This window comes from Cucumis melo, chromosome 3 (assembly GCF_025177605.1).
Source record: "Cucumis melo cultivar AY chromosome 3, USDA_Cmelo_AY_1.0, whole genome shotgun sequence".
NCBI classification, from domain to species: Eukaryota; Viridiplantae; Streptophyta; class Magnoliopsida; order Cucurbitales; family Cucurbitaceae; genus Cucumis; species Cucumis melo.
In genome coordinates this window covers 25,434,806-25,706,939 of record NC_066859.1, presented here as the reverse complement: position 1 = coordinate 25,706,939, position 272,134 = coordinate 25,434,806, and the positions used below count along the sequence as shown (strand labels likewise).

The window sequence follows — 272,134 nt, the reverse complement described above, 5'->3', positions numbered from 1 at the left end:
CTTCAATTACTAAGTACATGTTTTTATATATTTGTCGTTATCACCGTTGCTAAATACGAAAGGGACAAAAAAAGGTTATATAGAATTCAAAGGTAGTAATTTTACTATTTAGTCATTTATTTTATGTAAACTTGTACGTAATTATTTGGACTTTGAAATCGGACTTATAAATATTATTATTCTTTTTAGGATTTAAAAATATTAAAACAGGTTAAGGTTTTTACTTCTAACATCCTTCATTTTCTCCTTTTATATATATATATTTTATTTGTGATGTTTCTTTCTTGGACTTGACTTTGCTTTTTAACTTTTTTTTTTCCACTTTTACTTTTCTTATTTTTGACATTTCGATCATATTTATCACGAAAGCGACACTAAGGTTAGAATAAAAATATTTAAAACATAATAAAATTAATTACAGTTGAACACGACAAATTTTATAATTTTCTTTTAAAGATCGACATACGATTCAAATTTCTAATTTTTAGTTGACAACGTATGTCTTAATTAACTCTTTAATTATAATTATATTGATCACTAAACTTACGATTAACGTTTCAAAGTAAACTAGTAAACGGTCATACGAGAGTTCAATGTCGTTTTCGAATATCGTGTCTACACAACATCTTCCATCACTCTTGCAATGACCATTCAATCTTCTAAACTACTATTAGTATCTTATAAGCATGTTACTTGCTCCTTCAACCATTGTTTACGTCATTATATGTTCTTTAATTGATAGTCAATGTTAGAATCTTTTCAAGACTTTTACTTTAGACAATAATATCTCTAGATGATGACTTCAATTTTTTCTTTTGTTAGAACAACTCCCACTTTTATTAAAAAACTTATATCGAGTAACGGTGATTATAAGTTACTTATCGATTAAATTACAAGTTTAGTCTCGAGATTTTTAAGTTTTACGTTCATTTAATTTAAATTTTAAAAATATATCTACCAGAGTCATTGAATTCTAACAATATAATAAGTAATTAAATTTTTAACTGTGTCTATTAAATATATCGACGTATTCAACGCTTTTTAAAATTTATAAAATTATTGACCACAAAGTTTAAAGTTTGGGATCATAGATGATATATATAGACGAGTTCATGTTATAAAAATTTGAATTTTGATCCATGTGTTTTAGGAATGGTTCAATTTTAATCTTTGTGCCGTCAAATGTTAAATTTAAACTAATATTTAAAATAGATCTTAAATATTTTCATCGTCACTAATTTAATGATGATTTTTTTTTGTAACAAAATTGCTACTTGTTACCATTTCCAATATAAATATGGAAAGATATTAGCATATCTTATTCTATTGTATGAAAAATAAATTATAAATTTTGTTGTATTTTAAATAATTAAACGACGTAAAAAATTATCTCATTCTCTCTGCTAAATATCATATAATTATTTAAAAATTATAAAATACTATCTTATAAATTCAAATAATAAAATGATACATTTAAAATGTGAAAACCTAAATACTCATATAATTACTTATTCAAAATCCAAACAAAAATACATTTATAAAATTTAGAGAACAAATGCTTCTATTTCAAAACTAAAAAAGGTGAGTAATTTTTTTTTTTTTTTTAACTATTTAAGAGGGAGATTGAATGAGTGGAGCCCAGTTGAAAATCTTAGACAAAAATTACAAACAAAATGAGTAAAAAGGACCAATGGGTTGACCTTTGTGGGGTTGGTTTTGTTACCTTTATGAGACATTTAATTACATCTGCCCCTTGATTTATACTAAACTTTGTACCACACAAAATGCCACAATAGCTAATGGTTTTATTTATATCAATGGGTTCTTTTATTAACATTTTTCTATTTTTGTTCCAATAAATAAACAAAATAGCTCAATATATTTTTCTCATAATTCACATTCATATTCAAAGAAAGATGTACTGTTCAAATCATTTAATTGTTTAATATGTTATCAGGATTTTGATTTTATACGTAATAGGAGTTTAATATGTTTTTTAACATTGACTAATCCTATTAGATATGGAGTTTAACGCATAACCGTAGACATTCAATTCTTTTTGTAGTATATTTGTGGATTTTAAAAATGTTGAATAGATTAAGAATTCGATAGATATCAATTTTAAAATTAAGAGAAATATTAGACATAAAATCTAACGGGGATTTATAATACAAACATGAGAAAATGCCGTTATGGATCGTAAGAAAAAAAAAAGACTTTCTTACCATTCGTTTTAAATTGAAAAATTGAATGAACAATTAATTTAAATTGATTTACTTGTAGCAACATCTGCTCGAATACAGTACAATGAATGAAAATATTTATAAAATATTAACAAACTCTTAAAGTCTATTGATATTAAAATTTAAATTTTTGTTATATTTTGTAAATATTTTCAGTAGCTTTGTTATTTATAATAGTTTTTTTTTCTTTCTAAAACTAGATCGTATTAAATGCTGATAATCAATAACAAAATAAATGACTATCCTCCATCGTAGATAAAACAACCAATGAACTATCAAATTCTACAAATCAAAACACTCCACTGCTTACAAGAAATGTTTAGATTAACATGTCTCCAATCCAGATAACGTACAATTAAACTACTTAAACAAGACAACCTCAATCAAGTTGCATGATTGATTACAAATTAATATATACAATATCAGATTTGTGATATCATATCCAAGTTTATTAATAAATCAAGGGGTATAATTAGATAATGGTATCGTGCAAGCCAGTCATAAATATCATACTCTAAGTCATATTATATAAAAAAAAAAAAACATAGATAGTACGAATATTTCGAGTAACACTGTCTTGTTGCATAATACAAAAAAAAAAAAAAAAATATACATTATTAAACTATACATGTTCATTATCTTATAACATAAGATTTTTTATTTTTTTCATTAAATGACGAGTTTTTTTTTTTTTTTTTAACTAACCTTTTGATTTTTCTGTGTATTTAATCATAAAATTTAGATTATGTTTGAATAAATTCATAAACTTTTAACTTTTTATTCAAATTGAGATTCAAACTATATTTCAAGGTTGTCTGCAAATTTTGTCTATTTAATGTGTTTTATCTCTTTTAACGTTTTAAAAGAATTACAGACACCAATATACATAAAATTGAAATAATTAGAATTCTATCAGATACATAATTCAATAGATTGAATAATTTTAAATTCGTCGAATATGCATAAATTTTTTATAGTTACTAATTAGATAGATTTTAAATTACTATAGACTAAATAAATAGGACTAAAGTTAAGCTGATCTGTTTAAATATCATTCACTAATATTCTATTGAAAGCTATTACATTTGTGCCAAATTAAAATACGTGTGTTGAATTTAATACTAATCAATTGTAAGGATTTTGTCGTATTAATTAATTGTGGATTAAACTGTTTTTTAATACAAAATAAATAAAATGAAATCTTTGGATTTATCTTAATTCCTACTCACTCACTTACTTACTTACTTAATTAATTAATTTGTATGCGATGGACGGTGGGATTTGGGAAGCTTCTTCTGCCTTTTCAAATTGATTTATTTTTATATTAATTATGGGCTAATTAAATACAAGATATAAATTATTATCTACGTGTCATACAATTTTTTAAACTTTTTTTTTTTCAATTGTTTTTGCCACTGTTACTGAAAATCCATTATTAAATAATTAAGTTGTTAATAAATATGAAGTAGAAGAGAAGTGTCAGTATTTAAATTTCTAGTTGGATCTTGACCGTTGGTCAAAGATGAGTGTTTGACCAATGAGAAAAGCAAAAGTGGAGGGTATTATTGTAATTAGGGACTTCACGCTATGAATAACTCGGCTATGTATTTTGAATAATTATGTCATTTAGTTTCTTTAGTCTATAATTTATTAGTCTCTAATTTTGATAAATTTTAGGGATAAAAATCAAGCTTATAATATATTTAAAAAAAATTATAAACGTAACATAATCGATGTATCAATGATAGACTCAATATTGTCTATCAATCATATATTTTCAATATGAACTATCAGTGATTACTTTTATTTATTATAATAAATTTCGGTAGAGTTTGCGATTTTTTTAAATGACATCGTATATGATAATATTTGAATTTAGTTTTTATTTTTGCAACTTCCTTTGTAATTTGGATGTTTTCAAATAACTAACTTATTTTAAAATATAGCAAAATTTTATTTTTTATCGGTTATTGTGAAAGACTCATACGAACATTTATCAATTTATTGATGGATGCCTATTTATGTTTATCGTGTTCTATCGTTGGTAAAAAAAAAATTAAAAGATTGCTATCTTTATTTTTTAAAAAAAATCCATCTAAAATGATTTTTCTTCGTATTTAACTTACATTTTTTTCCCTTAAATCGTCCTTACCACGTGAGCTAATCCTATCATCTTAAATCAATGATTGATTTAAAAGAAAAATAATAACCGGTGGGTGAAGTTAGGTGAATGATATACCATAAATCATAATCAAGATCACAAAAATAAAAACAACAAAGTAAACTAAAAAAAGGCATAATTCAAACGTGCAAATACACACACACACACACACACACACACATATATATATTACGAATTACAAATTTACCATCGTTGTTGCTAGAAAGGATGAAGATCGTATTTACCTCATCCAAATTTTTGCATCAACAACGACATAAAACTTTGTCAATTAAAAAGTAAATAAGATAGTGAAGTAGAATTAGGAGAAACATGTTCCCAAGTACACATTTTAAAAAACTCGATTATCAAAGCATAGACGTTTGTGATTCACGAGCTTCAAAATTCTTAGTTAAATTCTCATGCATTTGATTTCCAAACTTCTAACTTTAGATACATGTGCCAAGTCCACCTAGGCTGGCTAGATTAGATGATTAGTTAAGGATTAATCACAAAACTTGCAACCTAATTATGATCACCCTCAATTCTAAAAAAAATTATTTAATAAACCAAGGTTGTTGATATTAGTTATAGAACACATAACATTCCAATTTTCATCAACGGTTTGAATTTTTAATTTTCCTTCTCATATTTAATTAATAAAGAAACCAAAGGTTAACAATTGATTTAACAAAAGAAATAAAATATTTTAAGAATTTAATTTATACTATAAACTTGAAATACCATTCATTATTTATTCATAAATTTGAGAAGAATGGGAACAAAAGCCGGTGGTCGGTTAACATTTGTGTTTGTGTTTTGAAGCAGCTTTATTTGAGTTAGGTCCCGGTCTGTTCGGTTTCCCTTTTTTTCTTTTTTCATTTATTCTATTCTTATACCCAATCAAATCCTACCATCTGGCCAACTGCACGTGACTTGATTCCACACCCATCCCACCACGATCCTTCCACGTGCTCGTCTGCTTACCATTTTAAATCTCTTTCACCTTACCCTTTTCACATAATAAAATACATAACAGTTAGGTTCTTTGCTTATTCTTTCTTCTTCTGTCATCTTCTTTTTCATATATCAAACCATGCATACTTTGACCTTTTAACTCTTAAGTTCGTCTTGAGTTTGTTAATAGCTTGACAGTATATATATATATATACACGACTGATAGTGACACTACTACCATAGGAGGTTGTAACCATGTTTAAGTACATTTCTCACTCAACTTCTCAATTTTTGCTCTATGGTTCATTCATATATAGATAGATTTGCACAATTCTAAACTTATTTTCACTTTTGAGGTTTTCTTAGGTCTATTCTATGTCTGGTAGAGGTTATTTGGTTCTCGGTAGGTCATTTATGGGAATTTTGCATTTTTAATGGGTTTTTCTAGCTAGATCCTCCACGTGATTCCTTGATTTCTTAATGGGTCATCTAAGTTACTTTTAAGTTCCTCGTATGTTATTTTAGCTACCACGTTTAAACTCTCTCTAATAGATCATTCGAGCTCCAATGTGAGTCTTATGAGCATCTAGGCGCTTACTGATCATATAGGTCCTCTTAGCTACTTTTATACTCTCGTGGATTGATTTATGCATTCACTGTAGCTTTCGTCATATATTTCGTGTTGTCTTTGGTCTGCAAACTTAAGCTTTTGTCACTATCCATAAACCTTCTCTATAGCTAACTATCTAAACTTTTAGTCGTAGCCTATATCAATAAATATACCCACAACACTTCTTATATTGACCCGAACACAATTTACAGATGATGAATTGAATCAAAGATGGAAGAAGATGATGATGAAGGATGTAATTCTAAAAAAAATAATTATAATTAACCTGATCTTTTAGGGTGAAAGTTTTACCATATCTATGGTTAAATATATTTTCCCTTCCAGGTACTCGACTTTTACCATAACATCCCTGTATTGTGACAAATGATGAGACAAACCTCCTGACTAACATCATGGTTTGAATATAACGATGGTTGACATGCATTTTTAGAATGTTCTTAACGGACTAAATTTTAATTTTTTTGAAAAAATTAGATTAAAATAACATTTTCATAAATATAACAAACTACTAAAATATTTACTACATGTGTAACAAAGTCCATAAAGTTAGTCTTTTTAAAATATTCAGATTTACTCTTTCGTCTTTCTTCTCCTATTCGCTGTGATTTTTTTTTTTTGTTGCGATTTCAAAAGAATTTTGAGAAAAAATCAAAAGATCGTGTATAAATTTTTTTGGAAAAAATCGTTTAAATTGAGGTAGCTAAATCTAGACGATACTTAAAAAAAAAAATATAAAGGATCCTATACCAAAAGAATTTTTTAAAAAATTGTTTAGCACACCAAACAATCTTTAAAAAATAAAAAAGAATGTTGTTTAGTCAAATATAAACAATTGTGTACCAAAATTTGAGAAAAAAAAACTGTTTATATTAATTTGGGTAGTTAAATTTAAACAATCATATAGCCAAATCTCAATGGAAACAAATTAAATTAGTGTAACTAAATTAAACGATATAATTGAAAAATTAGTGAATCTAAACGATGGTTTACCAAATAATAATTAAATCTAAACGATCGTATACCAAATATAATATGTGCATTATTGATGACGTGGTTAACATGATATTTTTTATATTTTTAGATTTGAGATTATTTAATAAAGATAATTGGAATATAGTAATGATGAAAATTGAAATTAATAAATAGATAAAAGGAAGCGGAAAGCAATGGCAAATTCATTGTACCGAAATAATGGTAGGAAGGGACAAAGAGAAATTCTAAAACTTGTGAATGTACGGACATTATGACACGTCATTCCAATTCCAGTGGGTGCGCGCACATGGGATTTTACTCCGGGGGCTGAGCCTCCGGTTTTCTCGGCCGATATGTCTTATCATGTGTGCCCGCACGTACTCTTATCGACGTGCATCCGCTCGACCGCTCCACTCTTCCGCCCGGATATTTTATTTATTTCTTTTCATTTTAACGACTGGGACCCACCGCCACCTCAGAAAAATGAATATTCTACTAAATTATTCCTAATTTCACACGATAAAAAATGGTTTTCTTTTTCCATGAAACACAAAAATACATCTCACTTAGATTTTGAAATATTATGTCAAATTTTTTATTTTTTAACAAAATTTATAAAAATAAATCTAATGCTCAAATGTTTTCTATTTTCAAAATACAATTGGATCAAAATATAGAGTTTATCATTCATCACTTAAATTTTAATTACAAAGATAGGTGAATATGTCTACAGTGTTATGACCCCAAGTAGATTTATTAGTGTCATGACCCTAAGTAGATTTATTAACATAGACTGAGATTGAAAGTCTAAAAAGAAGGAAATTGTGGATAAAGGTAGCTCCAACGACCCACAATGACCCATTGAGAGAATAGTAAAAGCCTCGTGATAATGGTTCAAGGTCACAATCGTTCTGAGGGTGGAGTTGTGACTATTAAAGTGTAAGGGTCAAATGATTTTGTGGATTGATAGAGTGTTGTTACGATCCCTAGATATATGTTACATGATACCAATTGTATATAAACTATTAGAATCGCTCGTCATAACTACCTAAGTACATTGAAAACGTTCCATGGCACTCTCTGTTACATTCATCTCAACCCCTTGCTAACTAGAACATCAAACCTAGTGTCGGCAGCTAATACAAAAAACACTCTATACTCTCAATTAACAAAATTTATTTCAACCATCTATTGACTCTATCATCAAAACATTGATAACTATACACCACACACATGTGTTCAATTTCTTAATTTTGTACGACAATCGATCTAGTTCACCTGAACTTAATATTTTTAATTAAAAATTATATAATTAGTCTTTTACTTTTCAAACATGAAAATTTATAATAATATTGTAGGCTATTTCCAAACATACATTAGTTAACTTGAGGAGGGGTCCCGAGAAAAGTTAGTTTGATATTGTACGTCGAAACTTGATTAGTGCATCTTGTATTTTGGATCTTGACTTGTTTATTTTGTATGTTAGATTACAGTCTTATATTGAATTCTCAAGGATTCTTCAATCTTCAGGAGTTTAGGGAGTCCTTCTCATGATTGAAGAATTATCTATATGTTCTTTCTATAACATCCTATGGGTCCATGCAGGCTTGTTTTTGGTTTGTCCATGAACCTTAACATTTAGTTCAACTAACTAATTTTCAGGCCTGGTTGACATTTGAGCCTATTTTAGGCTCGATTAATCATGGACCGTGGTCTTAATTCCAAACTGGGCTAATTTAGCTTCCTCGATCCAATGATTGCAAACAAAATAAATCCTTAAATCATTTTTAATTTAATTGTTAATTTGAAAAAAGATGTGAAAATTTGTATCCACCAATATTTTTTATTAAATAAATATATATTTATGAGATTTATGGAGTAGGTGAACCTCGAGAAAGATGGACCAAAAGTCAAAATACAAGTTATGAAGACAAGGCAATGTATGCAGTGAGCCCCAATAAATATGATAAGATGAGAACGCGGGCTTGACGGATCCAACTCACAGGCCCAATAGGGAGCCCAAACTTATTGTTTTGGGTCGGTCCAAAAGATAGATCGGCCTAAAACGAGAAAAGTCACGAGCAAAGCGTGAGGTTAGTTGAATGGGATTCTTCTGACGGATGCATCCCACTGAAACTCGCTTGTGTTCGGCACCAGGCAAATCCGGCCGTCTAAAGCGCCCCCACGGCGGCTCCGTTCACCGTTAACTGCCTCTGTGCGGCGGAAGCTCTGCTGCTCAGCCATGGCTGTTACATCTTCCATTCCTTAACATCAAATCCCAGCCAAGTTCAACAACCTTCCCTTCTCTTCCCTACTCATTTCGTTCGGCATCCTCAAACAACACCGCACTTCGATTTTGTTGCTTGGCAGCGTCTTCGAATTGGTGCAATTCTGTAATTGTTCTGTTTCCGGAGCTGTACAAGGAGTTGAAGTCTCGGTACAGAAGGATTGGAGGCTTGGACTGGCCAACCTGAACAAAATCCAAGTATGAGAACGGGGAAAAGCAATCAGGAAGACGACGAGTACGATGAGGATGAGCTGGTTGGTAAAAGAGAAGGGCCTTCTTCTACTTCCAACGCTATTAGTAGCATCGGCAACAGCAAAGGTATCTTGTTTTTTTTCTCACACATGCCTATTTCTTTCCCTACTAGATCCATTTTTTTTTTCTAATTTCTGATGCCGTGCGATATCATGATGACATGCCTATTGTTTGCCTTTCTTATTTCGATGTTTATTTCTTATGCTGCTACCTTGTGTTCTGGTTTCGATTCTGTTCTTAGCTGTGAATTTCAGTTGACCATTTTGTGTATCTAAGTTTTATCCTTTGATCATGTCAATGAAACTTTAACGGGTAAATAAATTCGGAATCTTCTAATTCTAGCATCTGTTTTTTAGAATCGTGATATTAGGGAAGCTTCATTTCAAGGGATCGGTTTTTATTTTATTTTATTATTATTTAAATTATTTATTGATTTTAACTGAACTGAACTTGGGACCAGATGCGAAGAACAACGATAAGGCTAATGCCATACGGTCGAAGCACTCTGTGACAGAGCAGCGCAGAAGAAGCAAGATAAATGAGAGGTAATGCCCACAAAAAATCACTCTGGAGTTTAAAATTGTTAGAGAGATAATTGTGATTACATCTTGCAGGTTTATTTGTTTTACTGCCTGTGAATCATGCTGCATGATGTTTTTTTTTTCTCTGTGGTTATTAACATATTGTAGAGTATATGGAATCTATGATCTGAGAAGGATTTTCCTTTACTACTGGAGTTGTGCTTCCTTTATGGGTTTCACTTTTTCTCAAGCCTTAAAGGAACCATTCTGCCCTACACCTGACCAATGCATTTAAATTTCTTACTTCTGTCAATATTAAATGTACATCCTCTGATCAACCTCTATCTAATTTCAGATTCCAGATTTTGAGAGATCTTATACCTCATAGTGATCAAAAGAGAGACACTGCCTCGTTTTTATTGGAGGTATACAGTCACTTATTGAAAATGAGACATTGTTGAAGCTGTAAAGTCTCTACTTCTTCTTGTGCTACTCAGTAAAGTTTTTTTATCTTCCATTAAGTAAAATTAGTCCTTTGATGCAGGTGATCGAGTATGTTCAGTATTTACAGGAGAAGGTGCAGAAGTACGAGGGTTCATATCAGAATTGGAGTGGGGAACCTACTAAGCTAATACCATGGGTAAATACCAAAGGCTCTTTCTTTATTTTGTTTAGGAGTTATCATTCACTAACTTGTTTGTTTCCTTTATTTGTCTAATAAGATTGCATAAGATTAGATGTCTTATTAGTCGGTGGGATAACATGGGTACTGTGTCCCTCATATCTTTAATTGTGGAGCTACTTGTAAATCACTTTGTTTCTCTCTGTCACTTTATATTTCATATGACCTGTTTTGTTTCTATTCTGTTCCTGATAGGAATTAAGTTAGTTTCCAGTGTTGAGCTGGGCATAAGGCACATTCACTAGACTGTAACTGGAAGTGGGAAATGGAAGAAAAATGTTGTTTTGGGATGATTCATTGGTAGATGATTATTCTCTGTAAAGCTCATTCCTCAGCTCATAAAATACGGACTGAGTTGGTTGTGAGAAGGATTTTGGGGATGAATATCCCGGTGGAGAGTTGCCAAAGAAGTCTGGATGAGGAAATTAATTATCTTAGTTTTGGTAAAAACAATCTATGCCCAATGACCAGAGATGCTGAAGATGTAAAGGTTTGGACTGCGTGCCAATCTGGAACTTTCTCAACCAAAACTTTTATTTGTTAAGCCTACAGATTTAGATTTTGATCTTGATAAGAATGTAATTAAGTTGGTGTCGAAGGGAAGAATCTAGAAGAAAACTAAAACTTTCCCGTGGACTGCCTAAGTCAAATTTTGAAGTCCAAACCATTAAAATGTTTCCTTTGGGGGTTGTTTGGGGGGTGTGGGAATTTGTGAAGGTGACAACCTCACCGGATAATTTCTTTGTCTAGGTTAGTGTTTGCAAGAAAAAGAATGGGATTTATCCATATGTGCTTTCCACTGCGATAGTGGTGTTAGATAGTATATTAAATTTGTCTTCACCTACTAGCTTAAGGTTTTGGATTGAATTGGTGATTTAAGATGGTATCAGAGCAGGTGGTTTAGGAGGGTTTTGTATTCAAGTCCCTACAACGTTATTTTCTTCTTGTTTAATATTGTTTTTCACTTATTGTGTCATTCTTGATATTTTAGGCCCACAAGTGAGGAATGTTAGATATTATATTAAATTTAAGATAAAATAATATTTGAATGTATTATATGGCATCATTTAATTTATAATGGGTTTTCGTGTCTATTAGACAGAATATCCCATCATTACTGCATTTGAGTGTTTTCAGTTGGAAGACACAGATGGATGGGGTCAACCTATCTGCAGTTATGTGGGAGCTGTGGTTGCAAAGAAAAAGATATCATATGTTTAGCGGTGAGGCCTTTTGGTAGACACCAAGGTGGTAGGATAGAGAAGTCTAGAGTTAATGTTTCTCACTAACTTTTATTAGAGAAATAGAAATACTTTATACCCCATTTAATTCAGTCTGGAGAACCTTGTCATAAACTTCTAATCGGTGAACCAGAAATTTGTTATCTCATTAACTTCTAGAGAAAAAGAAGTTTGGGTACAGAAGTACAGCAACAGCATAATCCAAGAAGACAACAAGAACGAGCAAGAAACCTTCAACCATCTCCTAAACAACCAATTCCAAATTATTATAGAGGAGGAACAACGTTTTCATCAAAAAGACCCATTCAAGAATTGACAAGATGGCCGCAAGAAATACCAAGAATCCCGCAGTGACTAAACAAAGCAACTGGAAACCTATACAACCATGTAATGCTACATCAGAGGGGAATTCAGGGCTCCCTAACTACACTAAGGTCTTAATAATCTGTGCATGTGTGTGTTTCCCCCCTTTTTCTTTTTTAGGTAGTAATCTATGGTTTGAGTCAGACATTTACATGCAAGTTAATAAATTTTAACCGATTGCTCGATTATGTCCTTACCTTTTTTGACCTCATTTACATGCACTGGAGAATAGGGGATTCTTAATCTATTCTAGGATTTGATATTTCCTTGAATCAGGAATTTTCTTCTGCTGAGGAACTTCTCTATTTAGTATTCTTAACTTTACTGTGTCGTGCAGAGGAACAGTCATTGGCGCATGCAGACTTTTGTTGGGCATCAACAATCTGTAAAAAATGGTTCTGCTTCAGGACCAACGTATTCTGGGAAGTTTGATGACAACAACATTTCAATTTCACCAGCCATACTTGCAAGCTCACAAAATCCTCTCGAATCCCACTCTGGCAGAGATATTCTACAGGAAGCTGACATAACAAATAAAGTTCCACATCCTATGTCTCTGGAAGGAAATATGCATGCTTCTATCCGTAGTGACCTTGATCAATCTCTCCACATTCCAATTTCTGATGCACAGGCAACAGAGTGTCCCATCACCAACAATGCATCAAACCAACCGGAAGAGATGGGTATTGAAGGGGGGACAATAAGCGTTTCAAGTGTTTATTCAGAAGGGTTAGTTGTAAGATATTTATACTGATTTTGTTTCAAGTATTTTGGTAGGTTAAGAAGATTCCATGAGCAGAAGGTTTTATTCTTCTTCCTATTTTATAAATAGTAACTACAATGATTTAAACTTTAGTAGAGCTTATTTAAATCACAGCATATATAGGATTTTGCATAGTTTCTTTTGTAGGCGTTCACTTGCATGGTCTCTTCCTAGGATTTGGTAACAGCTTTGGACCTTGGTGCCGAGCAGGTTTATGAACAGCTTGGCTCAAGCTTTGCAGAGTACTGGACTGGATTTGTCAGAAGCGAGCATCTCTGTTCAGATTGATCTGGGCAAGAGAGCAAATAAGGGGATGCCTTTTGGAACGCCTATTTTTAAGGTATGAAGTTGAAATCTCAGTTCTTACTTTTCTGGTGTATGGTTCGATAAGGCAGGCTATATAGAATATATACATCCGTGATTGTTCGGGCTAGCTTACATGCCACCTCAACTAATTTCAAGGGACAACTTGTTTAACCTTACAACATTCGGATGTCAAAAAACATTGTAACCCTTGTTGGATCAAACCCACTCCCCTCTTAGTCCTTTATTAAATCCATGACCTTTTTCTACCATCAAGCCCGTCTATGATGATCGGGCAAGCTATTTCTATATTGCATATTTACTGATATTTTTCACTAATTTTAGTAGAAGCAAGCAAAAGATTAGAGATCATAATAATAACTTCAAATGAAGGAAAAATAAACTAGAAATTCAATCTGAGAACCTTATAACATCACCAAATGTTTGGTCTTTTACAATGTTTTAAGCTCTTCAATTTCTGATCAGGAAACTGGGAATCCTTCCTCCAACCACCCAGCAATGGCAAATGTAGGGGACCTGGGCAGCGGAGATGACTCAGAACAAGCGAAAAAGCGGCTAAGGACATGATAATCTGCACCACGAGTCCTCGGTTATTAATGTTGTGCGATTACTGTTTCTAATGTGAATTAGAATGTGATGTTTTTTGTACAGATTCGCTTCTTCTTCTTCTTCTTCTTCTTCTTCTTCTTCTTTTAATCTTCTTCCTTTGCCTTTTATACAATTTCTCCAAACTCGTATTGCTATGAGTTATGACCATCAGTGTTAGGAAATCCAAAGTTAAAATTTGGTACTCACTACTCAGATGTTAGATTCTCCACTCTCCATTGCTCTTATGTTTGTAGTTGTAATTACAATATTAAATATGAACCTCCCAAAAAGAGCTTTGAAAAGGAGATATTATTCGGTTGTTTCTACTTATTTCCCCCTTTTCTAATTTACTTTTTACATACATTTTTTTTAAGGAGAATGTGCAATAGATAGATGGTAATTGGTATTTGTTGTCTTGAGAAATTTTAATTAATTTTGAAGTGGATTTCGACGACTTTTTCTCTTTTTGGAAACTTTAGTTTGAAAACAAATGAAGTATTAACACTAAAAACTTGGTGTAGGATTATGTAGTACTTGTGGTTTATTATTATTTGGAAGAACGAAAAAATTAGTTGAATTTCTGTTTTAAAAACAAATTGAAAAATCACATGAATAATATCATTACAAAATTTCTAAAGAAAAATATTGGGAGATAGAGATAGTAATTTGCTCATGTGAATGAAAAGATTATGATGTATATTAGATTTTCAACCTTTTGTATCCTAACTAGTCCTACCTACTTTTAAGAATCCTACCTACTTTTAAAATTTTTTTAGAGTTAACGCATCAATTGATTCATTTAAAAAATTCTTAGAGTTAGCGCGTCAAATTATTCATTTATAAAAGTGGAGATCTTTAACGAATACAAAGTCTTTGTGTTGAAAATTTGTTTTCTCCCTACGACTCTTCACAAATAAAACTTTATCACAAATCTTATAATTAGATTCAATAATTACACGATAGCTATTTACTTAAGAATTCAATATCCTACGAATTTTATTGATACTCAAACATTAAAGAGTAGTATAAGTTATCTCGTGAGATTATTTGAGAAGAGTGTAAGCAAGTTCAATTAATCGATCAATGATAATAATAATAATAAAATATATATATATATATATATATATATATATATATATACGCATAAAATTGGAATCCCACAGGAGGTCCCACATTGCTAGAATTGAAAATACACATAATCTTTATTATTAGTTTGGCAACTTCTTTTATCGCCGAGCTCGGTAATGTGAGCTTGTAACTCAAATGAGGGCTTTAAAGTGGTTGAAAGGGGGCTAGGCCCAACGTGTAGGGTCTCTTTGTGGAATTACACCGGACCGCCCTATCCAAGAAAGAAGTTGGGCTTTGGGTTCTTGGCGAAGGCCCAGGGTTTCATTGCCCTTAGAGATCGAGGATACCGCGTGAGGCTGGTTCACAGAGCAGCGTCACCTCCCGCTTCTGTCAGTGGATGGATTACGGGCCGGTTCTCTTGGGCCCGAACATACCCGGTGGGAATGCCTCACAGCCTAACAACCACTTTTTTTCCTTTTTCTTTGTTTTTTTCGATCTGTTGCCAAAAACTTTAATACTTTTTTAGTTATATTAATTATTAAAATCAATAAGTTATATTAATTATTTTATGACTTGTGTCATAAGACTTATCTTCTTATAACACTAAAAATCGGGTGCCAATTTGAACCATCGCCGAGCTCGGTGATGTGGGCTTATAGCTCAAATGAGGGCAATAAAGTAGGAGTTGGAAGTGGCAAGGGCCCAAGCGAATTGTACTTCCTGGGCCGCCCAATTGAAGGTCGAAGTTTGGGCCGGAAGCTTAGTTAGCGAAAGCCCATTAATAAGTCATATACATAAAATTTGAGGAAAAGACTTGAAATATCATTAAGGATGTTGTTGGGAAGACATATTATGTATGGGACGACGTCGTTTTACAGTGCTGTAATCCATTGCAGAGTGTTCCAATGCATCATCTTCGTCTTCAATCCCCCATTCTCCATTATTATTATTATTATTATTATTATTGCCTGCAATTTGCATAATTTAATTTACATTAATCATCATCTCAATCTCATCACTTTTCCGGTCAACCTTAACCGATCCCAGAAAACTTCATTTTCTTTTAAAATTTTGAGCTTCCTATGTATTTCTAAACGATGAAGATCTATGATTGCTCGCTCGCTCACTCAATTCCTAACATAGTTAACCAAAAAACAATAATAGTTAAAACTGTTAGAAAATGTTTCAATAATACTAACTTGAGTTGACTAATTTTAAAATTACAATAATATATGAAATTTATAACACAAAACAAAACTAATTGATTAATTAATAATGGTTGAATAGATTTTTCTAAGTTAGCAGCGAGGACTACTTTATGATTTTTTTAAATATATTACCCAAACACATATTCGGAAAGAATTGAAAAAGATAGAAATTGTCAGTACAATGATTCTTAAGTTAAGAGTCCTGTTCTTTAAGTTTTTATAATACTAACTAAACAAACGCTAAATTATCGTCTAACTTAAAAACTTCGAAAAAGGAATACGTTAAATAATACCGAACCTTGGGGATGGAGCAATGGCTGAGACTGCATCAGTAGATTATTGAAGAGTATGAGACATAGCAAAGTTATGGCTACAACAGCCATCTCCTGGTGTTAGAGAGTTGTATTATTATTACTATTATTATTATTTCTTTATATATATTTGTAAAGACAAAGACAATGATACATAATAGACTTCACAAAGATGTAAGATAAAGATAAAGATAAAGAAAAAAAACGCAAAAACAAACTATTTTGTTGGTACTTTCACACCATTTGGGTTGGCTATGTTTTGTCATTTCTCTTGCATAAAAAATTAAAAAAAAAAAAGTTTTCATAAATGTTTGCATCATCCACCATGCAATTTCCTTACTTTTTATGGAAGAGCTTTTTTTTTCTTTTGTTATATCAACACTCAATCTCACCAACTTATTGTTTGTATTTTATTTAAAAAAAAGTTATTCTAAATGTCATATAATTATTTAAAATTTAAGTATAAAGTTATTTGAGAGATCTTTTAAATTCATTTTAAAAAATTCAAGGATTAAAAAGTTACATTTTAAAGTTCGGGGAGCAAAAGCACGTTTTCATCCAAACTTGAAAGTTAAAAAGGTTTTTTTTTCGAAATTCTTTTATCACATGCATTGCTCAAATCTTGAGGAAGGAAGTTGTTCTCTATCTCTAGAGGTTTTATTATAATACAATCTATGTCTAACCCAATCTTTTAAACCTTGAGAATTGAGAGTTTCCATATTCAAACGATTCCTAATTTCCATATTCAAATGTGATTCTATAAGAAGTTGTTCAACGCGCAGACGTGGATGGCGTAAGAAAGTTAAACGAGGCACAAGATTGATGTTTTTAGTCATAGAGCCCACAAACCTCTTGGACCAAACAAGAAGTGAAATTCACAATTATACTCCCCCAAATTCTTTAGGCCGAACACGGAGTAAGAGTTTTTAGAAGTAGTTAAATATAGTAGACATATATGATATATGCTACTTAGTTTGAGTTGATGTGCTTGACAAGATGGAAGTCATTAGAGACAAACACCTCTCAGCAATGCCTTGTTGTTGAAGAACAACATACCTGATAAGAATGTTATATGATCCCTCACCTCAAATGTCAAATGATATTTATATGATCACAAGAAAATTTTGATTTGACTGCAAAATGATGGTGGGAAGAAAATAGACACAAATCCTAGATTAACATGTAATTACATAGTAGTACAATAGAAATTTCAAAAAGCAACCAACTTAAACTTTATAGGGCTTTCTCAACAAATGATGACACCAAGTTAGCTTTATTTCTTGTCACAATGATATTGCATTGATTCTATACATTTCATCATTGTTACATGTTTGTTCATTTTGTTTTAAAAGAACAGTGATGAAAAAGAAAAAGAGATTCCTGGAAAAAGTAATTGGGAGCTACTACTAATTAGCAAGAAGAATTCAAACATTTATACATAGAGGAACTCATAAACAGAAGGTAACATATTTAAAAATTTGAACCTTTAATAGTAATTTCTTCTTGATCTCCCTCCTAAGATTTCCTCTCTCTGTCACTCTGTTCTTTTGATCTCCACTTTCTAGATTTCATCTCTCTATCATTTTCATTTGCATCTTTCACTTTCTCAAAATTGCTTTCACCACTTATCTTCCATATTCCCTCTCTCAAATCACTTTCTTCCATTTCTCAGTCTTGTCCTATCATTCCATCATTTTCCTCTTTCAAACTCAACCCCATTGCAGCATACACTTTCTCCTTTTTTTTCTCTCCTCTTTTTCTACTTCAAATTCAGACTCTACTTTCAAATTTTTAGACAAATAACCAAAAAAATAAAATCAAACCATGCTTGATGAAATGGTCAGCTTCGGTTTGGTTTAATTCTTTAAATCAGGATTTAGTTTGCTTTTTCTTTTTTCTTTTTTTTAATTGACTTTGATACGTCCTGAAAAGGGGAAAAAAATACTGATTTGAAGAGTAGTTTTGGTTTTTTTTAGTCCTGAAGTACTACTTTTGACTTTCTCCCAGAAACAAGCTATCCGACAATCTTCCAATCTTAGCTAGTCATCATGATTCGATTCAATTCAACTCAACTCAACAATCACACCTCTAATTGCTAATCTTGTAGGGTAAGGTTCCATTAAGACTGTACAGTCTATGAAGAGGTTAAAAATGGAAGTGGGATTCTTAGAGAAACCATACAAGTCTAAGAGAAAAACAAGAAAACTTCTATCCAATATCATGGCCATAAACAGAGCAACAGAGCAACCATTTCATGCTTTGCCATCCTTATATAAATCAAAGAGCCATGGTTTACAAGCATAATGGAGAAATATGGTCTACTGGAGAAATTTTCCAGAGAAAAGAAAGATATGAAGTATTACCAATACATTAAATTTCACATAATAGGCCAAACTGTAAAGAATGACTATGAATGAAATGCATAACCTCCAGTAAATAATACATCTACTTACATGTGTGTGAAAATAAATTTGGATGATGCACAAACAGAATCTAACTCTAGAGATAGCACGGAAGCAGTCAGAATTTGCAGCATAGAAGTCCCTCCCTCCAACCTCGATACTTTCGGTAATGCCTCCGTTCAGCTTTTACCATTTTAACCGGGCTACTATTCCATTCGGTCTGTAATCTGTAAACCCAGAGAGTAAATATAATTTACCTTAGATTACAATTAAGAAAAGGATATATAAAGATGAAGCTTGAGAGGTGAAGTTAGATTGTGACTTACATAGGGAAGGCAAAAGAACGTGTGCTTGTTGTGCTACTTTCTGATCGAAGCGAGATGCTTCCAGAATAGGCTACTGGCCCTGAGTAAGTAACAAGACTAGCTAGTGGATCTACGGCAGAGAAACTAGACTCGCCAATGTCGTTCATGTTTTGACTCGAAAGTAGTCTACTATCTGAAGTTCTATATTCCAGATTGGTTGAAACTTGAGTTCCAATTACAGAATCACTTCTTCCGCAACACTCCTGATGTTCTTCTCCACCATTCGCCACTGGAGAGATCGAGTTGAGAGTAAGTGCAATACTTCCATTCTCAAATTCATCATTATAACCTGAAGGATGCGCTGCGATGTTATGACTGGGTGGTTCTGCTGCAGAGCCCAGAGCAGGAGTGTCGTTGCAAGAATCAACAGATTTGGAAGCTGAAGAAGGGTCTTCCAAATTTGCTTTTTCACCAGATATCTGAAGTCAAAAGAAATGCAATCTACATCAAACATGAAAGTTGTGAACCACTGGGGCTAAGAATTGCTTTGTTAAAACGACCATCCTTCATATATTCAGATTAAAAATAGAACAAACACGTAGTGCAGATTAATAACTTGGCCAGAAATATGCATACCTGCACACCTATTTTATCTAAAGACTCGGAAGAGCAACTTTTCTTAACTAGCTTTTGCATCAAAACTTCTGGCTCGCTCAGATTGAGTTTTTCTTCCTCTATCTGTGTCAAGTCCTTCGCATCATTATGAGTAGTCCAATCCATGGCAAAGTGATCTTCTAAAGAAACTTTATGATCATCTGCTATGAACTTGGACACCTCAAAAGAAGTCTCTTTTTCTTTTATAGATCCTTCGTTCCGGTCTTCCTCCAGAGGGGAGATTTTACTAATCGACTTCTCGACCGTACTCTTAAAGAAGAAATTTTCCAGAGAAGCCACCCCTTCATCGATGCAGATATCCTTCACATCATTGACATTAATTTCTTGGTCACAGACTATCGTTTTTGACATTTGACATTCCATGACACTTTTGTCCACATATGAGAATGAGGGTTTCATATTGGATGATGCCCCAAATGCGCTAATACCTTCAGCATTATTATCAAAAACATCTGTAGAAGACCGGTTAATCTTAGTAATCATGCAAATATTCCCATCACAAGAAGAATGTGAAGATTGAATAACGTTTTCCTGGTTTATCTTCTCTTGACATGAGAGGCTAGTTGGATTATTACTCATGACCCGGTGTTGCAACACAGTACTGCTGTAATTGCATTCGAGAGATTCTGGAGCATCGTTCCGGCTGGTCATTGAATTGTAAAATGAAGAGTCACTTTCTGCATATACATAATCACAAGCCCAAGTTAGGACAACAAATTGGAAGAGCGGTGGATTGATGAGTGTAAATGACACCAAAATGATAAAGATCAAGTAGAATACAAGGCAATGGAAAATGTTAATACCCAGTTTCATAGCTAACAAAAATCATGGAGGCAAACGGACCTTCAAGAGATTTAAAACTTCATGAAAGATAGCATGAACCTGCCAAAAAAACATGAACTTATTGAAACAGAAATTCAACAACTTTCTAAATTTCTATGAATGGACGAACGAAGAAGAAAAAAACTGAGCTTAAAAGGAAGAGACAAATATACAACTTTGCAGTCCACCATAATATTGGCAATCAAACACAACTACTTCATTGCCAGTTTGATGTTACAACAAAGTGAAGGAGAAAAGTCACTCCAAGAAATGGATCATAATCTGTGACTGTGACCCATTACTCCATTAGCAGTTCCTATATATTCCCCTCAGATATTGTAATAATATCAATTATTCTGAAGCAGAACAAGCAAATCTATTTTAATGATAATAAAGAGAAAAGCTTGAGTTCAAACTGGCAAAAGCCAAAAGCCAAAAGAAGACCCCCCCCCCCCCCCAACTATTATAACAGTTACATACAATGAATAACATTGTCAGCTCCTAGGTGATTGAGCAGGTGCCAAGGTCCGGCCCCTCCTCACTCATTTAAGAACTACAAAGAATCAGCTAATTATTGTTAGCAATTTACCATAAAAGGCAGTGACATTTCATTGAAAATTAACAATAATCTCAGCACAGAACGCTTGAGTAAATCAAGAAAATCAGATCAAAGTCATTATTCCAGGATAACTTGGTTCAAAATATAAATTAAGAAAAGTTCTCTGGGCTATACGTGCTGGGAATCCAAAGCCCTGTTACCAATACTAAAAAATAATAACAAAAATAGAAAAAGACGAGTGGTAAAAAAGTTGGAAGAACTTTTCAAAAGCAAACAAAAACTTTCAACAGAAACATCATAACTTAAAATGATTATTCAAACAAAGAAAATTCCCCCACCAATTCTCCTTTATCTTCAACTAATGATGAAACGAAATCAACCCCCATCCTCCACCTCGCTGTTAATGGAGGAAAAAAAAAGTACACTAACAGAAAGAATTCAAAACATCAGAGAATGAGAAAAAGAAATATGAGCAGACAGGGAAGTCAAATATTCAAACCAGAATATAATACACAGAGTTAAAGAAGAAATTATGAAAAACAAAAAATATCAACCTCCATGTAAAACCCTGAAGCAGAAATGTATTGAGGCAGAAAAACCCCCTGATAGTATAAAAAGGAAGAGTGAAAAAATGGGGCAAAGGAGCGCCCTAGTTTGGTGATTGAATTTATGAACAGAGAGAGAGAAAAAAAAAGAGTGAAATTTGAATAAATGGTGGAACAGAGTCAGAGAGAGCTTGGCTATTTCTGTTATCAGCCTAAAAAAAGGTCACCTGCCATTGCAGATTATACAGAACGTCTTTCTCTCTCTCTCTCTCTCTCTCTCTCATTGCAATTAATAAAGGAAGAGAAAAACAAATGGCCTTACCAGACTCCGCTCCCTAATTAATATACCTTTCGCTTACCCTAAACCTAACTTCAAATTACTTACCAAAACAAATATCCGCTCCTCCTCCACCTCCTCTTCCTCCTTCACCGGATTTTCTCCCCTTCGAAACACCGCGTTAAGCCGGGTCGCCAATCACCGGAGCAGAACAATCGAAAAGACGTCAAATACTCTTCTCCGATATTTCTGTCGCTTGTATCGTAATTGAAGGAAGCTTTGTAATTGTCAACTTCTCATCAGTCACTTCGATTTCTTCAGGAATTGTTCAGGTGTTTAACAAAAAGCAAATACTAAATTCAGAACAGCGTCGATTTGTGTGGCAAAGGGAGATTTGGTGAGGTATTTCACCGGATAATTTGAAGTCGCCGGGAACAGCAGCGATTTGTTAACGCGGGTGCAGTTAAGGTTGGGAGTCCATGGTTTTGGTGCCAAATGTATTAAAATGATTTTGTTTTTATTTGATTTTTGTATTTTAAATCACCGGAGAGGGGGACCCACATGTATAGATTCATCGATCCCGCAATTTTGACCTTCTTATTTTAATATTATTATATTATCCTCATCAAATAAAAGGAGGGATCTGATTCCCAACGGTTTTGCCTACGCCTGCATCAAATCTTGACAGCCCAATCGCCACCGTTGGATCTTTCTTTTTTCTTCTTAATTTTAATCCCGTTTTTCATCTTCAACTTATACGTCCCCTTTTAAAACATTTCATGTTTCCTGTTTACAATTTTCTCTTCATGTTTGGTAATTATTAATGTCTTTTTATATAACGGAACTATATTTAATACTTATTTTTATTTTTTATTTCTTGTTATTTATTGTTTATTCTTTTTAAAAGAAGAAATAAGATTATGTTTGATAATTATTTTTGTTTTTAATTTTTAAAAATAAAAAATAAAAATATATATAGAAGTTTATCGTTCACTAAATAGAACATCTGGCTTATTTTTTTAATTTAAATATAATTCAATTATATAAAAAAATATATAGAATTCATTAAAATATGAAAAAAAATTACAAAATGTTAATATTATTAAGTTTACATAAACCTCCTTGTAAAATTAACAATTATAATACAATAATTTTTATTAATCACATGTTGTTCAAATTTTAAAATAAAAAGTTAATAACATATAGTTATGAAAAATTAAGAGAAGAAAACAATAAAAAAAATTAAGAAATATTAAACAGCTGCATGAAAGATTAATAAAGAAAGAAAAATATAGGTTAAGAAAATTAAAAATATAAATATGGAAAATCAACAAAGGATTAAAAAACCAAATAAATAAATAAATACATAAATATATATAAAGAAATAAAAAGAATCATCAAAGTTGGAAATCATAATCAAACACCTTTGAGCCAAAAGTAAATATAAAATTTCTCTCCACCAATTAGCCACCTGAAGATTTCAAGGAATAATGAAAATAGAATAAAATAATATGCGAACATAAATGATAATTTCTAAAAACGTTTTTTAAATTTTAAAAACGAAAAATAGAAATGAATATCAAACGGTTTTGTTTTTTATACATTAAAATACAAAAACAAAAACGTTATCGAACGAGTCTTTAAAATTTATTTGAATAAATAACAATATAGTCTTTCATCTTTATAATTTAATAGGATTTAGCAAAGCCTATTAAAAGAAAGTATACATTAAGATCTATTTAATCATTTATATATATATAGATTGAAAAATTAATAAGCTTATGATCAAATAATGTGTTATTTGATATTAACATATCAGAAACAGAAAGAACCATCTCTATTAAATGATTCGACTTTCCATCAAAACTAATAAACCAACCTAGTAAAAGTACTTAAAAGAATTAAAGAATGTAGTGTGTATATATATACTTTCCAAATATAACTTTTTCAACATTGTTGCTGTAAAAATATATATTCAACTATGAAAACTAAAATAGTATACATATATATAGTATATAGATTAAAAGTCAACAAATTACCTAAAACAAATCAAGATATATATAGGGGTGTTTAAAAATTGATAATTCAACCGATTTAGATTACTCAATCTAAACCATAAAATTTGAGTTGAGTTAAAAAATTGAAAGAAAAAAAAAAGTTAAGTTCGTAGGTGAATTGTGCAAGTTAGAAGTCGGGTTGATTTGACCTAAAAGTAAACATTTTTTGAAATGAATATTGTAGACTTAGTATTTTAATGTATAACATATAACGTCACCATGCCCTCCGAATGAAAACTTATTTATCTCGTATATTGAAAAACAATATGAAAATTTATCTAAATTATTATAGAGATGAAAAAGAAAAAAAAACCAATCCACCGGTTGACACTTATATATTGAATCGATAGATTTATTTTTGTCAACTCGAATACTTTAGATTAATCCATAATTTTCTTCCACCTCGACTTTTATATATATTCCTACCAAAATATAATTCATATACTTTCCCACATTCCTACTATTATTAGTCTTTAAGTTTTATAATTTACGATCATTTATAAATTTACGTGTAGTCGGATATATATATATTAAAATAAATTAAAATATTTATAAATACAGTGTTATTTTAGGTTTTATTAATTGTGGGTTTAGTTTTTAGGATAGAAATTAAATTTAACTGGGTGGCATTATGATTAACGTATGTCACGTGGCATTGGGTAGTTCAATTTGGCTCACACGTGTCTGAAAGGCACTCAGAGTGGATGGAAACTTTAGTGTGATGTATGATGACGTAAGTTGTGGGTACCGGAAAGTCAGCATTGTTCCATCAATTTGCAGCCGTTGATTATCTCTCTAAATCTGAAAAATAAAACATAAAATAGGATCAATAAATGAGTGGTTGAAATTGAAAGTAAAAATTATTTTAAATTTTAAAGTTCGTTTAATGCAATTTAGGAAGTAAGGAAAGAAAAATACGTAATAAATTAATGGAAATGCAAAACAAAAATCAAACGCAGAGAGGGATGGAGAAAATTGACAAATTTGATTATGATTGGCTAATTATTTGAAAATATAAGTCTGAAAACAATTGATTTGATTTGGGGAAAAGAATGCATTTATGTTTTCTTTGAATTGAAATACGTGTTTTAAATGATTTTAAATTTTGATTGGATTCCATTTTCTTTAAAATAATGAAACTTGTAAATTTAGTAAAATATTAATAAACTATACAAATTTAGAGGTCAATTTTCCAAATTTGTTGCAAATGTTGGGAGAATAATTAATTCCATTGATGATTCAATTTTCTTAATAATTCATTATTTGTTTAGACATAAAATTTCAATACAACATTTTTATTACATGTACTAAAGATATGGCAAATTTGTTTTTTTTTTTTTTTTTTTGTTTGAATTCATCGTAATAAAAAGAACACATTCTCTAGGTTATATTTCAACGGGTACTCGTAAAAATCGAGACCTTTATACTTCTAAAACAACAATCCGATATTTTAGGTTTGATGTGAAATGTTAAAGTTTAAAATTTGATGAATTAGACCCTAAGGTTTTTAGTAGCTTGTAGCATCAAAACTACTTTAGTCCAATCCAATGATGTTGACATAAAATTTAACTCATGATTCATACCACTTTCAGGGGGAAAAGAGACTTTATATAACGTATAGTATTTAAATGACTTCTTCCATTGAAAAAAAAAACTATAAACATGAATAAACATTAAGTTAAAATGTCTTGATTTTGCTATGATCAATCTAGTATGAATACTTTAGTGCAATATATACCTTTTAATGTTTTGGTGCTGTCTTATATTTGTAAATATTTTTTCAAATAACATTGTTGATCTTAACAAACACATTGTTAATAAATCATATACATATGTGAGTCTATCTTTGTATGTTAAAACATTCCTTTTCTTCTCTTAGAAGCATTTTATGTGTCAATTTAAAATATTATTAATTGGAAAAACTTTTGGTCAACAATCTTCATGTTGAGTTTTATTTTATTTTCTTTCCTTTTAAATGCTTAATAGCTGTCACTCTTGTTAACCAAATTCCACAAATAAAAAGCCAAAATAATTGTATTTTATTTTAGGTACATTAGAAATTTTAGTACAATCATAGGCCTTATGAAATCTTTTCCTTTCTATGTTAAATGAATATGTAAAATATTTGATATTGTTTTAAAATCTTCAACAACCTATTAAATAATAATTTTTATCTTACATAACATTTTTAATTTCGCATTTATTGAATCCAAATCAAGAAACTTTCAGAAAATGTAGAAATATGTGTATATTTTTTTTTCTTTGAATACAAACGATTTGAATCATAGTAAACACATTCGTATATCAATGAAACAAGTTAGGTTCGATTTGACCAGAAAAATTTATCTTATTGAAGTAACTAATTAACTATTATTTTAAGTTTTTACCAAACATAATTGCATATCTCCAAGATTCACATGCACGTCAGGTTTTGGACTTAGGATTACCGAATGTTCTAAACCATATCATATCATATGGAGAGAAATTGAAGACTAAATGATATTTTAAGATGCTAAACTAAAAAAAATTAAAAAACTAAACATACACAGTTTGGTTATATCATAATTAACTTTGCATGGATTTGGTATTTATGATCAAAGAAAAAGGGGGATTGAGTCCAAATAAATGACATAGACAACCTCAAAGGACAAGGAAAAGATTTGTTTTGAGGAGCATTCTTCCATACATCAATGTTCCAATTGGCAAGTTGAGGGTCCAATTGGGGTTTGCCCCTTAATTTTAAAGGGGTTTGTCTGCCCTTTGCTTCAAATTCTTAGTATAAAAACTTCAGGGGAAAATGATATTGTGACCCCTCCTACCCAATTGTAGATACCTAAAAATACCTTTTTTTTAGGTACCCATTTTATGGCCTATGGTTTTGAATTTAATTGTAATAGAAAAGGATGTCTCAACTGCCTTAAATGTTATTATTTCAATAACATTTAATTGTGAATTCAATGTTGCATCAATATTGAAAAGCCTACTCCTGAATAATATGATTGATTCACGGTGTTAATACCATCTTAGCTCAGGTTATGTTGTATATGAGTTTGGATTGATATCCATTTTGTAATTTCTATGTACAATTTCTATGGTATGTTTTTACTTTTATTTATAAATAATAATAATAATAATAATATAAAAAACAAAAAAACAAAGCTAAAATTGAAAACACAATTTTTTAGGCTATTTGGTTTTTTTTTTTTTTTTTTGAAAGATTAAGTTTATTTTCTCACGATGGATCCCTTTTTTTTTTTATTTTTTTTATTTTATATATAATTGATTTGGAAAAACAGAATTTAAATGGAAATGAAACCATATATTTTCCATTCATAATGTTCTTTTTCTTCTCTATATTAGATTTATTTAACCTTTCTTAACTATTTTCTTTAAAAAAAGTTCTAAAATATATTGACTATGCAACCCATTGACATTAAAGTTTTAAAGTGATTTTAATTAGTTGAAAACATTTTTGGACATTAAAAAAAGTCTTTCTTGAAAACTTCATAGACCCTTTGGCAGTAATGAAAAAACAAAAATGAAGTCCATTTTCATACCTTGGAGATCATTTTCAATAATCTTCAACCTTTCCTAATCAAGCAAGGAAGAACAAGATGATAAAGTAACATGTTGAATGCTGAATAATATATGATGATATAAATAATTCCTTTCATTAACTCTATGAACTAATCAACTGAATACTTAAAGTAAATCTCGAATGATGTTCTTCAGGAGAATGATAATCAGTAAAAGTCATTTGGTTTGCCAATTTTAATGCCCTGTTCACCCAAGAACCCTGTTATGGCATTCTTCTGCCAGCCCTTGAAGCTCCTGCAATTCAAACAATTATGATTTCATAGCTTATCAACCTCAAAGACAGAGTTTCGATGCTCGGAAAGCCATACGTTCGAGTTTATGAAATGGATTGAACTTACTTGTGATCAAGGTGTGCTATGATCTCTCCACCTGGGAAAGCCAATTTAGTAGCCTCATATGCTGCTTTGATTGCTTCTTTCCAGCTCCCGCCTATATCTTTGTTGTTTGTTCCGCCATTTGACTGATTTGGATCTTCCATTGGCAATGAATATCCTGAGAGCAAGTGGCTTACCCAAACTCCATCTTTTCTGGAAGTATTGAAAGAAAACCATTTCAACATAGAAATCATAACCTATCGCTTCCCTTTGAATGAAGAATGGGCAAATTTTCCCCCTTCTTTGTTCAGTTATAAAAAGCACAATAAAAAAGTGGTTGGGATGCACAGGAAGCAACAGATGAAGTATGAGAACAAGGCTACTTCCTTTCAAAGTGCATATACTTCCACTTAACCTGCACTTGCTTTGAAACTGAATGTGTTATTGCCTAGGTACATTCGATAATGATTTCGATAATTTCTTGTTTTTGAAATTTATGCTTCTTTCCACACAATTTGTTTGCTATTTTTTATCACCTTCTTAAAGAAAAAACCGTTGGACACTAGGTCAAATTCCAAAAACAAAAACTAGATTTTTTTAGTTTTTAAAACTTTGCTTAGATTTTGAAAATGTTTTTAGAAAGTAGATGGTAGAACAAATAATTCATAGGTAGAATTAGCATTTATAATTTTTTTTTTTCCAAAAATCAAATAGTTATCAGAGGAGTTAAGTGGTTCAATTTTCAAACTCTACTTTAAGCAAACTAGAACCGTAGAAGATGACACTTTGTATTTATAAGCTAATATATACTTAAGACATAAAGGTTAAGGAGAAAACCACCATAAGTTCCGACAGTTTTAATGTGTAAAAACTCTATCACTGTCATAATGGCAAGCAGGCTGCATTTAAGACAAACATAAAACTGTGCATAGAAAAAAAGGCAAAGCTAATTACTAGAATAAAGAAAGCTCCCTCTCATTTCATTTTAGCCTATTTACTTACAAATGTTAATTTTGTACTTAAAGAAAATGTCATTATTAGCCATCTTTCTATAAATTTTCAGAACATATCAATGCGTCTTTTCTTAGATGGAAATTAGAATCATAACTATGATCAAAATTAGACATTTGAAAACACAAGAACTAAAATGAAATGAGAACCAAGTATAAGAATCGGTGAGGCTTAAGAAATTGATCACATGAACTTAAAGGATAGCCTGACTGACCAATACTTACAGAACTATGTCCATGTGGCGAGGTGCATAATGTCCACCCCCGATGCCAAGAAGGACTTTATTGTTCTTGTTATGTTCCCTGCCTCACAATGAGAATATAAGATTAGATTATAACACATAAGCGTTTAGAAGAAAAGATAATCTTGTTCAAGAAATGGTATTATGATGCGAAGAATATCTTCAAGTCAAGGAAATTAGGAAGCTGTTGGTGCTTGATAGCGACTCTAAACACTTAAAAGCTTAAAGAGTCATGCATAGTTACTTACACAACTCATATATAGACAACTCTTCAACGAATGGGCTTACACATTATTTTGGATAATGCAAACCAGCACATCGGTGAGAAATGAAATGACTATGAAGAGAAAAAACTAGCTCCAGTAACGTCATCATTGATTCTATCAACACAATTGTAAGGTTAAGGATGACTTCTAAGTTGAATTTTAACAAAAGCTTCTTCTTTTGAAACTATGCAACATCAGCCACCAAGATATAGCGATTATATGATTAAATAAAGTTGGAAAGATCACAGAACTAAGTAGCTGAACAAAGGCTAGCCATCAAATTTCAACAATAGATCAGGTGGACAGGCTTGTTTAAAATGACTGATTAAAATTTAGAGGTAAATATTAGGAGAAAATAAACAGAAGTTAAGCTGCAATCCTAATTTGTTGTACTTATACCAATTTACCTGTTCCAGTTTCCTACATCGCTTCCTCCTCCAATAGCAAGTCCTTCCCAGACAAGCTGCAATTATCCAAAATGGTAATCCATAAGGAACAAAGTCATTGTCATGACACATCCTGTAAATGATGATAACTAAGACAGAAATAAATGCTCATCCAGGATTTACTCAACTAGAGCAATAACGCGAGCAGCATCTGGCCTCCTCCAATACTCGTCTGTACTGCCTATTACATGATCAGAAAAAGAAAATTTGGCCAGATGTAAAATATTAGATTTCATGGCAAATAATCCAATGAGCACTTCAACATATGCTGAATTGATATCTAGTTCGTCATCAGAGGAAAGAAACAATTCATTACTGTATCTCAAATTTTCATATGCAAATAAACCAAGTGAGCCCTTCAATATATGCGCTTCAAGGATTTGGTATTGGTATATCATTGTAAATAAATTGACAAGATTTATCCAATAAACCTTGGGTCACTCATTCCACCTCCCTAATTCCTTCGAATTTGATTGGAAAAGAAGATGACACATCCAGGTGAGACAAGATTCAAATGTCCAAAAAAATTCTACAAGAACACTCTTCCATTCCAAATTTCACTATATACCAGATTTCTCAACATATAAGAAGCTGTGAAGTTAACCTGAGCAAACCAAATTTCAAATTACAATGTTCTGAACAATAATCCATGATGGAAGGATAGATTTATCCCCATTTACAAAATTCTACAAGCTAAAACAAATCATAGGAAAATAGTTAATAACTAAAGTAAACCTCTAGTACTTTGCGTGAATCTCAATCAATCTAGAAATATACAATAAATAGTCGAACAAACAACAAATCAAGCTCTGAAATCCCACATTTTCATTGTGCACACATACAATCAAACAAAACACTCACCAATTTCCAGAAACAAAGTTGGTTTATTTGTCACAGGTCCATGATGAGTACCCTCCAACGTAATCTACATTCAGTTTCTAAATAAGCTAAAATCCCAAATGACCCAATTGATAAGTAAATGACGAACTACAAAAGAGAAATATGGTTAACCTCGAACTCTGGCACTAAGTTATGGGATTGTGCAATGGTTTTCAAGAGCCTCAACCAGGGACCTATACGAGGGCTCGGCGGCGCCGCCCATCCAGGCTTCCCTCCTTGCGGCGGAACTTCTCCATCTCGCAAATGAGGAACCCCTTTACGAACACAAAAATTCGCAACCGAAATTAACGTTCCCATTCATTAACCAAACGGATTAAAGAAACAGAGGAATCGTACCAATCGGATGAACGGTGAGTGCAGGACGATTTGAAACAGCAGTATGCCGACTAAAGAAAATGACCTCGTCCACGACCTCGCCGGTGAGCTCCTCCCAACGATTATCCAGATCATCTTCAACCACAATACTCCTGTCGTGTTGCAGCAGCCTCACGTCTCGATTGGCAAAGCTTTTCATTTCCTAATCAACAGAAGAATCGGATTAATCAAAGGAAGTAACAGAAACGGTTAAAATTGAAAATGGATGGAAGAGATCAAAGGACCTGAAGAGGAGGGCCGGGGCTCCATCCGGGCATGGCGAGGAGCTCGTTTGCAGGATTAATGGATGCTGGATCGAATGTTGTTGCTACCACTAGTGTCACCATTGTTGGTCCTGTTTGTTGCAGTTTCTGTGAATTGGGTGTTAGAGAAATAGATGGGTAATGCAAATTAATGGAGGTTTAAGGCTGATTTCTGTGGGCTGATCAGCCAACAGAATCTTGACGTTCTTCTGCAGGTGTTAGGATTTTCCGGCGGCTCCGTTTCAATTTTGCTTTGGCAGCGGTCACTGTGGCAACGGCATCCCGTTTCCCACATTGTTTGGCTTCGCCTCCGGTTGCCACTTGTAACTTTCTAACTCGGTGTCGTGTGAGTCTTCTTTAGCTAGATGCCTAAATCTAATATATACAATTTGGTCTATATCTTTGAAAATTTGCGTGGATGACCCTTTTTGAGGTACTAAAATCAAAATATGATTATCTTTTAGAAAATCAAGTTTTTTGACCCTTTTTTTTTCATTATTGTGCGGTGAAATTATCTTAAGAACTCTTCGAAGAAAGCATGGTGACCATTGATGTTTGGTCTTTGCGATTGATTCTCACGTTTAGTGACTCCAACACGTGCTTTTTGCTCTTGTGCCTGTTTTCATTTTTGGCTATGTGTATTGTTTTTGTATGAGTTAAGTTTTTTACTTTGATGACAATTAGTGGTGGTTGTATGAATGTATATTGTAATGGAAAGAACTAACGATTCCATAACTATTTTAAAGACACATACTTAACCTAAAAACATTTAAACAACGTTGAACTTAAAAAAACCCACCCCAAGGAGTTATAAGTCTTGAAATTTCATGCTCTAATGTTCTAATAGCTCTTGAACCATCCAATTCATTTTTCCACATCAAGTATATATTTGCGTAAACAACCCTTTTTTTGGTTGGTTGTGGTTGTGTATGTCGTTTCATTTAATCGAGAGTTAGATAATGAGATAGTGTTATAATCACAAATGAGAAGTGAGGAGTGAGTAACAAGACAAGTGAGAGAGACGTAGCAGATTAAGATTCAATACTTTTATGAGATAATCATTTATGGTGGAATTCTTTGATTGCAAAAACAATATTTTGTTCGTGGGAAAAATCTCTCAAGAATCTTTTACTTCTCCTATTTTGACTAAATTTGTGTCTCCTTCACGGAACTTCTTCAAGGTGAATTATGATAAATTTGTTGGAGATGGTAGGTCTTGGAGTTGTGTTTCGTGATTCCAACGGTGAAGCCTTGATAATTTTCGAGAAGAACCATCCCTTCTACTTGAAATTATTTTTAAGATCATTAAAGCTAGCATTCACTCCTGACTGAACTTTTTTTTTTTTTTTTTTGAAAAAGAGTGGACCATTTTCTAAGCATAGATAGTTTTTCATAATTTGTTGTGTAAAATAAATGAAAGTTAAAATTAAAATTGAGTTACCATAAAAAAAAAAAGATATAAAATTTCCCAAATGAATAGTAATTTCAAATGTATCTACGGCGGAATTGGAAGTGTGGTGTCCCATAGGGACAAATGTTCAATACTACCGGATTTCACAAGGCCGCTCTCATGGCTTCCAAACCCAAACCCCAGTTACTCCACAAAAGTAATTTCTCTCTCTCTCTGAACTAGGGTTTATAACAATTGAAATTTTCAATTCGATTTTAGTTTTATTCTTCTGGGTCTTTGTCACAATTTCAAATTGTGGGCAGTTGCAGAGACAGCAGTGCAGAGCTCAGTCAAAAGGGCGAGGACATTATCCACCCAATCCTCCATGAAAGACGCCTTCGCTAAATATGCTGAATACCTCAATAACCTTGTAAGTTCATCATTTTCCTTATAGTTCTTGTGTAAGGATGCGCCAATGAACCGTATACAATCTTGGTGTTACTTCATTTCTTTTTAGCTCCGACGATTTGGAGATTGATTTGGGAATTTAGTGTTTATTGTTGTTGTTGTCGTTGTGGGTTTCTTTAGTTTGTTTCCGTTGTGAGATTACTAGCTTATTTGGCTTCGATTACTGCCATTGAAATGCAATGTAGTTGGTCAAGTTAAGCCCATTAGTTGGCCATCCATTGTTAAGAGCTCTTCTGGATGATTAGTTATAGGTTTATGGGTAGAATAGTTCGCTATAATGCTTGAGTTTGCTTCAATTCGAAACCCTTTTTCCCTACTTTTTTGGTTGGTTAAATATGCAGAATGATAAGCGAGAAAGAGTGGTGAAAGCAAGCCGTGATATTACAATGAACAGCAAAAAGGTCATTTTTCAAGTACACAGGTAGGAATTATGATCCTGCCACTCAGTTAATATCTACGTATTCTTAGTTTTTTTTTTTTTTTTACTTTGTTGTATATGTTATTGATTTGGTTTTTTCTATTTTCGACATTTGGCAGTCTTGAATCACTCTATTTAGTCTTTCACTTGTCTCCATTTTGGATTTTCATGGTCTAGTTGTTGATAAGAACTCATTCTGAATACAATTATATGTACGTAGACTGTGGCTTAGTAGTGTGATTATTAAAACAGAATCAGTAAACAGAACAAAGAGGAAGTTCTGGAAAAGGCAGAGAAGGACTTGGGGGATGTAGCAACTCGGCATGTATCTCGACTTGTAAAAGAACTACAAGGAACTGATTTCTGGAAGCTAAGGCGAGCATACTCACCAGGGGTAACATTTCTTTCTTTTACCTTTTTAGGCCAGAAATTAAATGATAAGCCGATTTGCTCAGCTTTGACTCCTGCAGGTGCAAGAGTATGTTGAAGCTGCAACGTTATGTAAATTCTGCAAAACAGGAACCCTTCTGAGCCTTGATGAAATAAATGCTGGATTGTTACCCTTCTCTGATCCTTCACTTGAGCCTTTACAAATTAGCAATCTTGACTACCTCTTGGGGGTTAGTATACAAGTTTTGTTTCTTATCATGGCATTATTTTGTTCAAGATGAATTGGACCAAAATAAACTTTGTACTGGAGGTCAGTACCACACTCTGCCACATGTACTTATCAGTCAGTTAAGAATCTCTAAAATCCATCTCATTACTTCTACTATTGAAACGGATAAACAAGTGAGTTGGCAAATGGTTGTGTTAGTATACCTCAACTTTTTTAGAATAATAGAAGACTAATGTTCCATACAGCTTGCAGATTTGACGGGAGAATTGATGCGGTTGGCAATTGGTCGAATATCAGACGGTGAACTTGAGTATGCTGAGAAAATATGCCGATTTGTTCGTGACATTTACCGTGAGCTCACTCTTTTAGTCCCACATATGGATGATCCTTCAGATATGAAAATGAAGATGGATACCATGCTTCAAAGTTTGATGAAGATAGAAAATGGTATTTCTCAAAATGTTCATCTTTCTGATATTCTAAGCATGACCTACTTCATTTGTGCATTGCAAGTCAGAAACCCATTGATCAGTCATTTTCGTAATCAGTAGTCATAGAAACCTGTGAAGAGCCAGTTGGCAGATAAACAAAGAACGCGAACGATTTTTCTCATTTACGTAGATATGAGCAGCATGTGTGTGTATTTTTTTAAACAGAAACGGGTGTCTTTATTAATATTAATAAAAGGGACTAAAGCTCAAAATACAAGAGAAATATACCAAGGGGAAAAAGGACTAAAAGAACATATGCATCAAAAGCTTGGTGTAGCGGAAAACAATTTTCATTGGTTTACTCAAATATAAACCCAAGACTAGGGAACTTCTATTCTTATGTTCAGAATGCCATTAATATCTTCTTCTTGCAATTAGTTTTTCTTCTCTATCTACTTTTCTGGCGGATAAGCCATAGAGAAAGGATTTGGTTTTTCTTTTAGGGTTTTTACTTTCTGGTACTCTAATTAATTGAATCAATTTAACTTTTCCAGGCTATTCAATGTATAGTTGATGTGGCTAGCAATAGTGTAATGCTTTATTAGATGCATGATGGCGATGAAGATGGATTGAATAACTGAACATATTTGATTAGATGAGTCCTTTTGCTTCAGTTGTCAATTTATATCTTAACTTGTGTTTACTTTCGCAGCTTGCTTCAGTGTTCATGTTCGAGGATCAGAATACATGCCACTACTTGGGTCAGACGATCCAGGTTCATTCTTATCGGGGGTTCCTGATATCGAGCTTTAAAGTCATTTTCCCGTTCATGCATGCAAACTTGTTCTTAGTAGCTAAGATTAACTTTTGCAAAGTCATTTACTTTGCTGTTAAATAGGAGAACACTTAGAATGTAAAAGAATAGAAGACATTCCATCAACCTTGCCTGAAAAGATATATAAAACTTCAAAAGGAGAAAGCTTTGAACTTTGGAAATTTTGTTAAGTTAGCCCAAGTGGGCAAATCCCTCTTGTATGTTTGGCCATAATGCTAAGATGTGATTTTTGTTGAATGAAATTTCGTTGTTAGGCATAGACATTCTTTATACAATAAATATGGGCCAAAGGCAAGTAGGTTTTGTGGGCCAATCAGCCAGTGGGGAGACCATTACATGCGCAAGCATGGAGGTGATGGTCACAGGGAAACATGTTCCTCTTGTCCCTTTATTTATTTATTATTATTATTATTTTCTATATGTGAGAAAAAAATCTCTTTAAAAAAGGGTGATGAGGGTTGTGACTAACCATGTTTCCTCTTGGAAACTATAGTACAATCCAGACAGGAGGTGGGGACTCATTAAGATATGCTACAAAAGGTCGGTAGATAAGTTAAAAAGACAAATTTCTTGTCTGGTGTTGTTTGGGTTAACTCGAGCATAAATCGGTTGATTAAGACATATATCTTCAATTCAATGGTCAAAGATATGAATTTCTTTAAACATTTTAATATGTTAAGCTCGAGGATATGAACTTATGACCTAGTTGAGTTACGTATTGACTTTTAGGTATCAAGGAAACTCGACAAAATTCAGGTTTCTTTTTTTTTTCTACAGGAGTTGAACAATAATAATAAAATAAAAAATTCAATGTCTTATCAGTATACTGTAGTGAGACTTAAATTATATAAGAAAAAGAATCAATTTATACATTCAATTTATACTCCTTGTTTTGAGAGTTGAATCAGTTAAAATTTTTATTGAAATTTATAATACTAAATATTGATATCTATATAATATATAATATAGATTTTCAATTATAATTTTATTTTATAGTCATAAATGCAATTTTTTCTTTAGGAACAAGGAATGCAGCTTGTGTATAAGTTTTTAAAGAAAAATGCAAGAGTAAAATATCATGAATTTTTATTATTAATTTTTGCTACAGAAGTAAATATCACAAATTATTCGAAGTTAAAAACTAATTTCACAATAATATTATAAATTTATAATTTTTGTAACCTATATATTTCTAATTTAAAGGAAAGAAAAAAAAAATAAGAAAAAGACTGTTTGGGGCGAGCAATAGACCCAGTGAGAATCAGACACGTCTGCATGGCGCTCCTCAAAACGGGGGATGTGAACGTGCGTATGGGAACTCGAAACCCCTTCATAATATTCACGCAAATTAGGGACCAAAATTAATAATAATAATAATAATAATAATAATAATAATAATAATAATAATTTTCCCAATTTAATTTTGTGACGTGGACCTAAAATGATGACGTGGCAACAACCACGTGCTAATTAAAATATATAAATATACTTTTGATCTTTTGATTTTTATAGTTAATTTCTATTTTGTTAATTATCAAAAATCTTATTCGAATTTAGTTTTTATTACTTGAATTTGATTTATAATATATAGGAATCAAAAATCAAAATATAAATAAAATTTTGATCTCTTTTAACAAAAATAGCAAATAAATACATTTCAGTCCCTAAATTTGAGAAGTAAGAGCCAAAATTCATTTATGAAATGCACGTTTTTAAAACTCATAGATTGAAATGGTTTCTCGATTCGCCAACTTTATTTACTATTTCTTAAATAAAGTCTTCTTCTCACTGTATATTAATTATCAAGTTATTAATTCCTTTAAGTTAACTAATATTGACTAATCTCAGTGTCCATTTAGAAAGTAATTTCAAACGATATGCATTAATTGAGAATCAAATTCAAATACCAATATCTAATCTGTCATATTTGAAACTTCAAATGTCGAATACGATTTAACTACATTAAATTATAAATTTACTTTCTTAATTCCTTAAGCTTGTGTTTATTTGGCTTACGTATCTAAATTTTAGAATTTTAAGAGACTAATTTAAGAATATTTTTTTAAAAAAAATTATTTTTATTTAATCTCTTTTGGTAAAAACTATTTTGAATTATTACCGAATATTCTATTTTTTGAATGACGAATTTAAAAAAAAATACACTTTGGGAATTTATTCTAAATGCAACCTTGATCTATAATCTATCATTTGAAAATAGTTTTCGCTTCCTAATCACTTTTTTAAATTTAAACTTATTTTCTCCAAATTCCATAATTTATTTATTTCTAAGGGTTGTTTGGCGTAGGGTTATCACTATTAGATTGGGTCATGGTAAACTCAATGATTGTTTGGGAGAAGGGATATTATAACTTAGTTCTAGGGTTATCATAACCCATCTTGCCTCTCTCCTTCTTAAAACTTTTTCAACTCGCCATAACCTATCTCTTCAACCTTTCATAAAACTATATTTTTAAACTCTTTTCACAAACACATCTTATCTCAAAACAATCATTTTAAACTCTTCATCCAAACACATTTTATCAAAAACTAAGTTTATCATAACACTAGTTTTATTATAACATTAACTTTCCATAACGGCCCTTACAAGTTAAATATTTAGTCAAATTTATAAAAAGAAAAAAACAAAAACAAGTATTTTAAAAACTATTATTTTCTTTTTTTAGTTTGTAATATTTTGTTTGATTCTCGAGTAAAAAAAGTAAAAAGTAATGGTAACTCAAAAGGTTAACTTTAGAAAAGAGGGAAAAAGAAAAAAAAATCAAATGGTTACTGACTCAATCTTCAAAACTATATCTGTAATTAATCTACAAATTGAAAGAAGTTGACAAATTAGTATAAAAAGCGACAGAATATAAAATTAAGCCAAAATTTGACCATTATTACACACTTTAACCTAAAACGACCCTTCCCCACTTCCAAAAGACCAATTTTCAAACCAAAAAGAAATGAAAATTCCCAAAACAGCCTCCCCAGCTCCTGCGACGTCGTTTTCAGGCGGTGGCGCTGCCCCAACTGTCACGTGCGCTAACTGCAGGTCCCTCCCACTCCAGAACTTTGCATATATAATAAAACTCTAAAAAAACCTCTTTGATTTCCGGTCAAATCCTTTGACCGTCAAAATTTATGTTGGGCCCCACTCCACACGTAGGCTCTTATAGGTATATAGACGTAGAGACTTCCGTCCACTAATTACGATTAGTTCTTGATTTGATTGATTACTACTTATTTACGCAATAAACACATATTTTCAATACAATAAACAAACCCCACGGAAAAATATTTTACTAAAAGAAATATGATACTTATTTTCATTTATGTTGATGATAAAAATAGGTTTCGAATTTTATCTAATTGAATTAGCAAAATTTTAAAGTTCAATTTGTCTATATTAGAAATTAGTTTTATTTATTTTAAATAACAAAATTATGCAATCAAACAAATTAGGGAAAAATTATATTTGTTAATAAATAATTTTATATTTTTGTAAACAATTTAAGGATTTGTAGTTTTATTTGTTTTGTAAATCAAACAAGCTAATAAAATAGAATTGTTTTGTTTTTGTTTATTTTTCTATTTTTTTTTTTATTTTTTATATGTAGTTTTGAATATGACTTTAGCTTCATGGATTGCATTTCTAAGGATTTGGACAATTCAACTTGACCCTTTAGGTGTATATAAAATTAACTTTAACAACGATAAAAGACAAACTTTTGGGTTATATTTAATTTGTTAATCCGTGTTAAAAAGAATTAAATGTTAAAGTTAATCGAATAAAATAATAAAATAATTGTAAGGAATGTTTGAAACCAAGGTTACGTAAGATTATAATAATCACTAATTTGCTTTAGTAAACATTATTTTAAAACTTTAATTCGCTAACGTATTTATTATTTTATATTCAACATTTTTTTATTATAGTATTTACTGTTTCATAAATCAAACAAAAACAATTACACGTACTATTATAATCCAAATTGAAATAATTTACACTCAAACACAAGTTATTGTTGTAATTCAACTAAATCAATACAGGACTAAATCTTACTATTACAAAGTGCCTATAGAACATTTCCTAGAGGTAAGATAATTATCTTAGTACTGCGTTCTTAGATCCTCTCATTCATGATCAAATAAGACAGTGGTCGTCTTTTTAAATTTCCCACAACGATACATCACTAGTACTGCAAATTACTTCAAGTACTTTGAAATTGTTAAAATGAAAGTGATTTATAAACAAATTTTTCCTCTAATTTATCACACATGTTATTTACTAAAGTTTAATACGAGTTTAAGTAAAAAAAAACATTTTTCTCTAACGTCAATTTAAACAATGAAATCGAGAAAAATCTATTCAAAATTCAATGTCATGATTGACATAGTTTTTATGGTTTTTTTTTTAATCTTTGGCAAATGTAGCAATTATATTCAAAATAATTAAGTATATAGCAACATTTTTAAAAAATTGCAAATATAGCAAAATCTGTGATGATAAGAGTTTATCATTGATAGACCATGTATTAAATGTTGGTCTATCACTGATAAACTGTAAGGGTCTATCTCTATCATTGATAGACTTTGTTATATTTGTAATTTTTTTAAAAATACTGCTGCATACTTAATAATTATTATAAAAATTGCTATATTTTATAATTATCCAATTTTTTTAAAGAAAAGCTAGCCTTGATCATAGTTTTTGCATATTATATAAAAAAATCTTCCCAATTAATTTATTACCAAACTAGTAAGAAAGTTCATTAAATTTTGATTTTTATTGTAAATAGTAAATTATTACGAATGTTAATATCATCTAATTGTTACTAATTAAAGTTAAAATATTAAATTGTTACAAGCAAAGATTAAATTGCAACTTTTACCAAAAAAAAAAAAATATCCTTACATCTTCTTTTTGATTCAATCAATATTTTTAAATATATCAAAATGAATCAATTCTTTTTCTTTTAAATTTTATCGATAACAAAATGAATTAGCATATTAATAGACAATGGTGTGTGAAATCTAAACATTTATTTTATTTTATAATTATTTTTACCAAATTTTTTATTTATAATAACCTCCATCTTCAAAATATTTACTTTAGTCACATCTAACTCTTTTTAACTTTTAAAAAGTAACAATTCTAGCTCTTAAATAGATGAACATGAATGGTCACTTTTTATAAAAAGTGAAATGCCAAAATGGAGGAAATCCAAAAGTAAATTAAGCCAAAATAACATATAAACAAACTATTTCTTTTTTCTTTTTTTCTTTTTTCTTTGAGTTCATGAAATTAAAAATTCCTTTGATCGGTAAATTGGCAAATCTGAACACGAACAGAGGAGGATCAGATTGCCATTACCATCATCGAACGCCTTGTCTTTTCAATTCACTTACAAATTCGTACACTCAAAAAAAGCAATTCGATTCTCCATTGCAAACCCCGAAGAAGATCCCATTATCATCATCAATCAAAAACACAATGTTCATCAATAAAACTAAGACCCAAAACCAGCAAATTCTGCCCATTCTGAAGTTCAGCATATCAGTTTTTAATAATCTTTCTTCCTGTATGTAAACTTTACAACATACTTATATGTACAAGCATCTCTGGTTAGCCCACTCGGCTACGCCACTAACAGCCCTGAAATTGAACTGCTAGCTACAGCTATACGTATGCAGAAGGACAGAGGGAGAGAGAGAGAGAGAGAGACATTGTGTGCCCTGAATCGCACAAACAGGCATTGTAGAAATTTGGTGTGTGGGGGGAGGTGAAGGATCATGTGACAGCACCACGAGGCCGGCCGGCAGTCGCCTTAAGACACGCGTGTATGCGCGCGCACCAAGTGTTTGACAAAATGCCAAAACCAGCAGGTTAGTGTTTTGTTTTGTTTTGCCTATAACTATAATCTTACTCACTGCTAAACTAAGTTTAAATTTGTTGTTTGCGCTTAACACGCGAGTACGCGCTCCAAGTGTTTGACTAAACGCCAAAACGAGTAGGTTAGTCTTTTGTTTTGCCCAACTATAAGTAATAACAAACCCCCACTACTCATCTACATTTAATTATATATCTTTCTTTATTTCAAAATGTTCATTTTCATCCTCCTACCTTCGATGATGGATTTTAGGTTAAAGTAGATATAGTTGGAACTTTGCTGAGATTTTTAGTTTCAATCATTCAATTATGGTACTAAAAAAGGCAAAGTAGATTTTAGTTTCTATATTTTTTATATTTATTTTGATTATCTACTTTTAGAATTACTGGTTTAAGAAATGTACTTTTTTAAAACATGATGTTTTGGCCCTTTGTGATATAAATCATAACATAACAGAAAAAAATGCTAGGGCTAAATTATAGTTTAGTCCCCATGCTCAAGCTTGTGTCTAAACGGTATATGAACAAGTGTCTAATGGGTCGAGGGATTTATAATGTTATGTGTAATAGGTCTATGACATTTTTAATTTTTAAAAAATTAAATTCTATGTTATAAGTAAATTGGATCTTATGGCTGATAGGATCCTAAAGTTACAATTTAGTGTGATTTAGATTTGTGAGTTTTGCAACCATTCCAGAGGTCATCTTTTTTCTTATATATGAGAGTGAATGACTTGTTGAATTCAAAATTAAAATTGTAGGGACTTGTAGAGTATATAACTAGTTAGAGTAACAGTAAGACATTTAACTTATGTTTACCACATTGTTACAACAGTAAAAAAGAAATCGCGATTCATGCAATGACAACAAATTTAAAATAAACAAAGTGACAAAAATTATTTTTTTAGATGTCTTTAAATATATCAAAATGAACCGAAATATTTACAAAGTGACAAAATATTTACATATATAGAACAATCCCGAAAACGGAAAAAGCTCACAAGCCCACGATAAAAAATACAAAAAATGTCTCGTTAACAACGTGCTTAATATATTTGATATGCGATTGTTTGGATACACGAAATTTTTCAAGATTTTTATGGTACATGATCGTTTAGATTTGTTTACACCATCATTTATTTTTAAAAGATTATTTGGCACACAATCATTTAAATTTGGCTAAACGATTTTTTTTTAAATTACATGATCGTTTATTTTTTTTCAAGATTCTTTATACACGATGTTTTAGATTTGGTTATTCTTATTTAAACGAATAAAAATAAAGGAAGAAAGGAAGAAAGATGATGGAAGGAAGTTGCAATGAAAAAAAGGAAAAGAAAAAAGAAAAAAGAGGATAGAAAAATATCAAATTTAGATGACATAGAGAAAGAAGAGGAAAAAAGGAGAGACGATAGAAATTAATTACGACGGAGAGGAGAAGATAGATGGATGAGCAAACCTGAAATATTTAAAAATTTATTAACTTAATGAACTTTGTACCGTAAATATTTTAGTAATATGTTATATTTAAGAAAATTTATCATATTTACAATATACTAAAATTTTAAATTCTATGAATAATTGATATTAATACACGTTGACGCGCTTCTATATGTGTCTATCAAATGCATATTTGTTTATTATCGATGGATTCTATAATTTTATAATATTTTATGAGTATTTTTAACATTTTTGCCATTTAAGATAATATTTTTTTTTCTTCTAGATTATTCTTTTGGTAAAGGGACATAAATATTTTAAATGATGCAATAAAAGTTAAAAATGCAGGTAGTAAAAAAGAACTTTATGTTGGAAATTAAACAACCAAAATAGAACTTAATTAAACCATCTCAACTAACATCCCCTCCACAAACTGTTATCTTATTATATTATTAGCAATACGTTGCGTGCATTACGTTGAATGGGTTCGCTAGACACTGAAATTCTGGTAGTTGATTTTCTTCTGTCTCATGTTTATTGCTATCCGAGCTGTATTTGGGTTGTTCCTTCTAGTCCTACTCACTCTTTGCCAGGGATTTAATGTGTGTGTCACTTGATTTGATTTGATTTTATATAAGTGATATAAGTGAAGTTTGTCTAAATTCATTAATGGGAAATTATTGTTGGGTTTATTCATTTAAAGTAATAGGCATGCCGCATGCACAACTTTCTTCTTCTTCTTCTTCTTCTTCTTCTTCTTTTTTCTTTTTTATTTTGGGGGGAAGGGGGGGTAATGAATGCACATTTATCTAACAACTTGTTTAAGTCCAATAAGGATTCACTTAATCTTTACAATATGATTTTTTTATTCTTTTGTTTTCTCTTTCCTCCTTTGGACTAGTATGAAGTATTAATGTATCTTTATATGAGTGGGGTGGGGAAGAAATGCGTTATTGGGACTGCATTTCGATTCTATTTTAAATTTATGTGTGGATTTAAAACTGTTGTGAACTCATTTTGACTTTGTGACTCTCCCAACCATTCAAGATGCTGAAGATTTGGATGAAATAATGATGCTAATGGCGAGATAGAGTTTAGAGTTTTAGTTTTAAACACCCCATTCCGACAATAAATTCAACCATCCTCTTAAGACTTCAATGGCCAAGTTGTTGTTGAACTCTTTCTAATAAATTAGAAAACGATCATATATGATTATTTAGAAGTTTTTAAAAGATAAAAATGTTAAAAGGAGCAAGAGAATGAGTTCCATAACTATATTCATGTGATTCTTAATTAGTTTTATTTAATTATAACAATAATCAAATAGTTGTCTCTTGGGATTAGCTATGGTTGAAACAGTGAAGCTCCCTTTTCCATCATTATTTATAAAGTTTTTGTTAGAGCTTGATATAATATTAAATATATTTTGATGGAGATTTAAGATTTTTGGTAAATTAGTAATTTAGGAAAATAGTTGGTGTGAGGTTAAGAGTGTGCTGAAGTGTTGGATCAGTATTATATTTATTTGTGATGTAAATCTTAATAGTTAGAAAGCAACAGAAAAAAACTGACTAGCATAATTAGTTTAGGGTTCTGGTTCAAGATTGAATTTAATTGTAATGAACAATTACTAAAGTGAAGTATCGACCTAACTTCCGTAATAAATGAAATGGAAGCTGTCAGCTTTGCACATTTTCAATGAGCTACACCACATACAACTAACAATAATTATTACATCCTCAGTTGCCCCTCGATTTGTAAAAAAGGAAACACAAAACAGTTATGGGCGTTAATACACTCAACAAAATTGGCCATAAGTTGTGGTAAGATTTGGCGCCGCTCGGATTGGCTTAAGCTCCATAAACCTTGGAGCTGTTCAGGTTTTAAACCTCAAACAACACCTGTGTTGGTTCCGGCATTCAAAGATCCGGCCGGCCAGAGTCCTTTAGTCGTTTTTGGGGCTTCAGTTTCTGAGGAAATTTTCTTGGATGATGATATGAATGTGGAAGTGTAAACACAAGGACAAAGAGACCAAATAATGGAGATTAAATCTCCATTATAATTAAATAATTGGAAAAAAGGGGTTGAGAGAGAGAGAGAGAGAGAGGAAGTGGGGAAGAAGTGTTGTGTGTTTTCTTGTACTTTTTTCAAGTTGCAGGTTTTGGAGTATCGTGTCGGGAGGTCCTATTTTTTTACTATTATCCTTTTGGTAAAAAAATGAATTGATTTTTCAAAATACTTTGTTTCAATTTTCAAACCTTCTCAAAGTGAGCTCGAGATCCCCTTGGGCCTGTGTATATAATCTATGCCTTTGCTTTCTCCTTGTTGAATACCAAACCTTGTTTGCGGCGTTTCAGAGAGAACTAAGAAGAAACCTTGAACATTCTCAAATAGATTACTAATCCTCAGAGATCGAAAATGGGTATGTTCTCTTCTATTTTCTTGCTCTTTTGCTTGCCTTGCCTTTACTCTGTTCTTCGATTTCTCTTTCTTATTTCCGTCCTAGTCTTCTCTGGTTCCCTTGTCTGGATCTCTCTCTATGATCCGGGCTTTTGAACTTCTTTCCTCATTGGCCAAACAAAATTACCCAGGCGTATGCTATTTGTTGGTCTAATTACCGTTTTTCTCTTATTACAGCAATCGACATGAACTTCTCCCATGATATTGATGATGAATATGTGAAGTTGATTAGAAGAATGAATCCACCCAGGTACATAATTTCCTTCCTTTCTCTGAATGAATAAGTATAACTTTCTTCTGTACAAAGAATAAGTTTTAAGTTATTATCTATTTTCAGGGTTGTAATTGACAATGATGCCTGTAAGGATGCTACTGTAATAAGGGTATGGTTTTGATTTTGAACTCTGTTTCTTGTTTCCTGAGAAATTTTTCGTTTGGGTTATTTTTTATTCTCTTTTCAACCATTTTGTTGCAGGTAGATAGCGCCAACAAACATGGGATTCTTCTTGAAGCCGTTCAAGTCCTTACTGATCTTAATCTTATCGTCACCAAAGCCTATATTTCTTGTGATGGTTGCTGGTTCATGGATGGTAAGTTTCTTTTTCTCATTCTTTCTCTTATATTGATTCTCTTCCCCCATCAAGATTTTCATTTGGTTTTGGCTTCTTGGACAGTTTTTAACGTCACCGATCAAGATGGAAACAAAGTTACAGATGAAGGGGTTTTAGATTACATCAAAAGGGTATGTGCTTGTTTCTATATTTCTTTTGCATCTTTTATGTGCTTCATTCAGTTAATGCAACTCGGTTTTGTTTTCTTCTTTTCAGTCGCTCGAATCGGACTCTTGTTTTGCATCTTCCATGAGATCTGTGGGTGTAAAACCATCAGTTGATTACACTGCAATTGAGCTTATTGGCAATGATAGACAAGGATTACTTTCTGAAGTCAGTGCTGTCCTCACTCACCTCAAATGCAATGTTGTACACGCTGAGGTTTGGACTCACAACACGCGAGCGGCTGCCGTGATGCACGTTACAGACGATGAAACTGGTTCTGCAATTACTGATCTTGAGAGGTTGTCTAGGATCAAGGGATTACTTTCAAACGTACTAAGGGGAAGCAATAGCAGGTCCAATGGAGCTAAGACTGTTGTTTCTCATGGAGTCACTCACATTGAGAGAAGGCTTCATCAGATGATGTTTGCTGATAGGGATTATGAACTTCTCGATGAGGATGCCATGGAAGATCAACAAAGACCGAACGTCAAGGTTGTGAATTGGTGTGATATAGACTATTCTGTTGTTACCATTCGGAGCAAAGATCGGCCTAAACTTCTTTTCGACACGGTTTGCACTTTAACAGATATGCAATATGTCGTTTTTCATGCCAACGTAGTAGCTGAAGGGACAGAAGCATATCAGGTAAAAATGCAATCACTCGCCTCTTTAACAACCTTTTAGAGAGAACATGGATTGTTTTAATCTCTTTATTCTTGTATCTTATCTTATCATCTCTATTTTGTAATTCTAGGAATATTACATTAGACACATAGATGGATCTCCTGTTAAGTCTGATGCAGAGAGACAAAGAGTAATTCAATGTCTTGAAGCTGCCATTAGAAGAAGAGTGTCAGAGGTGAGTGAAGAACTAAAACATCATATCCTTGAAAAAAACTAACGAGTAATGAATAGATTTTTCAGCTTTGTTCAAATTCTTGATTTTCTTTTTCATCTCTTTTCAGGGGTTGAAGCTAGAGTTATGCACAACAGATAGAGTAGGCCTTCTTTCCGATGTTACCCGCATCTTTCGAGAGAACAGCCTGACCGTCACAAGAGCAGAGGTAACAACAAAAGCCGGTAAGGCAATCAACACGTTTTACGTTCGGGATCCATCAGGGTATCCAGTCGATTCGAAGACAATAGATTCAATCCGAGAATTGATTGGACAAACAATACTGAAAGTGAAAGGAAGCAGTAGTCCCAAAGAACAAAAACAAGCTTCTCAAGATTCACCTACCAGGTTCCTATTTGGTGGTCTTTTCAGATCTAGATCTTTTGTTAACTTTGGGTTAATAAGGTCTTAATCATGAAGAAGAAATATAATGCTGCTACTCAAAACTGACTTCAAAGCCCATCCATCATGTAAATGAACCTCACCATAAATACAACTTAGGAACAAAAACATAGAGCAGCATCAATTGCTTCTTTCTTGTACATATTCCTAATTAGACACAAGAATTAGGACCTTGTTTTAGCCTTTTATTTTTCTGATGTAACCAAAAATCAAGGGAAGAAGAGAGAGGGAGAGAGAGAAAAAAAAAAAGTTTAATTTTTATTAATTATGTATTTGGTTAGGGTAACATGGGTAGAATGAAGGGTTGACATTTATTTTGGATTTGAGCACAAATTTCTAGAAATATTTCCAAGGTCGAGGAACCAACAACGAAGGATCTTGTTAATGTTTATATATTTGGGTTATTTTTTAAGAAGACTTTGAAATTAAAGTTAACGAACTTTGATATTTTCAATCCCTCCAATATGGAATTAGAATAGTGGTTTGAACTTTGAATATTTATTTATTTATTTTTCTCTCTAAATATTTTGGTATCATTAATCAAAAGTCTATAGAGACTTTGATGATGGGTGGTGACCTTTTTAAAATCACTTTCAGATCAAGACAGACACCTACTATGTAATTTTACAATTATGTTAGGAAATTTTTTAGATTTTTCCTTAAAAGATAACATTAAAAGAATTGATTAGTGGAAGTGATTTTGATTATGACTTGTAAAAAGTATCCCACATGACGTTTATGAAAATCTATGTTCTTAGATCTAAATATGATGTATCAATAAAATTTTGTGATATATTTAATTGTAGGTCACTTTACATCCACTTAATTATATCTTAGGCTACAGAATTAACGAATAAGGAATAAGAAAACAAGTAAATAGAGATCGATCGATACATGAATTTACTTAGTTTCTTAACATTGTATCAATTTAAATCAAGATTGTGTTAATGTGTAATTTTGCAAATCGTCTCTTAATTAATGTAAATATTATAGAAAGATGTTAGAAAAAATATTTGGTCAGTTGTATAACTATATATGAGTGTAATTTGAGATGTTACCAAATATTTTAATTTTTTTTTTATTAATGTAGATAGTTTTGGGTGGACTTTCGTCTTCATTTTTCCATCTTTCTTTTCTTATTTACGACGAATTGCTAGATAATCTTTCCTACTAATTTAGTAAGATTTTGGTAAGAGAATAATTCTATTTCGACAATTTCGATAAAAGAATAATTCGAAGTTGAATTTAAACAATATGGTAAATTGTAGTTTTAGAGTAGAGGAGGGTACATGGATGCATTGCAACCAAAACATACAAACACGAACGATCTTGAAGATGTGATAGTATAATTTCGTTGGTTCAATCATAAAAATTTTAGAGTTCAACATGTTTGACCTAAAGCAAGATTACATAAGTGACGACCTATTTAGGGTAATGTCATAGGTAAAAGTTTTTTTTTAAAAACGATCCCATCTAAAAAGTTACGAACTAGGTTTATTAAAGGTAGGGAATTGCTTCACGTGATTATGTTAACTTGAAAGAATTTAGAGACAATTGGGAATTTCCTAATACGTTTTTGCCATAAATTCCAAGCTTTTTGCCAAAGTACTTTTGAATCTTTAGCTGTGAAAAAAAAAAGGAGAATGGGAAAAAGCAATTTGGTTATGGGAAGAAAGCTTAAAGAAGAACACTTTTATTTGTGGAAATGTTCTAAGAGAATATAAAAGAAACTTTATGTATTAAAAATTCATTATTTTTAGTTCTAAGAGTTCAAACTCCACAAGGAAATTAATGGGTAGATATGAATTATATTCTATCTTTAACGTCACATTTTCCAACTAATTAATTTCGATATCTATAATATATCATCATAACGACTATTAATAATGTTTTCTATCAACAATAGTTGATGGAAGATAAACTAATGATTTTAACGATAAATTTTTGTGTTGTAAACTTTGAAAAGAATAAATTAAATTAATATGAAACTTAATTAAGAGAAAATGAAATTAAAGGTGAAAGAAAAAAAGAAAGACAATTATGGGGAAATGATGAACATAAAAACTGTAATGTGTATAAATATATTTAAAAGGAAAGTGAAGTTAGGGCATGTGATTGCTGCAGTTTCTTCTCACTGAAAACGATGCGTTTCACTTTTCTTATTTTTATGTTTTTTCTTTCTCTTTCTCTTTATATGTTTTTGGGACAAAGGAAAGGGAAATAAATATTATAATAATAATAATAAACTTATCCGTAACTCTATGCATTTGCGTGCTATGATTCTTTGTCCCACATGCACACTCTTCCTTTTTTTCTTTCTTTTTTTTTCTCATTCCAAATTCAAAATTAAATCCTTTTTAACTTATTTAAATTTTAGAATTGGATCGTTAAACTTACATAATTATATAAAATTTCATCATTCGTGGATTCAATTTCTTATAATTATTGAAAGTTTAGAGGCTTTCAACTATCTTGATAATGTAAAGGTTACTTTTTGACAATTCTTTATACCAAACAACCCTAACAAAATATACAGATAATTCATTCATATTGATGAGGTCATTTGGTTAATCTAATAACACTTATAACTTTTCTTTTTTATTTGGATTAACAAAATATTGTTTTTTTATGTAACTAAGATAAAATTAGGGTTGATTTGTTTTTTAATAAATTGCTAATGACTGAGGTGAAATTTTGATCTTAAATGGAAAAAATCTAAAGAATATCAGATTTTATGATATCAATAAAGGTCGAAATTTCAGATTCTTTTGAAAACTAAAACTTCAAGAATTTGGTAACTCAGTTTTTATTAGAAACTATATGAAACTTATATTTTTATTAGTTATAATGTTAACAAACATGAACATGACTTTAATTTTAACCCAACAAAGAGATGACATCGCCTACCAAAGATTGGTTGCAACGATGTGCTCCCGACCTTCTCTTGTTGCCACACCCTACCTCTTTCCTCTTGTATGGTGGTGCATCGAAACAACCTCCTCCAGTGAGAAAAACAAAAAAAGTGGTTGTTAGACAGAGGCCTACCCATCGGGTATTATTGGGCCCTAAGGGAACCGGCCCGTTATCCTTCCACCGACAGAAGAGGGGGGTAACGCTGCTCTGTGAGACCAGCCTCACGCGGTGTCCCCGACTTTAAGGGCAATTAACTCTCGGCCTTCGCCCAAAGCCAAAGGCCCAACTTCCTACTTGGAATGGGCGGGCTAGTAAGTCTTCCCAAAGAGACCCTACGGAATGGGTTGAGCCCGCTTCCAACCACATTAATGCCCCCATTTGGATTACAAACTCACATTACCGAGCTCGGCGATGAAGGGAGGTCGGATGCGTCTTTATTAAAGAAACTCTACATCATCCTTCTAGCGATGTGGGATTCTTTGTGTTGAGACAATAATATAGACTCACAACTTTGGTTTGTATACTCTCTATTCTCCTATTGTGTTCGTGAGTCAAATGTGTTAATGGTTTTCATATATAAATATATATGTTGGGGTAATTTTAGTATGTTCCAATTTAATCTTTTTTATGGTATTTCAAATAGATTTTTTTTTTTTTATTTTGTGCTTATTTCAAATTTATCCAAGAAAGTTTCTTAAATTTTACAATTCATGTCTTGAGTTGCATGCTAAAAACATTCAAGTTGATTGACCATCCTATCTCGTGAAGTGTTCGAATTCGAAGCCAAAAAACTTGTCTTTTGCCTCATGGTATTTGATATTAGGAAATATCTGTTTAACCAAATTTTTAGATATTTTCATTATACTTTTAACAGTTTTAGATTTGTAACTTTCTTCTTAAATATCCTAAAATTATAATATACTTCATATCTAGATTTTGGCTTAATTATCGGACAAACTTATCTTTAATACTCGTTTTCTTACCTATTAAAAATTTTAAAATTCTTATCATTGATTTTTTTGAAAAAAATCAATAGGGCATTATTTAAATATTAAAAATATTTGAATTAACAATTAATACTGTATATATGCAATTCATATTTGAGATTTGACTTTATACAGTATTTATTCATTCAATCGCCATTCTTTATTGTTGGATTCTACAATTTATATTAGCATTATATAAATTAGAAAATTAAAATCTCTTTGAGTCACATCATTTTGAAAAATTTGAAGAAAAGTATTTAAGCCATACGATTTTCATTTTTTCTACATATTTGTATTTTTCTATCTTTTAATAAATAGACTATAAATAAATAGGATGTTATAGACTTTTTAGACCTGATTTTTATGTAATAGGATGACATATTAGACTATTCATAAAAAGACGACTATAACTAGGGGACAAATTTAAAAACCGATCCTAACTAGAGGACTAAGTATCCTTTAAACATGCACATCTGAATCACACTGATCGACAACCCTAATTTCCATAGTAGTCGTGCAGATGAACATTTATGTAGACTATCATTTTTCTAAACAACGTAACGACATTTTTCTAAACAACAACGTAACGACATTTCATAAAATCTAACAACTCAAATAAATTTATCACTGTATTAACAATAAGATATTTTTAATTTAAAATTACATTCTCAATGAGATATTAAGCCATTAAACACAAAGTTTGATAGTTGGTTCGTTCATATTTAGGAAGAAAAAAGTCCAAACCTATCTTTTCCTCAACAAGCTTTCTTCTTAATCTTACCTTATGCTAAACTCAAATTACTTAATCCCAAGAAGAAACTGTATGAAACCTAATTTCTTATCTTTTTATTAGTTATAATGTTAGCAAACATGAGCATGAATTTAATGTTAACTTAATAAAGAATTGAATAAGGAGAGAGACATTTTAAATTATATTTGCATATCTCATATGTTACCCTAAGAAAATTAATTTTATAATTTTATATCAACTCCAACAATAATAATAATTATAAATAAAGATGGGGCTTTCATTTTTTGGAGCAGCTGCAGCTGAGTTTCCTGGCTTTCAAACCAATGTTGCTCGAAACAACCTTCTCCTGTTGAAAAAACAATAATTGTTCTTTTTCTTCAACATCAAATACATCTCTTCATTCTACAGATCTGATCCATTACTTTCATCCCTTTTATCTTTGTCATTGGTAGAGTCGCACTGTGTCATTGGTAGAGTCGCACTGTATTAAAACTCTCGCTTATTCTGTTGAATTTTTTTTTGTTTGTGTGGATGGGAGAAAAAAAGTGGTTGTCAGTCAGAGGCCTACCTATCGTGTATTATTGGGCCCAAGGGAACCGGCCCGTTATCCTTCCACCGACAGAAGCGGGGGGTAACGCTGCTCTGTGAGACCAGCCTCACGCGGTGTCCCCCACTTTAAGGGCAACTGACTCTCGGCCTTCGCCCAAAGCCAATGGCCCAACATCCTACTTGGAATGGGCGGGCTAGTAAATCTTCCCTAACAGACCCTACCAGAAGGGCTGAGCCCGCTTCCAGCCACTTTAATGCCTCCATTTGGATTACAAGCTCACATTACCGAGCTCGGCGCTACAAGGCGGTTGAAAGTATCCTTATTTAATGCTATTTTAAACCATCTTCTACCGATGTGGGATTTCTTCATATCTCACATCTTTGATTTTGTGTACTCTTTATTCTCCTATCGTGTTCGTGAGTGAAATGTGTTAATAGTTTTTATATATAAATATATATGTTGGAGTAATTTTAGTATGTTCCAATTTAATCTTTTTTATGGTATTTCAAATAGAAATTTTTTATTCTGCGAGTTTATCCAAGAAAGTTTCTTACATTTTGCAATTCATGTGTTGTGTTGCAGGCTAAAAATATCCAAATGAATTGATCATCTTATCTTGTGGAGTGTTCGAATTCGGAGCAAAAAAAAACTTGTTTTTTGCCTCATGGTATTGATCTTAGGAAATATCTGTTTAACCTAATCTTTAAATATCTTTATTATATTTTTTTATCTTAAAAATATAAAGAAATAAAGTTTTAGATTTGTAACCTTCTTCAGGAATATCCTAAAATTATAGTATACTTTATATCTAGATTTTGGCCTAATTATCGGACAAATTTATCTTTAATACTCGTTTTCTCTCATATTAAAATTTTTAAAATTCTCATCATTTATTTTTTTAAAAAAATCAATAGGACATTAGTTAAATATTTGAATTAGCAATTAATATTGTATATCTTGCAATTCATATTTAAGATTTATCATTCGTTAAGTATAGTTTTATTATTTGACTTTATATGGTATTTATTCATTCAATTACCATTCTTTATTATCGGATTCTACGATTTACATTAGCATTATTATTATATAATGTGAGGTATATATATATATTTCAAAGGACTAAGCTTGGATACAAGCAACAAAGTAAGTGAAATATATATATTTTATCAGAAATAAAACTAAAATATGCAGTTGTTCTAAACATTTTTTGAAATACACCTACTATATGTTTGAAAACAAAGATTTAATACTATAATTTTTTATTAAATGCAATCCATCAAACTTTTAGATTTTAAATTTCAAGTCAAAATTCAAAATTCGTAAGATAAATTAGGAAATAAATAAAATCTATTTAAGCCACGTGATTTTGAAAAGTTTGAAAAAAACTATTAAAGCTGTACGATTTAAAATTTTTCTATAATATTTATATTTTTCTATCTTTTAATAAATAGACTATAAATGAGTGGGATGTTATAGACTTTTTAGGCATGATCTTTATGTAACAGTATAAAATATTATACTATTCATCAAAAGACAACCCTAACTAGGGGACAAACTTATTAATCGATCCTAAAACGATGATTAAGTATCCTTTAAACATGTTCATCAGAATCATACTAATCGACAACCCTAATTTCCATAGCAATCGTGCAGATGAACATTTATATAGACTGTCATTTTTTTAAACAACAAAGCAACAATATTTTTAATATCTAAAATTGTAGAACAAATATCATCAATTTCATAAAACCTAACAACTCAAATAAATTCATCACCGTAGTAACAATAAGATATTTTAAATTTAAAATAACGTTCTTAATGAGATATTAACGATTTTAGTTCAAATAGCGATTGGAAGCCATTATTTATCATTAAGTCATTAGAATAAAGTTTTGTAGTTGGTTTGTTCATACTTAGTAAGAAAAAAGTCCGAACCTAACTTTTCCTCAACAAGCTTTCTTCTTAATCTTACCTTATGCTAAACTCAAATTACTTAATCCCAAGAATTTTCAATTTCAGTCAAAACTTTCAGAACACGATCCACGAATGATTCAATGATTCTCCCACCCACCGCCACCGGAGCCCGCTCAAGGAATTTATGAGATTGAATTTTTCCGTCGCCGAAACCACCGCCGACTGCCACTTCTTATCTCCGTCGACGGCAGCTCTCTCTCTCCATCTTCTCCGTTTCAGGTTTGCGCATCGCCCAACCACATATTTCCCCATTCCTGCCTTGCCCATCTGACCTAATTTCTTGAATTTGTTTATTCTGCTTTAATCTGCCTTGTTTTTTACATGCTTGTGTGTATCGATGTGAATTCCTTTCCCTTTCCGTGTTTTTTCGCCATCTGTTTGCGGATTCAACTTTTGGTTCTTTTTATTGTTTCTTCAAAGGCGTCCGTTGGAATTGGATTGCCAAGAACCCGATTCCGACGTGGGATGACGTTTGTCTCCCGATTCATAGTTTCTGTTGGACTAGGGTGTGGTTGCTTATTTCAAAATAATGGAGACTATGGGAGTTGAGAGTTGTCGATTTCTAATGAAGAAACGTCATGATGGGGTTGAAAGATAATGATGATTTTGCTTTTCACATACTACTAGGAAGTTTGGGTATAAACTTTGCACTTTGCAGACGATGTTTGGAGGACGTGTTATGTAGCATGGATTTATAGAACTGGGGGTTATGAAATGTCATGATCTTTTTTAGACGGATGCCTTCTGCAATAATCCTTTTCCTTTAGAATTTAGTTTTTTATCAACCTTTCCTCACTTTGCATGTTGTCCCTAGGGTTTAAGAATTTTCCATCCATGAATTATGTGTAGTGAATCATAGTCTCTCTTGCAATGTTGGATGACTTTTGAAGACATTCACGTGTTATTTTGTTTCTATTCACCCTCGCTCGCACATGTGTGTGTATTTCATCTAGTAGTCTTTACCACAAAAAATAGATAGCATACAGCTTGTTAGCTTCTTATGATTTTCTTAATTTCCGTTGTATTCTGTCATGATGTTCAATTTTATTCTTACATAGGGCACAAAAATGATGGTGAGAAAAGTTCTGGTTTCCGTGGAGTAGACCTTTGCATTCGGTGCTCTCCTTTGATATTGGATTTTGAATCCCATAATATGATAAAGTTTCTTCTCTTTTATAAAGTTATTTTGCTTTGTGGGACATAACGGCTTTCTCTGTTTTCTATCAGAAAAGGGTTGTCTTTGTACATAATGATGTGAAGGAGATCAGTTGATTTAGTGGAAACATGGCGAAGGGAAGTCATGAGAATGTTGCTTATATAGATGTTGAGAATTATCGGTTGGATGATGTTATCATTATTGACGATACTCAATGTGTAACTAAGAATTTTCAAAGGGCCGATATATCAACAGAAAGCAGAAAAAGTCCTTCATGCATATATGTAGATGATTGCAGCTCAGATGAGGATGCCTGCTCACCTTCAAGAACATTCCGTCCATCCTCTCGGCGGCATTTTGTAGAGTTAGATGGTCGACAAAACCGAAAACAATATGCATTTTTTATGGGGAAGTGTATGCAAAGCAACTATGGGAAAGCACCTGCTAGAAATCATTTTGATTTACATGTCAGTGCCCACAGCAGTTCCTCAGATAGTGATAGTTCTGATTGTGAAGTTATGGAGGGGTCTTTTGAAAAGCTTCGACAACAGTGGGAAGAGGCTTCTTTGAGGAGAAAGCATGATGATCGTCGTACTTTCTTCACAGTAGAAGACCAAGATAAGGCATCTGCTTCTCATGGTGGTGATTCTGATACAAATTTTGATGTAGAAAATCAAATGAAGCAGCAATCTGAAGTACAAGCGTGTTCTAGTCCTGAAAATGCTGAAAATGGTGGCTGCTGTTTGTTGACTGAATTAAAGAGCAATTCAGCCGAAAATGGTCCTCCGGCACCCCTCAGTACGAAGGATTTGATTTGTGAACGAGAAAGGCTGAAGGAGACTGATGAATACAGACGAGCAATGGAAGAAGAATGGACTACAAGACAACAAGAGCTACAAATTCAGGTTTGGCCATGAATTGACCTTTTATATAAAATACAATTACATTTACCTCACAAGCTAAAGAAAATTTATTCATCTATGGATTTGTTTGTCACAGTTTATTGCAGTGTGATATTGTAAATTTAAGTTTGCTAGTTTCTGGTTGCTAAATGGTTTTGTCTGGTAATTTGTTAGTTTACTTGTTAGTAATTGGTTTACATAGTGGACTATTATCCTCTTTAAATAGTGTGTTAGTCTCTTGTATATTAGGATGACTTTTGTGTAATGATAAAAACTTGTGATTAGGAATTCATGGAGTTTAGGCTATTTGATGTTGGGTTACATTAGCTTAGGCGTTCCTTGCAGAGATAAAGAGAACATGGACTGAAAATGTAGTGTCATGATATTTTACAATTGTTAAGGACATGTTTCTGCATTCATCCTCTGAAGGCTTTCCTTTGCTTAACGACTTTCATTGCTCACCAACCTCAACCTTTGGTATTGCTCTACTTGTAACAATAAGTGATCTGGACATGTTAATAGGTTGAACTACTATGAAATTTTGAAAGGTCGTTTATGCCAGGAGAATGTGTTATCTTTGTGCCCTACTATTTGAAATTTAAGTAAAAAGAGTCTGTCTTCTAATGAGAAGATGTATATAAATGTTCATTAAAAATGAATTTTTCCTTATTTTGATCTCATAGATGTTTTTTCCCCAGCATTAAGTTACCATTCTTGAGAAAATAGGCTTCTGGGTTTTGATTCTAAGTACATAACTGTACTATGTTCTAGAAGGAATAATATCAATCCTCAAAACCAGTTCTTGTTATTGGAGTAAATTTCTGAAAATAACTCCTAAATTTTGTCCCCACTACTTTACAGGCTGAAGAAGCACACAAATTACGTAGAAAAAGAAAAGCGGAGAGAATGCGACTATTAGACATGCAAAGAAGGCAAATGAAACGTTTAGAAGAAGTGAGAGAGACACAAAAGAAGGTATTTGCACATACTCTTCTTTAGCCTTTTGGTTTCTGGCTAGATTTTCACCATCATGCAACACTGTTGGTAATGTTCTGTTTCTTTTTTCGTTTAAACCATACCTCTTGTTTTGTTGTTGTTATTCAAATTTCTGATTCTTAAAAAGCTATGGAACTGAGTTAGCATGATAGGATGTCCCCTTTTGAAATGGGAAACCCAATTGATTTGGCCCAGATTGGTTTTGTCCGTTTTTCATCTATTCTTTTTTGCTTCCAAATCAAGGAAAGCCATTCAAATGGTTTATTCTTTTCAATCTTTCATCTTGGTTGTCTATAAGTAAGCCAGGGCAAACTGATTACATATATGATATACCTACCAGAATTCATGACAGTTTATTAGAAGGATGCTTTCCTTCTCATTTAACATTTCTCATATTTCAGGATGAGGAGAATATAAACATGAAGGAACAACTTCGTGCGGATGTGAGAAAAGAGCTTAGTATGCTGGAAATGAATTGCACTGATATGGCCTCCTTGTTACGTGGCTTGGGAATTCAAGTTGGAAGTAGCTTACAGCCTTCCTCACAAGAGGTATGCTTTAAATTTGTTCTTGAATGAATATGAACATCGCCAGCCTGCTTTTTCAATAGATTAAAGTATCACAAACAATATGCTCCTTGCATATTAGTATATTTGTGTGGGAGTTTTATTTACTTGGGGGGTATGAGTGGCTCCTATTCCTTGGTGAAGCAACTAATGGAATTCAAATACCAGATATAAGAAGGGAAAGTGGAGTAAATTGTTTTAGGTCAGTCAGCCTGGCAAATGGATTATATAAAGCTATTTCTAAGATGTTAGGAACTTAGGTAGAAAAAGATGATCACTTTCGTGGTTTCTTTCAATGAAGCGGACTTGTTATGGGAAGACAAGAAGTAGTGGATTTGATTCTTATTGAAAGTACGATGGTGGATAAAGAAGGCAATGATGTGACTTGGAAAGTTCTCAATTTTGTTTCATAATGCCTCGGAGATGTAGATTACAGCCACACCTTACCACACGATTAATGAACTTGGGTAAATGAACTCTGAAGGCAACATATGAAGTAAACTTAAGCTGTGGGTCAAAACAAAAAGAAAACTGGGCAGTAACTTGGCAATGAGTATCTGGTACGTGTCAAACAAGTGTGGAGTGTCCAATGGTCCAATACGTGTCAAACACTTACACGTTAACTAGACTAAAATGTCCATGTTTCTTAGTTTTTGGAAGACAAACAAGTTAGTTTTGAAATGGAACTGAGATGCACCAAAGGGGGAGCCTCCTCGACCTCAAGCTCCTTGGGATGAGTTGTGACATCTTCACATGGTCACTGTTGCAGCAAAGGACGATCCGGTCCATGTGGGCAAAGAACTTATTTTTTCCAACTTATTGACCCAGAAAGGAATGTCTTTCTAAAGGGAAATAGGACCATTCAGGCTCAACAAAAAATGGATGTGTAAGTGAGTCTCCACTCAACCTTTTATATATATTTTCAATGCCTCCCCTTGCCTCCTTTAGGTCCATTGGCGTTTGACGGACTAGAAGCGAATGACAAAAGAAGTCACATATAGCACCTCATGGTAATGCCTGAGGGTCCATAACGCATGGATTCTGAACTGACCTCTTCCTCAAGACTTGAATAAGTTCAGGCTCATATTAGTACTAAACTAAGTTTTGGAGTACATAAACAAGCACCATAATGGCCCGAGGGCCCAAGATCCTTTAACAAGTCATACAAGTTATCTTGGTTGCTGACCACACTCATCTTGGACTTGACATTGCAAGTTTACCTCGTTCAAACTCACACATCAATAATCTATGTCTCAAGAAGAAGAGAAATATAAATCATATGTTTGTTTACTTATTGGCCTTTTGCTGCCAGCGGTTGGTCCTCTCGACTGGAAAACATTAAATCTCCTCTTTCACTTTGATGAAAGATGATGAAATGTTCGACCATTTGGCAACTCTCTTTAGATGGTGGTTGAAAGGCAAAGCTTCAGTTTACTTAAAGGCTATAGCGCAATAGATATAATAGGGAACTCAAAGAATCCTTCTTAATCTTCTAACTCCTATGATAGAAAACTACATAAGAATAATACAGTAAGTGTTGAGAGATACTTTTCTTTACCAACAAATCCTATTAGAGTAGATAAGCTGATTCAAATCTGCCATTTTCTTAGACATGATATAAGAGATTAGAAGCTCGTTGCGAGTGAAATTAATTAATGAAGGTATGTTTTTTGTTGTTGTTATGGTTCAGGTGCAAGCAGCATATAAAAGGGCATTGCTCAAGTTTCATCCAGATCGAGTATCAAGCACAAGCACAGACATACGCCAGCTCGTGGAGGCTGAGGAAAAATTTAAACTTATTTCTCACATGAAGAAAAAATTTATGTGCTAACAAACTTGTAATTGAATGTAACCTTCTTTTCTTTTCTTTTTAGGCTAAGGTCGTATACTTTTGTTGCTTTTTTTTCTTTTTTAGTTCTCACAGGTACATTAATTTCTTGGTGGGTCTCATAATACGTGTTAATTTTTTGTTTTTATTTTTATTTTTAGTGGTGAATAGTCGTAGGAATTCCTTGTTTGTACTATTTGTCTGACTAGATTATCCCACCCCACATTTTAAAAAATAATCAAATAAATAAATATTAAAAAAAGCCCTCCTTTGGTAGCTTCAAGGAAGAAAAGAAAAGTAGTTAAGAGTGAAATTATTTAAGAATATTCATTCTAAAGAATAAGGTGGATTGGGAAGCAAAAAGTTAACAGAATCTAAAGAGATGTGAACTTCACAATAAGATATAAAATTGACATTTTGTGGCCGTGAATCCACCTTCTTGGAATTTACACATTCTACTTTCCAATTATTTTGGTCAAACACATTGGATATACATTCAAATATTACAAAACGTTGGTCATTTCAATCGGTCTAAATCTTGTCATTTTGCTATAATTAAGTTTCCTATTTTGAAAACAATCTGATAAAAATGTATATCCAGGCTACAAATTTTGATTAAAATAGCAAAAAATTTTGACAGTAAAAACTTGGTAGTTAATAAAATGAATTTCTAAGTGTTAAATTAAACTCTAATAAAATGAATTTCTAAACATTCAATTGAACTCTAATAAAATAAATATCTAAGCGTTAAATTCTAAGTGTTAAATTGAATTCCTTTTATAGAGATTAAACTTACAAGTGATATAAAAATGATCTATAGAGATTAAACTTATAGGTGATAAAAATGAAACTAACTTCAATTTCAGCAATAGGAAGCTTGAGATTATAATTGCACTCTATAGAATAATATATATATATATATATATATTCATTTATCATCTGGATTTCCCTGATCTCGTCCTATCTTATGAGGGATGAGAGACGAAGCTACAATCAAAAAACAACCCAAAACACGGAAAGGCATTGCTACTTATGGACCTAATCAATGAAGTAGATGAGAAACAAATACAATAAAGAAACATGAATATTAGCTCCTACCAAAAATTTTCTACTGGTTCACTAGAGACAAGAGCGCATACGATCGAATCGAGTTGTGGCTGGCTTTCTTGTCCGTGGTTGGTTCAGTTTCATTGTGATCATATCAAAATTAGTTGCTTCCTCTTGGAGACCATGAAACACAAATCAACTTGACATTAGGTTCACAAATTTCATTTCCTTCTCTTTCTTCCGTTTCCCAACTGTCCAGATTTGAAAGCGTGTTCTTGCGCTTCAAGGAAAGTTCTTGCTTTCTTATACTTTTCTGCCCTTTCTTCATCCTCCCTAGCCTTATCTCTCGCCTTCACTTCCGACAAGAAATGGTTATCCTTGCGTAGTTCACGGGCTGCTCCTTTAGTTTCGCGTTTTAAAAGTTTCTGCATCTTTCTTCTTTCAGCTCGTTCCCTATCTGGATCGTAATCTCTGCCCCTAACAAAGCTATGGAAGAAGTAGTGACAAGTGGCAACAGTTTGGTGTCAGACAAAACTAAGAGAGCATGATTAAAACTTAAAAGAGAGAATAGAAAAGAGAAAGTACTTCTCCTCAAATTTTGGATTGAGTAATTTGATGGGGACGGCCTTTTGCTTCCTCATTCTAAGAGGTTGTCGCCCCATATAATGCTCCTCTGCTTTGGCTTCGATCGCTTCAGCTACTTTTCTGAATTTATTTTGTAATACATCAGGCATGTTCTCTTGCTTTGCCAATTCATGTAAAATAGTCGATATTGGCAAGAAGATTTCGGGGAAGGATTTCAATTGACCATATATATTAACAAATCCATCAAGAGTTTCGGTAACTGTTGACAGCAACCCGGCCCTGCAAATTTCAAAAACCAAACTTTTATGCTACCGTTGGAAGACGTGAAGTTGACATCATCCCACAGATTCAATTCTCATTGTAAATATATCTTCACTCTAATTCAGATATGCAAGTCGCAAACCAAAGTAAAAATCACACGGCAAAATTTTGAATTTGGGTACGTGTTCAACAGGGGAGACAAGTTTATTAAAACATACATCTTTGAAGTAGGTTGTTTTCGTTTTTTTTTTTCTCTGATGGACTCTTCTTTTACGCTTCTACTATTTAATTTTTTTCAATGGAAGCATGGTTATTCAGAATATGTACATAAAACAAATTTTAAGTATACATTTCTTTTCCATATGAAAATTTTATCACAGTAAGTTTATGCATTTGCGTTCTTTAAAATCACAAGTTTTGTCTTTTTTGCTTAAAATGTATACTTTTTCACTTGACTTTTTTTTTTTTTTTGTCTATTTAATATGCGTAACAAGTGTCTAACAAATATTGCACTCATACTGACATTGTACCCTCAGGGTCTATCACAGTAAGTTTAGGTTCTTTTCTCTTTATTAGAAAAAGACTTCTGCAGTGTACTTACGTTCCTTGTAAATACAATTTGGTGAGGTCTAGGCAACTCAAGAAAGGTTCATTTTACGAGAGCCGGGAGGCAACAATAAGATTAGGCTTGGGAGATGGTTGGTTTTCTGCATTCATCAACGAAAAGCGTGTTCAATTGAATCTCTTTGGTCCTTCCATAACAAAGAACTTGACCACCTTTTCATCTGGAACTGTTTAGGACCATTTCACTCTCAGGTCAAGTTCGTTTAGACGCTAGAATTGCTCATCTCCGCTCCATTCCACTCCAACCCCCCCCCCCCCCCCCCCCCCAAAAAAAAAAAAAAGAACAGAGAGAGAGAGGGAGAATACAGAGGAAAAAAGGTACCTGAAATTGTCGGAGCTAAAAACCAAAGAATCTTCAGTCAAGTCCATAATGAAGAAGAAGTTTAGGGGGGTAATTTCGTTTGTAGGATTCTGTATATGCAGCAACTTTCCAAGTGCTTGCGGATCCACTAGATGACATATCTGCTGAGAATGGAGAATTTTAAGAGGATGACATATCTATCGAGCAAAAAGAACTACTTAAAATAATGGTCTGAACTTTACAGTGTATACCTGAGAGTTTTGAGGGGATGATGAACTACTAACAGCTGCGGCCAACAAAGTCCTGAGAAAGTTTATTGCTTCAGGACAGAACTTCGACGATTGTCTGGCGACCTACATTTCAAAAGGGGTTCCTATGAAAAAGACAAATGGTAATTCTCGAAAAGGAATAGCTACACAAAACAATCCAAGAAATCCACTCAACAAATACAAAATAGACTAGAGGTTATGACAGGTAACTAAAAGAGCTACATCGATGTTATAATGCACTCTAGGGGAACTTAGATCATTCATGTGAAAATAAAAAAAAGGAAAAAAACAACAACAAAACTAAAATCCAATTAGGATTTTAACATTCAAGATGAATGATAGTAAACATTTATGCACAAAATAAAACAAAATCATTATAATTAACTCAACATACATAGAGCAGCAGAGAACATAAGAAAGCCCCTATTGCAATATCCCGACACGTTACAATGGGGCAACGCATCAAATATTCACACATCAACAATATTGTTGGTGTAATGACCACATGATTGTAGTCAGAGCAAGGAAAGATCATTGTCCACAGCCTCAAGAGGATCAGAGTCTTGGAAGAAGGCCACGAGCTAATCTCTGCAAGAACAATGGGAATTCAGTTCTGTACACGGGTGTTAGATGCATATACCAACAGGACCATGCAAATAATGGGTTTCATAATAGTAACCTGGACTCTTATTCTGAGCACAAAAGTGTTGATGAGTGCGGGATATCCTCATCCTAGCACATGTTGCAGCATAGAAAGGGATCTCCATACTCATTTCCATCAATGGCTTGAAAAGCAAATTGAGTAGTTCCACATTCAACGGCTTCTTATTTGCCGAGACGGCAAAATATTGCAAAAGTATACCATAGAATCTCTGAATGGACATTAATATCAACGGTTAGAAAGCAACCCAAGAACACAGAGAAGGTACTTCTATATTCCAAACAAAATAGGAGGGGATATCTGTTGCAGTTTGTGAGTGAAGGGAATATCACAAGCATCCAACAATGAGCAGGCTTTTCACAAGCAGAAGTATTTTCCATAATAAAGCTGACCACTAAACTTATGAAGATTCAAACATACAAATGAAGCTTGATGCATGTAGTAAGTGAACCAGTAAAAGCTATAGAAACTAAGACACATTCAAGACCATTTAAACGAGAACTGATTCAGTGTAATTAAACTACTTCCCTGTAAACACCTAGGTACTAGAGGACCTCCTTTTACACCAGATATAAAGATGTTCCTTTATAGTGACTCCCTTAGCCTATATTAATAGTTCAAATCAATACACTACACATATTCCCAAGTAGTTTAAAATCAATAACCTTTATATGTTTTAATATGCCCAAAAGCTTACAATGTGTTTCTGACTTCTGATAAACAAGTTCCAGCAGATATTATCGAATGTAACTTGATGTATTATGTGAACATATAAATAACAATTGGCCAATATAAATATAAATATAACTTGAATTCAACGTATAGACAAGTTGAATTCAAAAACAAAAACACGTCGATGTCTTATGTGAACATATAAAAATAAACAAAAAATGTACCTGCATTTTTTCCAGATTTTTTTCTGTTAACTGGATAGCATTACTTGCTCGAATTCGACCAATGATTAAGATTATATCGCTATTTGAACAATTGGCCAATAACGACAAAAATTGGTCAAAACTCTCTGGTGCATCAATTATATAAGGAAGTTCAGGTTTACTTTGATGCTTTGTATCCTTTTTTAATTTCTTCGTATCTTCAGAGATTCCATCGTCTTTACTGCTTTTAGCAATGGAGCTCTTGTGTGCCTTTTTAGGGCCATCGTGATCCACTATCCCTTTAGGATGAACTTCATCTTGCTCTTTTCCACCTTCACTTGCTTCTTCATCATCCTCTGATTTAGTGTCAAGAATGTCATCATCACTCTGTTCCCAATCCTTCAAAGAATGTTTTACTCCATGACTGCTATCATCTTCCTCGGATTCATCATCAGAATCCCCATCCTCATCATCTTGACTACCGTCAGAATCTTCTGCAGAATCATCACCTTCACTTTCAGTGCCATCAGCATCCTTTCTTCCAAGAATCTCATCGACCCAACCCTTCTTATGATTGTGCTCATCATCAAGTGTAAATGAATCACCAAGATCATCTCCAGAGATATATTTCTGTTTCCCTACAAATGCATTTTCAGCATCATCTTCTTCGTCACTAGAATTATCTGGTGCAAGCATCCTTTTCTGTCTTTCCTCCTGAAAAGTAAAATGGCATTAAAATTTGAAGTTTGAACAAATAATGTAGGTCTTTTGGCTAGTCCCAAGAAGAAAAGGAAAAGGTAAGTTAGAAATGTCAGATTCTCAAACATCAGATGTTCAATGTCTCGGGTGATAGATATCACCAACAAGATAGAATGAATGCCTATGCTTACCAATGACTAAAAGTGTGCGGTGTGCTACATCAACAATCCTTAAAAGAAGCTAAAATGTTCGTACAGGAAATCATGAATATTTGGATAATATAAAATTTGCCAATCACAATATAAATAGAGATTGTTAAATGAACTTATTGTACCTAAGTATAAAGATGACAACGCACCCGTAAACTACACTCCAACAAATTAAGTGGATTAAATTTTGAATCCAAATTCTTAATCTGATAAGGTTTCAAATAGGTAATTTCTTTTTTCTAAAACGAAAAACATAACTTTTTATTGAGGTAATGAAAAGAGACTAATTCATTGTTATAGTGAAGTTTACCGATCGGTAACTCATTGTTGAAGTTGGTAGAGTCTAGAGTGGAGTTATTTAACTTTGGGTTATGAAGTACGTAGGTCAAACAATGAGTTAGCGTTAACGTTGGTTGGCAACATGCCTGATAATAACACACTTCAGAACTAGAAAAAAAACTCCGTTTTCCTTTACTTAAACATGAATTCAGCTAGAACAGAAGCTGGACAAAAGAAAGTTCATATTACGGAATCGAGGACATCATCACATAGTAAAAAGAATTAAAATACCTCTAAGAGCTCAAGACGCTCTCTCTCCTCCTGGGCAATTTCTTCAGGTGACTTTGTCCTGTCGGAGGGGCGTGCACGAATTTCCATTGCCATCTCTTTAACAAGTCTGTCAAAAGCATCAGGTTTTTCCTGCATCGTGAAGAAATAAGACCTCATTTTTCATAGACCTAAATATTAGAAGTAGTCCGTAATTACATTAACTTTTTAAAAAAATCAAAAAAAGGAGAAAGAAAGTAATATTAAAAGGAAAAGAAGTTGATAGGTAAATAATAAAGGAGAAAAATTAAACATAACGCAAGGAGGAAAATGAATGCACTCTAAAAAAATCCTGAAGCTCGATAAGAAAAGTCAATAAAAGGGAGGAAGATGAATGAAAATCAGAACTACAGAATCAACTTGGTGGGAAATTAGACAGGCGATGGTGTTTATGTAATACCTGATTAAAATTTTCAGTCCTTCCAGCAGCAGGCAAATTATCCTTCTTTAAATGCTCGTTTGAAACACTCTTTTGAACAAGAGCCTTCAAGGCATTAGAGTTACCAGAACCAGTGAGAGATAACAATGCCTCAGACTGGACCAACGACTCAAACTTTTTGTCCAATTCTTCAACTAGTTGTTCATTTTCTTCCTTATCCTTTGCTTTTTGTGCCTGAGAAGAAAGGTTGAGACATTAAAAAAAAAAAAAGGATTCACCTAGAAAATGAAAATTGTAAAAATTTGACGCATTTCACCTAAAGACAGAACAAAAAAATTATTCACCTTAAAAAATTTGCTCTTTGCAATAACCTCTTCCATAACTTCCTTCTTGCTTTTGCGTTTCTGTAAGTTTAAACTACTGATTTCAGAGATACACAAGGCCTTGAAATTAATATATATAGATATGCATATATGAGCTAAAACATACTTGCAATAAGGTTATTCATCCAAGTACATTCATTTACAAACCTATAGCATAGCCCAAAGTATAAAAGTATTCATGTCATATTAACTTGTATGGGCAAACTGTGTTACAACAGTAAATTTAAAGCTTTCACATTTCTTGTTCCTGTAAAGAGATAACTTTAGAATTACAACAGGGGAGACTAATAAAATTTCAGTTACAACTTTCTGAAAGGTAAAATCCCACATTCATGTTTATTTCAAGCATGAAATTTAGAACAACAATTCGGCTCATATAAGAAATGATACAATAACATAAAAAGAATAGACAGCGAGCAATCTTACAATGTCCTCTCCTTCTAAAAGACGACCTTGTTGTTGTGTGTCACGATAAGCCCCTTCTGCAAAGTACAATGAGTGGTATCAATGTGAGTTCAATGAACCAAAAGTAGTAGTTAGTAAATGACTAGTGTTTGTTAACATTAGTAGAATTCCATACATTAGCAAAAGTTTTATACGTACTATTGGTTTCAGCAGCAGCTGCCTCATCGTCATCGTCATCCGGTATTATTTCGTCCTCAAAATCGTCGTTTGCAGGTAACGCACCAAGATTTTGGGTTCCAAAATAATCGTCTTCTTCTCCATCAGATAAGTTAAATTTGCTGCTCTTATGCAGTTTTCGCTAAAGAAAAGAAAAAATCAATCAAAACAGATAAAAGCAAACAATGTAGAATCATCAAATGCTCAAAGCAAGGCAATATATTCACCTTCAGTTCCCGCTGCGAACGTAAAATAGCCTTATCAAACTCCCCAAGCTCTTCGTCCCATTCCCCAATTCGCTTATCAGAAAATTCCGTAGACTTCCGACTTCGTTCGTACTCCTTCAATAGCGTCTTTTTCCTCTACCTCACCCAAAGAAAAAAAAAACGATCAAACAAAAGTGAAACGAAGCTCAATAAATCAATTCACATGAATTACCAAGGGAGACTACCTTTTCAATGGCGAGGGAACGAGCAAGGCCAATACGACGCTCTTCACCCTTACGTTTCTTCCCAAGGACATCAAATTTCCTGTGAGACCAAATGCTTTCGAATGGATTCGCCTTCGGAGCGCTGACCTTCATCGTCAAAGCTTTCGGACCGGAACTCTTCTTCTTCTTCTTCTTGCCCTTTTTATCATTGTTGCTTGAGCTACGGACGGATAGCTTGGCCATTGATTCACTAAGTCTAGGGTTTATGCAGTGCAGGGTTTAAGGTTGAGGAAGAAGAGGAGGAAGAAGAAGCTCTCGGCTTAAAGCTTTCGGCGGTTCGGAGTTAAGATGGTAGCCGGCGAAATCAAAAGCTTCGAGCTCGAGTTCTCGCTTAACCTTTGAATTGGGCTTTCACGATTCCAACGGCCCGTTTTCAATTGGTGACTCGGGCTCACTTAAATTTGACCCAAAATGGCCCAATGTGAAGGATGGCTCACACGAACTTTACAACTTACAAGCAAAAACTTACAGCCCATCCCATTCTATTTGATTTTTCCTTTGGGATTTAAGCATATGGTTAGACAGTTCAGTAAATATATAAACATGTGTACGTGAAATTGATTTAGACATTGACAAACTTTTATTAAAACCGAACAAATATTGATAAACTCCTCTATAGTAGATAGATTGATGTATACTAGTGTTAATCTGGATTGTATGAAATACATCTACATACATATCTATACGTATAGTTAATAAAACGTGACATAAATTATCTCTATCGACCCGGTAAAAGTTATTTTTATTGGTATTTTTGTTATAGGTAACTGAATCTCCGAGCCAAAACCTTCATCATATCTAAGGGGAGAATAACTTTAAATTTTAGGTTTGTTTAGAATTAAAACTGTGTAGATTAAGGAATCAAACTAGAAGAAATAAAAAGCAATTGCTCATAACTTTGATGAACATGTATATGTTTAAGTAATTAATGTCGCTATTTGTTCGCGACGCAGAGTAACCGACGTTATTTTTTTTAACAATCAATTAAAATAAATAGTTTTGTCACCAATCATATTAAAGGCATGATTAGATACCTAAATAAAAAATTATTGGTTTATGCAGAACTCATATATGCGTTCACAATTTATTTGTGTATAGAAAAGGTGACCGTGAAAACGGTTACCAAAATTTATCTATTATTATTCAATAAAAAATAGAAATAAAACATAAAACGGTTAATTATAGGTGGTTTCATAGCCATTTATTTATGGATTCAAAAAATAATTTTGTATATCACAATAATATTTTACCCGTGAGAAATTTCGTATATTTGAGGAATTAATAAATTTCAAAAAAAGAATACTTAGCAAACGTTTCAAATTCTCAAATTTAATTTTAATTAGAAATTTAATGTAACCTATGAGATTTTAGTCAAACACTACTCAACTTAAAACAAATACTAATTTAGTTGAATATTTTTTTTTTTTTTTATCATGAAACTACATGATTGATTGCCACATCTTTTATTAATAGTCAGCAATGTTACAAAAAAGGCTTGAGAATAGCCTTAATAGAAACTTTGTCCAACAATGTTTTGAAGTTTAGAGAAATAGTAGATGGATTGTAATCCATAAAAGCTGAGTTTTACCTTATTATTTTGAAGGTTATATTGAAAGACTATGCAAATCATTTATTCTTTTCACGTCTAAGTTCTAAGCTTTTATACGTGAAATTATAATAAAATACTTTTATACAAATGATTGAATAAGAAATTTTGGAACAAATTATAAAATTCTACGTCCATTTACTAAAATAATTGTATAGGGAATTAACTAAAAATTGACATGTGTCCCAAATTAAATTTAAAGACAAATTGCACAATTCTAATGATGTCAGTTTATTATGACAATTTGATCAAATTAATTATTTCGATTCTATTAAATATTATTTACATGACCTAAAATTCAATTGAGTAAAAAAAAAATTAAACTTAATTTAACCTAAAATTAAATATGACCCAAATCCATATGATTGAGTTTATAGGTATGGTCTATGGACCAGATAAGACCCAAGTTCATAAAAGCCCACCAGGAACTATATAGAAGACTCCTCAACTCCTGAAGTCGATCACTCTCAAAGATCGAAGCTCTGACGAAGATACTACAACTTCAAGAACATCGTATGTTTCGTTCCTTAAATCAAATGTAAACATCCAGTCGAGAGAGTCAAAAGATCAAATTCTAAAGATCGGACATAATCACATCAAATCAACGTAAATACAACATCAATACAAGTTCAATTTCACGAATCAAATTTTACTAAAAAAACTCGTGTGAACACAAATATTTGTACAAAACAATAATAATACACAAATATTTGTACAAAACAATAATAATAATATGCCCATGGACTAAATTTATGCTAATTAAAGGATAAAGCACAAATCACACTTATACATGTATTATAGTTACAAATTAAGCAAAACAACTGAATAACAACATTTTTTATACATATCAAGTATAGATTAAAAAAACATGAATATATAATTGTAGAAAAATTTAAACCTTGTAGAACGAGGACATACAGTTGGTAAATTGGAAAGATCTTAAATTTTGTATCAGTCAGATTTGATTTTCTCCTCACTTTATCCTCACCGTAAAATAATTGAAGGTAGAGATTTCCATATTTGGGTGCTATCTCCATTAAAGAATCTTTAATGATCTTCTCCTTGAAGAAATTTTAAACCCTAATGTGTAAACTAAAGTAAGGAGAGCCTAAATAATTTTCTAAAATCTTCAATTCAAATTAGCTTTTAATTTTCTTTTATGTTTTGTTAGGGAAATTATAATAAAACTTCAAGAATATGAGAATTGAGAAAATATATTATTTCCTAGTAAATCTATACAAACATGTTAACAACCATGTTTATTCTTAAAAATAATAAATCAAATTAATCTTTTTTTTTCTTTATTGCTTACACATTTGACACTATTATATTAATTAATCAAAAACCTCAACACAATATGAAAACATGTTCCTTCTTAGGTTAAACGATGAAAAACATGGTCCAAATCAAATCCAAAGCTTTTACAAAACCCTAATAAATAACCCTAGCTAGTATATCTCCATATAAATTCATTAAACTATAGAAACACGTGACTGAACCCCAAAAAAGCACTAGCTTTTTGAGAAAGCACTTTTCTTAGGGAAATACAAAACAACTCCATTTCAGTAGTATATTAGCAATCTGAATTACACTCAAGTTTTTAGTAGAAATCCCCCAAATACAACAAAGTTCAGATGTTTTTCTTTGTCAATTTAACAAAAGCTCAGAATAACCCCTTCATATATAATTAAGTCAAAGCATTACACTTGTAGGTATTAATTAACTAGTTCCATTTTCCCATTATTGAGTAGCTGCGTCCTCCCACCTCTTCTCTTCTTCCTCTGCCACACACACATCTCCTGTACTTATCCAATCGTTGCCGAAAATTCCGATGTGCAACAAGATTCATTGGTGACCATCAAAACTTGCAAGCCTAACATTGATTCAAACAATGCAAAGAGATTGATACATGTAACGTTAGTATATAGTTCCTAGAGTTTATTTTTAGTTAAATTAGGCATTTGGTCCCAGTCACTATAATCTATAATTAGAACTTAGTCTGTTTAACTTGACAACATCATCTTAGATTCTCAGGTATAGTTATGAGAGTTAGGTTTAACTAAATTCTAACTTTATTTTAGTCACAGGGAATTTGTAATTTAATTATGGTATAAAACACTTATATTACCCAATGTTTAGAGAGGGATGAGGAGGTGGTGGGAATAAGAAAGACAAAGCACTGTAACCATGGTGTTGCTGGTGCTCCCATTCTGCTTGTTGTGCCAATGCTACACTCTTCTCTTTCTCCTTTATCTATATACATATCACCAATTTGTTAATAAAATGTAATTATATCACTTATTAATAATTTAAGTTTGTAATAAACTGCTAAAAATCAAAACTTTAGTTAAGCTGATAAATAATGTTTATGTTTAATCTTCTTCACTTTTTAGTAGGTTGGATAAAAAATTAACATACAACATCCTATGTTAACTGAAAACAAATAACATATAACGCATAAATCTAACCAAACTGAAGTCTCCATATCTTTATTTGAAATATATCTGTGTGTTTTAAGATTTTTTTTTTTTTTGAATATTTGTTATTACCACCAAGATTGGTACAGATCGCCACTCCGTCTGGATTCACACCCAAGAATTTGCAGCGACCGATGTGCCCCCGACTCATCGGGGGCATGGCTCTTGTCCAGATGGCCGTTTTAAGAATTAAAAATGTGATTAAATTGAAAGGTAAGCAAAACTCACCTCCTTAGCCAGTTGGGCATTGTTCTCCTCTATTGTTCTTACCTGACATTTTACATAAGGATAAAAATATATATATATTAGGACGTAAAGTAAATAAGAAATATTTGTAAATATTACCATTTAGACTCAAAATAAATTAAATATATAATAATATTTTAAGAAAATTCAAATATAACATAATCTCAAAGTCTAAAAATGATATTTCTAAAATGACAGGATGTAAATTTTTTAAAATGATATTATATATTTAATTATTATTTCTACCGTCACTGCGATTATAATTACTCAGTAAATAAATAAGGCAAAGAAACATATAGTTTTAATTAAGATTTAAAAATTGGGAAAAGGAAAGAGTATTTGCCTTTTTTTGGAGGTCAGTGATGGACTCAAACATAAGTTGGTTCTGAAGAATAATCCAATAGAAACTTATAATTAATCAATGATATATAATTCACAAACATTTATAAAAAAAAATTAGTAGAAAAAAACCCTGACTTTTCTGGATCGAACATGTTTAAGTGCAGTGTCAATTTGTTGTTCCAAGTTTTGCAGTTCTTTGACACTCAACGAATCCAAATCTTCTCCCACATAATGACTGCAATTACAAAACAAACAAATATACACCTGAGCTTATTAACTTTCCCTCAGACACGTTAATATCATACAATAATTATATGAACTTGCAACATATTTGAAAAAGCAGTTAAAAACGTAACATAACAGAGAATCGACGAATGTATTTACGTGGTTTACTATTAACTATATCTACGAGTTAAATAATAAATGCGCTCTAGGTCAACAGTATATCAAAATTCTCATATATCCGATTGTTCGAATCCTCAACGTCAAGAAACAAATTCAAAACAAAAAAATTTAAAAGACAGTCATGCGTCAACAGTTAAATAAGATCAGACTGGTAAGAATGAAAGAGATTCTTCGGTTTAATAAACTATCTATCGATATGAACAAATATAACGTTAGTTTAATCATAGACATACCTGTTGTTTCGTTGTAGAAGTTCGACTTTGGACTTGAGTCTGTAGTATTCAAGAGTCCAATTTTCATGAGAAAAATGAGATTCAGAAGCTGCATTTTGTTGCCTTCCCACAAAAGAATATCTCTCGTATCGTTCAAGTATTTTCTCCATGCTGCATGCACCATAATTAAAGTTCAAAATAATGTATAATTAATTAAGCTTCATGATATAATTAATGAATACAAATTATAACACTGATTATGTGAAATTACGGTTATTAACTAAACCTAATTATGACATTCATTACCTATGTCACTCATTAAATATCAGAGACTCAAATTTTCCTAGAAAAAACAATTGTTTCCCAATGAAGAACTAGAACTCCTCTTAGTTTAGGGACTATATAAATTTTAAAGTTGTTCACAAATAATATATCTGCTTTACATGTATAATTAGACCTATTTCAAAATTTTGTCTAATTTCAATACTCCTATGGGTAGTTTTGCAAACTATTCCAATCATGATTTCATTGAGTAACAATTTGTTTTTTAGTTTTTATTTTTTGAAAATTAAACCTATAAAAAAAACACTTATTCAACCTTTAAATGTCTTTATCTACATTTAAATAATGTTCTAAAAAATGAAACTAAATTTAAAAACTAAAAAATAATTTCTAAAAACTTTTTTTTTTTTTTATTTTTATAATTTGGTCAAAAGTTGAAATCTTTTACTTAAAAAAATTAGGGTAAAAAGTAGGAGGAAATAGGCTTACTAGTTTTTTTTTTTTTTTTTTTAAATAAATAAATAGTTGTGTATGGAACATGACATAAACAATAACTCAAACAGAATCCAACCCATATATTAAAAAAATACTTAGACGGTAAAATATATGACAATATCATGAGGACAGAAAAGAAAAGTTAAAATACATATTTGTACTATTCATGAAACTACATAATTGAATTGACAAAGAAAAAAACACAATGACTTTGGACTAAAAGTATGTTAAGTCACCAAATGTACCCGAACAAAAATGATAGGGTTTAATTTTCACAACACACAACAACAATGTACTAATAACAACAAGACAAATGATGAAGGCCATCCAAGGTCACAATCACGTATTTATACTTTTACTTGTAAAAACTGAGCCTTTAAAATTGGGCTTATCCTCAAACTTATACGTAATGATGGTAGAAATTTTAATTAACTTTTATTAACTAAGGATCCAATTTAAGTTGGTGGATTGAATTTTAACACTTACATAAATTTAAAAGTAAAGGTGTAATTTCAAGAACTAATTATCATATTTTAGCGGTGGTTTTTGCAATTTGGACAAAATAACAAAGTTAATTAAACTTTGATTATAACATCTTTAAAACAGTATCAACACAATTAATGATCTCTCTCATTATCAATTCCATCTCTGAGTATCTCTCACACAAGAAGCAACCATTAATATAGTACATCAACTAACCACTGTTTGAAGTTTCAAGGTGATTTAAAATTGAATTGACAGCCAAATATTATATATATATATATATATATATATATATATATATATATATATATATATATATATATATAGATAGATATAATATGAAACAATTAAAAGGAATTTAATTTGGAATAATATTAAAAACAAAATCAACTTTTGAAAGTTAGGGCCTAGATTTGAAGCATATAAACACCAAAGTGTTACTGTTTTCTATCAAGTCTTATCCTAGACAAGAATAACAACTTTCCCATCAAATCCATTATCTTTTTCTCCCTTTTCCTTTTTTTCTGGGAAGTAAAAAAAAAATATATATATATATTCTTCATTCAACTTCTGTGTATTACTATGAATTATGAATACTCGTTAGTTCATTTTAGGGCTAGGGTTCAACCTTTTTTTTTTTTTACTCTGTCCTGTTGTCTATCATGTTGAACACTACTATTGTTCATAATAAACCCTAGATTTTTGGTCAAAAGAAGAGAGAGCAATTTTGAATAATAAGCTTTCTATACATATAAGGTAATAAATGCAATTAATATGTGATATAAATAAGGCCCACTAGAATTAGATATGAAGAAATCAATTTTAAATAAACTAATTCAGGTATGTAGATTGAGATCATAAGCAATCAATATGTGATAAATAAATGCATATAAACTTATTAAGTAATAGCTTTTAATGGCCATGTAGGAAAACATGACAAACAAGACGAAACTTACAATATATACAATATATATACACACACACACCTAGAACTGAGCATTTAAACCTTTAACTTATAGAAAACATAAATATCTTAATCAGAATATATATACATATATATATACACACGCGATGGTCACATGAAAAAATATTTTGGGAATGGAAGAAAAGCTTACAAGTTATGTTTAGTAATATTTTAATTTCTAATAACATTAAAGTTTGTTTTGTTATCTTAAGGTTTTTTTAGTGGCACACAACTTCTTCTTACCTTTGTTTATAAAAATTAAATAACTAAAGAGAAAAAGATCTTAATAGAAGAAATATTTTTTCAAAATATTGAAACTATTTACAAAATCTATCGAAATAGACAAACACTGTACGACCTATTTAAAAAAAAATGTAAATAGATTCAATATTTTATTATTCATCAACATTCACTTGTTTTTTTCCTTGAATTTCTCTAAGAATTCAAATACAGACTTAAAATATTAAAATCTATTATTATCAATAAAAAGCCATATAAAATGCCAAATAATTATCAAAAATGAATAATATAAAAAGTATTGGTTATGTGTAGTTTTTAGCTTATACGTACGAAAGCCACATTACATATATATGCATATGTATATACATATATCTATATGTATATACACATTAGAAAAACAAGAAAAACCCAGAAATTAAAAAAAAAAAAAAAAGCTATACGTTTTCTAACTTTAATATTTCGAGAATCTACAAGTTTTTAAAATGTTACCTCTCAAATATCATACAAATATACAGAAAACTAATAAAACCCAACACAAAATTTAGAATATTTTATCTAAAAGGGAAATAGTTTACAAATGAAATAATATTTTCTTACAAACTATATAAATAATTACTATATAGGTCCCTGTGTTCTGTATTTTAAATTTACGACTCCATTTCTCCTTTAATCTAATTCATATATATTTTCATATTTACACCCTAGCTTCAGAAGAATTTAATTTAGTACCTTCCAAAACATAAATAATTTTCACTACAAGTCATTCAAAAACAGTTTCAAAATCAAATAATAAAAGCCAATATTTTCCAAGGTACAATAATCTAATTTATTTCTTCTTCACATCATCATTTATCAATAAGGCTCTTCATACATATATAATCCATTTACCAATCAATAATTAACCTACTGTATATCTCCATTAGATCCTCATTTCCATGTCCAAAAAAGAACTAGGTTTTTTCAACTTAAAAAACAAACTAAGAAGAAGAAGATCAAAAGAAACCCTAAAAAACAAAAACGATGCATAGAGAGTCGAATCGAATCGAATCATCACTGAACTCAAAAGTTAAGTAACATCGTACGATTATCGTTTCAGATATGTGTATATATTTTTGAAACCCTAAGATGAAAAAGGAAAAGAGAAGTGGGTGTTAAGTGGTAGTGAGAAGTCAGAAACTCAGAAATATAGCTAGATTTGGGGCCATGTGAATTTATTTATTTTATTTTTTATTGAAAAAAAAAAAAAACAAAACAGAAACACATTCATATAACCAAAGGATTGAAATGAAAATAGAAAAAAAGATTAAGAAGAAAAAGAAAAGGGGAAAGAGTGATGACCTGGAATCAGAGGAGTATTCAAAGAGCTTTCCTTTGTGGGAGAAAACAATCAAAGCAACTTCAGCATCACAAAGAACAGAGATTTCATGAGCCTTCTTCAGTAATCCAGCTTTCCTTTTTGAGAAAGTTACTTGCCTGTTTATTTTGTTCTCAATCCTTTTCAATTGAACCCTACCTCTTCCCATTTTTTTATTATTATATTTTCTTTTTCTTTTTTTAAAAAAAAAGTAAAAATAAACCCTAAAATTACAACAGGGCTGTGGTATTCAAAAGGAAAAGGAAATTGAGTTTGTAAGAATCACAAGAACAGAAAGAGATTTCAAAAGGAGAAAGAGTTGGGGAGGCTTGAATTAGGTTTTGGGGAGATGGGGGTGTAGTTGTTATATAGGAAGAGGAATTAATGGGTTAAAAGATAAATAAATAAGAAATTTAAAAGTGGTTTTTGTGTGGAAAAGTGGTTTTTGTGAAGTAAAGTGGGTATTGATGAAGTGCTGTCGAGATATGATAGGGTGAAAGAACTGGCTGAATCGTTATGGAGATGTGGGGGTCACTCTTGTATAGTTCTACCCAACCTTCCACTGTTTTTTCTTCTTTTATTTTATTTTATTTTTTACTATTTTACACTTTAATATACTCATGTTATAAGTTCATGTCAATTCAACCATGTTTATATGTTTATATAATAAAATATCTTTTTTAGTGGTAATAAAATATCTCTTTTAGTTTTTAAATCTTTTAAAATAAGATACGAATCGATCAAAAATTACATTTAGATATCTTAATAAGATTAATACATTAACAAGTTTAGTTTAATTTTTACTCGGTTCTACGAGTCTTTTAAAAACCACTTTAGACTATTTAGTTGGAGAGAAACAACTGAATTTTAACAACAATCAGGGTAGCATCAACTCTTAGAAGAACATTTGCAATTTGATTGAGTACGTTACGTTTATGGTCCAGTAGACACTCTCTTGATCAAATACTACAATTCTTGCACAAATTCTCTCAACTTTAATGATATGTTACACTAATTGTTGCGTATCTATGGATTTAGCTCTAGTTCTTTTTGGACATCATAACGAAAGCTCTTCATTTAATAAATCATTTGGGAAGGTTTGTGCTAAGGGGATACCCACCCAATGGGGATATCCGAATGCACTGCCTGCTCCATCCGTTTCTTTCGTAAAAAATAACGAGTCTTTTAAAACCGTTGGTTTTTTACTAGTTCTAAATGCTAATATTTCATACTCTTACATTAATGCTTTTGTTTGAAACTATAGCTTTTGTTTTAAAAACTATAGCTTTAAACATTAATGCTTTAAACATTAATGTAAAACTATAGCTTTAAACTATAGATTTAAAAACTATAGCTTTAAACATTAATGTTTTTGTTTGATCGGACTTTTCTCTAGCCCTTTCTCTCCTTGCTTCCTGTACTGACTCGATCATTATTAATTATAAATGAAGCGGGAGTGATGAGGGTGCTAAGGGGGTGTCCACCTAGTGGAGATACTCAGGTGCACCCAACTGACCTTATGTATATTTTTCAAAAAAAAAAAAAATATATTTCATACTCTTACTTTTAAGTTTTTACTATGGATGAGTTTGATATTTAATGCTAATTTTAGTTCAATTGATTACTAAGTATGAATTTTAAGTAAATTTTTTAACAGTGACGGAAAATTATTGACAATCATTTCAGTTAACTAATTAAATTACTTTAATTTAAGTAATACACACTAAAAAAACTTAAAATGTATATTTAGTTAAAAAAATGTTGAAAATGTAAATCTTCAAACATAAAAAAAAAAAAAAAAAAAAAAAAAAAATCAAAATTTAGAGGTAATAAGGAAACATTTTGAAGTTTGAAGACATAATAAAAGATTAAATTCAAAACCCATTACTATTAAAATTTAAAATCTAGAGACCAAATATAAAAACTACTAACTCCTAAATTTAGGGGAGAAAAATGTATGTTTTATAAAAAGGGTTTTTTTTTTTAATAATTAATTTAGTAATTTAGTAATTTAGTAATATGTATATTTATTTTGAAGTAGAGAGTAGTGAGTGAGTAGGCGTTTATGGTTTGCGTTGACGGCGCCTGTTTATGTATAAGACCTTGACCACAAGACTCATAATAATGGACACATGTATTTATTTGTTTGGATGGGGATGGACCATTATCTGATTATATATATATATATATATATATATATATAAATAGATAGATAGAGGTTCTATCGATATCAATTCCAGTTTCATTTGTTTGATCGTGGTCGTTAAGGGTGTAAATGGGTTGGGTTGGGTTGAGTTGAGGGACACTTCCAACCCAACCCAATCTATATTTTCAGATTGGTTAGATTAGCAACCCGAGTTATATTCCCAATCCAACCCAGATCGGGCTGTGTTGGTGGATTGTATTATTTTTATTATTATTTTTAATGTTTGTATGGTTTAAAATCATGGTACGTCAATAAATATTCACATCCAAAAATCCAAAAATCTATAAATTTAAAGTTTCAATCATTTTTTACAGAAGTTAAACATTTCAAACATTATCCATAAATATTAAATAAATAATAAAATATCTATAATATGCATTATAGATATAAATATTAATAATTTGAGTTTGGTTGGGTTGGACTAACTCGAAGTTCTCAACCCCTAACCTGAGACGCAATCCAATCCGAAAAAAATCAAAATTTTTAACTCAACTCAACCCATGGGTTGAATAGTCCGGGTTGTCGAATTATTCGGGTATTTCTTACGCTCTTAGTGGTTGTAATAATTCATACTACTCCGTACAACCATATTTACTATGTAGGGTTCTAAGAAATTCAACGTGTTTGAACCCTTCAACTTTATACTCTTTCTATAATATATATAAAAAATTTGAAATAATATGATTAACAGTAGAGTTTTCTCCTTCACTTCGTGATCGATCGACAAAATTGATAGAATGTGTTTTAAAGTATATATCAAATATACATTAAAGTTATTATAAACTTTGAGTGCTTCTTTATTATTTATTTCAAAGTAAAAACATATTATGATTACTATTCTCCTAACAAGCTATACTGTTTTTTTACGAAATTAGAAATCAAATAAAAAAAAATTGACGAATAAACCGACAATGAAATATTGAAGATAAATTTTGGAGATGTAATTTTGTTATGTATTTGATTTCAATATTTTTATCATTAACACTTCAAAAGGTTTGAATTAATAATAATTGATCTTGCCAATGGGAAAATCATTCTTGAAAAAAAAAAGAAAAAAAAAAGAAGCAATGATGAAAAGATTTTGGATAAAATCAAAAACCTATATTTAGATACTTGTTTGCTAATTTAGGTAGCCAACCCTAGACTAGAGACTTTTCTTCCTTTTGTCACCCAAATATAAAATAACCCAAAGTTAAATATATACATTAACTTTTTATATGATAAGTAAAGTGAGATGCACAAACGTACCATTATAGAATTCATTTGTGTAAAGTAAACCATGTCACTTTTAACTTTGTCTTATGGTAACTATCTACTATTGTTTTAGTGCAATAAATATAAAACCACGATATTAAATAAAAAGATTATACGTCAATTATCATTCATTGTATCTCTTTATTATATACTTTTAGAGTTAATAATTAAGTATATGATATATCATCGTCCACACGATTTTCTTTTATTGTGCGTTTTGGGGTTGGTTGTAGGTGCTCAATTATATCAACCTAGTTGAGATCCTCGTATGTACTTCCTAATTTCGATCGCCTACTTATGACTTATTCAAAAAAAAATAGTGATAAATACTGTAAGTAATATAATCTATCGTCGATGAACTACAAATTAGAGATGAATTTAAATTTTATTATATTTGAAAATTCTTTTTAAACCGTACTATATGTACTAGTATTTTGGGCATGTGCATAAAGGTGGGGTGTATGTCGTCGATAAATTTGTATATTTGGTCATGTAAAAGGTTAAGTGGTTTAATTTGATAGGTAAATGAGATCATATAGAAAGAGGTTGTGGAATTCATGGACATAACATATTTTCTAATTAGAGTATAAAATTTGCAAAAACAATATATAAAAATGAAAAGACAATGAATTAATGGGGGTACTTTTTTTTAATTAAGATGGCATAAAAAGTTACATGGTGAACAGTACTACTGTTATGGGTTGCTTTTGTGTTTACATAAATCATTTATTACAATTATGAATGAAAGTTTTAAGTATAAGTTATTGAAGTGCATTGATTTGGTTTCAACATTTTTGTGTACCCTATACACACACACACACATATATATATATATTATAGTGTAAGCAATCCCCAAAAATGTCACTCTCCCCCAACTACACATATCATCTCTTTTCAATAATGGCCCAAAATATATATCATCTAATTTCCTAATTTTTTTTCTCTTTTAACCAATCATATGTGTAGAGAGAATATTTAATGAAGCACATTTTAATTAATTCTGAAAAATACCTTTTTAATTTGATTATTTCTTTTTTCTCTTTCAACAATCATGTCACTCTCAATATATCACACTTAGTTATTAATATTAAGAATTGTATCTATCTTTGAAACTATATAGTTTCTAAAATATTGAGAGAGAGGTTGAATATTAATGTACAAAAAAAAAAAAATCCTTTTGACCAAAGATTTGAATTCAATTCCATATTCAATTATATACGATGTGATTTCCTTCATGAGGTAAGAAGATAAATAGGGGATATATATATATATATATTAAAAAAAAATCGATTTAGATGTTTCGAATGAGACGTTAAATTTATCAATTTTTTATTATAAAAAATCAAAATTTTTTAACACAAAGTTTTTCAATTTTAAAAACTATTGAAAATCGAACCGGACTTAAATCTATATGTGACCATTTTTTAAAAAATTGATCTTCTTCCAATTATCCATTAAGATTTTTAGTTGCATTTTAATAAAGTTGTTAAATTAAGACCACATTGTTTTTCCACCATCACTTTTAAAAATTCGCACCAAATTCTTGACAATCTTACACAAAATGTTAAAAGTAAAGTGTCAATTTGTAACGTTTATCATAGTAGTACATATATGATGTGGCCAAACCCCAAAAAAAACCAAACAGATAGTTTTATATATACTACCAAGGAAAAAGTGATAGGAGGAAAAAAGGGTGCATTAATTTAGAGCAAAACTATAAAAAGTATTTTTGAAAAAATACTCTAAATTACAAAGAAAGAAATGCAATATAGAGTAGTAAAGACAAAAGAGAAATTCTCACTACATTGTAAGCTCATAAAAACCTAAGTCTACATATGCCCTATACAAAGGGTGGAACCAATTTTTGTACACCTTATTAAACAATGCCTTGGATTCTTGAATTATTGTGTTGAAGGTTTTTGACTACATTTATAGTAAAATTGAGCTTGCCCAAGTCTTTCATTTATGAATGTTTTTTTCTTTCTATCGTCATAAATTCATTATGTAATTTTGAACTTGAGATTTTTCCCATTCAACAAATTATATGTACTAAGAGATCATAAAAAGATAAAACTTTAAACCATTAACCTTTTTATTCCACTTCCTGTGAAATTGAGAATTTTATTTTAGAATTAAAATTACAGTGTTATTAAGAATTTATAGTATTATCTAAAAGAAGTAATAGCCTTTACAAGTAAAGCAATTGTTTCTTTGGGGACATTAAAAGAAGAAAAAAGAAAAATTATATTATTCTATTAAAAAAAAAAAGTAAAATGAAGTCAACTCCCAATCTTATTTTGATTTTTAGAGTTAAAAATTTTACACTTTAACTGTTGTTCTTTCTACTGTTTGTTTATTTTGGTTTTTCATATTTTCATATTTGGTTCATTTCAATTTTGTAATGAAATATGAAAATGAAAAAAAAATTAAGATTAAAATGTGAAGACTAAAATAATGACCATTTAAGAGTTATAGGACAAATAAGTAATCAACAGAAGCATATCCAGGATATAATTATATGGTTCATAAATACATTATTATTAGTGTTACAATATTGAATATGGATTGAAATAGACTTATGTTTTTTTTTTTCTTTTTCAAATTTATTTGGAATCATATATATATATATATATATATATATATATATATATATATATATATATATATATATATATATATATATATATATATATCAAAGCAGCATCCAATGTGAAGACAATCCATTGCCATCTGCCCCAGAGTTCACAACATTTTCTTCATTTGTAACTTCAGTTGGATTGTAACTAAGAAAATAAACAAAATTAGGAACATATAAATAAATAAATATTTTACTATTTCGAGTAATTTTAAAAATTTGACTAAGACTAACGAGTGTTTAAAGTCAAGTATACGCTAAAACTACAATAATCACTTATTAAATACTATTTAAAATTCATCGATTACATGTATATCAAAAACTCAAAAATACATTTTATTATAATTCACGCTCTAAACACAAACTATAATAACTTATAATTGTAATAATCGCTCTCTAAATATCTACAAATTTATGGATTATATATACATAGATATGATAAGAATAGTTAATTTACCTATTTTCCAATGCAATAATATTATTATTGAGTTGAAGAAAGGCCTCAGGTTGTCTGCAGTATTGCAAATTGTTGGCCTCTGAAGAATCCCACGATGTATGATGAATAGCTCCACTGCTTTCCTCTAACTGTTCTCATTTTTCATTCAACATTTCATACACAGTTTTATTTTATTTTATACATCTTACACATTTTTCTAGTTAATTTTTTATATCAAGCAATGAATTCAACATCGAACAGTATAACGTCTCGTTTCATTCATGATGCAACAATCAATTTAGAACACAAAGAATTTAGTAAAAAAGTTAATGATAAACTACTGAAAAAAACGTCCGATTTCGATTTTAAAATTTGCAATTTAAATTCAAAATTTGTATTTAATTGTAAATATGAAAATGCAGTAGTATATGTTAAGTTCATAATTTCTCAAAACATAATTTTCTTACTGGAAACATAAAAACGAAAATAAATCATAAAATCAAACGGAAACTAAAGTTTTTAGATTTGCTATGTTTGTATTTTTAAAAACAATTAAAACCATAATTATTGAATACCTTTTTCCTCAAAGCTTGATTTGTTTCCAGCAGCCTATCTTCCTACAGATTAGTGGAGAAAATTATTAAGCCCTGTTTAGTTAATTAATCTAAATTTTATTTCAAGATCAAGAAGAAACATTAGTATTTTATAAAATTACCTTTTTTTGGAGATCAGATAATTGATCAAACATCGTTTGTCTCTGCAAAAATTTCATTAATTCAACATATTTCAACGAAAATTTGTTTTCCAGTTAGTCTTTGAATTTTAATTTTGTGTTTATTATATTCATAAATTCTAATTTTGTATCTAAAATTCGGTCCCCAACCTATAAAATTTACAAATTTAGTGAACATAAGATCGAAAATTTAAGCTTCGATTGATAACCGTTGCATATTTTGTTCTTAGTTTTTTAAAATTAAATTTATAAGGCAATGCTTTACTTTTTCACTTCTAAATTTTTTATGTTATGTTATTTATTTTCGACTAAAATTTCATACAATAAAATAAAATATTTAGATATTATTCTTAAAATTCAAGAACGTATACTAGAAAGAAAAAAAAGAGTTAAAAGTTCATAAAACATACTAAACTACTTTTGTTTTCAAAAATCAAATCATAAATACAAACCTTGAAAATTTAAGCCTTGTTCAAATATAATTTTGGTTTTTAATTTTTCTTTTTCACAATTTCTTACTCATAGTTTTCGAATTTTCTACGTAAGCATTTTGAATTTTAATCGATTTTTGAATATATAAATAAGTTTTAGAAATTAATTTATTTTTAAATTCCAAAATTTAAATTTAATTTTAAGAACGCTCTTAACAAACAATACGTTAAAATTAATAATAAAATCGATGTTTATTGAGTCAATTTTAATTAAAAGTAAAATGATTACCAAAAATAGATAAAGTAACTAAATTTTATAGTTTAAAATATTTGAGTATAGATGTCAAATAATAGCATAGTAATAGTAATTTATTCATACCTTAGTAGATCTAATTTGCTTTAGAGACATCTCCAGTTGAATTTCTAGTTGGTCTAATTCCTTTGACTCCAAATCATCCAATTCTTCTCCAAGAAATCGTCTAATCAATTAAACACAAATACACAAAAACCCAATAATAATAATAAATAAATAAATAGGAAAATTGTTATAAATATATTAAAAAAAATATCTAGTACATATGTTTATTTATTTATTTAACTAATTAATTAGGAAGATAGAGGAAAAAGAAATAAAAGTATACATATTTATTATTAATTATTACTATTTAAGAGAAGAAAATAAATTAAAGGTTGAAAATTAAGAAGATGCTCCCATGGAAGTCACCTCTGGGAATATTGTAAAGCTTCCACTTCTGCTTTCAGCTTCAAATACTCTTGATACCATCTCTACCTTCAAAAAAATATTATCCACTAATAAATTCTTCAAACTCATCATGTTTTTTTCCCCCTTCAACTCTGATCTTATAATAAATCATTATAATTAACAAAAACTGTGTAAAATATTTATAAATCATTATAATTAAATTCATATATGTGTTTTTAAATAGATTTTATTTTGAGAGTCAGTTTTTTTTTTTTTTAATTTTTTGAAAAAATTACTAGAAATCAAGGGATGAAAGGTGCACCCACGTAATCAACGAGATAGATATATTTTCTACCACCATCTTACTTCGATTGAAAAAGTTTAAATGAAAATGTCTTTCTCTTGAAATATTTTTTTCTCTAATCAGTCTAAAGATGTAAGAGTATTTTAAAGTCAGAGTCGTAGTAAAAATAAAAAGAAGTAAAAGATGGGAAGTGACCTCAGTGTCCTTTGGAGGGTGGGAGGCTTCCAATGCACCATAGCTATGCCTTTCATACCTCTCCAGGGTCTTCCCTATACTGTAATAATCATCCAAAAACCCATCAAATTAAGCTTCGATCGATATCAATTTTGATTTTAGTTTTTTAGTCTAAAACTTTTTTTTTTTCTTTATTGCGTGCTTTCTTAAGTATATTTCTCACATGATCAATTTAACAATTATTTGCAAAGATAACAATTCTCGTGGAAATTTTGAAAGCGGATGGTGGTCTATAGCAAACAACAACATCCTCTTTTCTTCAATTACAATATTTCTTGGGAAATTGAATGATTAATGAATAACTGAAAAGAAGCTAATTGAAGAAACGATGGGTGAAAATCTAGGATATATCCACATATTTTTTTCGTATATTATTAACTTTTTTGAAAAAACCAAAAATAGTTATAAGTGAAATGAAACGTAGAAACGAAGTCAGAGATTCTAACAAGAAAGGACAAATGATCATTTTCAATAATTAATCATCCTCTGTTTTCGCTCCATCTCGAGACGTAGGGACGGACAAAACGATCGAGATAAAAGAGATTAATAAAAAGAAAGAAAATGATTGAAAACATGCCTGGAAGAGCTTGAGAATTCATAGAGTTTGCCACGAGCGGAGAAGACGATCAAAGCAACTTCAGCATCACACAAAATGGAGAGTTCATAAGCCTTTTTAAGAAGTCCATTTCTTCTTTTTGTGAATGTAACTTGTCGATTTATTTTGTTCTCTATCTTCTTCAACTCTACTCTTCCCCTTCCCATCCTTTTCTTTCTTTCTTTCTTTCTTATATCTCTCTCTTTAATTTTTCATCACAATTCTCCTATTTATAACTCTCTCTCTTCCTCACTTCCCAAAACCCTAGAGAGATAGAAAAAAAGATATATAAACAAAATCATGAAAGAGGAAGAGAGAACCCCACTCCATTACCTCCTTAACTTTATGTCGGTTGAGATATACATCTTCACCGTCATTTTAGGTCGATGGTTCGATACTTACTGTCTAATAGTCACTAAACTCGAAAAAAAAATCAATTATATGGTATAATTGCATAATGTACCCATAAGAGAATGTCTTGTTTTTCATTCTTTAACTATCATTATAAAAGATGAATAATCTTTTGAACCTATTAGTAATTTAACATAATAGCAGTGCATATAGTCTATAAAATAATCCTATCATCATATTCTCACAATTTCATTTTTTCTTCTAAAATAATAGTATTGTTTTTTACCGTTGAATTTTCTATATATATATATATATATATATATATATATATATATATATATATATTTCAAACATACAAGTAAAAGAGTGTCAATTAAGATACAATATATTTTATTTACCTTCATCAATTAATTTAAACTTTTCTTAATCAATAATTTAATAGAGTATAAGAAAGTTATTTAATCTTATATACTATCTCAATCTATAACAGAAAGAGATGGATAAAATTCAATCTTCTTTTTCTTTTGACATTTCTACATTTGTTCAATGATTAAGGTATTTCTCTAGTGATACTTTTTGGAAAAAAATTTAAAGTTTTAACCTAATGAAAAAACTTAGTTTATTTGTGAAAAATACTTTTTTTTTTTTTGTCTATCTCTCTCATATATATACATATACACACACATATATATATATATATAGTTTTATTCCTATTATTATAATCACAAGTAGAAATATTTCTTAACATTGAAATTAACCATCGTCTCACACTCTAAAAAAAAGAGGGAATGACGTAATAAAACTTAGAAGTGAAATGGATAAAATAATAAAATTGCTTTTTAAATCTAAGAAATGAAAAGGAAAAGAAAAGAAAGCCCTACTGTCAGGGGCTGTCAGTGGTAGCCCTAATCTGAGAAGCGTTTGAAAAACTTTTTGGCTCGCTACGTGTCGAGATATTAGTGGGTAGTAAGGATGAGCATATTAGCCAACATAGATTGTCTCAGTTTACTTTCGGACAATGACGATTATACCCCTGGAGAAATATCTTTATGGCTGTTTTTAGGAGGGGGACAATGGTGGGGTGGGTGGTAATTTCGTATTACATATTTGATCCCATTCCAAATACGAGCTTTTTGAGTGATTGATGTTGAAAAAGGGAAGAAAACTAGGTCAAGGGCTTTAAGCCTTAAATAGTGCCCCACTACGTTATCATGGCATGGAGGGGGAAAGAAAAATTAATTAATTAATTAATTAATGCGTCACATTTTGATTTAACACGTGAAACACAAAACATATATATATCAAAAGTTTAATAGCAATAATATATTTTTGGAGATTTTGAGATGTAATTAAGGGTACCGAAAATTAAATTTAAAAAGCGTTAGAATGAGATTATGAAGTGATCGGAATAAAATGAGTTTTGTATTATAAATTAAGTGCAAAAGGTTTAATCTAAATATGAGTTTTTTATTACATTACATTATAAATTCATTTTATTACGGGTCGTCATGGTTGTTTCGTAGACCTCCTCATGAGATATTTATTGGTTAAAATATTATTTTTTGTCAAATCGAGAATAACTCAATTGATATATTAGTGACATTCCACCTGAGATCTATGATTTGAATCTTCCTACAATTAAATGTACTAATAATTATAGTTCGAAGCTTATTAAATTTTAGTTTTTATACTTTCAATAAAACTTAAATTTGGTCTTTGTTTTGTTTAAAAAAAATTACATCACATCTTTACGTTTTTCATTTTCTTGCACAAAAATTATTATTATCAACATGCACTCGATTATGACAAAAGAAACTATGATTCAATATTTTTTTAAAGGTATAAAAAATAAAATTCCACAAATTCCAAATTGTAAGTATAAAATGATATTTATACATTGACATGTTTTTGTTTGATAAATGTTAGGTCTTGGCATAGTATGTTGAAATCTATTTTATTTTAGGATTAATTTGAGTTTTTATTTCTTTTTTAAAAACATCACTTTAAAAAAGGTTGATGGTTTGTTTGATTAATATATAATATGAACCAAACTAAACTTATATAAATTAAGCATGTTACATTAGCATAGTTATCAAAGATTTAATGTAAAGTATATAATAATCTCAACCAAATTTTAGGTAACATTAAAAAAAGCAAAAAAAAACTTTTCAAAACTCATAAACAAACCATATGCATATAATTGCTCACAAATCGCATAGCAAAAATTTATAATTTAACCAATAAGAAGGCCATTAGCCAATTTACATTGATATTATTAAGAAAAATTGATAAATTACAAATATAAAATATATAGTCAAATAGCTTAAATAACAAACCCAACCCATTAAAGATTATATTGTTTGGTGTAAGAAATTCAACAAGATGACCTCAAGGAAAATTAAAAGAAATTAATTAAATTAGAAAAAACAAAATTGTCAAATTGTGTCATGCCTTTGCTTTTTGCTTTTCCATTACTTTGGCTTCTTCTCTTCATTGCATCAAACAATAGGCAAAGAAAAGACCTTGTAAAAAAGCAATGTCTTGACACAAATTTGGCTCTAGACCTTCATGTGTTTAGGTTTTTGGACTCACTCAACACCACACACACACACGCTAGCTAGCTAGCTAGCTAGCTAGACAACCTGCTACCGAAGCAAGTACCCAATAGACCCCTTTACTATTCTAAACACATGCTTCATTACTACTTTATGAATTGTGTCACTCATGATCTCAATTTTATTTTTATTTTTTCAAGTCCATACTCTTCCCATGTGAAAAACGACATATAAGAGAGAAATTACATAAAGACATGTCAAATTCTGAGCAATAAAGATAGAGTATCATAATGAATAGAGATAAGATGTTTGATCTTGGTACACCAAGGGGGTTGCTAAGACAATGGTCTTATCTCAAGTTGTACCTTGGCTTTTGTGAAAGCCCTTGAAAATACAGTTGTTTTCTCTTCATCTACATAAATATTTCATATTACATATATCCAATAATTGGTATTGAAGAACAATAGATTCTTTTTCTTTTTCTTCTTGTGTCCTGTTCAATAGAGATATAATATCCTCACAAAAAGCATCAACGTTACAAGCAAAACTATAATTTATATCCTCAACGATTACAAAATTCGTGTTTATATATATATATATATATATATATATATATATATATATATATATATATATATATATATATATATATATATATATATATAAAAGTTTGAAGAGTTGTCTTCGATATTTTTATTTAGTTTTGAATTTTCTATGATTGAGTCATAAAAGAAAATTGAACGTTATTATAGTATATAAGATAGTAGCTATCGATTCTTGTAAACATTTGATCTTAGTCATATACATTTCATATCTACAAGATTCTTTTAATACAAGTGTGGTCTAAATTCATCCATAAAATTCACATAAAGTCGATGTTACATGAATTGTGATAAATTTAATTATTGATTGCAATATTGTGTTAAAAATGGTTTTAAAATGTCACTTTAGTCTTGATATTTTGAATTTCTTTTAAATCTCTAAGTTGTTTATATATTTTTAAAAATTATTAAATATTAATATTCTCTATAAAATTTAAAATATAAGAATCTTTTGAAAGAGGATAGAGACCAATTAAAAGATCTTAATCCTTTGGGTAGAACTTCTAAACATATAAATTAATTATTGAATTCATATCATATATGATGATTTAATTTCTTAAAACAATTACGTATATGCACAATGGATTTTATAAGGTAGCCCTAAAAAATATTGCCCTATTAATAATTATTGGGCATTCACATATATCATATATAGTGGTATTGGACTGTCAAAGTGGAATCTCTTTTAGCTTATTGTTCAAAGGGTCTTATCTCCTTTCTCATGCATTATATTCAAACCATTTCAATATACAAATCATTTCATGGCTATACATATATTATTTACATATTTGTGCCACATGTTATATTATTTTTCTTCACATTATCCCCTAAGCTAATTTGGTTCATTCAATTATAATTCCTATTAGTTTTAGTTTATGTTTTTACATCTCTAAAATACATATAGTATCATGTCGGTTTTTTAGTAAATTACTACTAATTTCTAAATTTTTAAAATGTCTAATTTATAACCAAACCATATAATATGAGTTTAGCTAGTTTAATATATGTTTAGTTCTAAAAACAAATGTGAAAAGATTAAATTAGGTTAATGTACCAATTTTACCATTTTCAAAAATAACAAAATATTGAAATTATTTACGAAATATAGTAAAATTCATTCCATTCTCTATAGTTCATTTAAGTTTTTCGTTGATTTATTAATTCTTTTGTCCATTACAGTTTTTTTAATTAAATTTTCAGCTAATGCTAATTTTCGTTCAAAAATCGATAATTCAGGGGACATATAGCCCCTACGTGGGCCTGCTACGGATGACCTTAAATTTCTTTGTTAAAGAAATATATTGGATTAAATACACTTTTGATCCTTTAAGTTTAAATTCAGTTTTGATTAAGTTTTGTGAACGAATAGTATATATGTTTGACTATTGTTCAAATTGTTTTTGCAAGACTTTCGAAGTTTGTTTTTAATGATTTTTATTAAAAGAGTTTAAATAAAAATAATTTTAAAATATATTTTTTCTTCCAAAACATGCCCTAATAGTAATTGAAACTTGAAAAACATTCATCACCAGATAGAGACTAAACCCATTCAAAAGTTAAAAATGCCTTTGTTTCCAAAAGTTTGAAAACCAAGTTGAAGTTCCATAGGCTAAAACCTACATTTTACCAATCTTTCAAAAAATGCTGTCCATATAATGTTGAATTCAATTTTCGTCGAGTAGTTTCTGATCGAATAGAAAAAGGAATTTTTTGAAGTTTTGCTTTTATTTTGGTCCAATTTCAAAGAGTCGTATATCATTTAATTCTTAGAGTTTGATTTTTAATTTAATTTTTAAATTTCAAAATATTATAATTTTACGTTTAAATTCAATTAAGATTTCAAAAATTATACTCTTAACATTCATTTTTCCACTATAATACTCATTTAACGTTCTAAAAATTTAGGGGTCGTTTGAAAAAAAGGTTGAGTTATGAGAGATTAGTGTTACGATAAACCTAATTTTATCCTAACACGTGTTTGGGAGAAGAATTTGAAAATATAGTTTTATAATAAGATATGTTTGGGAGAAAAGCTTAAAAATATAGTTTTATAATAATATATGTTTGGGGGAAGAGTTTAAAAATATAGTTTTATAATCAAATGTGTTTGGGTCATGAGAAATTGAAAAATATTTTACAAGAGAAGGAAAGAGCTGAGGGAAGAGGAATTATGATAACCCTAAAACAAGGGGTTATGATAACCCTTTCCTCAAACATTTGTTGAGTTACATTGATAACCGTTGGGCCAAACGATCCCTTAAGAATTAAACATATAACATTTTGAACCATATAGATAAAACGAAACCTAAATCACCGTACTTTTCCTAAATTATTTATACAAAGACCGCCATCATAAAATATATCTTCAAATTTTCAATAATTAATACTAAAAAAAGGAATCAAATTAGATTTTTTTATTCTAACACATGAGATAAATAACTTTAAACTCATTACCTAATTTTATGTCGGTTAAATTACGATGATATCGATAATAGACATTATTCTGTATACATATATATACACACACAAAAAATAGAATATTAGAACAGTAGTAAACATTTAAATAAACTTATATACTAAAGTTTGTTGATTTAAGAGACTAAATTGAAGAAGTTAATAAGAAAGGAAAACAAAAACATGGTAATTAATTAAATTAATAATGGGGGAAAGAATAAGGAGGAAAAGTTAGGATAAGGACAATATATAGAGAAAGGAAAGATAGAGAGCATAAAATAAAGAAAGTAGGTCATGGAGGAATTAGTTTGTAGGAAAGATGTCGAACGCTGATTGGTTACACGTCACAATCAGACACTTTTTTGGCCTGACAGAGGTGGGGGCCTACTGACATCATAAGCGAATGCTCCACTCCAGCTGTCCTTTGCAAACCGCGACACTGTCTCCATCATCCAATATTATCATTATTCATAACTCAAAAACAATTTCTTTTTTTCTTTTTTTTTTTTTTGAAAATTTTACTTTTAATACCTTTTCTTTTATAACAAATATATCCTATATATACATTTTTTGATTTCTTTTTTTTTTTTAAAGATATTTTTAATGTAGTTTTGTATTTTAAAACTCGATTTTTCAAAAAATTTTAATTCAATCAAAATATTGAAAATTGATTGTCCAAATTTTTATAACAAAAGTTAATAATTTAGTATGTTAACTCTTAAACTTGTAACAATTAGATTTATAACAATCTAATTTTTATCGTGAGAAATTCATCAAAATTAAGTGTGGATTTTAGTTACAAAACATCTTAATCTTTAGAGTTTATAAATAAATTTATCAATGTAATGAATTTCATTTTCAAATTAAAATAACCTATGTTTAATCAAGTAGGTAAACCAAAACCTAAATCAGTTGCTAAGAAAGTATATAACTCAATAACATAAAGTTTGTACTATCCATTTCAAAGTTTATACCTCCACAATCATATTATTGAAATTAAGAAAAAAAAAAGACAAAATTTAGTTATTAGAGTTTAAATGTCAAATTATAACAAATTTAAGGTTTATAAAGTAAATTATTGTCCACTAAATTTTAGGGTTAAATTACTAGTTCAAGAGTCAAAAACTTTTTTTAAAATTTAGAGAAATTATCGTAAATGATAAACTGTTTGAAAATATTTATAAAAGTTTACTATATATTTTTTTCAATATTTTGATTTATTTTACTATATTTAAAAATATTTTTTTTAATTTATACACGTAGAGTTTGTTTTGGATAATTTTTCAAAAGAAAAAAAAGAAGGAAAGAAAGAAAGAAAAGCTTCCATTTTCTTTTATTTGATTAGGTTAGAAAATATGTGTCCATCTTTGTACTTGAAATAATTATTAATATTTAAAAGTAGACGAAAATTTTGAATTTGTTCATTACTTATTTGGTAAATAAAATAGAAAAAATACTATATGAAATCAATAAAATTTTATACCAATAAAAGTGACGTTTGATGAACAATATCAAGGATAACGTTAAATAAGCACTTTGTTGTTATCTACATATATATATATATATATAGGTCTAATTTTTGCTTCATCTATGAGCTTCAAAATGTCGAACATTTAGACAATGTTAACCCATTCCTAATCAAGATTATTTTAATAACAAATTTAAATTAATTGTAATGAGTCTAGATCTACGTATTGATGTATTGTGTTAAACGTAATGAAATATGAATGATTACTCTGATATCGTTTCTCCATATTTTTTATAAGATTACAATTGATGAATTAAATTTAGAAGATGTACGACAAGGTTTTAGTTTTCAAATTTAAAGTTTGATTTCAGTATATATAGTTTCTAGGTTTTAAATTGTTTCGATTTTATTTTTTACATTTTAGTATTGTTTCAATTTAATCTTTAATTTCAAAATTTTCACTGCTTAACATGGATATTTCACAAGATATTTCTTTTCAATTTTGATATAAATATCCATTTTTGTTCATATTTAAAATATTTGTAAGGTAAGATTTTAATAATGAGTATTTAGTTAAACTATCATAAATGTCAGTATGAATTTAGATCAACAGACACTTATATGTATTCGAAGACGAGATTTCGAGTCTAAATACACTATCCCAAGTTGTATTATGATATATTTAAATAAAAATATCATGATTAAAAGTGTAATAGTTGAACTTAAAAGAATTTTTATAACTTCTAGATATATTGATTTAATTGAAAAATAAAATTATTTGAAATTTAAATTTTCTTGATAAATAGCTAATTAGACCTTCCATTTTTGTGTGACTCTCCGTTTTCTCTTTTTATTTCATTTCAATTGCTATCTCAAATTCTTTTTGCTTTTTAAATTATTTACGATGTGGGTAACAAACTACATAAAATTAGTCATTTTTAAATATTTCAGGTTTGTCTTCCCGTCTTTCTTCTTCTATTTGTTGCGATTTCTTTCATCGTTTTCCTCCTCGCTGCAATTTCTTTCGTCGTCTTTCTTCTTTTCTTCTTTTTTTATTTTTTCTGCTGCGATTTCTTTTTATCGTCTTTCTTCTTTTCTTTTCTTTTCTTTTTTCGTTGCAATTTCTTTCCATCGTTTTTTTTTTCTCTTCTTTTTATACGTCATTTAATCTTTCCATCGTTTTTATTCTTCTTTTTTACCTTGTTTAAATTTGGGTAACAAAATCTAAACTATCGTGTACAAAAAATAGCAGAATCTAAGAGATCGTGTATAAAGAATCTTGAAAAAATTATTTAGATTGGAGTAGCTAAATGTAAACGATCGTATAAAAAAACAATCTAAATAATCATGTAAAAAAGAGTAAACGATCGCGTACAAAAAAATTTAAAAAATCGTTTATTCAAATCTAAATGATCGTGTACCAAAATAAAAATGATTTGTCTACCAAACCTAAACGATCAAATCTAAACAATCATCTAACCAATTTTAAACATAACCAAATTAAACGATCGTGTAACCAAATTAAACGATATAAATAAAAAAACAATTATCAAATTAAATGACCAAATCTAAACAATCGTGTACCAAACAATAGCCCAATCTAAATGATCATATACCAAATATATTAAGGGCACATTGTTAACGGAGCACTTTTGGTATTTCATACGATGGGCCTTTGGATTTTTTCATTTTTCAAAATTGTTGTATACAGTATAAATATTTTGCAACTTTGTTCCGTTTGTAAAAAGACCCATTTCTTATCCACTCAAATTCACTTATTAAAGTTGGAATAAAAGTTGATTCAAACCAAAGCTAGAAAGAAGAAATTCCCACAGCCCAAAATCAAATACGATTACCTAGTTAGAGTTGGATCAAACAAAAATCCCCATTATTCCAATCAACTTCAAACACAATCTTCTGCCAAACAGTGAAACAAAAGGAAAACCAAGAGAAATAACGTTTGAACTTAGTTCGAAAAACATCCTGGAAAACTTAGTTCTTTCAAATTAAACTTATAAACCTTTATAATTAGTCTCCCAATTTAAGACTTTTTTTTTTTTTATTATTAAGGATTCAATTCTTATACATATGCACATTATATTTCTTCAAATTTTGGATTCTCAATTAATGGGTAAGTCTTAAAATAAATCTTATTTGTGAGTCTAAACGAAGAGTTCAATTGATTAAGTTATAAATCTCACACAATGTTATTAAAAGAGAAAGTGTGATGGAAGGTGATATATCATGAATTAAATTATTATTATTATTATTAATTTAGGGGTGTAAACTAATATTTTTCAATAATAATAATAATAACAATCATTTTCATTTATTGATTTTTTTTTTTTGTTGCAAATTGATTTTAATCAAAGTACTTTTACTATTATTGCTTTCCCAGAGGAAAAAGGAGAAGAAAATTCTCTTTAGAAGACTATGATTTATATTTTATAAATTTGCATGGGCCTCTTGAAAATCCACTTCCAAATTAAAGCTTAGCCCAATAAACATAAGAAACATAAAGTACTTTGGGCTTTGAATTTTATTAACAAGGCCCAAAAGAATAATGATATCATTTTAACCAAAGTTTGTAGCAACTTACAATTGAGTGAAACTTACTTCATGAATAATGATGAGAATGTGAAGAGAAAGTGCTAATTTTTATTATAGCTTATGGTCATGACTACACTTCCATGGAAGGCAAAGGCAGGGAAATATAATGTTTTTTTTGGAGTTCAATAACATATGCATACATGTTATGTTGTGTTGTGTGTGGGTAGAGGATTCAAACATTTGACGTCATCATGGTTTAAAAAATATAATGTTTTAATTAACCAAGTTATGATTGGAGTGAGATTTGAAAGTTACGCGATATCCATTTGTGATTGTGTCCATTTGGTATCGAAACCATTGAATTAGTCTCTCACAAGCTCGTGTAATCACGTGAAGAAAAAAAAATCAATCAACCATTTTTTAAGGAATACTTTGCATGCATGGAAAAGTTCTTTAATTTGTACAACTGTATTCTCTAAATCTTTTTTCTAGTGTACATTCAATAAATCTTAAAATTAATTTATAATGTTTTTGAAACATATTCTTACATGAAAACTATTGTTGTCATGTTTAATGGAATTAGATAAATGTTAACTTCAAGCTAACAATTAATACTATGCATTGTTTCGATATTTGAAAGTATATAAGAACTAAAATGAAAAATTTTAAAGTATAGAAGCGACTAAGATATTATTTTTACTCCATTTTAATCAAGCGAATGAAATAGAAAGACGACAAACACTACAAGAGAGCGGGGGATTTCCAACGAACCATTACGTCAAAAGAAGCTAAAACAACGTTGGGATCTCTATTCTTGATATCCTTCACTGCGTCGAGACGCACATCGAAAGAAACACGTTGGGAGATGAATTCCCGACGCATGACCAACACGGCGTCGAAAATACCTCTCCCGACATCGCTAATGTCGATGCATTAATATAACGCGTTGGGAATACCTTTATACCGACGCAATATCAGCATCGACAATATAAGGCGTCGAGAATACCGATAGAACTTTCCCGATGCGTCTCATCCTATTCTCGATGTTACGCTGCGTCTCATCCTATTCCCGATGTTACGCTGCGTCAGACATATCTTTTTTATATGTTTTTTTAAAATATATATATTTTTTTTTAATATATAACCTTCTAAGGATAGAATAACCTTTAATATTGAGATACAGTAAGTAATAAGATTAATATCTCAAAATAATATCTAACAACAATATCTTGGAGTTGATATGGACACATCAATATACACAACACACAATTGTATATATGGTAATAAGAGATAGAGAAGAAGATGGCCAAGGGGCATGTGTGGCAGGGGCACTACTAGCTTAGCTAGGGGGGAAAATCCAAATCCAAATAATAATCCCTAATGAAATTCAAAAGATCAAAGGAATACTAAAAGAGAAAGTGAAATAATTAAATAAGAAATTAAAATAGCCCAAACAAAACCCACTAAAAAGGAGCAACAAAATATTAGTGGGGTCTCACCCTAATTTTATGAGTCAAAAGATGACTTACCAAACAAAAACATGTACACAGCTTTCCTTTTCATTAAAGACATCAAAATCCCCATGCTCTCAACACAACACCACATTTTACCATTGGTTTTCTTTCCCATGTTCCCCCCTTTATCAATTCCCTATATTTCTTTGTTTTGTAGGCCTATTACTATAGCTACCTAGATTTCAACTTTTTTGGGAAAAAATTGTTGTCGTATATATCGGAAACCTTTAACGTTTTAAGTAAACGAGCGAGTATATGTAATTTTTGTATATGCATAATCAATGAGTATGTATTTTTCGTCACGTACAATAGTGACCTACTAGTAAACAAATACTTCTATATATACTATTACACTATATGTATCAACTCTTTTTTGTCACGTACAATGTGTATTATATGTATATATAAGAACCCACAAACCCCACTTAAAAGAAGGGGAGAGTCCCACCAAATAGAATCCAAAGTCTAGCAAAAACCCTCAACAAATTTAAAATCTTTTTGCATCATTATCATTATTATTATTATATGTTCAATTTGACCATTACTTCTTCATGTATAAGGGCAAAGGGAAGGCTGTTCCTTTTCCTCTTCCCCACTTTCAACTATATGCCTCCCAAAGCGCAATTCCCTTTCATTTTCATGTGGGTCTTCCTCTTAATTCCATCTCCCATTATTCTCACACTCTTCAATAACAACAATCCTTTCAATTCCAATATCTCCCAATATCTTCCTTTTACTTCACCCCTTTCTTCCCCCTAAGTTTCTCCATATATATATATATACATATGTATATATTACCTTTTCTAGTACTTTGTTTAGAGGAATAACAAAGCTTTCCCCATGTCTCTCTCAAGCTCAGAAACGATCAATAAGAAGATGTTCCACCATAGGAGAGCTTCAAAGGAACTTGATGTGTTCGAAGCTGCTCGGTATTTCTCCGATTATAACGAAATGTCCGCTTCAACGAGTAGTTTCGGCGCAAAGTTCACTCCGAAAATGAAGAAGAAAGATAAAGGATGGATCAAAGGGAGAATCAGCTTAGACATGCAGGTTTCGTTTCCCTAAGAAAGAAATGACATTTTGGGAGTTCTTCGTTTATATAAATTTGATCATTTTATATATCTATATGTTTTCCAACACAGGTGAAGAACATTCTTAATCTTCCCCAACATTTTCCTCAACATGATTCTTATAGTGTTGAAAAGCAAGTAACAAAGGAAAAAAAGTACAAGCAACCAAGCTCTCCTGGTGGGAGATTGGCAAGCTTTTTGAACTCTCTTTTCAGCCATTCAAGTTCCAAGAAGAAGAAATCGAAACATTTTGCGCAATCCATGGACGAAGACATGGAGGATGACGAAAGTCGAACATCGAAGAGAAGGATTAGCATAAGCCATTTTCGAACTTCGAATGCCACCGCCACAGATGCAAAGTTTATCTATTCTTCCTCTCCAAAAAATAATAATTCAGGTAAACCCAAATCAACCTAACTCTCAAATGTATAATTTATATACAGGGTATGTAAAATATAAATTTAATCATGTATATTCATATTGTTTAACGCAAATTAGGTTTTAGAACACCACCTCCGCACGTTCAAACCCCAACAAAAAGCTACAAGGAGCTATTGTCGTTTTCGAAGTTCAACCGACTCGTAAAATCAGCTGAAGCATTAGAGAAACCTACCATGGATGATAAGAGAATAAGGAAAGATAAAGGGGTTGTGGAGAAACAAAAGATGAAGAAGAATAATTGTTGTTCAGAAAAAGATAGGGTTTGGGTTGAGAAAAATTTAGTAGGTGAAGAAATGAAGAAAAAGTTAAGAAAATTTGATCATGAAATTAATAAGAACAATAATTCTGTTGGTGATCATAATAATCATAATGATGAAGAAGATGATGGTGGAGAAACAGATTCAAGCTCTGATTTGTTTGAGTTGCAAATTTATGATTTGGATTATTACTCCAATGGCTTGCCTGTTTATGAATCTACTGATATTGATAGCATTAAGAGAAGAAATTCTGTCTCTAATGCAGTTTAATTTGTTCAGATTGAAAGAACACGAAGAGACGAAATTATGGTTTTTTTTTTCTTTCTTTTGTTAATTTTGTTTAATTTGTGCAGTTAATGAATTCTTTTTCTTTTTTTCTTCTTCTTTTAATTAATGGGGGTTTTAGACCAAATTATTATATTATCACTTGTGTTTTGTGATAATATTTATGGGGAGTGTGACTATTAGATTGGTTTTAATGATTTGTAATTAAAAAATTTCACTATTTTCAAATGTATTGTCAATCTTAATTTATGATAATGCATTATTATCTATCTTTCACACCAATTTAAGCACAATTTACTGAATAAAACATTAACAAAATTATTATTATTATTATTATTTGAAAGTGAAATGGAGAATAATAATGAGGAAAAGAACGTGTTTTATGGTAAAAAAACAATGATGAAGAAAAGACTTTAAAAGAAAAGTTCATGGAAAAATAGGATAAAATCAAGAATTTACCCTACTATTCATAATTAAAATATATTTGAAAAATTGGAAAAAAAAAATGTATAATTACATGTTTTTTGAAGTGTGGACTATAATCATCTCCCACACAAATGTTCTCTATAAAACCACAAATCTTAGGTTTCTTTTTGGAACATTTTATTTAACTTTTTTTAACTTTAAATTTTGTGGGACATTTCAAATCAAATATCACTCAAAATGTGGGTCTCACCCCTAAATTTAACCAAAGTTATTATATAAACATTTCCACCTATACACAAAAAGCAAATTATGAGATAATTGTCTTGGATAATTAATTAGTCTTTTATAAATTGTGTTTTGGAGACTAAAAATATTAATTTTCTAAAATTAAAGTAGCTCAATTTAATCTTTTTTTTTTTTTTTTTTTTGGAGTAATTATACATATAGTACCATTTTTAATCAAATGTGTTTTTTTTTCCTACATAATTATTGAAATTTGCTCATGAATGATAATGATAATAATAAAATGTAATTTGGTGCAAAAATATATAATTTTCACTCTTTATTTTACTTTTCTTTTTTACCTTAAAACTCAAAATTATTATCAAATAAGACAAGACTTGTGTTATTATTGCACCCAAAAGCATGCTAGCTAGAATCTCATCTTTTTTGCAACAATATTGGTGATATATATATATATATGTGTGTGTGTGTGTATTGAATATTATGACACAGTCACTTTCATGCACCATTGCCATCCCTTTCCATATTTCAAAATAATTTGAAATTTGTCCTAAAAAAAGAACAAAATAATTTGAAATTTGAATTATTGAACATGTGTCTGCTTTCTTTAAAGAAAAAGAATTTTATGAACGAAGATTAGAGTCACCTCTCTTAGTCACTGCATCAATTAAACAAGAGAGAAAAATCCATCTCTTCAAAGCTTAAATACTTTTCATCTTAGCCACACATTGGCAATCAACCAAAAATGGAAAGATATCTAAATATTCAAACTTTTGAATGATATATAGTTGTTGGAATTGATCACTGTTCATCATTGTTTTTTTTTTTTTTCATATAATTTAATAAGCAAAGAGTTTAAGTATTGTAATGAACAAATTTTCCTCTTTAAGTCATATTATTGATATATTTATGGTGAAACTATGACACAAGACACATTAAGTTTAGGAATTCTTTTAGTTGTATTAGAGTATATATGCATTTACACAAGACACATTAAACTACGTACATGGTTCATCTAATTTAGAAGGCTTAGCCTTTGCCTCATTCTAATTGGTTGACCGAGGTCGAGGAGGTCGGTTTAGACTTTTGAACCAAACATAACTATCCCTTTATCAAGGTCCAAATAGGTCGTTGTATGCCTTTGAGGCCGAGTTCGAGGAGGTTAGTATAGACCGTGAACAAAATTATCCTCTTCTCGAGGCCCATTATAAGCCATAGTATGCTTATTCATCAAGTAGGCCAGATCGAGGCCGAGGTCCAAATAGATTGTTACGTTATAGGTTTTGACCCAAACTCCGATCCCATTTCTTTTCCATGTTATGTCAAGTCCTATGGTGAGGATATTTTTTATTTTTTATTAGAAGTTTTCTCGTTTTCTTGATAAGATAATTTGAAATTTCTAAAGTCACTATTTCATTCCTTCAAACAGTTTTAATTTGACTTATAACTCAATCCAAATTCCGAATGCTCATATTTGTTATATAGCTCACTTTATGGCATTTATATATTGATCCAAGTTATATATAGCTTCATGTAATATGATAACTAAATGGTTGTTTTTTTACCAAAGTTTTTTATTATCTTGAAAAGTTGGTGCTTGGTAGAGTATATTTTATTCTTCAATAGAAAGATAAATTTACTAAGAGGCAAACTTTTTATTGGGAATTTTTTTAAAAAAAATATCAATTTATAATATATCTATGCAATCAAACATAGCATATTCCAATTAATATATTAGAAGTTTGAGTCTCTCAACTTCACTATTTGTAATTGGTTCATTATGTCAATAATTTTGTATCTCTCTACTCCATTTTTTCAAAGAACTATATATATACTATATTATTATTTATCATTTCCACAATAATTCTTGCTCTTAACCTTAAACAAAACTAGGTCTTAAAAAATGTAAAAGACATGAAAAGCAAAAGTAATTTGTATACAAAAGAAAATGGGCATATGATTGAAGACAAAAACTAGAAATATGTCAGTGGTCAGTTGATGTGAAAAGAAGTTTAATTAATTAAGGTCCCTTTAGTTGCATATCCCTATATTAAAAGGTGGGAACAATTTAACCTAATTAAGCCTTTTAACAAAGGGAGGGAGAAAAAAAAAGCATATGATTTTAAGGTCCCATTAACATTTTGAAATCTTTAATTAATATTCATACCATTTCTAAGAATTTACCTCATTAAAACTGAGAGCATTCTTATTTAGACCTATTTGATTATTATTTTGTTTCTTTTCTCTTTTTTTTTAAATAATTCTTATAATTCCTTTACAAATTCTCAATTGTAATTTTCATCTTTTCTAAATATATATATATATATATATATATATATATATATATATTAATATTTTAAACTTTTTGCTAAGTTCTAAAATAAAAGACAAAATTTTCAATACAACAAAATCGAACCAAAACATTTGCCCTGGTAAATTGAAATTTTACTATATTTTATAAATATTTTAAATAGTTTTACCATTCGAAATAACCTCTCTTTTAAAAACCTATTACCACTTTCATAATTTGATTAAGAATTAAAAGGTTGAAAACAATTTCAAAAATTGAGACAAACAAGCATAATTTTTAAAAACAATAAATGAAATTATTATCAAAACGAAACTTGAGTTTTTCGATTCTAAAACTAAATCATTGTTTATTATTATTATTTTTTTAAAATATCAAATGTGTCAACAAAAGAAAACCCATTAAAATTTATCAAAACCGAAAGTTTATAGACTTATTAGACTCAAATAATCGGATAGAACAACCCTTGTTTTTTTCAAAAAAAAAAAGAAAAAAAAGTAGAGAACTGAAATTTATAAATTAATGAACATCAAAAGTAAAAAAAAAAAAAAAAAAAAAGATTAAAAAGAAAGAGAGGATGTTGGAATATGGATGTAAAAGGCTAGCTAGGGTTTTGAATTAGCATGGGGGATATGGGAGAGATGAAAAGTCCATATAAATAATAATCATTCACTCCCATTCTTAAAGTGAGTGGAGGGTCCTAAACCAAAAGATGCATCCTCTCTGTGCTTATATACTATATTATTAAATATAATTTTAATTATTTTCCTTCTCCATTCCCCTTCTCGACTAATAATTTTGATCCCTTGAAAATGAAAACGAATAAATTTTAAAAAATAAAAATAAAAATACAAAAACATTTCTAAAATATAAAGTCAAATAAATAAAAAGAAGTAGTTAAAATAAAATGAGTTAATTAGTTGAAATGGAAATGGAAATAGAAATAGAAATAGTAAAAGGGATAATTTGGATGCAAGAGGACAAAATAAATTGTGTTTGTTTAGGACCCAAAAATAAAGGAGGCGAATTGTAGGTGTTATGGGTCCTTGATTTGCGGACAATTAATCCCAACCTTTATTAAAAGCCTTTATTATTATTATTATTATTTATTCAATTCTCCCAATTTCACTAACATACATTTATTTTATTTTGCTCAAAGGAAAAAGAAAGGGATTAAAAGGTGTGTAGCAAAACAACATAAATCATTTTTCTTTCCTTGCGTGTAGATTTCGAGTAAAAGAAGAAGAAAAAAAAAAAAAAAAACATTTGAGGGTCTAGATTAAGACAAACAGAGAAACCGGTTGAAGTTTGCGAGAAGTTATTCTGAACTTTGGTCGAGATGACGATAAAGATAGCAGTATGTTCGATAATTAGGGAATGAATCGTTCTCACATCTATAGTTTAGAAAAAACTCTTGCTACAACCAAAAAATTGGAGGCACTGTGACGTGTCTCATATTGATATCCATATTATTTTTATTGTTTTATGCGTACGTCTTGTTTTGTAGATTTTTTTTTTAAAAAAAGTTCAACACAACAACGTGGGGTTGGACATTCGAATAATCTTTGGTCTTTTAAATATAATGCTATATCTAGGTTAATATGAGAATATATTTGGGAGTTGTTCTCGAATTCTTAATTTTAAATCATTCGAAAAATACATTTTAGTAGTATAAAATTGTATTTAAAAATGTAAAATTAAATATTTAATCGATTTGGAGGAATTAAATGTGTGTTTATAAAAGTAATTTTAATAATTTTAAAATAATCTCTTTTCCAAACACACATGTGAAAAAATGGTTAAGTAAAAACAAACAAATAAAAGAGGAAAGGAAGAAAGTAAGAAAGAAAAAGGATGAAGTTGACCAAATTATAGGGTTTTTTCAAACTTCTCTATAATTAAATTTGTGACCAATATAACGTAGGGTAAGATTTTATTCCATGTCTATAATAATAATATGATAGATATGAATTTTGATGTGTTAATATTCCTTTATAGTGTGTGTGCCATATGTAATAGATCATATATATAAAGAGGAGACAGAGAGTGATATGCTAGAGTTTAGAGGGACACCACATTTCTATACATCATTATTTCTATACTTCCACTCTCAATTAAATTTCAATTTTTATTTACATTGTACGATATTAGATTGATTCTTTAGTGGGTTGGATGAATTACGATATGTTTTATGACATTTTTTTACCATATGTGAGATAAAGAGAATGGGAATCGAACAACAAAAATATTGTGCTAATTAAACTATATTTGTTTAAACTTTGATAAGTAAATTTGGTCGACGGATTGAAGGTCAAACTCTTTTTTTTTTTACAATGATGGTCGAACTAATTAAATTAGTCCCAAATCCTAATAGAATTAGTAAATTTTATATAGAAGCTATGTAAGGAGAATATGGAGTCAAGAGTGAAATAGTGAAAAATAAGAATGTAAGTCAATAAAATATAAAAATGATATTTGTTTTAGTAGTAAGACCAACAAACTCTTTGAGTCAAACAAGGAGTGAAGTTCACAGTTTTTACGATTCTTACTTAAGAACTCCTTGAACTATAGTCTAAAGAAATAATAAAGATAGAACGGAAACTAATAGAGTTATTTTCCACTATTCTCATCCACTGAATTCAACCAAAAGAAAAGAAAGAGAATGATTATATTTTAGTTATTCTGCTTCCATAACATAAGGTCTCCTATTAAAAATGTTTACTTGCGTTTTGTTGTAGGAAAAAAAGTCGATCAATCCAATCCCAACTTAAATTTGGAGGAAGGCCACGAGTTTCATTATGGGCTTGGGCTCATCATAAAAGCCCATACACTGTCCATCAACATACCTCAAACTAGGGGTGTTTAAAACACAATTTGAAAATCGAACCGAAATCGAATGTATGCAGTTCGGTTCGATTTAAGTTTGTGAAGTAGAAGCTTTCATCTCGATGGTATTCGATGTCATTAAAATTCGAGATCTAATAACTAGATCCAATAACTAAAGATACAACAATATTTATGCATTTTGATTTTGATTCTAATATTTATACATAAACGGTTCGATTTTGATTCGGTTTTATTTAAATATAAGCGATTTAGTTTCAATTCGGTTTGACACAGATGAGCGATTCGGTAGATTTTCGAATGAGATTTTTTTTTTGTGATTCGGTGTGGTTTCAGCTTCAAATCGAACCGAATCGAATCAAACAGTGAACACTCCTATCTCAAACTACATCGTTTCATTTCTTTCGACCGCTTTTGCATTCTCATATTTGAATATTGTATATAGCTTTTATCTTCTGTTTGAAATATACATAGGGAAAAAGAACAAAAAAAAAAAAACACTTTCATCCTTTTCAATTTTGAAAATTGCTATGTTTTTGAAGTAAAAAAATCGAGTGGAAAATTTGATCCGAAATCTCTTCTTCTTCTTTTTTTTATACATAAATGTGCAATTAAAAATGGTAAGATATATCAAATGTTATAATGAAGGGGGCATTTACGTCTTTTAAAGAAGAGGGCATTTTTGAAATTACATCTTCTTCTTTCCTTTTAGGGCTGGAAACCGCGAGAGCCTAATCGGAGACCGGATAAAGGCTTCGCCGGCGGTGGTTCTTCGGTGCTGGAGACGGATTCAGCTGGTGGGTTGGGGTGTAACAATTCTTAGATAACGTTTTTCGAGGCTACTTAATCGGATTTCAGAGGCTGAAAAGCGACGGTAAAGTCGCCTTTTTTTATTCTCTCTTATTATAATATCATCGAGTTTGTTTCAATCCGTTGTGTCTCTGTATTTGGTGACTTGATCACGTTTTTTTTCCAATTCAATTCTTTTCATTTTCCAAAATTTAGTTGATTTTTGTTTGGTTGAATATTTTGTGGCCTTTGTTTGGCAGTTCTCAGCTCTGGATTTTGTGCTGGCTTCTGATATCATTAGATATCTTAATTGAACTTTGATTTCCTTCTTGATTTAGGGAAAAATATACTTTTTTTTACTCTTATTACTGATCTGAGAAATCCTGTGTAACTTGCTTAGAACAGATCCATTGGGTACATAATTGGAGTTCTCTTTATAGAACAATCTTTTATGATCATGTTAGTAGTTTTACAAACGTAAATTACGGGTTGTTACGATGTAGCTGATATTCAGGCAGGAGCAGAGTCTCTCTGCAGATGGATTTCCTTTCTTCTGTTTTAATGATGGAGTTCTATTGTTTTTGTCTACCCTTTGTTATGGAGTCTATTGAAATCAAACATCTTTTGGCCTTCTCTTCAGAGTGTGGAGAAGCCAGGTTGCAACTTGGACAACTTCTCTTTGATCATTTGCATATAATGTCCAAGTTTATTGTTGTCAACATTCTCTTGGTCTCTCTATAATCCCAATCATATCAATATGTTACAAAGTTTTCTATCTATTTTGGCATTAAATTTCTTTTGCTTGTTATGTAATTTTAAGATTTTTTGATAAATAGTATAAGGGTAAATGCTTCATAAAGCCTAATTCTTTTAAAGGCTGTTATTTGTCTTTCATCGTTGCAGAATTGCTTAGTTCTTAAAGACAGCATTCTCTGTGTTATAGAACTGAGCTGTGTCCCCCTCCCCCTAACAGGAAAGAAGAAAAGCATTATCGAATATGGTAGGTGGTGTACGTATCCAGCTCAATAAATGGCAGCAAGCAGCAGTTGCACTTGGTTCAGCAGTAGGTGCCTTGCTAGATCCACGGCGAGCAGATCTAATAGCAGCTCTTGGGGAGACAACCGGAAAGCCTGCTTTTGAAAGGGTCCTTGAAAGGATGAAAAGAAGTGCCGAAGGCAGAGTAAGCTTTTACTCAACTTATTTTATGTTTCACATTCTTCATTATTTTTAAATGTATTCACGAGGAATGAAAATGAAGAACGAATATGCTTATGCCAAGAAGCCATCATAAAATTCACTGTCATTTTGGCTTAGTTATTTCCTTCCTTTTATGCCGTGCTAAAGTTATTGCTCATCTGTTGGATGAGTCAACTCTCTTGAATTTCTTCTTCTTCTTCTTTTTTTTTTTTTTGTAATGCATTGGATTCTAGTAAATTGTTCGTCTAAATATGAAACTTGTGCATAACTTAACTGGTTAAGCATATACTCTCGACTAAGAGGTTAGAGGTTTGAATCCCTCACCCCATGTTGTTGAACTCAAAATATGAAACAAAAGAAATTTCTTGTTCAGGCAGTGTTGATTGAGCGACCACGTGTGTTATCATCAGAGGTTGGGCATGCATGGGACCTTCCATCCAACACTTTTGGAGGTGCATATGCTAATTTCATGGGTTCTAGGAACTTTTCCCCAGATGACCGGCCTCCTGTTAGATTCATGGATACTGAGGAACTTGAGTATGTTGCAATGAGAGCTCGTGAGGTTCATGACTTCTGGCACACCCTGTTTGGTCTTCCCACGAACTTGATCGGCGAGTCAGCACTGAAGGTTATTGAATTTGAGCAAATGCACCTTCCAATGTGCATGCTGTCTGTTTTGGGAGGCACAGCAAGATTCAATGAGAAACAGAGAAAATTATTCTTCCAGCATTACTTCCCTTGGTCTATTCGTGCTGGCATGCAATGCACAGATCTCATGTGCATATATTATGAGCGACATTTCCATGAGGATTTGAATGATGTTCGGGCAAAATGGGGAATAATTCCTGCACCTCCATCTACCCAAGTTTAACATTTTGCTTCACAAGTAAGATGGTGTAAAATCATCCAGAATTCACTTTTTTGTTTCCTTTCAAGTTGCTAATCTAGGCCGGTTTGTTATGACTATTCAAGTGCCTGCGTTTTTTCTATTCTTCTTTTTTTTTATCTCTTTTAAATTTAAAAAAAAAAAACTTTTTAAGCACTAGAAAGCCTTTTCGACGAGGCATTTGCATAGTTACCTTTCTACTACTACGTGTTTGAATTGTTTTGGTGTTAAATTTTGACTTACAATAGTTCTGATTGATAATGTATAGGAAATCATGGTGATAAGAGCCTAGCAGGCAGCAGGCTCATCTCCATCCATCTTGATGGCTTCATTCATGGCCGTCGTCTGAATATTCTCCCGATAAGGTATGCAGCTAACAGCCATGTTTAACTTTAGACTATCCGACTTCATAAATTTGCTTAAAAATTTATTCTCTAGGTGTGCCTTATTCCCTGTATTGACCATGTGATCGTGAATGAAAAATAAGGAAGGATATAATTTATTTAGAGTTAAGCTCTGATACTAAAATGGAAAGAAACCCTTTATCATTGTATCTAAGAACCATGTTGAAAAAACTGACTCGAAGGATTCAACTTCAACAAATCCAAAACTAATTTGGTCTTGACTCCTAAAATAGACTAGGTTTTAGATTACTTAGGTGATCAAACAAATCTAGGATCGAACAAAACTTGCCGCTTCCATCAACACTTGATCTTCAAAACACTTCACAAGCAAGATAAATCAATTCAAAACACCAAAAGGTTTCAAGTTTAAAATCCAAAATACTACATTTTAAAATTTGATTTGTTAATACAAACTACATAGCTGTATATAACATCAAAATGAAACTTTAGACATTCTACGAGGCATTTTAAGAACTTTCAATTTTATGATCCTATTTACTCTCATGTAAGTAAATGTAATCTGAAAAGCAAATAAAAAGAGTAAAAACAGAAAACACATTTAATCGACAACATAGACTATTTGTTTTCAAATAGCAATCCTAAAAATTTGTAACTATCCAAGAGTAAGTGAAATTCAATAGAAGTAGCTTTACATCTTTGTTCCTTGAATGAAAGTTTGATGCTTCTTTAATTCCGTTTCAATTCTAGATTTTGACAACATGTAGGGTTCGTTCTTGAAATCTCTCAAGTCATACGGCATGATTGAGATGCCTCTGTTTGTATTAGATTGAGTTATGTTTCTTGATTCTCAATACTGAATGTAAGAACATTTGTAATAATGAGTACTATATAACTAAAGCTTTTTTCTAAAATGAATTATTATTATTTCTTAAAAGTGTACATGTGAAGATATATGTATGTATGCGTATGTGTGATATATGTTATCAAAGAAAATATATTTAAATTACATCGGTACATCCTTCACAAATACTAATGGAACGTTTGAGGCGAAGATTTAGAATAGCTTAGAGATTATAATAGTTTGCATTTGAGGTGTGCGTTTAGGGCATGCATTAAGGAAAAGGGGGAATTAGTGTTATCTTACGTCGAAATTCTTGCTACACACGGTTCCATTCTCTTAATCGAGTGCATCTCGAGACAATTGAAAATTTTGTTTTTCTCGGGGTCAATCTCGGTCGAGATCGATCCCAAGATTCTTCTCAAACTTAAAAACTATTTGAAGAAAATTTCTCGGTCTCTCTTGGAAACATCTCGAGACAACTTTAGCCCAAGATCATACTACATTAGCATATGTTCTTAAGCTCGGGGCTATCTCGAGCTAAGTTTGTCTAGAGATGTTCTTGAGAGAGACTGAAAAAATTTCCTTCAAATAGTTTTTAAATTTGGAAAGAATTTTTGGGCCGATCTTGGTCAAGATTGACCTTGAGAAAAACAAAATTTCCAGTGGTCAGAATGAAACAGCGTGTGGTGGCATTGAGTAAAATAACCCTAATCACTCTTTTGCTTAATTCATGCCCCCAAATGTGGAGTAGACTAAAATAACTCACTCCACTCTCCTAAAATCTCAAACACGTTTAAGTATCATGGAACCTTTTAAATATATAAGAATCAAGATGAGTATGTAATCTTTATGGTCAAGTAATTAATATGAAGGTGAGATTTATTGTTTTTTTTTTCCTTATGAAAATAGACTTATTGTTTACGATTATTTGATTAAATCAATACTTGTAGTATAGGATAAATCTCATATTAATGGTCAATGAAAATTTTGAAGTCTTAATGGGAATGTTAATTTAGAAGAAAACGAGTTAAAATGTTTATTGCTTAATTACAGTAGATTCACATAAATCACAGGTTGTCGTTCTTTTTTCCTAAACAAGTTTTTACAACACAATAGAAATGTCAATCTTCTTATATCGGCGTCCCCTATCATACAAATAGAAATATGAATGAAAATGTGAATTGGGTCCTATTACTATTATATTATGAACATTTCATTTGAAGAGTATATATCAATGGGACTATGGAAAAGGATAGGGCGGCGCCGTTATGGGCATTCTGTAAGCAAAGGCAGTAGTAATTTTTAAATGTAAAATTCTTAACTTTTCACTTTTAACTTTGCTTTTTCACCAACAATTCTGACTTGACCATACACCAATTTTCTTTCACTTCTTCCCCTACTTTTCACCTATCTGCCCTCTATTCTACTTTGTCCCTCTCTATGGCTCATTGGGAAGTGGGATGAAACTAATCCCTTCACATTATCACCACTCTTTTCCCTTTTTTTCTTTTCTCTTACAAAATCTTTTTCATGCTTTTTATTTTTTATTATCATTGTACTGTTTTATTCTTTTTTAAGGATTTTTAGGCAAATATTTGGAAATGATTGAAGTTTCTAACTCATTAGCATAACTCATGTCCCAAATTAAGTCAACTAATCGAGTAGAGTTGTTTAATGGTGTAGTTAATAAATTAGGATGTTCTTAGTCTACTATAACTTTGCAACAAATAAAGAGAAGAATTAACGATTAATTTTATATGGTATCAAATTATAAGTTCTTTACGCATGAGATTTGTTTATAGTTTTTAACTTAACAAAGGTTGTCCAAGCAATTTGTTATTAAGTTTAGAGAGTTAACTTTAGTCAATTGTTTGGCTTGTGCTGCAGTCATAGGTGTGTTTAGCAATTGGCTCACCACTCTGAAGGCTTGTGATTCGTTCTCATCCATCTTTAGTGAGAAGACTTGTGATTGTGATTAGCTCTTTGCATGAATTGGTTTCTTCACAGAAAAAAAAAAAGAATTGCATGATTGATTTCTCGTAGTTCATATAATATTAAAAGTTTGCCTCAAATCTTATCGAGTCGAAAAGCAAAGCAAAAATAAAAAGAAAAGCAAAGCAAGTTAAACATTAAAGTTTGGATTTCTGTCAAAAATATTCAGTGTTATTTAATGTTTTGGTCCTGTGCATTGATTGCATCAATTTTTATAAAGTTTTTCTTTTCATTTAGTTTACATAAATCAAGAGCTCAAACTAAAGATTTCATGTATTCCCTTAAATCTTTGGGTATGATTTTTTCTTCACTTTCTCACAAGGGGTCTCTTTGTTTTGCATGTTTTGTAATTGGAATTTTTTGCCCTTTTTTTTTTTTTTAATAAAATTTGATTTTTTCCTTTTCAAATTAAGATATCATTATATATAATTTTAAGTCTTCTCAATCTTCATTATGGGTTTTTTAATAGAAAAGTCGTTGTGATTAGTAAAATATTAAAACTATTCATAAGATATAGCACAAAGAAAGAAAGCTTAGATAGATTAGAGATGATTTTGATGAGTTTTAATGTATTTTATAAATAGTTTTAATATTTTACTTTTTTTTTTTTCAATATCTCCTTTTTAATACATACATATAATGTAATTAATTAATACATTTAACAAATTAATTCTTAAATATGAATATATTATTTACACTTAATATATTTCAATTAATATAAAATTTTATTATTAGTTATTAATATTCTACCTTTATTAATTATTTCTAGTAATTAAACTATGTTTAGCAAATATTAACACAAATTTAAAGTATGACAATAATAAATATTTTCTTACATATAATTTTAGTTTCTATCATCGTAAATTAGTAAATCAAAATACATATATTCAATTTATTGTCCACATATTTGACACAAATATTAATCAAACAATATCAACAATCCAAACTTCTCCAATCATATGCTATTTTTTCCTTTGAACTTTTCTCTTTTTTGAGATAAGATGACTTATTGCCAAGTCATTGATTGCATAATCAAAAGCTCAAAACCAACTATAGTCTTACACATACCACTCGTCATCGAATGACGATTTAAAAACTAGTTTGGAAGATGAATAATAAGAAGAAGAAGAATTTAAAAAAAAAAAAAAAAACCCTTTGATTCTGTCATTTATTTAGAATATACTCTTAATAGAGACATTAAAATGTTAAAACCATCAATTAGGAGGGTTTGAAAGAATAAGATTCCAAAATTTGAAAGAATTAAAATTGATTCAATTGTTAAGTTAATGTGTGTATTGTTATTTTTAAGGATGCCCATTTTAACTCAAAGTAGGTTTCAATGAATTAAACAAAACCCACAAATGTGTGAAATTACTTTTAGGGCTATTTTGTACAAATTTGTAAGATGGAAAAATAACTAAGGAAATTATACAAACTTTTGAGGGGACGATAATTAAATTGATTAATTAATTAATTATAAGTAAAAAAAATTATTATAAAAGTCGCTTATTTAAATTTTGGAAGTTTTAATTAATTAATTTATTTTGAGTAGTTATCAAATAGTTACCACGAGGATAAGGGTAAAGATATAGGATAAATTTTAATATTAAAAAGAAACTATTTACGCTTCATACAAAAAATTACTAAAAACAAAATTTATTGCATTTGATTTTTCTACCAATGTAATTTTTTTTTTTTACACTTTTCTTATATATATTTATATCATAATAATAACAACAACAACGATATTCTCAATTATTTGATAATATTCCAATTATTCTAAATTTTTGTATTGAATCGTTTGATTTTTAGTGAATAGGTATACGATTAATGAACAAACACAAACGTTTTATTCCTTAAGAGTAATATATGGACATAATTTTGATTACGTCTATCTCCACATAGACCAACATTTATCACCCAAAGAGACGGAATAATAACTTCGTTTAAAAAATAAAATCAAATATTTTTTACCACATTACATGTTTTTAAGTGGATCGTGCAACGTCATTCTTAAATATTAACTATATATATGCATATTTAAGTACAAATATTCAACTTTTTCTTTTCTTTTTTTCTATTTATTAAATTTTGTTTTTAATTTTATGTTTAGTAAAAACAAAAACAAAAAAAAGTGATCATACACTTTGATTTAAATTAGTAAAAAAGAAAACACTCATTTAAAAAAAAAAAAAGAGTCTTTTTAATTTCATACATTAATGTTATTAAACAATAAAATATAGACATTTATTATATGAGACCCTTAATTGTAGATATTTATTTAATATTGGTAATAACTGTGAAACAATAATATGGACAGTATATATAAAACAATGTTGTAAGGGTATAGGACAATATAAATGTTGCAAATTTTGGAATGCTATCTTGAAATAAATATATTATAGAATCAATACATACTTTAGGAATATTTACGCTATAAATTTTAAAGAATTTTCTAACCCCAAAAACAAAAACACACAACAATAATTCCATATCTCCCTTTCACAAAATAAAAGATAAAAGAACAATCATATGCTTCCAATCTTTTGTCCTCTATGTTCCCCATTTTCTTCTTCTTCTTCTTCTCAAAAGATATTATTTTCATCTTCTTCTTTTTTTTTTTTTGTTATAGGTTCAATTTTAGTTGTTGTATTTTGTAAATATTTAATCTTAAATTATTATTGATAGATATTGTGTCTATCGATCGATAGAAACCAAAAGTTTACTATATTTTATAAAAAATTAAGTTATACAATAGGTTTTTTTAACGTTATCTATTTTTTTATCATAAAATTTGGAAACATGTTCACGTATTATTTTTTTCCCATAAATTATTATTATTATTATTATTATTTAATCAAATTTCATGAACTCTTAATTTTTACTACACAAAAGTTTACATTTTATTTGAAAGCCAATTAAATATATAGATATTTATATTTTAACTTTTCTTATTAAAAAAAGAGAGAAAAAAAGAGAAGATACCTTTAAAAAATAAATTGACTTTGAATTGAAACAAATCAAGCATAATGCATTGTTGAAGATAACAAGTGGAAATGTTGATTGATCAAATAAGTGAAGCGTAAGCTTTGCAAATTGGGTGGCCTCCATCCTAAAATTCTTTCACCATTTCTTCTTATTTTTCCCAATCTTATACCAATTTCTCCATATTTTGTATATCTCTACGTAAAAACATATAAAAGATTTGATCATTTATAAATTTGATTCAAAATTTACTCTTTTCCCAAACAAATCCAAATGTTACACTACGTTTGAGACAAGAAGTGTTGTTTGTATGGGTTAAATCACGAGGTTACAAATATTGGAGGCACCAATTTAGCTATTATAGTTAGTCGGTAAGTTGATAATACTCTATCTTTAGAATGCATACTATTTTAACTTGGATAGAAAAATAGTAAACATAGTGACAAAAGATAAAAAAGAAAGAAAAATAATAAAAAAATACAAGGAGAGATATTCGCTGTTTAATTGACACATACCTAAGAACAAGAGGTCCTAGATTCAAATATTCTCAGGTTCGATTTGTACTAAAAAATCTAAAAGAGGTTCAATACAACAATATCGTAGTAAGATAAGATACCAATACGAGAAGTAATAGAAAATGTTGAGGTGAAATATGTAAGTAAAAAAAGTAGGGTGTGGGTTTGAAGGAAATTTGAGTTAAGTTGGGGGTGAAAAAAGAGAGAAAAAATGGAATGAGGGACTGAAAAAGAAAGAAAGGGGAATTGATATAAAGAGACAAACTATTCATTCAATATCTGTAGGGTATAAATGAGATTCTATTAAATCCATTGTATTATATTTTTATTCTCTTTAAAAAAGAAAAAAGAAATCACAATAAAAAAAGAAAAAAAAACAATAAATAAGGAAATAAAAAAAGTTGTGGTGAATCAATGTTGTTAATAAAATTAGTACACTCTTGGACCATTCTTACCTTTTCTCCACTGGTTCGTTGAATAAATGGTAGACCTTTTCGTTAAACAAGTTGGATTGGTTCGAGGGACATTTTCAACTCGATCGGGGTTAGTTGGACTGGCAACCTAAATAGTCGCAATTGTATACCCAATCCAATCCTTCAAATATAGGTTGGATTGAGTCGTCGGTTATTGTTTTTTTTTTTTTCATTCTTAAAAGTTTGTTAAGTTTAAAATTGTTGTACGTCACATCTATAAATTCAAAATTTAAAACATCCTATAAGTTCAAATTTTCAAACATTATCTATAAATATTAAATAAAAAATAAAAATAAAATATACCCAATTCACATTTTAAATTAACCCAATCAAAGATGATGAATTTGTTCGAGTTATTTTTAAACGATTAAAGCAGTGATTTAGGTAGAAGAATGAAATTCTAGAACTTTCAGTACTTTATTTTACTATTCTGAAGTACTGATTTGTAAGAAAAGAAAAAGAAAAAACACCTGAATAAGTTATGGGAGATTGTTGAATTTCCGAAATTGCCCTTTGAGACCAATAAAATAAAATAAAATAAAAAATGGAGATTATTATTATTATTATTATTATTTGTTATTATTGTTAGTGGGTGGGTGGGCCTTCCAGAATCCGAATCCGATTTATAGCCCGAACTCTGCCACCTCACCCCCTACGATTCCCCCATCTTCATGTCTCCTCCTTTCACTTTTTCACTCCAACTCATTATTTTTACAATTTCATTCTCAACCATACTCTTACCTCTTCTTCTTCTACTTCCCACTTTTACTACTTATTCATCTATTTAATCTTTTTTAAAACCAAGTCACACCAATTTGATGCTAAAGAAAGGCCCGATCGGTCTTGGTTCGAGAGAAATCGATGGAATCAAACCATCAACAATTGGTTTGCATTCTTTGTGGTCAAAATTCGTTTGAATGCTTATTGTACCGGTCATAATTGGTTTGGTTGAAAAAATGACTATGACCGACCGATATTCACTCTTATATAGAACAATTGTAAGATTAAAAATTAATGTGATGTACTTTTAGGTGTTTTTTCTCCTTACGATTTGTTATGATTTTTGTTTAGCTTTTTGTCTCTTGCTTGTTTTGACCACGTTTTTTGTGCCTTCATTTCGTACTATAAAAAAAAAAAAAAATCAAATTCCTAACCTATTACATACTTTAAAGTTCTAAAATTTATTAAATACTAATTGAAAATTCAATAACTAATATGAAAAAGTTTGTAGTACTTGCATCATATTTACTAATTTGGTAGACCTACATAATTTTTTAATGCTACTTTTTATTTTTTTTGTAATGAACACCTTTCATCTTCGCCAATAATTTTAACCATAGTTGATTAAAGATAATGAAAAAATATAAATAGTAGTAAACAGATATAATCTGTATTTATTTTTAGATATGTCATTAAATAGTTACGTAAATAATTGTTATATATATGATACTTTTGAAATGGAAGGTTCGAATCTCCCAACTTCCATGGCGGTCAAAAAAGAAACAAAAGGATGGTATGAACCCGAAAGGCTCACAGGTTCCATCCCACCCTCCAATAATTTTAACCACGGTTAATTGATTTTCTAACCATAGTTATAAAAAAAGAAAAAAGAAAAGAAAAAAAACTCTCCCTTTTTTAATTTTTGCTATTTAATCCCTCTCTCCCCCACTCATTAGTCATTACCTCCCCGTCTCTTCCCCTTCATTCAACTCTGTCTCTTCTCTCTCGTTGGCGCCAAATCCCACCATGTCATCACACACCTTACTTCTCCATTTCCCCATTTCCATTTCCCAAAGCCTCGATGCTCTTCTCCTTTCCCTTCTCCTCCTCTCCCTTTTCACCTTCTTCCTCCACCCCGGGGGCTTCGCTTGGGCCATTTCCAAGTGCAAAACCACCGCTTCCTCCGCCATCCCCGGCCCTTCCGGCCTCCCATTCATCGGCCTTCTCCACATCTTCACTCTCTCTACTCCTCACAAATCCCTCTCTGCTCTCGCCAATCGATTTAAAGCGTACCCTTTAATGGCTTTCTCTGTTGGCTTAACTCGGTTTGTGATTTCTAGTCATCCCGACGTTGCTAAAGAGATTCTTAATAGCCCTTCCTTTGCTGATAGACCTGTGAAAGAGTCTGCTTATGAACTGCTTTTTCACAGAGCAATGGGGTTTGCTCCTTATGGTGAGTATTGGAGGAATTTGAGAAGGATTTCTGCTACTTACATGTTTAGTCCTAAGAGAATAGCTGGGTTTCAAGGGTTTAGGAAAGAAGTTGGGTTTAAAATGGTGAGGGAAATTGAGAAATCCATGGTTTTAAAAGGGGATGTTAGAGTTAAGGAGATTCTTCATTTTGGGTCTTTGAATAATGTGATGATGACTGTTTTTGGGAAATGTTATGAGTTTTGTAACGACGAGAGAGATGGGCTTGAGCTAGAGGAGTTGGTTAAAGAAGGGTATGATTTACTTGGTATTTTTAATTGGAGTGATCACTTTCCTTTGTTGGGGTTCTTGGATTTACAAGGTGTGAGGAAAAGATGTAGATGTTTGGCTTCTAAGGTTAATGTATTTGTGGGGAAAATCATCGAGGAACATAGAATGAAGAGGGAAATCAAGGAATTTCATCAAGAAGAACAAGAACATAATAAAGATTTTGTTGATGTTCTGCTTGATTTGGAGAAAGATGACAAACTCTCAGATTCTGATATGATTGCTGTTCTTTGGGTATGCCTTTCTTCTTGTTCTTAATCTCTGCATGTCTAGAAGCTTTTAGAAAAATGGTATGAAAATCATGTTTAAGGGTGTTTAATCAAACATTAAAGACCCAATGAACCGTTTTAAATTCACACTTAATCACTTGATTAAGCCGTTATAAGTTTAGTTTAGTATGTAATAATGATTAAGCGGTTTAAAATTTTATAACATTTTTACTTTATTGATGTATAAAAATGGCTGATTCTGTTTTGATTTGGTAATTTTGGACTAATACAACTAAACATAACAACAATCATCCTTCGCTTGTTTGTTTTATATAAACAGGAAATGATATTTAGAGGAACTGACACAGTAGCCATACTTCTAGAATGGATTTTAGCAAGAATGGTAATACATCCAGAAATCCAAACCAAAGCACAAAACGAAATTGATTCAGTAATAGGCAAGAAATGGAGAGCCATTTCAGATGATGATATTCAAAAGCTTCCATATCTTCAAGCTATTGTGAAGGAATGTTTAAGAATGCACCCACCAGGGCCACTTCTATCATGGGCAAGACTAGCGGTAGCGGACGTACACGTTGACGGGAGGGTTATACCGGCCGGGACGACGGCAATGGTGAACATGTGGGCAATAACACATGATGAGAAGGTATGGAAAGATGCAGAGAAATTTGATCCAAACAGATTCATGGAAGAAGAAGTTAGTGTTATGGGAAGTGATTTGAGATTGGCCCCATTTGGGGCAGGGAGAAGAGTTTGTCCTGGAAAAGCAATGGGATTGGCTACTGTCCATCTCTGGTTGGCTCAGTTGCTTCAAGCTTACAAATGGATGCCTTGTTCTGATGAATCCACTAATGGTGTTGACTTGTCAGAGTGTCTTAAACTCTCAATGGAAATGAAAACTCCATTGGTTTGCAGAGCTGTTCCTAGGCCTGCTTGGTGAAAGGACTGAACAATAACAGGAATAGGATAAGAAAGAAGAAGAGGGAGGGGGGGGGGGGGGGGGTTAGTTAAAGGGTTTTTTCTTTTCCTTTTCTTTTTGCTCTTTTGGAGTTCCCAACAGAGAGAAACAGTGATGTTAACTTTTGGGGGGCTCACAAAAAATGAGTTTTTTCTTTCCTCTTTTTTTTTTTTTTGGTTTGTTGGGGGAAGGGGGGGGTGGGTGGTGGTGGGGGTGAAGGATAGAAGTTTCCTTTGGGTTTGTTTTTGTTGAGAAGCAATGATAATGTGTCTTTTTCTCTTTTATGTGATTAGGGTTTTTAGGGTCAGTTTGTGTTTTCAAAAGTCATGTTGGTTTATGATGCTCTAATGGAATCTTATGCTTGTGTAAAAAGAAAAAAAAAAAAAAACAAAGGAAAACCCTCTTTGTTTTATCACTCTCTGTCTATAGAACCTATCTTCATTATTATGTTGAAATGGTTTGAATGGGAATGTCTACTTAAGCATTCCATTATGATTAGATATATTGAGACTTTGGTTACAATATAATAGAAAAGAATGTTTCTTTAGGGTTCTCTCTTTTACGGAAAAAGTTATTACATCAATCACCGAGAAAATTAAATCAAATATCTTAGAGAGCAAAATCTAACTCGAAAAAAAAAATAGAAAACCAATCATGAGTCATGAATGAATGAATGAATGAAATACGGTGATTAGAACTAACAGAAGCTTGTTCTTTCGTGAGATCATGAACACAACTTTTTTCCATAAATAGATATAGAAAGTATACCATTCAGGATTAGGGTTTCGTTGGATGGTTTAATACGTCCATGCATGTTTCATTGTTGGTATCTTTGATTTCAATAATGGAACCAATAAATATCTATTTGTGTCGTCATTTAAGGAGAGCATATTAGTTTTAACTAAAAAAGAAAAAAAATCATTTCATTAAATAATATATTATTTTGTTGAAAGAAAAAAAAGGATTGATGCAAACCATAGGAATATTTGGTTTTAAAGAAAAGAGTATATATTTTAAAGGGTAACATGTCCAATATTTTAATTAGTTTATTAGGTTCTTTCAAGTTTTCTCTCTATTATAAAGTTTTATAATATAATTTGAGAAATTCTTTTGGATTCAAAATAAATAAATAAACTCAATATAGTAAAAAATTTAAGTAGATTTTTCCTTTTTTTTTTCTATAAATAGTTTTGATCTTTTTAGTATATTTAAAAATGTCCCTTTAATTTTACCAATTTATTATTCAAGTTTAACTCCCATTATTATTATTATTATTATTATTATTAAATCTCTTTTTAATTTTCATATTGAAGTAGAAATTAATTTTTTAATGTAAATATCAATAAGGTATGTCAATTTAAGCAAAACAATTATATCAAATATCTCTAACTTTTATCAAAGTTCTAACTCTGAACTTTTAAAACATTGATGGAATATTGAATAGGTTGCATTAATTAATTAATATATTTTATAAATTTATAGTAAAAAAATTATTTTAAATAATAAAATTAATGAAAATATTTGTAAACATAGAAAAATATAATAGTCTATCAACAATAGACATCGATAGATATAAAGAGTTTAGGGTTTAGGGAATTAGAAAAAGGAAAGAAAATGACATAAAGGAATGAAATGTGTTATATTGATGATGAAGGTAGAAGTGATTCCCAAACAATTGAAGGACGAATTAGATTCTTAGGGTAAATTTTTGTTTTTGGCATATAAATCTTTGCTTCTTTCATTTTTGATACTTTGCAAAGAATATATCTGCATGTTGATCCCATCCCAATTATATAAGAATAAGAATCCACATCTTATAACAAAAATAAATTTATATTCTCTAAAACGAACATAACTTAACTGACATCAAATATACCTTATTGACCTCGAGATTAAAGATGTATTCCACCAACTCATTTTTTAAAAAATCTTACTCGAATTCTTCAATTTTTCCCTCCTAAAATTAAAATTTCGAGCACTTGAGATTTACATAAATACTATATCTGTTTAGTACCTATTAGAAGGGCAAGGTTGTTTAATATAACTATTCATTTAAATCTTTGTAACAAAAAACGTAGTAGGGCGCAGACTTCAACAATGATCGCATTATTTAACGCTATGTTATGAAGTATGTAAACTAAAGGAATAGTTAGTTATTTCTAATAAAAATCCCTCGGACAAACCAAACAAACCCCTCTAATAATTGATCGAGAAAGATTAATTTTGAAAGTATCTCCTTTTTTTTTTTTAACTCCAAACCTTCGAAAACTATTTGTTTGTTTTTGAAAAGAATATGATTAGGTAAGAGGTAGAAAATAGGAAAAAAGAGATGATTGAAATTAGATGTTTGGTAGAGTAAGTTAAGTTAAACCTAAGTTTGAGTTAAGGAGTAGTATTTTCCCAATCAAATGATATGGTAAATTTAATTTTTCCCTTTGGTGAAAAGGAATAGAAGTTAATGGAGAAAAGGGAGACACCTTTTTTCCTCCCTTAGTAAAAACTTGGATGCATTTGATATTTGGATATCCAAACCATCACTTTTTGTGCATCACACAAGTGGAAGTGCTTTTCTTTCCACTTTTTTTTTTTTTTTTATTTATTTTTATTTTCAATTATAAATTATTGTTTTTTTAGAAAAAACAATCAATTTGATTCTCATCCCCATAAATAAAATGTATTCATAGCCACACCCCACATTTCTTGTTTGATTCTCATAGTATTCCCAATTTATTTACACATCTTTACTCTTCATCTTTGCTCCCCCACTCCCCTTTTTTTAGTTATTTTCTTTTTATACATCTTTTGTTTGGCATCCCTTTTGGGTTTCTAAGGGTCCGTTTGGTAATGTTCCTATTCTCTGTTTCTTGTTTCTTGTTTCTTGTTCCCTGTTTCCTGTTTCTTCTTTTTTTAGAACAAGAAACAGTAATGCGTTTGATAACTGTTTCTATTTCTTGTTTCTTGAAAAAAAGAAACAGAAACAAAAAAAGTGTTTGATAACTGTTTCTTGTTTATTGATTTTCTTCTAGATTTATTTTTTATTTTTCACATCTACTTCAATTAAACATTAAACAAAAATATAGGTCTATCCATCAAACATAACAAATAAAATTATCAAAAGTTTATTCATTTAATACGAAGAAGTATCAATGCACGAATAAAAATAATAACATAAACATAAAAATTATATTTATCCTTCAAATGTTACCAAATTTGATTGGAAATATCATCTCTTACTCAGGCAATTTCTCTTTTTAATCCATCAATTTCTACAATCCCATCGTTATTTCGTGACATCTAGAATTTAATATTAATTTTAAAGTAAGTTATTATGTCTTCAATATTCAGAATTGAAAGAAACAAAACAAAATTTCACCTTTAACTCTTAACCTATGATGCTTTAGAGAAAAACCCACAACGAAAATCAAGATTTGCACAAAGAGGAAGATGAAAATTATGGATCCGACGAAGAGGAACAATCTTCTTCGAGTACCAAGGACTCATAAGAAATAATTAAAAAGATTTACTTGATTGAAAATTTACTACCTAAATATTATATTATAATATTATTTGAATAAATTTTTGTAAAGGATTTATTACATTTTATTATGATAAATAAATGTATATTCGGGATTAACCCATCAATTAGATAGATCTAAAATAAAAAAAAAAAAAAAAAAGAAATAAAACGATAAAAATAGATAATAACAATACATACATATCAGCATTTTCTGCCTAGTTTATTTAACTTAAGAGACTCATTAATCTTTCCCTAAAATAAAGTGAAAAAGATGTACGAATTGTTACTTGGATTTACAATTATTCATTACAGACAAACATACGAAAAAATGAGGTGAAAAGAAATACATAATATGTTACATATGTAACTTGATTCTTTGTTAATCAGATTCGGGCAGATATTCAAATTGATATCTTCCGTTATGGATTAACTCCTATCTACCCCCAATTAGATCGAGTAGATGCATCATAAATAAAAAAATGATCCTACAGGGGGACTGGCTAGTTTCGGAGGTGCTAGACTATCTTGTATAAGGCGAAAGTCAAACAGATCTAGAGTAAACGATTGTTCCTACCTATTTTTTTTTATTTGACTCTAAATTTTAGTACCCTAAACCCTAAATAGGTCTTAAGTTTCTTAAGGCCATTAATTGAATTCCATTAGTGCCAAACTATGGATCCGACGAAGAGGAAGAGTTCGGGTTGTTGAGAAAGACGGTGAGAGGTGAAGAGGAAGACAGTGTGCAGAGAAAAACGATGAGTAAAAGAGGAAGATGATGATTATTTGGAGAAGACGATGGAGATAAAAGGAAAAGGAAACCAATAAAAATAATTGAAAAAAGAAAAATGAACCAATAAAAATAATTGAGAAAAAGGAAAAGGAAACCAATAAAAAATAATTGAGAAACAGTCAAATGAAACCAATAAAAATAATTGAGAAAAAGGAAAATAAAAGAAATAAAAATAATTGAGAAAAATGAAAAGGAAACCAATAAAAATAATTGAGAAAAAGAAAAAAAGCCAATAAAAATAATTGAGAAAAATGAAAGAAAAAAAATAAAAATAATTGAGAAAAAGGAAAAGGAAACAAATAGAAATAAATTGAGAAAAAGGAAACCAATAGAAGCAATTGAGAAACGGAACAGAAGAAACTACTTTTTTTTGTTCCCAATAATTCTTTATAAAATGAGAAACGTTTCTACTTTTTTTGAGAACGAGAAACAAGGAACGTTATCAAACATTTCTGTTTCTTAAAAAATGGAAACAGAAACAAGAAACAGGGAATAAGAACGTTACCAAACGGGCCCTAATTTTCTATACTATTTTTTTTTTTACAATATTCAAATTTAGGATCTAAACCAAGATTTTATTTTATTTTTTATATATATATTTTTTTAATTTTTTCGTGAGATTGAAGGATTCCAATTAGTTGTCTTTTTCATAATATCCTCTCATCCACGAAACAATAGCTTAATTTAAGTGAATCTCACCGTATAAAAAGTTAATAAAATATAAAGTTGATGGTTTTTTGTGGGACCCAAACTCTTTAGACAAAACACACTCTTCTCAGAGTCTGTTTGGATCTCATGTTTTATGGGTACGAACGTTAAATGTTTGGAATTTAAGTGTCTTGAATGATCAGTGTCTGTGTCTAAATATATATGATAGTCATGTTTAGAAATTAAATATGTTTGAGTTACCAAATATCAAAGTTTGAATAAACAATATTAATTAAGCTATATTTTTATTGTTCATTTCTAAACATAAAAAACTCACGTCAAATGAATTTTAAGGTTCCGAAGATGATGATATTACGAATTGGTGAAATTTTGTAAAACAAACAAAAACATTAAAGACTTGCACGAAATTTTATGGAGAAACGTTCTAGAAAACAAATAAATCCTTTTGAGTATATTTAAATCATGTGCCAACTATTTGACTATTCTTCCTTAAAAGTAGTACAAAAAAATATTATTATAATTCAACTGATACAACATTTGCACTATCAACCTCGCTAAAAATATATGTATAAAGTGGAAGAAAATCTACTTGAGTAATCAAAATGCAATTCAACTAATAATGATGATGATTCCAAAGACTAATAGTAGAAAGAAAAAAAAAAGGTTGAAATGAGTGGAGGAGTCTAGAGGCTATAGACCATATATATATATATATATATATATATATATATATATATATCTTAGATATGAATTAATAATATTCTTTCTATCATTAGTCACATAAAGTAGCATTAAATTACCTAAGATTTACTATTAACCTTATGTGTTTGAACATATGAAACACCCTTATTTATTTATTTATTTATTTTTACTTTTTTTTTTTTATACTTTTTAATGGAATAAAAAATAAAATTTTAATCTCATTTATTTTTTTATTAAAAAAAAAGAATGAAATCATATTAAAGAAGACTTTATATTATTCTCAATAGATGGTTCAAAGAATTTATGTTTATTTATTTATTTTTATTACAACCAACATAAAATATTTGATAGCCATCAAGTACAAATTATATATGAGAAAATATATAGTTCTAAGAATGACCAATCCACTATGAAAGAAAAAATGGAGCACTCATTCCATTTTTAAGAAATATTAACCAAATAAAGAGGAACAAACAAAAAATGAAAAAGTATTTCAAATTGCTAAAACCACTTGTGTATGTGTACATCATTTTATAAATTAAATTTATTGTACTTAAACTATATTATATAATTATGTAACAAAAACTATATTATCTATCATCTACTTATCCATTTAACTGTCTAAGCTAACTTATTTAATATTGGTTTCATTTTTTATTTTTGGTACTATACAACTATATAATATATAGTTCCTATCGAAGGATTCAATTTGCAAGTAGGTAGATAGAATCAACCACAAGAATATTATTTATTATATCATGGGTGATAATCAATTTGATTTTCTCGATTCCAAAGACTAATTGGAAACTAAATTAATGTCTAATACATGATAATCTACAATTTGAATTTTTTTCATTGATTTAATTTGTTTTTAGTTTGGATAATGTGAAATGTATACATATTTCTACTAAAAAAAAATTATATGACCAAAAGATTATTTTAGTTGGTATGATTTAAAGACTTGTTTAATTTAAAATTAAAACTTTATATAACGATGACGATAATTCTATGACATGTGAAATGATAGAATAATTGGTTAATTTTATAAGACATATATAATAGTCCAAAGAATAACAAGTACACAACATACTTTCGGAATCAAATTTCTCTTTATCGAAATCTACCACCTATTTATAAACTAATCGAGAGAAAAAAAAACATACTTATAATAGATTTGTGAAATGTTGAAAAGATAGCAAATCTTAGTAATCAAATTTGAAAAGATAACACAAAGATTCTAAATTTTTTTTAAAAAATGTTTGTGATTAATTATTGTTAAAGGTTTCTTTGAAGAAACTTTATTATTTGTTTCATTATTATTATTGTTAATGCATAAAGAATCATATCTTGAGAAGTAAAAAGAAAATGAAGCGTTCGAACTTTGTTTCATTGCTGCCGGCGGCTCTATTTATTTATTTATTTATTTATATACATAGAGAATAAAAATATGATTTAAATTTATTTAGTGGGAAAATAATTTTTTTTAGAAAAAAGAACTTTTTCTTTTGTGGGAAATGGAATATTCGAACCTATTTGAAATTATTAAATTTTTCTTTAACTTGAGATTTAAAAGTATATTGAATTGGTTGGACATAGGTTAGTATCACGTGGATGCTTTTGTTTAATTGGCTTTTGATTATTCTTTGTCTAAATTCGATTATTGAAAGATTTGGGAGTAATTTCTATAAGAAAAAAAAAAGAAGTTTGGGATTAAAGAAAGTACCATTTTCCTTAACTTAATTGCGTTGAGACATAATCTGATTTTATTCTCTAATCGTACACGATTTCTTTTTTCTAATAACTAAGAAGACGTGTTTAGATGGTTTCACTTTTAAGTTTTCATGATTTTAACAAGACGTTTAGTCGTGTGATTTTACTTTAAATTATGATTTAGATAACGACGTGTTATTTATCATAAACATTATCGACAAGACACTTAGATATTTGATTTTGTTTTAAATCACGGTACTAACAGCGACGTGTTATTTGTCGTAAATATGTAAGTTAAATTATTGCCATGGAAAAAGTTAAAATTTTATCTTGATAATACTTTTTTAGTCGTTTAGTTTATTAATTTTCAAACGTACATTTTTAGTTCCGAGGTCTTTAAAATAGGTACATTTGGTTTCTAAATTTTAAAAAACATGCATTTTTAAACTCATAACCAACCCCACCGATTCTTCCAAATTTTAAGACTAAAATAGTGGTTTTTCTCTTTAACTATGTGGCTTTAAAAAAGATTTTCATCTAGATAGAAACTTAGATGTGAATTCTAATCTCATCCATCCAAACTGTAGAAACTAAATTTGTAATTTAACTCAAATTTAACGTAAGATTTTCATAGAATGAAAAAAATTGTGCCCATCAATATTGAGTGATATATAACTTTATTTAATAAGAACAAGTTAGTGTGATATTCTTTTGCATGTTTCACACCTTTTAAATTCTGTTTGGTAACATTTCATTTTTTGTTTTTAGTTTGAAAAATCAACCTATCAAATCTCTTCTGTTTTTAAACTATTGTTTTGAAATCTACTCTTGAAGACTACAAAAGATAGTTTTTCAAAAACTTTTTTGAACTTTTAGAATTTGGTGAAGAACTCAAATTCTTATTAACAAACATTTAAATTATGAGCCTTTTTTGGGATTTGAAAAGGAAGCAATGGAATTTAAAAAAAAAAAAAAAAAAAAAAAAAAAAAAAAAAAAAAAAAAAAAAAAACAAAGCGCTGAGGGGGTGAACTAAAAAACAACAGTGCTAAAAACTCCTACTTTCTAAGGTTTTTTTTTTCAATAAGATTACAAATTTTCATGAAAGGTGAATATTTTTCAGCTTATCAAACTATACTTTGTGAATGGAATTAACTATAGGGAACAGAAGGAGAATATCATTGTGAAGAGGAACCTCAGAGAATGGTAGTTTTTCTTTTCAACTCTTCTGTCTTAAGACCTCAGCTTCAGCCTTGGCCATGGGATCGTCCTTGGTGTCTACCTCCTCGTCTTTCTCCCCTTCTCGTTCCTGCGCTAGTTTCTTCCTGTGCAGCTCCTCCGCAGCCTCCATAGCTGCTCGATTCTCAGCTTGAAGACGCTGCATTTCCTCCTCTTGTTGCTGCCTTTCAAACCACGTATCCGCATCCGCCCAAACTAGGATATTAAATGAAATCGTTTATTTCATAAGGTTTAGGAGGAGAAGATGGGAATCATCACTCACTCTGACCCATTTGTAAGATCAACATTGCAATGTTACATATTTCAATCATACGAAATGATCCAGGAGAAGGAACGTGAAGTAAACAAGGCTACTAATTCTTAACGGCCTTTACACCAGTCAATAATAATTCACAATCGCCAAGATGCAGGGGTTGAGACACGACCTTACTTGAACAGGAGCTGTCTAATAGGGCGTGCAACTGTGTCCTTAAGTACTAAGAAGACAACTCTAAAGAGTTGATGCATTCAGAGTGAATAAACATGCAGAAAAACTTTATACACTCAATTCTCAACCCATAAATGATTAAGAACAAGTAGCGATGATACCAGAGAACATGAATATTGGGGAAAAAGAGAAATAAAAGAACAATCAAAATGGAATAAATTTTTGTTTTGTACAAATACAACAAATGAAGGACTGTAAATTTGAACTTCAAACTTCAGAACAACAAGTCGATACCTTAACCACTAAATTACGCTCATCTTGTCAGGAAAGGAAGAAATACTCAATTGATTCTCATATCAAAACTGAAAAAAATCAGCATCCAAGGTAGGAGATTTAGACACACAGCCATAATCTAAATAGATCCTAAAACTCCCCTTTCCAAATCTTGTCCTAAGGATAACTGCAAACTAATCTCTGAAATTAAACTCGTCCTAATTCTCTCATTTTTTTCTCATCGAAAGTTCAGTTATTCAAAATTGATAACATCGTATGGTTCAATCTCATTTCTGCAGTATAAGTATAACTGCCATAGTTTGCATTTACACATTTCTTTAACAAATCATGCACATGGAACGTCTTAAGGCTTCAAGTTTGAATCTAATTTTGACCCTAAACTTCACCAAATTTTAGTTTTTACGTAATGCTTCGATTCAATTTCTGATGTTTGACTAAAAACACACAAAAGGTCACCTACGCAGCCAAGCAACATTCTAAATTCAAATTCCCATTCTCAAGAACTCCTAGCACAAGCATGAAATCACAGCAAAACTAGTAATTAATGAAGTACATACACCTCAACAAGAAGAAACAGAAACAACATATTAGAAACGCAGAGAATGAATAAAGGAAGACAATTAGGGTTTAAGGAATCGGGGGACTTACTAGGTTGAGCGGCCCATCCTTGTTCACCACCCTTGATACGCTCAGGGAGGGCATAGTTAACAGTAAGCACGCGACCATAAAGCTCAGCTCCGTCCATATTATCCATAGCAGCGGATGCATCTTCCTTTTCCAAGAAAGTGACGAAACCGAAGGAACGGTGCTTCTGTGTGGCTTGATCCAATGGCGTCTTGACGTCTTTGATGTCGCCGAAGGGAATGAAGGCTGCGTGAAGAATAGATTCGTTCACCTCCTCCGCTAAACCACCGACGTATAGAGTGTTCTTCTGAACGGCCTGCGCCATTAGAGGCGTTTGTGAATGTGTTTTCTTCGTCTTCTTCGTTTCTGTAAATTTGCTTCTCTCCCTTGTTGTTTTCTTTTGGGCCTATTGGGTTTGTTGTTGTGTTCTTGGGCCGTTGAGGAAATATGGGCCTAAAACACTGCTTAAGAAAACGGGGTATTCATTAAGTAGACTATTTCTCCGACTTAATTGCACAATTGCCCAAAGTATTCGGATTTTTAAATAAAATTTGAGTTAACCTGATCCAACCAAATTTACCAAATTTCTAACGTTATTAAGATATATATAATACTACGGTTCATACCTATTATTAGATGCTTGTTTAAAGTTTATAATAGATACGTTGGATTTCGATTTTTAACATTTGAGTTTTGTGAAATTTTAGACATCGATACGTGTTAGTAAACAAATTTAAGGATTTAAAGTTAATAAAAAAATAATTTAAAAAGAAAAGAAAAAGACAAATAATCGTACAGTCAAATCTTAACTCAAGCAAGATTTTGGAGGTTAGATTGGATTGAAGATTCTATTTGTGTCATATTTTGAATTGAGTTGATCTAAAAAATCAACCTAACCTAACCCATGTATACCCCTAATATTTTTATGCATTTCTAACAAATTTACCATCATTATTTGTATATATGTATATACACGGTTCTTATTACGATTTATATGTACTATGTATATAATCATACGGACTCTATAATGATGAGTAAACTTTGATAAGAGATGAAATAAACGTCATTGAAACTTTGCCTTAAGAGAAAATTAGATTCAACAACATTAGAACAAGAAACACCAATAAATTGTAGCTTCTACAAGGATGCAAAATCCATTTTGCTTTGATTTCTTGTCCTATGAAAGCAAATCTCACATTGTTCTTTTTACATTTGTAACTATTTTATTTAAATTCTTGTCTCCCCTCTATTCATGTTTTCAAAATTGAGCAAAACTTTAGTAGTGTTTCAAAAAATTGAATGTTCTTTTCAAATAAAGATGAAAAACTATGAGCAGAAGATTGAGAGATAAAAAAAAGCAAGCATAAATTTCAAAATTAAAAACAGAAGGGTTATCAAATGGTAAACTAAAAACAGAAAGGTTATCAAATGATAACAGTTTGATTCGATAAAGCATTTTGATAACATTTTAGTCTCATTGGATTGTTTGATTCTTCTGTAGAGGTATAAGAGGCAATGGAGTAGGATCAAACTCCATTTGAGAACCTATAAATTTCCCTGTTAGAAGACCCCCACATAAACTCAGTTCAACACATCAGTTTTGGATCAAACCAAATCGGGGTTAGCTCAAGTAGCAGACGACCCGAACCATTTTCCCAACTCCCATCCAATGAAACTACGGAAACAAATAAACAAACCTACCAATTAACGGGAAAATAATTCTTTCTACAATACTATTAAGGAACAAAGAACCCACCACAATCATTGTATGAATATATTGAAACAAATATATGAAGTTTTTCAAGAAGCAAAAATGAGACCAACTCTATAAGCTCAACAAGCCAGCAGACTTTAGTTGGCACTGGAATCACTTTTTGCGCAAGTATACCCAACCAAGTACCATAGAAATACCAATTACTGCAACGGGGGCCTTCCAGTATTGCTTTGTCAAGGTCTGAACCCGAGTTGCATAACTGTCTACTTGATTCGTTTCAAGTTTTAAGCTATCCGAGGAAGATGTATCAAGCAAGCCAATATAGAACTTCTCCATCAACTCCCTGGCATCTTTGCTATGACCAGCATCTTCAAAATCATCTGTGGCATCTCTGCCTTTGATGGGACCAAAAAAATATATTTGTAACTGTTAAAATTTGGGAGAGAAAATTACATTACAAAATAAAATCATACCAGTTGCAGTCACAATAATATCATCTCCACCAGGATGCTCATCCAAATATGAAGTCAAATCGTATACCTAACAATGATAACATATCAATTTAAAGCAATGACAAAGTGTGTCCTCTTGAAGAAGATACGTTAAAAGAAAACACATAAAACGGTTAGAAGAGGTTGACGTGTCGCAGAATGGTGTCAATGGTTGACAGAAAACTGATCGTGGGCCTCAAATATAAAGTAAAAATGAAATCTTCATTTTTTGTGGCAAAGATGGTGAGCTAGGAAAAATACGAGTGATAGGACTCATCCATCTCATCGTCAAACACAATTCTTTCATAGAAAAGACAGTCACAATTTTTGAAAAACTAGATGACTTGACTGAAAGGCTGCCATAAAGAAAATAAGCACATAAATTTTAAAAAGATTCTGGAAATGGTGGGCCAATGTTTCAAAGACCCAACGAAAAAGTCAATTACCTCTCAAGAATTTGAAATCAACAAATCATCAGAAATGACATACCACTCGAGCAAATTCTCAGATTCAAACACTGACATAAGTTCTATGAGGAGATTGAAACTTTTAGTCTTATTTGAATTCAGTACTGTAACCCATTACTTTTGTATCGTTACTCCTAAAAGTTTGACATGACAATGAATTAAGCATTAAAATATATCTACTGATTCACATGTGAGCCATGTTGTTGGTTGGGTTTTCCATCCATCCTTCCTTTTTCCCTTCTACTCTAATTGGGACAATGTTTCTTAAAGCTCGGGGCCTAATAAAGTGAAACAATAGTCTTTCAGGGCTCAAGCGTAAGGAGCAAAAAAGGAAGTGCAGATTTTTTTTTTCGGTTTTTCTAAGGCGCAGATTTAAATTTGTGCTACATAAATAGTGTAAAAGCATAGTTGAAGTGGGACTATAGAAAATAAAAACATTTGGGCTGAGTAAATTTTATTTTCCTTAGCTAATAGAAGGAGAAAGGCCTAATCACTACTTTAGAAAATAATGAAACAGCCCAAGGCCTAATTCACAAAAACGCTGAATCCCGTTATCTCCACTCTGCCTCCAAGAGTGGGAACAACACGAATCTTAGTGTCAAAGAATATATTTTAGATGGAGAAGAGAAATTTAAGCCAATAGGCTTTCTCAGATCTCACCTCTTAAAGTAGTTTATAATTCATACCTATATTGACAGATAATTACTTTATTCTAAACAGGATTTCATTTAGACTTAACTTATGTTCCTTATCATTTACAGCTATCATAATCAACATTTACCTAAAATCCAGATGACCTACAAACCATCAACGATATAAATCAAAGAATCTTGGACATGATATGCTTGTGTGCTGCTATTCTCACCATTACATTGACAAATACAGCTAATTCCAGTCAAACTATAGCTTCAACTCCCCACCTCTCCAACCCAAAAAGGACAATCATCAATAATAAAAATTGAATTCAGCCTAGAGCTCAAAGGCGTCTTAAACAAATTCAGACCACATCTCTAGAATTACAAGTAGAACAAAAACGAGCATGAACCGAGAAAAAGCCCAGAAAGGAAATTACATAAGAATCATATAGGAAAGCAAGCAAATACACTAGGAGAAGAAAATTATGTGACGCTATGAAGATTGTCAGGGGCGTACCTTGCCATCGATAATGATCCAACAGTCGTCGCTGGAACTGTGCTGTGAGACTTCTTGAATGGAATAGAGGGCCGAAATGCTCGGCATCGATCCCTTTTGGCGATTGGTCGACTAATCGCCGCCGCGGGTTGGTTCGACTACGATCGGATTTTTTTTTTTTTTTTTTTTTTTCTTTTTGGAAGAACTGGCCCTCGAAATATCAAACTTTTTGGTGGGCTTTGGGCCTCAGCCATTCCGTCGCTGGGCCATAAGAGTGCCATTATTGCCTATTGGGCCGATCTATGGATTAGCCCAATTTAAACATTTCTTATGTATTTTGTAGGTTAAAATTTTTTAGTTAAAATATCATTTGGTCTTTTGTGTGTTTAGGATTTGAAATGCTTTTTTGTTTTCTTTTTAACTTTAGAATCTGTTTTAAATAGTAGCATTGGAGATTCCTTTAAGATAAAAAAAATTGACATGACAACTTATATCTATAAATTGAAAGACATACATGACATCGTTTACATCATTAAATGTGTAATCGATTAATATAAAATAAATTGATTGGAGATTAAATAAATGATATAAATAAAAAGTACCCATATACACCTTTTAAAATGACCTAAATAAACTAATATTTTAAGGAATATAAACTAGCACATTTTAACAAAGTAATCCAAGCATATCTTTGAGATAATTGACATGGGATGGGAAGTTCAAATAGTCAAAACCTTAATTAGTAACAAAACATTAGTGAATTAATTTCAACCCTATGTCATACATAATTACAACATAAAACCACTCTCAACTTGTTGTATTTACTTACCTTCTAACTTAAGAATAAGTGTGTATTTCTTTTTCAAACAAAATTTGTCAGTATTGTTATGAACAAAAGAAAATATATATATATATATATATATATATATATATATCTTTTTATTATCTGAAATGTAGCCAACTGTTTTTTAGAATTTAAAAAGAAAGTGCAATAAAATAAAAGGAAAAAGGAATAAAGAAATGGGAGAGGAAGCAGAATGAGAAGAAGAAGAAACAGATCACATGGGGAATGATGGGAAATGGGCATTTGGGGGAGGAGTTTTACCCTTTTTTTAATGGAAAGAATAAAAACGTAAGAAGGGGAGAGAGACTCAAAATTGGGGATTCGACGTGAAGGCCTTTCCTTTGTCCCTTTCTTGCTGGCGGCGGCTGCGCTAAGGGTGTCCGACACGTTCTAACACTTTTATCTTCTCCTTTCTTCCCTTCTTAGCTGTTTTTTATTCTATTCTTTTATAATATAATTTTAAAAATTAATAATACGATTTTAAAACATAGAAAAATAAATTATACTTAATTTCCAAAAATGAAATTATTATCCAACAATGCTTTTCTTTTATTGAATTTTGGTTTGTAACGATTTAATTATGTACTTTCAACATTCTATCAATTTAGTTCGTGAACTTTACTACGTAACGGCTTAACTATTATCCTTTCAATTTTGTAATAATTTAATCCCAACGTAAAAGAAAAAAAATCAACAATGTTATATGATGTCAATCTTCATTATTATATGATGCAAATTTTGTAGTTTATAAAATTAATCGGGTCTCTAATTATTTTATTTATTTATTTATTTATTTATTTATTTATGCAACAAGCCTCATTAAATTTTTCACATTAATTCCTACCACGTGGACTAAAAGTATTACTCTTACAAAAGTTTAAAGATTAAAAGTAATTTTAACCTAAATAAAATTACTCAAAATCGTCCTATATTACGAGTTTGTTTACGACACCAAAACTCAATATCTATAGAATTTGAATTTAACCAAATGAATTGGTATAAAAAAAAAAGTTTATTTTTACAAATTAGATAGAGCAAATCAATTGAATTAAAAGTCCATAAATATAATTAAAACACAAGAAGAATAGTTGAAAGGAACAATGGATCAAATTGAAAATTTAATGGACGTAATTGCAAGTAATTTATGCAATTTTCTACTCTATACCTAACCTAACCCTAAGAATTTAAAAGAGAAATCAAAGGAAAAGATTTATTTAATACCGCAATTTAATAGCTGTCATGCAAATTTGGTCAACATAACTGACTTCCACTGACCCATCTCTTTACGTTCTCATTTCCAATCTATTTTCATTTTCATGTGTTTTTTTCTCTTGCCTTTATATTTGCATTTTTAATATTTTAATTTAATATATTGCAGAATAAAGCATTTGTAAGATAAAATAAAATCTAAAATTTTTGATTATATTGTGTTAATATTTTAAGTAGTTTTGTCGTTGACAATAATTTTTAAATTAATAATGATTTTAGGTCATTTCTAACTCTAAAAATTTCAATTGGTTTGATGGTTACTGTTTATTATGCATTGTTTTATTTAGTTGCCTCTCACGATAAAGGCTTACGTCAACTATGTGAGACTCAAATGTATATAATTATTAGAAGACAACGAACGATAGAAACTATTTATTAGAAGAATTAATGCTTGGACCAATTGAGTAACGTTTGGTTTTTAAATTTATTATGAAATAAAAACATAAGTACCTTTTTCAAGGAGTATGTAAGCTAATATTTGCATTCTTTTAAGTTTAGATACTAAAATAGAAAGTTGAATAAAATAAAATTAGTGAAGGATAAAATGGGACTATGTATACTTAATTTGAAGTCTCGAAAACTTAAATTTTGCTCGTTTCAATTCATATATTTTTTTTTGAAATATCCATATTTGTTATTGTATTCTTAGTTTCGGTTTGTCTTAATTATTGTACGCATAAAATGACTATTTAAGTCGATTCTTTCATTTTTCATTACAATAAAGAAACGCGATACTCAATAAGTGAAATATAAAAATAATTTTTTATCAAATAATTTTTCGCGATCTATATATTTTGTGCTAGACTTTCCTTTACATGCACAAAACTATTCACGTTTATTACGAAACCACAAATCTCATAGTTAGTATTAGTTTATTTGAATGTCAAATGAGCTACGTACCTCTTGTTGACAATAATTTAATTTTTATCAATCATTAATAATACACAAAATTAGAAATTTAGTCTAATATATACTTTTTTCAGAGAGAATGAAGAATGGGTTACCTATTTTGGTGATTTAAAACATTAAATGATCACATTAAATTCCATTTGAACAAATTGTATTCAAATGGAAACAACGTTACTCCATTGGTCATCACTTTCCTAATTCAATTTCAACCCTAATGGAAAAGGGCACCTATATATTATAGTGTAGGGTTTACACACACATATATATATATAAACATTTTTTTCCTCACCACGGTTAATGTAACAATTTAATTCTTAAATTTTAACATATAACAATTCAATCTTTATATAATGAAATTAACTGACATATTAATTTTGTTAGTTTATTTTTTATCCTATCGAAATTATTAATGATAAATTTTAATTATATTTCTTATCTAAACCATACGTAAAATAATAAATATTATTTTTTTATTCCTATTACATATCACTTTCGTAAAATTACGGTTCTTTCGTGAACTAAATTATTGTTTTTCGTGCCAAAATGAGTATTGCTCGAATAATATATTATTGACTTCTAACTAGTTAGACACTATATTCCTTTAGGGTCCAAAATAATAACAAATAAATGGTCACTTTCCTAAAAATGAAAAATTATCAAAGTGTTTCATTATGAACAAATTGATAGTTCCACGGACATGTATTTGATATCGATATGAAGAGTAGATTGATATTTTCATTATATAGTAGATAAATCTACGAAATACAAAAAATAAACACCAAAACATCACTCATATAAATATAATATAATCATTTGAGTTTTATTATACTATGTTTTATAAATAGTTTCAATTCTTTTTGCTACTCAGAACCACATGGAGATTATTATATCTATCGGAATTTTCGTAACATTAAGATTTCGATATAAGAATGGATAAAGAATATTTTAAAGGAAAAGCTTTGGGTTAAATTCTTTTTTTTTTTTTGGGGGGTGAAAATAATAAAATAATAAACGGGGAGATCCAGATCCAAAAATCCAAATGTCCAAATGCCCCACGAAGAATCTCAAATTTACTCCAAACCAAATCCAAATCCCTTTTTTTTCTCTTTGTGTGTGTATATATAATCATCTCTTCTCCATTCTCTTCGCTCCAAGTCTAACCCAAGTCCTTCCCTCTCTCTGATCGAACCTTTTGCAGCTCTGTCAATTGGTCAACAATGGCGGGAGCTCCGGTCAAACCCACTCCCCTTTTGAAAGATGAACTCGATATCGTCATCCCCACGATCCGAAACCTTGATTTCTTGGAGATGTGGAGACCCTTTTTCGAGCAATATCATTTGATCATTGTTCAAGATGGTGACCCTTCAAAGACTATCAAGGTCCCAGAAGGGTTCGACTATGAACTCTACAATCGGAATGATATCAATCGGATTCTGGGTCCCAAGGCCTCTTGCATTTCATTTAAGGATTCTGCTTGTCGATGCTTTGGCTATATGGTTTCCAAGAAGAAGTACATCTTCACAATTGATGATGATTGCTTTGTAAGATCTGTTTGATTTTGCTTGTTCGAGTTTTCTTGTGCTTGATTTTTTGAATTATTTGTGTTCTGTGTTGATTAGGATGCCAGTGTTTTGTAGATCTACTTGTTTGGTTGATTGTTGCAATGAGCTTTTTTTTTTTTTTTTTTTGGGGGGGGGGGGGGTCTGGATTTTCCTGTTCTGACTTTATATGGTTGTTCAATTACGCTTTTCCTCTCATTCCTTTGATGTTTTTTTTTTCTGAATTTGACAAGCTCCGTTGGGTAACCCTTTGTTTTTTTGGAAAATTAAGCTTATAAACACTAATTATACCATGTTTTCTTTCTGTTGTAGTCTACTCTTTTGGAGTGAAAATTCAAAATCCAAGTTATGTTTTGACGAGTATAAAATAGAATTAGTTTTTTCTTTTAAGAATTTGGATGTAAATTCAAATGTGTTGTGAAAACTAGTATACTTTTCGAAAACCAAATAGTTATCCAACAGGTTTCGGTCTTAGTGATTGATGTCTTGTGTTGTCAACTCGGTTCTCTTGCAAATTGTTAACTGGTGTTGAATTTGTATATGCGAGGGAGGAACAGATCTTGTTGAAATGCTTGTATGTTTGAAACAGTTCTTTTGATCTAGAGAAATATAAGCTTCTTTAAATGAGTCCCAAGCAACCCCTTTTATCTTCTGGTCAATATTAGTTGGGAGAATGAATTTACTTTAATCTTTCCGTTTAAGCAGCAATAGCATTTGGTTTAATGGTTATTTTGTGAATGACGTTGGCCTTCTATACCATCCTGTGGTTTACATCTTGTGTAACTGATGAGTAGTTGAGAAGTACTTGTTGCTGACTGAGAGAATCGGAAGGAAATGATTTGTTTGCTCCTTTAAATACATATTCTGCAGCTCTGTCTTGATCTGTAGGCGATCAACATTTGATGGTTTCTTGTAAATCCGTTATTGCAGGTTGCAAAGGACCCCTCAGACAAAGATATCAACGCACTCGAGCAGCACATAAAGAACCTTCTATCACCAGCCACCCCACATTTCTTCAACACTCTGTATGATCCATATAGAGAAGGTGCAGACTTTGTCCGTGGATACCCTTTCAGTCTCCGGGAGGGTGTCCCGACTGCGGTTTCTCATGGACTTTGGCTTAACATCCCTGACTACGATGCTCCTACACAGCTCGTTAAGCCTCGTGAAAGAAACTCTAGGTGTGTGGATTATTGCTGTTGTGTTCCAATTAGTTTAACTCAAACACCGAGAAGTTTCAGTTTACCCTTTTTCTTCTATTCCAATATGTTTAAATTATTGAGATGTTCTTTGTAAATCAGGTATGTAGATGCAGTCTTGACAATTCCCAAGGGAACCTTGTTTCCCATGTGTGGAATGAATCTTGCATTCAACCGTGAACTGATCGGACCTGCTATGTATTTTGGACTCATGGGTGATGGCCAGCCAATTGGAAGATACGATGACATGTGGGCCGGTTGGTGTGTTAAGGTATATATACCCAAAATGTGACCCTTTTCTCTTTATCTCTAGTCAAATGCAGAGCTAAAGTATCAATTAATGAACTTTATGCAGGTAATTTGTGACCATTTGGGATGGGGAGTGAAAACAGGGCTTCCCTACATATGGCACAGCAAAGCCAGCAACCCATTCGTGAACCTCAAAAAGGAGTACAAAGGGATCTTCTGGCAAGAAGAAATAATCCCGTTCTTCCAGTCGGTCGTCCTCCCAAAAGAATGCACAACGGTTCAGAAATGCTACATCGAACTGTCGAAGCTAGTGAAGGAGAAACTCGGCCCGGTTGATCCTTACTTCCTTAAGCTGTCTGAGGCAATGGTCACTTGGATTGAAGCTTGGGATGAGCTCAACTCTGCTGGAGAGGACTCCAACGTCCCTGCCAAGAAGTAGATTTTGTAAGGAACAAGGGAAACACATTTGGATGCAATAGATTTGATGAGTCTTTTGCTAGTTTTCTTTTTACTTTTGCCATATTTTTTCCCCTTCAGTATAATTTAAGGCTTAGAAGAATGTTGCTTGTTATTTATTTTGTGTATCCTTCTCTTCCAAACATTGAATTGAGATTTAATAACATGGGTAGCTTTTGTTAATTTTATTGTGCCCTTCGTTGAATAGTTTACTGAGTGCTAACTTGTTGGGTTGTTTTCTCTCATTCTTATTCATTTATTTAATTCTCCAAAATTTGAACGTTTGAAGTCAGAAATGAGTTATCAATTTCATTCTTTGTTTGGTCCAATGAGTTTGTGAGTTTAAACTTTCAAGACTAAAAAGGAACATTAATTATATATTTTATTAACTTCTTTTATCATGGGTCCATGACTTTACAACTCTGCACTTTATTCCAAACAACTCGATCTACGATTATCCCGTGGTTGAATACTAAAATTGAGTCGAGGATAAAGAAAACAACTTTATATTTGTAATGTTTATGGTTTGACTTATGATGAAGACATTTTTCCTTTAGATCTGTAAGGAAAGAGCGGGCAAGTTTGAAGTTTGATGTATGTGTGATAAAGACATCTTTTTAAATTCATGGGAAAACATGTTACATTGCACCATTTTTCTTGTGTTTGGTACGAAGGAAAATGGGTGAGATTTAAGGGAATATATAATTACTATAAAGTAAATTATATAATAAATCAAAATAGAGTAAAATATGGAATATTAAAAATAATTATGAAGTGCCGGTTTGGGTTTTTGAAAATCGTTTCTTTTTCTTAAAAGGAAACGAAAACAGAATATGTGTTTGATAATTGTTTCTTGTTTTCTTGATTTTCTTCGAGATTTATTTTTTTATTTTATTCACATCTAATTTAGTTAAACATTAAACAATAATATATGTCCTCCATTAAATATAAAAAATAAAATTATCAAAATTTTATTCATTTAATACAAATTAGAAATGTTAGTATGAACAAATAAAAATAACGTAAACATAAAATTGTATTTATCATTCAATATCATCTCTCACTCATTTTTTAATTTATCAATTTCAACAACCCCATTAATATTATGTGATAATGTAATATTAATTTTAATGTAAGTTATTATGTCCTCAATATTCAAATGGAAAGAAACAAAACAAAATTTAACCTTTTTAACTCTAGTACTTATGATGCTTTAGAGAAAATCAACAACGAAGACCTAGGTTTGCGCAAAGGGGAAGACGAAGACTATTGATCCGACAAAGAGGAAGAGTCGGGCGAAAACTTTAGATCCAGGAAGAGAAAGAGTTTGACTTGTAGAGGAAGACGATGAAAGGGGAAGAGGAAGACAACGTGTAGAGGAAGATGAAAGACAATGGAGATAAGAGGAATAAAAAGAAAATCATGTGGAAAGGAAAATGAAAAAAGAAAAGAAAACGAAAAATAACCGATAAAAAGGAAAAGGAAACCAGTACAAATAATTGAAAAAAATGAAAAAGAAACAAATAAAAATAAATTTAAAAATAACCGATAGAAATAATTGAAAAATAGAAAAACCATTTTCCCCCATAATTCCTCATAAAATGGGAAACATTTCTACTTTTTTTAGAACGAGAAATAAGAAACGTTACCAAACACTCTCGTTTTTTAAAAAATAAAAAAAAAATAGGAAATCGAACGAGAACATACCAAATGGACCCTAAGTTTTTCGATAAATGAAAAATTGTTATGAATAACGTAATATTAAAACTATTTAAAAAAAATTAATAGATTATAAAAAGTTTGATAGATTTTTTTATATTTTATAAATAGTTTCGTTAATTTTATTAGTGATGAAAAATAGTGATTTAAAACCAAATGATTAAATTAAAATTAAACGAAGAATTAAATCGAAATTTTCCAATACACTGAAAAAAACAAACAACAAAAAAGAACGCCGTTGCCGGGGATCGAACCCGGGTCACCCGCGTGACAGGCGGGAATACTTACCACTATACTACAACGACATCTTATGTTATGCAATATTTTTGTGATAATTTAACATCTAATCAAATAATTTTAAGTAAGTAACCTTAGGTTTACATTTTACCCATCTGTAGTGAAATTTGGTTTAAGGATTCTATTTGATGAATCAATTGCAATGGTTCTCAATCCCATATGTAATTAAATTTCTTTTAATCATATTTTTATTGTTGTTATTGTTTGACCCTAATGATAACGGTAGTGGTAAAGATGATAGTAAATATGACAATTCATAATCTTTTGTGTTGTTACAGTAACAATATATGTATCAATGGTAATGATAAGGATTTAGGCAAAGTGTAATTGCATTGTTTATAGATTTTGTAGTGAGGTATGTTTTATTACAACTATAAAAACACTAGTAAACAAATGAAACCGCCTTTTAGACTATAGTCAATATAGATTACATTTATGAAGACATGACCTTTAATAATTAAGTATTTTTTGTTTTAAAAACTCTCTCTCTCTATATATATATATGTAAAAATTCAAACTTTTGAGATTTTTTTTCGATGATATATTTTGATATACATTTTGATCGGTTAAACTGTATTCCATTCATAATATTGTGGATAAATCCAACTTCATACAACCCATTATTTTAAGAAGAAAGAAGAAAAGTTCAATCTATGTTACTACTTTTTAGATTAAGAAAAGTTATAAGAAATTTCCCTGTTCCATACATTATTATTATTATTATCAGATGAAGTCATTTGGATTTTTAAGAAATGGTGCGCTAATGTGAATAAAAATAGAAGACCATGAAGATAAAAGAGAGTTTATGCATTACTTGTAAGAAAGATCCTTGACAGACACAGATAGCTCACAACAGCTTTTCATGAATCCAAAATGAAATTTTGACCGAATAAAACCCAAGAACAGAGAGCAGAAACCATAAGCATCTACACATTACATCGAAAAGCATATAGTCCCGCCATAGTATCGTTTCAGATGGAAGAAAAGAAAAGAAAAGAAAAGAAAAAAACATTGCCCCTTCGACATGATATAAAAATTCACATAAAATGGATCGTCAAATAGCTCTATTTAGTTCTGATTTGCAGGTTTCATTTTCCACCAGCACCACCAAACAGATAATCCAGAGAAGATCCCCCGCCCGGGGCGGCGTGAACCTTGGTTGAAGGCCGATCCTGCACCAACCACAAACAAAGCTAATCAATCACTATAGTCCCCTTTTTGATTTATATCATATCAAGGCATATCGTGGTTCCATTTTTGGCAAAAGATCAGTACAATACAATCCTCTTTTGCACATGCCCGTTTGGGTGCTGCTTTTGGATCGTACAATTCAAAGATGGGTAGAAAGAGGAAGACGAGACAAGATAAATAGGTGCAATACACATCTAATCCAAGCCAACTTTGATTGCCCTATCGTAAGCTAAGCTAAATAGGTGCAATATCGATCCTAATCCAAGATTATATGTATCAATTATCGGCAAGATGCTAGCAGTCAAATTAGACCAAATAAATAGCAGAATAATCATAAAGGGTAGCTATACCGTTATGAAATTGCCAGTGTTCTGACCATCTGCCCTCAAATAGTTGTTTGATGAGCTACTGTGAATACCAGCTGGAATCTGCTTGGTAATATCTGCAGGTGGTGAAGCAGTAGCAGCAGGTTTAGACACTGCTGGTTTGGATACAGTCTTCCCTTCATTTGAAGGCGGCGGTGCTTGGCGGCCACCTTTTGGTGCACCTGCATTAGGAGCATCTCCATCACCAAACAGGTACCCCAGTGAGCTCTGCCCCCCACCACTGCTAACTCCACGACCCCCCATGGCTCTTCGGTTTCTTTGAAATGTCACAACTCAGAAGCTTGCCTTACAACCAGGAAAAAGAATAATAATAAAGGTCAGAAGACTCGGAACATAAATGAGTGGAAATCGCTGGCTGAAGGATCTCATATATTGCATATAGTCCTATCAAGTATCAAAAGAAAATTTTATATCTCGAGTTAAAATGTAAAAATCAAACCTCTACTATAATAAAACATCAAACTTGATGTTTGAACATCATACTCGATCCATGTTTTCATGTTAATTCCCTTAGTTGTAACGGTTCAAGGATTTTTTTAACTTTGGTATCTAACGAGTCATACTTTCAACGGTTAGGTTTGAGATAAGAATAATTTTCTTTTACGACGGTATGATATATAATTTTTTTTTGGAAAAAATAGCCACCAGACATGTTTCTGTGGTAAAGATTGCCATCTAAATAAATAAATAAATCCCAACCTGAATCAAGAAGATACTAACAAGGCCTAAAGCTGTCGTGTTCAAATTAAAGAAGATATAGTAAGAGCAATAGATCTCCAAACAAAAAGAAAAAGATTATACCAAGACAAACAAGACATTGAAAAACGGAACATAAGACACATGAAGCCATTAACAATAGCATCAATTTCAAAACACAAAACTACCAGTTACGTTAATCCCATACAGTGATTTGATTTGATTTGTTTACAGTCAAAAACCCACACAGGAACACAAGAAGAATATTCCAGCTGAGCTGAGTACTAAGTTCTACCCAAAAAACCCATCTCAAAAACCGATCACTTGACCTAAAAGTAAGAAACAGTTAAAATGTAGGCATATACCACAGATCCTGCAAAACCCTTAAGCACAGTCAGAAAATAACAAAAACAAAGATGCGAAACAAACAAGATCTGATAGTTGCAGCAATTGAGAGGTACCGGGAGGGAGAAACAGGAAAACCCGGCGGTAAAAAAAAAAAGAGAGAAAGAATCAAGTAGTAGATCTAGATAAGGAATGCGATAAAACAACGGTAGATGATGAAGGAAGATGAAAATGAGGGAAAAACAATGGTGGATTGTGGGTTAAAAAGAGGAAAAACGAAAGTTAAAGAGAAGATCTAAGAGAAAAGGAATGAATTTAAGGAGCAAACCTGGGGCGACGATGGGATCTGAGGCGAACTTCGGAGTTAAAAGGGAAGGAAGGAAGAAATGAGAGTGGAGAGAGTGGTGTGTAGTCGTAGCAAGCACGCAGTCTCGGAGATACTCTCTTCCAATTATTTATTTGTTACATTCCCATTTTTCTAATTAATATATTACTAAAATAATATACTTTCTATTCTTTTCTCTCTCTCTCTCTTTTTTTTTTTTTAACTTAACTTTATTATTATTTTTAACTCCTTTTTTCTTTCCTATTTAATTGTAGTGACAGTTTTAATTTTTTCATAATATCAATTCTTTGAATCGATAATATAGTAATTAAAAATAAAACGTTTAAATTGATATAATTATATATATATATATATTTATAATTTTAAAGAATATAATTACTAAAGTTTAGGATTTAAATTGATAGTTTTTAACTAGAGGTTTAAATTGATTCTAACTTCTCGAAGTTTTTTTGGAGTTTAAATTTATACTATTATTAATTTAAATTGAATTTCTTTTTTTACGAATGGTTAGATTTAAAATTAATTATGTTTTTAAAAATAGAAAAACTATAATAAACAATAATTACAAAATATAACAAAATTAATTTGATTATACCACAAAATTAAAATTAATTAGTAGGGATCATGTGAAGAAGTTGATTACGGTGTTTACTAAATAACTAAAATAGAAGCACGAATAACATTCAGACATCATTCATTCGTGGTTTGCCTTCGACTGATCGAAGCTTGTCGGATTTGAGGGTCACTGTTGCTAGTGGGAGAAGAAAAACAACAGATGGGGAACTAAAAAATTACATTTTTTTACCATTCATGGACAAAAAACACATTCCTCCAAATTTATGAACTAAATATGTAATTTTTCTCAAAATTAAAAGAAAAAAAAATACTAAACAAGCGAAAACATACAATTATTGGATACGCAAGGACTCAATATACCATAAAATGTGTGGGAGATTTTGAACTAACATTTTTATAGTCCTAAAACAATAAATGTTAGGTGAGGTATGCTATTCTTAAGAGCAATTCGAACTATCAATTTCATGCTAAATACAAATGCAAGTTTTTATTAAATGTGGAATTTAATAGACGTTTAAGAAACATGTTTTTTTTTTTTTTTTTTGTTAAGGCTTAGTTTATATTTTATACAGAACAATGCAACAATTTTACTCTTAAGTTTAAATTTGGTAGTATTGCAATTATCTTCGTTGGTTTTCTATTAATTACCAACACAAAGTATAGATATTTTATCAAATGTTTTATTTTTAATAATTTCTTATTATTTACTTTAAGAGCTAATTCTAGCCGATTGATTAAGTACCGATCGAAAAAAGAGAAAGATATCGATTAATGAAAAATAAAAATATCGTATAAAATTATTTAAACCAAAACATTAATCTTACAGTCCAATTAATATTTGTTTTTAGAGTGCATAAAAGAAGGGGTTTTTCTAAAAATAATATATATAAGAAAACCAAAATACATTCGTTTGTTAGAGTAAATATTTTGTCGACAAGTTTCGATTAAGAGTATTTAAATTAATTAATTCAACAAATGAGTCGTTGTAGTATAGTGGTAAGTATTCCCGCCTGTCACGCGGGTGACCCGGGTTCGATCCCCGGCAGCGGCGATAATTTTAATTTTATATTTTTGTTGATCCCCAACAACGGCGTCCTTCTTTTCTTTGTCCGACATTAGTCCATCTCTGACCTGCCTCCTAAATCTATAATTTCTTGTACATTTTCATTTTTCGATTGATCCTTTTTTCATTTGTGCATCTGGGTCTTTTGGTTATGGCGTTCCAAGTGTTTTCATCCACACAATTTCGTTTAAAATAGGTTATTTTTCATTCCTTTTTGAACTTCTTAAAGTTGAATTTTCTTGTTGAATGAAATGGAGCTTTACTTTTTATCGAACTCAAATCTTGTTCTCGGGGAAAACTTTCGTCGTGGGTAAGGGCAATCTTATTTGACTTTGGGGTAGCAATAACTATGGGTTTTTGTAAGTTTGGGTTGAAATCTCTGTATAGCCCACTAGTGCCATTTTTATTCTAGTTCCACTTTAAGTAGAATTTCTGAGAGTTATTTGTAAATTGTACCCACTAATTTTGTTATGTCTGATTAGTTTATCCTTTAGTTGAGGTACTATGTTTGTTGATGGTAATCCATAGTTCTACTTTTTAGTTTTCATGCTGAAGCTCATCTAAAACTTTGATGGGTGTGAAATGTGAAAATAGACTTATATGTTCATTAGTCTTCATGTTAGATTGCATTTCAGAGATCTCACTAAATGTTTTTTTCCTTTTAATTTTTGCAAGATTGGGTGCTCCATAGGAAAACTGGCAAAATCATCATGTTAGTTGATGCTGCGTAAGAAATCAAGGCATTGGCTACTTCCCTGCTGTTGATAGCAGGGGACTACAAATCATGGATGCATCACGAGGTCGTTATTTACTATTTTAGATCCACATTTTTGAAACATCATTGAATACTTAATGTACAAGGATATGCTTAATGCTAGGGGTAAAGAAGAGAGGCCATGGAAATCGTTCTTGGATAAAGATAGATCAGGAAGGGAACTCAGAGGTTTTGGAACTTGAGAAGGCTACGATAATGAGGCGTTGTTCCTTACCTTCTAGAGATATGCGACTTTTGGATCCTCTCTTCCTTTGTCCATCCACAATTCTTGGAAGGGAGAAGGCAATTGTTGTCAGTCTTGAGCAAATTCGTTGTGTAATTACATCTGATGAGGTTATTTTAATGAACTCCTTGGATGGATGTGCTGCACAGTACAAGTCAGAGCTATGCAAGCGTCTTCAGGCAAATAAAGATCAATCAGGTAAATAATTGATTTCCATGTACAATTATTCAACACAGCGATGCATTGCAATCTGGTTGTCAAGCGTATCATTTAATGGATAGTTTGATTATAGTATTTCAAGTATTCAAAACCACCGCCAGTGCTCTGTTGAAAGAATGAAAAATTGGTTCAATTTGCAACTTAAACTAGAATTGGTTTTGAACTCTTAAAATCCATGAAACTAATTCCCAATTTGCACAGATGATTTGCCCTTTGAATTTAGGGCACTGGAGCTGGCACTAGAACTTACTTGCTTACTTCTTGACGCTCAGGTATATCTCGAGTAAACTTAGAATTAAGTATCAGGACATAGAATTCTTCATATTTTGTAAATTGCATGTGTACTTTGATATGAGCTAAATGGTCAAAGTGTTAAATTTTCTCCTCTGCTCATAAATTTACATTTTAAACATGAGAGTTTATACTCCATGTAATCCACCTTTAGTTGTTTGGGAGGTTTTCTCCTTATTTCATTTTGTCAATGAAATTTGTTTCCCCACAATTTTATACTCCTTTGATATCTCAGACTATACAGCGGATCTAGAATCTTCACCTACTCCTTGGGCCGCCCACTTTTATGATAGCATATATTTCTTTAAGCAATTTTGTCTGCTAGAAGAGCTATTTGTAATCTTGAATGGTTCAACTGGAGGAGATATCTTGCCTTTCATTTCATTGTAAACCCATCCATTGTTCTTTAAGAACTTCATATAGCCATGGCATGTCTTGAAGTTCAGTGCTGAATAATATACTCTTTGCCTTGAATTAGTGCAGCCAGAGAGCACAAGTGGTTGGCTTTAGTTCTGGTCACTTTGATGGTGGATTTTATCTGTTTGGTCAGTGAAGTATATAGTATAAAAACCGATCTGAAACCTCTTTGTTGGAAAATAAACCAACCAAATTGACTTTCCACACCTGAAAGAAAAAAAAAACAGATAGAGAAGAACTGATCCACTTACACTCCTCCTAAAGGGAAAATATACAAAGAATCCCTTTTCAAACCTTAAGCTCTAATAACTGTCATTGGTGTGTTATGCAGGCTCATAGCTGCTGTTATGTACTTCTAAGTCCTCACTGTTGTGTTAGCTGGTGTTTGAACTCCTTTAATAGTTTGTTGGGGTATAACTAGTCAGTAGTCACAGTTAGGATCTCATACCTAGAGATTCTTGGGTTCAACAGGTGAAGGGGATGGAAGGGGAGATATACCCTCTACTGGATGATTTAGCATCTTCAATAAACACACTTAATCTCGAGAGAGTTCGAAGATTTAAAGGCAACCTTCTGACCTTGACTCAACAAGTGCAAAAGGTAAGTAAGTAGTCCAATTTTCATCTTCTTTTGCAACTATGTTTTTTCACGACGTGCATATATAATATATCATTTCATATATAATATATCATTTCAAATATCAGGTGCGTGATGAAATTGAACATTTGATGGATGATGATGGGGATATGGCTGAGATGTATCTGACAGAGAAGAAACGAAGAATGGAGGCGAACATCCGGAGTAACTTGTATTTGGAAGCTAGTTTCTTTGGGAAACAGCCACCAAAATCCGCTCCTGTTTCGCCAGTGGGTTCTGCCAATGGAACTTACAAATTACAAAGGGCTTTTAGCAGTATTGTGAACTCAAGCAGCTTGATGAGTTCATCGACCAGCGGAGATAACATCGAACAATTGGAGATGCTGCTTGAAGCATACTTTGTGGTCATTGACGACATGCTCAGTAAATTGTTATCAGTATGATAAATTTTCACCTCTTTTGAACGGATCCAGTCTTCAGTTAAAAAGAGAAAAAGTAACTTTTTTCGTTTTGAATGAGTATGCTTTTTCTATAATTTTTTGATGCATAGGCACATCTCCAGCAACATATTGTTCAAGAATCTTCTAAAATGATAATATCCTTTTACATGATTTTCCTCTGGCTATGCGATTCTTAGTTAACACTCATAAATGCGACTTAGGTTCTTGTATTGCACCTTATGGTCGATAGTTCTCAGAAAGTAGCCCTGACTTGAGCATACATTAGTTGATTTAAGCATATAACTATGATCCAAGGGGTGAAAGGCTCGAATCTCCCAGCCCCACATACATACCATTGAACTCACTCTTAGAAATTGACACTACAAGGTGCTGATATTGAAACTTTTTCATGTATTATGCAGCTCAAAGAATCTATAGATGACACAGAAGATCTGATCAACATTAAACTGGTAACTTTGACTGCTAAGCTCAGTTTTGTTTTCTTCATGTTTAGCTAATCACATGGAATGCAAGAATGAATGCAATTTGTACTTTTTCCCCCTTCTGGATGAACAGGGCAACGTTCAGAACCAGCTGATACAATTTCAGTTGCTCTTTACTGCAGCAACATTCTTGGCTACTATGTTTGCAGCTTTAACCGCGGTTTTCGGCATGAATTTTGCCGATGATGTCTTTGATCATCCGAGTTCTTTCCAGTTGATAGTTTACTTGACCTTGATTGCCTGTGGCCTTGTGTATTTCGGTTTTCTTTTCTATTTTAGGTACAAGAAAATATTCCCACTGTAATTGAGCTGCAAAATATGTACCTTTCTGCAATGGAACTAAGATTTGAAAATGGTATGCCATATGTTAATATTTCCTATAAAAAATTGTTTTTGTATGCGTTTTTAGTCATCTTTGGCAGTTTGAGCTTTTCTTTTAGTTTGATGTCAAATCAAATTATCGACGTTCGTTTACTAATTGAACTTTGTTTATAGCAATTTAGTTACATTTAAATTATATTATAATAATTATAGTGTTTTAAATTGAAGAATTTGATTTGTATATTTTAAGATACGATACCATAGGAAAAATTTTGAACTTCTGCAAGTAACAATTTAATTTTTATATTTTAAAATATATAACAATTCAATCTCTACTGCTCAAAACATTTCATTAAAATTGAGCATTAATCTTTATTTATGTAATGACTGATGAAGCTTGTAAACAGAATTAGTCACTACTCAGTATACTGTATATATATGGAAGAATCCCTTTCATGAAAGCTCAGAAACTGAATGGTCTTCACAAAATATTGTACAACGTTATAGTGTTTCCATAGAATAAACTATATTCAAAACAAGACCTTCGAAGAAACCCTGAATAGATCGATAATGTGTAATGGTTTTTCTAATGAAAATGCGCACATCTAATCTTTTGGTTGATTAAGTATATATGTTATGTCTTAACTAGTTCAACTATACTTTAAACCGATACATAAATTGAGTACAATTTAACAACTCTTACAATGAAGCGCATTCAGGCTTATAAAACACATCTTTCATATTATTACACAAACCGAATACGTTTACCTTTTTCCAGCTTTCCAACTTTATATCTAACAAGCTCAAGATTATTATGAGCCAAACATCTTCTGAAAACCAATACCACCACTCAACTTTTAACTGAAAACGTTTATATATGAAATATCATTAGATAGATGCTTTTATGGTCGAAACTAAAGACAAAATTATTTGAACCAATAATAAGTGGTTGCTGTGTCCTTGCACGTAACTAATATGCAAACAATGAGAGCTTTAGCTGAATACCGAAACCAACTTAAAAAGGCTTATTATTAAGATATGTAGACTAGACTGGAAGATCTTGCGCTTTTTATCAAATGGTCGAACATGAAGTTACGAAGCCAATGTTGTTCTGGGGCAACTATCAACTGCACAGGCTAAAATGTCTCTGTAATCCCTTGATATTCTGAAAGAATCATAAACCTTTCCATCACTGCTCTTCTTGTACTCAAACAAGAGGTTTGAATGGTCAAATGCAGTAAGCTTGACAAATCCATAATCATAATCTCTAAAAATACTCCATTTTGTTTGAAGTGAGATAAATGGTGAAAGGCTTGCTCCTCCCCCACCAGCAACAACATGAATTGTTCCATTCAAGGGGCCCTTGTAGTAGTGTTTCTTCTCATTGGTACAAATATTCTGTGAAAGAAATGGAAGATAGTGCAAACATTTAGCTCTTTTAATATGCATGGGAACAGAATCTAATCGCGTATTGATGGTTGTGCATATTATATGACTGGAAACAGCATATCTTAGTTGGAAAATACTATCTATGCGAAAAAAGGGGGAGGCGGGGAAATAGAGGAAGCATGCTAGAAAAACTAAATGTACTACCGGGTGTTGTTTCTAAATTATGATGTCAAACGGCATTGTAATATTAGAAAGACCGAGAAATCTGCAAAGCTGCAAATTTACGGCAAGATGACGCTTTTTTAGTTAATGGCTAAGGAGGGAAAGAGGGAACTATGAAGCTGTTGTAAGATGTAAACAGGGCCTTGCTTACCACAACTTAAACATATCCCAAAAGTGAAAATGCATGGTATTGTTACAGACTGGAGTGGGTTATTTTTAGATTTGAAGAAGAATGACTTCGAGCCCTAAATTTAATATGGCAACTCAAATAAAAAATGAAATTGAATCATTAAACACTATTGAAGCCTACTGTCAAGGTGGTCACAACTTTTAAATTTGCAACTTGAATCTGTCTTTTTTCTTATCAATTTTTCACGATATTACAAAAAATAATATACGTATTCCTTGTTAAACAACAGCAAACATGGAGAAAAAGAACTTTAGTTGAGACAAAATTCAAGAATACCTGGTAGATGGGACATGTTCTCTCGTAACTATGCACATGGCCATATATAGCAAGATCGACCTTATATTTCTGCCAAAGATTTTGAAGGCTCTCGCGGCCCATTGGTTCTGAAGATGATCCTTGTTCAGCATAAAAAGTGCATGAAGAGTAACCCAGCACACGATGTGCCAGAAAAATTAGCCATGGTTGCTTTTGCCTATCAACAGATGATAGACAGTGCTCAATGAACTTATATTGCTCTGTTCCCTCTCTCCAGTCAAGCTCTGTGTTGGCCACGCAGAAGCGAAACATACCATAGTCTGTGGCATACCTGATATAAAAGGATACACGTGTTGAACTGAGGAATTGTGGATTAAATCCTGAGAATAATGAAAATATGGAGGAACAGCTCCATATGCAACAGAAGTTATCAAAACAAGCTTCATTACCAAAACTTTTCCCGATTCTCAGCAGGGACATAAAACATATTTTGAGCCACTACACCACATTCTCCCCCTGAATCCATGGTGTCATAGAAGGATCCACTCCCTGGCCAGTCACGCTCGTGATTACCACTGTAACACCGTGTGTACAGTTAATAAAAGAAATAAGAACAAACTACCTGGCAAACAATGTGTGAGCCATTTAGGGAAGGAAGTACCTAGCAATCATGTAAGGCACCGTCGATGCAATTGGTCCAATCTGTGCAGTAAACTGATCCCACTGTGAAAGATATCCATTTGCATAACATATATCTCCAATGTGGAAAACTATGTCAATATTTTTCAAATCCTCTATAAGTTGTCTAGTAGTATTGAGAGAGCCACGTTGGAAATTGTTGTATTCATTAGAGCCATCAGCTTCATCCTGTGTAGTATATTAGACAAAGAAAAGTTCTAAAGCCTTTATATGTCGATTGGCTATAAATTGAATGAAACGATTATGTTTCCAGAAAAGCATCTTCTGGATGTGCAAATATAGTTTCTATAGAACTTTTAGTTTGAGCTTGTTATTAAGCATATAATTGAATGAACAATTGGACATGATTTCCAAAATTTTGAACCTTTTCTGTGGGATTTTGCAACATTAGAAAATTTGTAGATGGCATTATATTCTTTTTCAACAAAACTTCTTCCTTATGATTTTCATTAAAGTTGAGGAGTCAAAATTCTACCTCTAACCTTGAGGTGTGTGAATGTACTTTGTGTCTACCTTTTTGAAAAACTACACATCATGCTCTAGCTTTGTCCCCACCATAATATAGGAAACAATTACTAAAAATGTGATTTTGTATACTGAGAATTTACCAAAAAAAGCACTTCAACTCAGCAAGTCATATTATGGTGGTTCTAAAAGTTTAGTAAAAGAACCAAACCTTTCCCATGTCACCAAAAATGACAACTCTTTGTAACGAGTTTTGACCAGGATAAGGCGAGGCTTGGAATTTGTATGTTGAGCTCCAAATATATGTGCCGTTGTTTAATTTATGCCCCAACTTGTATGTATACCTGCATAATAAGTGTATTCAAATATTAACAATCTTTAAGTGGTAATTGGTAATCATCCAGAATGTAGCAAAACTTATAACCTCGCAGAGGAACTCGGCCTTCAAATTTCTCAGAGTTTGTGTGTTACATATTAAGAGGGATATTAAGAGTATTAGTAGGACCATAATTGTAATTACTAGGTAATTAGTGGGACGTGAGTTGGTCATAATTAGAGGAAGTTAGGGAAGTGAGAAGATAAATAGCATTTTGAGAATCAAAGTCCATAGTGCAGAATCTAGAAGAAAGAAAACCCAAGGATATTGATATATCGTAATTTCTCTTTGATATTGCAATATAGCTTTCGATTTTTTTTTCTTATGGTCCTAAAGAAGCATACATACAAATACGACACAACACGGTCAAGATAGACACCATAGCAGGCTACTGTTTATTAAACTAGGCATTTTTGAAAAATATATCAGGTTTGTAAAAGATGGAAATTCAAAGTCAATAAGCTTTAGAATTGATATGTTTAAAAGGATGAGCTCAATGTATTTTGCTTGAAGTATTTTATCTTTTTCCTGTCTTATTGTGTCTCTATGTAATATGTTTAACGAGTGTTATGTGTCTAACAAATGTTTGATTCATTGACTTTGTACAATGAGTGGATACACATATCTATTGTGCGAAGAAGTGCCTAAATGTCTTTCTAAGAAAAAAGTGTCTAAATGTCTGACATGTGTACGTGTTAGACATGTTAGCTACATTGAAGTGTCCGTGTTTCTTAGCCTAATAGTATAACGGTATGCATCTCATTCTCAATGGTATTAAACAGTCCCAATCTTATTATATTTGGATTTGTTTGACGAGAGATCTACAACTAATATAATAATGTATAGCAACTTTTCATTTCTCTAAAAAAGAAATAATCAGTTTGGGATTGATATGACTTACTCTTGGTTGGGCCATAATTCCTTGAGGAAACTGGTATGTATATATCCAGGGTCTCGCCATCCCTCTGTCCTTGCAGGTGCACCTAAAAATATAATCTATGAGATAAAATATCTTTAGATGGAAAAATAGAAAATAGCACAAGTTTGAGTTACTTATAGAAACATTACATTGGCAAATAATACATATAATGACAGAAAATATTGCCAATCCCTCATATAGTCGATTCTTTTAAGTAGATTATTAATCATCATTATGTAAATTTTTAACATCACGTAGTAATAGGGTAGCAGCTACTAAATTTTTGACAGGGTAACAGAGCATGTTTCATATAAATAGTTGTTGCAAATCTAAATTTAGGGAGTTCACATACCACACATGCTGTTGCGATCAAAAGTCAGTGTTCCAGCTGGGGATTGCATAAGGTCTTTTCCATTTTGGCTCCATGCAACCAAAGGTTCGGCCTCATCAATTCCATATCCACTTGTCCATGTTACAGTCATCTGAATATCAATGGTTAAACCATATCATCTTCATGTAGATTTAACTAACAAATTCAAAGCATGAGTGATTATCACAGGCCTATCGACTTGTATATATGAAATTCTGCAATGAAGCTGGTACACTAATGGAAACTAATCATTCAAAAATTTTATATTCACTCGAAAAAGCCCAGGCAAACCAATAGGGATAACAGAAGTGCTAGCTCGTACTTACTTCATTCCAATTTTTCCCTTGTGCCAAGCGTGGGTAAAGTGGTGCATCAGGATTTGCAAAAGTTACACGGTTTGATATTGCCACCACCTTTGGCTAAATATGAAACGGGAAGGAAATAAATAAAATGTAAGCAAACAAATTCACCCAAAAGTTTGCTAAGGTTAAGTGCAATACGCAAGTATCAATATAGCTAAAGGAGAAAGCATGTGAATTGGCCCAGATGATTGTATAATGAAGTGATAAAATCGTTAAGTGCATGAGACAAATTGTCTGGAACATGGACGTAGATACGAGAGAAACCAGACACACAAACATAAAACAGTGAGGCATTAGTTCATATGAGAATAACATCTCTTCTGCAAGCTGTGAAATGCCTTGCCTTGAGTCAACCAACAACATCAAATTAGGTTCTGTATTCGAAATTTAAATAACCCTCATTGTAAGTATCCAAAAAATTGAAAATCTTGAACTAAATTAACTTGATAGGAAGGTAGATTTTAGCAAGAATATGTCATGTTCAACTTATATAATTTAAAATACTAACCCAAGATTTCCATACCCCATAAAAATCCATAATTGCAATGATGTGATAGGTATTGTTTGTTTGTGAGGCTCAATTCTAAGGGGAGGGTGAAAGCAAGAATACAAATCCCAGAAGTAAGAGGAACAAGATAGTTGGAACCTCCTAGATAATGGCGAGTTTAAGCACAATTCACTTTAGGTTCTGGCTTGTGAGCTCACATAACCCAGAAAGCAATTATTCACTTATCTTTTAATTTTAAAATTTCGCATGATAGTGCAAAAGTTCAGAACACAATCCCGAGGCAACAAATCAGTGAAAGAGTAATAAGATCAGACAACACCGGAATCATTGTTGAAAATTGTAGTCCATAAATATTCTGAATCGCTGCAGGGAAATAAAAACCAATAAAGACAGCGTACTTTTGATAAACCACCGGAGAATAATGCGAAAGAGAAGTCTGCTCTCTGGTTTATCAGCTGAAGTTTCAAAAACCCTCGTCCAGTAGTTTTGTAATTGGCATTTGTGTAATTTGCATACAGAAACTGCAATATAATCCATATAATTAGTTTACTATTTGAACTCTCTACGCTGGAAGGTTAAAATAGACGCAAGTCATGTAACAACATAAAAATCAAGCGGAATGGACCTTAATAGGTGCAGAACACAATAATGGTGGATATACTCTTGGATTCTCTCCAGGGCAGGTAGAAGAACTGAAAAAGATTAACCAAAAATTTCCAAGAAAACCATATTAGCATAAAACTAAACAAGAAAAATTCTTAGGAGTTCGGGAACACCAGAAATTAATTCAAACCAATGCAGATGAGATAAGCATAAGAAAAATAGAATAAACCTGAAATTGGCAGGAGAAAATACTCCAGTCCAATCATGAGAGGAGATAAGCATAAGAAAAATAGAATAAACCTGAAATTGGCTGGAGAAAATACTCCAATCCAATCATCAGAGGACGGGTCTGGAGAACTATACTCCAGCGTCACCCATTCTGTATTCTCCCCCTGAAATATCAAATGGACTTACTCAATCAAAAGTAGCGTTAAGAAGAAATAAATGTTAGTTTTTGGAATTCCTGAAGAGTTAAAAACATAATCGTCCATGAAATTAGAACAAAACATAATGGATTGGAGCTTGCCTTCAATCCAAGAATCGATGGAGAGGCTTTAACATTAGCATTTTCATTAAGGGCGAACGTAGTTTTACGAATGGCAATTTTCGAGAAAGGATGGTTTCCATGTGATTTGACTTGATGCAGTGTCGCTAGAATCCATAATATTCCAAGGCAGACAAATCCCAAGAATCTCATCACACCCAAGATCCGAACTGAACCAAAAGATCAAAAAATAAATCGGTAAGAAGATTTTAGCAAACTCCTCTCAAAATTCACCATATAAATAATCCGTAGCCATGACAGTGAGTGGAATACACCTCAACTCAACTTCCACTGCAAGAAAAAATAAATTAACGAACACTGCCAAGTTGACTTTACTCATGAAACGACAATCTCTTCTACTGAAAGTCCACAAGCTCTCAAGTACTTAGTTAATCATGCATACTAAAAGCGAGCTTAAAATTTGTACTCAATTACAATTAACGAAGATTAATCTATGAGAAGAACTACCTGTAAAAGAACTATAGTGCAAGAGATTCGAATTGAACTTCGGGCTTCGGAACTGCTAAGAGACTGTTCTCCGACGACTATCCGCGACTGAATGGCTCGTTTCAAATTCGAAATCAATAGGAACGGATGATGATAAACAACCATTAATGGGGAGCTTTTAAATAAAACGGTATAAGGAATCTCGGGAGTAGATTCCTCTCATTACCTGTTCTTACGCCAGGATTGCGAGACTTTACGTCGCCGTAGACTTGCCACCGTCGATCGGACTTCACCGGAGCAAATTCCATTTTTTACCATTTGACACTTTTTTTGTAAAAGAAAAATATATTTTAATTTAGATTTATTATTTTTTAAATGTTTGAAAATTAAAGTAGACTACAAAGTGATCGAAATATTTATAAAAATACAAAATTTTAAACGATAAATATCTTTTAATATCAATAAACATATTGATAAACATTTGTATAAGTCTTGTGTAGGATAATACTTTAGTTAAATTATCACTTTAATCATGTTTATTTAGTTTAAAAAATATTTAAAATAATAAATTTAGTCCATAAATTTTTTAAATATTTTTAAGAGATGATTAAAGGATGGGAATTTTCATCATTGCATGTGAAACCAAAGAGGATAGAGTGCTTTTCAAGGAAAGCCCACCTGGCCCATTGATTGACCAATAGGAAAGAAAAAGAAATATTTAAAATATTATTTTGTAACATTTCCTTTTCTAGGTAATCCTAGTAATCATGTGTTAAATATCATGAATAATAATAGTGTGTGTATGTGTGTGTGTATATATATATATATATATATATATTATATTTTAATTTTTTTAGTACAACTTGGAGTGGGGGATTTGAATTAGAGACTAGATATGACTATGATGGATCGAAAAACCAAGTCGACTAATCAAACCGAAGTCAGTTTATTGAAAAACAAGAGGGATTGATTGGGATCGATTTCAAAAAGTTTCAAGTCAATAACTTCCAACAAAAAGTATTCATAAGTGTTAAATCGATCGATCAACTTGTACTCATCGATGTCGAAATCGGTTTGAATGTTTTACTAAACTGACAATGGTCAGGGTCGGTTTTGTGAAAATTTTGATTTTAATCGACCCATTATCACCCCTAATCAAAACCTCTTATTCTCGTATACATACAAGTTGAGGGACCTCATGTTAGTTATTATTATAGTATTAGAAAATTTTCATATTATCAACATTTTCCTTTTTGTCGAATAAAAAATAATCAACTAGATTTGTACGTATTGAGATGAAGGGGTCTCAAATTTATGGATGATCATTAATTAGGCAGGTGCCGATATACAAAATCGAAAATTGAAGCCAAAAACCGACCTAGTCGATTTATACTAAGAAAAACCAAAGACCGATGTTGTCAGGTCGGTTCAGTTTATTTAATATTAAATAAATGTTATTATTTAATATTAATATTTAATAACAAATATTAAATACTAATAATGTGTGTATATATAAAAATATATATATATATTTAGGTTCGACCGATCTCGAGTAACAAGGTGGTCTGTTTTGGTCGGTTCTTTGAAATCTTTTAATTAAACTGACCATCGGTCGTTTTTTAATAAAACCGAAACGGATGTCGATTCGGTCGATTTTGGTTGCTTTCGGATGTCAATGCTCACCCCTACTCGAATTTTAAATTTAGTAACCTCTTTAGAAAAAATAATATTAATTTAAATAATTTTTTCAATTTTATTAACATAAACCTGACTCAATTGATATGATATTATACGTCAAGCTTAATATCGGAGGTTTGATCTCACATTGTGTAAAAAAATCTTTAAATTTTATGTTTTTATAATTATTTTTTCAAAAATATTTATTGTTGCTGTTACTCTATATCAATATGCAAAATTGATATTTCACATTTTCGTTAACATTGACATTTTAAACATTATTGTATATTTGCTTCTTTATTTTCTCTACCCTAAATTATTGTAGTTTTTCTTTATTTAAACAAAAATCACATGTTTGATTTTAATTAAAAATGACGTAATCGAACCCACCTAATGTAATATTTGATATGCTCTCACATATTATATATAAAAAAATCAAAAATATTTACAGACGAATTTTCAAAATATAATCAAATCTATTGAATCGTCTAAAGTTGATTTCATTTTTGTTACTATATCTTGCAAAATGTTTCAATTTATTGCTATACATAAGAATTTATCAATAATTTAAGTAAGAAAAATTGAAGAAAATGTTTTAAAATTATTTGAGAAAATATTTAGGAAAAAACAAAATTGGGGTGAAGAGTTTGGAAAAACATTTATGAAAAAACAAAAGAATATAAATATCTGAAAATTATTTAAAAAAACAAAATATGAAGTGAAGAGAATCGGAGAAAACCTTTTTTTTTTTCTTTTTGTTAAGGAGCGTTTGAGATAATGTTTGTTATATTAAAAAAACACCGAAGAAGAAACGTAAAAGTAAATGTTTTTGAAAAATAAATTATAAAAATTTGAGACAACTTTCTGGAAAAGAGAATAAATAAAAAAAAAAACTTGAGAAAACATTTTTCTAAAAATACTTTTGTCAAAACAAAAAATTTATGTGGAAAGAATTCGATAATTTTTTAAATAACAAAGAAGAAAAAATGTTTTAGAAATTATTTTGGAAAAACAAAATTGAAGCGATTTGATAAGAATTTTGGAAAAACACTGAAGAAAAAATGTTTGAGAAAACATTTTGGATTAATATAACTTTTTTAAACGGGTGCTAACAAATCACGCAACTTAATTCGTCCAAATATATTTATTTGTAAAATTTTGATGTGAAGCCCATTAGTGTTAGTATGATTGTATAGTACAAAAGTAAAAAAAATTGGAATAAATATTTTAAAATTATTTGGAAAAAATATATTGGTCAAACCAAATTAGGAGGGAAGAGTTTGAGAAAACATATCTTGAAAAAAACAAATAAGAAAAATATATGAAAAATGTCAAAGTTACAAGAGTTTGAGTAAACGTTTTGAAAAAACATTGTAGAAAAAATGTTAAAATAATTTGGAAAAATACCATTTTGGACATCTTCAAATATAACTAAAAAATTGTAGTACTGAAGTATTTATAGTTTAGTAAGTTTTCTTTATTTTTTTGTTATATTTTATAAATAAAACATTTAATAAAATATTTTGACATCTATATCTATACTATACATAAAATGGTAGATGTAGATAATTTTTTAGTCTTAATTTTATTTCGGTGCGAATAAGAATAGAAAGATGAAATAGCAAACCTACGAACCTAACTTTATAAATTTTATTATTGTGTTAGAAAAGTTTTTCCAAGTATGAATTGTATTAATTATATAATTTTGAGAATTTCAGGGTCGGAAATTGTCTCAGACGAGAGGGAAATCTTCAAATGCACGGTGAATTGCGGAGGAAGTGAGAATTATTTATTCTAAAACATTTCGCAGCCGGAGACGAGGAATCTCCATTACTGCCTCGTGGATCTCTGACTAGAGCGTATGTGATTTTTGCAATTTACTTTTTTTTTTAATAAGTTATTTTTATAAAAACTTTTAAAAGAAAAATGTAAGTTTTTGGACTTTTTGTAATCTCATTTATGACGTAATATTTCCATTTCGTCAACGAATACCTCTCCACTCTTCGACTCTTCACTCATTGGTGGAAGCCGTTGGCAGAACTTCATTCCCGGCAGAAATTCGACCATCCTTTTCGATCTTACAAATCTCACAAAACCCATCCCTCCGACGGGGCCACTAATTCTGTTTCTTCCTCTCAGTAGGAAACTCACCATCGACGCAAGGCCATGGCAGTTCTCATCTACAGCAGTTGAAATCTGGTGGTAAGCTCGAATGTTTAATTGTTTTGAGGTTTTAGCTTTCTTTTCGTTCCGAGGTTTAAACACTTCCTTAATATGAATTCAATTAAATTAGAATATAAGTCATTCGAGCTTCGAATCACATCATATGGCTCGGAAAATTTTTCAATCAGAAGTGGTATTGGAAGAATGGAATGGTTCTTCTTCGTTGGAGCTTCGGAAGACTGCCATTCTATCCGCTTCTCCTTCCCTCCTCATTCAAAGGCACTGTTCCGATTCCCTTTCCCTCTTAGATTCCACTCACCGCGTTTGGAACTTTTTATTGATATTTCCTTTTCCTGTTTCTATCTATAGATCTGGTTCCCGTTTCAGACTCGTGGGGAGACGATTCTTTGACGCCTTTGTACCGGAGGCAAGCTTGTGTTTGGATTTCTATGACTCTAGGCAGTCTACTTTTGTTTGTTTGTTTGCCTTTCTTATTATCAATCTTTCGTTTAATTGCAGGGGTTTCCTAGTAGTGTGACCCCCGATTATGTTCCTTTTCAAATATGGGACTCATTGCAGGTAAAAGTTCATTTTACCTGTTTCACTCCTTTTACATCTGGGAGTCCTAATCACCATGAATTTGAGCCAATATAAATAATATAAAGCGTTGAGGGAATGTGTTCAAGCAACATTTATTAGTTACCAAGGATTTTACATCTTGCGTGTTGTCTTGACCATCGAATGTAGGCATGTTTGACAGCCACTAGACTAGTGGAGATACGTAAAACCTGGCCATGATACTCATAGAAGAAAAAATAACATTTGACAATTTTATGTTTAGTATCGCAACATTTTCCAGTTAGAATGGTGAGTTATGACTTTCATTCTCTTTCAGGGTCTATCAACATACATTAGGACCATGCTCTCTACCCAAGTAAGGCGTAATTAAAATTTATTTTTATGTAATGTGCAATTTAGTTTCTTCTAAATTTAATATGCATTTACGCCTAATCTTTCCTAGGCTCTCCTGAGTGCCATTGGGGTTGGAGAGCAATCAGCTACTGTCATTGGTGCTACATTTCAGGTAAATTTGAAATGGAACTTCTAATAGTCGATCTCAAGACTGTGTGGATTGGAAGAAAATAGATATCTATAACTTTTTTCAAACTTTCCAGTGGTTTTTGAGGGATTTAACTGGAATGCTTGGAGGCATCTTATTCACATTTTACCAGGTATGCTATATTCTTCTGTAATCGTAAATAAACATATGTTTGGTTTATATACATGGTAATTTGATGGAAAATTAGTTCCCCAATAGCTTTAATAAAGTAATAATTTTATCCTTAATCTTTTCCCATCAGCTTCAATATTTTAGTAAAAATATGTATGGAATTCAAGACTTATAGAGTACTCTAGAATTGTGTTCACCATTTCTATTATGATTCTCTCTTTGTTGATTATGTCATAGCAACGACAGTTGTACGTTTCAGGGATCTAATCTGGACAGCAATGCCAAAATGTGGCGCTTGGTTGCAGATTTCATGAATGATCTTGGTATGTGTATTCTTCCCCTTATTCTTTACTGAACCTGCAATAAGTTATCTTACTAGGACAAGTACAGGAAAACGGATATCTAATGGATAAGGCATACTCAATTTCCGTGGAGAGTTTCCATTGTCATGTAAAGTATCATATCTTTTAGCTTTTAACTTTTGTTCATAGCCAAGCAAACTAACCTACATCCATGGCTCGTAACTGCTAATTTGGATCTTAGTGAATATTGTGCCAATACTGGCCCTGGAATTGTTGAGTAAATATATCTCTAATTTTTGGAAAGGCAACAACACCGAGCATTTTCACTTGTCGATGTTGCATTGACTCTTGTGCCTTAAGATAACCACCGACTTTGTACTGAACAGGTATGTTGATGGACCTCGTTTCCCCCTTGTTTCCTTCAGCATTTATGCTTATCGTTTGCTTGGGGAGCTTGTCAAGATCATTCAGTAAGTCCATGGAAAATTTTGAGATTTGCATCTAAGTATGGTATTATCATGTAAAGTTTGGGGGTTTTCAATTGATATCACATTTCTACGTTGTTGTAAACATTGCTTTATTATAGGGAAACAATCATTTTTAACTCTGACGTCTATCTCTATTTCATATCTAGTTCAGAAATCAATTTAAACTTTTATTATTTAATTTCATTGAATTGAACCTTAAATTTTTTTGTACATTTTCATCAAAAGAGAAAATTACTCTTGAACCAATCAATAGAGCATATAAAGTTCAACTAACAAAGCACCCAAATGTTGACTCAGCAGTGACCAACGCAAATTCGAGTACACCAATTCTTGCTAAAAAGCCATCCAACACAGATTGTAGAACTAGTACCTAAAAGATAACCTCGTCTAGCCTAAAGGTGTCCAGAATAAGCAAAAAAAAAAAAAAAAAAAAAAAAAAAAACTTCAGGAAAATGGAAACTCGAGTCCAGAAAAGGCGGGTATTGTTGGTTGTTAGGGTGGGAACACGTGCTAATTCATGCACCCTAGTATCCTAATTATTGGATGTAATTCTTATGCTAACTATAGATTTTAATCCAAATCAGCCGGTGTGGCAAGTGGAGCTACTAGAGCTGCTTTAACACAACATTTTGCCCTTCAGAACAATGCTGCTGATATATCTGCCAAGGTATAGAGCTAGCCGCTTTCCAGGTGGAATGAACTCTGATCCGGATATATTGTAATGACAATTGTCAATCTTGCACCAATAGGAAGGAAGTCAAGAAACAGTAGCAACAATGATAGGCATGGCGATTGGTATGCTTCTTGCTCGTATCACTATGGGATGCCCACTGGCCATCTGGCTTTCTTTTCTATCCCTCACATTGTTTCATATGTACGGTGAGTTTTTCATTAAATGCTGAGTTAATACTTGTATGCGATAAATATGTTATTTGCTTGAGCAAATCCTCACTTTATAGTCTATATTGACGTGACATTTAATTTTTATATTTCCTAAATGGTAAAAGTTCAAAATTTAGATCATCATTTCTTATGAACACGTTGTCAACTTTTCTTAATAAGGCTTCTAGGTTCAAAATGTTTATTTGTCTTCACGAAGAGAAAAAAGAGGGAGAATATATTTTATGAATTGATGACAGATTTCGTAAGTGCCTAGATAACTGTCTCACAATTTTGTAAAAGTTCTGCTTGTGATTTTGTGCAGCAAATTACAAGGCTGTTTGCTGCCTTTCCTTGACTTCACTCAACCCTCAGAGGTGTTCGATTGCTTTGCAGCACTATATTCAGACTGCCCAAGGTGATGCCCAATGTCTATATTCTTTCCTGGTGTTACTTATTTTGCTTCATTTTGTGTATGATCCCGACGCTATTTTTATGTATGTACACTGCAAATTCCATTAACACACATGTTGAGATGTGTGATTTATGCGGTAAAATTCTTCTAAAATTTACCTCTTTCTGAAATAAATAAAAATTAGCTGCTTTCTAGTCTCTTGTTTAAAGAAAATTTAATCCTGCGACTGAACCTGCATTCAGTTCTCTCTCCTCAACAGGTTTCTAAGATGGAGCATGTTTTACCCGCATGGGCTTCGTCATGGAGTTTAAGGAGCATTAAGTTAATCCATACACGTGTACGGTTAGGAGTGAGGGTCTCCTCTCTTCATCACACAGAAATGTGAGCTTTTTCTAACCAGCTCATGAACTTCATAAGTTTTCTGTGATTCCATCGCACAAAAAATGCCTTCTTAACATGCATAATAAAGGAGCAGGAGATATACTTTTGGCCAATATTGTTCCTGCAACTTTTTACCATGCTTTTACTATTTTCTTCTCTTATTAGTTAGATACGGACAAAAAGATCACTTGATAAATGAACGAGGAGCAGGTTATAAGCCAAAGAGCTATAAGAAAGATTTCAAATGGACAAGCTTTGGAAGCAATTCTTACTAGACTCGATATTTAAAGAACTCCCAAGTATTTAAAATGCTTGCATAGGTGGAAGCGAAAATAATAGTGGTTGTAATTGTACTAAATACATTTATGTATTGTTTCCCTTTTTTCTCTTTTGAAAAATATTAGATACACGATTACTCCTTAAATAGGTCAATCAAATATGGTACATCTGTTGCAAGTTTCAAGACATTTAGTATTATGTAAAGAAGACGTGCAATTTTGAAGACTGAATTTTTTCCTGTTGGTTGTCATCTTTTTCTTTCTTTCTTTTCTTTCCCCCACAGTTCATAAAATGAATATGGCGTAATAACATTTTATTGTGGTACAGAAAGGAGCTGTTGCATTTGGCAGGTGCTAATAATAACGATAAAAAAGGTTGGAATGGTTTTAAATATTTAAATTTCTAGCTGTATTTGATCACCCCATCTGATCGTATGTTATTTGGTTGGCAGAGAAGTACCTTCTAGTGGAGAGGGAGGGAACTATCAGTGTTATTGTGCAAAAAGATGCAACTGCTAATGACATCTTCCAATCATTCGTTCATGCACTTGTTATGGCTTATGTTCCTGATCAGGAGTCCAGACATTTGGAAAGCATGTCATGGATGGATAAACATTATGAATGTTTTATTGAAAAGGTATTCTCTCTCTAATGTTTCTGAAGTTCTGTAAGTTGCCAAGTTTTCGTTTCCTTTCTTATTCTCTTAGCCTTTTCTTTTTTTCAGCTTCCTCAAAAGAAGCTTATAAAAGACCACTTTTAACCAGACTGCAAGAATTAATTACAGCAATGTAGAAATTTAGCAAATGGCTCAAATCAACTCCGAATCTCTTCTCTTCTCCTTATAATTTCTAAAGTTCCATTTCCTATCAAACTCCCAATTGGCAGCTTTTACTTTTACTCCCACGACATTTGCCATTTCCCTTTAGTTCTAGTGCTTTTTTGGAGGGATGAATCAGAGTGACGTGAATCTCAGTAGACCTTTCGTATTAGTATTCCATCGAGTTAGTAGAGTACAAAAAAAAAAAAAGAACCTGTCTAACTTCAAACCTCAATCCTTTGGCTGAAGGGAAAATGAAAAAGGAGTTGAACCATCTAGCAAAACCATCATATTTCTTAACTAAAGCTCGGTTTCTTACCAAGAAACTCACGAAAGACTTCAAGAATACAATCTCAAGACGATATTTTCGTAATTTTACATTCAGTATATCTGTAATTTTCGTTGCATTTACACCTTTCCATTACCTTGTAGCTGAAGATATCAGGATGGAAAACAGATCGTCTACTTTCTCCTTCTGTTTGTTGGAGAGCAAACTGGGGGTCTAGGAAAACCGATTAAACTTCAGTGGTCATTAACCATAAAAGAGCAACACGAGGACGTAATTTCTAATTTGACCATATTGGTTGATTCATCATCCATGCTTGGATGGAGCAAATCTGCAAACAGATTCATTCTGGTCTTATAGTAGTTAAGGAATAAACAACAGTTTATTGATTATGGTTTTTGATATTCTCTAACTGAGTGCTTCTTTTGATGATACCTGGCAGCAAATTTTTGAAAAGTATGCATTAGTTCTTGCAATTAATGTTTAAATTCAAGAGTAGAAAAGAGTTGGGATTCTTTTAAGCATAAGCTCAACTACCTAAGTATTGGGTTTGCTGGATGTATGATTCAGAATTTGGAGGAAAAATGAGAGTTGTCATACTGTTTAGAGATGGAGTATTGTTTTTATATTTTTTCTGACATCAAATACGGTTGAAATTACAAAACGTAACTTTACACATGATTGGCTTGTCGCTCTCCTCTTCATCCTCTCGCTTATTCCTAGATCAAATCTTTATCATCCCAATAATTTGTCCTTCATTCCATTTCATACTTGGTCTTAAATAATATAAACTTTATTTTGAGAAGACATTGTACCAAAGGAATATAATCTTAATCTATATCCAAACTCTTCTTTCAATCTTTATTATAACAACAAACCCTAGCATTTACATAATGTTTTCTTTTTCTTCCTCAATTTGGCATTTTAAGAGATTCATTCTCAACTATATAGACAACAAATCATGTGTACCATCAATTAGTTACTTTTCAACAATGAGACGTTGACTTGTTTGAAGGATTTAGTTCCCATAACTGAACAATGTTACTTCATACATTAGACAATCAAAGAGTAAATTCACGACTATAGAATCATCTTCAACATTCATGATATGAATGTCTTACCTTTAAAATCTAAAAGGCAAGATCAACGATTACTATTTAATATTGGACCACTTAAATTGAAAATAAATGCCTCTAATCTAAATTTTAACTTTATAGTTTAATAGATAAGACATCAATTACTTTTCAGGAGGTTGACAGGTTCAACCTCATTATATAATTCTTGAAGTAAGAACTAATATTTTAACTTAAACAATTCCATTCTAAATCACATAGATGAACTTTACTAAGATTATCAAACAAGTCAAGACATCATTCATGTTATTTACAATATCAATTGCAAACCTTCAGATGACTTTAATATCAAAAACCATTTGTCTCCTCAACAGGCTCATGTGTTCTAACAGTAGGACTATTAATTTTTCCATATGGGAGCAAAGCTCCAACTTCTAATAACAATGAAATCTTTTTCGTTTATAGATACATGTTGTTTACCTAACCAAAATTTACATAGTGAATAATGATGATATAATCTCCATCTTTGAAGGTTAGAGGTTCATTTCTCTACTAGTAATTTGTTGTAATAGAAAGAATATATAAACAAAAAAAGGTGAATGATGTTTGAAATCTCAATTTTAACATATCCAATACCACGTATATAAAATTAATCAATCTGATGAAGAAATTCACAAAATGATAGTTTTAATTTAGGAAAAATACCAATCTAGGGATGACAACTATTTTCAATGGTGCAAGTCTTTTTTGAGATGAAACAAAAAAAATAAAGCCATAAGGTGTAAATTAATTGATAAATATTAAAGGTAAATGTACAATTGTAATGAAAATTCTACTAAAAGTAACAAAACATAGTAAAATTATTGCAAATTGATAAAATTGTTAAAAATATTTATAAATATAAAAAAAGATTTACGATCAACAATCAAATTCTAAAACTATATTTAAAAGGAAAAACAATATTTAAAAAAAGAAAGGGAAAAGGAAAATACCGGAAATAGAAAAAGGGGGAGAAAAAAGTGGTTGTAAAAAGAAGAGGGAGAAGAAGAAGAAGCCATAAATGGAATTGAAAGGGCAAAGCACAATTTTCGCGCTTTTTGCATTACGTACAACCACAACCAGAACCTCTCCAACTAATCCAACGGTTCAGATTCAGTCTTCTTCTTCTTCCTCTTCATTCATTCATTCCCCAAAACCTCCATTTTCACCTCTCGTCTTAACTCCCCCGACTCTTCCCCTTCTCTCTTCCTCTCTATATTCTCTTCTTCTTCTTCTTCCCCTTCTTCTCTGGTTCTCTCTCTGTTCTTCACTTTCTTCCCCCCCCCCCCCCCCCCCACGGCCCCGCCTCATTCTCTGTAACAATGTCTTCCGCCGAGAAGGAAAGAGAGACCCAGGTTTACATGGCCAAACTCGCCGAGCAGGCCGAACGCTATGACGGTACACACACGCCTCCATCATCACTATGATTACGCCTTTTCCTTTTCTTCTCCTGCATTGTTTCTTTCCTTTCATGAAGATATGGCTAATGATCTGTTTTTTTGTTTTGCTTTGCTTTTGATGATTTTGTTTTCTACGTTCTCTGTTTTTCTTTTTCTTTTTTATTGGAGTTTTTTCTTTTGTTTTTGTTTTTGTTTTTTTTTTTTTTTACGTTGAGTTTGTGGTTGAAATGGTGATTCATATTGCTAATTATCTGTTTTATGATTTTCTTTTTGGAAATGTGGATGGAAATTGTTAATGTTGGTTTCTAGGTTCTTTTAGGTTTTGGTATTTCTTTTCGTGTTGAATTTGTAGTCGAAATGCTGATTGGTGTTGGTAATGATCTGTTGGTTTGGATTATGATTTTGTTTTTGGAAATGTGGACGGGAACTTGTTGAGGTTGTTTTCTAGCCTCTCTCTCTCCCTCAAGGTTATGGCATTGATTTTCATGTCGAATTTGTAGTTGAAATGCTGATTTAATTACTAATGATCTGTTGTTTTGCATCGATTATGATTTTGCTTTTGGAAATGTTAATGGAAATTGTTAATGTTATTGTTTCGATCTTTTTAGGTTTTGGCATTGCTTTTCATGTCGAATTTATAGTTGAAATGATGATTTATTTTCTAGTGATCTGTTGTTTTGTCTTGGATAATGATTCCGTTTTTGGAAATGTGAACGGAAAATTGTTGTTGTTGTTGTTGTTTCCTAGGTTCTTGTAGGTTTTGGCATTGCTTTTCGTGTTGAATTTGTAGTTGCAATGTTGATTCATTAGCATTTCAACTTTTGTGTGTGCCGCTTTTGCGTTTGAGAAATTAGAAGTTATCAGTTACTGGATCTTACTGTAACCTGCCTATGTTTGATTCTTGATATTAACTTAATTCCTTGTTGTTTTGTTGAGTCATTGGAGGATGTTCCATATCTGTGAGGTGAAGGTTTTTCTTTACGGAGTTTGATTGATTGGTCCAATGATGCAGAAATGGTCGAGTGTATGAAGAATATTGCAAAACTTGACCTCGAACTAACTGTAGAGGAGAGGAACCTTCTTTCTGTGGGGTACAAAAATGTCATAGGTGCACGACGAGCCTCTTGGCGCATCATGTCTTCAATTGAGCAGAAAGAGGAGTCCAAGGGGAATGAGAACATTGTAAAATTGATAAAGAGTTACCGCCAAAAAGTGGAGGAGGAGCTTACAAAGATTTGCGGTGATATTCTCTCTATCATTGACAAGCATCTAATCCCTCATTCGTCCTCTGCAGAAGCCACTGTTTTCTACTACAAGATGTGAGTTCTTTTTTTTTTTTTTTTTTTTTTTTTTTTTGTGCTTACAACCAATCCCAATTTTGATGCTCTGCGTACTTTTCATCATTGGCTAAATAATTTTTGTTATAATTCTAATCCAAATGGTGCAAATTTGATACTGATGAATTTCTGTTTTCCTATGTTTCTTTTTTGAATATTGGTGGCCTTTGATTCCACCTAAGTACATCACCGAAGGTTCGCACGCCCCAATGCCGGGGATATATGTTCTGTTCATTCTCAAAATCTATCAGATAGGCCATAGCTAGGTTGATAAGAATATGGTTGATCTAATTATTTTATTGTCCATCCCTTTTCTTATAGTATGAGTTAGTTATGCGTACAATTTGATCCTAATGTGTTTTAGCCAGTCTTGGTATGGTGTAGTTACTGCCATGGCATCCATGATTTCAGGAAAGGTGACTACTATCGTTATCTTGCTGAGTTCAAGACAGATCAAGATAGAAAAGAGGCTGCTGATCAGTCGTTGAAGGGATATGAGGCATTTATTTTCTTTATAACATTCAAGTTTCACATCATTAAATATAAATGAACAATAGCCTCCTTTGCAATTGTTTGAGGTTCTAATGCCATTTTTGTAACAGGCTGCATCAGGTACTGCTAATAACGAACTCCCATCAACCCACCCAATCCGTCTTGGCCTTGCCCTCAACTTTTCTGTCTTCTACTATGAGATTATGAACTCTCCTGAGAGGTATTGTCCATAGAATCCTACTAGTTTTCAGTTCTAATACTGCCATTGAAAACCCTTTACCCGTGTAATGTTATGCCATCTTTTTCTCTCTTGCAGAGCTTGCCATTTGGCTAAACAAGCTTTTGATGAGGCAATCGCGGAGTTGGATACCTTGAGTGAGGAATCATACAAGGACAGCACTCTGATCATGCAGCTGTTGAGAGATAACCTCACCCTCTGGACCTCAGATTTGCCTGAAGATGGCGGTATTTCTCATAATTGATTCTTATTTCATGTTTGAATCTACCGTTAATTTCCTGCTTTTGAAATTTATGCCTATTCGATTTCCTTTAGTCAAATTCAAAAAACAAACTCAAGTTTTTATTACTTGATTTTTCAAAATAACGATAGAAAGTAGTATTTATAAACGTAATTCAACATTTCCTTATTTGCTTCCTCCGATAAAGTTCTTATTCACGAGTTGAGTTAGCTGTGCACATTAACTGATATTCCCAAACGAACAAATTCAACAGGTGACGAAAACTTCAAAGCTGAGGAATCCAAACCTGCTGAACCCGAGGTAATAAGCACATTAAAACCATTTTTTTTTTCTTTCGATTTGAAACTTTAAAAGCATTTCTTCTACTTTTTAAAGAAGTAGTGTTGATTGTATATTTTATTAAATGAATATAAGCAGGCCCAGCAAGCGAAATGAAAGATGATGGCCAATCTACACAATTGATGTGTTGAGATGGAAGAAGAAGTGTTTGTGTTCCTTTTAAAAGAGAAATTTTTAAGAATAGCTCTAAAACACAGTGTGGGGATTGGACTGCACAATAAAGATTCAATTCATTGCGGCGTTTTTTTGAAAAACCGTTTTGGTTTTGGTTCAACTAAAAAACTATATGAAAAAGAAAAGGATGGAGTTTTTTTTCCTACCCTTTTTTTTTTGTTTCAACTTACTTAAAACAAAAATATTAATCTCATGTCTTTCCACTCATTATTTTCATTTTACTGATTCCTTATTAAAAAAAAAAAAAAAAAAAAAAAAAAAAAAAAAAAACCTTAAGTGGTGGAGCATTGAATCATAACATATTTATTCTTATTGTAATACACTATTTATATAATGATTGTATCGAAATATATCCACAAACTTCTTTCTTCTTCTTTTTTCTTTTTCCTTTCTTCTACGCCATATTATATAATAATATTACTATATGATGCTAGAAATTTCTGTCTTTTCAATTTCTGTTTTGATGTATTATATACAAAATTCTCAATCATGTCTTGGTGTTGAAAAACAAATTGCCTAATTTTGCTAACTAAAAACTGTCTTGTTTTTTTAATTTGAAAAAATAATAATAAAAAGAAAGATAAGTGCATACAACCCAAAATTTAGGTTCGATAGCCAAAATGTTCTTAGATCAATACACATAGTATTCTTATTATAAATTTTGGAGTGAGGAGTTCGATCTCTCTCTACATATATTTGAACAAAAAAAAAGAGATAAAAAGAAGTCAGAATAGAATTTACCCCATTTCTTACAACTTGTGTTTTGACACCTTTTGTTTGCATTAGCATCTGAAAATTATCTTAACAACCTTATTGTTTAAAGTGTGTAGTAGGGCTCTCGAGTCACCCTCATAGTCTCGTTCTACTATATATACCATCACTTTCAGTCCTTATTGTTCACTTTGTTACTTTGGTGTTTGCTCTCTTTTAATGATAACTAAAAGAATTCGAGAGCAAGAGAATTGAGAGAATGATGAGCTAAAAAAAAAAAAAAAAAAGAAGAAGAAATCTAAACTCTGACTAAAGAGTAGCCCGAGGAAAATCCAAACTTATATGCACAATGTTATGTTTTGATAATTTCTTTCTCATATGGTACAAGCAGAGAAGTAAATAAGAAGTACAGAGAAAGATAGAAATGGAAAGGAAGATAGATAAAGTGGAAACTGAGGGATGAGGAGGAGGAGATGACCACATAGCTGGAGGTGTTGGAAGAATGATGTAAATCAAAATATTAAAAGGTGGAGTTGTCGCACATCTCACCGTAAAATATCATCTCAATTTGTCATGTGATTGGTGTAATGTTTTTGATGTGTGCTTTTATAATTAGAGAAAATATTTTTGTAGTTGTAATAATCTTTCACGGTAAAAATTTTTTAGTCGGTGATTTTTTTTTTCAACTTGGTGCTTCCGATATTAATTCTTTTGTTCCTAATTTTATTACTTTCTGTTAACTTCTCTATTTTTTTTTTTGTTTTCTCATTTTTGATGTTAATTGGAGAATTTTGCTAACACGAGCATGAGATAGAGTGAGAAAGGGATGTGTTTTTGTTTTAATTGTTATTTATATATCTTTTTTAATTGCATAATTTTTCACATCAACGTTGATACATAGTTTACAACTTAAATCTAAGCTTTCAATTTTGTGAATTCTAACTTCAAACTTAAATAAGTATATCAATTTACGTTTGTGGACTTAAGTATATTATGTTTCAATCACCATTAAGAGGGCATTGTTGGATATGGCCAACAACAAAAACAAATGAACTCTTGCGTGTGAGATTTTGGAGAGGAAGATGGCAAAGATTCTAAAACCTCTACTCCAATTGCATGGAATTCAATTTTCCCTCTTTGAAAAAAAAATCATTAATAAATTAAATAAAACTTTAAAATCATAGAAATAAAAAATAAACAGCATAATTATTGAAAATAGAAAATGAAGCACTGTTCTAAAATTCAAAAGCACTCTAAGCCTAATGGAATTTTCTTTGACAAGTTTATCTCTTAAAAAAATAACAAATTAGTGCTTATCTTAAATAATTAGAGATATTCATTCCCCTTATTTTCAAAAGAAAATTATTATTATTATGTGTCTCTCGATGTGATATACCTAAATCGAAGAATGTGTAGTAAATTTTAATATTGAACTTGAACATTTTTGAAATATTATTGTTGGACTATTTTTTGAAAATAGCAAAATGAACCAAAATGTTTATAAAATATTATAAAATATCACTGCTACCATATGTGTTTATCTATATCACAATAGACATATAATAGTTTATTTAAAAAACTATCACAGATAAATTGTGCTATTTTACCATGTTTGTAAATATTTTCATAATCATTTTTGTTAGGACATTCAAGATCTAAAGAACAAGATCTAGATGCAATCTTCCACGTGCAATCTCGGTAAATGAGGTCAATCTCGATAAATTTTCCATGTGCAATCTTCGTCTCGATCTTAAGAACAAGATGTAGATGCACAGGTTTAGGCATGTTGGGAAAAACCTTAAATGAGGATTGTAACTAAACGATGAAATTCATTGTTTAATTTGATAAAATTAAAAGTACCTACAAAATTTATTGTTAAATTATACCTAAAAGGTTTTCTGCTCAAAAATTAAAATTAATTTAAGACATGCTTACTCTAAGTAAAAAATGATTGCAAGGCACACAACTCATAACTATCATACTCGCAATTGTTCACAATACAATTTCACCTTTACAAATTTCCTATTAGTTTCCTTTAAGTGCCTGTTGAAATGGTAGACAATGAATACGAAAGTATTCATACTCTCGTAGTAGTACTTGAAATTTTGAGAAACGACCATCAAAAGGTCAAAAGCTGCTGACGGAGTCACAGAAATCAATTCCAGTCGGCCATATTATTCGTCAAAATCAAAATGTCTGAACTACTCAGTCCTGCTTCTCTAATTTTATCTTTAGGGCTAAAAAACAAATATAATTGAATCTATAATGAGAGAAGAAGGCACGATCCTAACATTCATCCTGCCATAGTTGAAGCTTGTAGACTCTAATAATTTACAAATACAGGATAGCATTTAATTCAAGAGACAAACTCTAGCAGGTTTGACATACCAATTACCGCACCTCAGATTTTCCAAGTAGGAATGTGAGCCTGCAAAACCATCAACTAAATTTAATCAACATCAAATTCATGAAATAAACGGATTTTTAAGCTTTTAGTTTAGGTTATTTTGATTGTGCGTACTGCTCCTTCTTTAGAAGTTTTACCTATGCATCGTAATTGCTGCCGTAGTTCAGATTGAATAGAATATCCCTACGGCTCTCTGATCCCATTCGAATTTTGAAATTCTGGGCCAGGTACCCCACCTTATCGTTACTATCGTAATCCTGCTCTCGAATGCATCGCCTCCTCACCTTTTTCAGCAATTCTTTTGAAGGTGCAAATCCAGCCGTTACCTTGCAGAAACATTTTGTGATGCAATTAGCACCACAATGAAAAGAAACACAAATCTACCAACATGTATAAGACAATTGAAACAACAATTTTACCATATTATCAATTGCAGCAAGAGCAGATTTGGGATCGCGGTTAATGAGATGAGCATCAGCAAGCAATGAATAAGATGTTGCATTTGGTTTGATGCCCAAACCTACTAAGTGTTCAAATACCCTTGCAGCTTCAAATGTCTGCCAAATGGCCATAGTAAGTCAGCAAAATTTCCCGTTTATATGGTCTAGATGTGTGTGACGTACATAAGAAATACTCAGATTGCGCATTGAATCCCTAAATTTTCACTACGCGTATTTAGTCCCCTCTTGCAACAAACACACAGCAACCTAACCCATAAATGATACTTGTCGTTTGTTACCTTTTTTCAGCCACCATCCATCCAGTACGGTCAATGGAATTTCAGCAGCTAATTGCACGTGTGCTTTTGTGGGTGAATAAGGAAGTGGCATAAAAGGTTAAAAGCTGACCTTCTTTAGCCTTCCGAATGCGTACATCAGAGCGTTGTATGAATGGATGTCGGGGGTCAAACCAAAACTGGAACCAATTGCTTCAAATGTTTGGTATGCACGATCAAGGTCCCATATATTTGCACAGCCTAAAATCACACAATTCAATGCAGCAACAGACTTGTAAGGAGGATCTGCACGGCTCAAATTTTCCAGTTGAAAATAAACCTGAAAAAGGAGAAAATTAGAAAGGTAACTCTGATGAATTAAAGGAAAGGATAAAATACACAGCTATTACGAACTTATTAATTTAGTCATTGAAGATCTTCAACAAGGGAAGCATGCCAGATACCTAATACGAAACACATCAGATAACCTTTTATGTTCATATCCTGTGGGAGGTAACACTTGCACTCTACTTGCCTCCGTTGAATTTTATCCTAGTAATAGTAAATATTCTTCTAGACCTCCCACAAAAGAATTTATTATTTGATGAACCCCCGTATATGGCTTTGACAAAGAAAGCTATCTCCTAGATTTGAAAGGAGAAAAATATAATATTATTCATAAGATGAAATGATATACGTGAAGAAAATATCATACTACAATTGTTTTCTACATTCAATTTTTCGAAGTGTATTTACCACCTGTCTCCCACCCCTCCATAATGATATTGAGTGTTCATACGTTCAAGTTGGACGGCTCAAGTCAAACTCAGGTCTCAAACAATAAAAGTAATGTTGCTTGTACAGTAATTTTTAACAATATTAAATCTTATTGAAACGCTTCAAGACAATTTCTTGTTATATGAATATTGATACATTGCTAGACCAATAAAGGATGCATGATACCATATTATATTTTATACTACATTACTTATAAAAGGAAATATGGAAACTGCATATTCATAATTTTTATTGGTAAAAAGTCATACCAAGTCCAGGGTCTCAAAACCCTTCTTAGAGCATGCCACAACTAATGGATGTAAAGAAGTGAACGGAGAAAATATATCTTCACAAGATCCATCATTAGAATTCCTATAAGCCTCTTCAAATTCACGTAGAGTACTAAAGGCCCTCTGCAAATTCCCAAGTGATGCAAGAGCATAGATCTTTCCCAGGTAAGACTCAGGATTTGGAACCTTCTTTTGTCGTAATGAGCGCTTTAGAACTGACCAAGCTGCATCTAAAAGAGAAGAGCTGTAGGTTCTACCTGCAGTTCCAAGAGTGGAAACAACTAATCCTTCGTCTACTGAAAGATGAACTGGAGGCCTTGCAATTTCACCTCGAGCAATCCATTGGGCCATAAATTCTAGAGCATAATAAGCTAGTTTACTATTATTCTCTTGAGTTGCGGCTATAGCAATATCACTACACAAGTTCCATGTTGGGCTAAGAGCTTTATTCTGGACAGTTGCCTGTCGCATCATCAGGAAAAGTAATGAAGCTAAAAGCAAAAAGCAAATAAAATAATAATAAATAAATAAAAAGAAAAGAAAATATATTTTCTTAGCCATCAATTGAACTGGTTTATTACCTTGCACTTATCAATTACCGACACCAGTGTGTCCAGCCTGCCTTGTTTGACACAGCTCCGCACACATTCATTGAATGCTTTCAACGACAGCATATGACCTGATTTTAAGGTCAAGTCAATATATTTCAAGGCAGCATCAATCTGATTTTTTGACAACAGCATTCCAATTACTAAAGCATATGATTCATCATCAGGCATTGACTCTTCTCCTGTCTGCAACATACTGATAACAAGAAAGAAAATTATGTTCAAAGGCCATAACTAATGACAAGGATGTAAAGGCCATTGTTGTTGTAGAAAAATGTAAAGTTTATAGTAAATCAGGTAAGAAAAACTCAATAAAATCTATAAATGGCTTCAATTACTATGTTTAGGTTCATTCCCACTGTGTCATAACCAGTTAGGCCATCCAAGTACCCCATCCTCAACACTGTTTGTCATTCTTTGAAATCACCTTTTTGTATGGCTTTTTTTCTTTTGAACATTGTGCATGGCAAAAGACATATATTGCCCTACCACGTCTATTTTTGTTGACTATTCAAAGTATACTTGGTCTTATCCTCGAGTCAGCTTGTAAATTTGCTGCTTAAATGGGTGACTGAAAATCTTCTCAACTCTAGAATGAATGTTCTCATAAGAACGGAGGGTGCATGTGTATATCAATCATTCTCTTGGATCTTCTCTTCAAAGTAATGGCATTTTTGATTTAGAGAGAGAGATTGGGAAAAAAAAAAACAAACATGTGCCCACAGCCTACACATCCACCTCCAACAAACAGGTGTCATTTAAAAAAAAACAAGACTTTTTCATCGACACCAGTGATACATCACTCCTTAAAGAGATCGTTCCAAAAAGAACTCACAAATGGACACTCCCAAAGAAGGTGATCCAGGTTTTTCTCCACCTCCAGGCAATGGATACAACAAAAAGGATCCATTAAAGAAGGCATCTTTCTCATTAGCTTATCCAATAGACTCACACGACCAAGAAAAGAACTTGACTTTATCTGGAATCTTTAATGGCTGAATCAACGACAAAAGAGGAATCCAATAAGATCCTAAAGAATGACTTACAAGAAAAGCCCACTAAAGGGTTAGGACTCCGAACACATGCATCCCTTCTCCCAAAAGTCAAAACCCTCCACCAAGAAAAGAAGGGAAGCCACATCTATCATCTCCCTAATTAATGGTCAACGGTTCACATAAACCAAAGGAAAAATAAACAAAAATTTCGATGGAACAAAAAAGTTTGACACGCCGCAATTTTTCAAAAAGGACAAATGAAGAAACATTGAAGAGAGAGATCTATCCACCACCCAACAAATTTTCCAAAAATGCATTTCCTTACCATTCCCCACAACACAATGAGCAAGATGGGAAAAGGAATGGAGCTCAACAAAAATATCTTTCCAAAGATTTCAGTAGGTGCCTTTAACCCCTTTTGCCACCCAGACCCACTCATATGAATGGTGTCATGTTTGCTCACAATAATCCTTTGCCACAAGGATTCGGGCTCAAGAGCAAAAAGCCACAACCATTATGCCAACCGGACTTTGTTACGTAACCTTAAATTTTGTAGCTCTAACCCCTGCGATGCTTGATGCACCAATTTCCCTGCAACTTCCCAAAAATGGTCGTCTTCAGTGGCAAATCCAGAAATTTTATTGACAGGGGGCTTTATAGATTAGAAAAATAATCTGAAAAAAAAATGTAAGGAGTAGAACTTGAACCTCGGTTCAAAGGGGGCTAGGAGACAGTTTTACTATTAGGCTAACTTTTGGAATTGGTATTATTTCAGTTTTTTATGTATATGTAATATAAAGAGCATAAAGTTGAGAAAGGCTCTGAGTCTGCTAAATCCGCCGGTGGTCGTCTTTACAAATCTCGTTCTCGTCACATTCCTTTTTGTGATACCTTATTCCCTTATGATACCCCTAAAGTTACTTCCTCTTATGTTTCTAACTCACCTTCGTCTTTTCCCTCACCATTTTTTCTTTTATCCCGCAGCTCAACACACAATTTGTAGAAACAATCGGTGATGCTTTAAGTAATGTTTTTCCTAACTTGCAGCATAATATTAGATCTATTTTCGCAGTTGATAACACTATTGCCATTTAGAGCTTGGCTCAGCTCTCCTACCCAAATAGTTGGCTTTTGGGATACGGTTCTCCAAGGTGCTTAAGTCCCTAACAAACTATTACTTTCGTTGTTGTCAATGTTTTTAATGTTGAATATGTTCCTGAAGAATGTTGTGATTGTACTGTAGCCGGTGTTGAGCCTGTTGGTGTTTTAAACAATGTTACTCATAATTCTCATTTGATGCAATCGAAAGTGAACTTGCCATTAATCTTACCAAAACTGAATTGTTGGGAATTCACATTTCTGATAGTGATATTGACTGGATGGTGACTTCTTTTGGGTGCAAAATGCGTCATTGGCTAACATCCTACCTTGGCCTTCCTCTTGGCGCCAAATCAAACTCTCTTACTCGATGGAACCCAATTATTAAGAGGATTCAGCACAAACTTCATAACTAGAAGTATGCCCATATCTCCAAAGGAGGTTGTTATACCCTTATTTATACAAGTTACTCTCTCGAGTTTGCCCACTTATTATTTTCTCTTTTTCATGCTCCTAATGAGATTGTTAATCGTCTAGAAAAGCTGATTCATGACTTCCTTTGGGATGGTTCTTGTGGGGAGAATGGTATGCCTAATGTGAATTGGCCTACTACTCACGCCCTAAGCTTCTCGATGGCCTTAATGTTAGTAGTCTCTGTCATCACAATTCTACCCTTCTTGCCAAATGTATATAACTGTTTTTAAATGAACATGGATGCCTCGTGGCGCAGGCTCATTGTAGCTCAATATTATTTCCTCTTCCTATGATTGGCCGTATGTTATTAATGTGTCTTCAAAGTCGTTGTGGAGATTCATTTGCAAAACAATTGACCTTGTTGCTCCTCGAACTAAACATTGTCTCGATATGGGGTTCAAACATTTCTTTTTGGACAGATCATTGGCTTAGTGGTGGTCCTCTCTCGGTGAGATTCCCTCGTCTGTTTCGTCTTTCTGATCTTTCGGATATTTTTGTGGCTGAGGCATGGCGTGATACTATTGAGGTTTGGGATTTGCATTTTTCGCCGTAATTTTATTGGTTCTGAAATTTTGGAATGGGCCTCCTTAACTGTTATTTTGGCTCTTGTTCGCCTTCCTATGGTTCCTGGTTCTTGGAAATGGACCATTGATTCCTCTACATCTTTTACTGTTAATCTCCATTGATGATTTTACTAGTTCAATTCGGTCCTCTGCCATAGATCTTTATTCTGTTATGTAGTTTGATCAATACACAAAGAAAATTAAAATCTTCTTCTGGATGCTTGGCCACGGTGCCATTAACACTGTCGATCGTCTCCAACGCCGAATGTCGTATATGTTTCTTTCTCCTGCTTGGTGTGTTATGTGTCAAAATAATGTGGAATCTGCATCTCACCTTTTTGTGCATTGTTCATTTGCTACTCAGTTTTAGAACATCATTTTGGATGCTTTTGGTTGGTCGATCATTCATTCCAATGATACTAAGGGCATCCTTGATTCCTTCTTGGTGGGTCACCCTTTTGGGGGGTACAAAAGACAATTTGGTTGGCTATTGTTCGTGCTTTCTTCTGGACCTTAAGGACCAAGCGCGATAAGTGGCTGTTTCAGGACTCTACTTCTTCTTTTACTTCTTTTTGGGACATTGTTTTATCGACTGCCAAAACTGGGCACCCTTTTAAGAACTATAGTCTCTCCTTCATTGTCTCTAATTGGTTTTTATTTTTGTAATGGTGTTTGGGGTTTCCCCTATTTCATTCTATCAATGAAATGTTTCTTATAAAAAAAATAATAAAAAAGAAAAAGTGAACTTGGTATTTCAAAGATCTTTCTTGTTACTGTTGATTCTATTTATGAGGAGCATTCCCCTTGTAAAAAGGCTTCTAAATTGGATATTTGGAAACAAGCAATGAGCAAAGTATATGGTGTTTCAGTGAAGCAGAATACTTGGTCTCTCTCTCCTTTGGCACCAAACATGATTGCAACAGGGCAAAAATAGGTGCATCGTATTAAGAGAAATCTAAATGGTAGCACTTAATATAAGGCATGACTCATTGCTGAAGGGTACCAATCAAAAGGTGTGATATTGTGGTTTATGACAAAAGTTTCAGCCCTAAGGTTAAGAAGTCTACAGGACAAGCTATTCTTGACCGATGCCTTTCTTTTTGTAAGAAGTCATGGAGGTTAATTACATATTTGTTTTCTGTTATTGCATGTTCATGATATCATTTTAACTGAGATTGATCCTTCTAATTATCATGGGTTGGCCTAGTGGTGAAAAAGGAGACAGTCTTAATAACTAAGAGGCTAAGGGTTCAATCCATGTTGACCAACTACTTAGGAATTAATTTCCTACGAACTCACATTTTAAAACATTTGCTCTTCTACCGGTGCTCGGAATTATCGAGCTTTAATTGGTGTTTTTCACTGTCTTAACTTCACCCAGCATAGGCATACACATACTCATATGGGTTTTAAGATACCTCAATGATACTGCTGATCTTGGATTGTTGTTTCACAAATGTCAGCGTGACCTTTTGAGTTTACACATCTATTCAAACGCTTATTCAATCTGATTGATAAGTCCTCTACTTCAGAATTTGTCAACTTCTGAGGTACTAATCCTATTTCTTATAGTGCTGCTAAGAGCCAAAGTAGCATACACAGTATCTCGGAGCTCCATTGAAGGTTAAACTTTTAATTCCCAATGAACAAGCAATAATATAGGAATTCCATAAAGAAGTCAATCTAGAGGCAGGCGGAACAAAAACAGTTGACATGTAAAAAAAGACGACGGTTTGTTGGAGATTGAATGACGAAAAGGATTCAAAATCTAACCGTTCAAGCAATTTTTCAGCAGCCTCAACCTCCCTAGCTTGGTACATCGCCTTTAATACTAAATTGAATGATGCAGTGTTGGGTGAGATCGCATAGTCCTCCATTCGAGCCAGTAGATCCAGAAGCACCCCAGCCGTGGCGTTAGACATCAAGTTAGCCCTCAAATAATTGTTATACAAGTTAACATCTGGCTTATTAGGCTTCCCATCCTTATCCAGCGACCGAATCCAAAACTCAAACAACTGCTTCATATCTTCCCAGCGCTGGGAAGCCATCCAATCAGCAAAAACGCCCAACAAGCTTTGAACATCAAGCGTTTGAGACAATGCTTGAATACGATAGTTCGGGGATTGGTTAAGTAAACCATCAGGAATCATAGAGTGAGACATAGAATAGTTGGTGAATGGATTCCGCCAGTTCTCATTGTAAAGTGGACTACCAGAGGCGGGATTCGGTGGAAGTGGAGTTGAAGAAATGTCCACTGGTTCATTAGCGAGCTGAGGTTCTTGAGAGAGATGTGTGAAGGTGGAAATGGGCTTGAAGAAGCAGACATTGTTGAGGCTTGTGGTTCTGATTAGAGAATGAGTCCTGGAGAGAATCGCCATTTTGGACGCCATGGATGGAGCATCAAATCTGGAGAAATGGCATTGGGGGTGAAGATGAAGAAGAAAGAGGAAGCGTCAGTAGTGTATTCTGTTTAGGGTTTTTGACATCCTGAGCGATGGGCTAGAAGAAGCTACCATAGAGGCCTGGGCTTAGAAGGGTATTATGGTACATTTTTAGTCTAAATATCTTAATAGCCCACGTCCCATTACACGTGGCATTTTCGTAAAAACCGAACTATTTTATTTTGCATATATAGCCTTTTATCAAAAACTTCTACTCTTGCAATTTTAACCTTTAATTATCACCTCTTCTAACTATTCTTTTTATAAGTAATATAGATCGGTTTTAACTTTCGAATGAGGTCGTATCAATTTTTATCGTAAACTATGGTTTCATTATATTGTATTTTGTTTTTGGAAAAAGAGTTGGAACCTCCAAATATATGCAGATTTTCGAAAGTTAAGTTACACGAAAAAACTTCAATGAATACATTTGAGCCGTTATATTTTAAAATATTTGTAATAAAGAAAGTATATCCCCTAATTTATTGGTTCACAATTTTTCTCCTTTTGAGATCTTCACACTTGCACTATAAAAAATATGACATTCTAAGATACTTTTATTACAAACCATGGAAAAAAGAAGGTTATAAAAAAAATGTCATAAAATATCAAAATTATTGGCATTTTATTTGTTCAAGGACAGTTATTCATTGTCGCAGAAGTAAAAACATTAAATAATTTATAAAAATAAAATTTAATAAATTTTCTCAAAATTTTCGAAGCTTCCATTTTAATTTCCCTAAAATCTCCAAACCTCAGATGACATGTAGTGAGAACATGAGATTAAACCTTTATATATTTAGAGAGAACATATCAATTAACCAAGTTACTTTCGATCTTGATATTATATTACTTTTACAAACTTTATATAACTATTCGTAGTGCAACGTATATATTTAAAACGAAAAGGAGCTCCTTAACTGGTAAGGTTTATGAAATTTCATCCAATTTTCAATATACAAAAATATTGTAATTTTTTTCTAGATTAAATCATTATTTTACTAACTAAATTTCGAAATAATAATTTGTAATGAGAAACATTTTTAGCAAAAATAAATAAACAAATTCCCACCAAATAAGTTTGACCCACGAAAACAAAATGATCGTATTAACTTCTCTTGTACATGTACATATATATATATATATATATATATAATGTATTTTAATTAACTTTTACGAAAATAAATAGGGATAGTTTAAAAAATATAACAAAGTAACAAAATATTTAATTATAAAAACGAAAAAAAATTGACAGGCCCATCATAAAAAATACAAAAAATGTCCGTTGGTATAATATATTTGGTATACGATCGTTCAGATTTGATTATTGTTTGGTAACGGTCGTTTAAGTTTGTTTTTTCAATCTTACGATTTTTTTTCTCAAAATTTGGTACAATATTCTTTTTACACAATTTTTAGATTTTGTTACCCTAATCTAAATAACTAAATAATTTGTTCCAAGATTTACATGTTATAGATTTTGTTACTCTAATCTAAACAATGTAAAAAAAAAAAAAGAAAGACAATGCAAGCAACAAACGAAAAAAAGAAAAAGAAAAAACAAAAAAACGATACAAATAAATTACATTTTGTTACCCAAATCTAAACAGAGAAAAAATGAAAGAAATAGTAGCTAGACAAAGAGTAAAGGAGAAAAAAAATGGAAGGACAAACTTTAAACATTTAAAAATGACTAATAGACTTTATTAACAGAACTGTAAATATTTTAATAATTTATTATATTTACGAAAGTTTTCCAAATAAATATTTATATATATAATAAAATTTTAGTATACAACATGGTTTTATATTACTTTTTTTTTTCTTTCTTTCTTTGAATACTATTATTACGATTGAATTTATATTTGAAATGTAATTACGAAGGAAAAGAAAATAAGCAATCAATCGTGCCATGTAATTGGTACAAATAAAACATCCAAAGAAATTTTAAAGTTAAATCACCCTTAAAAGAAAGAAGGGAAAATAATGATAATCATCGTTCTTAATAACAATTTAGGAAATCAACATAAATACAAAATTTTTGATAGCGAAACTCCACGTTTGCTTAAATGAGAGACAATAATAGATTTCAACTTTTATCTAGGGCTTTTGCACAAAAAATAAAAAGAAATTATTAAAATATAGCTCATGTCACTGTATTTTTTAAATTACAAAAGTAGTAAATTTAAAAGTAGATAGCCCTTCGATAACCTTCTGATAGCCCTCCGATAAACTTTTGATAAACATCATATTTGTCATATTTGCAATATGTAAAAAAATGTGACATTGACTGTTTTTTCTAATTTTTTTGTCATCTTATGTAATTTTTCTTTTACTTTTTCTCCCTATTTCTTTTTTTGTTTGTTCTACTTTTTTCTCTCAATGATACGAACGTGTTAACCTTTTTTTTCTTTTTATATTAAGTAAGCCATTAAGATTGATTGCAAAAATCGTTAATATATATATATATATCTATTTATAGATAAATTTTTTCTCTCAATTTTACCCTTCCTTTATAACTATTTTCATTATTAATTTGATGGATAACATTGTCATTTTAAAATCAAATGTAATATTGCTTATCCATTGTTGTAATTATTTTTTTTAGTTATTCTTTCTTTTATCATTAACATTTTATTTGAGTTTTATTAATAAAAATGATTTCTAATTATTAATTATCATTAAATGTAATCAAAGGGGAAAAATGTAGAATATGAAATGTTTTTATATATTTATTTCTAAAAAAAACCACTCTAAAATTGATCACTTTACCTTTAATTTATAATTACATTAATGTCATTCTTGTTACTATAAAAGGAGTATTATTAGCTACATTTTTTAAAACTTGTCTTCTCTTAGATTTTTTTACACACAACTCAATGTCTCTCAAAATTCATTCTTCTAATTTAAATAATGATAATAAGGACATTTTTCTTGTTCCTTCATCTATACATTTTCCTCTAACAGATTCCTTTTTATATGATTAACAGCCGAAGACATAAAGTTACTAAAGACTTTCATTGCACTTCAAGAGTTTTTAATAATTATGTATCTCTTCACACTCATGTTATCGAATGTTTATGGTATAAATTTACATGTTAGAAGATTGTTCATTTGTATTTGTAAACCATTGATGTGGATGTTTCATTTGTTATGATATTTTCATTATTGACTTGGTTCTTACTCCTACAATTAATTACTATATTTATATATATATATCAACATCTATGTTTTGTTTCTTCTTCTTTATTTTGAAGTTTATACTTATTTTGTTCCTCCTCTTTGTATTTTTTCTTTGATATTCAATAATATATAAAGAAATCTTTAATAATTAATATACTGTTATTAGATTTTTCTATTATTTTAACAATTGTACTTCTTCAATCATCTTTTCATAAGTTTTCAAAGAGAATCTAAAAGAATAAAACATAATTCAAAGATGAATTTTACAGATCACGATATTGAAAAATGTTTGAAGTATCACAAGCATCGTGCGCGCTAAGTACTAGTATATATATAACTTTCAGTTGTTCTTATTTTAGGACAAAAAAAAAAAAAAAGTCAAAATCTCTATTCTTCCAATTATTGAAACGTGGAATGAAGCACAGGTTTGATTGTTAGGGTCTAAGTTTTTCTTTATTTTCTTTTTGTCGTTGATCACTGTTTAAAATAATCAATTCATTGAAAACTAATAAGCACTATAACTGTAATATGAAAAGCTCATCTCCCTATTCTAAGTTAGAGGAACCAAAACAACCTTCAATTATCATAAAACAAAGCAACTCGAGCCAACAAATCATCCATATCATTCGCAACACGTGAACACCAAACAAAAGACAAAACATAGATTGAGACAACTCCCATTTTCACGAGATTTAAAAAATGAAAAATCGCAGTAGCCCATTATTGATTGAAAATTAGTTAAAATCAATAATTATACTGCAAAATTCAAATATGGTTTTAATAATTTTATGAATTAATATAAATATTTAATTTTACACCTTTCAACGTTACTTTCAAGCCACAATTAAAATTAATTTTTAGTAGGTTAAAAGCATATTTTAATTTAAAGAAAATTTAAACACAACAAAAAAGTTTATTCCAAATTATTTAGAAAATGAAACCATTCTCATGGTTGTAGCAAGACATCAAATAGATCTAAATCAATCTAAATCTTTAAAACGATTGCAATTGTAGATATATATAAATATAAACTACTTATATTTTAGATTAACGAATAAATAACTAAACATTTAACTTTTTAAAATATCATCCGAACTAAATACAACTCAACTATCATAAATACAAACTCTTGATCTAGAGGTTTGAATTTTTGTACGTTTAGAACAAAAAACCAATTAAAACTGTGTATACTCAGAAATACATTTGAAAGGATCAAACCTTTAATATTGCATTTGATAATATATTACATACGCCAGTTGAATCATGTTCATTTTGACAACTCGTAAGAATATTTTGTGTATCCTGTAAATAGTATTTTTCATTTTTACAATCAGTAAAACGATGGAATCTAAAACTAAAGTAAAGTTCAATTAAATGTAACATCGATTTACATATATATTTATACTAAAAAAAGAAAGAAGTGTAATTGGGCAACTTTGACCACTGGATAATAAGAGCGATCTAAGACCAGAACACTTCCTAAACTCACTCTACAATGATATTCTCCAATAATATGGATTTCCTTTTTTTTTTCTTTTGCATTAATGAAAAGTAATTTAACCTAGGCTTAAATTAAGCATTCTATGGTTGGTTTCAGTTATTCAAGATTGATGTGACAACTAATACGTATAAATATGACAAATCGAACATATCTCAATTGACATGCAAGTATTTTAGTAACTATGAGATACGTAAGAATTGGAGATTTAAATTTATGACGGCCGAACATAAATTCATTTACAAAATCAATTTTCACACATTAAATACCACATCAATTGTTTTCCAATTTTCACATATTAATAGTTGCATTGATTTTGATTTTATTTTAACGAAGAAAATCTTACTAAAGCCTTTTTTTTTTTTTTTTTTTTTTTAACATAAAGTTCGATGGTAAAAATTAAAACTTTTCAAAATGTTGAGGCACAATTGAAACCTACTATAAAGTGTGTGAGTATTTTATATAATTTAACGTTATTACCATATTTGAATCCATCCTAAAATATCATATGGATAAATATTCATCCTTAAAAAAAATAGAAATGTTGCGCCCAATATTTTATAGGAATGAGTTGGAAAATTTATATATATACACACACTTCAATATACTCAATATACTAACTTTAGCATTTATAATTTAATCTCTATTATAACTAAGTACAAATTACAAAGCATCTTATAGTTATATTAATGAATGAATAATGCACTTTTTATGTTGTTATGTGTGTGTTCACAATCCCTAGAGAATATCAAATTCCACATTCCATTCATCATCACTTCAACCACCTCTCAAGAAAAGTGAAGTAACTACAAAGCAACCCCAAATTTCAAACTTTGCTGTCAATTTTTGCCACTTTGATCATTTTGGCTGCATCCTTATTTCTACCTAAGCTTCTTTTTCCCTTTCACTAATGGGTGATAATGATCCAAATCCAAACCTTACTCTCTTAATCATCAATCAAAACAATCAAAAGTCCAACTTTATAAAGACTCATTTTCTTTATTTCAATCATTACCCAAAACATATATCATAATAATAATAGCAAAAACTTTCTCAAATCTCATACTCATGAATCGAAATCCTAAATATTTGGCTTCAAAGTCCAAAGTAAGCAAATTTTTATACCCTTTAACCAAAATAGTTCATTGTTGAAGCAAATAATGTTTTAACTTTTGGAAGTATAAAATTATCTAGAAATATCACAACTGAAAAAGTTGGATAGAAGAGAAAAAAGGTGAATAGAGACACACTGGCACCGCCCTCTACATTCTCTTCCTCACTAGAAATCTCCATTGTCCCATAATTCTCTTTTTCTTTCTCTCTCTTTCTCCGGTTTTGCCACTTCTCTTAAATCCACTATTCTTCTCTTCTCTCATCTATCCTCTCTCAGAATCTTTCCTCAACCATGGCGGTTCTCTTGCTCTGTTATCTGATATTCTTGGCCTTCACTTCCCATTCAAGTAAGCTTCTGGAATCTTTATTTTCATTTCTTGGTTTTGTTTACTGGCTTCCATTTGAAGTTTTTCTGCAGCTTAAATTGAGGTTTTACACAAGAATCGTTGAAACCCTCTAAAGGGTTTTCAAGAAATCAGTGGAAATTAGAAAACAAACTGTTGGGTTAATTTTTTCTTTTTTGAAATTTCTGATGAACCCTTTTTCTGGAATCTTGTTTAGGTGCCACTTATTGCATTTGTAAAGACGGACTGAGTGATCAAGCCCTTCAGAAAAGTTTGGATTATGCTTGTGGAGCTGGAGCTGATTGTAGTCAAATCCTTCAAAATGGCCCTTGTTTTCAACCCAATACTGTGAAAGATCATTGCAGTTATGCTGTCAATAGCTATTTTCAAAGAAAGGGTCAGGTTCAAGGGAGTTGTGATTTTTCAGGCACTGCCATGCCTAGCCAATCTCCTCCTGGTATTGGACTTTTGTTTTCCATTTATACTCATCTTCTTCATCAATTGGTTCGTTTTTTTTTTGTTACTTAACATTTCTTTTGGATATTTTCTTGTTTTTCTTGTGTTTTTTCTTTTACAGCCGTAGCTTCTGGGTGTGTTTATCCTTCCAGTCCCAGGTACCCAGTTCAATTTCTTCACTCTCTTTCAGTTTTTGAAGAATTAATCACATTCAACTTTTTAGATTGTGTTTTTCTGTTCAACAATGTTCTTAATGGAAAGTAGTTGAATGTTTTGTTTATTAGGAAACAAAGACTACCTCAGATGTTTTGGATTAGTTGAAATTTGAAAAGGTTTAAGGAAAAGTAAAGCACTGGTCTCGTAAACAATCCTCAAATATCTCCATTTTTTTACTGAGAATTTGTTTCTCAAAGTGGCATATTCCAATGACTTTTTTTTTAACCCAAAGCTATCTTTTTTTTTTTTTTTTTTAACTTTTCGAGTTGGTGTTGGTGAGAATCTTCTGCCTGATGTAAGAAAAGAAAAGAAACTTAAAAAAAAAAAAATCTATCAAGAATCCAATTCCCTTCCCCTTCTTTCTCAATGATCAAACTTGGCTTTATTGAATATCTTTTCCCCTTGGAAAGTTACAATTGTTGAAAACGTAATCTATATGGAAAAATGTTTTTGTAATATATTACTTTGGACGAAAATTATCTTACGGGGAGAATCTGTTAACAAGTTAACTCTTAGTTTTACAGTCTCTCTCTCACAGCTTCTAAACAATAGAGATGATCTATTAATATCATTGATAATGTCTAAAACCACTTCTTCTAATTGTTGTAACTTGCTAGACTAAGAATACAAGCTGTCTGATGTTGATACGGTTTTTCTATGTCATCTCTGTCCTCTTCTTCTCCAAGATAATAACTCTATTGCTACACACCTGTCTTCTAGATGTGCTTTCATTTTAGATGATCCATATCTACTTCTCTTTTTGTTTGTCCAATGAAAAAGTTTACCATTCAAGTTTGCACTGATGACAGTCACAAACAAATCAAACGCCATTAAAATGTTAAGGTAATATTAAAGTTTCATTCATCCATCAACTTAAGCTTTTAAGTCAATCGGTGATTTAAACTTAAGCTTCTAAGTCAATCGGTGATTTAACTTGGTATTACAAAAGTGTGTCTTGTGTTCAAACCCCTACAATGATATTTTCACTTGTTTTGGGTCTTCTACAAATCCCTAAGCTCACAAGCATGTGAGAGAGTAGTGTTGATATAATATTAAATTTATTGTCATCCATTAACTTAAGCTTTTAAGTCAACCAATGATTTAACAAACACTCATTTCCGTTTTCCTTTCCCCTTCTATTCAGTTTCACAGGTACCCCGACTACCACCACCCCATCAACCACTCCATCAACCACCATTCCCGGCACGACGCCAGGAACCACAACAAACCCATCAACAACACCACCGTCGACAACAACTCCGGGCACAACCTCCCCTTCAGTGTTCGGGGGTGGAATAAGCCCAACAGGCGGCGTCGGTCTTGGTGGGAATACTATGGATGGCAGTGCTGCTGCAGGTCTCAATGCAGCAGCCTCTAACCTGTTCTTCTTCACCGCTACTGTGACATTTTGGTTTTCAATGTTCTGTTAGGTTAACCATGACGGAGGCCATTAGTTGATTTCTTTGGATGGATGGATGAAAGGAAAAGCTAGGAAGGTTGTTTTCTAATGTCCTTTGATGTGGAAAAGAAAAAAAAAAAAAAGAAAGAAAAGAAAAGGGTGGAGAATTTGATTCCTTATTGAGTGGTGGTATGATTTTCTACTAGAATGGAACCTGATCCTCTTAGATATTTTTCACTTTTGTGTATCTAATAGAGGCTGTATTTTCCTTAATTTAATGGGACTTTGTACCCACTAATCAATAATTCTGCTCTGTTGTTCATTATTAATTTCTTCATTTGATAATAAAGTCTTATGAGTTGTGTTACTCAATATGCTCTAAGTAGTTTATGGGAATTAGATTATGGTAAATATAGTTTTAAGATTTATATAAGGTCCATATTTATGAGGTGAATGGAGGATAACATGGGTGGGACAAGAAATGGAATGAAAACACATGATACCCAACTTTAATAATGAGGGTTATATATAAAAGCTTTTAAAGAATTTTGAGTTTTTAAACACATCCAAACAACACTTGACGTTTGGTGTGGTGAATAGACTAATGAACTACCTACCAACTATTTGTTTGATTGCTGTATAGGCTCAAGCCCATGAATTTAATGAGTAAATGCTGTATGACAACAATTATTTTTAACTTATATTGGCCGGTGAAACTTTAATTTTTTAAAAATGTTTTTGGAATCTTAATTATTTCAATTTGACAAGCTCATAAAGAAAAAGTAATTTCACTGATGTGGGGACTAAATAATAAGTGGCATTTTTTTCTTCGATGTCAGAAGTAGGAAAATAAGCTAAAAACATTTACGAAACATAATAAAGTTTGACATTCTATCAATAATAAACACAATCAATATCATCAATAAATACTAACAAAATTTTGTCATTGATGGAATATAAAGCAATATCAATTATTGCTGTATTATATATTTTTAACAGTTTTATCATTTATAATAAACTTTTTTAATTAATTATGATAATAATATAAATAAATCAATTTTGATATACTATATAATCGTGTGTCTCAACAATTTGGCGGCCATCACCTTTTGTTATAGAAAAAGAGAGGAGTTTCCATATCAGATATCAAGACTACATACCTGTTTGTGTGTGGGTAGAACTCTTTTACCTTTTGACTTTGGATAAAAAATGGGGAACATTGGGATTAGGTGTAGTGTAATCACTACCCCTAAAAGATATTTTTCTTTCTTTCACTTATGGTCAATGCCATTATGCTATGATTGAATTGGTATGTTTAGGGTTCCATACCCAAAATGGAGATGATTTTTTTTTCTTTCTTTCTTTTTTTTTTTTTTTTTTTTTTTTTTTTTTTTTTTTTTTAATAAATGTATCAACCTTAAGAATGAACACGATTGTATTTGAGTTATTTAACACAAGCTTATAAAATTATGAAATTCATTATTTTAAATGGTTAAACCCAATTCATTGGCAAACTTAGTCCATCAAACAAGTAGAGGTACAATCCAAACCTCCAACTTCATAAGAAGAGGTATAGGTATATTACTCTTCAAAGTTAACCAATTGGACCATTTATTTTTAAGAAGTTAATAATGATATTGGACTATCTAATACCAATTAACAATCATCTTTATCAATCTAAACATCAAACCAACATTAACCACGCAAATGAAAATGTGAAGATAATTTAATTTTTTAAAAGAAATAAGTGAAGAAAATCCAATAATTCAAAATCAGTCCCATAAAACTTTGCCATAAACTCAGGATAAAAGATCCAATGAAGAAGGCCCATCAATTTCTAAGAAAGACCAAGCCCCCCGCCACCACCACAACAATCCGAGATTCAAAATGTGATGATTTGGTTCCTTTTCCCCCTACAGTGCACCATTCTAATGAACAGAATACTATTTACCTAGTAACATGGACAGAGGCTACTTCTTGATTGAAGATATATGTCTACATCGACATAGGATTGCTTGTCTTAATTTTACAGGACTTTTGACCAACTTACATGAACTCACCCTACAAGATTTCATTTAACCTTACAAATGTTTCTAATCAGTAGGTAACATTTTTTCTTTCCTTTTTCTAACTTGCCCCAGGTCACTAGTGTAAAATGTTTGAGGGAGGGGTTTACGTCCACCATCATCAGGCTAAGAAAACAAGCAAAAGCAGATTTTTTTTTTGGGTTTATTTTGATGATGTTATATTTTATTGGATTTGAAACATATAGAGCACCTTCCAGCCCTCATTGTAGAACACACGTCAGGACTGAAAATCCATGAGCAGGATTGAAGCAAATACGTTAATAAGATGAAGAAAATGTAAGCACGTGCAAAGAAAAATTATTCACTATTAACAAACTGAACCTCTTTTCTGGAATCTTCATGAATAAATTGTGTAATCAATTTGGCAACAAGATTTGGCTTCTCAACATGAGGAAGATGTCCGCATTCGGCTATTGGACGAAAAACTGCATTTGGCAACTCACAATGCAACCTCTGCATTGCATATTTCAACAAACGAGAAGTTATTCTATTTGTAACAATATTTATTATATATGGTTCAATTCAAAAGACAAAAGACAACAAAGTCATTTACATTCAATCTCTATTTTGTTTCAATTACTTAGTTTCAAGGCGTTTGTCAGTCTTTTCCGTCAACCCAATCAATTTCTATCTGAGTCTCATTTATCAGAATTACAATAACACTAACCACTCCAAGCTTGTAGCTGACGATTTGATCATCCTCACCCCATATGATAAGCGTTTTCTGCTTTACCTATTGAACCAAAATGCACGTAACTCTCAGAAGCACCTAAAGATTCTCAAATGTTGATATGATAATTGCCAAATGAACAATATAAAAACGACCTTAGAACAAAAAGTCATTTCGAAAACCCTCGATGAAAATGCCTATCTTGATGAGGAATGGAAATTTTTCCTTATGTCTCACCAATATATTTGCAATTTTCTAGTTCAAAAAACAAGATACATTTTGCATTTTCCAACAACCATATTGCAAAGAGTTGTGCTGACCTTTTCAATCTGGCTGCTGACTTTATATCCCCCACTTAACATAAAACTAACAGTCGCATCCTCCCACCAAGGTAATAAACAATGCAGGCGGCCGATCTAATAAAATATAAATAGAGGTAGAAGAACAGCCGAAGCAGGATGTAAGTCAATTGGTTATGGACATGACATTTTATCTTGATGTCAAATAAAACTTACAATATTACAAAATACACATCAAGTCAACAGCTACATGATAAACATACTCCTTAATGTTGGGGAAAACTTACATTGGCCCAATCCAGGCCGGTACTAAATGGTATGCTAGTGAAGGTCAAAAAGTTCACATATACGCGCAAAGGAATGCTCTTCAATAAAAATACCTGATCAAAAAGTTAAAAAGATTAGGAATTACATAGAAACCGGAAAAACATAAAAAGTGTCTCCAAAACGATTTTTCAGAAACAAGAATAAAAATCTTCCCCCTAGAAACCGCCAATTTCTTTGCAAAAAATCAAATTTGTAGATAAAAAATTAGAAGAACGATTCTCTCCCAGAAGATTTTAACAGAAGAATCATCATGAAAGCACGTGGTGATGCCATAATGGTATGGTAAAATGGATGGGAAAGGATGTACAGATGAAGTAAATTTTTTGGTTTTGTAAATTGTAATTGCATAAAATCAATCTCTCATCAAAAGTGCTTAGCATTGGCACACTTGATGTAATGTTCACAAAAGTAAGCAAAGTCTCACCCCAGCATAGGCAATCAATCTTGGTAAGGTAGCTAAGTTTCCTGTACCTTCTGCGTATACACTTGCATCAATCAACACAAGCCTATCAACCTGAAATAATCTCGTTATATTCGACGGAAGACTCTCTGGAATGATTTTACATGAGGATATAACTTCAAATTTGTAGTCATAAATTCTAGCTGGTAGATACATACAGCTTCTGGGTAATTGACAGCAAAATCAATAGCAACAGCAGCACCAAGGCTTGGTCCAACAATTACCATTGGTCTTTTAATATAAGATTTCCAAAGCTATAGTCAGCATAAGGGAAAACTTAATTAGTTTCAACATAACTGGACAAGATATAAGTGTGATTGACAATAAAGAATTATTCAGAAAATAAAAGACTTAAGAACAGGATAATAATGATTAATGAAAAAGAAAAAAATAAAACAAGCCTATAAGTTATATCAATGAAGCAAGTGCCAGCATATTATGATCATACAGGAAGGGAACAGAATTGGAGTTGAAGAGAAATTTGCCCCAAAAACATAGCAGGAAAACAATCTAAACATGAGGGTTTTCATTACCTGATACAAATGAACACGTTTAGAAGTCACATCACATGGTGGGAGTCTTTCTATCACATGCAACTACGAAAATTAGAGAGAAAAAATGGTTTATCAATCAATGAATAGAGGAACAAAAAGCAATTAGACAAACCTAAATCAGAGAAGCCCCAGCCAAGAACGTCAACAGCCCAAGTTTCTAAACCAGCTTCCTCAAGCAATGGATATGTGTATCTCCATTCTAAACAGGAGCTGAATAATAAGATGTGATGAACGAGGAAAAGATAAAATAATAACAATAATAACAGAACCAGTATTTTACACGAATATTATTTCTAATTAGTGAAAGAAACCTGTCAAAGCCATGGAGAAGAACCACTGGACATTTTTTGCTCTGTATTGACGGCTTAACGCAACTACTCATTATACAAGAATCCGAGAAGCTGACCTACATGCAGAGCAAGAACAAATCTTAGCTTAAAACCCCCATCGGTTCCAAATGCACATTAACAGGTAGAATTCCACAAGAAACATAGCTTGAACTTCCTCGAATTGAGATTTTCTATTACAATTTTCCCCAACCCATGTGAAAAAATCATTAAATGATTGTTAAAACAACTGGAAAACGACGAAATGGTACGAGATTTTCCAGGTGCGAACTTACGGGTAGCCTCTCAATCCTTGAAGCGAGGTTTCGAGCAAATTGGTCTTTGATGTCGTAAACTTCTTTGGGAAGGAACGAAGGAAACTCGTTAACGGTGACACCCATACGCTTCGGTTTCTTCCATTGAATGTGCAATGGAGCTGAGCCCCAAGTCGCAGCCATTGTTGGAGACAGCATCTCTGCTAATGGAAGCGCGGGCAAATGCAATTTTTCTTCCTCTCCCTATCCAAATCCAAATGGAGGGCCGTTTTATTTTCACTCCCTGGTTTCTATTCTTTTGTTTGTTACTTTTCAAACTTCATTCCACTTTACAATTACTTCAAGTGGAAAGCTTTTTGAGAAGGGTATGGTCCCTCAAATGGCTAAAATTTGTCGACGGAAAAATTTGTCATATTTATCTCTCCTAAAATTAACACCGACGCAAAGGAAATTCATATCAGTATCTTATGTGTCCTATGTCGAAACTATTTGAATACTGCGACTTGTCTCCCAAGAAAATATGAGAAAATTTATTACGATGTTGCGACTCGTCTCTACTTATGTTGAACTTATTTGTGGTGTCAGGATGATCGCTGATTTTGGACAATTAGCAGCGATCTTTGTACGACTTAATTGGAAACTCCAGATATGTTCTTCTTTCTCCCATTATTGTTGATCATATGCAATCAGTTCTACGTGGATAGAACATTGAGCTTGGATTTTGAAGAAGAAAAAAAACTTGTGTTGTTTTCGATTTTGATTCCAAGAGTCGTGTGTGGTTGGATTGTGTATACTTTCGCTACTAAATGCAATGTGGTAAATGTCTTGGAAGCAAATGAAAACTATGACAACATTCATATTGTAATTTGTATTACTATGCTCGATATTAACTATTAACTATATCGTGGTTGAGTACGATTGTCTGAAGATGGTTAACTATTAACTATTTAATACCGAGTCTCATTTATTCACTAGTGAGACAGTGTATTTTTAGGAACTAAATTGAAAGCAAATTAAAATGTCAAAAGTAGCAACTAAATGTATAAGGAAAATTATAATAAATAACACTATTTTAGTTTTACATTTCAAAAGTAGTACAATTTTAGAAAATTCGTAATTTTGTTCTTTTGATCAATTTTGGCCGAGTTCGACATTGAGATTCTTCGCAAATTTTTAAAAACTCCTCCAACAAAATTTCTCACTTTCTGTCCACCGAGTTCGACGTCGAGATTATATTGCAAATTTTCCATTTGTCTCAAATTTCAAACTAAAAACTAAACCCTAAACAATAAAATGGTTAAAAGTATTTCACCTTCAGAGATTTAAGAGGGAGTTTAAAAAATTTCGGTGAAGAAATCACTCAAAGTTGTTCGAATTTAGGAAAGAAATCATTCACTTTTCAATAGAAATGAACACGATGTTTGACATGTGTATTGGAATAATATGTAATGTTGGGATACCAAGGGTATTTTGGTCCTTTGATAAATCTATTTATTTTCCAAATAAAAAATAATCCACAATCTGGATGTCAAACTCGTCTAATTTTATTTTCAGCCCACCATGAAAGCTTAGGAGGTAAGAAATTCCTTTCTTGCAGCAGTTTTTACCTTCCATTGACAAAACAGTATAGGGAAATTGCCAAAAATAGGTTAAAAAAAGAGATTTAAATGAATTTTGGGACAAGTTTTCAAAAGAAAGACTTTTAGGACAATTTGGGTGTGAATAGACAAAAATGCCCTTCCTTTCCTTTCCCTCTTCCACGTTGCTTTCCCTTCTCTGATTCGTTCTCTTTCGCGTATAGTTCCGTTTCCCTTCTCTTTTCTTTCGTGTAGAACACTTGAACCTACTCCGGCCATCGTCAGTTGTTCATCGTCACTTGCCCATCGTCGCTTGCCCATCGTCGTTTGCCCTTCGTCGCTTGCCCTTCGTCGCTTGCCCTTCGTCGGTCGTTGTCCAGTGCATTTCGTCGCTCCTATTCGGACCATTCAATCAACTTCGAGCGTCTTATTTAGGTGAGTTTCATGTATAACCGATTTTCAATTTATCTGCTGTAAGTAAATGTTTGTTAGGGTATTTGGTGCTATTTTCATCCGTAATTGTCTGGTTTTTGGAATTGGACTTATTTGCCGTAAATTAGTTTAGTCAAATTTTGGTTTTAGGTTCTTAGAAAGTTCAATGTTCAATGGCTAGTGAAAAATGAATTGAACTAGAGGATGAGGATTTAGTTGGATCAAATAGAGGAGGAGTAAGCAATAGGAATAGAAGGAATTAAGGTTTTTTTTTTTTATCTCGCATTTTTTTTTTATCTCGCACTTATCTCGCACGTATCTCGCACGTTCCAAACTTTCACTATTTATTTCAAAATCAACTTGGTACACCTCCTAATCCATTTAGAGCTATTCTTTGCATGTTTAGTAACTCTCTTAGGCCCTCATGCTTTATCTCGCACGTATCTCGCACGTATCTCGCACACATCTCGCACGTTCCGAACTTTCACTATTTATTTCAAAATCAACTTGGTACACCTCCTAATCCATTTAGAGCTATTCTTTGCATGTTTAGTAACTCTCTTAGGCCCTCATGCTTTATCTCGCACGTATCTCGCACACATCTCGCACGTATCTCGCACACATCTCGCACACATCTCGCACGTTCCAAACTTCCACTATTTATTTCAAAATCAAATTGGTACACCTCCTAATTCATTTCTTTACATCTTGCACGCATTTTGTAGGTTCTTAAGTTCAAATCAATTTTTTAAGATACAAAAGTACTTAAGGTAGTTTAAGGATGGCACATGTTCGGATTTTAGTGCGTCACGGTGGTGAATGGGATGAGGGACGAAGAAAATATGAAGGAGGAGTGTTAAAAGGCATTGTTGTCCCTAAAGAAATAACACACAAAGATTTACAGTCTGAACTATATGACCTTGCAGAAGTTGACCCTACAAAGTTTGACATAAAGATAAGATGTATATATGAGATCAAAGGGGAAAAGGAAGCTCCTCCATTTGAGTTAAGCAATGACCGTGATTTGAAGTTTTATATTCTTAGTGAAAATCCATTGGAGGTCCCCCTATACCTATCGTTTGAGCCTACAAGCAATCGAAGCATGAAAGTGTTAAACAAAGATTACAATTCAGTATCTGGGAGCAACCAAGTTCAAAATTTAAACCCTCATCCTCCTCCAATTGGAATGGATAGATTAGATGAGAATGAAGTTGATATTGGTGAAGTCGAGGGTGGCTTGTGTCATAACATGATAGGGACCAATTCGGCTATATGGGAATCATATGAGTCATATCATTCAATAGATGATACTTTTACATTGGAGTCAGTTGAGATGTACAATGAATTGTTTGACATCCCAGAACAAAGAGATGCTCCTACAAAAGATTGCAAAGGAAAAGGTAAAGTTGACTACAGGTCCTCTAGTCGGAAGTTGAAGACAAAAGGAAGTGGCTGGTCGGAAGAAAGCTCTACAAGTGAAGAGTTGGATGTAGGACAAATATTTTTTTGCAAGAGAGATTTGTCAATGAGATTAAGTGTGTTGGCAATGAAAAAAAATTTTCAGTTTGTAGTAAAAAAGTCTACAAAAGAGGTTCTTTTCGTTAGATGCATCGACAACAAGTGTGGTTGGAGATTGCGAGCGGTTAGACTGAAGGATTCAAATATATTCAAGATTAAAAAGTATGTGAAAGTTCATTCATGTTCTCTTGAGTTTTTGAATCGTGACCATAGGCAAGCAAAATCTTGGGTTGTTGGAGAATTAATCAAGTCCAAATTCAAGGGGCCCGGTCGCATATACAAACCACGTGATATCATAGAAGACATGAGGCAAGACTATGGCATAAATATGAGTTATGAGAAAGCATGGCGTGCCAGAGAAAATGCATATGAACGAGTGCGAGGGTCTCCTGAAGAGTCATATAATCTTTTGCGTAGATATGGTGAAGCACTCAAATTTACAAATTCAGGTACAATATTTCACATGGAACTCGAAGATGATCGTTTCTTTAAATATCTTTTTATGGCTGTTGGTGCATGTGTTAGAGGATTCTTAAATTGCATTAGACCGGTCATAGTCATGGACGGAACATTTCTTAAGAACAAATATCGGGGTCAGTTGATAGTGGCCGTTTGTTTAGATGGTAACAATCAGATCTATCCTCTAGCCTTTGGAGTAGTTGATAGAGAAACAGATGACTCAATACAGTGGTTCTTAGAAAAATTGAAAGGTGCAATAGGGGAGGTGCCTAATCTAGGCTTTGTGACAGATCGGAAAACATGCTTCGCCAAGGGTATTTCATCAGTTTTCCCATCTGCATTCCACGGCCTTTGTGTCCAACATTTGAGTCAAAATTTGCATGATAAATATAAGAATGACACGGTTGCTACTTTGTTTTATAATGCATCGAGAACATATCGTGAATCAACGTTTGTTGAAGCGTGGAGACATCTTCTTTCATTTCCTAATGGTTCAGGGAAATATTTAAATGATGTTGGAATAGCACGATGGTCTCGTGTTCACTGCCCAGGAAGACGGTATAACATGATGACAACAAATATAGCGGAGTTCATGAATTCTATACTGAAAGAACCTAGAGATTTGCCTATTGCTTCATTCCTTGAAAATGTTCGAGCTTTGCTACAACGTTGGTTTTGGGAGCGTCGAGAAGAAGGCATTAAAGTGACGTCTACATTGACCAAATGGGCAGAGTTAGTTATTCAAAAGAAACAAGAAGGAGCTTTGACAATGAAGGTCAACCCAATTGACTGTTACCAATTTCATGTCAAAGATTTAGATAAGGAGGAGGTCGTAAACCTTCAGACTAAAGAATGCACTTGCAAGGAGTTTCAAGCTGAGCAACTACCATGCTCACATGCCATTGCTGCAGCACGGGTTCGTAATATAAATGTTTATAGTTTATGTGCTAATTATTACACTAATGAATGTTTGTTGGCTGCATATGCGGAGGCCGTCTACCCAGTTGGGAATCAGTCAGATTGGAAGACAAGCGAAGACTACGTACATATGACTGTTTTACCTCCAAAAGTAGTCAAAAGAGTTGGTCGACCGAAGAAAAAGAGGATTCCAAGTGTTGGTGAAGCTCCGAAATTGCATAAGTGTGGTCGGTGTAAACAAATAGGTCACAACAGATTAACGTGTACCAATCCAATTTCATATACCGACAAGTCGAGCATACAAGATTAGAAATTTCCCTACCAATGTACCAAGTATTACACTAATTAATGAATGTTTGTTAATGATGTGTTTTCTTAATGATTTGTCCCAACATTCTTACTTTCTGTGCGTCCAAATGGATGAAGAAGACGAAAATAACGATTGACTTATTCATTTAAGAACACAAACACTGGTTTTATGATCGTTTAAAAATAACTAAACGATCGGTTAAGAACAACCAAACGATCGTTTGAAAACAACTAAACGATAGTTTAAAACAAAACTAAACGATCGGTGAAACAAAACTAAACGATTGGTCAAACAAAACTAAACGATCGTTTAAAACAACCAATCGATACCTTGAAATTAACTAAACGATCAGTTAAACAAAACTAAACGATTGGTCGAACAAAACTAAACGATCGTTTAAAACAACCAATCGATCGTTTGAAATTAACTAAACGATCGACTATAAAAAACTAAACGATCGTTTACATAAACTAAACGATCTTTTGAAACAACGAAAGACACCCGCGAATTGTTTACAACCGCGATTCAACATTTCAAAAAAAGTATGCGAATTTACAATATTGCCCCTTTGGTAAAAACGACCGATATATATATACGTTCCGCCTTCTCACTTTTCGTTTTTCGTCACTACGCAATACACAACCGCACTGATCACACCTTCGTTTTCTCTCAGTCCATTGTTCTCTCAGACCATTTTTGTCTCAGTCCATAGTTTTCGTCAACGTTAAAAGGTATTTTCCCGAACTTTTCCTACTATAACGTTACACTTTTCCTTTGTTTATATTTCAAACGTTTCAACTTCTGTCTTCAAAAACTATCACTGTGTTCTTATATTATTATTGTGAAGCGTTTAGGGTTTCGGGTTCGACTTCTGTCTTCAATATATTATATTCATTTCAGGATGGCTGTACCTAGCGAAAAGTATTTCCCTGCCACTGTGTCATGCCAAGTGCACAAGATTGGCAGTCTTATTAAGGATAAACTGACCAAGGACCAGCTGCAAATGTTCGAAAAAACAATTTTTGGTCCATTGCTGAATGTGAACATGGTATTCAACGGCCAGTTGATCCATCATTTCTTGCTGAGGCAGATACCTGAAGACGGTAACGCAGATGGAATCTGTTTCTCGGTTTTAGGGAAGAACGTCCGTTTTACCCAAAAGGAATTCAACATCATAACTGGATTGTGGCCAACAAACAATCCATTGGAGAAAGATTGCGATAGCAAGCGACTGCAAAGTCTTCTATTCGGATCAGAAAATAAGAAAGTAATAACATGCTTGGAAATTGAGGAAATTTTCAAGAATTTTGAGTTTACAAATGATGACGATGCTGTGAAGGTCGCCTTGGCCGTCTTTATAGAAACTGTGATGGTCGGGAAGGATAAGAAAACACAGTTTGACATGGACATTTTGGGAAGAGTTGATGATGAAGAAGCATTTAAAAGCTTCGATTGGTCAACTTTCTTCTACACTCGTCTGCTCAACAGTTTAAAGACAAGTCTCCAAGGCAAAAAAGAAGCATACGAGCTGAAGAAGACACGAAGTTCCAAAGCAGTGTCATACTATAACATCAAAGGCTACGTCCTTGCTTTTCAGGTGATTTTTATTTCTTCATACACTTTAAGTAAATGCCAATTGAACATCAAAGTTTAACATATTTGTTTAAATGTTGTAGGTGTGGGCTTATGAAGTACTCTCAACCGCAAATGAGCACCTGGCCACAAGAAACAGTAAGGGATTAATCCCAAGGATATTGAGATGGAATTGTACACAAGCTCCATCTTACAAAATGCTGCAGAATAACATATTCGACAACAAAAATGTAAGTAAAACCTGTCAGTCATCGTTTAATATAATTACACAATCCAATAATACAATTACATTGCAGACTGTTGTTCAACCTAAACTCAAGATGTCAACCCAAGAGAAGGCTTTCATGGAGAGTCGAATTCGAGGGGATGATAACATGCAAATGGAGGAGGATGAATCCATTGGAGCAATGAACAACAAATCATTGGAGCAATCAGACTCATCTCCACAAAGAGAACAACTCTCACCCCAAAGGGAACAAAGTCAAACAGTGGCTGAGGAGTCTGAAATGCATCCAATCACCAAGAAGAAACATTTCAGATCAAAGAAGTCCAATGACAAAGAAGAACGAAGTCATTCAAAATCCTACAAGAAACTGAAGAAGGAAATAAAAGAAGTTCGTAAGGATTTATCCACACTGACTTCTATAGTCTGTAGGATGGATGACACAATCACAAAGCAGTCATTGGAGCTGTATGAAATGAAGCAGATGCTGGAGAGATTGGTCCAGGTAAAATTTGTTTTCATCATACATTAGATAAACGATCGTATAACTTTGATAGACGATCGTTTATCAAAGTTACTCGATCGTTTAACTTCGATAGACGATCGTTTATCAAAGTTACGCGATCGTTTACTTTTATATACACGATGGTTTAACAATACATTATTTTTTTAATTTTATGTTCGTTTTTATTTGTTTGTTAGAATCAAACTGAAAATCAAGGGAATGATCATACTGATCAGAATGACAATGAGTATGTTGTTCAAGAACAACATACTCAACAACAACCTACTGAAGAACAACATACTGAACGTCAAGAGGAAACCCAAAGGTTAACATTTCATTCATTGTTTACTAGTTTATAAATACCTAACAATTGTATTTTTTTTTCTTATTCTCATGTTTCTTCTCATTTTGTTTAGGGAACATGAAGAGGAACGTGGTAGTGATATAAGCATAGACGGTAGGGATGCAGACTTGCTAATGACTATAAGAGATATATCGGATAGTCTAAGTCATCAAATTCAGAAAGAATCAGACCTGCCACAGATGATTACTACCCTTCCATATGTGAGCCAACCTCTTGCACTTTGTGAATTGGCTCCAATGGATCAAACTGTACAAATTGTAAATGAAGAATCTCAACTGGTATGTATACACAACAAATTTGTAGTCGTTTGAATGAATAGTTTGTTACTTGTTTAATACGATTACATTGCAGGAAACAACAAAAAAACAGGTTGAGATGAAAAAAAATGATGAAGCAGTTACTTTGGTTGAAAAAGAACCAGTAACTGTGCCTGATAAAGATGTGGAAGAAAAACCAATAAAGAGAAGAAAGCTATGTAAAATAGCAAATAAAGAGGTGCAACATGAAGATGAACAAGGTAATCCACCCACAACATCTGCTCAGATCATATCAGTATCTACAACACCTGTCCCAGATGTGGAAATCAGAGAAGTAGATCCATATAATCCGATGTGGAAAGTGGATCCAAAATTATGGAAGGAATACTTGCAATGGAAAAAATCAAGAAAAACAACCCATGAAGAAAGGAAAGTAGTCTCCACAACCAGAAAGAAAGACTTTTTCAGACAGCTTGAAGAAAACACATGGGTACATGGAGACGTAAGTACTCTTCCCAAACGATCGCTTATATTTGATATACGATCGCTTCTATTAACTAAACGATCGCTTCTATTAACTAAACGATCGTTAAGTTAATATTACACGATCGCTTACTACGTAAACGATCACATGTACATTTCTTATGCGATCGCTTATCCTCTCCTTTCATTCATTAAACGATCGTTTATTTTTTCTTTGTAGACATTGGATCTGCTATTCGCCCACTTGCAGAATAAAATGTTGCATCTCAAGCACCATTGCAAGCGTTCTTTTAGAATATTACATTCCTCTTTTCTGGTAAGTTGTTATTCTTTAATTTTTTTTTTTGTATACAAGTTAAACTGCATCATTATATTCTGATTAAATTTTGACTTGTTCTTGAAGACTGGAATCAATAAACCAGACTGCATTGTTTGGAACCACATTTTTGATACTCATCTGGTGACACCAGATAATAAGAAAGCTGAATGGACAGACCCAACAGCACACCTAAGTATATGGACAGAAAAAGATGTCGAATACTATTTCAACACTGCTGTTGGTGATTACAACGACATACCAGGGTGGGGAGATGTCAACTACGTGATTACCTGCATCAACATAAAAGAACACTGGTTGGCTATTGCAGCTGATATGAGAAAATGCAGGATCTACGTGTTCGACTCAATGCCAAATTATGTTGAGCAGAAACTTGTTGATGAAGCTCTTCAAATGCCTGCACGATGCATTGCCTCACTCGCGATTGCAATTGGAGTCAACCTCCATTCAGATCGTTTCACATATGGCCCTTGGCCAATACGCAGATCGAAGGCCACATTACAGAAAGGGCGTTCATTGGATTGTGGAATTTTCTGTACCAAATTTGTTGAATGCCTTGTAACTGCTAGTGACCTTGGTTGTCTAACTGTGCCAAACATGAAACTGTTTAGACAACAATATGTGCTGGAACTTTGGGCCAATAAATACTTTTGTTAATATTTGTATTCGTTTATATAATTTTTTTATGTAATTTTTATAGATAGAATAACATATTATAATTTTAAACTTTGTTATAAAATAAATACTTTGTGATATTTTCAATTAAACGCGACCAAAATTGAGAAAGAATATTTGAGTTAATATTTGTATTCGTTTAGATACATATCACAAAATATTCGTGTAGAGAAATACTCATCGCGCACATATGTATAAACGATCTTCTTAATAAACGATGTCTAAACGATCTTCTTAATAAATGTCAAAATATTAAGCGATCGTTTAGTAAAGTCTAAACGATCGTTTGGTAAAGTCTAAACGATCGTTCGGTAAGTGTAAACGATCTTCTTAATAAACGATGTCTAAACGATCTTCTTAATAAACGTCAAAATATTAAGCGATCGTTTAGTAAAGTCTAAACGATCGTTTGGTAAAGTCTAAACGATCGTTTGGTACAGTCTAAACGATCGTTTGGTAAAGTCTAAACGATATTCTTAAAATCATAAAAAAATTCAGCGATCGTTTAGCTACAAGTAGTTTTGCAACATAGAGAATAATCGATACTACTAATTGAAATGCAACATACACAATAATAGAACAGCCAATTGATACTTGTGATTTATGTTAATATTTCAATACATAGGAGTGTTGGTTGGTCCATACTTGAAATGCTAATTGTTTTCTAAAGTATGACATGTTTTCTTGACATAATGTATCTAAACCAACACCAGCAGCTATGTACTCAAAATACTTAATTGCGAATACGCCACAATCACAATTATTTCGTTGAAGTGGAATTGGGTCAACAATGACAACTGGCCAAGGTTCCTTGTATGTCGATGATCTACCTCTCCTATCAAAGAAGCCAGTACTATCTAACAACTTTGGCACCAACTGTCGAATGGGCAGTAATATGTTTGTCATCTCTTCGGCAGTTGTAAGTGACGGAAGCGAATCCCATACCTTCACTTGACAACTTACCAAATCCAAGCATAATAGAACCCAATGGTTGCCATGGACATTGAATGGAGAGTAAACGTAATCAACACTTGCCCAAGGATCTTGGAAGTCCACTTTTGACCCGACAACATAGTCAACCAACCTATACTCTTCGTCCCAGTCAAACGGGCGATTCTCTTTAATACATTCTTTGTATAGGGGCCACTTCGAAACTAAAATGCGCTGCAAAGAAAAACATACAAACGCAAATATCAGACCGAAAGACAAATATCAAACGCAAATACATACATAAAGTAACGAGACGATTACAAACCATAAAGATTGTGTCCGCAGTTGTGAAGTTCTGAGAAGAAGGTATCCCGGCTGCCTTAATCTTCAAGCGAATGAAAAGAAAAAGTGCATCCAAATGCTAATACAAACAAAAGTAAGCAGTAAATGTATAGAACCATAACAATGATAAAATTATAATTGCATAAATGATAAGATAATCCCATACCTCATCCGACAACCACCGGCGACACATAAACAAGTCTCTGAAAAAAGCCTTCGATTTTTTCCCATGAAAGGTTTCACGCAGCTCATCGTCTGTACGCTTGTCTGTAATCCACGCTCGAAGTCTATCTAAATGGACGTCAAGTATTTTGTGCATAGGATCATAAACAATTGCTTCAGACTCAGAGGTGCTGGTGGTTGATGTCAGAGACCGTTTAGGTAGAGTTGTGAATGGGGTTGATAGGTAAACACTTGCACGCTTCCTACGGGCGGGCCGAACGTGTGGTCGTTGAGTGAGAAATGGTTCTATCTCTATGACGTCCTCATCGTCAACGACATCTATTGGCTCCTCTAAACCAATATCAACCTTCTTCTCCAACACATCTTCGTCACCCTATGGAAGCTCATAATGCATTAGTGTATATAATGATAGAAATTAAACATCAATATTAGCATGAACATGGAACCAAACCTTCTTTTTAACTTCAATGTGTTCATCCTCCAAGCCTTCGGACACCTTGTGGTCCCCTTCGTCACCCTATGGAACCTCAAAATGAATTAGCGAGAACATGGTTACCAAATATGAAACAACTAACGTGAATACACTTAACAGTTTCATTCCTAACCTTTCTTTGAAGTCCAATGTGCTTCAATATGGTTGACATCAGGCCCTTCAATTCGTCAATATCGGATTTTATAGTATTAAGTTGGCCTTCAACAACCGCTACTCGATCTTGGAGATTTCGAATAGCCTTTTTCATCTTAATCTTGGACTTCTGTTTCTTACTCTTTTTCAACTCATCTTCATCGTTAACAACTTCTCGTACTCTTTTTGAACCACCATTCTTCGACTGAATAATGGTAGATGAGCGGAAGTTTTCAAAAAGTTCACCTGAAGCAATTTTCAATTGCTCCTCTTCAGGTGTCATCTCAATGACCGCCTTAATTATAAACTGCAAATAGAAAAAGGCAAATGTATTTAGGACAAAGAAATAAGCACAAAATCACGCGATCCTTAAGTAAGTTACTATTGCTTGCTACTTACCATTGGCGAGTCAAACACCTGGCTTATAGTTTGGGACTTTGGTGATTGTTGGCACACCCACCTCAGCATTCGTGGTATGGCATGATCGTTTACTTTATCTACACCACATCCAATGATGGTTGGTATAGACTCATATGCCCAAACCTATTCCACATTTGACAAACAAGTTTAGAAAGTGCCACAAGATATATATAGATATATAAACAAGTGGTTATACAATCGTTTGAAAACAACTATACGATCATTTAACATAACTAAACGATCGTTAAAAAGAACTAAACGATCGTTTAAATAACTAAACGATCGTTTAAAATAACTAAACGATCGTTTAAAATAACTAAACGATCGTTTCAAATAACTAAACGATCTTTTTAAAGTTTTGAAGTAAGAAGTAAGAAGTCAAATACCTGTAATGCATGCGGAAATCCATTGATAGTATATTTTTTTGTCTGTGTTGATTTCTTCTTTCCCTTGGCATATTGCTTGTCCAAGGCTCTTTTCAATGCACTTAGCGTGCGTACAAAAACAATCCGACCCCAATCATAATTATTAAATGAATTCCAATCATCAGCAATCTTCAAAAAACCAATGTCCACTTTGGTTCGCCTATCTTTTCCCAACAAAGATATCTCTATAAAGTAGACTAAAGCTAATTTGACGATATCATCGTCATCACCCTCGTATTCCAAAAATATATCTTCTAAGTCGCTAACGTAAACACAGTCCTTGTCTTTGAAAAACTTCTCCAACAGTCGACTGTTCCCACCCAACTGAATATAGTCGGGAAATTGCCAAAAATAGGTTAAAAAAAGAGATTTAAATGAATTTTGGGACAAGTTTTCAAAAGAAAGACTTTTAGGACAATTTGGGTGTGAATAGACAAAAATGCCCTTCCTTTCCTTTCCCTCTTCCACGTTGCTTTCCCTTCTCTGATTCGTTCTCTTTCGCGTATAGTTCCGTTTCCCTTCTCTTTTCTTTCGTGTAGAACACTTGAACCTACTCCGGCCATCGTCAGTTGTTCATCGTCACTTGCCCATCGTCGCTTGCCCATCGTCGTTTGCCCTTCGTCGCTTGCCCTTCGTCGCTTGCCCTTCGTCGGTCGTTGTCCAGTGCATTTCGTCGCTCCTATTCGGACCATTCAATCAACTTCGAGCGTCTTATTTAGGTGAGTTTCATGTATAACCGATTTTCAATTTATCTGCTGTAAGTAAATGTTTGTTAGGGTATTTGGTGCTATTTTCATCCGTAATTGTCTGGTTTTTGGAATTGGACTTATTTGCCGTAAATTAGTTTAGTCAAATTTTGGTTTTAGGTTCTTAGAAAGTTCAATGTTCAATGGCTAGTGAAAAATGAATTGAACTAGAGGATGAGGATTTAGTTGGATCAAATAGAGGAGGAGTAAGCAATAGGAATAGAAGGAATTAAGGTTTTTTTTTTTTATCTCGCATTTTTTTTTATCTCGCACTTATCTCGCACGTATCTCGCACGTTCCAAACTTTCACTATTTATTTCAAAATCAACTTGGTACACCTCCTAATCCATTTAGAGCTATTCTTTGCATGTTTAGTAACTCTCTTAGGCCCTCATGCTTTATCTCGCACGTATCTCGCACGTATCTCGCACACATCTCGCACGTTCCGAACTTTCACTATTTATTTCAAAATCAACTTGGTACACCTCCTAATCCATTTAGAGCTATTCTTTGCATGTTTAGTAACTCTCTTAGGCCCTCATGCTTTATCTCGCACGTATCTCGCACACATCTCGCACGTATCTCGCACACATCTCGCACACATCTCGCACGTTCCAAACTTCCACTATTTATTTCAAAATCAAATTGGTACACCTCCTAATTCATTTCTTTACATCTTGCACGCATTTTGTAGGTTCTTAAGTTCAAATCAATTTTTTAAGATACAAAAGTACTTAAGGTAGTTTAAGGATGGCACATGTTCGGATTTTAGTGCGTCACGGTGGTGAATGGGATGAGGGACGAAGAAAATATGAAGGAGGAGTGTTAAAAGGCATTGTTGTCCCTAAAGAAATAACACACAAAGATTTACAGTCTGAACTATATGACCTTGCAGAAGTTGACCCTACAAAGTTTGACATAAAGATAAGATGTATATATGAGATCAAAGGGGAAAAGGAAGCTCCTCCATTTGAGTTAAGCAATGACCGTGATTTGAAGTTTTATATTCTTAGTGAAAATCCATTGGAGGTCCCCCTATACCTATCGTTTGAGCCTACAAGCAATCGAAGCATGAAAGTGTTAAACAAAGATTACAATTCAGTATCTGGGAGCAACCAAGTTCAAAATTTAAACCCTCATCCTCCTCCAATTGGAATGGATAGATTAGATGAGAATGAAGTTGATATTGGTGAAGTCGAGGGTGGCTTGTGTCATAACATGATAGGGACCAATTCGGCTATATGGGAATCATATGAGTCATATCATTCAATAGATGATACTTTTACATTGGAGTCAGTTGAGATGTACAATGAATTGTTTGACATCCCAGAACAAAGAGATGCTCCTACAAAAGATTGCAAAGGAAAAGGTAAAGTTGACTACAGGTCCTCTAGTCGGAAGTTGAAGACAAAAGGAAGTGGCTGGTCGGAAGAAAGCTCTACAAGTGAAGAGTTGGATGTAGGACAAATATTTTTTTGCAAGAGAGATTTGTCAATGAGATTAAGTGTGTTGGCAATGAAAAAAAATTTTCAGTTTGTAGTAAAAAAGTCTACAAAAGAGGTTCTTTTCGTTAGATGCATCGACAACAAGTGTGGTTGGAGATTGCGAGCGGTTAGACTGAAGGATTCAAATATATTCAAGATTAAAAAGTATGTGAAAGTTCATTCATGTTCTCTTGAGTTTTTGAATCGTGACCATAGGCAAGCAAAATCTTGGGTTGTTGGAGAATTAATCAAGTCCAAATTCAAGGGGCCCGGTCGCATATACAAACCACGTGATATCATAGAAGACATGAGGCAAGACTATGGCATAAATATGAGTTATGAGAAAGCATGGCGTGCCAGAGAAAATGCATATGAACGAGTGCGAGGGTCTCCTGAAGAGTCATATAATCTTTTGCGTAGATATGGTGAAGCACTCAAATTTACAAATTCAGGTACAATATTTCACATGGAACTCGAAGATGATCGTTTCTTTAAATATCTTTTTATGGCTGTTGGTGCATGTGTTAGAGGATTCTTAAATTGCATTAGACCGGTCATAGTCATGGACGGAACATTTCTTAAGAACAAATATCGGGGTCAGTTGATAGTGGCCGTTTGTTTAGATGGTAACAATCAGATCTATCCTCTAGCCTTTGGAGTAGTTGATAGAGAAACAGATGACTCAATACAGTGGTTCTTAGAAAAATTGAAAGGTGCAATAGGGGAGGTGCCTAATCTAGGCTTTGTGACAGATCGGAAAACATGCTTCGCCAAGGGTATTTCATCAGTTTTCCCATCTGCATTCCACGGCCTTTGTGTCCAACATTTGAGTCAAAATTTGCATGATAAATATAAGAATGACACGGTTGCTACTTTGTTTTATAATGCATCGAGAACATATCGTGAATCAACGTTTGTTGAAGCGTGGAGACATCTTCTTTCATTTCCTAATGGTTCAGGGAAATATTTAAATGATGTTGGAATAGCACGATGGTCTCGTGTTCACTGCCCAGGAAGACGGTATAACATGATGACAACAAATATAGCGGAGTCCATGAATTCTATACTGAAAGAACCTAGAGATTTGCCTATTGCTTCATTCCTTGAAAATGTTCGAGCTTTGCTACAACGTTGGTTTTGGGAGCGTCGAGAAGAAGGCATTAAAGTGACGTCTACATTGACCAAATGGGCAGAGTTAGTTATTCAAAAGAAACAAGAAGGAGCTTTGACAATGAAGGTCAACCCAATTGACTGTTACCAATTTCATGTCAAAGATTTAGATAAGGAGGAGGTCGTAAACCTTCAGACTAAAGAATGCACTTGCAAGGAGTTTCAAGCTGAGCAACTACCATGCTCACATGCCATTGCTGCAGCACGGGTTCGTAATATAAATGTTTATAGTTTATGTGCTAATTATTACACTAATGAATGTTTGTTGGCTGCATATGCGGAGGCCGTCTACCCAGTTGGGAATCAGTCAGATTGGAAGACAAGCGAAGACTACGTACATATGACTGTTTTACCTCCAAAAGTAGTCAAAAGAGTTGGTCGACCGAAGAAAAAGAGGATTCCAAGTGTTGGTGAAGCTCCGAAATTGCATAAGTGTGGTCGGTGTAAACAAATAGGTCACAACAGATTAACGTGTACCAATCCAATTTCATATACCGACAAGTCGAGCATACAAGATTAGAAATTTCCCTACCAATGTACCAAGTATTACACTAATTAATGAATGTTTGTTAATGATGTGTTTTCTTAATGATTTGTCCCAACATTCTTACTTTCTGTGCGTCCAAATGGATGAAGAAGACGAAAATAACGATTGACTTATTCATTTAAGAACACAAACACTGGTTTTATGATCGTTTAAAAATAACTAAACGATCGGTTAAGAACAACCAAACGATCGTTTGAAAACAACTAAACGATAGTTTAAAACAAAACTAAACGATCGGTGAAACAAAACTAAACGATTGGTCAAACAAAACTAAACGATCGTTTAAAACAACCAATCGATACCTTGAAATTAACTAAACGATCAGTTAAACAAAACTAAACGATTGGTCGAACAAAACTAAACGATCGTTTAAAACAACCAATCGATCGTTTGAAATTAACTAAACGATCGACTATAAAAAACTAAACGATCGTTTACATAAACTAAACGATCTTTTGAAACAACGAAAGACACCCGCGAATTGTTTACAACCGCGATTCAACATTTCAAAAAAAGTATGCGAATTTACAATATTGCCCCTTTGGTAAAAACGACCGATATATATATACGTTCCGCCTTCTCACTTTTCGTTTTTCGTCACTACGCAATACACAACCGCACTGATCACACCTTCGTTTTCTCTCAGTCCATTGTTCTCTCAGACCATTTTTGTCTCAGTCCATAGTTTTCGTCAACGTTAAAAGGTATTTTCCCGAACTTTTCCTACTATAACGTTACACTTTTCCTTTGTTTATATTTCAAACGTTTCAACTTCTGTCTTCAAAAACTATCACTGTGTTCTTATATTATTATTGTGAAGCGTTTAGGGTTTCGGGTTCGACTTCTGTCTTCAATATATTATATTCATTTCAGGATGGCTGTACCTAGCGAAAAGTATTTCCCTGCCACTGTGTCATGCCAAGTGCACAAGATTGGCAGTCTTATTAAGGATAAACTGACCAAGGACCAGCTGCAAATGTTCGAAAAAACAATTTTTGGTCCATTGCTGAATGTGAACATGGTATTCAACGGCCAGTTGATCCATCATTTCTTGCTGAGGCAGATACCTGAAGACGGTAACGCAGATGGAATCTGTTTCTCGGTTTTAGGGAAGAACGTCCGTTTTACCCAAAAGGAATTCAACATCATAACTGGATTGTGGCCAACAAACAATCCATTGGAGAAAGATTGCGATAGCAAGCGACTGCAAAGTCTTCTATTCGGATCAGAAAATAAGAAAGTAATAACATGCTTGGAAATTGAGGAAATTTTCAAGAATTTTGAGTTTACAAATGATGACGATGCTGTGAAGGTCGCCTTGGCCGTCTTTATAGAAACTGTGATGGTCGGGAAGGATAAGAAAACACAGTTTGACATGGACATTTTGGGAAGAGTTGATGATGAAGAAGCATTTAAAAGCTTCGATTGGTCAACTTTCTTCTACACTCGTCTGCTCAACAGTTTAAAGACAAGTCTCCAAGGCAAAAAAGAAGCATACGAGCTGAAGAAGACACGAAGTTCCAAAGCAGTGTCATACTATAACATCAAAGGCTACGTCCTTGCTTTTCAGGTGATTTTTATTTCTTCATACACTTTAAGTAAATGCCAATTGAACATCAAAGTTTAACATATTTGTTTAAATGTTGTAGGTGTGGGCTTATGAAGTACTCTCAACCGCAAATGAGCACCTGGCCACAAGAAACAGTAAGGGATTAATCCCAAGGATATTGAGATGGAATTGTACACAAGCTCCATCTTACAAAATGCTGCAGAATAACATATTCGACAACAAAAATGTAAGTAAAACCTGTCAGTCATCGTTTAATATAATTACACAATCCAATAATACAATTACATTGCAGACTGTTGTTCAACCTAAACTCAAGATGTCAACCCAAGAGAAGGCTTTCATGGAGAGTCGAATTCGAGGGGATGATAACATGCAAATGGAGGAGGATGAATCCATTGGAGCAATGAACAACAAATCATTGGAGCAATCAGACTCATCTCCACAAAGAGAACAACTCTCACCCCAAAGGGAACAAAGTCAAACAGTGGCTGAGGAGTCTGAAATGCATCCAATCACCAAGAAGAAACATTTCAGATCAAAGAAGTCCAATGACAAAGAAGAACGAAGTCATTCAAAATCCTACAAGAAACTGAAGAAGGAAATAAAAGAAGTTCGTAAGGATTTATCCACACTGACTTCTATAGTCTGTAGGATGGATGACACAATCACAAAGCAGTCATTGGAGCTGTATGAAATGAAGCAGATGCTGGAGAGATTGGTCCAGGTAAAATTTGTTTTCATCATACATTAGATAAACGATCGTATAACTTTGATAGACGATCGTTTATCAAAGTTACTCGATCGTTTAACTTCGATAGACGATCGTTTATCAAAGTTACGCGATCGTTTACTTTTATATACACGATGGTTTAACAATACATTATTTTTTTAATTTTATGTTCGTTTTTATTTGTTTGTTAGAATCAAACTGAAAATCAAGGGAATGATCATACTGATCAGAATGACAATGAGTATGTTGTTCAAGAACAACATACTCAACAACAACCTACTGAAGAACAACATACTGAACGTCAAGAGGAAACCCAAAGGTTAACATTTCATTCATTGTTTACTAGTTTATAAATACCTAACAATTGTATTTTTTTTTCTTATTCTCATGTTTCTTCTCATTTTGTTTAGGGAACATGAAGAGGAACGTGGTAGTGATATAAGCATAGACGGTAGGGATGCAGACTTGCTAATGACTATAAGAGATATATCGGATAGTCTAAGTCATCAAATTCAGAAAGAATCAGACCTGCCACAGATGATTACTACCCTTCCATATGTGAGCCAACCTCTTGCACTTTGTGAATTGGCTCCAATGGATCAAACTGTACAAATTGTAAATGAAGAATCTCAACTGGTATGTATACACAACAAATTTGTAGTCGTTTGAATGAATAGTTTGTTACTTGTTTAATACGATTACATTGCAGGAAACAACAAAAAAACAGGTTGAGATGAAAAAAAATGATGAAGCAGTTACTTTGGTTGAAAAAGAACCAGTAACTGTGCCTGATAAAGATGTGGAAGAAAAACCAATAAAGAGAAGAAAGCTATGTAAAATAGCAAATAAAGAGGTGCAACATGAAGATGAACAAGGTAATCCACCCACAACATCTGCTCAGATCATATCAGTATCTACAACACCTGTCCCAGATGTGGAAATCAGAGAAGTAGATCCATATAATCCGATGTGGAAAGTGGATCCAAAATTATGGAAGGAATACTTGCAATGGAAAAAATCAAGAAAAACAACCCATGAAGAAAGGAAAGTAGTCTCCACAACCAGAAAGAAAGACTTTTTCAGACAGCTTGAAGAAAACACATGGGTACATGGAGACGTAAGTACTCTTCCCAAACGATCGCTTATATTTGATATACGATCGCTTCTATTAACTAAACGATCGCTTCTATTAACTAAACGATCGTTAAGTTAATATTACACGATCGCTTACTACGTAAACGATCACATGTACATTTCTTATGCGATCGCTTATCCTCTCCTTTCATTCATTAAACGATCGTTTATTTTTTCTTTGTAGACATTGGATCTGCTATTCGCCCACTTGCAGAATAAAATGTTGCATCTCAAGCACCATTGCAAGCGTTCTTTTAGAATATTACATTCCTCTTTTCTGGTAAGTTGTTATTCTTTAATTTTTTTTTTTGTATACAAGTTAAACTGCATCATTATATTCTGATTAAATTTTGACTTGTTCTTGAAGACTGGAATCAATAAACCAGACTGCATTGTTTGGAACCACATTTTTGATACTCATCTGGTGACACCAGATAATAAGAAAGCTGAATGGACAGACCCAACAGCACACCTAAGTATATGGACAGAAAAAGATGTCGAATACTATTTCAACACTGCTGTTGGTGATTACAACGACATACCAGGGTGGGGAGATGTCAACTACGTGATTACCTGCATCAACATAAAAGAACACTGGTTGGCTATTGCAGCTGATATGAGAAAATGCAGGATCTACGTGTTCGACTCAATGCCAAATTATGTTGAGCAGAAACTTGTTGATGAAGCTCTTCAAATGCCTGCACGATGCATTGCCTCACTCGCGATTGCAATTGGAGTCAACCTCCATTCAGATCGTTTCACATATGGCCCTTGGCCAATACGCAGATCGAAGGCCACATTACAGAAAGGGCGTTCATTGGATTGTGGAATTTTCTGTACCAAATTTGTTGAATGCCTTGTAACTGCTAGTGACCTTGGTTGTCTAACTGTGCCAAACATGAAACTGTTTAGACAACAATATGTGCTGGAACTTTGGGCCAATAAATACTTTTGTTAATATTTGTATTCGTTTATATAATTTTTTTATGTAATTTTTATAGATAGAATAACATATTATAATTTTAAACTTTGTTATAAAATAAATACTTTGTGATATTTTCAATTAAACGCGACCAAAATTGAGAAAGAATATTTGAGTTAATATTTGTATTCGTTTAGATACATATCACAAAATATTCGTGTAGAGAAATACTCATCGCGCACATATGTATAAACGATCTTCTTAATAAACGATGTCTAAACGATCTTCTTAATAAATGTCAAAATATTAAGCGATCGTTTAGTAAAGTCTAAACGATCGTTTGGTAAAGTCTAAACGATCGTTCGGTAAGTGTAAACGATCTTCTTAATAAACGATGTCTAAACGATCTTCTTAATAAACGTCAAAATATTAAGCGATCGTTTAGTAAAGTCTAAACGATCGTTTGGTAAAGTCTAAACGATCGTTTGGTACAGTCTAAACGATCGTTTGGTAAAGTCTAAACGATATTCTTAAAATCATAAAAAAATTCAGCGATCGTTTAGCTACAAGTAGTTTTGCAACATAGAGAATAATCGATACTACTAATTGAAATGCAACATACACAATAATAGAACAGCCAATTGATACTTGTGATTTATGTTAATATTTCAATACATAGGAGTGTTGGTTGGTCCATACTTGAAATGCTAATTGTTTTCTAAAGTATGACATGTTTTCTTGACATAATGTATCTAAACCAACACCAGCAGCTATGTACTCAAAATACTTAATTGCGAATACGCCACAATCACAATTATTTCGTTGAAGTGGAATTGGGTCAACAATGACAACTGGCCAAGGTTCCTTGTATGTCGATGATCTACCTCTCCTATCAAAGAAGCCAGTACTATCTAACAACTTTGGCACCAACTGTCGAATGGGCAGTAATATGTTTGTCATCTCTTCGGCAGTTGTAAGTGACGGAAGCGAATCCCATACCTTCACTTGACAACTTACCAAATCCAAGCATAATAGAACCCAATGGTTGCCATGGACATTGAATGGAGAGTAAACGTAATCAACACTTGCCCAAGGATCTTGGAAGTCCACTTTTGACCCGACAACATAGTCAACCAACCTATACTCTTCGTCCCAGTCAAACGGGCGATTCTCTTTAATACATTCTTTGTATAGGGGCCACTTCGAAACTAAAATGCGCTGCAAAGAAAAACATACAAACGCAAATATCAGACCGAAAGACAAATATCAAACGCAAATACATACATAAAGTAACGAGACGATTACAAACCATAAAGATTGTGTCCGCAGTTGTGAAGTTCTGAGAAGAAGGTATCCCGGCTGCCTTAATCTTCAAGCGAATGAAAAGAAAAAGTGCATCCAAATGCTAATACAAACAAAAGTAAGCAGTAAATGTATAGAACCATAACAATGATAAAATTATAATTGCATAAATGATAAGATAATCCCATACCTCATCCGACAACCACCGGCGACACATAAACAAGTCTCTGAAAAAAGCCTTCGATTTTTTCCCATGAAAGGTTTCACGCAGCTCATCGTCTGTACGCTTGTCTGTAATCCACGCTCGAAGTCTATCTAAATGGACGTCAAGTATTTTGTGCATAGGATCATAAACAATTGCTTCAGACTCAGAGGTGCTGGTGGTTGATGTCAGAGACCGTTTAGGTAGAGTTGTGAATGGGGTTGATAGGTAAACACTTGCACGCTTCCTACGGGCGGGCCGAACGTGTGGTCGTTGAGTGAGAAATGGTTCTATCTCTATGACGTCCTCATCGTCAACGACATCTATTGGCTCCTCTAAACCAATATCAACCTTCTTCTCCAACACATCTTCGTCACCCTATGGAAGCTCATAATGCATTAGTGTATATAATGATAGAAATTAAACATCAATATTAGCATGAACATGGAACCAAACCTTCTTTTTAACTTCAATGTGTTCATCCTCCAAGCCTTCGGACACCTTGTGGTCCCCTTCGTCACCCTATGGAACCTCAAAATGAATTAGCGAGAACATGGTTACCAAATATGAAACAACTAACGTGAATACACTTAACAGTTTCATTCCTAACCTTTCTTTGAAGTCCAATGTGCTTCAATATGGTTGACATCAGGCCCTTCAATTCGTCAATATCGGATTTTATAGTATTAAGTTGGCCTTCAACAACCGCTACTCGATCTTGGAGATTTCGAATAGCCTTTTTCATCTTAATCTTGGACTTCTGTTTCTTACTCTTTTTCAACTCATCTTCATCGTTAACAACTTCTCGTACTCTTTTTGAACCACCATTCTTCGACTGAATAATGGTAGATGAGCGGAAGTTTTCAAAAAGTTCACCTGAAGCAATTTTCAATTGCTCCTCTTCAGGTGTCATCTCAATGACCGCCTTAATTATAAACTGCAAATAGAAAAAGGCAAATGTATTTAGGACAAAGAAATAAGCACAAAATCACGCGATCCTTAAGTAAGTTACTATTGCTTGCTACTTACCATTGGCGAGTCAAACACCTGGCTTATAGTTTGGGACTTTGGTGATTGTTGGCACACCCACCTCAGCATTCGTGGTATGGCATGATCGTTTACTTTATCTACACCACATCCAATGATGGTTGGTATAGACTCATATGCCCAAACCTATTCCACATTTGACAAACAAGTTTAGAAAGTGCCACAAGATATATATAGATATATAAACAAGTGGTTATACAATCGTTTGAAAACAACTATACGATCATTTAACATAACTAAACGATCGTTAAAAAGAACTAAACGATCGTTTAAATAACTAAACGATCGTTTAAAATAACTAAACGATCGTTTAAAATAACTAAACGATCGTTTCAAATAACTAAACGATCTTTTTAAAGTTTTGAAGTAAGAAGTAAGAAGTCAAATACCTGTAATGCATGCGGAAATCCATTGATAGTATATTTTTTTGTCTGTGTTGATTTCTTCTTTCCCTTGGCATATTGCTTGTCCAAGGCTCTTTTCAATGCACTTAGCGTGCGTACAAAAACAATCCGACCCCAATCATAATTATTAAATGAATTCCAATCATCAGCAATCTTCAAAAAACCAATGTCCACTTTGGTTCGCCTATCTTTTCCCAACAAAGATATCTCTATAAAGTAGACTAAAGCTAATTTGACGATATCATCGTCATCACCCTCGTATTCCAAAAATATATCTTCTAAGTCGCTAACGTAAACACAGTCCTTGTCTTTGAAAAACTTCTCCAACAGTCGACTGTTCCCACCCAACTGAATATAGTCCTCTTTAGGACCCCATAGTCCAGTTACGATGTTAAACTCTCTCCTACCGAAAGTACAAACAACGCCCCCTAGTAGGAAACTTATAGAATCCTTTCCTTCATCTTCCACCTCCCTTAACAGTAAGTAGTGGATGAGTGGCCCATTGAAGACAATATTTAGGTCCAAAAAGTGCCCAAACTTTGTTTTCCTAAATAAGGCTAATTGATCGGGTTTGAGTTTGGCCTTAATATTATGTGTTGTCTTTTCCAAATGAGACAAACAGCTTACTAGGGAATAAAAATGATGGGAAGGATTAATCTTGTAGAAGGGTCCGTCGGTCGATGTTGAAGTCGATGTCATGATTCAAGCCAAGAAAAAGCAAATATATTGAAAATGGGTTACAGATAAAACTCACTGAAATAAGAGAACACGCTCAAAGTTGATTCTTAGGTTCGAAAAGGAGAAGCGACGAAATGCACTGGAGGACCGACGACAGACGAACAGTCGGAGTATCTTCGAAGAGCAGAGCGGGAAATTTGAAAAGCCAAAGAAAGGAGATGTTTTTTTTTTTTTTACTTCAGGTGTTCTATGCGAAAGAGAAGGGAAAGCGAACGTGGGTAGGCGAAACAATCAATAGAGAGCGATAGAAATTTAATGAAGGGCATTTTTGTCTATTCACACCCAAATTGTCCTAAAAGTCTTTCTTTTGAAAACTTGTCCCAAAATTCATTTAAATCTCTTTTTTTAACCTATTTTTGGCAATTTCCCAATATAGTCCTCTTTAGGACCCCATAGTCCAGTTACGATGTTAAACTCTCTCCTACCGAAAGTACAAACAACGCCCCCTAGTAGGAAACTTATAGAATCCTTTCCTTCATCTTCCACCTCCCTTAACAGTAAGTAGTGGATGAGTGGCCCATTGAAGACAATATTTAGGTCCAAAAAGTGCCCAAACTTTGTTTTCCTAAATAAGGCTAATTGATCGGGTTTGAGTTTGGCCTTAATATTATGTGTTGTCTTTTCCAAATGAGACAAACAGCTTACTAGGGAATAAAAATGATGGGAAGGATTAATCTTGTAGAAGGGTCCGTCGGTCGATGTTGAAGTCGATGTCATGATTCAAGCCAAGAAAAAGCAAATATATTGAAAATGGGTTACAGATAAAACTCACTGAAATAAGAGAACACGCTCAAAGTTGATTCTTAGGTTCGAAAAGGAGAAGCGACGAAATGCACTGGAGGACCGACGACAGACGAACAGTCGGAGTATCTTCGAAGAGCAGAGCGGGAAATTTGAAAAGCCAAAGAAAGGAGATGTTTTTTTTTTTTTTTACTTCAGGTGTTCTATGCGAAAGAGAAGGGAAAGCGAACGTGGGTAGGCGAAACAATCAATAGAGAGCGATAGAAATTTAATGAAGGGCATTTTTGTCTATTCACACCCAAATTGTCCTAAAAGTCTTTCTTTTGAAAACTTGTCCCAAAATTCATTTAAATCTCTTTTTTTAACCTATTTTTGGCAATTTCCCAACAGTATAAATTCAATCCGCCAAGCAGAGTCTACAGAACTCCACTATTTTGATTCAGTTTTCTCCACATCGATACCCCGCCATGGATCGTAATCAGCCGCTGCAACCGCCATCTCCGCAGCCTCGTCCTCCAGAATCCGGTGGGAGTTCCTCATCCATACTTATAGTTTTCGCCTCCTTCCTGGCCATCTTTTCCATGGTATATCTTATTCATTCCTTGTCGAACTGCAAAACACGCTAGGTTTCGTGTTTTTGTTTCTGAAATTTCATTTTGATTTTGTTACGCCATAGACTCCGACAGTTGATTTTTGATACACTGCCTTATTTCTATCTGAGGTCGAAGTATTTTGTCTGAACTAGATGCGTTGATTTTTCGTCTATGTTTTCTCCGTTGCGAAATGGAGTTAGAATGCTAATACATTCGAGTTTTACGTTGTTTGTTTTGGTAGTTAATTTGTTGGTTTGATGTTTTAAAGAACGCGTTTTTTTGATTTATAATAAGTTCAAGTCATATCCAGTGCCATATGTGGGAGTTACAAAGGCGTTACCCAATTGATTAAAATAGATATGCAGTGTGTTACAGAAGTTTGTGATTAGTGCCATCGATGGAAACATCAAGCGTATGAGTATGAGATTCGCAAAATTCAATGATGTACTGTCAAAAAATGAAGAAAAAAGTTTCTATCTAGTTTCTATACAGAGTAGTCTTGTGAATCTCTGATCTTCTTGTAGTTAGTTCGGCCATGGACTTCAAATGTGGAGTCTGACACAGTTGAGAAATTTTGGCCAAATTTTGTCGTATAAGAAAAAAGGTTCAACAAATTGAAGCAGACTGTGGACGCTTTATGTAAACCTGATAAATTCTACGTTTCACACATTGCAGGTCTGCTAAGTTTAATATATAAAGAAGGTTTTGGATCAGGATTAGTTTTCGTAGGATAATCAACCAAGTGAGAGCACAATTGACAATTGGATCAGTACTCGTTGTCCAAAAATTGATGAACATACATAAAACCTGGTCAAGAAGTTGTATCACCTTTTAAATGTTTATTTGGCATTCCCATTTTTTGAGCCTTAAGTGTGTACAATAAACAATTATAAAATCACCGTAACTTATCTGGTTGATTCTACTGGCTGTATAACTGTATTACATACATGTAGGTGGTCTTTCCATCTCAATCAAACTTGTCAAGTAATCTTTCTATTTTACATCAAGTACCGGAGGGTCATGTGGGGGTATATTGGAGAGGAGGTGCCCTTCTGAAGACAATAACTGATCCAGGTCTAAGTCTCTCCTTACTACCTTTTTTTATTGTTATGCGTATCGTATGTCCTTTTTTTTCATGTTAAAAATTTCAGGTTTCCATCTGAAGTTGCCACTGATAACCCAGTTTGTGCCTGTTCAAGTGACCCTCCAAACCGATCAAGTAAGTTAGAATTTAATACCGATTTTAGGATTTCAATATTTTGAAGATGTTCTAATTGATGCTGACATCCAGGTAAAGGACATTCCATGTGGTACTAAGGGGGGTGTGATGATCAACTTCGAGAAGATAGAGGTGCAATTACTAGGAAATTCCTTTGCAATAATTGATGTTAGATTTTCTTGTTTTTCATCTTAGTTGATAAGGATGCTACTTTCAGGTTGTCAATCGCCTCCGCAAAGAATATGTGTATGACACCCTGGTCAACTATGGTGTGAATTATGATAACATATGGATATATGATAAAATTCATCATGAGATCAATCAGTTTTGTAGCTCCCACAGTCTTCAACAAGTTTATATTGATGTCTTTGATCAGGTGTGTGCTTTTAAAGCCTTGCACGTTTTATTTTCACAAATGGCTTGCAGAGCTGATAAGAGCACCGTGCGAAGTGTGAACTCTAGCTATTGAAATTGTGCACCTCAAGTATTTTGGCAACTTACTGCCTTATTTGTATTCATTTGTACCGGATATTTATCTTTTCTTCAGCTTTGCATTCTTTCAAGGAATCCATTTAAGGCTGTAAAAGTTTATGTTTCCATGAAATTTCTCGTAGATACTTTCTTGGTTGGTATCAAGCGTTTCTTTAGTATGAATGATCCGTGACTGCTTTTTATGTGTAGATCGATGAAAAGATGAAAGATGCCCTCCAAGGTGACTGTACACGTTATGCTCCTGGTATTGAAATAATCAGTGTTCGTGTAACCAAACCTACCATCCCAAATTCTATCAGAAAGAACTTTGAAGACATGGAAGTGGAACGTACAAAGGTGCATCTCTAACATGGGAAACCAACTTTATTCTTGCTTTGTTTTGGTTTCAAACAAGGTATAAATCACAGACTCACAAAGGCTAGTGGTGAAAGTATGCCTTGTTAGAGTATCGTTGGTTAATTTAGTCTTACACGTCATAATAATTCAAAATCGAGTTTACCCTTTTAATTAAAAAAAATTAGCATGAATACCTGTGTAGGTGTGTTTTAGGTCCACAATATTCATACGAATAACGTTTTGAACCAAAGTTTATCAGATGACTCTTAGAGCTTTAGAAACCTAGAAACCCAAAGCCCGTTATTTTTAGGCTTCTTCTTAACGTTTTGGACCAAAGTTCGTCCAAACTTGCACCACCTTTTAGTGCTTTATGCAGCTAGAAACCTAAGGTTCATCCTTTCAAGAGTTCTTTTTTTTTATTATTATTATTATTTTCTCAATAAAATACATATTTCTGCTTGTATTTATTCTAATGCTATGCAATCTTGGCATACTTGGATAGGTTCTAATTGCCGTAGAGAGACAAAGGGTAGTAGAGAAAGAAGCAGAAACCAATAAAAAAATGGCAATTAGCGAAGCCGAGAAGAATGCTAATGTTAGCAGGATCCTCATGGAACAGAAATTGATGGAGAAGGAGAGTTCCAGGAGACAACAAGAAATTGATAACCACATCTATCTTGCTCGTGAAAAGAGTCTCGCGGATGCCAATTATTACCGGTACTTCTCTCATTTTGCTTTTCAAAATGAGAAATGAATGCCAGTTGCACTGAAACCGAATACCTAATGACATAAATGTCCTCTCATCTTCCTTCTTCTCAGGGTACTAAAAGAAGCTGAAGCCAACAAGTTGAAGCTTACACCCCAGTTTCTTGAGCTAAAATTTATCGAGGCCATTGCTGATAATACAAAGATTTTCTTCGGGGACAAGGCACGTTCTGTTTTCTTGCTTATACTGTTATACATCATATGCATTAGATGCCTATGACTTAACTCAGTAGCTTTGCTTCTTCTAGGTTCCAAACATGATTTTCGATCAGAGGTTGCTCGGAAACTTCCTGCATCAGGTGGCGGAAAATGAATCAAGAAAAGCCTCAGGGGAGGCAGATTTAGAAATGTAATCCAAGATTTATCTTCTAATGGTCAGGTATATTCGAATCTCTCCTCCTTTTCTCAACATTATTTTTGGACGTTGACTAATAAGTTCAAAGTCAAGACTTTGGAAGAATTCTTTTCGTCGTGCGTATCGGAAGCCAGAATCACTTCTTTCTTTAAATTTTCAAGGAAATCTGTTTACACTGACATCTTAATATAATTTAGGTATTTTGGTCATTTACTTGGAATTTAATCTTTCGAAGTTAATTTTCTTTAAAATTGGTTGAATAATATTAAGGCCCATGAATTTTGTTATATTTGCAAATTTTTCTTGATGGTAAGTGAATAATTAAACCTTGGTGCTTCATCAATGTTCACTTTACCCACAAATTTCTTTACCAGAAAACAATGGCGTCGGATGGTGATCTCCTTTTTCATGTTATACCAGATAACGTTTCAATGGGAAGCAATTTTCGTGATGCATCATTTGACAAACTCAAGTAAATACCTCCGTTGAGATTTTCTTTTCTTGTTTAGCACACAAGTCTGTTTCACAAATTTTGAGTATTTACCAATAAATGTGATTTGAACTTGCATTGAATAAATTAATTTTAATAAATTTTGAGAGTAATGGCGTGAACTATATAATTCCTTCTATTGTTTGGTTGAACAACGGAATGAGAATGTTAATTCTGTATGATATATATCGTATAGATTATCACAATGGTGATTTTTGAAGGAGTGGGAATTGGGATTAGAAATTAGTTCTCTTTTCAATTTTATAGATGGATTGGAAATAACAAATATTATGCTTGAACTCACCGTTCATGTAATGAAAATATGACTTTCGTTCGTGGTTTTGTGTTAGCTTCAACAATCAACGATGTGTCAAAAGTCTAAAGGTTGGCTCAACTCGAGTTTGCAATCCATTCGTTTGTCCAATAAGATTTAAATCGCTATTTTGGAAATTGAGCTATTTTATGACTTTCGCCCTTTAGACTATATTTGAATAACAAGTTGCTACTATATATAATTTTTTATATATTATAACTTTTCTTTTCAAATATATTAAATTTTTAAGGACTAAAAACTAGTAAAAGATTATATAGTAAAAATAAAATACTAAATGTAACTTTTTGGTGCATATAATCTTATCAAATAAAAGTAACAAAAATACCAAAATTTTAAAAGAAATCAACATATGGAAAATTGGTTAAATTCTAATAACATTTAGCTGAGGGAAAAAAAAAAATACTGTTTACAAGATAAGCCTTTCACTTTTTAGGAACATAATAGGGATGGGCGCTTCTTGAATTAACTTTTTAAGTTTTATTTCTTTCACTTGGGAGATTTATCTCCCAATAGAAGACAATTATGAACAACATTCAGTTTAATGTCTATTTTTTTCATTTGAGAGATAAAACAGATTACTAAATTATTAGTGTCCTTTATCAAACCATTGTTCGAATATCAATTAAGGTTTGTTATCATTAACACATATTCTAGTCTTCCATTCAAGTAACTAATAAAGAAAGGATTGTATATCCAAATTTTCTGATATTTTGCATAAACAAGTATATAAAATGTTATTTTATTAATGATGTATATTGAAATAATATATATATTTTCAGGATATAGCAAAATAAACTAAAATATTTACAAAATTTTAGATTTATTACTGATAAACTTTTTTTAAAAATTGAAATTTAATATATTTTGTAAAAATAATCTTTTATCATTTTCTTATTGGGAATAAATGCAATGCAGAAAGCAAAGTTGGTCTATTACACCCTTTGTTATTAACATGGGGATGTAGCTCAAATGGTAGAGCGCTCGCTTTGCATGCGAGAGGTACAGGGTTCGATCCCCTGCATCTCCATTTTTATTTTTCCCTTCAAAATTTGGCTTCTCCATCTCTATAAATTCGAGCTGCCATGTTTTTCTCCATTTCCCTCTCTAACGGCGAAACAAAATGGCAGCCATTACCTATCGACGAATCATCATCAATAATTTCTCATTTTCCTTTATCTTTCATCAACGTTTTTCTCCCTTTACTTCCGACTCCACGGCGGCCGACAACATTCCTTCGGCAATCGACTCGACCCATCTCCGCCGTGTTTGTACCGTTCTATATCAGCAACAGAACTCCCCCGATATCAAGCTTCACACCAAACTTCTCGCCTGTAATTTCAACCTCTCACACGAATTCTTCCTCCAGGTATGCAACACTTTCCCTCTCTCATGGCGTCCCGTTTATCGATTCTTCCAATTCACCGAAACTCACCCCAATTTCACCCACACGGTTGTCTCTTTCAACAAGTTGATTGATGTTGTTGGGAAATCACGAAATATCGATCTCTTGTGGGGTTTGATTCAAGAAATGGGGCGGCGGCGGTTGGTTAATGATAAAACCTTTGTTGTTGCTTTGAGAACTCTGGCGACGGCCAGAGAGTTGAAGAAATGTGTAGAGTTTTTCCATTTGATGAATGGGTATGGGTTTTGTTATAGTTTAGTAACTTTGAATAAAGTAGTTGAAAAATTGTGTGGCTGTAAATTAGTGGATGAGGCTAAGTTTTTGGTTATGAAATTGAATGAATGGATCAAAGCTGATGGGGTTACTTATAAGTTGTTGATTAAGGGGTTTTGCAATGTGGGGGATTTGATTGAAGCTTCAAAGATGTGGAACTTAATGGTGGATGAAGGGTTTGAGCCTGAAATGGAAGCTGTGGAGGAGATGGTGAATGTTCTTTTCAAGACCAATAAACTTGATGAAGCTTTGAAACTTTTCCAAGCAGTTAGATCAAATAGGATGAATGATTTGATTCCTTCAACTTATAGACTTGTGATAAGATGGTTGTGTAATAAAGGTAAGGTGAGACAAGCATTCATCGTGTTCGACGAAATGCATAAGAGAGGACTTGAAGTTGATAATTCGGTACATTCTTCACTTATTTATGGGCTTTTAGCAAGGGGGAGGAGGAGAGAAGCTTATAATATAATGAGAAGAATTGAGAATCCTGATTTGGATGTGTATCATGCATTGATTAAGGGACTTTTGAAGTTGAAAAGGGCAAATGAAGCAACTCAAGTTTTCAGGGAAATGATAGAAAGAGGGTGTGAGCCTATAATGCATACATATATAATGTTGTTGCAAGGACATCTAGGGAAAAGGGGGAGGAAAGGATTGGATCCATTTGTGAATTTTGATAGTATTTTTGTTGGAGGGTTGGTGAAGAATGGGAAGTCATTGGAGGCTACAAAGTATGTCGAGAGAATTATGAAAAGAGGGCTTGAAGTGCCAAGGTTTGATTACAACAAATTCTTACATTACTATTCGAATGATGAGGGAGTGGTAATGTTTAGAGAGGTGGGGAATAGGTTGAGAGAAGTTGGATTGGTTGATTTGGCTGATATTTTTCAGAGATATGGGGAGAAAATGACCACTAGAGATAGGAGGAGAAATTGAGCAGCAACGGATTTGAAATGAAATGCCTTATTGGATAATGAACCACCTCATGACGTTATCGAGGAAACTTATTGACTCTGTTGAGTTGAAAGGATTAGGTGTTTCAGGTGATTTCCATCTAATTCTTCTGTGATGTGTTGGAGATAATCAAAAGCCTTACTGGATTATTATTCGATTCATGATGCCGTTGAGAGCAAACTCATCAACTATGTTGAGTTGAAAGGATTGGGCATTCAGGTGATTTCCATCTACTTCTGTGATGTGTTGTAGATAAATGAAATTCGTTACTGGATAACGAATTGCTTCATGACGTTGTCGAGCAAACTTATCAACTGTGTTGAGTTGAAAGGACTACGTGTTTGAGGTGTGATTTTCCTCTACTTCTTCGGTGATGTGTTGGAGGTACTATTTTAGTTTCATTAGTTATTTAGTACGTTTTTCTGATGTTCTATTATGTGTTTGTTTCATTGTTTACATTTATCTAGCAGATGCTTGAACTTGAGAAGTTTTGCTGATCTGAAAAGGTAACATTAGTTGACGAAGTGCAAATTTATTTGTGGGTAAGGATGTTTTTCATTCTTAATGCCTGCCTTAATTTATGAATGTCAAAGCAAAGAACAAACTTAACCCTAACTCTTCATCAATGGTAACATATTGCTAAAGGCATCTTCTGAAATGATTCCAAAATGGTTAAAGTTACTTTTATCATGTTCATAATCTCTTTGAAACATGTCTAATTATTCAAAATCAACTTAATATTTGGTTTCACACTTTTATTGTGTTTTTTTTAAAAAATAAAATTTAAGAATGGTTTTGAATGATTAAATTTAAAACTATCTTTCAGGGTGACTTTTTTTTTTTTTTTAACATCTTTGGGATTGAGAGTGGTTTTCAAATAGTTAAAGTCACTTTTGTCAAATTTAAAATCAGTCATAAACTACTTTTAATAATTCAAAATCAATTTTGACACATTTGATTAACTTGATTTAACAATGTTCTAGAGTGAATTTAGACATGACAAAGGCATCCTTTAAACATGACAGAAAGTGATATTAACCATATCAAAATCACTCACAAACACTCCCTAAATCTGTCAAGGATATTCAATTCCATTATGTAGAATCTTATGTTGAACTTTTCTGGTCCAAAATAGAGGTAGAGGCAGTGCCAAGTCCTAAAAAAAAGCCCTTGGACGTTGTGAGTTTGAGTTTGACATTGTAACTGTATAACACTACCACAAAGAAGAAGGAAAGAAATCCACTGTGGCTTTGGTGCCTGTTTTTCCTATTCTATATTTGTACATTAGTAGGTCTGTACAGAGAAAAAGAACCATAAAAAACAATTTTCCCCTTTGAAGAGAGAAGCAATGAATTTCAAGGAATGACTCCTCAAAATTATTGCTGCCATGGGAAAAAAAAAAAACTAACCCTACACATCAAATTTGCCTTTACTATTCTTCAAAACTTTATCACCTTGATCCTGAAGTCAAATTCATTCCTACCCCTATGAATATTATCAGGCAGTAAATATACCAGAACACGAGGATTGTTAATCATGGATTATGAATTTAGGCTAATCAGATTTTACCTCCACAAGATACTGAGATGTAGCACAATATTACAAATATCTCTAAAGAATTAAAAATAATGAGTTTTTTAGTACAACTTTGTCTTAGGTTACAAATATAGTTTACTTTCTATTGCGATAAATTTTAGTTAGTTGCATCTTTTGATGTGTTTTCATGTAATTTATTTTTCTTTTTTGTTGTAATGTGATGATAAATGATCTTTGAACTGATGCTTTCATACTTTGACTTTACCAGATGGAATTGCGAACTACAGCCTATAGGAGAAGCTATATATGCTTCGTGTGCTTACCTGGATTGAAGTACGAAGATTCAGCCATGTGAAGCACTATCATCTTTTCAGAAATGGTTCTTGGCAGACGAGTGGCCGCTGCTCGCTGCCATTTTGAAGGTCTATCACCCTCGCTTCTCAACGCATTTGAATTGCAATCCTTTGGGCCATCTCGGTAGCTTCTGTTGTATCGTATAAAATTGCCCAACCCCGATAGGTCAGTTCAGATAAAAGAATTATACATCGTTTGCAGCTTCCGAGGCAGACAAGAACAATATACTATATACATTACAATGATAATGTGTGAGGGATTCAATTGAATTACCTCAGGACGTAGTATTCTATCCATCTCCTATAATAAGTTTGTCAAACTGAAACTCTTTGATTTGATCAGTGAAATGAGCCCTTTTGCCTGCAGCAAATCGTATGTTCTTGGGTATGTGGGGAAAGGCTCACACCTGTTGTTATTATGATGATAAGTTCGTGAACAAGTTTTTGAAGGAGAGAAATTTTAAAGGAAATTCATCCCTTACCGGTCATGGAGGAACGACAACGAATCCTTGATTGAAAATGAGAGGATGGGTGTTAAACAGAAGACCCAACAAGGACAACATTCATCACCCATACTTGGATATTTAACTAATCCTAAACATCCGTAAATTTAACAAACATGTTTACTTCCGGTCAAGGATTTCAGGTTATGCACACTACATGAAAGTGATCAACAGTTGAAACAATACGTATTCATGCAAATCCGTCGTTTAACTACTATAATTCAATTTCACCACTCGATGGTCACACAATCAATATGCTACACAAAACGAAAGAAAATAGGAAGCACCATCGAATTGAGACTACAAACAGTACAACACATAAACAACACAAACAGAGAAGTGGCAAAAAAACAACAAAAGAAATGCTGAAAATTGCATTCCAAGGAATCTCTTGAAGAAATTATGGAAAAATTCGACATGAATCAATACCTATCAGTATCAGTAATGGCTTGGAAAATGATGAACTAGGATGCTCCAAAATTAAGTGAAACTGAGGAATGATACTGAAGAATGATCGATAAGAGTAGTTTATAGTTTTTTCAAGAGATTTTGGTTCGAAATTAAAGAATCCGATACCAATATTAAAAAAATGTCTTATTTACTCAAATATAAATGACTTCTAATAACAATATTCATAAAATCATTTTTGAGTAAGAATAAATTTCTTATTAATCTAAATATATTCGGCATTGATATCAATATATCCTCAAAGTTGAAATCTCGATATCAGAAAATAGATAATTCTTTTAACGTACTTTTATTTTAATTTAAAATGCAAATGTTCTACCCAACTTAAAATTTATTTTTGATTTTAAATATCAAGAGATACAATAATCAGATTATTATTCAGTATGAAATCTTGACAATTACAATATGTATGTGATATATATATATATATATTCTTTGTTTTTTTCCATTTGAAAGAGATAGATACATAATTTAATTTGTAGATCAATTAGTTTAGATTCTAAACTCATTTTCATTGTAGAAAAAACATAAATTACCATCCATCATTTTGTAAATTAAATGTTGTGATACACCACCTATTCAATAATTTGACCAAACGTAATTGTAGAATTAAATTCAATAATTTCAATAATAGTTTTGTAACTATGTATATATGAATATACAAGGACCGTAATTTTCCAAAGCATAATCCTCAAACAATCCTGATGTGCTCCTTAGATTTATTTACAACCCTCAAGGAACCGTATGAGCTGAAAATCTCATGTTAGAATATGACTATAGTTCTATAACAGCGAGGAGGACATTGAGATTATGATTATTAAGAGAAAGAAACATCGATAACAACAAAGCTTAAACAATTGATGGCAAAGTTGCCAGAAAGAAGAGTGATATCTCAACCTTTTGCTTTGGAAAGTTTGGTAGTTCATATGCTACAATTATACAGCTTATCATTCAGATTAATCTTAGTTTCAACTTTCAAGAAGTCCCCAGTTCCCTATTCAGGTAGTCAACAAACATCCTCTTGGCGCTCTCGGCATCAGAAGGTGGTGGTCGTCCGCTTAAACTAGTTTGCCCTGTTAGTTTGATGAAAGTTCTCCGTAGTCTTCGAAGCTCCGGTAGTCCAACCGACCTTGAAATGTCGATGGTTGGTAATTGCTGACCCAGAGAGATGCTATTCAGAGGCCCTCCCAGAGATTGGGCTTCTACAATAGCATTAACCACCTCTTGCGTTGCTTTGTCCAACTCATATAGAGAGTTTGCCTCCGAAAATCGAGAGTTCTGAGTAGCGATCGTTGGCTGTAAAATTTTTACATCGCGAGACTTTGAGTCCACTGTTTTAGTCAGGTATGATACAGCATCTAGAATGACCTGAGATGATTTATCGATTCCATCCTTAAGTGGGAATAACTCAAACAATGGTGAGTCCCATCTATTTCTACTATCTGGCCTCTCAAACCTTCTGACAAGATCTTCGAATATCTTATCATCATAGCTCGCTTCTTCTTTCTCTCGACGCTCTTCGTTCCACTTCCTACAATCGGTTTCTTCCACGTCGCAGTACAGCACACAATACCTGATTCCTGTTCCACGAGCCAAACACCACAGTTCGTATCGATAACCCTTTATACTGTTCAAGGAGTCTACAATGACAATGCTATCTTTAGAAACAGATCTATCAACTTCAGATCTGAGAACTCCTCTTAGATTCTTTTCAGCAGGCATGTTGGCATAGCTCTTATTCCGATCCAAATGAAGGGAAGTTTCATCGATAATCTTAATGGCTTGTTTTACATTTGATTCCTTGAGAGCTTCAGCTAAGCAGAGTGCAGCAGTGGACTTCCCACTGCATGGCTGGCCACAGATCACAACCAACGCCATTATAGAGAACTCCAAGCAGAGAAGTTCCAACTGTTAATAGTCAAAGAAAAAACAACAAATATCAATAACTTTTCGATGAGAATATGTGTCTTTTTCTAAAAGAAAAGTAATTCCATAACATAAGTAGAACCATTAGAAGAAATGATCAGAGAAATAACACAAATAAATTATGATTGAATTTCACACACTACGAGAGAATTTTCTACAAATCCAAATGCAATAAGACAGATAGTAACCTAGCTATGAGTAAAATAACAGCACCCAAAAGAAAAGAGTCGAACTCCATCCATTAAAATCTTTACATCCATAAGTGTCTCGACCAGCTTACACACACCTCGACTAATTTCATGGGACAACTCGTTTGACCTTACAAAATTTGGGTGTCAAGGAAACTCGTAGGAAATTAATTCCTAGGTAGGGGGCCACCATGGATTGAATACATGAATTCTTAATTAGTTATTGAGTCTATGTCTCCTTTTTTACCCCTCGGCCAACCCATGATGGTTGAACTCCTTTAAATGAAGAGCAAGTTGTATTTAGTCAAACAATTCTTGGCTTTCAATAATTAAGGTCTGGCCTCGTTCATTTCCTCACAATAATTATTTACGATGAACATTTGAAAGTGAAGAAATAAACAAAAGCCAGAGAAGCTACCTAGATTCAGAATATAGAGTGGCAAGAGATGACAGAAAAAGGTTCAAATTACTCCTTCAGATCCAAAGAACAGTATCAAAGATTGGTGTGGGTGTGGGTGGTGGCAGCACCAAACCGGAATTTAAATGGATTTGTCACTAATCTACAAATTCTTTGTGGCCCTTGGCTGATTTGTGTAATCTGAAGTTTCAGCTGATTGAACAAACTTCAGGCAAAATAAGGGTCGGAGGTAGAAGTTTAGGATAGAAGAAATCTTGATTTTAAAAGCAAGAAGTCAAGCGTTGAGGCCATAAACTCAAAACTTCTCATATTCATAAACAAGTAACTCAATCTCTCTATCAATAGCAGACAACTACACTCTCAGCAGTCTCTCTCTCAATTAGACACCTACTGTTCCCACTGGGAATCAAATCATTTCTCGTCATTCAAACAGTCGGTAAATTTTGCTAAATCATAATTAACAGAGATCATTACACCTAGTAAGTACTTCAACTGGGAATTGGGAAAAAAGTCAGTGGCCTATCAACCATGTCAGAGAGCAATCATCCAGACTATACAAACTGATCCGGAAAGGGGTTCTTTCCAAAGACACAAATTCTTTTTATGGGAAATCAGCCTAAATTTTAAAATGCAACCACACAAGGAACACAATTCAAATAAAGCACCCCTGGATCAGTCTCTGCCCACATTGCTGCTGTTTATGAAACTCTGATTATGAGACTCACGACCACCTTTACATACACTGCCAATTTTTAAACAGGATTTGGGTTCACTTTCAAACAGCCTTTAATTGTTGGATTTTGAAACTCCCATTCTCATTCAACGTAAAAAACTGGCTGCTCAGCCTGTTCAAGGACCATTCATTCAAATAGGCAAAACAGGCACTTTCAAATAAACAAAAATCAACAATTTTTTTCTTTCTTTTGGATTATATGCAATTAAAGGAACAAAATTTTTTTAATGGTAGATCTCCTGAAGCTTTGATTCACAGGAAACCTTTTCTAGGTTCATATTGTTGTACACACTTCACATGTCTCTGCCTACAACAATTATAGTTTCAACATACCATTGCTCAATTTGTAAATTTCATAGAATCATTGATATTGTTTTCTCTCCAGAAACATTAAGAGAATCCTAAAAAAAATCCATACCACATATATAACGGCAGGATCTTTAGGTCCCTTGAGCTCTCCACTTCCTAAAATATGTATATCTTACCCAAATATACATATTTTAAATCAAGAACATGAAGAACAAAGAATAGGAAAGGCTCTTATTTTCAGTAAATTTAAAGTACGGTTGGCCAATGTACTGCTTAAACAAATATACAAAAATAAATACGGTTGAGGAAGTCAATTAAAATAAAATACTCCATGGAATTAAAAGAGATTGGATTACTTCAACTGACGAGGGAGAAGCTGGAAAATTCATTGGTGCAGAAGCAAGGAAATTTGAGGAAATTTTCAGCAGAGACCAAAGAGATATAGGGATGCCTCAATTGACAGACATATGCAACAATCAAAAGGCGGTTTTCTTCTATTTTCTTTGATATTCGGCTATGGTTATTAAGCAAAACAATGATAAAAACAAATATTCCATTTTTTTCATTAGAAAAGCCCTAATTCATGTTTTTGAAGAGAGAGATATAGATGAAGATTGGGAAAATACCAGTAGCAACAACAGAGTGGAAAATCAGTGGAGATTCGTTAGGAGGGATGCGGCGCAGGCACGAGCGGAAGAACGACGGTGGCGGCGGCGACAACGAGCTGGAGAGAGGCAACGGCGGAGCTGAGCTGCCAAAGACGGAAGGTGGAGCACGTGAGACTTGAAAGTGAGAGGAACATCCAAAGGGTTTAGGGCTCAATTTTATTTATTTATATTTTATTTTTAAAAATAGGACGACCTAAAAAGATTGAATTATAAAAAATAAAAAAAAAGGCACTTTTTAAATATATTTTATAATTTAAATATGTATTATACCATTTTATAAATATTTTAAACAATTTTATCTTTTACAATAATTACTTTCAAAAAAAATATTACAATATTATTTTAATATTTCATAATTTAAGTTTGAAAATTCAAAGATGTATTTCTTGACATTGTAAGTCCTATGAATGGTGGCAATCTAAATTTTCATATTAGATTTTTAACAAATATTCATTTTAAATTCTAAGGACTAGTTCAATAGGTAAGATTAGTTTTGAAATTTTTTTCTTCTCTGAAGAAAATAAACTTCACTAACTAATGATATTGGTGTCCATAAGACTACAACCCGAAATTCCTAACAAGAGAAGAAAGCCAATAACGATAAAAACAAAGAATTCCAGACGCCACCTTCACAATAAGAAAAGCACAACCAGCAGGAGAATGAACAATCAAATTTTAATTTAATATTTATATATGGTAATTTTTTATAAAAAAATTGGGAATCTTTGAAATAAAAAAGTAAAGTTGAAAGGGTTATTCTTGTTAATTATAATTCAACTAATTTAATTTTGATATTTTATTGCAATGTTTGCTTTCTAAAGAACTTTTATTTAGAAAAATAAATGTCTGATGATACTTTCGTTTACAAACCTTTTCTTTTTTCAATTTGATTTGATTCGATTCGATTCATTCGGTTAGCTATTTGAATCATTAAAAACCTTTCTAAAACACCTCTAAGTTAACAAAGAGATCGAAAGATAGTCAATTTTAAAAAGACGTATCCAAGTTAACATACAAAAAAAGGACTTCGAAATCATACACAACCATTTCACCTACTCTTCTTTGTTTCCCTATGTAGTCGAACAAATAGTAAAGCAACAAAATTTAGGAGATAGAAGCACATTCTCTAAAGGTTTTGCTAAGAACATCCTCATTCAGATTACGACCTGCATATTAAGGAGAATGTGTAAGTTTCAACAATAAACCCATTGTAAGAGTTCATGGGCGTGGATACTTATGTATATCTTTTACCTATGAAGACTATCTTGTTCATCTGACTTTCTCCATTACTCCATTGCCGTGTAGGAACGATCTCGTATAATTCACGAACTGCCTGTCAGCCACCAATAAAAATCAGTCATTAACATGAGAGGTCCTTTTCATTCACAAGTTTAAGTAACTAAGCCCTAGTTAGAGATATAGTAGGATTAATAGTAGAATATTGGTATTGTTTGGGCTTATAAATAAAGGGAATGAGATCGGGAGTAAAGAGTGAAGAATTTTGTGAGATTTCCTTTGGACTAGCCCACTTGAAAGGCAAGGTTATCTTGCTACTTTTCTTATAATATATATTACAGTATATTTCCATATGTTTTTATATTCGAGTCTTCTTGAGTTTTCTGTGTTGTTCTTGAGGGTTCTTGTTAGGAAGTATCCTAGCAATAACTCAACCTTTTCATTTGGGTTCAAAACCCAAAAGGAATGCATGGAAATCGAAGTAACAAAGGACGGGAAATTAGGACGATGTTTAGAAAAGGAGCCTGTTTGGAATGATTTTCCAACAGCAAAAACTATAGGATTAAGCACATAATATACCTGCAAAGTATGTAGCTGATCAGAATTTTTTATGCTTAAAACTCCTTTGCAGCGATACACATCCATGCCACCTTTTTTCTCCCAAAGTATCTCCTCAAGCCAAGAATGAACCTGTTGGAAAAATAAGGTAGGCATGAGAATAGCACCATACATACGTCAAGAGGATCGGATATGAAATGCAGATTAACAAGAAATATCATCGATTTCCAAGGCAGTAACTTATATTGCTTATACAAATTGTGCCTACTTCAATCATCATGCTCATAGTGAAGACGAGTGATTTATATAATCCCTTCGAAAGTTGAATACTTTGTGGAATAGACCAGCAAGCCAATGGAAAGATATATTAGTAACTGAATATTATTACTTAAATGGATCTTTGAGTAAAACATAAAATCAGCATAGATGTTCCAGGTCGTGAAATTCTTAAATGTCTTAAGCAATTTAAAATAAGATGGATTCCACAGTTGCATGACGAGGATGTCGTAACAATTCAGCATAGATGATCTATCACTAGAAATTAGTTGAATGAAACGACACAATCTTTAACGGAAATACATGAAACTACCTTATCAAGGTCAACTTTGTGGTGTTCACTAATGCACAAGGTTCGAACACCAGTATCATGAAGATCTTGAGTAGATAAAGAACGACTTTCTTTCAATAATGCTTCTAAATGAGCTGTATTCTAAATGGGGAAAAACTGAATAGTATTAGATAAAGAGGGCTGATATAAAAATAGAAAATGAGCTGGGGGATTAAAGTTAAGTTCATGACTAACAGCAGCATTATAGGAATTGCAGTCTAGTATGAGAGACAGGTCGACTTGACACCGAACAGAGTGAATGATTTTGGCAAGAGAATTAATGTTACGTATTTCATACTCCAGGTCCTCCAATGCACCATCACCACGATCTGAAGAGACCAGGTCGACCTTGTTAAGAATAATAGTGTCCTGTGATGGATAACAAATTCACAAGTTCTTAGGAGTGCACATTGAACAATTATTGAGAAAACCATATAGAGAAAGTGAAAGAAATAAAACAAACAAAAATACTAAGTAATAATGGAATGAAAAATGATAAATAATGAAGATCTCAGCAGTTGCTAGACACGGTTAATAGTAGAGTGCAAACTTGCAAAGACCATATAAGAACTAAGAATAAGAATATTACCGCAAACACAATTTGATGAAATGCTTCGGGGAAGGATGATGAACTACGATGCTCATTCAATTGAAAATGAAGATTTTTAGCATCCACGACCTACTTGCATGTATTCATCAAAAGGAACAGAAGGAGTTATTATTGGGGGAAACCTTTAGATCACTAGAAAAGAATTTAAAACAAAGATTGAAGTATTCAAGTATTTACTACACCATGCATTCACGCATGGACAGATAAAAGAGAATTAAATAACAACATAGAAACGAAAGCCAACACATAAATTTAACCATAGAACAAGGGGAAACTTGAGCTTCATTGGCTATCTTAATTTCAATCAAACATCAAATATGACACATACTTAAACTCAAGAACTATAGCGTGTAATTCACAAACATTTCCAAACTATAATACGTATTTCACAGTAAACTTGGGGAAACTAACTCAAACAGTGAAGGAACGAGAACTAAGAACTGACTGTAATAATTGAATCAAGCTTGATCGATGACTCCAATTGATCGTCCAGCCAAAGTACAGAAGCAAGTGGAGCAGGATTGGCTAGTCCCGTAGTTTCCAACAAAATATGATCGAGCCTAGAGACATGTAAGTTGGACTAAATCATCAACGTATTTTTCCAGAAGCTCCATTGAAATCTAATATAACAGCAAGAGAATACCTTTCTTTTCTCTGCACAAGTTGCTCCAAGGCTTGAACCAGGCTATGCTTAACAGTGCAACAAATACATCCATTTGCTAATTCGACCCATTCCTCAACCAACGCCCCACCATCACCTTCATTTATCATTGCCCTCTCAACTCCAATTTCCTCCCCAAACTCGTTAAGTATAACAGCAATTCTCTTGCCATGTTGCGAGTTCAATATGTAATTAACCAACTGAATTCCACCAAACAAGAAACATCATTCTATAGCTCAAATGAGATGGTTGCAAAAAGAAATCGAGTGAGGGAGTAAAGGGGAAAAGTTTCAGAGGGTAAGTTACGGTGGATTTTCCAGCTCCAAGATATCCAGTGATAACTGTAACGCCAACAGAAACACCACCATCTTCATGTTGCTGGGTAGCTGTAACTGTTTCACCAATCTCAACAGCGAGCGGTGGATCTTCTTCATCTTCCATTTTTCAAATCGTAGTCGTGGATTCGGCTTTTGCTAGTTTCAATTTGAGAATTGACCTTTAATACATCGGCTCTGTGACTAAAATTAATCAAGGTAGGCATAAGGTATCTAGACACTCACTCATAAAAAAATTTATGGGAGATAAAACAAAAACTGACCTAAAAACAGCACCAAAAACAAAGAGTTGAACTTCATCCATAAAATGAAAAGCAAGTTGTATTTAGTAAAACAACCCTTGGCTTTCAATAATTAAGTTCCAACCTCATTAAACTTCCTCACAATTATTAATTGACATTTCATCCCAACCAACTGTTTCTTTGGATGTCCTGATGCTTTCCCAATCGAGTTCGATATTCAGGCCCAAAAAAAAGTTCACTTACATTTTACTTTGTTTCAATTAGCAAGCGGAAAGACAACTACATCATCGATTTGGAATCCGAATCATTCATAAACATTTCAAATAAAACACACAGTTTCAAATTGCAATCTCAGCAGAAGAAATCATCAAATCCAACCATTCAAATCTTTCAACTTTCTTATAAGAAACAAATTCCATTATAAAACTTACACACACACACACACACACACACAAAAAAAAAAAAAAAAAAAGACAACATGCCCAAACCAATGGAGTTACAAAACTTCTCCAATTATTCAGAAGTAAAAAAACCAAAACATAAACATTTTCAATGCAAAGTCAATCCAAACACTTCCAACTATCATTCAAAACAGTCACAAACTCTAATTTGACACAATCAACGGTAGAAATATAATAACAGCAATAGAAGAAGAATAAATGGAGGCTGGAGTATGAAGTATAAGGAAGGCTCTTATATTCAGTAAATTCAAACCATCATCGGTTAAAAAAATATACAAAATATAAATATTGTCGAGGCTGTTCAGTCAATTAAAAAAATAGCCGCCGACGTGCTAGTGATTAAAAGATAATTGAATTACTTCGACTGAGAATGGAGATGCTGGAAAATTCATAATAATACATACAAATCTTCAATTCTTCCGTTATTCGAGTGAGGAGACAGAGATAAATGGAGACGGGGAGAATACCAATCAGTGCAGATCCGTTAGATAGGATGCTCAACCAGCAGGAACGGAAGAACGGCGGCGGCGATGGCTAAACGGAAAGAAGAGAAGAAGGTGGAGCACGTGAGACTCTAAATTAGGAAAATTAATGTTTTTATTAGAAACTATTTAGAATTGTTTCTAAAGTGTGACTTTAAAACTTCATCCACCAAAAACACATCCATTCTAAAATTAAATTACCAATACAGATATACATTATTTAAACATATACATGAAATCAAATGAGATGTGAATATTAATTATTAAGTGAATGAATTGAAATTTTAGAAATAATAATTAAGTATATACTAATATTTTAAATAAAATGTAAATTTAACGAAGATTATGAATCTTATAATCTAGATTAATATTTGTAATATGGTCTATCAAAATTTTATTATTAATAGAGTTTGATAGTTTATGTTATATTTAAAAAAAAATATTGTTGTTATATAAGCTAATATTTTTAATCTAGGTGTTATATTTACAACTATTGCATAACGAAAAAATATATATATTTTATATAACAATTTACTTCCTTAAATTTTAGTTGGTAGCATTTAAGTATTTATTCCATAAATTTTCTATACCTAAGAGAGGTAAATAATGTTGTGTTTTTCACAACTTTAATTCCATATTGTGTTTTTCACAACTTTAATTCCATATTTGACTTTATGTTTGACTTTATGATAATTTTTTATTTGCTTTATTATATGCAGATCAATATTATCTTGTCCATTCAGTATATTCAAATATGTCAGGATTTTTAGCACCATTTCGAGGTCAAAGATATCCTTTGCAAAATTTGAGATAAAAGAGACATCGCCCTCGAGGTAGAGAAGTGTTTAATTATCGACAATTTTCACTGCGAAATGTCATTGAATGTTGTTTTGGTGTGTTGAAGGTTCGATTTCCTATTCTTAAGCAAATGCCTCCTTACCTAATCAAGATACAAAAATATATACCGATAGCATGTTGCACAATTCACAATTATGTTAGATTGAATGATCGTTAAGATGATCTTTTCAGTGACTAACAATGAATTAATGATTGTTGAATATACACATAATTTGCAAAGTGATATAATTGAATTAGATGTGAGTCGATAACATCTACGAGAAATGACCTGAGTGAGAGATAATATTATCAATCAAATCTGGACAACATTTGAAGGATAAATACAATTTTATGTTTATGTTATTCTTTTTATTTGTACACTGGGACTTCTTTGTATTAAATGATATAAAATACTTTTGATCATTTTCAATTTTATGTTTAATGCATGACATAAATTTTTATTTAATGTTTAATTAAAATACATGTGAATAAAATAAAATTAATAAATAAAAATAAATCTTGAAGAGGAACAATGAAATGAACTATTAAACAATAAATAATAAAAACAAGAAACAATTATCAAACACATTTTCTGTTTCTATTTATTTTTTAACAAAAACTATTATCAAACACATTCTTGATTCTTGTTCTAAAAAAGGAATAGACAAATAATAAGAAACATGAAACAGAAATGTTACCAAATGAGTCCTTAGTTTTTTTTTTTCTTTTTGTATTTTTAACACTTTAATCTTGATCATATAAATTATTACTAAATTTTAATCATATTTTTTACGGCCGTAGGGCTCATAAATTTATTGAAAATTAAATTTATTCGTAACATCTAAACATTGGTTTGTGTAGTAAAAATTTCACTTGATTTCAATGGGATTATTACAAAATGAAAACTAAAATTTGAGTCTAAATTGTTATAAAAAGTGTAAACTACATTCTATTTTCATTTCTTTGAATTTTCAACCAAAATTTTATAAAAGAACATCTAACTTTCTAAAAAGTAGTTTTTTCTTCTTCTTCTTCTTCTTCTTCTTTTTCATAGCTTTTTGACATTTTTTAGGAGCTTTATTACAACATCAAATATATCATGCATGAATTATCCCTTTGTTTCTCATCTCTATCTTCTTCTGATCTCTTCCTCATTCCAATTCACAACATCTTTTCCCTCTCAACTTCCCTTTTTCAAGCAATCAAGTCTCTAAGATAAGAGAATGTCTCAATGTCAATAAGCTCACCTCCTCTTGGTTTTTCTTTCATCTTTTTTAGTTAAATTAAACCTATCCTTTTAATATTTCAATTCAATCTATATCAATATTATAACATTCAACAACAACAAATCGATGGTTTGTTTTCCATTTGAATCTTAAGATAACAAACAACAAATCGGTGTTTCGTGTTTTAACCTAACAAATTAATTTCTTGATAATTATTTATCTATACCTCTCTTCTTTCAAAATATTATAATAAAATTAAAAAAATTTATAAGAATTATATTGCCAAAAATCGTTTTTTTAAGTAGTATGAGATTTATTTAAATATAAGCGTTAAAGAAATTTTCTAAAATGAGGAAATTGGTGAAACTATTTACAAAATTTTAGATTACATCAACGATTGATTAATTTTGTTATAAATAAAAATGCACCCCATAGCATATTCGAGTTATTGTTTGATTAAAGTAATTTTATTGATCATATTGGCAGACCAAATAATGATACTAAGCATATTGTAACTTGTAACATGTGGCTATAGATTATATTATATGATTACAATTCACAAAGACAATTTCAATGTGTGGCTATGGATGCTTCTTTGAATGTATTATTACATTATTTTGGTAATCTAATTTGCAGACCTTTTTTCTTTACACAAAATTAATTAATTCAAACTAAATAATTAGTTAGGTACACCAACATTTTCCTCAATATAATTTTTTCTCTCATATTTTCTTCCATTAAGAATCAAATAAATTAATTACCAAACACATCAACCATTTGAAATTCTCATTATAAATATTGCAAAATAATAAATAAATAAATATGAGAACAATGGGTAAAAACTTTACCAAATGTATGGAAATAATTTGTAATCATGTCGTCAAATTTTCAACGGTAAAAAGTGAATTCTCAAAACTTATACTATCGTCCAAATTGGACATTCAAACTTAATTATAATAATTTTAGACTTTAGAAACCCTAAAACTCATATATATATATATATATATATGCATGATTCACAAAAGGGTGAACAAAATTATTTTCAAAACGAATAGAAGAAACGAATAGAAGATATTGCAAAACAAAGATATTCATGCATTAGTTTGTTGCGTGTTGTTAAACCATACACTAAATTTCATGTTTAGGTAATAGTTTAGGGTTTTGGAAATGTAGATTCAACTTTGTCTTGGTTAGATCTATTATATACATTATTTATTTATATATAATTTCAACTTGGGATCCTTAAAGTTTTGTCGTTCTTAGCTTTTACTCTTTTTTATTTTTTATTTTACTTTTTTCTTGATTTGAACAAATACAATATAAAAGTTTATTTTTAGGTAAAAACAAAATGGTGTATAATATAATATGATATGAGTTTTGTTCCTTCTAAAACTAGTTTGTATAACATTAGGAAATTGAATGTATAAAAATAAAGAAGAGTGGAGTAAGAGAGAATGCAACATATAGAACTTGTTCCTTCTACTCTTTCTTCTCTTTGCTAGGAGAAAATTAATATTTCATTCTTTTTTGTCTAATCGATGCATGCTTAATTCACATGTTACACTTTACAACATATATTTTTCCATTTTTAAAATACCACAAAAATATCCAATGATTTAACAATAATTAGATGTGCATTTTCATTTGAAGTAAAATAGATATAGGAAATTATTATAAAAAGACAACCCGATGAAAATCTTTCAAAAAAAAAAAATATATAGCAAAATTTTAGATTTTATCTAACGATAAATTTTGATAAACACCAACAGATTTCTTTCTATCAATATTTTCTATTCATGTTTATCATTAACATAATCTAAACTTTTGTTATATATTGTAAATATTTTGGTTCGTGTTGCTATATTTAAGAATGTCTCTAAAATATAATTAATCTATAGAGCACAAATATTCGTATAAAATTTTCTATCATTTTTATTGAGATAGATATATTTTCATCTAACATCTATATAAAGTTAACAATATTCTAATCATCTTTTATTTTCTTTTTCTAGTTTATAATAAATATTATCCCGAAACACAGCACAAAGTTAAATTACATATACATATATGTGAATATAGAATCAGTAGAGGTAAATATATATAACTCTTTAGTTAATTTCTATATTGGGTTATTAATTTTTAAATTTGTATATATTTAATCTCTAAAATTTGAAAAAAAATATAATGAATCTTTGAAATGTTAAAAAATAAAGTTAATATAATATTACATAATAAAATTTTAATTTCTTAAAAATAAAAAAAATAAAAAATAAAACGAAAGTATTAAATACGAGAAAGATACCCTATTTTATGATCGATACACTTGTAAAAGCACTTTTAGTTATTGTATTTACCAAACTTTCAAACCAAATAGATACTGATCAAAATATTTTGAGAATGAAATTGTGATCACGTGAGTTTATAAAAGAAGAAAATAAAAAAAAAAAAAAAGTGCTTATAATTTGTACCACGTCATCCGAGCATAGTGTTGCTTGCGTGTAGAACATTCTGGAACTTTGTCATATATGATTTGTGATTCCAAATTTATTATTCTTTATTATTTATTGGGGGTTTTGTGAAGGAAAACAACAAATGATAATCTCACGGGCAATGCATGTAGTGTGAACGTGGCAAAAGATGATAGGACAGTCACAGTTTCCTTTCCTATCCAATTGAAATTGGGAGGAGTTATTGCCCAGCTGGACCTTTGACTAATGACATGTACAAACTACTTCGATATTATTAGTTTTTACACTTCTGAGGGCATACATTGGCTGATATGATTTATCTAATGTTAAAAAAAATTTATTACCCATTTCTTAATTATTTACCTAGGCTTGAATTTACCGTATTAATTTAAATTTAGTTCTTATGTTTTCTTCTTAAAGTTCAATTGGAGTAATAAGAATTCTATATGACAAATTATTAGGATTGAATGGCTTGTATTAAAATATAAGCTCTTGAACTAGGAAACAAAATCGAAGGTTCGATGCTTTTTTTCCTCTCGTCCTTTTGAAGGTTTAAAATTGAAAAGATGTATATGCATCAAAGTATAGTCATGTAAAACTTTAAGTTAAATTATAAACTTTCGATTTTGTGTCTATTCTTTGTCTAAATACATAAAATTAGGATTATGCAAAAAGTTTAAGTGAAACTACAAATTATTTAATCATTTATCTTTAAAATCTGTGTCTATTTAATTTCAATGTATCAATTAATAATAAGAAGAAATTTAATCTACCAATCTAACAAATACAAATTTAAAAGTTCAACGATGAAATAAAAACAAACAACGATTATAACGCCCCATGCCTAGGATTCAAAATCTTCATCATTCCTCTCCATTCTTGACTGGGCAAGGAAAGTTGTCCCTACAAACTAACACAAATCTTTTTAACATGTTTTTATCTTTACTCACATGCATCCTAGTAAATTTTCTAAAAGGTTACCCAACATAGAATTATTCCGAGCTTCAAAGTTCCTATAAGATCAAGTCACCGAAAGGACTGTGCACTTATTTGGCATGGGGAAAACTTTTAATTTTTTTAAAGTATTTTTTAATCTTACTTTCATGTGTCCAAAATCTCTTTCATTCAAATGTGATATCGGTCCATTCATGTCTCATTCTCAAACTCAAGACGTTACAACTATTTAACAAAAAAAAAAAAAAAAAACATTATCTCACGTCTTTTTAGTCTTTAACAATAACAATAATTTGCACATATATATATATATATATATCGAAAAAACTATATACTAAATTTAGAAAACGAAAAAAAAGTTGAGTTTGTGATATCGTAAATACGTCCAAATTTCTTAAGACAGAAGTTGGTAATTTATTAAATATTGTTTGAATCCAAAGTAATATTTTTATCAACTAGGTTGTGTTCTCCTATGCAACCAAATAATTACTAAATTCATGTTCACATTGGACAAAACTAGGAATGCCTTGTCCAATCATTTCCATTGGACTCATCTTAAGAACCATGAATATAATTGGTTCAATTAGCCATCATCATGGATGTTGCCTTTATAATAATGTTAATTAACACATCTTTTTTTCAATCTTTACATGATACAAAATTTGGGTGTACTCTTGTTGTATTGAAATAAATTTACTATTTTTATTCAATAGTGTAATATCCATGAAATATAAAAGTCTTACCCTTTAAATAATTGAATTGATACTTAATTCATAAACTATCCTTAAATTAATAGGAAGAAACCAATTTAAAAAAAAAAAAAAAACTGAAATCCTATATCTTTAAAATATGTAAATATAGAAAATGCAAATCATAGAATTAAAAAGAAAAAAAAAACTAATACTTTAGCCTAAAAAAGATTAAATAAACGGATAAATTTGTTAAAGTTAGGATTGATGACAACAAACAATACGTTGTGGCCTAAGAAAACCATAATTGGATAATAATAATAATAATAATAAAGTGATTTCTTTTTTTTTTTTCAAAAAAAAAAAAGTGTATATATAAATGAATGGAAGGCGTGTGAACTGAGGGACTTTCTTTTTAGTTGGATTTCCACATAAAAGCTAATTGCGCTGCCAATTTTAAAAAGGACAGCCATAAATTCCTTCTCTCTTTGACGCTCTTCCCCCCCACCTTCGCCACCCTCACTCTCCGTTCACACTCTCTCTCCATTTCTTCAAATCCACTTCAATTTTTCCGACGCAAATCTCCAACTCTTCCCATTCCTAAACCAAAAATTTCAATTCCCTCTCTCTCTCTCTCTCTCTCTCTCTTGGCTTGATGATGGCCGGAGGAAGAGGCGCCACCAAAGGCGTCGGCGTGGTGGTCGTCGTAATGGTGGTTTTAGGGATTCAGATTTGTTCAGCGCAGATCACCAGAAGCAGTTTCCCGAGCGGATTTGTTTTCGGAACCGCCTCCTCTGCTTTTCAGGTTCCTTTATTTATTTATTTATTTATTTATTGTTTTCTAAACGATTTGTTAAATAATAAAATTATTTGGAGATGAAAATACCGTAAAATAATATACTCCGTGAAAAAACAATCCACAAACAAATATATTTCTAGAAATTAGACTACCAAACAATAGAAATCAAACCCTCAAATTCAAACTCATACCAGTTTTACAATTTTTTAAGTCTGGGATTCGGTTTCTATAGTAGGAAGTTTGTGTGAGGGTACAATTGGGATATTTATGATCCAACTTTTTGGTGGGTTTATGTAATTTGTCCAGTTTTAGAAATATAAACATTTATATGGACCTCGTGAATTAAAATAATATGAGATCTATAATACATTATTTGTAACTTTTTAAATTTAATTATATTACTCCAATAATATATTTTGAACACACATGCGGTTGTTGGTTTATTAGGCATAAGAAACACTGCATAGATTGAAATAATTTCTGAAAAGAAGAGGAAAACAGGAAAGAGGTAAGGATTTGATTTGTAATCATAAAAAGGAAAAAAATATGTTATGTTATTAATGTTATTCTAGAAAAAGAAAAGAAAAGTATAGAAAGGATAGAATTTTTCTGACATGTGAAAGAGACAAGGATTTAATTTGTGCAGTTTTTTTTTTTTTAAAATTATTATTATTATTAATTAATGTTATATTTTAATTAATGATATATTCTTACCTGTATACTTATTTGAATTTAATACTGTATAGTGTATACTTACTTACATGTGAAAGGGCCAGGAAAGTTGATTACCGAAAGTTAGGAGTGCAATAAAAACAAATTTTTATAATTATATTTTTTATTCCGTAAAATGTCGATAAAAGAAAAACAAATTTTTAATTTTCAGTTAAAAAAAAAAAACAAAACAAAACAAAACCAAATTTTTATTTTATATTAGCAAAAATGCTAAATTCAAACACAAAGTATAAATAAGAATAAGATTTCGAAAGAAAAAGAATAAAACATGAAAAACCGAGAACCAAATTAATAATAATATTGGTCCAAAAAAATCCAACCTATTGGTTATGTTCTTTGGTAGCATTAGTTTTGGATCCATTCTTTGCTAGACACTGCAGATAACATTTATAATAACAAAATATTAAATTTTATGTATTATAAACGCTAAAATTTTATTATAATATAATTTGGAATTTTGTTATGTTTAGTAAAAACTTTAATTTATTTTTTGATTTTTGAAAACGTCCCAAACATAAATTTATTAATTATTGTAAATTAGAAAGATAACTGGATAGGGATAAAGAAATTTAGAAAAGAAAATTACTTGAAAGAAGATTCATTCAAGTAACTAATCTTTCCATGGAGATCGTTTTAAGAGGAAAGCTGAATTGTTCCTTTGCAGTTTTTCTCTAGAGGGAGTTAATTCTGTTTTCTTGCACGCCTTTATTTCTGTCGTTTTTGCTTTAAGTAATTTAAATCACTGTTTCGTCTTTTATTTTGTTTTCTAAAATCAAGTGATTACGTTATATACTTTTAAATGACTTGAAAACAAGTTTTCTCTTTATAGAAAAAAAAAAGACATTTCCAAAATAAGCAAAAAAAAAAAAAATCTCTAGTTTGTAATTTGATAATTGATAGAAAAGTATTAGAAAATTATCCTAAAAAGTCTCACAATTTTGTTTCCTGAAGAAAAATTTTAAGTGATTAAAATAGAAAAAGAAAAAAAATATCAATATGAGCTCTGTTTTCGTGGATAAATATTAAAAGGGTGAAATTGAAATAGCATTCACCCAAGTATTTTTATGGAGTATTTGAAAAGTTGAAATATAATCAATATTATTGAGGATCAATATAGTGTTAGAAATGTGTGTCAAGTTGAAGTTCATTGTAAAAAGCCAAAAACAATAGAAACTTGACCTAAATTTTCATTCTTGCATCTCAATGGAAAATTTCGTTCACTTTTCTTTTTTCCTTTTACCTAATTTTCAAATAAATTTTAGAGCTCTATTACTTAATTATATATTTATTTTAATTAATTGCAAAGTCGGAAATACAAGATAGTATTTCTAAGGATAAAGGCATTATATAATTGAAGCTTTTAATTTTTCTAAATCTTTTTAATATTTTGTACGGTTATAAATCATAATACTTTTATCGATAATATATTTGTATTATTAACTTTATAACAAAAGGAAGAGATGTTTTAGAAGAAAATTAACAATAGAGACCACCAAATCACCATCTTAAAAAATAAACACACCTCTAATTCTAATAAAATTTATATAAAAATCAATTTATGAGAACAACACATACGAGACTAAGATTTCTAAAATATTCAAAATCAGGTTTATATGCATATTTAGAATAGTATATTTTTTAGCCTCGTAACCATATATATACATGAAATGATGGTATAGAACACTTATAATATGTATTAAATTAGTTATGGCTACAAAATTATGGGTAACTTTTACGGTATTTTTATTGATGTCCCCATACGTAATTTTCTGACTCCAGTACTCATTGCAGTTTTATGTTTTTAACTCTACTTGAATACAGTATGAAGGCGCTGTAAAGGAGGACGGAAGGGGACCCACAATTTGGGACAAGTTTTCTCATTCATTTGGTAATTATTTATTATTTATTATTATAAATACGTTGAGAAATAAATTAAGAAGTTTAGGAAAAATTTAAGTTTCATCTTTGGTTTACCTTTTCTTTTTCTTAGAATCACCCAATATAATAAAATTCTATTGCATATCATTAATAAAGATTGAAAATACTAATAAATAATAGATCCGAACATTTTGCTAAATTTATAAATGAATTTCAATAGTTTTGATATTAGAACAATTATTCTACCATTTATATTTTACGACAAAATCAAATGCTTTATTCTTTAGTTTTTCTTTATTCTTTTTTGTTATCGTAACCTCATTTGAATGCGACAATAGAAGTTGAAGAACAAGATTTTTTAAATTAAAAATGAAATGGAAATTGAAAAATGTAAAAAAAAGAAAAAAAAAAAAGTTCTATAATAAATTAGTTTTATACTATGAAATGATGCAGGAAAGGTGGTTGATTTCAGTAATGCAGACGTGGCAGTGGACCAGTACCACCGGTATCCGGTAACCACACATTCGTCTACATATATATGAACTTTTTTTTTTTTTTTTAAAAGAAAAAGTCCAAATTATTAAATGTTATTAGAATAATTTAAATAAATAAAAGTGAAAATTTTGGAAACAGGAAGATATTAAACTTATGAAGGATATGGGTATGGATGCCTACCGATTCTCCATTGCTTGGTCTCGGATCTTCCCAAGTAATTCTTCCTCTTTTCTTTTTTTATATTCTTTTTTAGTTCAATATATAGTTTTTGTTATTATTTTTATTTAATTTAACTAAGATTAACTACCTGATGTTCCTAACATGTTTACTAGAATTCTTGAATTTAATAAATATGAAATATGTCATTAATTTATTAGGCAAAAATAAAAGCGCGAGTAAAATAAAAAGTTTAGGAACTTTTTTAATTCAAGTACGAAAGTAACGCATTAAGTGGAAACTTTAATGATCCGAAAAATGTTTTGTGTTTATTTGATTTTTAAACTTTCAAATGGTTTAATAGATATTGAACATTTGACTTTGTGTATGGTAGATTTCTATGTATAAAAAGTTAATTGATTATATTAAATATAAAGCTAAATCGTAAAATTGGTCCTTATGATTTGAATAACGTTAAGATTTAGTTTATTTTGTTACAATTAAAAAAATATAGTCATTATAGTTTGATAATATCTTCGTAAATATTCCTTACAATAAAGATGATTTCGGTTTTTACAATTCGATAAAATTCTAGCTTTTAAAACTATAAAACTAAACTTTTAACTTTCATAGAAAGGACAAATTTCATAAATATAAACACTAAAATATTTGTGGTTGTATACTTTTAAATATTTTTCCGCTTATTATATTTTAAAAAACCCCTTCTTAAAATCATATTGACTAAAACTTTGTGGTTTAGCCTAAATAAAAATTTGACACCTATGATTATAAAACAGTAAAGTAGACAAAATATTAACACCTATGATTGATTTTTTGTTCGTGTTTTTGTATAAATATTTTGGTTAAAAGAAAAAAAACTCCTTTAAAATCTTTTAAATTTAAAACAAAAAAATGTTATTTGTTTTTTTAAAATATTGAGATATTATAGGTATGAAACAAAGATTATTAATAATGAAGTAAAAATAATTAATAAGGTGTGATGTGATTTTGGTTCATATATATAAGATGGAAGTGGAGAGATCAATGAAGCTGGAGTTGCTCACTACAACAATTTCATCAATGCTCTCTTAGCCAATGGTATGAAATTATGAATCTTCATCTTCAAGCTACCCATTTTTCAAATTTCCATTGTTTTTCCCTTTTCTCATTCTCATTCCAATTCAATGTTGTTTGAATCGTGCAGGAATCCAGCCCTATGTCACTCTCTATCACTGGGACCTTCCTCAAGCCCTAGAAGACAAATACACTGGCTGGCTCAGTCCCCAAATCATGTAAGTAATTCCCTAAACCCCTAACCCTCACCCCTATTCCATTTCAATTCACACCTTCGAGATTGCAGAAACGATTTCGCGGTTTTCGCCGAAACATGCTTTCAGAAGTTCGGCGATCGAGTCAAGCATTGGATTACTTTCAACGAACCACATACCTTCGCTACACAGGGTTACGATCTCGGTCTCCAGGCGCCGGGACGTTGCTCCATTCTTGGTCACATAACTTGTCGGGATGGCAACTCTGCTACCGAGCCTTACATTGTTGGCCATAATCTTCTCCTCTCTCATGCTACTGTCTCCGATATTTACAGAAGAAAGTACAAGGTAAGAAAGAAAGAAAGAAAGAAAGAAAATCCTATAAAAAGATTTATTTTCCATATTCCTCAGATGCATTGCTCTGTTTCTGCTTTTTGGTTTGATTTGTTTGTGATTGTGGAATGTTTTGATGAAAGAGTGTGGAATTTTTGCAGAGGATACAGAAGGGAGTGATTGGGATGTCGCTCGATGTTATCTGGTTTGAACCAGGTTCGAATTCCACTGAAGATATTGAAGCAGCCAAAAGGGCTCAAGATTTTCAGCTTGGATGGTGATGATTCATAGCAATTTGTTTCAGTTTCTTTCTATTTCTGTTGGTGAAATGGTGGTGATCATATTGGGATTTATGTTCATTCACTTTCAGGTTTCTCAACCCGTTGATCTTTGGAGATTATCCAACCTCCATGAGAAGCAGAGTTGGAGGGCGACTACCGACGTTTTCCCCGTCGCAGGCGGCTTTGGTGAAAGGGTCTCAGGATTTTGTTGGTATAAATCACTACACCACATTTTATGCTTATCACAACCGCTCAAACATTATTGGGGTCACCCTGAATGACTCCATTGCTGATTCCGGCGCCTTAACCGTTCGTAAGAACTCTTAATCTGATCATCACCACCTCTTTTGAATACTTTAGAAATATCGGAATCAGAATTTGAAGTTTACCCTTTTTAATACTCTCCCTTGGTTCTGTTTCTTGTTTATGCAGCATTCAAAGGTTTGAAAACTATTGCAGAAAGGGTAGGATACTGCTTTTAATCTTTGGCAAAACCAGAAGATGAAAAAAAAAAAAAAACGAAGACTCTAATCTATTCTAATTTCTCCATCTTTTCTTTTTATGAACTTGCAGGCAAATTCAATATGGTTATACATTGTTCCTCGTGGGTTGCGAAGTTTGATGAATTACATCAAGAACAACTATGGAAACCCACTAGTGATCATCACTGAAAATGGTAAATACAAAGCTCTACGAAGTACACAAAATTTTGACAAAAAGTAAAGTTCTGACTCATTGTTATTGGGTTTATAACAGGGATGGACGACCCAAATGACCCATTCAAACCAATCAAAGAAGCATTGAAGGATGAGAAGAGGATCAGATACCACGACGGCTACTTAACAAACCTTTTGGCCTCCATTAAGTGAGTTCTTTCTTCTTGTTCTTCAAGTGTCAATGGAGATTTTACTTGTCTAGTCATGCAATATGGTTTGTGTGCACTGCAGGGAAGACGGTTGCAATGTGAAAGGATATTTCGTATGGTCTCTATTGGATAATTGGGAGTGGGCAGCTGGTTTCTCTTCAAGGTTTGGCCTTTACTTCGTTGATTACAAGGATAAGCTGAAGAGATACCCCAAGGACTCGGTTCAATGGTTCAAGAATTTCTTGGCTTCTTAGAAGTCTGATAATATGAAAGAAGGGTAATTCTACAGTGTTTGATGCTTTTGTTTTTGTTGTCATTGGCTATAGTTTGAGTTGTCCTAATTGTTCGCTTTAATTTCTGCTGGTAAATGTGAAAATGTCATGAAATTTTTTAGTTCGGCAATACATATATATAATATATATAAACGGTGAGAACTTGTATCAACAGGAACAGAAGTATATGTTAATTACCTTTATATAACTACTTCCATTTTCTTGTAAAAGCAACCATGATGGTAGAATTGCACTCCTCAATAATTAAGGATGAATATACATATAATAGACCTTGTGTTATTTTATTTGGTTCTTAAATTTTAAAATGTTACACTTTTTACTTTCGGATTTTGGTTTCAATTTAGTATTTAAGTTTCAAAATGTTATAATTTTACTCTTGCGATTTGAATTTAGTGTCTAAATCGCGTTTAGTGTCTAAATTTTGATAGGCGTAAATGTAAAAATCGAAAATTGAGTATGGGGTGAAAAAATAGATATTAGAAGTATAAATCTTAAATTTAGGGTCAAATTAAAACAAAAATAAAATGTTATGTCGATGGTCGGTTACCTTTTTTTTTTTCTTTCCTTTTTTTTCCTATAAGAAGATTGAACCTTTGAGTTAAGTATTTTTGTTAAATAGTACTATCATTTCAATAAGCAGATCTTGTACGTACTCTAATATCTAGACACATCACATGTATGTGAAATCATATTACATTTTGCTTCCACCTCATCGGTTACCAAGACAAGAAGACAATAAATTATTTGCACTTTGTTTTTGGACATATCATTGTCCTATCTAGAATGATATAATAATATATATATATATTTATATATGTATATATATATATGTATCGTTATATGTTATATGTTGGAACATTCTCAATCATTCTCATTTGAAACTCGTCTCTCCACCAAATTTTATAATAACAATCTTTTCATGGAATTCAGTAATTAACTACTTATCTTTTCTTATTGTGACCCTATGTCTAACAACCCACATAAGGTCATTGCAAAACAAAAATATACAAGAGGGCACGCATTGGTGATGAGTTTGATATCTGATATCATGTTTTAAATGCTTTTCACATAAGTACACTTTAAACAAGGAATAAGAATATTTTTATGATAAGTCCAAGATTGAATATTTGTATGTATGTATGTTTCTTTTTTTGTTTATCTTTCTAAAATTGTTTTAAAAATGTTAAAAATTATTCTCAAACATATTTTTAATAACTTTGAATCAAATAGTCTAAAAAAAATTTAGCTCAATCGAAACTTAAATCGTGGTTTAAATCTCCAACATTGTATTAAAAAATATCGTACAAAAAGAATAAATTTTGAAGGACTAAAGACAAGGTATGGTATCACCTATCTAATCATCTTTTCAGTTCTTAGGAACGAGGAAGGTAGAGCAATCAAAACCGGTCGATAATTGGACAAATTTATAGGTTTTGAGTAAATATACAAAGGACCAAGTGGACCATTTTCTTAGTAAAAGACAAAAATCTTTATGCATTGAATCGCAAAATGTTCTTGGCCTATATATGTAATGAATGTATTACATCATTCTTTGCAAATGAATTTTGGGTGTCTTAAAAGGTTCGAGGTAATGTTTTCTTTGTTCCTCATCTCAAGATTTCATTTCCCCTTATTCCTCTATGATAATCTCTGTTCTAAGATTGAACAGACATTCATCTTGGTTCTCCTGGATTTGTTAATGTTGTCTTGTGTTTTTTGTGTTCTGGGTTTTGCTTGCTTTGAGTTTGATTTTGCCTAGTAACAAAACTTCTGTAGGTGGGTGAATCTATTTTAGGTCTGAATGTTGAATGCTGTTGTGAAAACTGAGATTTTAGAGGGATTTTTGATTGTTGAATTGATTGCTTGCATTTTTAGGTCTTAACTATTTTGTTATACCAAGATTTAGTTCCCTATTAGAGTTGGAAGGATTTAGGGTTTAAGTAGTTTGGAATTTGGATTATGGAATGGAGATGTGTTTTGTGGACTTCTTGATGAGAAAATTAGAGATTATGTTTAGTTGCATTTGGTTTAGGTAATAATCTGCTTTCATTTGCATCTGATTGTTGTTTGAATCAAGTAGAAATGGTGAAGATCTGTTGCATTGGCGCTGGCTATGTCGGTGGCCCGACAATGGCGGTGATTGCTCTGAAGTGTCCCTTCATCGAGGTAACTGTAGTTGATATTTCGGTTTCGAGGATCAATGCTTGGAATAGCGAACAGCTTCCTATTTACGAGCCGGGCCTTGAAGATGTGGTGAAACAATGCAGAGGGAAGAATCTGTTTTTTAGCTGTGATGTTGAGAAACACGTTGGTGAGGCTGATATAGTCTTTGTTTCTGTCAATACACCAACTAAAACTCAGGGCCTTGGAGCTGGTAAAGCAGCTGATCTTACGTATTGGGAAAGTGCTGCTCGGATGATCGCCGATGTTTCGAAATCGGACAAGATTGTGGTTGAAAAATCTACTGTCCCTGTGAAGACAGCTGAGGCTATTGAAAAGATACTGACTCACAACAGCGAAGGGATTAACTTCCAAATACTCTCAAACCCTGAGTTTCTTGCTGAGGGAACTGCTATTCAAGACCTTCTTACTCCCGACAGGGTTCTTATCGGTGGACGGGAAACTCCGGAGGGAATTAAGGCGATAGAGAAACTAAAAAATGTGTATGCTAACTGGGTGCCTGTTGAGAGCATTCTGTGCACTAATCTATGGTCTGCTGAACTATCTAAACTAGCTGCCAATGCCTTTTTAGCTCAAAGGATTTCTTCAGTGAATGCCATTTCCGCTCTCTGTGAGGCAACCGGTGCAGATATCAGTGAAGTATCGCATTCGGTTGGTATGGATTCAAGAATTGGCCCGAAGTTCTTGAATGCGAGTGTAGGTTTTGGCGGTTCTTGTTTCCAGAAAGACATTTTAAACTTGGTGTATATTTGTGAATGCAATGGCCTTCCAGAGGTAGCAAACTACTGGAAACATGTCATCAGAATAAACGACTACCAAAAGTCCCGATTTGTCAATCGAGTGGTTTCATCCATGTTCAACACCATCTCAGGCAAGAAGATAGCCATCCTCGGATTCGCATTCAAGAAAGACACTGGAGACACTAGAGAGACACCGGCCATTGATGTGTGCAAAGGTTTGTTAGGTGAAAAAGCGAAGCTAAGCATATATGATCCACAAGTTTCTGCAGACCACATCGAAAGAGACCTTTCAATAGAGAAGTTCGATTGGGATCATCCGGCTCATCTTCAGCCAATGAGCCCGACAGCTATAAAACAAGTAAGTGTCGAATGGGATGTTTATGAAGCAACAAAAGATGCTCATGGAGTCTGCATTCTAACTGAATGGGACGAGTTTAAGAAACTTGATTTCCAAAGAATCTACGACGATATGCAAAAGCCTTCATTCGTGTTTGACGGTCGCAACATTGTCGATGTTGTGCAGTTGAGACGCATTGGTTTCATTGTTTACTCTGTGGGGAAGCCACTGGATCCATGGCTCAAGGACTTGCCTGCTTTTGCTTGAAAGATGGAGTGAAATCAAAATGCAGGTTAATTCCTAGAACCTTTGTTCTTGTTCATATTCTTATTAAGATCTTTATTAGGTATTGGATGGTTTAGTGTAGAGATTACTATTTGGAGGGTAAAAATGGAAACAAAGGATCACTCTTTGATTATAAGGTTGACTAAAAAAGATATTAGATTTGAGAAACTTTATTGTGTAATTGTTACCGAAATGTTATTATGGATTAGTGATGAGAATAATCGATAAAAATGTAATTAATTAGATATATGAATTTCTTGTTCCAATTTACTCTCACATCCTTTGCTTATTAAATAGATGGAAAGATTATTGTTATTAATTAAAATACTTTGGTACTGTCTCTATTCATTTATCTATTAAACTATCTCTATAGGTGAGATTAAAAAATTAAGATTTATATTATTCCTGCTACAATTTTTATATTCATACCTATCAAATAGATAGTTATTTTATTTATTTATTTATTTATTTTGTGAAAAAGCGTTTTATAAATGTTATCTATATTAATAGTATTATTCTCTATAAAATGTACGATAAGAGAAACTTTGTGTGCAAATTATTCCCTTATGCTATAACCACTTTTTAGTGTTATTTTGGTCGTCAAGTTCGATCTCCAACGACCTGACCCATACTTGATACGTCCTCTTTAGGCGATTGTTGTAACATGCAGGAGTGGTCGATTGTCAAATTATAACTACAACAGCAAGCTCATTATTCCAATGATCTGTCTCGTGTTATACATATACCATTTGAGTAATCTCTTTTTTGGCTACCCTATTTTCAATATTGGTGTATTTTACAAAATGTTTTGATCTTATAGAAAGTGAGGAAGTTCAATGGGTATCTTCTTTGAAAACCTGTATAGTTCTTGTACACCCCTTGTTACTAGGAATGGTTAGAAAATCATAGTTGCTTGAAACGAGAAAGTACTCTGAGAAAGCTTATTTGTTAAACCTATGCATGGTAAAAAGACAGGTCATAATATTAAATACATGCAAGTACTAGAATGACTCTATTCAATCATAAATAACTATAGAAGAATCAGGTAATCACTCGTACATGCTTCAACAATCACCCGTAGGAGATGTATCTAACAAGAATCGAATCATTGGAGTATGAATTTAGTTGATGATCGAACTATATAAATTACAACAATCACGCTTACATTAATGGACTCCTATTAATGCATAGACAAACGTTAACGAGACATTGTTATAAGTCAAATTTTTAAAAAGGAAACATAAAATAGCATAAAAATTAAAACAAGATTTATTTAGAAAATAGAACTTAGGTTGAAGGTTATGTAGTGTCATTTGGATTTTGTAGGTGGCGGGAACCACACACCAATATTTCCATCTCATTCACCCACACACACACATATATATACATACCAACCCACACTAGTGCTACAATCCATACCAACACTTTTTCTATTTCAAAAATATTTTAAGCAACATTACTCCTACCTTTATATATATATATGTATATATATATATATATATCTAAACATTCCCATACAACATAGGTACTTTGATTTATTATTTCTATAACAGTTACGTTAAAAATAAACCGTTAAATTACAAGTTTAGTTCCTAAGCTTTTAAGTCTGTTCTATTTAGTTGCTTAAACAACTTTTAAATATAACTACTAATAAGTTTCTAAGATTCTAATTTCATGTCTTAAAATCTAGATATATATATCAGGTATTTTTGCAAATGAGTATAACTCATTACCTATTTGTAAGTATTCCTCAAAGTTGTTTTTGTATAACTATCGTCGTAGATTTGAGATTTAACCTCCTCCGACTTTATTTATATTTGTCATCGTTTTCGATTATTATTATATGTTAAATAGAATTACCTCAAGTGTGTAGAAAGCCCAAAAAAGAATGGCCCATCTACCACTTTATTTGTTTGAAGATAATGTCATGATTGTGTTTTTTTTTTTTTCTCCTTTTTCTTTTTCTTTGTGATAGAGATTATTAAATTACCACAAAAATGTAACCAAAATTATCTGAATTATGAAAACTAAAGCTTTACTTTATTTAGTAAAAAAAGAAGTCTTGAGATATCATTTCCAATATTGACCACCTTTCAACCTTACACAAAGCTCCATTTTAATAATACAATCATTCACACTTATGATAAGAAAAAAAAAAAAAACATTTTCTTCCTTTTTTTTTTTTTTTTTCTTTTAGTCAATAATTAATTAATTAATTTAAAATGGAAGTGACATGATTTCAAATAATTATTTGATTAGATAATAATAATAATATAATTAAGGAAATATCTTATTGTAAGATTTGATTAGGTAAATTAATATTTATGGTTTAAAAAGAAAGAAAGGTTAAGATCATTTGATGATGATAAGCAAATTAATTAATTAAAAAGATATATATATATATATATATATATATATATATATATATATATATATATATATATATATATATATATATATATATATATATATATTATGTGTGTGGGCAATGGGCATTGCCTTATGCTTTCCCTCCACTTACCAAAAAGTTGAAAATCTCCAAAATCTCTTTGAATTGACAACGTGGGGTAGTGCTTAATTTCGCAACACGTGTCCTTCAAATGGGCTCCTACGACCCACCAAAACTGAAAACAAATTTTAATATCGATCACATCCTCAACTATATGTTAGGTTTGGGTTAAGGTTTGGTCCATCTTTAACGTCCATTCCATCCACTATACTATATATATATATATATATATATATATATATATATATATATATATATATATATATATATATATAATACTTATGATATTAATTACTATCTTTTAAACATTTTTATGCTTCTTTTTCTATTAATCCTTCGAAAATCTCTTTGCTCGAGAAGAAAATTAAACGAACTTTCTTTCTTGTGAAGAATTGAAATGATATGATTTTAGTAAGAAACATTGTGTGATTGTCGGCATGTGAAAATTTTGATTAACATAACTAAACTAAGGGTTCTATTTTGGTAAGATTGTAAGACATTTGAGGATGGTTGTTTGGGTAAAAATGGAAAAGAGAAATTAGTTCATACATCTTACGGTGGGTTTTTAGGCAAGAGGGAACCACTAGGTATTGAAATTAGGCATGTTTTTTTTTTTTTTTTTTTATTTTTGAAGGGAATCCAAAATATATAAATTGTAAAGTCATAAGAGAAATTGGTTTCTTCAACAAATTGGGCATACACTTTATCTTTAAGTTTTAAGGATTGTGACCTTTTACTTGCATCATCATCTGCACAACAAGAAAGCGATGAAGAAGATAAAAAAGAAGAAAAAGCTAAAAACCACATTATCATGCATGCGTGTGGAGGCTCTCGCTACTATAGAACAAAGAGCGATGAAGAATAGAGAGGTAACAAGCAGAGAGACTTAAACACATAAAAAAAGAGAAAGGAGTGAGAGTAGGGAGCTAAAAAGTAAGACCCTAATTTGCATTCACAATAATTTATCTCGATAATTTGATATATGTTAAAAAAGATAATGGAAGAAGAAGAAATGGTTGGTAATGTTAAAAAGGAAATAGTTTAGGGGTGTGGGGGTGAAAATGACATTATTGCTTTAGAATCAAGTTAGCTTATTAATTAAAAACAAAACAAAACAAAACAAAACAAAACAAAACAAAAGAAAAGAAAAGAAAAGAAAAGAAAAAAGATTCCGATTAGTTCCCCTTTCTCTATCCCTTCTTCTCTCTTTCCTTTTTCTAATATTCCCTTCAATCAACCACGTGATCTCTATGCCTCATTTCATTTCTATTTTATTCATTCCCTTTTTTTTTTCTTTCTATTTTTTCATATTTCTATTTTATTTTAATTGTTTTTTTCCATTCAAAATATTTACTAAATATATTTTAAAAATTTATGCTATATATTTTTTAAAATATTTTTCTTTATTGTGTTATATTTTAAAATGTCTCTTTAATATAATTTTAGTTTTTCTATTTTTAGTAACTTTTAGATTTATTCTCTCATCTTAGTTTATGACTCTTGGTGTTATTTTAATTCTTTATGTTTTATTGAAAAATTGCATCGACAAAAAAATTGAGAAAAAAGGAACTTATAGCACTTTTTTTTTTCTTTTTGCACATCGTAAATATGACAAATAATTAGATATATCAGGTGACTATCAAAGAGCTATCTATTTTTAAATTTGTTACTTTTATAATTTAAAAAATGTAGCGACATGGACTCTATTATAATAAATTTTTTTGCTATTTTTGCAAACGTTCCTATTTTATTTGAGAAAATTATTGTTATTATTTAATCAATCTTCGTAAAAGTTAACTTTGAAGGAACTAATTTTAAGATTTATTGAAAGTATGAGCACTAAAATAAAAAAAAAATTAAAAATATAGAGATTAAAATTAAAAAAATTTCAAAATATCACAAAAGAACGCAAATTTACATTTCAAGTATTAGATTATTACCAAATTGTCTATAAATTAATATATTGATATATTTTTTTCTTCAAATGTAGAAGAATCAAATCTCTTGTTTCCACAACTGTTCTTCATATCACACAAATAATTCAAAAGAATAAAAGACAAAGATTTTTTTTATAAATTTTAGAACAAATATGAATCGGTTAAATGTATTTTTTCATCAAATTTCAGACTAAAATTATGTGGGTTAATAGTTGATTTAATTAATTTTAATTTGGTTCGATTTAGTTTTTTTTGGTTTGATTTTATATAGTTAGTTTTAATCGTTAATATAATAGATATTGTTTGTTTTTCTCTTTTTTCAATTTAAATAGTCGAAGAGCAGAAGGTCGAGTCACTAGTAACTAAGATAATATCCGATACTATATTATTAAACCATACTCGAATATAATTGACTTACGATTTTGTTGGTTGTTTTTCGAACTCTAAGTTAAAAGAAAAAGTTAATTCAACCTTAATTTAGATTTTTCTATAAATCACAAGGATATGGTTTTTTCAACCTTATGTCGTATGAAATCCTTTTTGAGCATCTAAAAGATTTTCAGTTATAAGAATTAAAATGTCACTTTTCATTCTTTATTTATTCAAATTTTTATACTTTGAAAAAAAAAAAGAGATAATGTTTAATTAAATTAAGATTAAAATAGAAAAGAAAAAAAAAACACAATTTTCAAAATGAACTAATATAGTTAATTGACTAAATAAGATAATGTAATAATTTGTTTATTTTTATTTTAAAATAATAATATTTTTGTAATATAGTAAACAAAATTTAGTAAATTTAGGAGAGAGAGCATTGTTGGGTCCGAGTTGGTTTTTGACCAAATCACCAATGAATTGGTTAAGATTGGTTTAGTAAATCTTCAAACTGACTTCGGCCAACCACTTTTAGTTCAGACCGTTTTGAAGATAGATGTATTGATTTCTGTGCATTGAAAAAGATGGTAAACACAATAAATTATAAAATTATTTTATTTTTATTGATTGAACACGTTTGTGGATGCAAAAACATGTATGAGTTCATATTTGTCGTATTAATTTTACAAATATTTATTCCTATGTATATATATATATCATAAAATTGCAATAAAAAGATTGAAAATAGGCCCATAGAGCATAATATACAAAATAAAATGGATTGTGATTAGAAATTTTAATAGCCTAATTAAATATATATGCTTAGCTTAGGGCATTAAAATTGGGAGGACACTACTCCTCACCCAACAGCCATCAAATTATTAAAAACCTACTTCAAAATAATAGTTCAAGTTGGTAACCTACTATTAATTAATTAATTAATTGCTTATATGGAAAATAATAATAATAAACATTTCTTCGAATTTTCTTTATAATCAATTAATTAAAAATTTTGCTAATTATTGGTTTGATTTTTAAAAAAATATATTTCCAGTACTCTACAAAATCGTTCTATACATCATGTTTGTACCTTGTGGAAAGAAGAGTACTCCTAACTATTAAAAATTTGAGTTTTGATGTCGGTTGAAAATTCTAAAAACGGATATATAATCGTGATCAACGTAAAATTGGGGTTGAAATAATAGTTCAAGTTTGTAAGTTTTAAATTGATATTAAAGTCTAATTTTATAGTAATGATGAACGTTCGAATTGCTATCGAAACCCTTTCCATAAGTGTTCAAATTCAATAATATTATGATCTTATTTGAGAGATTATGCACACAATTGGGTAAGATTTTAATTAGTTGCATCATAATTAATTACATAACTATGCAATTTTTGCCTCTAACCTTCTACATAGGAGAATCTCTCCAAAATCAATGAGCATCACACAAGTGTTTAATTAGTTGCTAACACGAATTCCTTCCGAATTGATATCACTAATTTAAAGTAAAGCGAAAGAATATAGAATCCAATAACTTAGATTCTTAGAGCCAAATAAGGTTTTCATAAATGAGACCAATCAACTTATTGCATGCTAACTCATTTAACCAACAAAGTCATGTCCCCAAAACCTAAACCTGAGAATCAACTAGATTTCTAACCGAACACTATCAAAATCTTGTACATATAATCTCTTTCACATAACAACTAGTGAAATCTAAAGTAACTAATCGTATAAAATAAGATGTGTATTTGATGAAAACTTTTTTTTTATAATTATTTTGATAAAACCCCATGACACAAACCCATAATAATTTTTCAACTACTTGTTGAAAGGTATATAAATCCTATATATATGACCTATATGATATGCATTAATTGTTTGTGTTTTCAACGTGGGCTTTGTTTAATGTTTGGATCGGTCCTACTCACTTTCTTTATCTTTCTTTTCTTCTATTACTAATTACAAATTTTCATTAAATTATCGCATCACAAATTTAACTTACGTAAAAGGAAAAAAAGAGAAGGAATTAAAAATACTCTTTTTTTTTTTTTGGTCTCAAAACTTAAAAAAAAAAATATGTGCATTCTCTAGTTTTTTATCTTGAAAATTTAAACACTAAAATGGCCATCAAGTTATTATTTTAGTATCAAATGCAACTATTGTTAAAATTTTGAAGATCAAAAAATATTTTTTCTTAAATTAATTATTTTATAAGTAAAATTACCAAAATGTCCTTATGGTCTGACTTACAAATTAGATTCTTATAATTTTGAGTTTCAGTGTGATTTTTGAAATATTAAAACATGTAGTATCAAACATCATATTATTGCATTACAACTACTTGTAATTACATAGATGCATGCTAAATGTAAAGAGTTTATACTAATTAATATTTCACTTTCATTTCTAAATTATAAATGCACATATATATTAAATTAAGTTCTTACATTTTGAGAAAATATTACATATATATGTGTGTGTGTGTGAGTGTATGTATGTGTAATAGTAATGAGCTATTTACTAATAGTGGTATTGAGCTATTTTAACTTAAAGTTATAACCCCATAAATAATAGAGATACTAAATGCAATATAGCTTCTAATAGGGAAAGGGAAAAAAATAAAATAAACAACAAAGTGAGTTTGGGTATAAATTCTTAAATTCCTTCTCCAATCTTTATGATAATAATAATATTCCATATACCTTATTTCTTGCTTCAGGAGAATAAGTATGATAAATCTTTTCACATGTAGTAGACGATGTAGCCCTAGATAGACGTAATTGAAGTAAACGTGATCGTGTAAATGAAAATATCAAAACTCAACGAAATGTAACGTTATAGCTATTCTAATTAGCCTAGTAAACAACACTTAAGTAAAATTTGGTCAGAGTGAATAACAAACGAGTACAATCATGACGATAGCTAGCTAGTATATGTAATACATGTGAATAAAGGTTACATTAGATGCTTTTATAGGGTTATGTATAGCCTTTTTCTCTTTTTTTCTTTGAGGCGGCAATGTGTCAACATCGTGCCATTCAAAAGAGGATGTGCTAGCACTCACACGGATGGTCACCATCCAATAGGGCCATCATGTCGCCATCGACTAGGGTTTCAATCGAGATCTTGCGTAGTTGGTTTACACAATTCTATACATTGGATGGCACATTTCTTGTCAAATGAGTTAGATCGCTACTTTGACAATAGAGTTTAATTAACCCTTGAACAGTATGTTTGAACTACCATCGGAATATGCGCTTACAACGACAAAAAAAAAAAATCTACTTCCGAGATTATTTCAAGATCTATTTTCATTTACGAGCATACCTATAATACTACACCATTAGATCGTTACTACTATTACTAACTAATCAATCTATACACCTAAAAACCCATTATTTTCAACTAATTAGAACATACAAATTGACCTAATTATTGCTCAAAAATCACAAACAGAAGAAGAAGAAGATTGTCCGTTAAACCAAACAAAACTTTCATTTTGTTTTTTTGTTTTTATATATATTTTTACAAAATTTTAAAAAAAGTAGTTTTTATTTTATTTTCTTTTTCCATTTTAGATATGAAATGATTGGTTTATAGATAATACAAAAAAAGGGAAACATTGCATTCAGTAAAATTAAATACAATGAGAGAGAAAGGAAGAAGAGAGGTTGGAAGTTTACGTGGTTCCCTAAATAATAATAGTAATAAATAAATAAATAAATAAGTTTGAGAAAAAATAAATAAATAAAATGGAAAAGAAAAGGGGAATTTAGGTGATGGTACAGAAAAACATGGTGTTCCTTTTTGTCGGAAAGTGGCATCATTTTAACCTTTTAGGGTAATTTTTCTAATTTACTTTCTTTTTGTTTTCAAATTTAATACTCTACTTTTCAACCAACTCTTTTTTAATCCTCTACTTTTTTTTTTCTTTTTATTATTATTATTATTATTGTTGTTAAAGTTTTAAATATTATATTTATTCTTTCAAAAGTTCAAATCAACGAAAGAGTCACGCAACAGTTAGCGATCGAATAAGTTGGATTGGATTGTACGGTTAAAAAACTCAATCATCGGGTAGTTCCCCAGTGATGTTTAATACATTAATTTATTTCTCATTTTATATCGTTCACGTCAACTCCTTCGATTACTTCTTTCTTACAATAGTTACTTAACAATTCAAACTCAACTTTTAACTCTTGTGCACTAAACATAAATTAAATGGAAACTTAATTTAAAAGTTATAGACCAAACCAAGAATACAAATTAAGTGCAAAATTTTGAAAAGGAAGAATAAATTATCATTAACCATCTCTTGTTCCGTAACATTGTGTTACGGTTCAATATTAAATATTTGAATTTGTTTCAAATTTATTTTCTATCTCGTGTTGTTTGATAATTATTTTATTTTTAAATTTTAATTGTTCTAGAGTTAAGTTTATTAAAGGTTGTTTTTACTCGTGAATTTAATTATTTTGCTATCTACATCTTATCAAAAATTGATTTAAAAAAATTGTGGTAATGTTTGAAAACTAAAAGTGTAACTTTTATAAACTTTTCTTATATATATTTTTAAATTTTTTTTTTATGAGAATCCAATATTTCCGAAAGAGATAACAAACTCATACTAACGTTTTTAATTCGTAAGAGATTATTTGGAAGATTGCAATAACCCAAAATATTGTCATATCATTCCAAATCATCGTCACACACGTATGGTAGGTTTGACATTCCAATTCTCATACAAGAAATTCTAAGACTCTATTTGCTAATTAACAATCTTGTTATTTATAGTTTTAATGTATTTAAAATTTATCTTTGTAATTTCCACAAAATTTTCTATCATAGACTTCCACAATTTTGACCAACATATGCACATAAAATTTTAAGTTTTTAAATTCATTTCTATTTTATTTTCTACCCTAACTTAATTATTTTTAAAAACAAGAACAAACAAAAAGTTAATTAAAAAAACATAGAAACTCATCGTGTTTACAAACTTAACCTCTTTATGAACGATCATTTTATTTTTAGTTTGAGTTGTGGTGGTTATAAATTTTTATATTTTTGTTATTTGAATGGTTGGAGGACTAAAACAAATAATTTGAAAAAGTTATAAACAAAAAGATAATTAAAGGGAAAAAAAAGAAGGTTGAATTAAGAGTAAGATTAGAAGACCTAAGGATTAAAACAAAAAACTAAAGGTAATAATAATGAAATATAAACAAATAAATAAATAAAAGAAGTTGTAAAATTGGGATAGATGGGCGCGTGGGGACCCAGGCTCCGCCCATGACTTAGTATTTCCATGTATGCTTAAATATCAGCCTCCCCCCCGCACTCCTTAAGAAGTTGACGCTTTTTCTTTTTAATTTTTTTTTTTTTTTTTTTAATTTAATTTTTCACCCTTCCTCCTTCTACGTTTCTCTCAATCGCAACTGTATAATTGACGGGACATTGCTTTCCAAAACCTTTCAAAAAGTTCAAAACACAAATAAAATTAAATAAAATTACGCGTCCTTTCCATTTCTTCTTCTTCTTCTTCTTCTTCTTCTTCTTCTTCTTTTTCTTTTTCTTTCTTCAACGTACAGTACTCCATTTCCCCTTTCTCTTCACAAACCCTAATTCTCTTAATTATTTCATTAATTCCCTCTGCTTTCTTATCTCTCACTAATTCCTCCCCTCTTCCATTCATGGCCGATTCTCCTCCTCCCCCTCCTTTCTCCACCGCCGATTCCTCCTCTACTTCCTCCAACGCTCTTTTCTTCTTCCCTCCCGATTCCGATTCCACCATCCTCACCCAATTCGGTTGGAATTTCCACTCTCTTCAACCTCAACCTTCTCGATTCCATGACTCTCACCCGATCCACTCCGATTTCCCTGCAACCTCCACTACTACTACTACTACTACTACTACTATTACTACTACTCCTCCACTCATCGAAGACTCCGCTGGATTATCAGACGCTCCTCTTCCTCTCCCTTCTAATCCTTCTCTCTCTTCCAGCTCCAGCGGTGATCCCCCGGACAAACCGCCTGAGATCATTACTCCGTGAGTTCCCAATTATATCCATATACATTTTTATATAATATAATATTCAATTTTCTCTTTCTATTTGTTTTGATTATTGAATAGAAAGTTAATTGAGAACGAACTATATTCCAATAATTTCATGTGGTTCTGGTAAAACAGAGAGAGAGAGAGAGAGAGAGATTGGAGTGATGGGAGTGATCGGAGTGATCATAGTGCAAGTACTCTTCCGGTTGAACTTCCCCCATTCGGTAAATTTGTGGAGGTAGTTTTGTAAATTGGATGAAAGCAGGGGGCTGTCCAATGTGAATGCATTAAAATATAGGGACTGTTTTGCAGTTTTTGGTAACTTGTCTTTCCACATCGCCGTTATTGCGGCGGGAATGCCCATTTTCCTTTCGTCAAATAATTATTAGTTTTTATTTTTATTTTTATTTTTGTGGTGAATCAAAATTAACGAAAAAGAATAACAACAATAATGCTTCTTGATTACATTTAAAATTTGAATGGTTGGCGTTACTTGTTCGATGTGCTTAATCAAATGGAATGTTACGTATATATTATTTCTTTTAATAAAAATTATTTTATTTTTATTACTGCATGTACTAATTACCATTCATGATGTGATTTTACTTGAGAAAATAAAAATTAAAAAAAAAAAAAAAAATTCTTTTCTGGTCCATATGGGTCTGTCGTTACCTAATTCTTTGTTGTTTCTTTGAAATGATTGATTGTTTCTTCCCTTGTCTAATTACATCATAATCCAAATGAAATTAATGGGGGTTTTATTTTCTTCTTCTGTTATTTTCTGCTTAATCCAATGCACCTTTTTTCCCAATTAATATCTAACTAATTGCCTAATTAATTGAATTACCTCAATTATTTCATTTTCAAGTCACACCACCTTTAATTAATTTTGAGATATATCGCTAGGGGAAATTTAATTAATTTAGTGTGTTTAGTGTGAGATTAAAGAAAAAAATGGATTGCAATTTGGATTTTCAAGATTTTGCTTTTACTTTTATAAATGTAGGTGAAATATTTTGTAGGCGGAAGGTGAAAAAGAAGGGGCAAAAGCGAATTCGGCAGCCAAGATTTGCGTTCATGACCAAAAGTGAAGTTGATCATCTTGAAGATGGTTACCGGTGGAGGAAATATGGACAAAAGGCTGTCAAAAACAGTCCTTTCCCTAGGTTAGTTGGTATAACCCTATACTCCTACTTAATTTGCTTAACTTTACACATATGCTTATTTTATTTTAACTTGTTCAAAAATGTTGATATTGCAAATATCAAATAACATGCAGATGTTGATGGTATTTCTGAAACAGTACTCACAGAAACTATAGATTAAAAAACATATAAGGACATTTTCAAATAAAACCAAAACATTTACAAAATATTTATTGCAAAATTTCAAATCAATCATCGATAGATATATATATGTATCTATTAGTGATATAATTGAAAGATACTAATTGATATAATTAACAAAACTTATAAAGATGATCTTATGACTGTCTATCAATAAACATATGATTTTTTTGCTATACTAAATATTTGCAACAATTTTATCATTTACCACACTTTTTAAAAAATATATATGAGAAATAATGATAATCTTTTAAATTAATAAATTGAAAATGTCTATCATTTATGCTAGTGTATTCAAATTTGTAATGTTTTGTTATTTGTTTTAATATAACAATTTTTGGTGGAGGATTGAACCTCCAAATCTCTAGAAATAGGGTTCATGTCAATATAATATTACTAATCCAAGCTCACTTTGATTAGCACACCATTGTGTTTTTTGTTTCTTTTATATTATTTCATAGTTTTTTTAATGATATACTAAAAGTATCGACTCACACCTCATGTTGAACCTATAGAATTGTAAAAGTGTTGATCTGTTTGGCAAAAATTTATTCTCATTAATTACTAGAGTTGTTTTGATTTTTATATTTACATTTATTATATATTTTTTTAAAAAAATAATATGTAAGGTGAGAAAATCATTCAATTTGAAATCTCTAACATGAGTTAAATTACAAATTTTTCAATTTGAAATCTCTAACATGAGTTAAATTACAAATTTTTCAATTTGAAAAATAATAATAATAATAATATTATTATTATTGGTGGAAAGTTGAGATTCCATTTTTACAATTATGTTGGCATATTTTGAAAAAATGTTTTTATTTTGCAACTCTAGGTGGAATGATACCATCTTAAAATCTTATTACTTTGTCTAACAAGAAGGTACCCTTTTAAATGGAGTTGGAAAATAGTATCTATAGATATATATATATTAAAGTTAACCCTATTATATTGACATCCCTATATATTATATATTGGCATCTCTTATTATATATATATATGATGCACAATTCATTTACGTTTGTTAGACTTGTGGTTTAAATTGTCGGCATGGACTACCTATATGTTAGTCCCCAAGGATAGGGACACTAAAAGAAATGTACAAATTAACTAACATCCATTTTTGGTATTTTTCTTTTATTTTATAAAATTGATTGGAGATGAATATTTGTGATATTTTGTATTATTTTGTTTCTCCCTGTTAATTTCGTCAAATGTATCAGTACAATAAAACCCTAATATGTCATTAATTAATTTAAAACCTATTTAATCGTACCCAATGTGAAATATATTTTTATTGATATAGTACATAATCATTAATTAGTGAGAATATATACGTGACAAGTTTTAGATTAAAAAGCTTAATCTTACATATGTATATATTATCTGCTTCTAAAAGCACAACTAAAGAAAAAGAAGAGCCGATATGGGTAGACACATAAAGATTCATATGTCTTATCTTTGTCGCATTAAAATATAACAAATATTTTGTTACCATTTTTATTTAGGGTATATTTGTATATCTTTACTAAACATGATTTGATATATTTTCTTCTTCTTCTTCTTTTCTAATTCGCTCAACTATTGATATAACTAATCGTTAATTAAAGTACAAATTTAGTCCACTTTCGTTTATATGATTTCTAAACTTTAAATTATGTGTTTAATATGTAATTTCAGTTAAAATTGTAATTTAAAATTTTAGTTGATTTATAGATATAAATTCAATCATTTA

At 31.7% G+C, this 272,134-nt stretch overlaps 35 protein-coding genes, 1 long non-coding RNA gene and 3 other non-coding genes across 76 annotated transcripts in view; 21 read left to right on the top strand and 18 right to left on the bottom strand.

Moving 5' to 3' along the window:
- The first annotated feature begins 9,045 nt into the window (after positions 1-9,045).
- On the top strand, positions 9,046-14,308 carry LOC103488447 (transcription factor BIM2). Of its 3 annotated transcripts, none has more exons than XR_007819451.1 (7): positions 9,046-9,566; positions 9,961-10,045; positions 10,377-10,446; positions 10,566-10,661; positions 12,645-13,043; positions 13,245-13,410; positions 13,860-13,879. XR_007819451.1 is itself a non-coding variant. In XM_008447191.2 (7 exons), exons 1-7 carry the CDS (start codon positions 9,449-9,451, stop codon positions 13,959-13,961), a joined length of 993 nt encoding a protein of 330 aa, XP_008445413.1. In that variant the 5' UTR covers positions 9,050-9,448; the 3' UTR covers positions 13,962-14,308. The 3 variants fall into 3 exon arrangements, 1 of the variants encoding a protein (XP_008445413.1); XR_007819452.1 differs by having other exon boundaries at positions 9,047-9,566; positions 13,281-13,410; XM_008447191.2 differs by having other exon boundaries at positions 9,050-9,566; positions 12,645-13,036; positions 13,281-13,410; positions 13,860-14,308.
- A 1,424-nt stretch (positions 14,309-15,732) lies between these two features.
- On the bottom strand, positions 15,733-16,665 carry LOC127148458 (uncharacterized). Its single transcript, XR_007819450.1, has 2 exons — positions 16,557-16,665; positions 15,733-16,018 (listed from the first exon to the last, which is right to left on the bottom strand). It is a non-coding gene; the product is annotated as an uncharacterized LOC127148458 (long non-coding RNA).
- A 2,090-nt stretch (positions 16,666-18,755) lies between these two features.
- LOC103488449 (uncharacterized) lies at positions 18,756-22,825 on the bottom strand. 4 transcript variants are annotated; one of them, XM_051082133.1, is made up of 6 exons: positions 21,887-22,223; positions 21,671-21,756; positions 20,755-20,833; positions 19,913-20,628; positions 19,298-19,755; positions 18,756-19,198 (listed from the first exon to the last, which is right to left on the bottom strand). In XM_051082133.1, the coding sequence occupies exons 3-6, from the start codon at positions 20,762-20,764 to the stop codon at positions 19,090-19,092; spliced, it is 1,293 nt and encodes a 430-aa protein (XP_050938090.1). In that variant the 5' UTR covers positions 20,765-20,833; positions 21,671-21,756; positions 21,887-22,223; the 3' UTR covers positions 18,756-19,089. The 4 variants fall into 4 exon arrangements, with proteins under 4 accessions (XP_050938090.1, XP_008445418.1, XP_008445414.1 ...); XM_008447196.3 differs by lacking the exon at positions 21,671-21,756 and having other exon boundaries at positions 21,887-22,825; XM_008447192.3 differs by lacking the exons at positions 21,671-21,756; positions 21,887-22,223 and adding an exon at positions 22,263-22,825.
- A 5,001-nt stretch (positions 22,826-27,826) lies between these two features.
- On the bottom strand, positions 27,827-31,941 carry LOC103488450 (D-aminoacyl-tRNA deacylase). Its single transcript, XM_008447203.3, has 9 exons — positions 31,586-31,941; positions 31,323-31,503; positions 31,098-31,240; positions 30,948-31,011; positions 30,215-30,267; positions 30,048-30,103; positions 29,358-29,435; positions 28,147-28,335; positions 27,827-28,042 (listed from the first exon to the last, which is right to left on the bottom strand). The coding sequence occupies exons 1-9, from the start codon at positions 31,685-31,687 to the stop codon at positions 27,955-27,957; spliced, it is 954 nt and encodes a 317-aa protein (XP_008445425.1). The 5' UTR covers positions 31,688-31,941; the 3' UTR covers positions 27,827-27,954.
- Positions 31,942-33,070: 1,129 nt separating this feature from the next.
- Positions 33,071-36,006, top strand: LOC103488451 (uncharacterized). Of its 2 annotated transcripts, none has more exons than XM_008447205.3 (7): positions 33,071-33,210; positions 33,317-33,423; positions 33,803-33,882; positions 34,132-34,273; positions 34,350-34,499; positions 34,744-34,945; positions 35,642-36,006. In XM_008447205.3, exons 1-7 carry the CDS (start codon positions 33,138-33,140, stop codon positions 35,740-35,742), a joined length of 855 nt encoding a protein of 284 aa, XP_008445427.1. In that variant the 5' UTR covers positions 33,071-33,137; the 3' UTR covers positions 35,743-36,006. The 2 variants fall into 2 exon arrangements, with proteins under 2 accessions (XP_008445427.1, XP_050938088.1); XM_051082131.1 differs by having other exon boundaries at positions 33,100-33,212; positions 33,289-33,423.
- A 4,987-nt stretch (positions 36,007-40,993) lies between these two features.
- On the top strand, positions 40,994-48,045 carry LOC103488452 (ACT domain-containing protein ACR4-like). 4 transcript variants are annotated; one of them, XM_051082129.1, is made up of 9 exons: positions 40,994-41,349; positions 41,448-41,653; positions 45,735-45,807; positions 45,895-45,940; positions 46,033-46,147; positions 46,232-46,299; positions 46,385-46,978; positions 47,088-47,192; positions 47,299-48,045. In XM_051082129.1, exons 2-9 carry the CDS (start codon positions 41,611-41,613, stop codon positions 47,638-47,640), a joined length of 1,386 nt encoding a protein of 461 aa, XP_050938086.1. In that variant the 5' UTR covers positions 40,994-41,349; positions 41,448-41,610; the 3' UTR covers positions 47,641-48,045. The 4 variants fall into 4 exon arrangements, with proteins under 4 accessions (XP_050938086.1, XP_050938085.1, XP_008445429.1 ...); XM_051082128.1 differs by having other exon boundaries at positions 41,442-41,653; XM_008447207.3 differs by adding an exon at positions 45,455-45,519 and having other exon boundaries at positions 40,994-41,653.
- A 6,695-nt stretch (positions 48,046-54,740) lies between these two features.
- Positions 54,741-60,400, top strand: LOC103488453 (uncharacterized). 3 transcript variants are annotated; one of them, XM_008447210.3, is made up of 6 exons: positions 54,741-55,023; positions 55,863-55,877; positions 56,032-56,865; positions 57,724-57,837; positions 58,260-58,409; positions 60,115-60,400. In XM_008447210.3, exons 3-6 carry the CDS (start codon positions 56,089-56,091, stop codon positions 60,253-60,255), a joined length of 1,182 nt encoding a protein of 393 aa, XP_008445432.1. In that variant the 5' UTR covers positions 54,741-55,023; positions 55,863-55,877; positions 56,032-56,088; the 3' UTR covers positions 60,256-60,400. The 3 variants fall into 3 exon arrangements, with proteins under 3 accessions (XP_008445432.1, XP_008445431.1, XP_050938084.1); XM_008447209.3 differs by lacking the exon at positions 55,863-55,877; XM_051082127.1 differs by having other exon boundaries at positions 55,863-56,865.
- A 735-nt stretch (positions 60,401-61,135) lies between these two features.
- Positions 61,136-68,576, bottom strand: LOC103488454 (uncharacterized). 2 transcript variants are annotated; one of them, XM_008447211.3, is made up of 14 exons: positions 68,224-68,576; positions 68,000-68,134; positions 67,755-67,914; positions 67,578-67,633; positions 67,113-67,172; positions 66,790-67,002; positions 66,354-66,482; positions 64,897-65,589; positions 64,019-64,211; positions 63,734-63,927; positions 63,322-63,423; positions 63,092-63,234; positions 61,885-62,163; positions 61,136-61,785 (listed from the first exon to the last, which is right to left on the bottom strand). In XM_008447211.3, exons 1-14 carry the CDS (start codon positions 68,443-68,445, stop codon positions 61,521-61,523), a joined length of 2,844 nt encoding a protein of 947 aa, XP_008445433.1. In that variant the 5' UTR covers positions 68,446-68,576; the 3' UTR covers positions 61,136-61,520. The 2 variants fall into 2 exon arrangements, with proteins under 2 accessions (XP_008445433.1, XP_008445434.1); XM_008447212.3 differs by having other exon boundaries at positions 63,092-63,231.
- A 2,786-nt stretch (positions 68,577-71,362) lies between these two features.
- Positions 71,363-77,723, bottom strand: LOC103488455 (truncated transcription factor CAULIFLOWER A). The gene is made up of 7 exons (XM_008447213.3): positions 77,353-77,723; positions 73,572-73,721; positions 73,069-73,168; positions 72,935-72,976; positions 72,574-72,615; positions 71,997-72,121; positions 71,363-71,741 (listed from the first exon to the last, which is right to left on the bottom strand). The coding sequence occupies exons 1-7, from the start codon at positions 77,535-77,537 to the stop codon at positions 71,714-71,716; spliced, it is 672 nt and encodes a 223-aa protein (XP_008445435.1). The 5' UTR covers positions 77,538-77,723; the 3' UTR covers positions 71,363-71,713.
- A 5,574-nt stretch (positions 77,724-83,297) lies between these two features.
- Positions 83,298-87,087, bottom strand: LOC103488456 (truncated transcription factor CAULIFLOWER A). Its single transcript, XM_051082125.1, has 8 exons — positions 86,882-87,087; positions 86,266-86,344; positions 85,788-85,849; positions 85,443-85,542; positions 84,615-84,656; positions 84,475-84,516; positions 83,921-84,048; positions 83,298-83,611 (listed from the first exon to the last, which is right to left on the bottom strand). The coding sequence occupies exons 1-8, from the start codon at positions 87,064-87,066 to the stop codon at positions 83,521-83,523; spliced, it is 729 nt and encodes a 242-aa protein (XP_050938082.1). The 5' UTR covers positions 87,067-87,087; the 3' UTR covers positions 83,298-83,520.
- An 11,913-nt stretch (positions 87,088-99,000) lies between these two features.
- Positions 99,001-100,555, top strand: LOC103488458 (protein BIG GRAIN 1-like E). Its single transcript, XM_008447215.3, has 3 exons — positions 99,001-99,443; positions 99,536-99,860; positions 99,962-100,555. The coding sequence occupies exons 1-3, from the start codon at positions 99,234-99,236 to the stop codon at positions 100,429-100,431; spliced, it is 1,005 nt and encodes a 334-aa protein (XP_008445437.2). The 5' UTR covers positions 99,001-99,233; the 3' UTR covers positions 100,432-100,555.
- A 6,347-nt stretch (positions 100,556-106,902) lies between these two features.
- On the top strand, positions 106,903-110,438 carry LOC103488460 (ubiquinone biosynthesis protein COQ4 homolog, mitochondrial). 4 transcript variants are annotated; one of them, XR_007819449.1, is made up of 5 exons: positions 106,921-107,141; positions 108,030-108,236; positions 108,627-109,139; positions 109,408-109,504; positions 110,269-110,438. XR_007819449.1 is itself a non-coding variant. In XM_008447216.3 (4 exons), the coding sequence occupies exons 2-3, from the start codon at positions 108,054-108,056 to the stop codon at positions 109,122-109,124; spliced, it is 681 nt and encodes a 226-aa protein (XP_008445438.1). In that variant the 5' UTR covers positions 106,903-107,141; positions 108,030-108,053; the 3' UTR covers positions 109,125-109,139; positions 109,408-109,652. The 4 variants fall into 4 exon arrangements, 2 of the variants coding, with proteins under 2 accessions (XP_008445438.1, XP_050938083.1); XR_007819448.1 differs by having other exon boundaries at positions 110,252-110,438; XM_008447216.3 differs by lacking the exon at positions 110,269-110,438 and having other exon boundaries at positions 106,903-107,141; positions 109,408-109,652.
- A 7,541-nt stretch (positions 110,439-117,979) lies between these two features.
- LOC103488461 (cytochrome P450 78A5) lies at positions 117,980-120,523 on the top strand. Its single transcript, XM_008447218.3, has 2 exons — positions 117,980-119,022; positions 119,338-120,523. The coding sequence occupies exons 1-2, from the start codon at positions 118,057-118,059 to the stop codon at positions 119,956-119,958; spliced, it is 1,587 nt and encodes a 528-aa protein (XP_008445440.1). The 5' UTR covers positions 117,980-118,056; the 3' UTR covers positions 119,959-120,523.
- A 7,867-nt stretch (positions 120,524-128,390) lies between these two features.
- LOC103488462 (uncharacterized) lies at positions 128,391-130,565 on the bottom strand. The gene is made up of 2 exons (XM_008447219.2): positions 129,971-130,565; positions 128,391-128,796 (listed from the first exon to the last, which is right to left on the bottom strand). The coding sequence occupies exons 1-2, from the start codon at positions 130,269-130,271 to the stop codon at positions 128,582-128,584; spliced, it is 516 nt and encodes a 171-aa protein (XP_008445441.1). The 5' UTR covers positions 130,272-130,565; the 3' UTR covers positions 128,391-128,581.
- Positions 130,566-131,367: 802 nt separating this feature from the next.
- Positions 131,368-133,942, bottom strand: LOC103488463 (cytochrome b5). Its single transcript, XM_008447220.3, has 3 exons — positions 133,771-133,942; positions 132,134-132,200; positions 131,368-132,055 (listed from the first exon to the last, which is right to left on the bottom strand). Exons 1-3 carry the CDS (start codon positions 133,855-133,857, stop codon positions 131,814-131,816), a joined length of 396 nt encoding a protein of 131 aa, XP_008445442.1. The 5' UTR covers positions 133,858-133,942; the 3' UTR covers positions 131,368-131,813.
- A 3,760-nt stretch (positions 133,943-137,702) lies between these two features.
- On the top strand, positions 137,703-140,417 carry 8C01 (probable UDP-arabinopyranose mutase 1). Its single transcript, XM_008447221.3, has 4 exons — positions 137,703-138,312; positions 139,261-139,511; positions 139,632-139,800; positions 139,885-140,417. Exons 1-4 carry the CDS (start codon positions 137,989-137,991, stop codon positions 140,215-140,217), a joined length of 1,077 nt encoding a protein of 358 aa, XP_008445443.1. The 5' UTR covers positions 137,703-137,988; the 3' UTR covers positions 140,218-140,417.
- Positions 140,418-142,186: 1,769 nt separating this feature from the next.
- On the bottom strand, positions 142,187-142,258 carry TRNAD-GUC (transfer RNA aspartic acid (anticodon GUC)). The gene has a single exon. It is a non-coding gene; the product is annotated as a tRNA-Asp (tRNA).
- Positions 142,259-143,036: 778 nt separating this feature from the next.
- LOC103488465 (protein SPIRAL1-like 1) lies at positions 143,037-145,402 on the bottom strand. 3 transcript variants are annotated; one of them, XM_008447222.3, is made up of 3 exons: positions 145,197-145,402; positions 143,792-144,112; positions 143,037-143,422 (listed from the first exon to the last, which is right to left on the bottom strand). In XM_008447222.3, exons 2-3 carry the CDS (start codon positions 144,068-144,070, stop codon positions 143,339-143,341), a joined length of 363 nt encoding a protein of 120 aa, XP_008445444.1. In that variant the 5' UTR covers positions 144,071-144,112; positions 145,197-145,402; the 3' UTR covers positions 143,037-143,338. The 3 variants fall into 3 exon arrangements, with proteins under 3 accessions (XP_008445444.1, XP_008445447.1, XP_008445446.1); XM_008447225.3 differs by having other exon boundaries at positions 144,889-145,206; XM_008447224.3 differs by having other exon boundaries at positions 144,985-145,206.
- A 1,367-nt stretch (positions 145,403-146,769) lies between these two features.
- TRNAD-GUC (transfer RNA aspartic acid (anticodon GUC)) lies at positions 146,770-146,841 on the top strand. Its single transcript has one exon. It is a non-coding gene; the product is annotated as a tRNA-Asp (tRNA).
- A 34-nt stretch (positions 146,842-146,875) lies between these two features.
- LOC103504489 (magnesium transporter MRS2-5) lies at positions 146,876-150,716 on the top strand. 4 transcript variants are annotated; one of them, XM_051082121.1, is made up of 8 exons: positions 146,876-147,049; positions 147,529-147,653; positions 147,732-148,049; positions 148,272-148,342; positions 149,250-149,378; positions 149,483-149,812; positions 150,238-150,285; positions 150,392-150,716. In XM_051082121.1, exons 2-8 carry the CDS (start codon positions 147,638-147,640, stop codon positions 150,620-150,622), a joined length of 1,143 nt encoding a protein of 380 aa, XP_050938078.1. In that variant the 5' UTR covers positions 146,876-147,049; positions 147,529-147,637; the 3' UTR covers positions 150,623-150,716. The 4 variants fall into 4 exon arrangements, with proteins under 4 accessions (XP_050938078.1, XP_050938080.1, XP_050938081.1 ...); XM_051082123.1 differs by having other exon boundaries at positions 146,881-147,049; positions 147,740-148,049; XM_051082124.1 differs by having other exon boundaries at positions 146,902-147,163; positions 147,740-148,049.
- Positions 150,717-151,467: 751 nt separating this feature from the next.
- LOC103488467 (probable inactive purple acid phosphatase 1) lies at positions 151,468-158,360 on the bottom strand. Of its 3 annotated transcripts, XM_008447227.3 has the most exons (14): positions 158,215-158,360; positions 158,010-158,096; positions 157,524-157,711; positions 157,298-157,389; positions 157,020-157,086; positions 156,793-156,915; positions 155,851-155,943; positions 155,507-155,636; positions 155,137-155,218; positions 154,071-154,203; positions 153,357-153,562; positions 153,145-153,270; positions 152,717-153,026; positions 151,468-152,037 (listed from the first exon to the last, which is right to left on the bottom strand). In XM_008447227.3, exons 3-14 carry the CDS (start codon positions 157,692-157,694, stop codon positions 151,732-151,734), a joined length of 1,839 nt encoding a protein of 612 aa, XP_008445449.2. In that variant the 5' UTR covers positions 157,695-157,711; positions 158,010-158,096; positions 158,215-158,360; the 3' UTR covers positions 151,468-151,731. The 3 variants fall into 3 exon arrangements, with proteins under 3 accessions (XP_008445449.2, XP_050938077.1, XP_016900069.2); XM_051082120.1 differs by lacking the exon at positions 158,215-158,360 and having other exon boundaries at positions 158,010-158,176; XM_017044580.2 differs by lacking the exons at positions 157,524-157,711; positions 158,010-158,096; positions 158,215-158,360 and having other exon boundaries at positions 157,227-157,349.
- A 3,278-nt stretch (positions 158,361-161,638) lies between these two features.
- On the top strand, positions 161,639-167,515 carry LOC103488468 (protein root UVB sensitive 3). Of its 3 annotated transcripts, XM_008447228.3 has the most exons (16): positions 161,644-161,867; positions 161,959-162,107; positions 162,198-162,255; positions 162,348-162,407; positions 162,724-162,762; positions 162,850-162,912; positions 163,004-163,060; positions 163,319-163,382; positions 163,748-163,831; positions 164,434-164,516; positions 164,599-164,728; positions 165,054-165,146; positions 165,386-165,524; positions 166,131-166,177; positions 166,255-166,439; positions 167,052-167,515. In XM_008447228.3, exons 2-16 carry the CDS (start codon positions 161,992-161,994, stop codon positions 167,136-167,138), a joined length of 1,305 nt encoding a protein of 434 aa, XP_008445450.2. In that variant the 5' UTR covers positions 161,644-161,867; positions 161,959-161,991; the 3' UTR covers positions 167,139-167,515. The 3 variants fall into 3 exon arrangements, with proteins under 3 accessions (XP_050938076.1, XP_050938075.1, XP_008445450.2); XM_051082118.1 differs by lacking the exon at positions 163,004-163,060 and having other exon boundaries at positions 161,643-161,867; XM_051082119.1 differs by lacking the exons at positions 166,131-166,177; positions 166,255-166,439; positions 167,052-167,515 and adding an exon at positions 165,690-166,041 and having other exon boundaries at positions 161,639-161,867.
- Positions 167,516-169,020: 1,505 nt separating this feature from the next.
- On the top strand, positions 169,021-172,609 carry LOC103488469 (14-3-3-like protein GF14 iota). Of its 2 annotated transcripts, none has more exons than XM_017044533.2 (7): positions 169,021-169,415; positions 170,430-170,736; positions 171,166-171,253; positions 171,357-171,466; positions 171,563-171,711; positions 171,979-172,025; positions 172,140-172,609. In XM_017044533.2, exons 1-7 carry the CDS (start codon positions 169,340-169,342, stop codon positions 172,158-172,160), a joined length of 798 nt encoding a protein of 265 aa, XP_016900022.1. In that variant the 5' UTR covers positions 169,021-169,339; the 3' UTR covers positions 172,161-172,609. The 2 variants fall into 2 exon arrangements, with proteins under 2 accessions (XP_016900022.1, XP_008445452.1); XM_008447230.3 differs by having other exon boundaries at positions 169,032-169,415; positions 172,143-172,609.
- A 2,397-nt stretch (positions 172,610-175,006) lies between these two features.
- Positions 175,007-183,401, bottom strand: LOC103488470 (pentatricopeptide repeat-containing protein At1g26460, mitochondrial). Its single transcript, XM_008447231.3, has 7 exons — positions 182,650-183,401; positions 177,720-177,942; positions 177,118-177,600; positions 176,205-176,411; positions 175,776-175,913; positions 175,494-175,682; positions 175,007-175,377 (listed from the first exon to the last, which is right to left on the bottom strand). Exons 1-6 carry the CDS (start codon positions 183,264-183,266, stop codon positions 175,494-175,496), a joined length of 1,857 nt encoding a protein of 618 aa, XP_008445453.2. The 5' UTR covers positions 183,267-183,401; the 3' UTR covers positions 175,007-175,377.
- A 5,626-nt stretch (positions 183,402-189,027) lies between these two features.
- On the top strand, positions 189,028-191,893 carry LOC103488471 (PLASMODESMATA CALLOSE-BINDING PROTEIN 3-like). Its single transcript, XM_008447232.3, has 4 exons — positions 189,028-189,458; positions 189,673-189,912; positions 190,033-190,069; positions 191,272-191,893. Exons 1-4 carry the CDS (start codon positions 189,404-189,406, stop codon positions 191,555-191,557), a joined length of 618 nt encoding a protein of 205 aa, XP_008445454.1. The 5' UTR covers positions 189,028-189,403; the 3' UTR covers positions 191,558-191,893.
- A 1,395-nt stretch (positions 191,894-193,288) lies between these two features.
- On the bottom strand, positions 193,289-196,963 carry LOC103488473 (uncharacterized). 2 transcript variants are annotated; one of them, XM_008447234.3, is made up of 11 exons: positions 196,546-196,963; positions 196,235-196,329; positions 196,036-196,133; positions 195,903-195,952; positions 195,528-195,623; positions 195,334-195,423; positions 194,870-194,962; positions 194,604-194,699; positions 194,281-194,346; positions 193,935-194,066; positions 193,289-193,836 (listed from the first exon to the last, which is right to left on the bottom strand). In XM_008447234.3, exons 1-11 carry the CDS (start codon positions 196,720-196,722, stop codon positions 193,831-193,833), a joined length of 999 nt encoding a protein of 332 aa, XP_008445456.1. In that variant the 5' UTR covers positions 196,723-196,963; the 3' UTR covers positions 193,289-193,830. The 2 variants fall into 2 exon arrangements, with proteins under 2 accessions (XP_008445456.1, XP_050938074.1); XM_051082117.1 differs by having other exon boundaries at positions 193,289-194,066; positions 196,546-196,906.
- A 1,114-nt stretch (positions 196,964-198,077) lies between these two features.
- LOC103488474 (uncharacterized) lies at positions 198,078-226,200 on the top strand. 3 transcript variants are annotated; one of them, XM_008447235.3, is made up of 11 exons: positions 198,078-198,153; positions 222,232-222,421; positions 223,384-223,504; positions 223,582-223,649; positions 223,722-223,781; positions 223,867-224,025; positions 224,331-224,477; positions 224,980-225,194; positions 225,297-225,405; positions 225,491-225,621; positions 225,972-226,200. In XM_008447235.3, exons 2-10 carry the CDS (start codon positions 222,305-222,307, stop codon positions 225,593-225,595), a joined length of 1,101 nt encoding a protein of 366 aa, XP_008445457.1. In that variant the 5' UTR covers positions 198,078-198,153; positions 222,232-222,304; the 3' UTR covers positions 225,596-225,621; positions 225,972-226,200. The 3 variants fall into 3 exon arrangements, with proteins under 3 accessions (XP_008445457.1, XP_008445458.1, XP_050938071.1); XM_008447236.3 differs by lacking the exon at positions 198,078-198,153 and having other exon boundaries at positions 222,222-222,421; positions 226,018-226,200; XM_051082114.1 differs by lacking the exon at positions 198,078-198,153 and having other exon boundaries at positions 222,222-222,421.
- LOC127148454 (uncharacterized) lies at positions 198,255-206,214 on the top strand. Its single transcript, XM_051082110.1, has 9 exons — positions 198,255-198,536; positions 202,639-203,335; positions 203,415-203,561; positions 203,628-204,059; positions 204,257-204,384; positions 204,476-204,701; positions 204,775-205,182; positions 205,384-205,479; positions 205,567-206,214. Exons 2-9 carry the CDS (start codon positions 202,640-202,642, stop codon positions 206,155-206,157), a joined length of 2,724 nt encoding a protein of 907 aa, XP_050938067.1. The 5' UTR covers positions 198,255-198,536; position 202,639; the 3' UTR covers positions 206,158-206,214.
- On the bottom strand, positions 206,753-208,557 carry LOC127148455 (uncharacterized). Its single transcript, XM_051082111.1, has 5 exons — positions 208,236-208,557; positions 208,082-208,147; positions 207,614-208,003; positions 207,431-207,526; positions 206,753-207,339 (listed from the first exon to the last, which is right to left on the bottom strand). Exons 1-5 carry the CDS (start codon positions 208,536-208,538, stop codon positions 206,782-206,784), a joined length of 1,413 nt encoding a protein of 470 aa, XP_050938068.1. The 5' UTR covers positions 208,539-208,557; the 3' UTR covers positions 206,753-206,781.
- Positions 208,553-221,444, bottom strand: LOC127148457 (uncharacterized). 2 transcript variants are annotated; one of them, XM_051082115.1, is made up of 2 exons: positions 220,344-221,444; positions 208,553-208,798 (listed from the first exon to the last, which is right to left on the bottom strand). In XM_051082115.1, exons 1-2 carry the CDS (start codon positions 221,055-221,057, stop codon positions 208,637-208,639), a joined length of 876 nt encoding a protein of 291 aa, XP_050938072.1. In that variant the 5' UTR covers positions 221,058-221,444; the 3' UTR covers positions 208,553-208,636. The 2 variants fall into 2 exon arrangements, with proteins under 2 accessions (XP_050938072.1, XP_050938073.1); XM_051082116.1 differs by lacking the exon at positions 208,553-208,798 and adding an exon at positions 219,835-220,080.
- On the top strand, positions 213,246-217,505 carry LOC127148453 (uncharacterized). Its single transcript, XM_051082109.1, has 9 exons — positions 213,246-213,751; positions 213,921-214,617; positions 214,697-214,843; positions 214,910-215,341; positions 215,539-215,666; positions 215,758-215,983; positions 216,057-216,464; positions 216,666-216,761; positions 216,849-217,505. The coding sequence occupies exons 2-9, from the start codon at positions 213,922-213,924 to the stop codon at positions 217,437-217,439; spliced, it is 2,724 nt and encodes a 907-aa protein (XP_050938066.1). The 5' UTR covers positions 213,246-213,751; position 213,921; the 3' UTR covers positions 217,440-217,505.
- Positions 218,035-219,839, bottom strand: LOC127148456 (uncharacterized). The gene is made up of 5 exons (XM_051082113.1): positions 219,518-219,839; positions 219,364-219,429; positions 218,896-219,285; positions 218,713-218,808; positions 218,035-218,621 (listed from the first exon to the last, which is right to left on the bottom strand). Exons 1-5 carry the CDS (start codon positions 219,818-219,820, stop codon positions 218,064-218,066), a joined length of 1,413 nt encoding a protein of 470 aa, XP_050938070.1. The 5' UTR covers positions 219,821-219,839; the 3' UTR covers positions 218,035-218,063.
- A 1,175-nt stretch (positions 226,201-227,375) lies between the features above and the next one.
- TRNAA-UGC (transfer RNA alanine (anticodon UGC)) lies at positions 227,376-227,448 on the top strand. The gene has a single exon. It is a non-coding gene; the product is annotated as a tRNA-Ala (tRNA).
- Positions 227,449-227,510: 62 nt separating this feature from the next.
- LOC103488475 (putative pentatricopeptide repeat-containing protein At1g26500) lies at positions 227,511-231,313 on the top strand. Of its 5 annotated transcripts, none has more exons than XM_008447241.3 (3): positions 227,511-229,399; positions 229,524-229,559; positions 230,858-231,313. In XM_008447241.3, exon 1 carries the CDS (start codon positions 227,542-227,544, stop codon positions 229,033-229,035), a length of 1,494 nt encoding a protein of 497 aa, XP_008445463.2. In that variant the 5' UTR covers positions 227,511-227,541; the 3' UTR covers positions 229,036-229,399; positions 229,524-229,559; positions 230,858-231,313. The 5 variants fall into 5 exon arrangements, with proteins under 5 accessions (XP_008445463.2, XP_008445461.2, XP_008445462.2 ...); XM_008447239.3 differs by having other exon boundaries at positions 229,524-229,595; XM_008447240.3 differs by having other exon boundaries at positions 227,511-229,437.
- Positions 231,314-232,746: 1,433 nt separating this feature from the next.
- On the bottom strand, positions 232,747-236,318 carry LOC107990703 (protein KTI12 homolog). Its single transcript, XM_017044415.2, has 2 exons — positions 236,114-236,318; positions 232,747-233,821 (listed from the first exon to the last, which is right to left on the bottom strand). The coding sequence occupies exon 2, from the start codon at positions 233,789-233,791 to the stop codon at positions 232,889-232,891; it is 903 nt and encodes a 300-aa protein (XP_016899904.2). The 5' UTR covers positions 233,792-233,821; positions 236,114-236,318; the 3' UTR covers positions 232,747-232,888.
- A 795-nt stretch (positions 236,319-237,113) lies between these two features.
- LOC103488574 (uncharacterized) lies at positions 237,114-241,530 on the bottom strand. Of its 3 annotated transcripts, none has more exons than XM_017044428.2 (10): positions 241,333-241,530; positions 240,134-240,345; positions 239,810-240,027; positions 239,612-239,726; positions 239,146-239,235; positions 238,752-238,925; positions 238,539-238,658; positions 237,971-238,081; positions 237,407-237,488; positions 237,114-237,321 (listed from the first exon to the last, which is right to left on the bottom strand). In XM_017044428.2, the coding sequence occupies exons 2-10, from the start codon at positions 240,266-240,268 to the stop codon at positions 237,260-237,262; spliced, it is 1,107 nt and encodes a 368-aa protein (XP_016899917.1). In that variant the 5' UTR covers positions 240,269-240,345; positions 241,333-241,530; the 3' UTR covers positions 237,114-237,259. The 3 variants fall into 3 exon arrangements, with proteins under 3 accessions (XP_016899917.1, XP_050938065.1, XP_016899918.1); XM_051082108.1 differs by having other exon boundaries at positions 240,134-240,339; positions 241,333-241,478; XM_017044429.2 differs by having other exon boundaries at positions 241,270-241,458.
- A 6,394-nt stretch (positions 241,531-247,924) lies between these two features.
- LOC103488476 (beta-glucosidase 40) lies at positions 247,925-254,834 on the top strand. Its single transcript, XM_051082106.1, has 13 exons — positions 247,925-248,326; positions 250,874-250,940; positions 251,384-251,442; positions 251,564-251,639; positions 252,608-252,679; positions 252,786-252,873; positions 252,942-253,197; positions 253,344-253,459; positions 253,553-253,776; positions 253,896-253,927; positions 254,037-254,139; positions 254,220-254,328; positions 254,411-254,834. Exons 1-13 carry the CDS (start codon positions 248,177-248,179, stop codon positions 254,580-254,582), a joined length of 1,524 nt encoding a protein of 507 aa, XP_050938063.1. The 5' UTR covers positions 247,925-248,176; the 3' UTR covers positions 254,583-254,834.
- A 1,042-nt stretch (positions 254,835-255,876) lies between these two features.
- LOC103488477 (UDP-glucose 6-dehydrogenase 3) lies at positions 255,877-259,090 on the top strand. 2 transcript variants are annotated; one of them, XM_051082105.1, is made up of 3 exons: positions 255,877-256,209; positions 256,702-258,171; positions 258,815-259,090. In XM_051082105.1, the coding sequence occupies exon 2, from the start codon at positions 256,704-256,706 to the stop codon at positions 258,144-258,146; it is 1,443 nt and encodes a 480-aa protein (XP_050938062.1). In that variant the 5' UTR covers positions 255,877-256,209; positions 256,702-256,703; the 3' UTR covers positions 258,147-258,171; positions 258,815-259,090. The 2 variants fall into 2 exon arrangements, with proteins under 2 accessions (XP_050938062.1, XP_008445466.1); XM_008447244.3 differs by lacking the exon at positions 258,815-259,090 and having other exon boundaries at positions 256,702-258,413.
- Positions 259,091-268,338: 9,248 nt separating this feature from the next.
- LOC103488478 (probable WRKY transcription factor 57) overlaps positions 268,339-272,134 on the top strand; it is a 5,148-nt gene continuing 1,352 nt past the window's right edge. Inside the window, exons 1-2 of one of the 2 annotated variants that reach the window (XM_008447245.3) lie at positions 268,339-269,044; positions 270,073-270,216. In XM_008447245.3, coding sequence (XP_008445467.2) covers positions 268,686-269,044; positions 270,073-270,216 — 503 coding nt within the window. In that variant the 5' untranslated portion in view covers positions 268,339-268,685. Of the gene's footprint in view, positions 269,045-270,056; positions 270,217-272,134 lie in introns of both variants that reach the window. The other variant, XM_008447247.3, reaches the window with a different exon arrangement.

Coding starts and splice junctions, on each gene's coding strand:
- LOC103488458 (XM_008447215.3), top strand. CDS start 99,234: ATGTCTCTCTCAAGCTCAGAAACGATCAATAAGAAGATGTTCCACCAT. Junction 99,444..99,535: donor GAATCAGCTTAGACATGCAG/GTTTCGTTTCCC, acceptor TTTCCAACACAG/GTGAAGAACATTCTTAATCT. Junction 99,861..99,961: donor TCCAAAAAATAATAATTCAG/GTAAACCCAAAT, acceptor AACGCAAATTAG/GTTTTAGAACACCACCTCCG.
- LOC103504489 (XM_051082121.1), top strand. Junction 148,343..149,249: donor GCTTACTTCTTGACGCTCAG/GTATATCTCGAG, acceptor TGGGTTCAACAG/GTGAAGGGGATGGAAGGGGA. Junction 149,813..150,237: donor TGCTCAGTAAATTGTTATCA/GTATGATAAATT, acceptor TGTATTATGCAG/CTCAAAGAATCTATAGATGA.
- LOC103488450 (XM_008447203.3), bottom strand. CDS start 31,687: ATGGTGACACTAGTGGTAGCAACAACATTCGATCCAGCATCCATTAAT. Junction 31,504..31,585: donor GCCCCGGCCCTCCTCTTCAG/GTCCTTTGATCT, acceptor TCTGTTGATTAG/GAAATGAAAAGCTTTGCCAA. Junction 31,012..31,097: donor ACTTAGTGCCAGAGTTCGAG/GTTAACCATATT, acceptor AACTGAATGTAG/ATTACGTTGGAGGGTACTCA.
- 8C01 (XM_008447221.3), top strand. CDS start 137,989: ATGGCGGGAGCTCCGGTCAAACCCACTCCCCTTTTGAAAGATGAACTC. Junction 139,512..139,631: donor CCTCGTGAAAGAAACTCTAG/GTGTGTGGATTA, acceptor TTTGTAAATCAG/GTATGTAGATGCAGTCTTGA. Junction 139,801..139,884: donor GGGCCGGTTGGTGTGTTAAG/GTATATATACCC, acceptor AACTTTATGCAG/GTAATTTGTGACCATTTGGG.
- LOC103488463 (XM_008447220.3), bottom strand. CDS start 133,857: ATGCCGAGCATTTCGGCCCTCTATTCCATTCAAGAAGTCTCACAGCAC. Junction 132,201..133,770: donor GGATCATTATCGATGGCAAG/GTACGCCCCTGA, acceptor TATCATTGTTAG/GTATACGATTTGACTTCATA. Junction 132,056..132,133: donor TATTATTGTGACTGCAACTG/GTATGATTTTAT, acceptor GTCCCATCAAAG/GCAGAGATGCCACAGATGAT.
- LOC127148457 (XM_051082115.1), bottom strand. CDS start 221,057: ATGACATCGACTTCAACATCGACCGACGGACCCTTCTACAAGATTAAT. Junction 208,799..220,343: donor GATTTCCGCATGCATTACAG/GTATTTGACTTC, acceptor AATGTGGAATAG/GTTTGGGCATATGAGTCTAT.
- LOC103488471 (XM_008447232.3), top strand. CDS start 189,404: ATGGCGGTTCTCTTGCTCTGTTATCTGATATTCTTGGCCTTCACTTCC. Junction 189,913..190,032: donor GCCTAGCCAATCTCCTCCTG/GTATTGGACTTT, acceptor TTTCTTTTACAG/CCGTAGCTTCTGGGTGTGTT. Junction 190,070..191,271: donor GTTTATCCTTCCAGTCCCAG/GTACCCAGTTCA, acceptor CCTTCTATTCAG/TTTCACAGGTACCCCGACTA.
- LOC127148454 (XM_051082110.1), top strand. CDS start 202,640: ATGGCTGTACCTAGCGAAAAGTATTTCCCTGCCACTGTGTCATGCCAA. Junction 205,183..205,383: donor ACACATGGGTACATGGAGAC/GTAAGTACTCTT, acceptor TTTTCTTTGTAG/ACATTGGATCTGCTATTCGC. Junction 205,480..205,566: donor TATTACATTCCTCTTTTCTG/GTAAGTTGTTAT, acceptor TTGTTCTTGAAG/ACTGGAATCAATAAACCAGA.
- LOC103488449 (XM_008447196.3), bottom strand. Junction 19,756..19,912: donor TAGATAAAATAGGTGTGCAG/GTATGCATATTT, acceptor TTTTGACTTCAG/ATATCTGGTGAAAAAGCAAA. Junction 19,199..19,297: donor CGTTCTTTTGCCTTCCCTAT/GTAAGTCACAAT, acceptor CTGGGTTTACAG/ATTACAGACCGAATGGAATA.
- LOC103488469 (XM_017044533.2), top strand. CDS start 169,340: ATGTCTTCCGCCGAGAAGGAAAGAGAGACCCAGGTTTACATGGCCAAA. Junction 171,467..171,562: donor ATTATGAACTCTCCTGAGAG/GTATTGTCCATA, acceptor TCTCTCTTGCAG/AGCTTGCCATTTGGCTAAAC. Junction 172,026..172,139: donor CCAAACCTGCTGAACCCGAG/GTAATAAGCACA, acceptor AATGAATATAAG/CAGGCCCAGCAAGCGAAATG.
- LOC103488454 (XM_008447211.3), bottom strand. CDS start 68,445: ATGGCCAAGCTATCCGTCCGTAGCTCAAGCAACAATGATAAAAAGGGC. Junction 67,634..67,754: donor AGCTGCTGCTGAAACCAATA/GTACGTATAAAA, acceptor TGTACTTTGCAG/AAGGGGCTTATCGTGACACA. Junction 67,173..67,577: donor TTTTAGAAGGAGAGGACATT/GTAAGATTGCTC, acceptor TTAAACTTACAG/AAACGCAAAAGCAAGAAGGA.
- LOC103488468 (XM_008447228.3), top strand. CDS start 161,992: ATGGCTCGGAAAATTTTTCAATCAGAAGTGGTATTGGAAGAATGGAAT. Junction 162,763..162,849: donor GGACCATGCTCTCTACCCAA/GTAAGGCGTAAT, acceptor AATCTTTCCTAG/GCTCTCCTGAGTGCCATTGG. Junction 163,061..163,318: donor TCTTATTCACATTTTACCAG/GTATGCTATATT, acceptor TGTACGTTTCAG/GGATCTAATCTGGACAGCAA.
- LOC127148456 (XM_051082113.1), bottom strand. CDS start 219,820: ATGACACCTGAAGAGGAGCAATTGAAAATTGCTTCAGGTGAACTTTTT. Junction 218,809..218,895: donor GCCGGTGGTTGTCGGATGAG/GTATGGGATTAT, acceptor TGTTTGTATTAG/CATTTGGATGCACTTTTTCT. Junction 218,622..218,712: donor CTGCGGACACAATCTTTATG/GTTTGTAATCGT, acceptor TTTTCTTTGCAG/CGCATTTTAGTTTCGAAGTG.
- LOC103488455 (XM_008447213.3), bottom strand. CDS start 77,537: ATGGGAAGAGGTAGGGTTCAATTGAAAAGGATTGAGAACAAAATAAAC. Junction 73,169..73,571: donor CTTCTACAACGAAACAACAG/GTATGTCTATGA, acceptor TTGTAATTGCAG/TCATTATGTGGGAGAAGATT. Junction 71,742..71,996: donor CATCCCTCTCTAAACATTGG/GTAATATAAGTG, acceptor AATCAATGTTAG/GCTTGCAAGTTTTGATGGTC.
- LOC103488477 (XM_051082105.1), top strand. CDS start 256,704: ATGGTGAAGATCTGTTGCATTGGCGCTGGCTATGTCGGTGGCCCGACA.
- LOC127148455 (XM_051082111.1), bottom strand. CDS start 208,538: ATGACACCTGAAGAGGAGCAATTGAAAATTGCTTCAGGTGAACTTTTT. Junction 208,004..208,081: donor ACATTGAAGTTAAAAAGAAG/GTTTGGTTCCAT, acceptor GAGCTTCCATAG/GGTGACGAAGATGTGTTGGA. Junction 207,527..207,613: donor GCCGGTGGTTGTCGGATGAG/GTATGGGATTAT, acceptor TGTTTGTATTAG/CATTTGGATGCACTTTTTCT.
- LOC127148453 (XM_051082109.1), top strand. CDS start 213,922: ATGGCTGTACCTAGCGAAAAGTATTTCCCTGCCACTGTGTCATGCCAA. Junction 216,465..216,665: donor ACACATGGGTACATGGAGAC/GTAAGTACTCTT, acceptor TTTTCTTTGTAG/ACATTGGATCTGCTATTCGC. Junction 216,762..216,848: donor TATTACATTCCTCTTTTCTG/GTAAGTTGTTAT, acceptor TTGTTCTTGAAG/ACTGGAATCAATAAACCAGA.
- LOC107990703 (XM_017044415.2), bottom strand. CDS start 233,791: ATGGCGTTGGTTGTGATCTGTGGCCAGCCATGCAGTGGGAAGTCCACT.
- LOC103488451 (XM_051082131.1), top strand. CDS start 33,138: ATGTTCAATACTACCGGATTTCACAAGGCCGCTCTCATGGCTTCCAAA. Junction 33,883..34,131: donor GTCATTTTTCAAGTACACAG/GTAGGAATTATG, acceptor TTATTAAAACAG/AATCAGTAAACAGAACAAAG. Junction 34,946..35,641: donor TTTGATGAAGATAGAAAATG/GTATTTCTCAAA, acceptor TTACTTTCGCAG/CTTGCTTCAGTGTTCATGTT.
- LOC103488474 (XM_008447235.3), top strand. CDS start 222,305: ATGGATCGTAATCAGCCGCTGCAACCGCCATCTCCGCAGCCTCGTCCT. Junction 223,505..223,581: donor GAAGACAATAACTGATCCAG/GTCTAAGTCTCT, acceptor TAAAAATTTCAG/GTTTCCATCTGAAGTTGCCA. Junction 225,406..225,490: donor AGATTTTCTTCGGGGACAAG/GCACGTTCTGTT, acceptor TGCTTCTTCTAG/GTTCCAAACATGATTTTCGA.
- LOC103488574 (XM_017044428.2), bottom strand. CDS start 240,268: ATGGAAGATGAAGAAGATCCACCGCTCGCTGTTGAGATTGGTGAAACA. Junction 240,028..240,133: donor TTGGAGCTGGAAAATCCACC/GTAACTTACCCT, acceptor GGTGGAATTCAG/TTGGTTAATTACATATTGAA. Junction 238,659..238,751: donor GCAATTCCTATAATGCTGCT/GTTAGTCATGAA, acceptor TTCCCCATTTAG/AATACAGCTCATTTAGAAGC.
- LOC103488461 (XM_008447218.3), top strand. CDS start 118,057: ATGTCATCACACACCTTACTTCTCCATTTCCCCATTTCCATTTCCCAA. Junction 119,023..119,337: donor ATATGATTGCTGTTCTTTGG/GTATGCCTTTCT, acceptor TTATATAAACAG/GAAATGATATTTAGAGGAAC.
- LOC103488460 (XM_008447216.3), top strand. CDS start 108,054: ATGGTAGGTGGTGTACGTATCCAGCTCAATAAATGGCAGCAAGCAGCA. Junction 108,237..108,626: donor AAAGAAGTGCCGAAGGCAGA/GTAAGCTTTTAC, acceptor TTTCTTGTTCAG/GCAGTGTTGATTGAGCGACC.
- LOC103488473 (XM_051082117.1), bottom strand. CDS start 196,722: ATGCTGTCTCCAACAATGGCTGCGACTTGGGGCTCAGCTCCATTGCAC. Junction 195,953..196,035: donor CTGGGGCTTCTCTGATTTAG/GTTTGTCTAATT, acceptor TGCATGTGATAG/AAAGACTCCCACCATGTGAT. Junction 195,624..195,902: donor AACGTGTTCATTTGTATCAG/GTAATGAAAACC, acceptor TGCTGACTATAG/CTTTGGAAATCTTATATTAA.
- LOC103488456 (XM_051082125.1), bottom strand. CDS start 87,066: ATGGGAAGGGGAAGAGTAGAGTTGAAGAAGATAGAGAACAAAATAAAT. Junction 85,543..85,787: donor GCTTTACAATATTCCCAGAG/GTGACTTCCATG, acceptor TTAATTGATTAG/ACGATTTCTTGGAGAAGAAT. Junction 84,657..85,442: donor AGCAAATTAGATCTACTAAG/GTATGAATAAAT, acceptor AAATTTTTGCAG/AGACAAACGATGTTTGATCA.
- LOC103488452 (XM_051082129.1), top strand. CDS start 41,611: ATGCGCGCGCACCAAGTGTTTGACAAAATGCCAAAACCAGCAG. Junction 45,808..45,894: donor AGAAGAATGAATCCACCCAG/GTACATAATTTC, acceptor ATCTATTTTCAG/GGTTGTAATTGACAATGATG. Junction 47,193..47,298: donor TTAGAAGAAGAGTGTCAGAG/GTGAGTGAAGAA, acceptor ATCTCTTTTCAG/GGGTTGAAGCTAGAGTTATG.
- LOC103488475 (XM_008447241.3), top strand. CDS start 227,542: ATGGCAGCCATTACCTATCGACGAATCATCATCAATAATTTCTCATTT.
- LOC103488476 (XM_051082106.1), top strand. CDS start 248,177: ATGATGGCCGGAGGAAGAGGCGCCACCAAAGGCGTCGGCGTGGTGGTC. Junction 248,327..250,873: donor CCGCCTCCTCTGCTTTTCAG/GTTCCTTTATTT, acceptor ACTTGAATACAG/TATGAAGGCGCTGTAAAGGA. Junction 253,777..253,895: donor TTCCGGCGCCTTAACCGTTC/GTAAGAACTCTT, acceptor TTGTTTATGCAG/CATTCAAAGGTTTGAAAACT.
- LOC103488447 (XM_008447191.2), top strand. CDS start 9,449: ATGAGAACGGGGAAAAGCAATCAGGAAGACGACGAGTACGATGAGGAT. Junction 10,447..10,565: donor CTGCCTCGTTTTTATTGGAG/GTATACAGTCAC, acceptor CCTTTGATGCAG/GTGATCGAGTATGTTCAGTA. Junction 13,037..13,280: donor TCAAGTGTTTATTCAGAAGG/GTTAGTTGTAAG, acceptor GGTGCCGAGCAG/GTTTATGAACAGCTTGGCTC.
- LOC103488470 (XM_008447231.3), bottom strand. CDS start 183,266: ATGGCGTCCAAAATGGCGATTCTCTCCAGGACTCATTCTCTAATCAGA. Junction 175,914..176,204: donor CATTCGGAAGGCTAAAGAAG/GTCAGCTTTTAA, acceptor GCCATTTGGCAG/ACATTTGAAGCTGCAAGGGT. Junction 175,683..175,775: donor TTGCTGCAATTGATAATATG/GTAAAATTGTTG, acceptor TGTTTCTGCAAG/GTAACGGCTGGATTTGCACC.
- LOC103488465 (XM_008447222.3), bottom strand. CDS start 144,070: ATGGGGGGTCGTGGAGTTAGCAGTGGTGGGGGGCAGAGCTCACTGGGG. Junction 143,423..143,791: donor ACACTGGCAATTTCATAACG/GTATAGCTACCC, acceptor TGGTTGGTGCAG/GATCGGCCTTCAACCAAGGT.
- LOC103488453 (XM_008447209.3), top strand. CDS start 56,089: ATGGCGAAGGGAAGTCATGAGAATGTTGCTTATATAGATGTTGAGAAT. Junction 57,838..58,259: donor TGAGAGAGACACAAAAGAAG/GTATTTGCACAT, acceptor CTCATATTTCAG/GATGAGGAGAATATAAACAT. Junction 58,410..60,114: donor TACAGCCTTCCTCACAAGAG/GTATGCTTTAAA, acceptor GTTATGGTTCAG/GTGCAAGCAGCATATAAAAG.
- LOC103488467 (XM_008447227.3), bottom strand. CDS start 157,694: ATGAGATTCTTGGGATTTGTCTGCCTTGGAATATTATGGATTCTAGCG. Junction 157,390..157,523: donor CATCGATTCTTGGATTGAAG/GCAAGCTCCAAT, acceptor TTGATATTTCAG/GGGGAGAATACAGAATGGGT. Junction 157,087..157,297: donor TTTTCTCCAGCCAATTTCAG/GTTTATTCTATT, acceptor AATCTTTTTCAG/TTCTTCTACCTGCCCTGGAG.
- LOC103488462 (XM_008447219.2), bottom strand. CDS start 130,271: ATGGCGCAGGCCGTTCAGAAGAACACTCTATACGTCGGTGGTTTAGCG. Junction 128,797..129,970: donor AGGATGGGCCGCTCAACCTA/GTAAGTCCCCCG, acceptor TTAATATCCTAG/TTTGGGCGGATGCGGATACG.